This window comes from Centruroides vittatus, unplaced genomic scaffold (genome assembly GCF_030686945.1).
Source record: "Centruroides vittatus isolate TY-2023 unplaced genomic scaffold, ASM3068694v2 contig_391, whole genome shotgun sequence".
Lineage (NCBI taxonomy): Eukaryota > Metazoa > Arthropoda > Arachnida > Scorpiones > Buthidae > Centruroides > Centruroides vittatus.
Window position 1 is genome coordinate 399,523 of NW_027122207.1, and position 285,994 is coordinate 685,516.

A 285,994-nucleotide genomic window follows, 5' to 3' on the forward strand; every position below is an offset into this window, starting at 1 on the left:
TTTCGTAGCGATTGGATTCGTGGAGCGTGAGAAATAGTCCAAACAAAATTCACTACTTGTTGCAGTTTTGTCAATTACACTTCTTCCTTGGGAATTTTCTTTTTATTCTTCTTCAGAAAGCTACTCCTGGGCCCATAACCTGTTGTGATAAATGCAGGGTGTGACAGTGGAGTAAAGTGAAAAAGCAACTGCTCGGTTAGAACACAGAGTTTAATCTAACAAGTAAGCTGTATATACTACACATACCAAAACGAGGGGAGATAAGGTAGGAAGTACTGTACTGTACAAGAACGCAGTTGTATAAACAAAAGTCTATACATCCCCTGGAATGTCCCTAGGAGAGTGTCATGATACTCTTACCAACAGAAAAAGTCCAGTGTCTAATATTAACACTTCACAGTGTTTAAAAAAAAAAAAAAAACAATACATTTGTTTACTTAAAATTTGAACAAATATGCGTATTTTATTTTAATTTAAAAAACAAACTTTGAACTTGAACTTTTTGAAAACATTCTGTAACATTTATGAATACATTTAAAATTTGCAGACTGCAAAATTTTAATTGTATACAAACCCCCAGCAAGAAGTTCCTAAGCATCTGCAATATGGGAGAAACATCCCTTGGCTGAACTTTCGTCATATTTTAACTAATCAAACCTTCTGATCAGTTTCTCTACTCCAAACCATAATAATTTTAATAGTGTGTTAACTTTTTTCGCTACAAGATGTCGCTCTACTGATTTTAAGTTTCTAACGAAAATATAATTTTTAGTTAGCAAAGAGTTTTATTAAATATCTGTGTTTTTTATTACTGCAATTAAAATTATAATTTAAATTCTATTGATAAAATGTAGGAGCGGAAAGAGTTTAAAAAGACTTTTAACAAATTAATACTAAGAGTTTTTAGCAAGCCCTTTATGAGTTCGGCCGGGCCGACATATCCGGACGGACCACCTTTCGAAAAATTCCTGGGGTTTTTTTCACTTTCGATCCCGAGTCTCTCCAGAGTGGTAGGCTGCTACCCTAAACACTCATCCATCCGGCCGTCGAAATGTTGGTATCCTTGCAGGGCCGGATTAAGCCTCTAGCGGGCCCTAAACAAAATTTAAATTGGGGCCCCATTTAAATAAGTTGCTTCTAAACAAATCTTATATAATGTGACATTAGCGTAGCTAGCATGGATGACACCCGGTGCGGATATCGTGGTGTCACCCCAAGTCACACCGTAGTGTCACCCTTTTTAACTCTTTTATAAAATACTATTCAATTGTAATATCTTCGCACTCGAGAAACTTGAACGCTATACCGAATATGCGATGTCGCGACGTATAAATTTAGATTTAGAACCTAAATCATAACCATATATCAGGAATATTTCTAGATGGTGCGTACGTTACTTCTGACGTACGGGTTGCTGTTGACTTTTTTTTTTTTTTTTTTTAGTCGGGCGGAGCTTAGGAATTCTTAAATACAGCCTTTTCTGTCCTATCGAATTTCTTAAATAATTTTTAACTCGTTTTGAAACAGAGAAATCTTCTGCACTGAAGCCGGGCCCCTCCGAATTACGGGCCCTAGACATTTGTCTACTTTGCCTACTCGATAATCCGGCCCTGTATCCTTGTCATAATGTATTAAAGAATCTTATCACATATGAGAATTGAGTGAATATAATTCAGTTAAATGAATTTGACGGCTGGATGGTCGAACAGTTAAGAACAGTCTACTACGTTTGGATCTGTGAATGAATCCAGACAAATTGAAAAATCACAAGGAATAATCCCACCCGGGACTGTCCCGAATTCACGAAAGTGTCGTTAGTTACAATGTCGTATTTTTGAGACAGCGTTAAATATGAGAAATTTAGGTCATGTCGTGTATGTCAGTTAACAAAGCTCATTGTAATACGATTTACTATTTACGAGAAAATATCAGTGTTCTGATTTCGAGAATTTACTATTTCGTGCAATAGGAATATAGTCTTTAAACTTTTTAAAATGGCGCGAGTTGTCTCGGACAAGTAGAATATATAAAATATTTATGACCTTCCTACGTACGATTTACGCGCAATTTGGCTCGACAAGCAAAAAGTTTAGATACCACTGGTTAACCGTAAAGTGAACAGAGAATTGACGGACAAAAGGCAAAAATAAAAAGGATTCATTGCTGGAAATCCAATACAATTCATCTCAACTTAAGTAAATAGTCCAGAAAGTAGAAATTTGTTATACATAATATACTGAATCTGACTTTCCTTTGACCATATTTTATGTTTTAAACAAATTTTAATAAGCAGAAATTTTGGAGTGATTTAAACAATTTTAATACTGTATTTAATAATAAAAGATAAATCGGTTGCATATAATAAGCAAACAAGTAAATTAATTTGTATTTATTTTAAAAATTAAATTAATATATTTTATAGTAAATGTAGTACTATTGTATGTGAAGTGCAGTATATCACGTTTAAAAGGTAATAAAATTATAATGGCATTTCTATTCATTTGTATCTTCATCCGTTTCTGTTTCTTTCTTTTCTGACTTTTGTAAATACGCAATTATTTTTTGCTTCATCTGAACTTTCTTCAAAAGGAAATTTTCGATCCATTCGATACAAAAATCGACCATACTTCCGTGTCGGTGTACAAAGTAATTTCCTTCTAGTCTATAGTAAAAATCAACGGGAAAATCATCTGGTTTCCATTTAAGGATAACAAACGTGAAAAATCCAATTTCAGTTTCAAGTGGCATCGGTTGTATTAGAGTCGGCATACCAAAAATGACGCGGTATTTATATCTCGTACAGTATTTCTCTTCAAGTTTTTCATCAAAAATTATATATTTTATAAATTTTCTTGGTAAATTCCATCTCTTTACAAATTCAAAAAGTAGTTTTAAACCTAGATTAACACTGAATACTTTTGCCGTCAGATTAAAAGGATTTCCGATTTTTGATATTTTGTATAAAGGATCGGTCCCTTCAAATAGTGCCGGATCATAATTAATTCTTTCGATGTTTCCATGCCAAAGACCAATATCTAATATGTTGTGTGCTCGAATAACTGCATTTTCTATTATTCCTTCGATGAGTTTACGTAATACTTTTGTTTGTCTGAAATAATTTTTTGCTCTTAATAAAGATTCCATTATCCTAGCATCTGTTTCCTCTTCGCTAAGATCATGTTCGGTTTTGTTACTTGTTTCTTCCATTCTGAAGATAAGAAAATTAAAATTCCACGGGGATTTTATTATATTTGATTAGACGTCTTCGTCTAACGATATTTAGTACTATAAATTAGATTGCGTTCGAAATATTTAAATTTTGGTATTCTAATTTTATGACGTAATTTGTATTTTACTTCTTTTAATTTTTAGAATTTTTATTTTATTCAAAAAAGTATTAGCATAAATATATAAAAATTTTTATGTAGTTTTCAGATTCAAAAATATTTTATCGAGTATTGGGCTACATATTTTCTACGTAACTGAACAATACGTCAGTTGGGTAATTTTGCCATTCCTGCCATTTTGTTTCTTTCTCCACGTGTAGAGTTCGCAAAATGGATAAGGTTAAATTGGCTAGAGTAAGTATTTCATTATTTAAAATGCTTGTTTTAAAAATGTAAATGTAGTTTTTACAAAGTTAATATATGACTTAAATTCAAAGATCTGAAATAAATTTTTCTTTCTGATTTTTAATCAGGAATTAAAAAATATGTATGCTTTCGATCATTATTCGACATTAATTATAAGAAACTTTTAAAGTATATTTGTTGTTGTTGTTATTATTATTATTATTATTATTATTAAATTTATCGTTTAAATTATGGTAATGAATGTTTCGGGTATACCGCCATTGTGTGATGTCCGTTTTCTTTGATTAAATTAACTATATTCCGATGTTTGTTATTCATGTCTAGATTTTTACACTTTAAATGTTGGATATAACACTAATCACTTCTGAGATGATTCATTTTTTCACGAAACATTTACTAAAGCATTTGTTTTTAATTGAATGATAAAAGTTCATTAACATTTTGCAATGTGTTCATAAAACGGCTCAATTTGATGAATGATATGTTTGGGACCTTAACAGCTGTAGAGCATACTCGTAGGAACAAAAAAGTCAAAGGAACCATACCTCTATGAGCGACCCTTTGCGAGATATAGCTTCCCAAAAAAAAATTACTGTCATGTGAGTAATGTTCAAAATAACCACTCAGTCGGTTTAACGTAACACAAAGTTTATATTTACAATATAAATGTACAAAATAATACAAATTAGGATCACAATTAAATATGCACAAACACTAATCCAACAACAACCGACTATTCCCGTACAAATTCGTCGAAAGAAACTCCTTACGATCTCCTTTAGCAGACCTCTAATTAACAACACCTCCCCAGCAGGAACAAGTTTGTACTAAACCACGTAACGTCCAACGAGCGAGACTGAACTTCGATAACAACGATCCGAATCCGATCTGATCCCAGCCGATCCGATCTCCCGATACGAGCCCTTGTTCCCGCCGAAACTTGCTGCTTATATAGCGATCGGCGTTTAAATCCTCCGCCAATCAAATCCGAATGTTTTCACAACGTCCGGCCAACGGTCATTTTCCGTCGGCCAATCGTCCGTCTGTCGACGATTTGAAACTTAACGGCTCTTCTCAACGGACGCTTCCAACGGCCGTTTCTAACGGTTTTTCCGTTACGAAAGTTCGTTATATTAAAACAGGGCGGAAATCACTCGCCTAGGCGATTCCAAACCCTACAATGTGAGTATGATTTTTTTTTTTCCTATCTCCAAATACCCCCATGGTTTGATAAACATTGCTTCTGTTATGTTCCCGTAATACCGTAACATCCTGTAATAAAACTCATCGACTTAAGATTTGTTGTTCTAGGATAACTCTGTAAAAAAACAGAAATTATCAAATTACTTCAAAATTTGGATTAAATGGTTATACATTTATAAATAAATATAGATTTGTCATCTAAATTTACAAATATTTATTATATATAACAATGTTTAATTGGTGAAACCGAAACTGTCACTTGAGAGTGAAAACTTTCTTATAAATACATAATATGATGGAAGATTTTGAATTAAACGATATTTTTGTGGGTAACCAGACCATATAATGACTTTGAATTTCATTGTATGTGATACTTTGAACTATCTGATATTGAAATAACAAGGTTTTACTATATTTAATATACAGGCTTGTAAGTCAAACATTGTCGTTTGTTTACTGATTCAAAAAATTTAACTTAAGAAAATTAAATTTGTGATTATTTTTATTATAGTTGATACAATTCTGAACTTTGCTGCAATATCTTTCTTTTCTTAGTCTTTATCAACATTTTTGTACTACTGTATAGAACCATCTGCTCTCAAACCTGAAGTTAAAATAGAATCGAAATATAACTTTTCAATATTAATATTTATGAAAATTCGGATAGACAAATTTAGGAAAGTTCATATACCTTAAAGCCTGATGATTATTATATTAAAACCAAATGATTACTGGGTTAAATTGGGTGATGTTATTGTTATTAATAATTATTAAATACAGAAAGGTGTACTATAGATTACCACCTATGGAATTTCAGGACTTTGATTATATATTTGAACTTGGGACTTTTTTATTTTTTGTCTCCGGTTTAAAAAATAGGGTACCGTTGAACAGTACCCTATTTTTAAACCGGAGACAAAAAATAAAAAAGTTATCATACTTTTTAAGTTACCATACTTTTTTAATGCTCTCATGAAGATGGCACCATAGTTGCTAGTACTGCCATCTTGTGGTAAAGTCTGCAAACCATGACGTCGGACTACGGTCATCTCCAGTAGTGTTAAATACGCGATACGAGAGCAGAGAGAGCGACGCGACTTCTGTATGTAGCGATCAGACGGTGCGTGAATTCCTCTAATTTATGTGTTGGTGCTCTTACTTTATCAACTACCGGGCGGATCTGTTGGTCTTGTTTATGTGTTTTGGCGAAACCGAATAGCCTGGGTGTGTCAGGCGAGTCCATTACAAATGTTCTCAATTGCCAACCTCTTAGCCAATTTAGTGTTGGAGAACCTCTTCAGCCTTGCATGTAGTCTTTCTACTGTGTTAGTATCCACCTTTTCACACTGGGTAAGATTGATGTACTCCATTAATAACTGGTTATAAGTATGCTGTTTCGTCGACGTGGCGACAAGGCGAAAACTATGGTACTGATGAAACAGCATACTCATAACCAGTTATTAATGGAGTACATCAATCTTACCCAGTGTGAAAAGGTGGATACTAACACAGTAGAAAGACTACATGCAAGGCTGAAGAGGTTCTCCAACACTAAATTGGCTAAGAGGTTGGCAATTGAGAACATTGTAATGGACTCGCCTGACACACCCAGGCTATTCGGTTTCGCCAAAACACATAAACAAGACCAACAGATCCGCCCGGTAGTTGATAAAGTAAGAGCACCAACACATAAATTAGAGGAATTCACGCACCGTCTGATCGCTCCATACTTAGAAGACTACCAGTTCACCGTAACCAATAGCCAATGCCTCATAGAGCTCCTCAAGCAGATTGACACCCCCCCGCAATTTATTACGGTGCTCGACTTTAAGTCATTATATCCGTCGATCCTTCTACCACCAGCATTTTGTGCCATCCGAGATCTACTGTTTAAAATAGTCGCTGATGCTAACCTCCACCAGCAAATATTAGAGCTGGCCCACCTGCTATGCTACAACTCATTCTTTCAATTTAGAGGTACGGTCTACAAACAAGGAAGGGGTGTACCAATGGGGAGCCCGGTAGCAGGAGATTTGTGCGAGCTGGTAATACGGCAACTCGAAGAGAAAATCCTTCCTAACCACCTCCACAACATACAGCTCTATAAGAGATACGTGGATGACATACTCATCTTGTGGAAGAGCAAGCCGGACATAGCGGCATTCGTCGACTCATTTAATAACAACAGCTACGGCGTAACTCTGGGCCTGGAACAGGCGAATGACACGCATGTTCATTTTCTTGATGTTAGTATCATGGTTAAAGGAACCTCCATCCTCACAGAAGTGTACAGGAAACCGCTTGCAGACCAATTGTACATCCCCATAGGCTCCTGTGACCCCATACAGTACAAACTAGCAGCATTCAACACCTTAGTCAAACGGGCGTACACCCATTCCTCAACAAGCACGCTCTGCAGAAAGAGATTAACACGTTACGCAGTATTGCTCAAAGCCATGGGTACTACAACCTTATAAGTAAATTAACCAAAAAATGGGGGAATTACCAACTGTCAACGCATACCAACCAGCATGAGCAGGTAACAACAGAGCATAAAGACAGCATTCTGCTCACCTACAATCCATATTTAAGGAAGCTATATTTGGAGGTTGCCAAGAAGAAACAAGTCAGCATCACCTATAAAAGATGCCCGAATATATATCAGCTGCTACGGAATGCCAAAGATCCCCCCAACCAAGACAAGCTATCTGGAGTGTATGCCATCCCGCTGAAAGACCACAGGTGTGACGAAGACTTATGGTACATCGGCTCCACTAAAAGATCGCTAGTAGCGAGAATTAAAGAGCATAAAGCAGACATCCGTCACCAAAGATGTACAACCGCTTTGGCACGTTACGCCACGGAACCGGATATTCAGCCAAGGTTTGACGAGGCCAGGATCATCCACACCACACCCCTTATACACCATTTGAGATGGATGGAGGCAGTACACATACACAAAACCGCCTGGGATAAAAAATGTATTAACAGCAAAGAGGAGTTATCGTTATCCGTTGCATGGCAAATGCTCATATATGACGGATGACATTACAGGAAAGTTTCCACTTCCGCCCATGCGCAGCGATGACGACATCCGCACGAGTAACATTTCGAATCTTGCGCATGGCTCTTTCGAAAACTGTTCCATCAAACGTTTTTTTATAAGTTGTCCGTTTTTTTCACCTGATGAAGAACTTTTATGTTCGAAAACGTTTGTGAAAATCGTAATTATATGTGATAACGCACCGTTCTTGGTTTGTGTGAAGTTATTATCTCCAGAAATTTTTCATGGAAGTGGTCTGGCTGGATATGTCAGCCCCTGTCCCTTACCACCAGCCATCCCATCGTGGGCCTGGCCGAACCTATAATGGACTTGCTAAAAGAGGCCTTTTTAATGCCCACAGGGCAGAAAGAGTTTTAAAAAAATCTTGAGAACAGAGTTAAATGAAAGACAAGACCTATGGAAATCTTAGGGGCAGGAGGCCCCAATTAACTATATAAGAACTTCAAGTGCATACCATAAGTCATGTTATTTCAATTCAAAAATTTTCCCCAGAAAGGTGTTAGCAATCGTTTAAGTCATCTATTGTTAGATGGATGATTAAAATGTCACCATTGCTAACAGAAAAGTATGATGTACTGTACAGGGGAAGACACTATTAATTTGAGGTAGAGAGCATATATTTTAAATTAAATAAATTTAAAACTGTAGCTGGGCATTGTGACGATGTCACAATAAATAATTGCTTGTTTATATTATTTATTATTATATTTATTCTCTTTTAGCAATTCTACAGAAATAAATTTGAAATTAAACAAATATTAATCTCTTCTAAAGTCACAGAATGTTTGTTTTGATTTTTCAGTATCATATATCAATATTCTCTATTGTAGTAGTTCCTAACCTTTCTTGTATATCAATCTCTTTAAGAAAAAATTTAATATTGTACAATATACAATATTATATATAAGTATAGATCTATATGCAACACCCCCTTACATTATTTTTAAAAAGTGTTTTCCTAAATTTATTTGATAGGAAACAAATATTTAAAAACATTTTATAAAGTTTTTTAGGGTTCCATTGGGATTCCCTGACCTATTGTGAAAATAAACTCTCAAAATATAATAATAAAATTAGGAAAAAATAATTTTGCTATCCTGTCATTTATTTTCTAATTTTCATTTTGCTAAAAATATACTGTTTTATTTTATAATTATTTATTGCAATGAGATGATAATCTGATGATGATGTACACAATAGATCAGTGACTTTTACAGTATACTACTTAAAAATGACTATCAGATAATTTAATAGTTTCAGTACTAAAATTTTTTGTTTAAATCAGTTGCAAGTATAAGCATATTAATTTTACCATACACAATTTGAATTATTATTTTAAAAAAATATCTTGAAATGAATTATAATTATTTTATTGCAGGTAACTAAAGTCCTAGGACGAACTGGATCTCAGGGCCAGTGTACTCAGGTAATTCAAAAATTTTTCGTAAATCTTCAGATAGTTTGTATGATTTATTGTATTCTAAATAAGACACTTAAATATTTTTAAGCCTCATTTCTTGAAATAATTAAAATAAATCAAATGAATGTATTTTAAATTAAAGCCTTTTGAATCATTTAAGACTAATTGAATTATGAAAGTAGGAAAATTTTGAATTACTTCTACAATGAATTAAATAATAGAGACTTCTATTTATATTTAATTAATATCTGATATAAAGAAATATTTACTGTACAGTACATGTAGTTAAAATCAATAATAATGACAATAAATGCATTCATAAATATAAAAGTTATATTACATTAGATTTTTGTTTTCCTAAACTTATTACTAGTAAACGTAGCTGCATTTTATTCCTAAATTGGATCCCCATTAAATCAGTGTACAGTAATCCCTCAGTTATTGCGGTTAATAGGGACCAGAACCGTCTGCGATAAGTGAAAAACCGCGAAGTAGTGTCACCCTCTCATTTTTAACGCGATCGTCGCGGGCAAGCTTCGGATAGAGCTGGGGTAACTGCAGGAGGTGGCGTAGAGGCAGCAGAAGGAGTTTCTGCAGAATGTTTTTGGCACACAAGGAACATCGTGATGGGGAGTTGTGACCATTGTTTTTTTTTCTGAGCAAAGATGCCCTTGTACAACGCCATTACACCGTCAATACGGTTACTGAATTCTACGGCTCTGACCATGTTGTCGTCGATTTCTTGGGCCAATCAGCTAACGAGATTCGTCTAGGAAGAAACATCTAGGCCAATCAGCTTGCGAGATTCCCGAGTCGGAAGGGATATCAAATGGCGGGATGCTAGCCAGCCAATCAGAGACGTGGATTTTGAATTGTGTGGGCACTCCCTGCCTTCTGCTAGCGTGCGAGCAACTTTCGCGCCATAATTCCTCAATTTTGAGTTTTTGGTGAATATTTTTGAACAATCCGCGATATACTGAGGCCGCAATAAATGAAACGCGAAGTAGCGAGGGATTACTGTATTTAAGTTTTACTGTACTATACTAGTACAGTAAAACTTCTCTAAATCAAATATTTGTGCTCAGTAAAAATGAAGCACTTGGTAGGTCTTAGCCATAGGGATTTAACATCTCAAAATTGAATTTCCTTAAATTCTCTCAAAAGTAACAAATCAGTGTCAGGAGACCATGAAAACCTTCAACTTCCTTGCTCAAATTTTAATATTTATTCTATACAGTTATCCTAATTACCAGATTTCCATGAAATTTTCAGACAGTTAGTTGTATGTATGGTTTCAAACATTCATTTGCAGATAATGTTCAGATAACTGATCATGTACAAAAAATATATTAACCTATATTTTTTTCCGTTGCATGTCGTTTCACGTTAAATTTTCGTCAATGTTAAGCCTAACGTAAATTTTTTAAAAATAATAATCGTGGCTATTGTATCATTAAAAATTATATTTCGGAACTTAATGTAGTATCGAAAACGTTCTGATTCGGCACAACACACGTCCCCTTCCCCACACACACAGTCCTCAGAAAAACATCACACAAAACAAGCAAAGCTCACCACTCACAATGGGGAAAAAGCCTCGTTCAAATACTGGCATATCCTTAAGTACCCTCTCATGGTCCTGCCAGTGCTGCCAGCTAAAACATGAATACCATACTAACAAATAATATTGGAGTAGCCCAAGACATAGCCAAATATTGCAGGGCCACAGCACTAGTGGAAATTTGAATTTGCCGACTGGAACGCTTTCGGTTCACCGATGTTTCGGTTGATCGGTATTCGGATAATCGATGCTCTGCTATACTTACAAAACTTTTATTCCATTAGCTACATTGAGAATTTTAATGTAAGGTGTTAAACAGGCTGTTTAAAACAAAAAAACTATCAAAGATTCTTTATCTAATGCAAGAGGGGTATAAAATGAAAATTATTCAGAATCAGCATTTTTTACTCTATTTTTCTTTGTTTTTTCCTGTCCGTTGGAGCTTCAAGTTAGAGAAGTTTTACCATATTTTTTATTTTTTAAAACAAATTTATATAAGGACATTTAATTATTGCATAAAAGCTGGATGTACTATCATAATTAACTCAAATACCTTAATCCATTAATAAAAATGAATTTAATTACTGAACTAATGTTTTTGATCTTATTTAAAGATCATCATTAGTTCTTATGATAGAACAGAAACAATTTTAAATATACAAATGATCAATGATTTGAATCGTATTGCAAATCACATGTGCAAATATCTTATTTCCTGCTGCTTGAAAATTGTACTAGAACTGTAAGAAATACACTGTATTTATCATATTGCTACCACATTAGTATACTGGCCCAGCTTTATCTCCTCATTGATATAATACTATCGGTCTCATTTTAAGTTCTAGCTTTGAGGAGACAAAGCCATAAAGAACAGTCACCTACAACAAACTCTTGAATGAGATCTACAAAGAAATAGAAATTGAATTTCATATAAAAAGAGCCCGAGTATATTCTCCTTACTCAGGAACGACAAAGATCCAGTGGATGAAATTACTCTTCTAGACATTTACTCAATATCTTTATGTGACAATAGAATAGATTGTTGCTTTGAATATATTGGTGCTAGGGATTGCAATCCAGCAGTGTTTTCAATCCAGCTGGATCCAGTGTGGATGTATTTTTGGTGCAATAAAGTGTTATCTGTTTATCTACCCAGAAATTTGTTTTTTTTTTAAGAAATAAAACATTTTAAAAAAATACTTAAGAAGCTTTTATTATTTAGACTGGTCACTATAAATCAGTAAAACTTCTTACACATTTAGGTAGTAAACTTAACTTTGGTTCGGTTTAACACTTGAGATAGAGATAATTAACTTTAAATGTCTAGTTAGATTATAATTATTATGTAATCTTTAAGTTAAATAATAGCAAAGGTAATTCTACTAATTAATTTATATTAATATATTATAATAATGTAAGGGCGGATAATCAGTGGCTAAGTGGCTATCAGTTTTACCAGTTTTCTTATATAGGCTCTACATATTAGTCTGTAGTTATTTATAAGTATATAAAACTATGTACTGGAAGTAGAATAAGTTAAATAAACTACGTCTTTATCAATCCAGCAAAATTTAATAAAATAATAACGTTTTCAATCGTTTTTAACGATCTTCCTTGGTTACAAAAAAATAGAACATTAAATATAGAACATTAAATATAGAACATAAAATGTGTTTGGAATAAATATAAAAATTAATGGAAAATGCCCAAACGGACAAAATATAGATAAATAAACAAAATAAATAGCGGAAAAAATATATATGTATATATAAGATATAACAACGAACCAGCATTGTCCATTAATAACATTAATTAATGTAAAAGGATCTCCACATGGTAGACAATGAGTCTGCATCTCTATGGTTTATACAACCAGTTGTCATGTGCGCCTTGCAGATTTCCAATCTCTCAAGATGTTTGACCATTTACCTATTCGTCGTTGTTTTTATAATTGCAGCTTGATCCCATTGCACGTTAACATCCTTCTGTCTTGCGTATGATGCCAGCGCAGTGTTGTCAAGGTTCTTACTGATTGTATATTTGTGCTCTTGAGCCTTTGTTTTAAACTGTGCATCGTTGCACCCACATAAACAAGTTTGGAATTGAAACATTGGTTGTGTAAAGGCACTGAATATATACCCGTTGTTGAATTCCGATCCTCTTTCTTTTTATCGTTTCTTAAAAGTTTGAAAACAGTGGGATTACATCGGTATACAATATGAAAATTATTAGACCTGGCAGTACATCTATGTATCTTGTTTAAAAATGGGATGTAATTAAGCACTATTCTTTTTATATTTATTCCAAACACATTTTATGTTCTATAGTTAATGTTGTATTTTTTGTAACTGAGGAAGATCATTAAAAGCGATTGAATACGTTTATTTTATTAAATTTTGCTGGATTGATTAAGGTATAGTTTATTTATAAGTAATTTAATTATTAGTGTTAGTAAAGTAGTGAGTAAGTAATTAGTAGCAGTCTAGTAGTTAGCAAAGCAGCAACACGAGAACGTAGACTTTTGCACCATTGTTTAGAAAGTTAATTGAGTATATGCGGATCCGCAGCGCTGGATCCAGCTGGATTGCTGGATGAGGGATCCAGCAATTGCAATCCCTAATTGGTGCCACATGCAGATCTCTGCTTATCAGAATCAAAGAATGTTAAGACTCAATCAGAAAAATACCCAACTGTAACTACCTTAATGGCCTTTGCCTCTGACCAGGATGCTAATGTCTTTTTGATGAGAAGTCAGGTGTATCAGATGTTCCTTATCTAAAATATCTGGAAATAATCTAAATCTATAAATCAATTTGTAAAGGGGCTGCAATTAACAGTAGATACTTTGAGCTGTTGTGGTATGCATGGAAGAGTTTGTTTGATTGTTGAAGTCAGGGCCAGATTTTCCAATCCAGGGGCCCTGGGCACAAATTCGGTGGAGGCCCCCCCTTTAAGAGTAGGCAAATTTGATGATTTAGAAAATTTACACAAAATACTGTACTTTCAACTAGGAAGTTGTAAATTTCATTTACAAATAAGGTTATTGTAAACATACAAAAATACCTATGTGAAATTTTTCCCCCGAAATTTTCCGATGTTTCATAGGTTTTTTCCCGGGTTTGGTTTTCTCTGCCTGTGGCCGTCATGATTAGGCCACACTAGGCTGTTGCAGTAATAGGAAAAAAAAAATTATGTTTAAACATAGTTTTGTGGGCCCTGGGCACCGGCCCCAAATGTCCCTATGTAAATCTGGCCCTGGTTGAAGTTGTCTAATTACATTTATTGTCCTTGTTATTATTACACTTTTAGTAATTTTAACCTCCTCTTGTTATATATTTACTCATTTATATAATGTACTTTTTATTTATATTCATTTTGTATGTATTTTAATGTTAAATATTTGCCAATTTGTATAGGGTAGATGTACCAGTTTTGGCCAGTGTAGTACCAGTTCTGGCCAGAAAACAAATTTAACTTAAAAATATAATCACAAATGAAACAAACTTTTATTGTTAACTGTGTGAACAGTTAACAATAAAAGTTTGTTTCATTGGACATATTTGAATATGTGGTGATTATATTTCTAAGTTAAATTTGTTTTCTGGCCAGAACTGGTACACTGGCCAAAACTGGTACATCTACCCTATTCAACTCTTGGGAATGTAATATGTAACACAATTCAAATCATATGATCATTTCTATTTTTAAAGTTGTTTTCTGTTCTCTCATATTCTGTTCTACCTGATGATCTTTAAATAAGATCAAAAATTTAATAACAACTAATGTTTGTTTTTTGTTACTGGATTAAGGTATATTTTGAGTTAATTACAAGGATATTTTAAGTCATTTGATGACATTATATATAAAGCTGATTAACACACTGGATATCACATTAGTACAATTAATAAATCATCATAATTATGTATATATTTTGTTTGTGCAAAATAAGGAAATAATTTTTAACAATACAATAGCCACGATTATTATTTTAAAAAATTTTATGTTAGGCATAACATCGACAAAAATTCAACATGAAGCGATGCGCAGTGGAGAAAAACATAGGTTAATATATTTTTTCGTACATGATCGTGAAAGTATGACTTTCAATTAAGAATTATTTAACATATCCATTTAAAACTTGGTTATTTTTCTAAATACATTCAACATTTTAAAAATGTCTTCAGGCAAAATAGAAAGTACTGTACTTGTGTACATTTGGATTAAATGAATACACATGGTTTCTCAGTGTTAATTTAATTAAATTATATTTGACCACAATTTAGATACATGAGAACTTTACATTCCTTATATATAATTAATGCAGATTTATTACATTAATTAGATGTAATTGAAGCCAAAGATATATCAGTTAATGAATTAATTATGAAAAGAAATGGAAGTACGTGTGTAAACATCTCAAAACCCGATGTTATTAATTAATGCCAAACAATTGCCAGAATGCATCAAGCTATTTTTAAACTGCTATTAAAATTTAATTATTAAGTAATTTGTTACTAGAGGTAGATGTTAGGTACGATCACCTGAGTATAATTATTAAATTTAATAATTTGTAAATTCCAGCAGATCAATTAAAATATATTTTAAAAGCCTTCAAAAAGAAAAAGTCACTTTTTATTATATTCATTATTTTAAATTACACTGATCTTTTCAGCAGTCCTTTTTTAAAAAGATCAGTGTAATTTTTACTATATTCATTATTTTAAAGTGACCTCTTCTTTAAACAGGTTTTTATATATATAATTTTAAAAACCCTTCAAAAATATAATTATTAATAGTAGCCTAAAATGCATTATGACATTAGAAATGGAAGTTTATTGATTATAGGTAGTTCTGGTATGGCAAAATTGAGTTAATTTTAAAAAAAAATTTTTTTAATTAAAAATACGACTAGTTGTTGGAAAACAAAGTTTAAATTAAATGTTAATTTTACATTATGACCTCTACAAAAGGCAGAATGGAAAGTTGGTTTTACTTTTAAGAATATTTTTATAAATTTTCTTAACAGTTTATAAGTATTTATAAAATAATACTGTGTAAATGGACAAATTCAATAGCAGTGGATCCTACCAAAATATATATATATACAGTAAAAACTGCTTAGGCGACCACCTGCATTCGACAGGAAAAATTTCTGGCACGGAATAATTTATAGTCTTCGTATAAGTTACCTGTATTAAATGACCACCTGTGTAATGCAACCGCAGGCATCGATTTTTGGTCAAAAACAATATAAACTGTAATAAGCGACCGATTTCTGCAAATATATCTGGTCTAAACTCTTGTTCGAACCCACCCATCTTGGGCACTTCTCCCACCCTTGAAATTGGATGCAGGTGTTAATGAATTAGTCTAGCAACAAAGGAAATTCATTTCAGTTTGTTCAAAATTAGTGGCAAAGTTTAACTGTGGGAAAATGCAATCTATTTACCGTAGACCTACAGTATTTTCCTTAAGATTATAAAATATTGTACACACTATAATTAATTGGCTGATCTCATCGTTTGATAAAATTTATTTTTTTGAAGCTCATATACAGTACATGTGCAATAAATAGTTTGTGTCAACCTACCTTATTTCTGCAATATTTTTAGAAAAATAATATCCAAGTAATTTTTGTGCACAAAATATTCAAAAAAGAATGAATGCATTAACGCAAAACTCGGTTTTACAGGCAACCTTCCTTTTTCGACTCTGTGATTGTCATAGATGTGATGAAATCGTATTATGAGGAGAAATAATATGATTTTATTATTAATTAATAATTTTTTTTATTGTACTTAAGAAAATATTAAAAATACTATATTTTTTTAATATTTAAAGTTTAAATAAGATTAAACTAACGAAAACCAAAACCGAAGTGGTGGAGACATATCACACGCTTCTGTATTGATGATATAATACACACAACTGAGGAGTGAACAAAGAGAACCTAGTTGAAATTAGTTAAGTCGGAAAAAAAGGGTGCCCTATAGTTGAGAAAATACAAATACTGTATTAATATTTAAAATACTGGTATTAGATCTGTCTTATAAAATTATGACCACTTTTGTTAATTGAGTTATCTGATAAGAATAAAGCACAATACCAATATAGCTTTATTGTTGAAAAATTTGCTTATATTTGCTCACCTCAAGTTTTGCTTAGCAGATATGGCTTTTTAGCCATATCTGTGCACAAAATACGTGAGGAAATACGGTATTACAACACCATCTGTCTAAAAGACCACTTTTTGAAGGAACCGTAGGTGGTCACCATAGACAGGTTTTACTATGTATAATATCTAATATTACTGTATATAATATAATCTAATTTAATTACTGTACATAATATAATCTAATTTTCCAAATTCTATTTCATTAAATTCATATCAGCTGATTAGTATGGACTTTTTAAATGCTAATATAGAAATATAGTTCTTGCAACTTTAGAAATTGATGAAGAAGAAAATGCTTTTTATCTTTCAAAGAAATGTGGAAAATTAAGAAATAAGCCAGTAAAGAAAACAAATAATGATGATTGCAAATTAAAATATAGTAAAGAAAAAATGAAAAATTATCAATATGAGTTGAAATTAATATATTCCTAAACTGTTTGGTCTCATTTTGATCAAGTTTTGTCTTAAAATTGTAGTCATTTTTGAACATTTTTTAGAAACTTCCAAAGTATCAAAATTGAGTTTTAATGAAAATTTGGTTTCAATTGTTTGAAAAATGAGTGGTATTTGGTGATTTTTGAGAAAAATTTCCTATAGTGTCCATATAGTATTATACTTATTTCCCTCAGCAATCAGAAAATTGCCCTAGTGTTAAAAATTTTGGAGAGTTATTGCAGTTCTCACAATTAGTGCTCTGCCAATAACCCAATATATCAAGCTAAAACTAATATATTTTACAAAATATTGAAACAAGTATAGCAAATTAAAAATTGATATATTGGTTATTGGCACATCTTTAGTGTAACCTATTAAAAATTTATCACATCAAGTGCATGCCAAGGATACTGTAATTGAAATTCCCAGTTAAAAATGGTAATTCCTGTAACACATGAGTTGATCAAGTTACTTTGAGAACCTAAGAATTGTATATGTGCATACAGGTAATTGAATACAGTTGTTACTCATCAGAATAACTATTATCTTAAATGCTGAAGCATTGCTATTGTCAGTGAAGAGAAAAAAAACTTTAAATCACAAAATTCCAAGAATATATGTTGGGACAATTTCTGGGAAGACCCCTTGCTGGTTATGTTGTGAATTGATTAGTCCTGATAGTCTATGAAGTAGACCAAAATATTAGAACTTAATAATAAGGATACAGCCATAAAATTTTTATTATCCTATATATTAGGGGCTGAGTTCCTAGTATAAAATTTAAATATGCCAATTGATGAAACACTTTGCTCAACTAACACAGCATTTTTGTCAAACTATTAATAAATATGAAAAAAAAATTGTTTTTGAAATACTGTGTTTTAAATTAGTAGATTAGTTCATTAATGAAACAATTTTTTGCCACTTTACAACAAAACAACTTTATAAATATCACTTACAAAAATGAAAACTCCAGCTCATAAAACAAAATGTTGAAGGAAAACAAACATTTTCAATTGCTTTGAGCAACCATCTTCAGGTTAAAAGAATGGATTTGGAAACAGATTTTTGCAATTTAAAAATTAAAACAATAAATAAATGTAATTTAAACCATTATCATAAAAATTGAAAAAAATGTTGATTGGTAATAGGTATTCTGCATTAATCAATCTGTTACAAAAGTAACAAAATTAATTTTATAAAATTAATAAATTTGTGTTACATAATGTTCTGTTGTTGTGCTGAACTTTCTTGGAACCTTGTATCTGTATAAATCAGCTACCAAGTAAATCATAATATTCACAACAGAAGTGGGACATACATTTTTACAAGTTGCCTTCTGGTTAAGGCAAGAGGGAGTTACCTTCATTTGAAAATGTGAATTTTAGCCCCCTTTATATTGAGATTGTGTTGTAGTTTAACTGAAAAAATTTAATGAAATTTAAAAGCATATCATTGACCTATAAATATTGTTTAACTTATATAGGTGAGAGTTGAGTTTTTAGATGAGTCGAATCGTTCGATCATCAGGAACGTCAAAGGTCCAGTGAGAGAAGGTGATATTCTCACTTTGCTGGAATCTGAAAGAGAAGCTAGAAGGTTGAGATAATACAGTATAGAATGTTGGGTAATTGTCTTTTTAATAAAACATATTTTTTTAAAATCAATAAACATCCATCCTTTATTTTTATATTCTTTTAATTTTTTTTACAGAGTGAAGATGATTGCTTTCTCCAAGTGTGATTAAATAAAAATTTTCTATACAAATTTGTGTGTTTTTGTCTATATAAAAAAATTAATTTTTAAAAAATTTAAACCAAAAATTAACTGATGATATTATTAGCTTTTTGAATTAGAGGACCATTATCATCTGCTTCTTCTTCTTCATGATTTTCTTCTGACTGTTCATTTTCCATATTTTCTGAAATACCAAGTATCTCTCTCAGCTGTTGCTGACTAAAATTCAGAATGCCTCCCTGAAAACAAGTAAAAGTTAATATATTCAATAATGTAGTTTAATTATTGCATAGTCACTACTTACTGTTCTTCTGTCAATAATATTTAAAGCAGTGGATGTCAAAATACATCCTAGAGAATTTATGAGCAAATAGATCATGACATACTTCCATCTTACTAATCTTTCAGATGTTGGTACTCTGAAAAGGAGAGAGACCTATTAAATGAATCTTGTTTTCTATTATTTTCAAAAATATTTTGAGTTTTCTATAAATTTCATTTTGCAAAAGCCAAATCACCTGTATACTAGACTTCTGCTAATTATAACTGAGTTCAGCGTTAACACAAAACTTTCCTTTTTTATCGCAAGTACTTTTGATGAAGTTAAGCTCGTCGTCTTCAGGTGAAAAAAGAACAACAAATTCGAAGAAATGGCACGTGCAGTGTTCCAAACGGAAAACGGAAGAATTGCTTTGGCAATTTTTAAAAAGAACTTTTTAACGTTCGGTAACTCCGGTTCGGAAGCTTTTAAATCTGCGCGACTGGCGGCGCATGCGTTGAGGAGCGAACGTGCTAACTGTGCGACTCTTGGCACGTTTGGTTGTTTAGACACTGGTACAAAGTGACCCATATTTCGGGCAAGTCCAGGGTGGGGATGTTGCATGTGTCTGAGGTCATTGTGAGGAGTGCTTCCCAGATAAATGAAATCTGTCTATTATTACAGCGCTTAAGCAGTGTTGTTTCTGACCATAGCGGGATGTAACCTTGCTGTAGAACTTTTCTGGCCAACTCTGTGGTTTGTCTTCCTTTGTTTATATCCTCCTGATGTTCTGCGAGACGGCAAGCAAGCATTCTTGTCGTTGCTCCTATATACATCTCTGTTATTCCTGGACTTGCCCGAAATATGGGTCACTTTGTACCAGCGTCTAAACAACCAAACGCGCCGAGAGTCGCACAGTTAGCACGTTCGCTCCTCAATGCATGCGCTGCCAGTCGCGCAGATTTAAAAGCTTCCAAACGTTAAAAAGTTCTTTTTAAAAATTGCCAAAGAAATTCTTCCGTTTTCCGTTTGGAACACTCTGCACGTGCCATTTCTTCGAATTTGTTGTTCTTTTTTCACCTGAAGACGACAAGCTTAACTTCGTCGAAAGTACTTGCGATAAAAAAGGAAAGTTTTGTGTTAACACTGAACTCAGTGATAATTAGCAGAAGTCTATACAATTTTGGCGTGAGTTTTATTATTTATTCTCTTATTACCTGTATACTAATATATCATCAATAACAACAAAACTAACTCAAAAGTTGTATATGTAATTAATGGATGGTCACTTAGAGATCATTTTTGAGAAGTTCTTCTTTTATTTGAAAGATTATAACAGTAGAAATTTAATTTGTCATAGCAGATAACATGTTTCAGTAATTGCCAAGAAAAATTCCACAACTTGTAGTGATAGGTCCCAATTTTCGGGTGGGTCCAATATTTTTCTTATCTTTAGAGCGTGCATTCCAATTAAAGAATGTTCCAGAGGAGAGGCGGAGATACTGATTAATGTTCTGGGGGAAAAGGCCGCAAACATTTTAATTTATATAACCATAGACGAGTTAAGGGATTACATAAGCGTTAAGAAATTAGTACTATGCGAATATGAATCATCAGCTCAATACTGCCTGAAAAATTTTCAAAGCGCTATCCATAGGCTTAACAAGACTCTCATGCAATTTGTGTTGAGACTAGTGTTGACTTGGAAATATTATTGTGAGCTGAGGAAAGTCAAGGAGTTTGAAACTCTTAAAACAACTAATCGTGTCAGATAGATTATTCCAGATGTTCGATGTCGATACCGCAGGTCATATAAGCATTCATCAGGGCGAGAGCTGGTTTAACCCTATCGATATGGCAAAAGAGAGTGATCTATATTTTGAAAGTAAAGGAAAATGTGAATGCTCAGTGGAACTATGTGATGATGCAATGTTTCCACTGGCTTTGGGTTGAGACACTTGGCATTATATTGAAGATAGCTGTTAAAAACTGAATTACCTGCTTGGATGGCTTTCTAACCACATAGCCAAGGGATGCAAGCCAGTGGAGAGTCGTCAGAGGAATGGCAGATTTGCAGTGTCCTAGTCAGGCACAAAGTTGTGATCAATAGTCTGCATCCATTGACTGCTATCAAGGTAAACTGTCGACAAAGAAGTATTTGTGAACTTGACATTTCCATTGGTACTATGCAGAAGATTGTCTCCCATAACCTTGAGTACTGGAAAGTGTTGCCAATAGGTACCCTGCATGTTGATTGAACACAAGGAATAGCAGGTGGATGTCAACTTGCAGCAGTGAGGGTGAACAATTCCTATACCACAGTGGCAGGGGAGAAAATGTAGTGTCACTTCACAGAAAAGTCGTATCAACATGCCAGCTCATCAAACCCAAAGAAGTTAAAAATGCAGCAATCAGCCAGAAAGACACTGATAAGATGAGTTCCTGCATGTTGAAGAATGTAGGGAACCATCTTACTGGAGTTTAAGGACCCAACTCTCAATATTCTGCACACAGCTATCAAGTGATATGGTATGCTGTCTTTAAGAGTCATCATTCACAATGAGTGTAGGGCTGCACATCACCAATGTTATTGATTCATTAGTCTGTAAGAAGTGGGAGGTCTGAACATTCTACATATAGTCAAGATTTGTCAAATCTTGACTATATGTAGAATATTTTTAGATCATTAAAGAAATTTCTAGAGGGACAAAGATTTGACACCATTGAGAATGGAAAGGACACTGCTGCTTGAATAAATCTTGAACTATTAGAATTCATTGTCAACCCAAAGATTTCATCTGCAAACAATGGGATGACTGTCTACATGCATGGGTGACTTCTAATAAACATAGTGGTATGTATTAAGCTTCATTAAATACTATTTCTATTTCATCTTTTCCATTCTTTCTCACCCAATGTTTACACATCTCAAACAGGTTTCATTTGAACTCGCCTTTACATAAATACATTTGTTTGACACTAATATTCACATATTCATTCACTTGATTTTATTTTTACCATTTTATTAGTTATTAAAGTATCAGAATTTAGCCAATAATGAGATTTTTTCCTCATACTAATATTTATAAGATCCCCATAATGTAGTTAGTTACTTTTGATCAATTTGAAAATGTTGCTATAACAAAATATATAGTAACCAAATTTGTGCTGAAATCCAAAAAGCAAAAATTACATAAGTTCCTTATTGAATATATAAATTCCTTACTTTAAATTTATTTCAATAAAATATTTTATAGAAATATAATGTTAAAAGAAACTATTGGTTTTTATAACTTAGCAGTTCAATTTGAAAAGTAACATCTTCACACCCAATTTTGGTACATAATCAGCTTTTTATGCAGAACTTAAACTATGAGGGAAAGCATCCAGAAAAAAATTTGCTCATGCAAATTGACCTTGAATTGATGACAGTCAATTCAAGGTCAGTTTGCTTTCTGATGTGTTAGCATGTGTAGAATTTCAATAATGGCAAGCTTTTTACTGTTTTATCGAGGGTTAAAATGTATACAAAAATTGAAAATCCTGCCAAATGTGAAGTGTTATTCATTTTCTAAGCACAAAGAAAGTTTGTCCCATAGAAATTCATAAACAAATCATGGAAGTGTATGCTGATCACATAAATGAAACATGTGTGAGAAAGTGGTGTTTGATGTTTAATCGAGGAAGATAATGACTAATTGCAGTAGAGTATGGTCCCACAAGCTGTGCTTGCTTCCTAAATTTGGCTGGGACATTTTCAACCATCCACCATACAGCCCTCAGTGACTTTCATCTCTCCCAAGCTGGAAGGTGGATTTGGAACGGATGACAAGATGAAAAAAGCTGTTATTAACTTGCTGAAAGAATTGGTAGTGGAAGTCTATGACAAAGGAATCCAAAAACTAGTGTTGTACTACAAGTATTTAAATTGTAATGGTGACTATATTAAAAAAAATCCAGCAACGAGTTACTTAACTTTCCTGGCAATATTTGGTAGCACCAGCTGTTATGATATTTTATTAAAAATTTTTGTCATTTTATAATATAGTTAAAAATAAAAAACTTAACTACATAAGAACTCTTGGATGTCCACAAGCTGACAGGCCTCTTCAGAGTTTAATAGTTCTCAGAAGCCAATCCAATACGTGAGACACCACATTTTGTCGTCCTATATATATATTATGTTGAATTTGTACATTCTATGTATTTTGTTTTGTAAATAAACTAAATATTCTCTGAATTGAGTTCACACTCAATTCAGAGAATATTTACAGTTTATTTGGAGGTGTACTTTCCATCAAACCTGAATCAACTATCGGATCGTGATACACATGGAACCCAATTTAACAAGACGGAGTTTGGGAAACAACACGAGATCTTCACTATATCAAAGAAAAATTGATCAGTTTAACTTTGTTAGCAACAACAACAGAAGGAATAGATATTTACAATGCAGTTATAAATGCACTTGCTGAAAGAGAAATAGATCTTTCTAAATTGTATAAGTAAGTACTGATAGTGCATCTAATATCACTGGAGAAGAAAATGGTTTTGTCAATTTATTTAACTAACATGTTGACCTTCATGTTTTTGGTTTTCATTGCATTATACATCAAGTTTTGCACACAAAGGCTAATTTTAAGTCACTTGAAAATACAAGATGACATACATTATTTGTCAAGAAGTTTTTTTCAAATACATGTATCCCTCATAACATGGTACAGGTATACCTTGAGTTACGTCATTTGTCAAAAAAGTATATGGAAAAATAAAAATCAAGTTTGTCATTTTATTCGACTTTACATCCATCTGCCACAAATATTGAAGTCATAATATCACTAGCAAAGCATTAAAAGCACAAAATCATATTAAATATGTATAGTACATTTACAGTAAATGTTTATATTATCATCATAAATCCTAGAGAAGGAAACATGAAAACATCTGTGTTGTCTTATTTAGCAGTCTTTAAATGCTCATTATTGGCGTTTTCCACGGTAGTTTCAATATGTACCGTTTGGCAGTGGCGTCAGCACCACTCGATATTGGTAAATTTGACATAAATTAGTTTATTTTCTACTATTGCAAACTAATTTCAATAACTGTATTTGTTATTTAACCTTGAAAAATCATCTTATTTTATAATGTCTTAGAGAAACCACATTCACAAATAAAGTGTCTGCGGTGTACTGTAAACATCACTTATAAATGTACATGTTTACAATTTGGTATGTGAATTTAGATTTAGTTTATATGTACTGTACGTACAGTACATACTTATAAACTAAATCTAAATTTATGAATACATGTACTGTACATACGTACAGTACAGTACATGTATTCAGATTTAGTTTTTAATACAGTACAGAAAAAAGTAAATTTATTTGTTTGTAAGCTTAAAGTAGATTTTTAATAATATATGGTTAATAAGAATGCATTTATAAATAAAATACAGAACTGGGAATGGTAATTTGTGGTTTAGCCTAGTGACAAGTAAATTCGACTTGCGTTGCCTCTCCTGGAACCAATTACCAACATAAGGCAAGGTATACCTGTAGTTATGTTCCAAAAAAGTGCCATGTTATGCAAATCTATGCTATATGAAACAAAGGACTAATACAAATACAGTGGAACCTTGCATAACAAGCATAATTTGTTCCAGTCTTATTCATAATGCGAAACAATTTTTCCCATAGAAATTAATGAAAAATACAATAATGCATTCCACACCAAAAGATATACTCAAATATTTTATGTATAATGTTTATCCAAAGAAAATTATATAATAAACATTGTTAAGGAGCGTGAATCATCATCTTTTCTTCTAGTGTGGAATGAACCGACCTGAAATGTGAATTTGATTTGCATAAAACAAAACAAAATCACATAATATGTTTGATAAACACACCAAATGATATGCCAAATTCTTGGGCTATGTAAAGGCTATACTTAAATAATAGAAATTAATTAATCTGACTAGAGGTAGGCAGTTATGCTTCCATCTTGTATTAAATTTAATACGAGATAGCAGCATAACTGCTTACTTCTACTCAAATTAATTAATTTCTAATATTTATTAATAGCCTAAGAATTTGACATATTGTTTGGCATGTTTATTATATAACAGGCTATGGTTGTTGATGTTTATACATAATATGTGTTGGAAAAATGTGTGATCACAAGCGACACTAAGATGCTAGATCAGGCCTGGCCAACCCAAATTGTTTCACGGGCCACTTTGATCACGCAATTACGCATAATATTATGGTGCGCCACAATTTAGGCAAACATGCTTTTAAAAAAAGCAAAACAAATACAAAATGAATAAGATGATATTGTTATACCAAGAGTTCGTACTCACATTTGTGCATTATAACAATGACACATGGTAATTTTCATTTATTTAATTGTTTTGGTATACACATAATGGGAAACAAAAGTTTTAATAGATATATATCATCGCTTAGTGGGCCACACAATTTAACGTGACGGGACACATGCGGACTGTGGGTTGGCCAGGCCTGTGCTAGATGGAGCATGCGCACAATCCAGGACTTCTGCCCACTCATGCACTCATGCAAAAATTCACTTGTTAAGCAAATCATTTCACAATTTATTTTGCTCATTATGCGAGGTTCCACTGTACAATTATGTTCCAGAAGTTAACAAAAGTGTAGTATTCATTTTCATTACTAAGAGAAATTGTTGTTTATTAAAGTAATCAATAATTAACTGTCATAATTAAAAGTATTGTTACATATTAATATTAATTTTAGTCAAATATTACTTTTTAAATAAAACTATTGATTTCTTCAACTAATAAGTTTGTTTATTATATTTTGAACACAGTGCCAAGTTTCAAACAATTCTTTAATATTATAAATCTCAAAATTTTTCTTTTCTGAATGCCAGTTCAAATTTTGGATGTCTTCCAGAGGTCTTAGTTTATATTGAGTAAAATAAAATAGTTAAAAATTATTATTACTACTCACTTGCCACTTGATCCAAGAATCTCTCCAACTATTAAATTTGACACACCAATTCCTATCATCTGAAGTGAAGTAGTAAATCCCATTGCTGTGCCAATGGTAGCTTGTGAAACTACTAGTGGTATTGAGGGCCACATACTTGCCTATAAATAAATCATTAATAAATTAATTATGATTTAAAGAATGATTATTGTATAATTTAAATACTTACTGCTGCAATAGAATATGTTATGCCTAACCATATAGTCGACACTAATGGATGAACACTGGTAAAAGCTAATAATGCAAATACTGGTATGCTAAGAGCTCCAGAACTTATAGCTAATATTCCTCTTTTACCAACAAAATCCTAAAAAATTACTTGTATTTAAAACAAAAATTTATGGACATTGTTTAGTATTTTGAACAGAATACTTACAATAATACCTCCAAGAAATGGTGATAAAACCATAGATACATCATAAACTGCTCCAGCTATGTAAGATGCAGTATCTTGATTATAGTTATATTTATCCTGAATAAATTCACTAAAGAAAAATGTATATTTTATATAATCATTATTAAACTATCATTTTTTAGATTACAATAAGCAGATTCTGCTGTTTTAAAATCACTTTAGAATTTAACAATAACAATAACTGACTGATAATATTAAGCAGGGAAAATAAGCAACTAAAACATGATCTTATCAATTAACTCAGTTATTTTCTACTAGATCATTGGCCAATTGTGTATAAATTGTTAAGTTAAATGATAAAAATTTCATAAATTTGTATCTCATATATTTTTATAAGAGCTAGTGTACAATGGATTAAAACAATAAGAAAATTTGTCTTAAGGTAGATGCTAATGACTCAGTTTTGCAACATCACATAATTCTATAAAGATCACTCTAAAAATAAAAAAAGTTATCATTGTAATACACTGATAAAATGAAATATTTTATGAAAAAATGAACTTTTTACTCAATGGCAACAGCAAAAGTGCTAACTGGAATCATTAACATTACATTTATATACAGTAGATTATTTGTACACTGACACTGTTTATCATTTCTGTATATAAAATTAAATCGTTGGTTATAAAGCCTTTGTTTAGGGTATATATTGACTCGTGGTTGAGAGAGCAACACTCTTTTTTTTTCACTGCCATCATGGGAAGAACATGAAGGCAACCAGCAACAATGTGACTTTGCAAAGGAAGAGTTATGAAAGTCAATAGACTCTGCTCTAATTGACAAGATGACCAGGAGAAGACAGTGATTACACAACAAAAATTTGAAGAACTTCTCACACTACAGCCTAGGATTTCTCAAATGGGATTCTCCTGGTTGATTTTTAACCCGGGAAATCCTGCAAATTTCTTAAAAGTTCATTTTTGTCTTATTTTGTGTTAAGGTTGAGGAAATTTTGCAAAGTGAAAGTATAATTAATAGTGTTGCAACAAATATATGAAATTCAGCCAAGAGCATGGCCAAATAGCTGAATATTCGGCTTGATTAACGCACGTACGAAAATTGGCATGCAAACCGCATTATGGCAAGGACCCTGCTCTCTACTGGCCCACTGTCACTACACTTTGCCAATTGCATTAATTCTTGACAGTTGTAGCAGACAGACAAGAGCATCATGGCAGTATGTGATAAGTGATGATATCAAATTGGATGATAATGAAATGACTACATGTGTAAATAATGGAAAAAGAACAGAGAAGGACTGCAAAGTGTAAATGAGAAAATAAATATGAAATTGAGTTGATAACATAATCGAACAAGTTGAGGCAGCTTATTGGCGCGAAATTCGCGGCCATCAATGCCAAATAATTGTTCTTATACACTTCGGAAAGCTAAATGCTTGTAATGAAAGTCACTTAGTGTGCACAGGCGAAAGCCTGGGGCCATTTGGGCTACCAAGCTGTCTCGAATCTGCGAAATCATAACTGACTTATACCGATGTCCTATCTGTCTCTTTTCTCCATTATCACCAGGCTATGAGTCACGTAATTGTAAAATGGAAAATCTACAACAAAAAAGTGATGAATTGAAAGTATTGTGTGCACACATTATGATGTATGCATAGACATACGTGGTCTAGAGCGTTAGAGGAAAGAGAGAGGGAAGAGTAAAGACAAGCACTTAAAAAGAAGGATAGGCAGGGTCAGACCCTCAGATGTGCGACGATTTTCAAACGAATAGGTGTGTACATGTGCTGATCTTTGCAATTATAAATTGTGAATACGTGTGACTAATATTATTTTGTTTTTTATTTTGTGCAGGTTATAAGTTATAAATAAATATAAACAAACAACACTAACCCGATAATCATTTTGGTATTTAGATTTAATGTTAATTTAGTGTGTTTTTGTTATTTCTTACTCCTGTTTTTAGGTATTCGGTATTTGGCCGAATAGTGATTTAAATATTTGGTATTCAACCGAATAGCAAAAAATAGGCTGAATAGGCCAAATACCGAATAGTAACCGAATATTCATTGCATCACTAATAATTAACTCATAAACTGACAGAATATATTTGTATTTATTAATTTTAAACCTACTTATTAGTTTTTAAAATTTTTGCTCATTATGGCATGTCACAAACGGTCAATAATCAATATGTAACTTATTTGTGGCAGGACTCTGAAAATTCTTTACTTGACAGAACCTGGAGTAATTGTGCTTATGCTGTCTTAATTTTTTACCAAGCCCAGTAACTTCAATAACTGCATAATGCCAGGATGTGCAAATTGGGCAAGGATACAAACTTTTTCATAAACCTGATTATTAAAAACAAACAAACTGCCAAATTATTGGGCTATAAGCTTGATGTTTCTATTAAAGCAACCGAGGTAGACAAATCAAGAATACTAGAGAGCAAAAGAAGTACTACAATCTCAAAAACGAACTAGAAATCTTCCAGGCTCCAGGTGAAAAAACACATAACGTCTGTCTTCTCTTAAATGCATTAGACACAATTCCACTCACATCAATTGAATTGGAAAGAACATTCTCGGTAGCAGGACTTTTCTTTACTAAAATAAGAATAAGATTGAGTGATTGGAGTATTGATCATCATTGCTTTTTAAAATCTTATTACAAAAATGTAATATAAAAATTTACAATAATATTTATTTAAAAAATGAAAATTACCTTTTAAGTTAGAAGTTTGATCTAAGTTCATTGTTTTTAATTTCCAACTCAATTCAAAGTAGTTTTTTTTTGTTGTTGTATGCAGTTTCCAGCAAACAAACAATTTTTTTCTATTTGTGAAAATTTTTACATAATTCAAAGGTAATTTTTAATATGATTTTGGAGGTTGCAAAACATATTAAATTACTTTTAATTATTGTTAAGATATTTTGTATATCTTGAAATCAAATGATTAAAAAAGGAAAAATAATTATTTCTATCCTGAGATTTCCCGAGATCCTGGGAAACTTCACTTTTTTCCCAAAATCCTGGGACAAGCAAAAGACCAGGAAATGAGAAACCCTATTACAGCCTCCTCTTCCACATTTTTGAACATCTACAACGGTAGTACTGTTTTGTAAGAAAATTTGCAAATTAGACTGATTGCAAAAAGACATAATGACCGATTGTGACAGAAACCTAAAGTGTTGTACTTTTTGAATACCCTCCAATTATTGAGTGTAAAGGATTTGATGTTAACTCAACTCTGAGTTGAGAAAATAAAAACTTACATAAAGTAAACTTTACTACTGGCCATTAAAAATGTTACACCAGGAAAGCAAATAGCAGAATCATATTTATTGTACACATACAGTATAATGGGAGAAAGACATGATTAAATTGACAGTTAATTTTGAGGTACAGAACATGCAGAAATCAGTACCAAGGGCAGCCATTTCTGGCAGCAATAACAGCTGTAATCTGGCTGGGCATAGAGTCGAACAGAGTTTGGCAGGTACAGGCGCAGCAGTCCATGCAGCTTCAACTCTATTCCAGAGTTCATCTATTGTACTGGCTGGCAAATGGCAATGTGCCAGTTTCTTGGCAACCATTGACCAGACATTCTCAATTGGTGACAGATCTGGAGAATATAACATCTGTCTTCTCTTAAATGCAACAGCCAAACACCCTCTCTATTCAGAAAGGTCAGGATGGCATGGGCAACATGCGATCATGCATTGTCCTGTTGAAAGGTACTGTGACGGAGGCCTCAAAGATGTGTTAAGACCCTAGCTGTGACCTATCACAAATGTAATGGCATCTGTCCAAATTACCAGCCATGTGAATAAGAGGTGACCAAGATATGTACTCAATGGCACCCCATACCATCACTCCAGTTGCTGAGCTGAATGATGAATGCAAATTGGCAGTGATTATTCCCCTCAGTGCCTCCACACACTGATATGGCCATCATGATGGTGTACACAGAACAGGGCTTTGTCTGAAAAGATAATGTGATGCCACTCCTGTGTCCACATTCATTGCTGAACACACCATTGTAGGTGCACCTGTTTCTGCTGCAGCAATGGTCACCATGCTGATAATCTGTGGTGCTAAAGACTTTGTCACACAGTCTGTGCAGACACTTGTTGTTCTGAAAGCAACCCAAGTTCTTAACTCAGGGTACAGTACATGATCTGGCTGTACAATCCCACAAGGCCATGTGAAAAATATGTCTGTCCTCTCAGGTGTTATTGACCAGGAGCTGCCGAAATCCCACACGGCATTCTGTATGGCCCTCCTAGACCCGTCAATTCCATATTCTCATGACAGCCATAGAATCACAACCAATGTGAGCAGCAATAGCATGGAACAATAAACCACAGTTCCTGTAGGCCACGCTTCTACCATGATCAAATTCTGACACATACTGGTAGGCATTCCTCCTCCTTACATGAGGCATAACAAAACTTTTACACAAGCAACCAACATGCAAATGTGATTTCCATATGAGAAACCACAGCTTTACAATCTTTCCTTTTATATAGACTGTAGGTGGCCTTACTCCTACCTGCTTTACAAGCATGCGTTGAAATGCTAATCATTTGTATATCCCAGCATGTTGTACCTTTCATGCAAATTTTGTTTGTTGCAAGCTGCCTTCATGGTCTACCAATTTTAATGGCCAGCAGTGTAATGTATTTTCATACTGATGATAAAAAATGATTATTAATTATCAAATCAAATAAAATGAAATAAAAAAGCAGGCAATTACATAAAATTTTAAAACAGCTGAAAACATTAAACAAAACTTTAAACATAATCTTAACTTTTAAGTAATTTATAATAATAATAAATTTCTTACCTAGCATCTGCAACAAAAGGGAAAACACCATTATAGAAGAACATAATTGTAAGTGTTAATAACCAAAAAGAGAGTGAGAAATATCTTATATCTGTAAAACGCTGAAATTAACAATAATTATTATTAGTTTAATACAAATTTTAAACATTTTTTTATAAATAAATCTCTTTTATAATTAAAAGTCTATCATCTTTTTTTAATGCTTATATATTCCAGTTATAACTATTTTAACTTCATATTATCTATAAATACTAAACAAATTACCTTAATTTCACGTGGGTAACTCACAATTACAAATTCATCAAAATGATGAAGATCATCTATCAGTTTTATAACTTACAGGTTATCTATATTTGTAAGTCAATTTGAAAGTAGATGTAAGTTATATAAAGCTTTTCTTTTGTCTCAATTTACCAAGAGCTGCTTTGGAAAATTGAAAACAATTTTACACAATCTAGACATTCAACTACCACTGATTTTTTCCCCAAAACTATGAGACGTATATATGTAAATTCTTCGATCCTTTCAATTTCTACTTTAGAGTTGGTTGTCTGTCTGCTTTGGTCCTTAGACCAAGAATGTCTGTTCTCTCCTTTCTGTGTAATTGTGAGAGCCCTCATTCTTTGAGTCATTTTCCCACAACCCTTTTGTTTTCTAACATCTTGACCTAGGGTGAAGCAGGTGTTTGCATTATCTCTGTTTACTGTTCTACATATACATATCCTGCCTTTAGTCCTCTATAACTTGTTTTCTGTGCATCAATTCATGTTTTAATTTATATTATTACACATGCCTACTTAAATTTCAATCTTAGTAACTGATAAATTTCCAATAATTCTCCCCTCTCTATATAATCACATTAAGAGAGAGTTTTTATTCCCCCATACTCAACATGACTTTGGGACACTGTCAACTGGGCAACAAAATAAAAGGTAGATAATAGATAAAGAAAACAAAAAATTTTGTGTTTTATTAAAATCACTATTTTTTTCTATTGATTCACTTCCCAGTAAATTTAAATTACATTTTCTAAGAAACAAGTTAAACGAATTAAAAGAACAATTTTGTAATTAAACATTTCTACATGTTACATACATTATTTATTTTCTATTTACTTGTAAAAATAAATGAAGTTCAGAATGACAGTTAATATCTACCCTCAAACTTAACAAATATAGCTACATAAAAACAACAATTACATAAAATTAAAAATGCATTACATTAAATATAATGCATGTTAAACAAAAAATTATAAAAAGTTATATGAAAACAAATTCTTTAAAATTCTTTCTTTCTTTGATGTGCTTTGTTAACCTCTTCTGACATACAATAATTAATGATGTTACAGTATGTTGTTCCAAAACATTTCCTTTTCCTAAGTTGGAAATAACTCATAACTTATAACATATATGGTACCTCATAAGTCAACCATATTATATTTATATATATTTTAAATCATTATTTACAAAAAAAAATCCATCAAATTGTATGCTTGCTAAGCGTGCAAAAATTTTTAAGTTTCTGTCACCCACTTGACCATCATCCAGTTGTCATGTACTCCATGAGTTTGGCCAAGTCTATAATGAAGTAGCTAGATGGTGAGAGACAGTGCTCACATATCCATAACAGGCTGCCTACAAAAAGTTCCTGGATTTACTCACCCAAATTCAATTCCAGAACCCTGAGAGCAATAGACTGACACCTTAACTGTCTTGGTCTTCCAGTCATTGTTGTACTACAACATCAATAATGCCTTGTTTAAACTCTGTATTGAATGAACATGAAATATATGAAGTGCCTCCATATATCAGACATGTACAGTAGTTTCTGCAACATTTCACTGATAACAGAATGATTAGTCGTGCATTTCTTGCTGTAATCTACAGACTAATATCTAAGAACAAGGTAACCACTAAACTGTGTGATTTCTGGTGTTGGAACACTTAAAAAGTGTGGTTTATCAAAGATATGTTGTAAATTTGACAGCTATGAAAGACAGTCTCACACTATATGTGAGAAGCATCACAGAAAATCAATTATGGTTGTGTTTCCCAAAGTTTAGACATTATGTACACCTTTTTAAATGTTTCAAGTACTCTTTTGTTTAAAAAATATTTTACAAACTACTCAAAAAAGATTTATCACAACTTGAGTCAGAGAATTCATATAAAGTTGTTCATAAAGGATCTTTAGCATGGAACTTACATAATACATATACAGTGGTATTTTGACTTACAAGTGTCCCAACTTACAAGTTTTTTGAGATATGAGCTGTCTCTCAGCCAAATTTTAACTCTCAACTCAAAGCATTTTTTGCTTTGAGTTGAGAGTTAAAATTTGGGTTAAAGCCAGCTTCAGATACCCCATTGCTAGTTGGTGCAGCAGATGCCATAGCAAATCAGATTAAGAAAAAGATGGAAAACTGCCATAATTTTATCATTTTCGTTACTCTTCCAATGTTTGATAGGCTAGCTTATAGAAAAATGCATGATCAAGTGACATAGGCTTTAGTTCACTTCTATGTTATGTGCGGTGCCACCGTCTCTCATTTCTCGAATTTTCCATTTTTTTTTTCTTTATGCAGTGAATGCTGCAACATCCACAAAACCAGTTTATTGCAGTAGTCCATTGTGTTTTTATACAATATTCATTATTTATAAGTACATTTTTCTTATTTAAAAACATGTAACAAAATAATTGCGATGTTTTGGGGATCCGGAATGGATTAACGGCATTTTAATTCATCTCAATGAAGAAAATTGATTTGACATACAAGTAATTTGAGTTAAAAGTTCCGTCACGAAACAAATTAAATTCATAAGTTAAGGTACCACTGTATGTGTATGTATATACAGTAGAGAGTCGTTAATCGGAATCAATTGGGGACTGGGGTTGTTCAGATTAGTGATTTGTTCTGATAACCAATTATGTACGAAAAAATATATTAACCTGTCCGATGTTCAAATTTTTCTCCGTTGCGTGTCGCTTCGTGTTGAATTTTTGTCGATTTTAAGCCTAACGAAAATTTTATAATAATAATAATCGAGGCTGTCGTATTGTTAAAAATTATTTCTTCATTTTGTACAAACAAAATAAATATATTGAAGAATATAAAAACATGAAAATTATACTTTAGAAGTAAATCTAGTATCAAAAACGTTCGATTCAGCACGACACAGTCCGACTGAAAATCATTCCGATTAACGACTCTCTACTGCACTGTTACTTTTATTAATATTATTTCTTTGTATGTCATTGTTATTTTTAATATTGTATAATAAAAATGAGCCACAAAAACCAAATAACCAGAAGAGGTGAAAGAGGTAACATTTTTGCCTGTGTTGAAAAAGGCATTATCAAGCTAAATGACCTGCAGCTGTTAAAACAACAAGGGATTGCCATACAAGTATGAAGAGGGGAGGTGATGTAAGAAAAGGAGTGGGAGTGGATAGTAAGCTCACAGTTCATAGAACAACTTCCACATGGGGAAGGTATACTATATATAAAAAAACTACAAAATTATATTATGTAAGTTCCATGTTTGTGTGCAAGAAACAATTTGAATTCATATAAAATATACATGTTTGAAATAATTTGTTACTACAGTATTTATTTTAATAATGATTCTATGCCTCAGTGGTACACAGCCAAAAATTGCTACACACCACCTGAATACTTTTATGCACCTCAGGGTATGCATATCACACTTTGGAAAACACTGATTTATGGTCAGCTGTTGAACACACTGCCCTCAGGTTTTACACTGGATCACTAAAGTATTTATATAGCATAGATGTTTTCCACAAATGAAATATTTCTTTCTTGCAGTACCAAAAGTGCGAGAGGGATGAGTTTTAGTATTAATTTTATTTTTATAGAAATGCTTTCTGCATGTCTTGAAATATCATCATACCAGATCTCATTGTATTTAGACTGCTAAATATCTATAGGTAGCACTGAATGGATGCACTTTAATTATGATCGTCAATATTTTAAAATTAAAATATATCTTACATTTCTATCAAGTCAGTCCATAAGTTCATGCGTATTTTTATCTACAAAAAAAGCAGCAAAAAATTTTAATTAAATTTTATTTCAATCTATAATGTATTCACCATTATTTTGTACAATTTCTTGCCATCTTGATGGTAGCTTTTTAATCCCATCTTCGTAAAATGATTTCGGTTTTGAATCAAAATATTCAGAAATAGCCTTTTTTACATTGTTCTCATCCTCAAAAGTTTTCCCTTTTAAAAAATTCTGCAAACTGCAAAAAAGATGATAATCACTGGGAGCAATATCTGGCAAATATGGTGGATGAGGTAAAATTTCCCCAGTTGTAGCTTTCAAGTTTCAGTATAGTTATTTTTGCAGCATGTGGTCTGGCATTGTTATGCTGCAAGAGAACCTGCTTTCTGTTCACTAACGACGATCAATTTTTTTTCAATTTTTCATTTAAATACTCTAATTGCTCACAATACATTTGAGCTGTAATTGTTTGATTAGGTTCTAACAGCTCAAAGTGAATTACACCTGACATATCCCACCAAACAGACAAAAGAATTTTTTTTGGATGCAACCCACCTTTTGCAGTCGATTTTTGGCTGCTTGTCGCGATCCATCCATTGTCGTTTTCTCGTCACATTATTATAGAGGATCCATTTTTCATCTCCAGTAACCAGCCTACCAAGAAAAGGTTCTAAAGCAATACGGGGTAAAAGAGACGTGCAAATGTTTACACGTTGCTGTCAGTTAGCTATTGACAGTTCATGTGGTATCCATTTTCCTAGCTTTGAAACTTTTCCGATTTGTTGTAGGTGTCTATGAACAGCTCCATGAGATGAATTTAAACGTTCCACAATTTCATCAACTGTTAAAGATGGTTCTGCTTCAACTAGTGCAGAGACAGCATCATCATCAAAGTCAACGGGTCTTCCAGTACGAGCCTTATCCTCCACACTAAAATCATTGTTTCTAAATCTTTCAAACCACTTCTGCACAGTCCTTGCACTAATTACAATTTGATTATGTACAGTATTTATTTTTTTGGCTGCATTTGTAGCATTCTCACCACTTAAAAATAAAAAGTATAAAACATGTCTTTTATATTCATTGGTTACTTCCATTTTAACGAAAATAAACAACTGAAATGTTCACAATTCTGAACAGTATTATATGAATGAGATCCAATTTAACACTTCAGTGTAAAAATTATCACATTAGACTGACATGTTTAAACAGTAAAACAAGATTTTTCTCAAGATCATAAAAATGGGCATGGACTTATGGACTGACCTGATATATGTAAGATATTTTTCATATTATTAAATATTTATTTTTACAGTCAAATTTATAGGTAAAAATCATAAAAAAGATTCATAATAATCACATTTTTAAAACTGAAATTAATAAAATATTTCATTAGATGAAATGTGCTGTATCATTTTGATAAAAATAAATTCAAATAAACTGCAAAAATGATAAATGTTATTATTGTTTTTTTATAAATCATTGGATATTGTTTATAAAATTATCCAAACTATAAACCCTAATGAATAAATCACAAGTCTTATTTTTTTAAAAAACGGAATACTTTTAATTTAAATTAATAGTACTAAAATATTTTTAAAAAGTTACCACTCAAATTATTTTGATTTTTGTGCTCTGTTGTTTTCTGAAACTGAAATTAATAAATTTCAAAACCATTAAGGATAAATTATTAATTTTTTAGTATACAGTCAAACCTGTTTTTATGCGGGGGATAGGGACCGCATTAAAAAAAACGCATTAAAAAAAATCTCACGAAACTTCACGAATGGCTGTAAATAATAGTTTTCGCAACACAATTAAAAAAATAATTTTTTTATGCGGTCAACAGGGACCGCATAAAAAAAGTCTCACATAGAAAATAACTCAAAACCGTACGAAATAGAATTTATTGACAACAGATGTCAGCACTTGACTGCATCGTCTGGTCTATCGTCTGTTTTACATATTTTTGTCCAGGTGGTGTTTTGTCGACTTAAAAAGTAAATTATTTCATTTTTCGCATATTCATGCAATAATATTACTATAATAAGTGCATTTATGCTATAATAAGTTTATTTAGCTATAATAAGTCAACGTAAGACATGACGAATCGCACGAGTCTAGTCGCCAACTATACCGCACAAATTAAAAATTCGCATTAAAAAAATCGCACAAATAAAAATCGCACATAAAAGGAGCGCATAAAAACAGGTTTGACTGTACTTTTATGTAGAAAATTAATTTAAAGAATTTATAAGGAAAAAAAATTGTATATGTATATATATATATATACAATTTTTTTTCTTATAAATTCTTGAAATTAATTTTATATATATATATAGTGTATTTATATAAGGATAAGGATAATTGTATATGTATGTAAGGATTTCATGATACAATTACTAATTCCTACATTCATTTTAGAAGATATTGTATTTAGAATTTAGCTATTATTAAAACATATTTTTAAGAACAAAGTCTATTTTAAAGATGTCTAAAAATACAGAGCTAATTTCAAATCTGTATCAGCATGTTTTTTAGATTTATTTCTTATACTAAGAAATTTTTCAAATCAACTTAAACATTCTAAAAACGAGGGAATCTTAATATAATTTATAATGCTTATGCATTGTAAATAGTTAATAGCTTAATGCTTCAAAATATATAGAGAAGCCAATTTTACTTTTAGATTTGCAATAGTATGATTTGTTTCTTTATTATATTTGTTTTAAACTACTGTTATAATTTTTATGAAAAAAACATGTTTTTACCATTCTCTTTGACTGAGCTGCAACATTTTCTTCTTGTCCTAATGATTTAATTCCCATTCTATCAAGGAAACTTAATATAACAGCTGACACAAGTCCTACGCAACAGAGCAGTGTTCCTAAAATATTTTAAATTTTGAAATTTCAAAATCTTTAATTTTAATTTAAATCAATTCATAAATGTAATTTTAAATGATTAAAATTATTTATTTAATTACCTATCCATAAAGTCCAAGTAAGACCAAGTTTTGAATAAATATGAGAAGTTAAAAAAAAATTTAAAACGCTCCCAAGTCGAGAAAAAGTTAATGTCATTCCAAATGCCAAAGCCAACTCTTTTCCAGCAAACCAAAATGCAGATATACGATTCTGTACAACTAAGAAAAGAAGTACACAAAAACAAAATTATCATCAATGTAACAAATATAAATATCCATAAACCCAATTATTCCATTAAAACCAAACTATTGCCAGATTACATCAGGCTATATTAATATTGCTATTGATAATTAAATCAATATTTTAATGATTAATTTAGAAGATTATAAATTAATTATTAAAACATTAATTTAATTATAATTATTAAATTTATCAAGAGATAGTGCATAACACCAACCTCTAGGCAAAATTGCTTAACATTTAATTATTAATAGCAGCATTAATATAACCCAATATAACCTGGCAATTGTTTGTCTTTAATTATCATCCATAATTTTCAAATTATTTACTTAATATATTCATTAACTAAAATTATAAATTAAATTAAATAAAGTAAAAAATTTAATTCTGATTTATAATCAGTGTAATTTTTAATTTTGTTTTTTTAAATTAACTTTTGTTAAAATTAATGTTTATCAGTGGCATGCCGTCCGATGGAAAGCGCTGATCCATGTGGAAGCGCTGCTTCCCTTGTATTTTCTAAAATATGAATATGTATTGTGTGATTATTTTCATATTTTAACGTACTTTGAATTAATTAAAATTAATATTTTATTGTAACTGTGTTATGTATTTTATTACAAATTTCTATACTACAAGTGAAAAAAAATGATAAGATTGCTATTGTATATTCGAATATAAATTCATATGTGCATATTCCCAATGGAAGCACTGTATTGTCAAATACGGGATAGCTTCAACGGCAAAAATATTTGAATGGTGTAAAACAGCCAGATTATATGCATTCATGCATGCGCTATACAGATCATCAACCTCATGCAGTTTAGCTAGTAGATGCTACACACCAAAATATTGTATAACGCTTCCAATGTTTCTATCCAGGGCCAGCACAGCTTCCCTATTATCAAATGTCACAGCACGCTACTGACATTTATGTTAAATTTTATAGTATTTTTGTTCTTGGTTATAATACTATTTACTATATAATATATTAAGAATTATATTTTAATTGCTATAAAAAACACAGTTTCCTTTTTAACTTAATTTTCAAACAGTTCTGTTAAATTATTATTAGTTGCATACCTGTTAATGATCCATTTCCAGCTCCAAACAACAGTCTACCAAGAAGCATTACAGGCAGCATTGCATTTCTACCTCGAAGTAATGTGCCCAACGCAAATATTGACGACCCAAGAACACACAATAAGGAGAAGAGAAATACACCAACTGTTTTCAATAAATTCAAACACATGTTAAAAAAACAAAACTTTATCTACTTTAAAGACTCAAAATATATAGGAAAACTGAAGTTGTTATAGTAAAGAGAGAGAGAATCTTAATGGCAGTAAAACATAAAAATTGAAACATATCAAGACTTTAGTTGGTATGTTTCAATTTTAATTGTTAAATGTAGCAAACTTAAAAATATGTATTTCCTTGTTTATAAACTTAAATTTATATAGAGGAGACCATTCCACATCTGAATGCTTTTTGGTTTACAATCATTTGAATTGAACCTATAGAGCAGTGTTTCTCCTGGGGGTCACAAAACAATAATGAAATCATTTTATGAGAAAAAATCATTTATTATAAACTTATAAACATTTTACTTACAATAAGTACGCACGTAAAGAAAAGAAATTAATGTGATGGTTGCATTTGTTTTGTTTATATTTATAATTACAGTCAAAATTCAATTAGTAATAGTAAGGCTTACTGTTATTATTCCTTTGGGTGGGGGTCGCAAAATATTAATTTTATTTATATTTACTATTTGGGGGTCACGGAGCTAAGAAGGTTGAGAATCGCTGCTATAGAGTATAAATTTAATTATACACTTCCACATCCCTGTCCATTGCCCAACTTTTGAAGCTACCATTTCATCAGTATCAAAAGTTGGTTTTCCAAAACAACTTAACTTTTAAAAACAGAAAATTGTCCAATCATGAAACAGAACAAGACAGTATCATCCCATCTTCAGATAAAGATTCAGGTCAGAGAAAATTCAAATATCATGCACATTTTGTAAAAAGTTTACAATTATCATCCTTGTATTTAATAATTACAAAATGACTTGAGAATCAAAGGAGTGATACTCATTTGACAATATAAAAGTTTTTAACACATAATATACACTTTTTACTTAAAAGCATAGGCTAATATTAAAACATTTTATTACTAACATGTATAACCAGCATTGTCATACCCATCAAAAGACATGACATTAAATAAAAAGGTTGCTGACACCATACAGGATGAAGAAACTACAGTTAATTTATGATGGCTTGGCAAATATATGATTTGTCACCTACAAATATTTCTTTTCATCTGTGACTGTAAATAACCATAAACAAATTTTCCTTGTGAGATATATGACAACAAATTACCGTATATCTCAGCGGATAAGACGATAGTTGAACCATAAAAAATGGCCCCGAAAATCCGGGATCGTCTTATATGATAGATACAAAAAAAATTAGATTGAAATTTATATAAATTAAAACCATTATAAAAAGACACTCTCTTCTAGTAAATAATTACGGTTTGTCTAAGGGTATGTGCACAAAATAGAATAGTCCATAAGATGTTTTTGTAAGTAGTCAAGATCATTACCCAAATGCCCAAATTAGTGCGAATGTTTGCAAAAATCGCCAGATGCAAGAAAATAAAATTTGTTCATTCAAAAAATTACAAATAAGACATAATTCCATATATGCTATACAGTATTATTATTCAGATAATGATTGCTGATCTAAACTAAATTCATAATTCGTTGATAGTTTGGGGTCGTCTTATAGGACAGATATATGCTAAAACTATAAAACTTCGACGAAAATTTATACATCGTCTTATCTGAAGGTCATCTTATCTGCCAATATATACGGTAATCAGATACAAACTCATCCTATATTTCTACTCAGGCAATATTTAGCAATAACATTTTGAAGATCACTAGAAAACTTATTAAATGATGTAAATGTAGCTCTTAATAATAATTCATTTTTATAAGATTCAATGTTGATGCAAGCCTGCTGCAACAAAAAATCTATTCTATCACTGGATGCATTTTTACTACTGGAACACACCTAGTAAAAAATCTACTAGTGGAACAGTATGTATAATATCTTCTGATGTTGGAAAAGGAGTGGATTTTTTGCTATATGAATGATAGTGACAAAATTTGTGATTTGACAACCTAACAGGGATCTACATGTATTAAAACAGACATATTTCTTCGTGGCTTAGTTTCAATTAGAATGCTACAAAACATGCTGACTGAGAATCTTAAAAGTGTTACCTGAAAACGTTAAAGACCCCTGAAATTAGTTTATCACTTCTTACGTACACATGGTTGCCCCCATCTTGCCAAAGTTCATACTGCAGATTCAGTATACAGATGCCATTATTTAGCAATAAATTCAGGGTCTCTTGACAAGATGTGTGTGGAGAAACTTAAATTATCAATTGGTGGAACTGTTTGCATGTGGAATGGTCTCGCTTACATGATAAAAAATGCATCCAAAAGTTCTTGGGAGTAAATTATCTAGTAAACAATAAGTTACAATAAATTTTAAGAGAGATTGACAAAATAGTAAAAGGTAGCTAATAGACTAATTTATGGTATTTTCAAATATTAACATAATAAAAATATTTTATTTCTAATGATATTTACCTCTGTTTCCCATTTTATCTATTAGAAATCCTCCACCAATAACAACAATTGCATTTCTAAATAATAATAAAAATTTGATACTGTAATTTTGGTTAAAATAAAAATCTTGAACAGTTCTATGTTGTAATTTTATATTATTTTAATATATATAAAACTGTAAGAAACAAAATACAGTAGAAACTTAATATTTTTCAAAGAACCAGTGAAAAAAACACATTAATTGCAAAATGTATAAAATCCAAAAATTCTTTAAAAAACATGCCAAATAGTTAGATGTGTATATGTATTCAGAATGGATAAAATGAAGACAAAATCATAAATTATCAGAATAAACACTTCCACGAAAGCATTTATTTCATACAATATAATATACAATAATCTGCACCTCTAGACAAGTTTTATACAAAGATAATAAATTGTTAAACTGTCTTTTGAAAGTAATCAAGGAGATTTATTTGTTTTCTGTTAAGATTTAATAAGTTTTAATTTTAATCGCTACAGTTTCTAAGTTTTAAACATAAAGAAACACATTTTTGTCAATATCATTAAAACTATTGTGCATTAAGTTTTTTTTTGTGTTTTGTACTTGTTGCCATAATGTCCAGGTTTGTATTTACAAAAAATACTATATCTGGGACTGCAGAATCAATAGTGAACTTCAAAACTTGACTCAATATTGCTTTATTCTAGTTGTTATGCCAATCTCTGAGTTCAGCAATGGCTGCTAATGTGCCAAAACTATAAAATATGGTGTCCTCTCACTATCACATGATGAAATGATTTGATGAACTTATAACTGCCCAATATGAAATATATTTTCAATGTATTAAGTAACAATGTAACAAGTCTAAATATATAAAATATATAAAGGAACAACACCGGAGTGAAAATAAATGAAAATCAACAACTTTAGTGCCTTTGACCGGTGTGCTTCTCAACAGATCCCTGACGTAGCGCTATACTCACATCGCGCAAGTCTAATATGACGACATCGGCTACACGCGACAGCGTTCCAGAATGCAAATTTTTTCTAAAATTTTGTCGAACAGAATTCCGTTACGCCTGACGAAGAACCAACAAGGTTCGAAAACAAGTCTATTTTTTGGAAAACATTATTTGAGGTAAAAATTCATCTAAGGATTACATTTTCAATGTATTAAATTCCAAAAACATGTAAGTTTAAACAAATAAACACCAACGAAACCCAATAATATAAGTAACAACACACACAACCCCTTTTCTTCCAGTTTATTCTAAATTTAATTATTGGTTTGCGCAAGAGATGGCGCTACTAAATTTAACCCGTTCACTTACGGCTGTTGGGTGTGTTGTTATGTAAGTTTGCTGACTTTTAGGAGGAATCAGTTAATCCCCATGTCAGGAAAAGCCTAGGGGCTTATCATATGTGGATGGTGGTGCTGGAGGCAAAGATGACATGTCCTTACAACAAAACTGTTTATTACAGTAAACTATTGCTTAGATGAATGTCAACAGGTAGTTGACGTCAAAAGATAGTTCAACAATTCTGTCACTTTCAAGGATGGTAAAGTTCAGTAAGTCCATTGATCCCTGTACAAAGGTTTCGAGATGGCCCTGGGGCAGAGAGAGGTGATGATAATGATGATGCAGTCCATTGTTGAGACAGTGGCTTGTTGAAGTGAGGTAACGATGTCAAAGTTCCATGATGGGACACAAACGACACAAATTTGTTGTGCGTACAATAGGCAAAAATTGGCCCTGCATGTTGACTAACCGTGTGCAGGTGTACAGTTTACGGAAAGTGAATTCGTCCTTGAAGAGCAAGGATTATATCAATCTCTGTCTTTCAATCGGCCATTCTGACTGGGTGATCATCCTCATCTGTGCTTTCCAAGTGACTGAGGTTACCTACCTGGAGTGAGGGAGGGATCAAACTCAAGGCTGAACTTGATCTTTCAATCGGAAATGGACGACTTCCTTCTATGTTTTGAAGTTAAGACAATGAAGAAAATATATACATTTTCAAGTCTATGTTTTATCCATTTCCACCAGCCACAGAAGTAACAGTTAAAATCACATGAAGAAAAACTTCACAAAAAGACAAATAATAAGTAGAAAATTCACATGGTTAAAACGATATCAACATCAGCCTTTCTATGGAGGATCTGACGTTTTTACATTAAAAACAGAAGTACAATTTTCTTACCATACCATTGTAGGATTTATTTTTTCAACAGAAAAATGAGTTAACATCTGGCTTGAACAGAACTACAATAAAATATCAGTTTTCGCGACAAAATTACTTTCTCCCAACATGCGTATGTTTACACAAAAACTATCATATAAATACCGTATACAATTTTATATATGGATGAGACCGTCGAGATGCTATTGTAGTGTCTTAGATGGACGAAACGATCTAGACATAAAGATCGGTAAGAATGACGAGGACTTAACAATATAACTTTACACAATAACCAAATTTATTAATTAAATAAAATAAGAGTGAGAAAAAACGCGGACTTAACCTAATAAGATACAAAAGAAAAGTTTTATAGACGATATATACACACGTTCGAGTCACACGATAATTTTAGTCGACTCAGAATGGGGTGTCCACACGTGTTGGGAAAAAGTTCTTACCAACGAAATACATATGGTGGTTGAATGAATGCTTCCTCCGCTATGCAATACTCTTGTTACGAAGGGCACATACCGGTTCCTCACGCCGATGGATCTGGATTATTCTTCTCAGTCTCACTGCTCCGATTCTTGCCTTCCACTCCGTTAGCAAACAACCTTCGCACTCGATCGCCCCTGATGAGGTTCCTCCAGGCCAATGTCCAAGAAAAATGTAAAAATAATATCTCCACACGCACGTTTTATATGTTCCCGCCATCCGGGGACTTCTGTACCATGTGACCCGCCAATTCACCAATAACCGCTTACAAGCTTCACCCGTCAAGGGTTGGTATGCGACAACATAAACGGAACGGAATTTATTTCCGTTTCGCCAACTACAATACACAATCAATTAAAAATTGACACTAATACAAAAAAAACAATACATTTAGTGATCAAGCACTACACTATCTTCACACTCTTTATTCCTCTTCCCCTTCAATCGTCGATCCGCTTCACTCGACATTCCTTGTTGCTCCCGCTTGCATCTCAGATGTTCCGAAAAAAGGCCCCGTTCCGTCGGCCTTTCTGCTACTTATACCGTCCTGCCTCCCCCTGCTGAGTTAATCGTCCCTTCCGGGTCTAACGGACAATGGAACGTTAGGAAAGCAACAAACAAAGGGCATTGTCTGCTAAGGGAACAACATGGCAAACAATCGCCACACCATCAAGTCCTTTACTTCAAAATAGAAGATATCCAGAGTTATGTAACCATTCCTTTTATGATTTATGACTTTGCGTCACAGTTTTAATATAAACAAAGGGTGTCTGACTACAAACATTTTTTTCTAACCTTTCTAAAACAAACAACATTTTTCTCTAAATCAACTAAATTCTCATGAAATTTGTGATGGTTCAGACCTGTCCAGGACCTCACAGATATGCAAAATCAAAAGACATTACATGTGATAAGGTTAACATTGTGGTTTATGAAGACTGAAAAACTACAGTAGAATATTGATTATCCGACTTAATTGGGGACTGGGGTTGGTCGGATAACTGAAAAGTCGGATAACCAAAAAGTATGAAAATATACATTATTAGAATAGTGTATTAGGCCTGGTTTAAATACTAGCCTCCCTTTCATGGTCAAGCCAGTGCTGCCAGCTAAAACATGCAAAAATTTAACAAAAATAATATTAAAGTAGCCAAGACATAACCAAATATTATAGCGCCACATCACTAGCGGACACTTGAATTTGCCGAATAGAACGTGGTCAGTTAATTGGGGGTTGGATAATCGATGCTCTACTGTACACTAAATCAAGTTTATAACTTAAGCTTTTGTTTAGACATAATATGCAATAATCCAAGAATTTTTCTGTACTTTCTGTAATACTTTTAACAAATTACAACTATATAGAAATAAACCAACAAGAAAGCCAAATTCATAAAATCTATGCTAAATCCATATTTGACAATCTTCTGAATTTAAGCCAACTTCAACAATTGAAACATTCAGAATACAAAATATAACTTAATTCTTTGTATAAATTCATAACATTTAATAAAGATTTTTGATTTTGTTATGAAAAAATAATGGTAATTTTATTATACAATCAAACCCTAATTATATATTTCTCAATTGTATGTATTTTGCAATTATACATTAATTATTTTCTGTACAGTACCTTCTCCATCATAAAACACTTCAGTTATATATTTTTCATTTATACAATTTTGCATTTATATGTCATATTTTTCAGTACCCTGCAGCATTTTTTTCTATTATGCATTATTCACTTTACAACGGAAAAATTTTAAATAATTATTTTAAAAAACTAAAAAAGCAAAACAAATAATACATATATGTTGTCACACATCACCATATTATATATTATTCACTTTGCTTTTTCTGACCTAGTGAATTCTCCCATTTAACAAATCATCCATCAGTCCAATATGTTGAAAATTTTTACTTTCCTTGTAGTATGAACCAATTTTATTGAGTAAATAAAATCACTTTCTAGTTTCTTATTCATTTTCATCACTTGCTGTCAATGTGAACTACTCTTCATTCTTTCACATGACTGGAATTTCAGCAGAAGGAAACTACTTATGTCACAAACTGTACCAGTATGTCATGTGAGATTTGCCTCAACTCTGACCAGGAGATGTTGATAGAACTTCGAAACTTGCACTCATATTTTTGATCATTATGTCCTCTATTCTGACATTTTGGAATGTTAATGGTTAAACACAACATTTTCCTTTTGTCAAACTGCCTTTGACGACTCAGTTTAACTTTGATCATTTGTTCATGAGTGTTAGAGTGAAAGTTTGAACTCTCTAGCCTGACACTGATTTATTGCTTAACATGTCTGAGTCACACTTGGGACTCATATTGTTTACTTTCGTATCATGTTCATTTATTACAATTTCTTTTCTTCTGTTTTAAAATATTTTTAGCATGATTAATAATGGCTTTAGACTCTATCTAGAACCTAATGTCACAGTACTGACTGTGACATACAACAGACATGATGTCACATACTGTACCATGTCTATTTAAAAAAACAAGAAACAAATAAAAACTTAATCAATTTTTTAAAGGTACATGACTTAATTTCACACTGTTTTACTTTTCCTTTTATATGTTCAAATGTATTGAGCTGGATAACATTGAGAATGTTGCAAATAACATGGGTTTCTAACTGACTTGATATGAAGATTAATTGCCAGCTTTGAAACACCAAGAGCCCAGTGTTCATAACTTGATTGTAATAGACTTAAGTCACATTACCTTCCCACATTAAGAAAAATTCACAGGGAGCTGGTTAAGAGAAATAACAAACTTTCTCTATAAGCATAATCCAACCATCTTTAGTACCCTGAAAAACAAGGTGCAAGATTGCCACACCAACTTCTCAAGCATTTACACCATACTGTTAGAGAACCACCATTTTAACAGACAACTAATGTATGTAGGAGCTACTGGACAAAGTCTATCACAGAATTAAAGAACACAAGTACACAGCAGAGAAACATAAGTACAGTACAGCACTAATGGCTTATGCCACCCAGAAGGCATATGTACAGCCACTGCCATAAAAATTAGCACACTAAGGAGTTGTCATATCACTGTGAAACTTGGCATGCAGATAAGTCACAAGCAGATATGGAAATAATTAGAGTATAGCATGATGACTCATTGTGTAATGCCAGCAAAGGACATTAAAGTGTGTTCCCCTTGTCCTTTAAAAAAAGTGCACAAAGGCATTCTAACTGTAGTTTACCTGTTGCAGAGAAATGCTGTATCACTAGATATGCCTTTACATTGCAATCAAAGACCATATGAACAACTAACCAAACTGACCAATATCACTTCCTAAGCCTTTTAAATTTCCGGTACCCCATACGAAAATTAACAACTAATTAACTAACGTTTTCGATCGCCTCCGCAATCTTCGTCGGGTTTTTATCGACGGTTTTGAAATAGAATGCAAATAGAATTAATTCAAAATTCAAACGATCGAACCTCTCCCGCGCGCAATAATTGCGAATGATCTAACATGCAATTAATCTCCCTGATACCATCATAAAAATGTCTCTGTCCATCCATACAGGAATACTACACTATTCTGAGATGCTACCATTGCGGGTGCATTTCGGATACATACCGCCACGCATATGATAATACGTTGCCATTCGTATGGAGTACCGGAAATTTAAAAGGCTTAGGAAGTGATATTGGATATTGGAGTACCGGTATGAGGATTGGTTTCTAACCAAACTGAGAAAGGAAGAAGCTGGATGGTCATCTAGCCAATAGCCCACCATCTAGGCTGTTTTGACAACACTGTGAAGTTGTATAGGAACCAGTGGATGAGAGAGAGCTTGCAGACATGGTCCCCAGCTCAGGATGCCCTCATCAGACTACTAGCCAAGAAGACCACCTGGTCCTCTAATAAGCACTCACACAGCCGGCTGTATCATTGTCTGCCATCCTGATAAAGGTGGTGCCGTCATTACAGGCTCCTATGTCTGTCTGTACCATTTTGAGGCACCTGGGTGAGGAACATTTGTATTACAGCAGCCATTACATGAGCTGCCATTCACACCACCCACCATTGTCTTTGTTTGGAGTGGTATTGCTCTTAACAGGATTGGATCATAACAAAATGGAACCAGGTTGTCTCTTCAGCAATGAATCCAGATTCAGTTTGGGCACTGATGATGACTGCATTTGTGTCAGGAGGTCCTGTGGTAAACACCTCAATTCTGCCTATGTTTTGGAGTGGTACACCACCTCCACAGGTACTGTGATGGTCTGAGATGCCATCATGTACAACAGCTAGTCACCTCTAGTAGTGATCCAAGGGACCATGACAACCAAGTGGTATGTTAGTGGCATCCTGTAGTCACATGTGTTGTCTTTCTTGGCAGAGCTCCCACGAGCCATTTTCCAACAGGACAATGCTCGACCACACACAGCAAGGGTGTCACAAGTGTGAAGAAACTAATATACCGAGAAAGTAATACTAATAATATGAAGAAAATAATACTAATATTATTTCTATGAGATGGGTAGAAAATGAAGACTTCACAAGGTAAATAACAGGAAATTAACAACACGTTTATTTACATATACACCGAGTATCAATTAACTTATAGCTATATATTACAAAGGTTAGACATACGCTTAATTAATTACAAAATTTCGGTCCTTCCGACAAATCGGACAAAAATAACGCTCAAAATGAGCATGTAAACTTACAATAATTATACAACGTGTACTTCCGTCTTCCTGGCGCAGAACAGGAGACCCTTCTATTGATAGTTAGCAATCCTTCCTTTGTCTTCAAAATATCGTATATGTCCACCACGTGCTTGTTGATCTTTGGTAATTTGTTTTCCCTTGAAGACTGTCCAATCATCCGAAGTGCCAGTCGAAAAAAGGTCCATTCTTAGGTCGTATGTTCCCTTTTATACTTCCCTCCATCCGGGGAATTTCTAGGTCACGTGATACAGGGTAAACCAATTGGCAGAGCGTAGCTGTATGACGCGATACATGGTGAAATGTGACAAACGAAAAAAACGAAACAATAAAAAAAAAAACCAATACGGTTAATGGAATACAAATACAAATAAAAATTACAAAACAATATAGAAATAAAATACAAATATCGCGTAGCACTACACAAGACTGCCTCTGCCACATTGCCACACTTCCTGGCCTGCCCAGTTCTCTGATTTCTCACCAATTGAAAATGTCTGGGACCATCTGGAATGCCAAGTTGGACAGCCTAGAAGTTTGGTTCAAGTAGAGGACCACTTGCAGCAACTGTGGACAGAGATGCCATAGGACACCATACAGCACTTGTATGCCTCCATGCCCACCTGTATCATATTGTGTATTCATGCTAGAGGTGGCCCAATAGGGTACTAAAACCTCCTTTCATTTGTAGTTTTTTCTGCAATAAACGATTTTTTTGCATTCATTTTGTAATCACTTACTTATATCACTGTTACACTCACACGTGTTCAATTCTGACAAATCCTTCTTGATGCACTAATTTTTATGGCAATGAGTGTATTAAATGGGATAAGGCTAGGATTGTTAGGCCCTCCAAGAATCCTAACTCACTCAAGTACTTAAAGATGTTAGAAATTTATAAAGAAAATAAAAAGCAATTTTATATCAACTACAGGGATGCCAACTCTATTAACAGTATGGAAATCATTATACAAACTCTAACTTTTGCTGTTAGTTCTTTTATCTCCCTTTTAAATCTTTCCATTGAGAGAATATCAGCTAGTTTAGTTGTAGGTATTTATTACAAGTTTAAGGTATTTACCATCCAATTACAAAAATGTAGCAATTTTTGCTTTTGTCTTCAGATCTTATCTTCTGCCTTATACATCTAAAGAAAAAGATTAGAGCTGGTATATATTAAGTCAACAGTCCCAAAAGCAAATTATTCTATTGGCAAGTTTAACTTAAAGTATAAAGTTTGTAATTTCCTTATTCCATCTCTAGTTTATAAAACCAAAACTGAAATATAACAGTTTGTGACAATGTGCAAAGGCCCCCTCCATGCTTCGGCACCACTTGACCGAAGGGTCGACATCATGTTACTGATGACTACGATGACAAATTTGCCAGGACTGATACCGCTGTGTCTTTCGGACAAACACAGAAACAGTTATTTCTATTTTTCATGAGTGGTTGCATGTGTAGGTGCTTGGGCCTGGGATGGAGATAGTCTAAGACAACTGGAAGAAGTGCATACTATTACGAATTTAACAATTCACAATATCCATTTATTTACATATCAATAATATACAGAAATTGGTTAAGATGTTTTGTGGGAACTAACTTTATAAAACATGTAGAGGAAAAGGTAACCCTTATCGTTAAGATCGCGGGTCCCTGACTACGAGAGAGAAAATTTACAATCATTTGCATGTTGGTAAAATACCTTAGTAGAAATTGGTCCCTTTTCAGAATCGCAGAATCGACGTACTCCTGATCCGCAAGGTGGTTCAAAATAAGCTTTGATGAATCAAAAAGGATGGAAGTCTTTTGATGTCTTGAGAAGGGCAGAGGATGGGTGATGGCTTGAGCAGTATTCAAAAGGGATCGGGTGCAAACATCAGTTCAAAGGTGGCGAACTAATGATGATGAACTCTCTGTCACATCATCGGACCCATTCTTTTACTCTGGGGGTCCTTCCCTCCAGGCCCGGATCCAATAAGTGTGGGGCCCAATTGGATTTTTTTTGCGGGGCCTCTATATATTAAATATTTAAAAAAATGCAAATTCTATATATATGCAAATTCTATATATAAAATGCATTTTATATATAGAATTTGCATTTATATATATAATATATATATAAATCAAATGTCATGGATCATAAGATAGGTAAACTTCTACATACATTAAAAAATAAAAATGCACAAAATTCAAAAACAATTACATTTTCTATATTATAATGTATATACTGTATATTATAATAAACAATAATAAATCTCATCCATCAATGCGAACTTAAAATAAATATATTTTTAATTATTTGAATAATTTATAATTTATCCTTTATCGTCAAAAGCAATTTGCTTTAAATTTCGAAAAATAACTTTTTGTTAATTTTGGTGGTGATGCGGGGCCCCATCAAGTGCGGGGCCCGATTGGGCCCAATCGCTCCAATCGCCTTAAATCTGGGCCTGCTTCCCTCACTGCTCTTGCCCTTTTTTTGTATTATTTAGTTCTATGGTCTAATGGCAATTTTTCTGTTAGTTCCCAGTGACACATTCAATGTATCATCTTAAACAAGGAAGCAAGTCCATAGGAAAAGTTGTAATTATATCCTTTATGATTTTTTTCTTTCGAAAAAAATTTTTTTCAATAAAATTTTTTCATCCAGGCTCTCACAAGTTTCTCTATTCGATACTTAAGACATATGTTTTGCTAATTACCAATATATATTTATGAGGAGAGTTCCACATCCTCAATCCAATCTAAGGAGAATACTATCAAATGATAAAGACATGCTTATTTCAATGAAAAGGTCTGAAGTTTATAAAGTTCTAATGTTTATTAACTCTAGTAATGTATATACCATAATTTTGTGCAGATAATCTATGGATTATTTGTGTTTAAAAGACAATTTGAAAAGGCTGCAGGTTATACAATGGGGCAGATTTTATGCAACTTTTAAATTCCAATCACAAATTAAAACAAAAGAACATTAATGGTTCAAACAAATATTAAAATCATCAATTTGCAACAAAATTCTAAAAATAATTGATGAGTTACAGAATTAAAATATTAAAACAAGAAACTCATTACACATTACTTTTACAATAACATTGACATTAAACATTTACGTCAAAAGATAATGATGAATAAAGATTTTCTTGTGCCAAAAAGTTCTAGCACTGAAAATGTACAATTCTGTCCAAATAATCCAGAAACTAATATGATTAGTATAAAATGTGGGGTATAAAATTTGAACTTGGTTGTTTATATAAATCTACAATGATTTGTTAACAGAAATGAAACAGATAAAGCAATATTTTAATGCTTGAGATAACTTCTAAACTACATACTGATAATTATCTTGCTTTCAACAGCTGCTCTGGAAGCATCAGGCATACAATGTTGTGGGTTATACAAAAGATTTATTTCTGTTCTTGCAATTTTCTGCAGGGTATATGCCATCACAGGTTATATGCTGCCACAGGTTAGCTTAACAAAATTACATTAAGTCATATAGAAGCCATACCCAGAAAGTTAGTTACACACATAGCTGAGCATCAAAAAAATGTTGCACAAGCTAAGGAGAAAACAGAATTAAGTACAGTATGTAGGAAGTTCTTAAGTACTTTTGAGCTTATTTGGAATGATGTGTAAATATTAATGTCATATACTGATTCCAGACTAACATTTGTTTCTGAAAAATTTTACATTTTACTTAACAATCCTTATAATTCTCTGACAGTCTTCCTGAGCATTGGACAGTACTTATTAGATCTTTAAAATAAGCTTTACAATTTGTAGTGCTTCTAGTTTATTACTAGTACAATCTTTTCAGTTTGTATTTTGTATTTATCCATTTATTTTTATTGTATTTCTATATTTTTAACAAATAGAATATATTTGTTTTAATTTTATTATTTACTGTACTTTAATGTCAATTGCTACTAAGCAAAAATCAATCATCATCTGCAGTTAAATCTGAATAGTTACCATTATATTCCTGTTCTATATGCCTAATGACAATAATGCAATGATAACCAAAAGTACTTGCAATGTGTAAAGGTTTTTGAGTAAATTTTCTTGTTAATACCTAGTTTCTTTTTCTTGTAATTAATACATCTTGGTGCTGGTTGTATAACTTGTTGGAATATACTAATTAAAGCAAAGTGTCTTTATTTGTATTCAATCAATTTAATAATGTTTTTTTTTTTTTAGAAATTTGTTAATAGTCTCTTTTCAATTATACTCACGGTTCTAGTTCAATATTTTCAATTGATAGGTAATGAAAATATATTCATTTGGTTAGCAACAAACAAAAGAGAAAAATTCATTATGAATGAAGGATTTAATGAAAATGAAAAAAAAAAAATTTTTTATGATAGAAAATATAATTTTGTATGTGCATGGCTTATACATGATAAGTCAAAGCTATGCACATGGAGTTTTGGAAATTAACCATGCCTATTTGAAAAAAAAAATTTTTTAAATTAAAATTAAACAGTATATTATATATAGCAGACTTATTTTGTACCTGTTCAATTCCTCTTTAATATTGTCTTACTCTTAGTATGTACCGTACTTGTATTATAAAAATTAATAAACTTCTTCATGAAAAAACGATTTTTTTAAACCCCATTCTTTTAAAAGTTTTGTGCATGAGCCAGGTATATGCATAAAAATCTAACACTTATAAAATGAATAAAAACAATGTTGTTAATATAATATTCATATATTACAAAATTATATTTTTGGTTTTTATTTCTTAACATTTCATTCTGTAAAGTTTGAATTTTAAAAAAATTCAACAATATATACTAAGGACTGAAGAAGGGTCATTAAGAACCGAAATGCATTTCCTTTAATAAAAAATACATAAATCAACTGTGCCTTGTATGATGTGTTACTGAAGAAAGAAAGCCACTAACTTTTAATTCTTAAAGTCTACAAAAAACCAGTAACAGAAACCTAAATAAAATATATATACAGTAAGACTCCACGTTAAGTGGGGTCTTACTGTATATATATTGTTGAATTTTATACGTTCCCAGACAACAAAGTGCCAAACAAAAAACAGTGTTAAACGAGGTCATTTTAACACAGAGTAAATAGGGGAAGGGGAACATGCAACCAAAAATAAACAGATTTTACTTTAATTTTAAGTTATTTTAATATTAATTTGCATAATAATATATGTTAAATAACACATGAACATACGCACACAGAAACGTAAAGTTCATTTTTTGTGATGAAGGTTCTGGCTTTTCTAAAATTCTTGTTTTTTGTGATAAAGTCATGTAGTTTCATTTTACGCTTTTTTTTTTCTTTCGTTAAGCAAATGTCAGTAACAGGAGATCGCATCCAAAATGCCTTGTTTTGTTTTGCACTACTTTCTAAATATGGATCATTTGCTACAATTTGATCAACGATTTCGGTTATCATTACCAAACTTTTAACTAAGGAAATCTATAGAGAAATTCTGTGGGTTCTTCGTTTTCAGAATCACTGTTTTCCAGTGCTGTATGAATTCCTTGTTCTATCAGTTTTTGAAGGTCGTCATTGGTAAGGCTCTCACCAGAAACCTGCAGTAACTCCTCAATATCCTGCTCGTCTACATCTCCTAGCCTTGCTGTATCGATTAGGTCAACCTAACGATACAGCGATAGGCTCTTCTCATTGAGAATTCTTGGATACCTCCAGCCATAACTTCTTCCACACTTTGTTCATGCATTTATCGGTTAATTCTTGCCAAACAAAGTGATACTACCTATGGCACTCATAATGTTATATTTTTTCCAAAATTGCACAAAACAAACATAGATTTAAGGGAAGTACCGGTACAGCGCTACAACAAATTGCCACCTTTTTCTGATTGGTTTGTGTTCATAAATAATCGTATTATATACGAATTGATGAAAAGCCACGATAATTTGAATCGGCGTAAATTTTGAGCTTTTTTTTAAGCTTCAATGCAGACCGCATTATATCAAATCAGTGTTAAGCAAGGTCTCTTACTGTATACAGTCAAACCTGTTTTTATGCGCTCTTTTTATGTGCGATTTTTTTTGCGATTTTTTTAATGCGAATTTTTAATTTGTGCGGTATAGTTGGCGACTAGTCTCGTGCGATTCGTCATGTCTTACGTTGACTTATTATAGCTAAATAAACTTATTATAGCATAAATGCACTTATTATAGTAATATTATTGCATGAATATGCGAAAAATGAAATAATTTACTTTTTAAGTCAACAAAACACCACCTGGACAAAAATATGTAAAACAGACGATAGACCAGACGATGCAGTCAAGTGCTGACATCTGTTGTCAATAAATTCTATTTCGTACGGTTTTGAGTTATTTTCTATGTGAGACTTTTTTTATGCGGTCCCTGTTGACCGCATAAAAAAAAATATTTTTTAATTGTGTCGCGAAAACTATTATTTACAGCCATTCTTGAAGTTTCGTGAGATTTTTTTTTATGCGTTTTTTTTAATGCGGTCCCTATCCCCCGCATAAAAACAGGTTTGACTGTATATTGTTGATAATATATATTATATTATATATAGTGATAATTATATATATATATATATAATCACTTTTTATGTTGCCTTAAAGCTATTATAATTAAATTATTATTCAATTGTAGCATCTTCAATCCAATATAAAGGATGGTAGTTGCATAATAGCAAAAATTTATTACAATTGTACAATTCTGTTGGATGAATGGCAATTATGTTTAAAAAGAATATTGAAGATAAAGTCTGTTTAAAAAGGAACCACCATTTATTCACTTTCAATATTCTGGAATACAAACTTTTGATGATCGACCTTTCTTTGTAGGCTACTTAGATCATAATATCAGGTCAGTCCATAAGTCCATGCCCATTTTTATGATCTTGAGAAAAATCTTGTTTTACTGTTTAAACATGTCAGTCTAATGTGATAATTTTTACACTGAAGTGTTAAATTGGATCTCATTCATATAATACTGTTCAGAATTGTGAACATTTCAGTTGTTTATTTTCGTTAAAATGGAAGTAACCAATGAATATAAAAGACATGTTTTATACTTTTTATTTTTAAGTGGTGAGAATGCTACAAATGCAGCCAAAAAAATAAATACTGTACATAATCAAATTGTAATTAGTGCAAGGACTGTGCAGAAGTGGTTTGAAAGATTTAGAAACAATGATTTTAGTGTGGAGGATAAGGCTCGTACTGGAAGACCCGTTGACTTTGATGATGATGCTGTCTCTGCACTAGTTGAAGCAGAACCATCTTTAACAGTTGATGAAATTGTGGAACGTTTAAATTCATCTCATGGAGCTGTTCATAGACACCTACAACAAATCGGAAAAGTTTCAAAGCTAGGAAAATGGATACCACATGAACTGTCAATAGCTAACCGACAGCAACGTGTAAACATTTGCACGTCTCTTTTACCCCGTATTGCTTTAGAACCTTTTCTTGGTAGACTGGTTACTGGAGATGAAAAATGGATCCTCTATAATAATGTGACGAGAAACGACAATGGATGGATCACGACAAGCAGCCAAAAATCGACTGCAAAAGGTGGGTTGCATCCAAAAAAAATTCTTTTGTCTGTTTGGTGGGATATGTCAGGTGTAATTCACTTTGAGCTGTTAGAACCTAATCAAACAATTACAGCTCAAATGTATTGTGAGCAATTAGAGTATTTAAATGAAAAATTGAAAAAAACTTGATTGTCGTTAGTGAACAGAAAGCAGATTCTCTTGCAGCATAACAATGCCAGACCACATGCTGCAAAAATAACTATACTGAAACTTGAAAGCTACAACTGGGAAATTTTACCTCATCCACCATATTTGCCAGATATTGCTCACAGTGATTATCATCTTTTTTGCAGTTTGCAGAATTTTTTAAAAGGGAATACTTTTGAAGATGAGAACAATGTAAAAAAGGCTATTTCTGAATATTTTGATTCAAAACCGAAATCATTTTACGAAGACGGGATTAAAAAGCTACCATCAAGATGGCAAGAAATTGTACAAAATAATGGTGAATACATTATAGATTGAAATAAAATTTAATTAAAATTTTTTGCTGCTTTTTTTGTAGATAAAAATACACACGAACTTATGGACTGACCTGATACTTATCTATAAAACTACTTATCTGAAATGTCTAACTTGCAACAAACTACTTCCAACAACCTTTACTCTGCAGTTAAATTATTTCTTTAGTGCAAACTATGTGATAGTGGATCCGGACGAGGTGTCTATCAAATAGGACGATGCGAAAATTATACAAAAAGTGGCAAATATAAGGCAGTTTAAATATACGGAGGCATGGTGTATTTGCAAGTACAATGAAAAAGAGCAAAGCATTAATTTTAAAGAATCTTATCGAATCCCATCCGCTTGGAGAGTGGCCGATATGCAGCTGGGAATGATCTGAGATTGCGCAGCTGGAAAGTTTAGAAGCATTCTAAATTGTAAAGATTTTTTCGAAAGCAGTTTTTGAAATAATGGTTTTTTTGTCGATCCTGAAGACGGTTAGTAAAGCTAACCGAAAACGTTAGATTAAAGAAATAATTTAACTGCAGAGTAAAGGTTGTTGGAAGTAGTTTGTTGTGATTGTAATAATGCAGTTTATATAGTAATTGTCTAACTTGCCATGTAAAATTTTTAAAATTCATCAAACTGAATTAATTAATAAAATTTATAATCTAATCTAATAACTCTGGTGTTAATTATCATTTAGATATTTGGACTATCTATAACCTGGAATATTTATTTATTTATTTGAATACAATAGCTAAAATCGTCTAAGACTTATGATTACTACCCCAAGAAAAACAATATAATACAATATACAAAAATACAAAATAAAAAACAATATAAATAGATTCCGATAAAAGGTCAATGGGAACAATTAAAATAATAAAAATTATATTATTTTTAAAAATCCAAAAATAAACTTTGAAACATATTAATATTTAAAGAAACTATTTCTCTTACTTACGTCCAAGCATACACAGCATACAAAAGATTATAATCATCAGGTGCCATATCTAGACAGTCATTACAGCATGTATAATTTTCATAGGTAGTGTTTATTTCAGACATATTACAATGATAATCCTAAAATTTTAATAATGTAATAAATTACTTTAGATAAAAAATTTAAAAATAAGCTAATAAAAAGTTTTATAATCTTAAGGACTACACAAAGGACATTAAAATGATCACTTAAAGTTCAAAATAAACTATATTCACATTATTCGTTAGCATAATCTACTATTGATCAAAATCCAATAAAACAATTTTAATTAATAACTCATTTTTATCCAATTATTGGATAAAACAGAGGTTATTCCATGTGATGTATGTGAAGAATAAATATCTTTCACAGATTACATTTCCAAAGTATATTCCAATATTTTAGGAACAATACATCAAAACTGCATAAAAAAATATGACTGCTTAATCCTTAACTGCAATTGTGCTACATCTATTACATAGACACAGTTGAGTAGTCTCACAAACCATTATCATTTAATAAGAAATATGGCATATAAATAATTTTTTTTGACAAATTTCAGTTGATGTTTTAAGCTATCTTTTATGTTATAAGGCAAGTTTGAAAAATTAAATATATTATAGAAATATTTATTTATTAATGATACCTTATGCATGCAACAGAAGTTAACATCTATTTCAAAAATTAAAAGATATTCTATACAAAACATTTATAAAGCAATAATTTTTGATATTTCATAAGTACAATAGTAATATAATGATTTTGTGCATTCCATACAAATCTTTGTTGTGCATTCAAGACATAGTAGCTTCTTTGCACATCTATCTTAGTATTTTGTAAATCAACCAGTATTGATTCGCTAATAAATTCATATTCACTTATTTCACTTATCAGTATTATATGATGACGATTGGCTTTTATCATCTTACAATTACTTTCTACATCATTTTTACCCATAAAAGATGGTTCACACTACTCAAAAAGATATTCCTCAGAATCTGAATTCCTCATATTAAACTGATTTACAGGTTTCAGGAAGAAAAGCAATTTCAGATATGAAAAAATGTGTTACACTCACAAATTTAGGACAGTCTCTCAAACTGCCCAAAATTTTAAACTTATGAAAACAGAAAACTACTGGTCTAGAAATAGCAAGCACACTCACTACTCAACTGTGTAGCTAGTGTTGCCACCAGGCCAGTTTTCACCCAGACAAGCCAGTTTTTAAATTCGTGGTCCAGATTAATTATTGATTTGTCTGGTTTTTGTAGAAATTGTGAAATTATGATGAAAGAAAATAAATTAATAAAAATTATTTGCAACAATTTTATTTTAATGGTTAAAGACTAACTTTACACCCTACCCAAACTTATCCCTAGGCTAAGAGTAACAAAAAATATACTTTTAAAATTCTAACTTGTAAGTACGATATCTCTGGCATATATTACGTTTGTTCCAACACAAGTCCCTAACTGGTTTAAAAATGGTATGCGCATTGTTCAGTTCTTGGCTGCAAAATAACATTGCGCATGCCTCATATTTATATTATACAGTGGGTGATCAGATAATGAACACTTTCACGAAAGATTTTTATGTTTGGACAACAAACACCTCACAGAACAAACACAAGAAGCAGCAACATAAAATAATGAATACCATATTCCTCAGAATCTGAATTCCTGAATGAAACATCAACAAATAATGATTGGTCTTCCCTTGTCTTCAGGCAACAATTTGAAACTTTTCAGAGCACAAGAGACGTCAACATTGATGCTCAACCTGGTATATACTGATTGGATAGTATTCCTCCAAACTTTGAAACTCTCCCTTGTAATTCCAGCCTTTTATTTTTCTGACAGAAACAATTCTTTTATAGTATTCGTGAGACCGTCGGGCGGGCACTCATTAAGTTTTGCGTAGGTTTTTGTTTTTGAAAGGTGAGAGTATAATAGCAAAGGTAAAGAGTGGGCAAAAGATGTCTGATGTTGCTGGGCAGTAATAGCTTGTACAGGTCTACAGTAGTCCGCAGTTCAATCTTATCTAAGAAAGATACAGTATAATCAAGAAGACTCAAGCAGCTTAAGGAGTAACAAAAATCATATCTGAGAAATAAAGAACATTGAAGAGTTCATAATGGAACCTGAAACTGATCTGACGACAGAAATACGCCAAGAACTCTTGAAAGAAGAACACCAAGAAACTCAGCAAGATATGTTTTCTTCTGAAAAAGAGGATTAATGCCAACATCTGCTATTAATTAAAGATGTTTTGAAGAAGTGGGAGGATGTCAGAACAGCAGTATAGAATGGCATCCAAACCAGGTTGAGGTTAATAGGCTTGGGATCTCTACAGTTACAATGCTATTAATTACTTCTGAAAAATCCTGAAGAAGAGAGAAAAGCAATAGACATTAGACAGATTCTTTAACCCCATAAACGGAAAAAACATGACTAATAAAAATGCAAGACTGTGTATATAAGTATTTTTATTGTTAGATATAAATAAACATAGTAAGAAAGTATTTATTTTTTATTTTTGGGGGTCTCCAGAACGAATTAATCAAATTCCCATAAAAACCTAAGGTAAATCGATAATCGGATAACAAACAATTTGGATAGCAAAGTCTTGGAACAGATTATGTTCGTTAACTGATCACCTACTGTATATTGTATCAGATACAATGTGTCATTTGTAACTTATTATTATTAATGTTGGTATGTGTTATTACTTATTATTCTTACTTTTATGTATTATTTTTGCAATTAATATCAACATCAGACTGTTATTAATTATTTTTGGATATGCCACATGTGATTATTGTATTACTTTGAAATATATTATATAATATAATATGTACATGTTTACCTTCTAATAAAAAAAATATTTATTTCTACTCACAATAAAAAAACTTAATTTTTTTTATTTCTAAGTATAACAGCCTAATTTTAAAATGTCCAGGTCAGCAATTTTGAAAAGGTGGCAACCCTATGTATAGCATACACTTGTTGAGAAGGATGAACAAATTTGTTATATATATATATATATGTGTGTGTGTGTGTAAGCAGAAAATAACAACAGCTAAATAGAAGGATGGTAAAAATGAGTGATAGGTGTAAAATGCTAGTCACACATGATTGGATTAATCCATTGTCTTAAAACTCAATAAGACAAAGACAAGTATAAGGAATATTTGTAAAATTTAATAGGATCGATTGTTTTTCAAGTTAAAAAGGTTATATTTAAAAAAAGTCAAAGCTTAAAAAACTTTAAAACCTTCATAAAATAAACAATGAGAAATTATTATTCTCTATCATTACTGAGTTTTTGAGAAGAATTGTTTAAAACTAAATATTTAAATAGACTACAACTTTCTCCTACAAGGAACAATCTTTATTTATTTAATGTTACTTTCAAATGCATTTTGCCCTGACTATAACAGGGCCTCTCCACTGGATATAACATCATAATTCATAGCATTGTTTGCATTACAGACATGATTTTGGTAACAAACTATCTTGTGTGAAGATGTATTTATACCCCTAACTACATTATCCCAGCATGCATCTACATTCATGCTGGTATTTAAATTAATGACATTTTTCTACATAATGATTGCATAGTGTTCTTTAATTTTTCTTTTTGTGATATTTTTCTCCTTATACAAAAATTTTGTTATTTGTATCAATATTATAATTATTTTCCTCACAACGATGAAACCATAATGAGTTATTAATTTTTAATCTTATTGCCACCATGTGCTCTGACAATCGTTTTCTCAACTAATGCTTAGTCTCCCCTACGTAATATTTCGGTTCACTACACATACATACTATTCTGTACATCACACCTGACTCTTGTAGTTTATCTGTTTCTTTCTTTGAAACTCTGCAGTTAATTTAGCTAACCTGTTTTTTGGGACAGAGCAAGTTAAATTTGATAATTATTCAATATTTTATAACTTTCAAATAATTGTTTTATGTATGAAGAAGATACATTACAGAATTACAAAATTTACAGAAACAATTAACTACTGGACAGAATGTTATCAAACTAGGTAATAGTGTACAGGATGTCATGGGATTTTACTTCCTGTGAAAAAAAAAAGTTTAAAAACTCACTACCAGCGGGAAATGGCACTGTATGCAATATTGTTGAATGAAATAAGACATGAAGACATTGGTTGAAAAAGTTTTTAATCATTTCTAAAATGTGTTACAAAGCATGTTCAATGGCATCCACCATTTTCTGAAGCAAGTTAAATTGCATTACTGTGTTCCCAACAGTAGCTCAACATATCCAGAGGAATGTTATGGACATGCTGGTATATTGCATTTTACAATTGCCAAATTGTTCATTTTCATTTTCAACCAATGTCTTCATGTCTTATTTCGTTTAACAATATTGCATACAGAGCCATTCCCCGCTGGTGGTGAGTTTTTAAACTATTTTTTTTTTTTCGCGGGAAATAAAATCCCATGACATCCTGTACACTATTACTAGTTTGATAACATTCTGTCCAGTAGTTTTCATTTAATGGCCATTTCAAAGTGGAACTATAATTATAAACACCCTGTACAGTACATGATTTATTAATGAATAACAATTAAAACTAAATGACTTTCAGAAGTTTTTCCTCTTGTGAAAGTCATTTAGTTTTACAATTATGTAGATTAATAACAGGATAAATTATAAACACTCAAATCCAATAGCTCTATATTAAAGCCAAATGAATGTTGATATAATCTGGCAATCATTTGGATATAATACATACAGGTAACAATCAGGTTTGGATGTTTATCTATACTTATTATATAAAGAGACAATGTATTTTCTGTTTGTGACCACTAACTGTGAAAACTACTGAACCAATCATTATCAAATTTTAACTGTAGTATCTTTATGATCCCCAGAATCTTTACCACTAATCAAACTTTCAGATTTATTATTAATTAAATAAAACTTCTATGGATTTTTGTCTGTCTATTTGTCTCTCTCTTCACTAGATGGCAACACATGAAGTAGTACTTTCTGTCTATAAGAAAAGTCTATTATATTGAAGTTTACTATTATATTTGAAGAACTGATATTAAATTATAATTAGCAAAATCTTGAGGAATTAAAAAAGTGACGTCATCATGCTAGATGGAAGTATGTGTACTTATGGCGGGTTTTCAAATCATTACGCATTAATTTCTGCAGGTAATTGTACAAAATATTCGAAATAGTTATTGGATTTATCTCAAGTGAATATTTTTATCATAATTGTAGACAACGCGAATCTACAGCATCAAAATCGAAAGCGTATTGCTAGGAATTTTTTAGGTTTCAAATCAGCTTTTGATTGTCATCCTGAAAATGACTATTTGGATATGAAAGAGGTTCGAATAGGTAAAATGATCAAAAATATGTGATCATTGTTTTGCCAAAAAATGGTATGATGAAACTCCTGGACATTATCCACAGCCATATAGTTAGCCTGATTATTTAAACGATTGTTTGGCGATTATTATTATACAACATAGAGTTTCTTAATGGTCTCAGCCTATCTGGATTCCCACCACAAATTAAAATTAAAAATTGGTACTCCAATTACATTGTTACATAATGTTCAATTTCCCAATTTTTGTAATGGTACCAGGTTACAAATTACAGCTATGAGTGATAATATCATTGAAGCTATAATTCTCACTGGACCAGTGACTGGGGAAATAGCATTTATTTCTAGAATCTCAATGATTCCTACTGATCTACCATTTCAATTTAAGCATTTACAATTTCCAATTAAAGTTTCTTTTGCTATTACAATTAACAAATCGCAAAGCCAAACATTCCAACACATTGGAGTGGATCTTCATACAGAGAGTTTCTCCCATGATCAATTGTATGTAGGGCTTTCCAGAACTGGAAATCATAAAAATCAAATAATTTTGATACCAATGGGTGACAAAACTCAAAATATAACTTATTCAGAAGTATTATGATTTTATATGTTGCAATACTCTATTGCAATACTACACATTGATCACCCAAAAATAATTAATAAACAATTACTTCAAATTTTCGAAGTTCCATATCAGGCCTGGCCAGCCCATATTGTCTCGCGGGCCACTTTGATCACACGTAATATTACGATGGGCCACAATTTAGGCATACATTCTTTTAAAAAAGTAAAACAAATACAAAATGAATAAGATTTTATTGTTATACCAAGAGTTCGTACTCGCACTTGTGCATTATAACAATGACACATGCAAATTTTCATTTTTAATTGTTTTGGTATACACATAATGGGAAACAAAAGTTTTAATAGATATATAATATTGCTTAGCGGGCCACACAATTTAACGTGATGAGCCGCAGATTGGCCAAGCCTGTTCTATATGTATATAAGAGCGGGCAAGGCCGCAACAGGGGATGCTAGTATATGTATATAGAAGTACCATGCCGAGATAGAAGTGATAGCTGGCTGAGTGCTACAGTGGGAGTTATAGGTCAAGGTTACTGACTCATCTCCAGCCAGCACCATGAGTAACCAAGTATGGTTATATCTAAATTAATGAGTTCTGAAGATTGAACAATGATCTGGGTAGTATAACTGACAATGCGACTGCATGGTATACAGGAGTTGTGAGTTCGAATCCTGTTTTGGGCTGGTTCTTTTCTTCCAGAACCTTCTAAATTATTTATTAAAATATTAATTTAATTATAATTATTAAATTTAGCAAGAGATGACAACTAACACCTGCCTCTAATACCAAATTACTTAGAATAAATTATTTTTATATAATAAAAAATCTGTTTTTAAATCTTAATTATTCAGCAATTTTAAACAGAAAATTGTTAATTGAAAAAAATATAACTAATTAAAAATTTTAGTACGCAAAATATGGCAAGTAATCATTAATAAATAATACTTCCTAGAAATGTGGTAAAACAATTCATTGTTATACACTGCTTTTATAACAACATTGACATTAATTAACATTAATGTCAAATGATAACTATGAATTAATGGAGAAACTTTTCATGTGCCAAAACATATAATTTTGTCCAAATAATTCAGAAATTAATATGATTATTACCAGGGGCGTAGCAACGGTGGGGCGAGTGCCCACCCTGGCTCATTTAGTCAAACGAAAAATCATAGGTCAATAGGTTATAATAGTAGTGTGCGGCAAGAAAGCATGTTTGAATTGTGTGCAGGAAGATGCTATTGTGGTGTACATGAGGACGTACAAAAAAATACGAAATTTTACACAAAATAATAATATTTTATTATTAATTCACGTGGTCCTTTATACACTATATTCTTTGTGATCCCAACTATACACCGCTGATATATATAACTGTCTCTGGACTGTGCGGTGAAACCGTGTACACACAAAGGGGATTGATGCGTTTACGCGACACTGGTCTTTGTTTGTAGCCCTTACAGAGATAATAAGAATTAACTTAAACTATCTTAAACTAACTTATAATTTAAAAGAAAATAGAAGAGGGAAGAATAAAGAGTAAGAATAAAAAAATATGCTGGTGGGGGTACCCGGGTTTCTTTCTTGTCTGGTCTTCACTCTTGACGAAATGGAGACTTCTACCGCAGTCACTTGTAGTCGTCCTTTTCAATAGCTCCGATCAAATAAAAAATTTTATATCGCTACACTCTCAGTTTTTTTTTTTTTAGTTTTCGTCTATGTCAGTTCTTTTTCTGTAGACGACTTCTGCACTTTGTCTCGATCCGTGACGACGACCACCTTCTTATTCCGTCCGCTTCTTCTCGACGCTAGCCTCAGAATGCCTCACCCCCGCTCCCTGACTTGCCTCAGGGTTTTTGTTTCACACCTTGTTTCCGGTGTTATTCTATGAAATTTCGTCCCCACCAGCCGGAAGGAAAGACCGTTAGAGAATTCGAAGAAAAGACATAGAACAAAGGATTAACGAAACTTAATACTAGGCTTAACGCTACATATATATATACAACAATATGGCGTATCGCCACATATGTTCCCCCTTAAGAATCAAACACCGTAATGCAACTTACGGTAATCTATTTTACACCCACGAAGATTGTACGGGTGTGGACTTATCACATCTTTATTACTATTAACAATTTTTTTCTCGTTATTACCCTCCAATTCTCTCGATTGGTGGTTTCCTACACCTGATCTTGGTTCTCTGTTGGGTGTCCCCATCCTCAGGTATTCATATGGATCCCCAACTTCCAATTCCTCTTCCTCTACTGGTGCTTCCCGCATTTCGCGATGTCGAGGAGCTATTCTCTTACTTTCTTTATATACTGGGGAGTAGCATAGTTTTAGGCGGTCGGTATGCACCACCAATTTTTCCTTTATCCGATTACTACCAAGTTCAACTGTTACAGGGCCTAACACACGAATAATCCTATACGGCCCTAAATATTTTGGGGAAAATTTTCCCGTACCTCTCTGCTTACCCTTTCGAAGCAACCACACCTTCTGACCTTCTTTCCACACACTAATTCTTTTGCCGTCGTTTTCTCTTATTCTGTTTTTTCGGTTCCGCTTTCTCCCCAATTCGTACGCAGTTCTCCTTAACACATTCAACTTATCTACAAATTCGGGACCCCTTTCTTGGCGCTCTACATCCTCAACATTTTCTTCTGGGAACGCGCTAGGAAAACGAGGGTCAAACCCATACAGGAGAAAGGCTGGAGATTCATTAGTCGCTGAATGGGTTGAGTTGTTGTAAGCGAACGCAGCAGGGTGAATGAAACTGTCCCAATTACGATTGTCGCCCTTTGATATCCGGGCAATTATTCCACATATGGTTTTATTAAAACGTTCGCATACGGAATTTGAGGACGGGCGATAGGCGGTCGTAACATTATGTTTAATTGTTAATTCATTACATACCCCTTGGAACAAACCTGAAGTAAAGTTTGCCCCTCTGTCAGATATAATGACGTTGGGGCAACCATACCGACATATAATATGGTCAAAAATTTTATCAGCAATTTCCTGAGCAGACTGATTCGAGATGGGGATTGCTTCAGCATAGCGGGTGTAAATATCGACTATGGTTAATATGAATCTATTCCCTTTCTGGGATGTCTGAAGTGGGCCTATGATGTCTGTAGCCACTTTCTGGAGGGGAAAATCAGCGGTCTCAGTTTCTTGAAATGGGGCTCGGCCTCTATGTAAATTATGCTGCTGGCAGGTCTTGCAGCCCCTGATTACACGCTTGACATGATTTTTTAAATTTTTTATATAGTAATATCTATCGATTATATTACATGTTTTCTCGACCCCAAGGTGGCCAGACAGGGTAGAGCTATGGAAGGACCATATCACACGATCAATCATATCTCTCCCTACACACACACGGGCCCACCTCCTAAGCCCCATTCTTCCTGGTTTTACATTCATAACAACCTCACCGTCAAGTTGGAATTCAGGTTGTTGAACACCACTTGTAACCCCTTGATTGTCAGTTCTTTTACAATTGTTACGTAACTTCATTAGGAAGTCATCTCTCTCTTGCGATTCCACTACCTGCCGCCACAGTTCCTTATTATCAATAACGTTACTGCTCACATCTTTCTCTAACTTCTTATTACCATAATTTGGCCGCGATAGTAAATCCGCAACTTCATTACGTTTTCCTTTTATGTGGTTTATTCTTACATCATAATTTGCTATTTCAGTTGCCCATCTCATTAACCTTTTATTATGGTTATTCATATTATTTAAAAATATAAGGGGCTTGTGATCAGTATGCAATTCAATTTTATATCCTAATACAATCGGTTTAAAATGGCGTAATGCCAAGATTATCGCAAGGCATTCCTTTTCAATTGTGGCATAGTTCTTTTCAGCACCATTTAACTTACGACTAAAATATCCCACAGGATAAAATTTTCCTTCTTCTCGCTGCCCTAGGACAGCGCCTATACATTCATCGGAAGCATCGGTGTACAATTCAAAAGGTGAATCGAAATTTGGATGTTTTAACAGAGGGGGTTTCGACAATATAAGTTTAAATTCTTCAAAACTTTCCTGGCAATCCTTGTTCCAGGAGAATTTTCTTCCCTTTTTAGTTAAGTTCGTCAAGGGTAAGGCAATGCTAGAAAATGTGGGGATAAAACTTCTAAAAAAACCCACCATGCCTAAAAAACTACGTACCCCTTTTACATTACGGGGGGGTTTCATATTCAATATAGCACTGACATTACTAACATCGGGACGTACCCCGTTTTGGTTTATAATATGTCCTAGGTACTTTACTTCACCAACAACAAAACAACTTTTGGTGGGGTGTAATTTTAAATTATTACTATTCAGAGTGCCTATGACTTCGCGGAGTACCGTTACATGGTCATCAAGCGATTTTGAAAACACGACTATATCATCTTGAAAAACGTAACAAGATATTCCTATAAACCTCGCTAAAATCTTCGACATAACAGCCTGAAAAAATCGGCCGCTATTTTTGGCACCTTGCGGAAGCCGGCACATCTGAAATTTTCCCCATGGGGTAGAAAAGGCGTAAACGTGCCTAATTGATGGGTCTAAATTTATTTGGAAATACCCAGATTTTAAGTCTAGGACAGAAAAGTATTTGCAACCATGGAATTTAGTTAAAATTTCATCAACGCGGGCTATGGGGAATTCTTGGGATGCGGTCAGCTCATTGATCCGTCGGAGATCTAATGTCATTCTAATTTCACCGCCCTCCTTTTCAATGATGTGAATAGGCGAGTTCCACGCTGAGGAACTCTCTTCAATTATCCCTGCCTGTAAATATGCCTTGGTTAGTGATCTTAACCCTTTTAAATAATATTCAGGGATCCTGTATTGGCGGGTACTTATCGGCTTCGTTTGATCTACTACAGGTTTATGCGTTTCACCTATCATACCTGTTAACTCCTCTATCGATTCTGCAAAGCATTTGGGATATTCCTTAAATATATCGTATACGCGTTCTTTTTCTTCAGGGTTCAAACCGTCCAACCCTTTAATTTCCAAATGGGCAACGTTGCTAAATTCATCATGTGGGATCAGGTGTCTTTCATGGTTTGTTATTCTATTTTGCACAGCTACTTTAATGCCCTCGATGATTTTGCATATCTTTCTTATTATATCCATTCCCAACACCCCATCGTAACTTACGTGTCTAGGCAGCCTCATGCACGCGACTGTCACCCTGTCCGCTTGATTATCATAACTGATTTCCGCACGTATGGTTTTTTCGCATTCAGTCACCTCACCATTTATGCCTCTTATTCCCAAAGTTTCACCTTTGACAGTAGCACTAGCCACACTTCCCTTAGGTATGCACGCAACAGCCGCCAAATTCAAAATCGACTTTTCAGCACCCGTGTCGATAAGGAAGCTTAACTTCACCCCGTTGACTCTCCCTTCAACAATCGGGAGTCCCTTCTGCGACATATATATCTCCTTAGCCAGCCTTATTTTTATGCGAGGAGCCCCATGCTGGACTATCTGGTGCTCCTTCATTAGTTTAAATAACTATCCTTACGATACGGGCAATTTCGCGCGAAATGGCCTAAGTTACTACATACGTAACATTTCTTATTTATTACTTTCTTATCCTGATCCTTTTTATTCAGAAGCATACTAACGGTCTCAACGAGGGTCTCAATTTTTTTTTCTAACCCTGAAATCCTTTCATCGGTCTTATCCTTTGAAGTTTCTGTACCTTCGCATCTTCCAACCATTGCGTCAACTTCCTCCTCTATTCCCATGTTTATTCCCTTACGTTCAAAACGACTATCACATTCCTTCTCTATATTCTCCTCTCTCTCAGCGATGTCGAAGGCTTCTTCCAATGTTCTTGGGGCCCTCCTTAACACATTACCCCTTAGATTCCCTCTTAAACCCTTTATAAAACGTTCCATAATTATGTCATCACGGAATAAGCTCAATTTATCATTACCCCTAATTGCCCTTGCTAATAACGTTTTTGTCCGAATCGAAAAATCCGTCACGGATTCACCATTTTTTTGTCTTAGGTTCAGGAGTTGGTCAACTATGTCCTTATCACCGTCTTCTCTTTTGCTAAAACATTTAGTCAAGTCCCGCCTTATTTCCTCATAAGACCCAGGATATTGTTCTAGGAGACATAAAAACGTAGTTAAAGGTTCCCCTTTCAATCTAGATTGCAACACCGCAACTTTAACTTCATTACTCCATCCTGCTAAGCGGGCTATATTTTCGATGGTGTTGAAAAATTGTTTTATGTTTACAGTATCGTTTTGCGTTCCCGAGAACATGGGAATCATCCCCAAAAAGCCCGTAACAATTAACGGCTGATTTTGACCGTTACTTTCAGCTACGACAGAACTTCCGACTTGACTATCCATACTTGTCACGCTTATGATAATAGTAATATAACTAACGCGTCTAAAACTAAAGAAAATTTACTATACGTATCACTCCAGTACAGTACATAGACCAAGGACCGTGTACCCCTATTATAGTTGGGATCCTGTCGCGGACGCCATTGTGGTGTACATGAGGACGTACAAAAAAATACGAAATTTTACACAAAATAATAATATTTTATTATTAATTCACGTGGTCCTTTATACACTATATTCTTTGTGATCCCAACTATACACCGCTGATATATATAACTGTCTCTGGTCTGTGCGGTGAAACCGTGTACACACAAAGGGGATTGATGCGTTTACGCGACACTGGTCTTTGTTTGTAGCCCTTACAGAGATAATAAGAATTAACTTAAACTATCTTAAACTAACTTATAATTTAAAAGAAAATAGAAGAGGGAAGAATAAAGAGTAAGAATAAAAAAATATGCTGGTGGGGGTACCCGGGTTTCTTTCTTGTCTGGTCTTCACTCTTGACGAAATGGAGACTTCTACCGCAGTCACTTGTAGTCGTCCTTTTCAATAGCTCCGATCAAATAAAAAATTTTATATCGCTACACTCTCAGTTTTTTTTTTTTTAGTTTTCGTCTATGTCAGTTCTTTTTCTGTAGACGACTTCTGCACTTTGTCTCGATCCGTGACGACGACCACCTTCTTATTCCGTCCGCTTCTTCTCGACGCTAGCCTCCAGAATGCCTCACCCCCGCTCCCTGACTTGCCTCAGGGTTTTTGTTTCACACCTTGTTTCCGGTGTTATTCTATGAAATTTCGTCCCCACCAGCCGGAAGGAAAGACCGTTAGAGAATTCGAAGAAAAGACATAGAACAAAGGATTAACGAAACTTAATACTAGGCTTAACGCTACATATATATATACAACAATATGGCGTATCGCCACACTATCATGTTGGTCGATGATGGGAGCGCTCTCTGGTGAACAAGTGGGGAACTGTCAGTTCAAGGTTTGAATGGTCTGTGATAGAACTTGAAGATTATAGAATGTTTGAGGTTCAGATTTAGAAGGAAAGTTCTAGTACCTTCTGTTCCTATTTAAGTGCTACAATCAGTGCGAGTGAGTCAGTGGAGTGAGTTGATGCATTTGAGCAGAACATACTGCAAGCGAGGGTTATTTGAAACATCGTTGCATCCATGTGCAATGCTGGATTTTTTATGTTGTTTTAAATTAATAAGTGCTGTATTTACTTCTATTGTATGTTGTAAGTGTTTTAATAAATTTGTTAATGTTTTTTGAACATTTATTTAATTTTTGGACTGCAATCCCACAATAATATCAATCTAAAATAGATATTAGAAACTTTTTAACATGAAAGGTATGTATGTATTTATATTCATTTCATTTCATTTGAGTCGATGAGTTGCAAAATAATCTAATTAAAGCAACCTAAAATCTTCAGGAAATGCAAGGACTGTTTTTTGTTTGTAATAGTGATTTTAATGTTGTCTTTATTATTGAAATTTTAAGAAAATTCATACAATATTAAATAAAAAAATAATAACAAGTATACAACCCTCCAATAATTTTAAATAATGATTGAAAATTGTAATTAGCAACTGTTGCAACTGTTTTGCTTAATTAGATGATTTTGCAACTAGCTACTTCTGCTAGTTGCAAATAATAAAACAAATTTGTACAAAATATTAAAGCTTTTTTTAAGGTTGAAGGTTCTAGTGTAGAGAGTCTGTTCAAAAGCTTAAATTCTTAGTTCTTTTAATTTTTTTTGGGAAGTTGTTTATTTTCTTTTGTTAGTAGTTGTTTATTTTCTTTTAGAGAGACAGAAGAGGAAGCAACCAATTAAAATTAGTAGCAAAAGTGATAGCGGTGGAGAAGAGAAATCAAAGCAGAATGTTGGTGCTTGCACAACAACTGCACCTACACCTACACCTATTGCTGTTTTAAGTGCATCAAGTGGGTCTTCGCTACCATCTGGTTCTGGTGCACAAGAACAAATGTATTTTGATAATGATGTGAGTCACTGGCTTGGACGTTCATTTAGTATGACCTCATCTCAAAAACAGAAAAAGCAATATTTTAACACTTGAGATGGCAAGTTTTGATACAATGGTTAATAGAAACTCTGTAAATCAATGATTCTCAAACTTTTTCGATCCACTGCCTCCTTTGTTCCATAAAGTTATATCCAACGCCCCCTAACTCATTTTCTCTTGTGTGAGAAAGGATTGGAAATATTCTTAGGAAAACTTTTCTATGAATCTCACACTTTGTGCCCTTACCATACATTGTTCTCAACATCTGGAAACCATTAAATGCAATGTTTCCTCTTATCTATTTAACAGAGTAAAGGGAACAGCTGTCAGTAACCCCAACTTTTGCCTTTAGTCACTGTTCAGTACCCTGCCTCCAGCACCCCCTAGATTTACTCACCACCCACAAGGGGGTGTTATCGCCTACTTTGAGAAACGCTGGTGTAAATAGTAAGGACTGTGAGATAATATCTACAGCATGGCAGCGATTTGTAGATAACTCTCTAAATGAGAACAATATTAAAGTGAAAAAAAAGGCTTGCATTATTTCTGTTCATCATCAATTAAATTACATTGATAATATTTAAGAATATATTTTATGTAAAAAATTTTTATTGTAAAATAATACATTATATGTATGTGGCCGAAAGGAACAGCAATACACCAAAAGCTAGGTCAGTGCAGTCTTAGCTTTGTCAATGTATTTTTTAGACTTAAAAAATACTATAAGAAAATTAAAGGAATTCTTGTGCAATGTATGTCAAGTATCATTTTCTTTGTAATTGGAGCCTTCTGAGCAATGGAGAGGGAAAGTCTGACTACTGACCAGCACATGTGAATATGTATAATTTAAAAAGTCCTATGCTAGAACGTAGAAAACAATCTCAAAAACATTCTAAATTTGAAATTCTCAGATTACATTTTACATTTCTTCTGTGTAAACCTGATGCAGGTCTCTGAATGAGGCTGAAAACATTTTCTACAATGTAAATTAAAAAACATCATCCTGCTGGAAAAGTATGTAGAGTTCATTGCTTGTTGTTGAGTAAAAGTTTCAGCTTTTGAAATATTTCATAAGGTTTAATTTGCATTCTTCAATTTTCTACAAGATACATTGTTGTGTCCGTAAAATAAACGATTACTGTTAACGTATACAAATAACTTTATTAGACTAGAACATAACGGCGTGGTAATACAACGTAACGTTTGTGCCTCCAGGTCTAAGTGTTACAACAGCTAACGCACAACTGCCCAAGACAAAGAAACACAACAAAGACAAAGGTCAGAGGTGCGGGGTCGCCTAACTAGGTCAAGGGGCAATTCGGTGTGGGTTATCCTCTGGAGGTTTACATACATAACAAATACATAACATACATGCTATAGGTTATTTGAACAAAATTATAGTACCATAATTTTGTGCATACTTTCTAGTACCATTCTGATTTATATAATTAGGCCTGTACACAATATGCTGCAGAATGTCTCCTGGTTTAGTGTTTTCATGGTTTATCATTGACAAAGATTCATTAAATATATAACAAATACATTACATTGCATATAATTTAAAATAAATTCATTATCTTGTCTTAGCAGATTCAAAATTATTTTAAAAATATTATGTATGCAATAAAATTATCTAAAAGTACAATGAGATTTAAAATAAATTTATTACTCTATGTTTAATGATTTTATGAAAGCTTTAAAAAGTAAAGTACATTTTTTAATGGCTGTTTATTACAAAAAAATCAAAAAACTTATTTTTACAGATTTTATACTTTCCAAACAGTTTACCACAAATATATTGATATATAATACATTTTTCTAAAGTTACGTAATTTATCTTTGAAAGCTTACATATTAATTTTGAATAAAAATAACTTACTGTTTGAAACTGTTTTTGTAACACACTTGGCATATCAAAACAAAAATAGGAGCCAAAAGTCAACAGACAATTGAAGAACAAAATAGTGAAACGATAAATAGCTGTAAAATAACGTTAATTTTAAATTAATATTAATAATTATGAAACTAATAAAATTAAATATTTATAACAATATAGAATGCAAAATATAATGCTAAAAATTATACTTTCTTATAATATAATCTTACTTTAAATACTAATACTTTGTAACTGGAGAAACTATCAACTTATATAATACACCGTTTGGGTGTATTACATAAGTTGATAATTCCAGCAGTAATGTGAAATATTTACACTGTAGAACAAACACTTTCAGAGATCTTATGTCGCCATCTTCAAGTTCTAAAGTCTTTCAAATATAGAACAATGCTTGTGCCTATCATAGAACGATGCTTGTAGAAAATGTTTTTTAATTTCTAAAAATGAATGTTACATGTTGAAAACTTTAAAATTCAGCACTTACACATTATGATTGGTTGGTCAGTGCTAGTAATGTGTGATCATGCAGAGTAATTTTTTCAATCTTAAAGAAGAACTTGAAGATGGAGACATAAAATCTCCAAAAACATTCATTCTACAAGGTAAATAGTTCAAATTACTGCTGGAGTTTGGGTGTATTATGCAAGTTAATATAATCTTAGTAACATATATGCAAACTGTAATTCATCAAAAATAAAACCTGTTAATTCTAAGCTGAGCCATAGAATTAAAAATTTATTTTCTTAAAAGTGAATTGAAACTCTAATTAATATAAAGGATCCTACACAACCTTATCGAAAATGGATCCTGATGGTTTTGGCTAAATCTTTGATTAAAATTAGCTTCTTATCAAATTACTGGAACAAATCACAAACAATCAAGAACGTTTAAAATCCAGTAACAAAATACACCTATCCCTCGATTTACACGGAAGATAGGTTCCTGAGAAAAACATGTAAATCGAATTTGTATCTTTTTGAATGTAAAACCGTGTAAACCGAAAAGTATGCAAAAAACGCATAATTTCGTTGTTTATTAATTATGAATTTTTTCAATTTTTTGAAGGTACATAAATCAAACAAAAATATTGAAAGGCAAAAAAATATATTCTTTTATTAATTAAATACAAAGTACAAAGGAACAAAACATAAAATCTGAAAGATTCATAAAAATGTAATGTAATTGTGTAATGTAATGTAAAAAATGTAATCAAAAATAATGTAATCGTTTGTTACTTATGAATATGAAAAATTAAAATTTTCTGGTTTAAAACTATGTGCAATGAATGCAACTTCGTGCGTATAGGGGAGTACCCTATATCGGTTTATCGGCTACTATTTGACGGATTGAAATAAAACTGTCACCTAGTATCCTATATATCAACTATAACATATAATTAAGGTGAATTGGAATATAGATGTAGATTAGAGTTAAAAATTGTTCCTTTTGATCACAGCCAGTTTATTTTCTACATTTATTTTTTAAACTGTGTAAAAGCGAAAACGTGTAAAAAAAAGTATTGTGTAAAACGAGGGATAGGTGTATTAATAAAAACATCTAATGAACGTTTTTGATTTTGACAAAGGTCTGCTTCAGGTTTTTAAACAAACAAAATTCCAAAATCTTCTTCATTTTAAAATATAAAATGGTATGTCCAACAGAATTCCTCTCCAACTGTTATCAAGTCTTAGCAGAGTGAGTCACTTGTGTGATGCACCATATAACAAAGCATGTTATATCTATTAGCTAAGTATGAATCCAAACTGTGTGAGATCAAATTTGTGTATCATATAATGAATGATTTCCCTACAAGGAAATCCAAAAGATAATATGTTAAACATTAATGTTTAAAAATATATTATTTTATATTTTGAAATGAAAATGACTTAGGGCTTCATAATACACTGGTTAATTTGTTAATAAGTTTCTTAAACTGGAGTAAAGTATAAATCTAGAGTTCTAGCTTGTTCCAGCAATAATTTTTTATTTATCAAAAATATTTGGCGATCTGAGTAGCCATCTTCAAATACAATTCTTTTAAATTTAAATTTTAACATTCTTAGAAGTATTGTACATATGAATTGATAATTTGGCATTAGAGTTAGGCATCAGATGCCATCTCTTGCTAAATTTAATAATTATAATTTTAATTAAATAATTTAAATAATTTAGAACTACTGGAAGAAAATTGGGTTTAGTGATGATGTTTGTTTATATATATATATATGCCTTGCCAGGGTTTGCAATGGCCGGTTGAGAGTCTTTGGAGATGTTTACAGGACGAGGGTGCGGGTGCAGGTGCAGGTGTGTTCCCAGCCAGCACCGTAATAACCATTGATGGTTATAACATAACCTTATATATACTGGAAAAAGAGATCAAACCAGAAGTCTGGGTAGCATAACTGGCAACGCATCTGCATTGTAAGCAGGAGTTGTGGGTTCGAGTCCTGCTCCAGGCCGATTCTTTTCTTCCAGTAGTTCTAAATTATTTAAATTATTTAATTAAAATTATATATGAATTGATGATAAATAATTATAAATAATATAAATTAAAATACAAAAAATTTTCTGGCAGCTTTGTAGCTTTCTAATTGTTATTAATTGTTTAAAATTTATTAATTTAAAATTGTTATTAACAATTAGAAATTTGCCACAAGAAAAAATGCAGTTATCAACTTTAGAGATAGACCCTTTTCCCTTGCATGGATCTATGAAGTTTAATCTTAAAACCCTCTTCTCCCCCCTCTCTCTCTCTCACGTCCTCCCTCTTTCAACACATGGACAGCAATCACCTTTTCCTAGTAACTTTTCAGTGCAAACTGTTTGTTTTAACAGCTATATTCAAACTGCAAAGGTCAGATAGCCTGACAATGCCTATTAAACATGGTGAAAACATTTGCTTTCATGTAATTTCTTCTTGCGGAATATTGGTTATAAGTGCAGTGTTTAATAACATATTCTTAAGTCTCAAGTTTTGAGTAGTTGAATTAAACATGACACTATAAAGTTAAATGTAGATTCATTGCCACCCACACACCCACACTATTCAATAAAACATTCTGTGTATTGATACTGCTAGATAAACTCAGAAAGGACTTTTTTATTTAAAAAGTTATTACTGTGAAAGTCTAAAATGGCAGTCCATCTACTGTCTAAGACAGTGGTTCCCAACCTTTTCTAGGGTGCGGAACACTTTTGTGAGCAATTTTCTTTAGCGGAACACTTACTTAAGTTAATATGAAATACATAAGCTTGTCATCAGTTATTTTATTAGAATTGAGCAGGTATAATTCAAAATCTCTACTCATATTATTAACGCCAATTCTAAGACAGGAAAAAATATACCTAAATAACTTTAATGGGAAACTTGTGCCTGATGTTTTTTACATATTTCATTCAGTTTTTATCATTGCCTTTATCTTATTCGAAACAGTAGTACACTCCATAAGTACGAGTCGTACATATATATATTTAAGTTTATGAAAATTTTATGATTTTAATTTTTTGATATTCGGCGGCTTGAATACGATTACACTTTCCGATTTGCGACTAAATCTGCGGAACACTTGAGAAATGCTTATGGAACACCAGTGTTCTGCAGAACACCGGTTGGGAACCACTGGTCTAAGATAAAGGAGTCATGGACATTAATAACACTAAACTTACATACATAACACTTATAACACTGCTCATTAATCAAATCATTTGCTTATCCATTCAGCTCTTAATGATTACAGGGCTTCTTAAATAAACCTGGACTCTCTTATCTAGTATCCATTGCACCAATGTATTTACTTATTCTTTTGTATAAAGCCATAGTGCTCCTTAACATGCTGCCATAGCATTTTGTATGATGATCCTATGCAGAGCTGTAGCAATTTTTTTAATGCCCTTGGCAATACATTAGTTGTCTCTTTTGGATATAAAATACTAATATACTTGATAATTTTCACAGCTGATGATGTTCTCATTAAAAAAACAAAAATGCTACTAAATACCACAAAACAGAACCATTTACTATGAAGTGAATATTTATTATCCTAACATTTTCAATCTTAAATAATCTTTTTCAGGAAATATTTGAATTTTACAATTTAAAAAAAAAAAAAAAAAAAAAAGCTGTCATTTATTTTATAATGGTTTACAACATTCCCTTTTTGGAATTTGAAAGGCAAATTTTAAAAACATGCTAGTCAGACTTTTACACGTTGTGTGGAACATCACTATAAGTGACAAAAAACAAAAAGCCAAATTATATAAATATGCAAAAACAAAATGTATATATTGCAGCCAGATTCAGTGGCGTAGCATGAGTGTCAGCCGCCCGGGACAAAGGAAAATTTCGCCGCCCCCTTATTTAGGTATTACTATTATTTATTGTGAAATTTTGCCACTCCTTTAAAGTGCCGCCTGGGGCGGGCCGCCCCTGCCGCCCCCACTACACTACGCCACTGGCCAGATTGTTAATTTAGCAACTTTACAAAGCATCTAGCTGTTTGATTAAAATGGCACCACTTTGTAATAAAGCTAATATGTAGCAAGATTGTTGTTACACCACGTTTTACAATGTGGCTGGCTATGTTTAGCTGAATTGTAGTGGTGAAAATCTCAGCTCTTTACTAAAATATGAATTATTCACATTTACTAAAATATGAATTATTCACATTTTAGTAAAGAGGAAGATTAAAGATTATAAATTTGAAAATTATAAAAAAAGTACATTATTTGAATTACTTCCTGCTTTTAGGAAATGATTGGTTATTATAAATAATTAACTTCTCTGTGTTGAAACTGTGCTCTCTTTTGTGTATATTATTATTAATATTATTAATATTATTTTGGAACAAATCACAAACAATCAATTAATTGTAGAAAAATACCTTTTCCAATGTATAATAGGGGAAGTTTCTTAGCAGTATTGTCAACCATCATCTCTGCAAGCCCATTTAACTCCTTTCCACACTTCTTCACTTTCAATTTGTATATTATGCCCACTTTTGCATTTAACAGACACCATGAGGACTTTTTTACATCCACTTTATAAAATAGAGTGGATGTGAAAAAGTCTAATGTCAACACTTTGTGGTGTCTCAAAAAATATAAATAATTAACTTAACTGTTCATTGGTCACTTAAAATCTTTAAAAACATATATTGCTATTAAGTATTCTTAAAATTTAGTACTTTATTATAATTAAGAATAACTTTTGTAAAATTACAACTTAAATAAAGAGAGCTAGTTTGACATACTAAACAGTGCAAAGTTAAATTATAAAAATGGGGAAACCCTTTAAAACTGTCAAATTTCTTCAATAGTTACAAAATAATATTAAACATATCAAATAGATGTTTACCTTGCATTAATAAATAATATTAGAATGACTTTTAGATCTGCAAAGAACTTTCTTTTTAAAACATGTGCATCTATTAGTGTTACACTGATTTTTTGCAGGTTTGCATGAGATTTTCGAAATCCTAGACCATCCAATAACGATTGGTTAGTCATGGCTTCTCGTGGAGATATTGATCTTTCTGGTATTTCACCATTATAATTATTCGACAACTCTTGTATTTCATAACAACAGAACCAATTTTTAATTATTCTGGATTTAGTCCCTCTCTTGAAAACTCAGTTTCTGAAATCAACAATTTTTCCCATACTATTTTTGGTACATTAAGAAAAATACCTTTTCCAATGTATAATAGGGGAAGTTTCTTAGCAGTATTGTCAACCGTCATCTCTGCAAGCCCATTTAACTCCTTTCCACACTTCTTCACTTTCAATTTGTATATTATGCCCACTTTTGCATTAAAAAAATTGCATCCAAAGATGACACGAAGAGATAGATATTGCTGATCTAAACTGAAACAAACGATAAAATAATTTATGTAGCCAAATGAAATTTTTGTAGCTCAAAAAGTAGACAATGCATCAAATAACTTTTTTATGCCAAACTAAAACAAGAGCAGCCCATTTTGGCAGCCAAATCTGGCAACATTCCTTAGTGCTCGTGGTAAGAATTAGAAGTAAATATGATAATCTGGCAGTTTATCTAATACTGCATTATAGAGCAGCTAATTGTTTGACCAGCCATATTATAAAACATGAAATGTCATTCAATCTGGCAGGATTTGGTTTAGCCTTTTTGTAAAGTGATTGAATATTAGTTAGCTTGATTACAAAACAGTGCCATTTAATCAAATGGCTAAGTGCTTTGTAGAATGGCTAAATTAACAATCCAGCTGTGACATATACATTATGACATAAACAAGGCAAAAAGAAAACTAAATTATACTTCACAAACTTTATTCCAGTACTTATAATCTCTATATATCAAAGTAATAACTACCATGTAATCTATCCATCCTGCAGTATCCTCTTAATTAGCTCACTTTTATACTTTTATCAAGCAATACGTTCCAGGCTGATGAAATCATAGTATTTTCCCTATAATTTACTGCCTGTCCTCTCTCTGTAGTCTTATGAATGTGCCTTGCTTCTGCATATTTAATCTGTCACCTTTCCTGAACCTTTCGGATTATTTCTGCTTGATTCCATTTTTCCATAACAAAATCTGGGTCTACTACTGCATAGACTTCTAAGGCTGTAACTGACAATTCCTTCCAGTTGTTATCTTAATGTTCCTCTATTCTGTTTTAGTGATCTTTTAGTAGCTCCTAGGTAGCATAAGTTGTTAAGCATAATGTCTTCTGCTGTCTTTTACTGGTATTCTGTACACACTAGGAATGCATGTTGTGTAAATAGCCTCTTTGTTGTCTCTTAGCATCTTGTGTATAGACAGCACCCGCTTAATCATTTATGTCGTATTAAATTTATTTAGAGAGAAACATGTAATATAAAATTAACAATCAAGTAGTACAAAACAGTAAAAATTAAAATATACCTGTACCTAGTTACAAATTGTTAACTAGATGCATTTTTAATGATATTACAAAAATATTATTTTACAATCAAACAAAAAATTTATATCCTATAAAAACTAAACAAAAGTACTGTACATCAACTATTCTAAAATCAAATTTTCTCACTTTTAGTTCTGAAAACTTTTCATTAACTCTTTTAAGTTTACTTGATCGGCAGTTTCATGCACAATCATCAAAATGGCCAAACCATTAAGATTATTTTGTGTGGTAGTGGAACGTAAAAATTTTAATTAATTTTTATTTAGAGAAACTCCTTTCCCCCACTAACTACAATTATCGGTATGATCAACAGTATTCTTAAGGTAACACTAAGGTTTGGGACAAAATTTAACATTGTTGCTTATGCTTTCCTTTTTGCCCAAAAGACCTCTTTTATGGTTGTTTTCTTCAGAATTAAGGAATGCAAAAATTTTCTTAGCTTTTAGGCAAAAATAATAAATACGAAATGTAAATTGCTGGTAATTTTAGCCACAGATAAAAATTGACAAATATAAATTTCGATTAATTAAGTACAGAGGTGCCTCGTATAACGTACGCCTCGAATAACGGACTTTCCGGCATAATTGGTGACTGCTCCATTGGTGACTGTTCTTTAATAGCGGTCGCTCTGCGTCTCTGCTACTACGGGAGTGCGCTGCTGTTTGTAGGCATTTAGGAACAACGATGAAAGAAAAAAAGATGGCAGCGTCCGCACTATCGATAGTATCGTGATGGAGGAATCTATAATTCTAAAATATGAGCTTTTAAAGGCAAAAGAAGGGCCCCAGTTGTAAAATTTAACCATAAAATGGATTATTTGTTGAAAGAGCATTCAAAATAGCCATGAAAAAATTAGAATGCCGGCTACCATTCGAAAAAAATTCGTAAAGACAGTTACATCACCGCGTGCACTAACTCGCGCTTTCACAATTTCTAAATTTTCATTCATAAAACCACATAATGGATCTGGAAACGAAACTATCTGAGCCATGGAGGACTCCATGTTGCTTTCCACCGTGAACTACTGCTACAAGCAGCCGTTTTTGCCGTTCGAAGGCGCGCACTCCCACCAGAATTTAGGAACGCGTTCTGCAGGAATTTTTTAACGGATGTCGCTCGCGCACAGTTACGCGGAGGAATAAAAGAACGCACCTCACGTTCATTTTTTTATGATACAGTACGGTTATTTTATGCTGCGGAACGAATTAGATGTTTTAACATTTATTTCTATGGGAAAATGCGTTTCGTATAACGGACGTTTCACTTAACGGACGTGCACCTGGAACGGATTAAGTACGTTATATGAGGCACCACTGTATTTAACTTATAAATATTTTGTCACATTCACAACCAAAATGCCACTCTTTAGATTTGCTACCCCAGACAAATGTCCATGTTGTCTGCCTCTAGAGCAGACCCTGTATATAAAGAAGTTCTTAAACATGATTTTCTTGTTAGCAGTAATCCTGATTACTCTGTAGATGTTGTGGAGGGAGTGCCTTGTATTCCACAACTGCATATTCATTCTGCTGTCATGTCTTCTTATCTATCCTTCTGTCCTCCATTTGTTGATCATTCTCTTTATCATTTTACGGATGAACCCAAATCAATGCACAATCTCTTTGATGTATTCTAGCTCTCTTATCCCATCTTGTAAGCTAGTGCAATGAATGTATGCTTATTTTATAAGAGTCCCGAATACCATTAATCTATAGCTTACTGTATCATATGTAGGGATATCCCAATACTACAAAAGTATCAACACAAGCACGCATTGGCATTGGGTATCAAAACTGGAAATCTTGCTGGCTGTTGCTGTTCACTCTGTGGCTTGATTTTGAAACATTTTGTGTAATTGAAACTTTTAATTTTAACATTAATAACATGTTTTATTATTAACAAATTATTAAAACTGATTTTTAATATAAACTGAATGTTACCAATACTGTATCAGTTGATTTGAGATTTTAATATATTTTCAAGTTTTTCAAATAATTGGCAAATTATTTATAAATATAATCTGAACTCTAAGCATACTGTATATACAATCTGAAAAAGAAATTTTGTGTAATAAATTTATTGATTTTTGGATATTAATATTTACTATATAAGTTTAACTGGTAGCAAATGGTTTTCCCCTCACTTATAGTCAATAGTACATAGAAAGGCTGCTGTGCATTGTGTTACATTGATATATTTCATTAAAAGCCCATTATATGTGGACTGTTCCATTATAACCCTATCTTTTGATTTGTCCACCATTACTAATACTGTATTATTTTCTGCCACCCATCTCTTGCTATTCTGTATAGACTTCCATATCAAGCTGCAGGTGGACACTGTTGGGTCATTTCTTAACTTAAATGATAGCTTCTTTTGGAAAATCTTATTTACATCACTTAAGCCATCTATTGCTTGTTTGATATTGGGGATGATTTTTCTCTAGTCTAGGCTTAGGTTGCATTACAAATTTAGGACCATATTTGCTAGCTTCTATAATGCATAATGGTGGGGAAAGTTATTCCAACTTAAAACACAGGAGATAACATGCCAGTGTATGTAGTTAGCTTGATGCCAAAAAATCCATCACATTTTCTTTTCGTACTTTTTACCCATCCTAATGGTCACTTGATCAGCTACACCTATTTCTCTAGCATTGACTTTGTATAAGATGTTAGGTTCTTGCTCATATAATTAGTTCTCCAAACTAACAAGTTGTCTCAAGAGGTTATATTTCATGTGGTGTGTAGCCTGAATAGCTTTTCTTAGATACAACATATGTAATCTCAGGAACAATGAGACATCCACGGAATAGGTATATTCTCCAAATTGATGTAGAATATATGTTTTCGTCCCGATAGTTCAGCAGAAAGTTAAACTTTACTTTTGCTTCTTAAGCTTCTTACTGAATAAAAATTTAATTTAGTTTCCAGTAGGGCCAGCCCGTTCATATAGGCAAACTAGGTGATGGCCTAGGGCACTTGAATGGTGAAAGTACATGCATAAATTGCAATAAATAATGAAAAAATAAATGTTTTTTTGATCACAATCCTGTACTATGCTGTTTTATTACATATTTGAATAAAAATTAGATACTCTATTTTACATTAATGTTTTATATTGTTGCAATTTTTTTTTAAATGGGGCGATGTCAAAGTCATTTGCCTAGGGTGCTGAGTTTGCTCAGGCTGGCACTGGTTTCCAGAATTAAGCATTTTTCCTCATCTTATTAGAAATATTCTTTATTTAATACAAAAAACTAAATTTATAAGGCTGGTGAGTTTAGTATACATTGCTCTTCTGGAGCTTCAGATTGCTTTTCTTAGGCATATATAATAGAATTTTGGAAGCAAGGTAAGCTCAAAAAGGAAAAACTAAATTTTCTTTTTTTTTTTTTTTTTGAGTTTTAAGGTGCTCCTTTTTTACCCACCAGCTTGAATGACCCTTACAGCTACAAAAGTGTTGCATTTAGAACTTTTGTAAAATGACCTATACTCATTGTACTAGCTTAGCAGACACAGAAGTAGAACTTGGATACATTGTGGGAATAGTGCAGCAGCATGACTACCATAACAACTTAATCTGTAAAGTAGCACAAAAGTAAACATCCCAAAGACATGTACACAGTGGCCCTAATAAGAATATTCACCCTAATGTAAATGATAAAGGTGGAACTAACTGACAATAAGGTAACAGCTTATGACAGAGGTACATCTTCCTCATTTAAAGAAATTGCAAAATATAGTGGTGGTCAAATTGCATATAGATGCAATCCCACTACATATAAGCTTTTACAGAAGAAAGAGACCTCTGTGGCCGTTGGCCATATTTTGTTTATATGTATATATATATAGTTCATAAGTTGTAAATACACATATATGTATATTTCTTTCTATCTTCCTTCTCCTTTCATCTCTATTCTCTTATTTCCGTTCCTTTATTCTTTGTCTAAACGATTTGACAGTTATCGCTGGAGGGCAGGATGACCCCTTCTAAGAACTAAGGGGGAGTGTGAACAAAAGAAGAGAGGAAGCCCTGAGGACTAAAGGGTAGGAGAACGACCACTTTTTGGCTGGACCTCGGAGAGAACGGACGTCGTAAGCAGTGCTCCAGATTCGAGAGAGAGTGGAAGAAAGGTGACTGCGGCCGAGAGAGAGGACCTACCAAGGCCAGAGAACGAAAGAGGTACGAGGGCCTATAGAATACTGGGAGAATTGGAGATCCTAGACGTCGAACTGCTGGTTCAGTGGAGACAGAGAGGAGATTTCGATTGTAAGAACACAAATCATTAAGGATATCGTCTAAACCACTTGGACCCCGGGTACTTTTCTGTCTGCCTTTCCATCTTTACTTTCCTAGGTCTATCTGTTTCCTTTCCTTATTAGTTTTAAGGTTAGTTTTAAATTAGTCATTAAGTTTAGTTTTTAAGTCGGGAATAAAAGTTTTGTTACGCGCGCGTGTATCATCGCTTGTACGCGAACAAGTGGCGACCCCCCCTTCCCCAGCAGGAATACTCACGTTGGGATTTTATTGTAAATACGATAGAAAAGAACCGTGTGCCGGGAGTAATAAAAGTTTATTTAATTGTATACAGAAGTTTTTTTTTGTTCATATTTGTAGCGTTTATTCGCGGACCTACGAATTCTCTCGGTACGAACAACCACACCTCATTAACACAGACTGAGGTTTATAGGATCCCTCTGTGGGATGGCAGGTTTCAGAGAGATTTGATATGTATTGGTTCCACCAAAAGACCCCTGAAGCAAAGACTGACAGAGCACAGGAAGCAATCCACCTCCCTATTCATATATTCATATGACAACATACAAGAAAATTTAAATCAGACAATCATCGTAAGGACATTACATACACTAACCAAATAAAGGAGTTGGAAGTTCTTGAAATATTCAAAACAGACCAGCAAGGGTGATACATTAACTTTAAAGATGAAAAATGTATGTTGTATTCATGGCAAGTTCTTTTTGATACAACTTTATCACCTTAATTGTCAATAGAGAATATTCACACCCAATTGGTCAGTGGTTGAATTTAAGTTTTAAATTAAGCCAATGTTCTTGTGACATTCCATCTTAGAATGATAAGAATGGAAACTCCATTCTAGAAGTTTAAATCAGAGGCAGATCTTAGAAGAAGGTTGAAAATGTTAGTAAAGTGATATACACTGTTATGCTGGACTTATTATAGGTTTGAATGTGTGTTATATTTATTTATGGTCTAGTTCTTTAAAATATTTAATTTTGGAGCAAGCTAACAAACACTAGAATAAAACAAATATGATAAAACAATTTTTTACAAATAATTTTAATGTTACAAGAAGCATACAATTCATACAAGAAGCATACAATACATATCATTCATATCTATTTATAGACAAAAATAGTATTACAGTATATTTGACAAATTTTTTTATCAATTCCATTTTTAGGCCTTCTTTGTCCCAGGCCCTGAATGTGTAGCACCAATCTAGTTACAGCACTGCATAACATAAACAGTCCTGTTCTGCTAAGTACAGCTGGCTTACTGCTGGACCTTGCAACAATCTAACAGAAAATTCAGTTCATGATCAAACTCTACATTCTTCTGTTAGTCAAGAACCAATAAAACTGTGCAAAACATGTTCTGTATTCAATGCAGTGCTCAATTGTCTCATCTTGTATAAATGTAAAATGAATAATATTTGAGCCATGAATGATAAACTGCATAACAAATGCTGTAAAATATCATCCAATTTTATATAGCATTGGAGGAAAAGAAAATAAAAATTAAGAGGTTTTTATATGGAGAAATATTGCAAAGGATTTGTTTCCTAGAATAATTGATAAAAATGAAGGATATAAAATAGGCCTAATTCAAATAGTTTCCTCATTATAGTTTTAAATCTTGATAACATTATGATAGATATTGTTCTTGATTTAACAAAAGATATATTAGATAAAAGTTAAGATATAATATAAAAGTTAGATACACTATTTATTCTATATTGTAGAATTATGAATACATTATGTCATGTGTAAGCAAGTGTCTAATAAGTACACTAAATTGTAGAACTGTAACAGAACATTATTCAACAACTTTCAGTGGAACAGCAACATCTAATGGAAGTGAACCATGAACCAGCCTTTAGTGCTTCTACAACCTTACTTACTGTTAAAAAATGTATTGCTTAAAGAACACCATTTTTCATTAGAATCAAAGCTCAAAGATGCTTCAAAAAGTTTTAATAAAACTAAAATTTCTCAATTCTATTAAAAATAAACTTTTGTTTTAGAATTATTAATAATTATATATATTAAATATATAAATTATTACAGTAAAATCTCACTAATCCAGACAAACTGGGACCTGAACCTGTTCAGATTAGCAAGTGTTATGGATTACCTGAAATTATTTTTTCTAATGTATTTTTGATATTAGTGTGGAGTTTCAATATCCTGTAGTTGGATGAGCTTGTTGTATTAAGTCATCCTGACTAATACAACAAGGATGACTTAATACAACAATACTTATCCTTTGAGATACTGACAAGCTCATAATAATAATTTATAAAAAATTTTAGTAATGTAAGACATTTTATAAAAAATTATCACAAATATATCTAGTAAAAATTCAGACAGAGAAGCAATCACAAAAACAAAAAAAAACCAATATATTTTTGAAATATATTAAAAAGTGTGGCCGTCGGCCACGATATTGTATATTCTGTATATTTTATATTGAATTAGTCTTAGATTTTCTTTGTTTCTTTGTCTAACTCTTTCTAGAACTTTCTTTTGTCTAACTCTTCCTAGAGCTTTCTTTGTATAACTCTTTTGCCCTTGGGGGAGGATTATCTTTCCCTCAATAGTAAGAACAAAAGAGGGAGTGAGGCCCTGAAGCAAAAGGGACAGAAAGAGTGAGAGTCTGGGTTGAAATCCCGAAGAGGTAGGAGCTGGAAAAAGAGTGCTTCAGAAAGGGAGAAGGGTGATCTAAGACGATAAAGTGCAGAGAGAGATCATCGAGGAAAGACGACTCAGTCCGGAAGAAAAAGATTATAGACGAAAGGTCTATAAGGAAAAGGGGTACAAACGAAACAAAAGAGAGAGATCCGAAGTTGTTCCCTACCAAAAGACACATCGCAAAGAAACCCGGGTATTTCTACTACTTTCCCTATCGTTCTTTATTTCTTCTATTCTTCCATTTTTTTAGTTTTAAGTTAGTATAAGTTAGTGTAAGTGAATACGGTCCTCGTCAGATTGTCGCGTGTGTGCAAGATAACTGTTTTTGAGGACAAACTTTTAATGCCTGTATATATAAAATTCTGGAAGTTGTAAAGTTGGGATCCTATGTAAAGAACCTGTTCAGAGAGAATAAAACTACTTTGTATTAAGTTTTATTTTGTACCATTTCGCTCGCGGGATCGTGTACCTCTCATTACGAACACCACAAATGGCGTCCGCGACAGGATACCAACTGTAACACAAAGGCATTTTGTCATATATCTTTCTCCTTGTAATATCCCATTGTAATTTTAGTCTATCTTATTTGTATATATACATATTGTAATGGCCACGAACAACCAAGTGGGGAGCTCGAATTCTGGTGAAGGTTTCGATCCGAGCCCACCGTTAGTCGTTACAGGATTCTTGGGCATGATCCCTATGTTTTCTGGAACGCAGGGTGATACGGTCAACATTAAGCAGTTTTTCCAGACAATAGAAAATATAGTTAAGTTGGCCGGATGGAATGACGAGGTCAAGGTAGCGGTACTGCAGTCGCGGTTAAAAGGTGAACCATTGGCCACATTCTTATGTTTGGTAGAGCAATACCCTGGAAAATACGAGGAGATAAAATATGATTTAATAAAATGTTTTGGGAAGAGAGAGGCTGCAGAAAGGGACTTCGTAGATAAGTTGTTAAGTTTGAAGCAAGGGCATAGCGAGTCTGTAACGGACTTCGTGATCCGTACAAAGACGTTACTGGCACGGGCTACCAGGGAAAATAATAAAATAAGTGTACTGCGTGACGATATAATCCAGGAGCGATTTATAAAGGGATTGAGAGGGAGCCTTAAGGCCAACGTACTAAGGAGAGCGCCAAAAACGCTGGAAGAAGCCTTCGAGATAGCGGAAGGAGAAGAAAAAATAGAAATAGTGTGTGGAGGCAGGTTCGAACAAAGAGGGGTAAATTTGAACATTGGGGAACAATCTGCCATGGGTGCCGAAAGATGGGAAGATCCAAGAATTCAGGATAATAAAAATGAGGAAAAAATTAAAGGGTTGGAAAAGAAAATCGAATCATTAGTAGAAGCAGTGAATAAGATATTGGATAAAGGGAATCAGGATAGGAGGGTGAATGATAGAAGATGTTACGTATATGGCGATGCTAGCCATTTTGCCCGTAACTGTCCAAATCGTAAAAGGGAATCGTTTAAACTGATAAAGGAGTGCCATACAGGCCGGCATAGCGCTCCTTGTGTAAGAATTAAGCTGGCCGACAAAGTTTTTAAGTCACAAAAAGGTCTTCCACTAATTAATGGAGAAGTTGAGGGTATTAGACTGTGCTTTCTCATAGATACGGGAGCCGAAAGGTCAGTCTTGAGTTCCACGGTAATGAAACGTATCTCCAGACAAGACATAGCTAGGGCAACTATTGAGGGTGAGTTTTTAGGGATAAGAGGCATCAATGGCGAAGTAACAGAATGTGAGAAAGTTTTGTACACCGAGGTGGGATATAGGGATAAGGCATCCAAGATAACCGTAGCATGCATGCAGCTTCCTGGACACATAGAATACGATGGTATCTTGGGAATAGATATACTCGGGAGAATGTATGAAATAATCAGTAGTGTGAGAAGGGCAATGGAGGAAAGCGCAAGCAGTAATGGGGGGAGTAAAGGCGTGTATGATGATTATGCAAATGATACTATAGGTAACATGAGAAACCACAATAAAAGGCTAATGAGGTGGTCAGCGGAGATAGCGGACTGTAATGTTCAAATAAGTCACATAAAAGGGAAGTGCAATGAGGTGGCAGATACTTTATCACGGATAAACATTAATAGCAATAAGGCCAAGAAGGTGAATAATAATGTAAGAGAGAATAAAGAACTCTGGAGTAAAGTAGTAGAATCACAAGGTGATGGAGAGTTCTTAAGGAAGACGAGGGAAAACTTTAAGGGTCATAACCGAAGTGAAGACATCAGGAGAGTCGCATATGAATTAGGAAGGCAACGTAACCTAAAAAATAGGGGAAGAGAAAACGAGGGTAGGAAGGAAAAATTATGGGAAGAAGGGCAGCGGGTATGGTTACTCCGGAAAGGGAGGAGAAAGAGCACCGGAAAATTTTCTCCAAAGTACTTGGGCCCATATAGAATAGTACGAGTGTTGGGTCCTGTAACTGTTGAACTTGGCAGTAACCGCCAAGATGAGAGATGGGTGGTACACACCAACCGGATCAAACCATGTTACGCTCCAATATATAAAGAAGGTAGGAGGAGGAACCCTCAGTATGTGAAGAGAAGAGAGTCACCCGTAAGAGATGAGGAAGAAGATGAAGATCCCACTGATTACATACGGACATGATTACCCAGGAGAAGACCCGTACTAAATTCACCCACACAGGATGTGGAAGAGGTCGAAAACGAGGGTGCCGGTGAAAGGTGTACTGAAGATGATAAAGAAAAAACACTGCAACACCCCTATAATACGCGTAGATGTAAAGTCAACTACCGTAGATTACACTATGGAGTGTGACTCTTATGAGGGGGACGTATGTGGCCGTCGGCCATGATATTGTATATTTTGTATATTTTATATTGAATTAGTCTTAGATTTTCTTTGTTTCTTTGTCTAACTCTTTCTAGAACTTTCTTTTGTCTAACTCTTCCTAGAACTTTCTTTGTATAACTCTTTTGCCCTTGGGGGAGGATTATCTTTCCCTCAATAGTAAGAACAAAAGAGGGAGTGAGGCCCTGAAGCAAAAGGGACAGAAAGAGTGAGAGTCTGGGTTGAAATCCCGAAGAGGTAGGAGCTGGAAAAAGAGTGCTTCAGAAAGGGAGAAGGGTGATCTAAGACGATAAAGTGCAGAGAGAGATCACATCAAGAAAAAGATTATAGACCTTTCGTCTATAATCTTTTTCTTCTGGACTGAGTCGTCTTTCCTCGTCCGGAAGAAAAAGATTATAGACGAAAGGTCTCTAAGGAAAAGGGCTACAAACGAAACAAAAGAGAGAGATCCGAAGTTGTTCCCCACTAAAAGACACATCGCAAAGAAACCCGGGTATTTCTACTACTTTCCCTATCGTTCTTTATTTCTTCTATTCTTCCATTTTTTTAGTTTTAAGTTAGTATAAGTTAGTGTAAGTGAATACGGTCCTCGTCAGATTGTCGCGTGTGTGCAAGATAACTGTTTTTGAGGACAAACTTTTAATGCCTGTATATATAAAATTCTGGAAGTTGTAAAGTTGGGATCCTATGTAAAGAACCTGTTCAGAGAGAATAAAACTACTTTGTATTGTACCATTTCGCTCGCGGGATCGTGTACCTCTCATTACAAACACCACAAAAGAATTATTACTACAAAAATTACTTATGCAAAAAAACTAATAATAGAAAAACATTAAAAACAAAAATGAAACATTTGGTAATATTTCATTAACACTAGAGAACAACACAGGCCAATACTTAAAAATGATAGTAAAGATAGTAAACCTGAAAACTCCTTCATTGTTTGAGAGATTTTTTAATCTTATAACATTTTCTAGTTTGTACTACATATTTATGAGAATCATTTTCAAAGTAAGAATTGGTTTGTTACAAAGAAAGAAAAACTTGATATGTAAAAATAAAAATTTTTTAAATAATAAAATTGTTATTTTTAAAACAAAGATACAACTTTCTCTTATTTTTCTACAAAAATCATGCATCCATATATTTCTCTGAATGAGGGACAAGCTTGATGATTTCCTCACTAAAGAAGTCTAATTTAATCTGACAATCATTTGGCATTAATCTAAAAATCAGATTAATGGATATTTACATTTGTATTAAAGAAGTCTGTTGTCAGTCCATTTAACCAATTGGTGACAGTTAGGGATTGCTTTACTGGTAAACTGGTTTAACAGTTTACCAGTAATCAAGTTAAAAAAAATGCATTGGTAAATATACTGATAATTTGACATTTTTTACTGGTAAATTTGATAAAATCTAGGTAGACATGTGATAATTTTTGAAGCCAAATATTTATTTGTGTATACTTTCACATATATTTATATTTTTATTTATTAAAGACAGAAGCAGAAAACATTTTTATTTAAACTTTAAAATGTAGTTTATGTCATTTATATTTTAAATTATTATTTTACAGTTTTTTACAATTTTAAGAAACAAATTTCCAACCTGTCAGCATCATGCTGGACAGCTGGGCAATTGTTTCTTAACACACAATACCTAGAGCACAATAATTATTTTAGTCAAGTAACATTTTAGATGGCAAAATGGAATACACTTATTTGAATGCAAGTGCTCATACTTTTCATGTGCAGTATTAAAAAATTACAGCATACTCAAAAAGTTTCATTGCTGAAAAATAATGTTTAAAAATGAAAAAAAAGGACTTTAATTGATCATAAAGCACTATGTTTTGAAAATTTACCATTTTCTTGGTAATAAAAAAGTCAGTAAATATGTATGTATTATGGCAACCTTTAGTGACAATTTCCTGAACATCATTGTTCATCTGCAATCATTTTTCATCCAAAATCTCCTTTAACTTAGAAAAAAGATAAAAATTGCCAGATCTTAACTTAGGGGAAATGGTTGATTATTTTTCATTTGAACTTTTGCAGTAATGTTTGCATTTTTCCAGTGATATGTGGACCTGCATTGTTATGAAGCAAACATTCTTGTAATATATGTTGATGATTTAAATAAACATTAAATGTAATTGTGTAGGTGCCGAGGTGCAACACAGGTTGGAAGGGTTCAGAGAGGGTGTGGCAAAAAAAGGACAGCGATGTTGTAGCTCGAGGGAACCAGCTGGAGGTAGAAGTGTTTAGTTGTATTAATAAAGAGTTATTCATATTATATTATCTGGTCAGTTGAGTCGTTTATAATACAATTCTCCTTTAATGAACAGATTCAATTGACAATTTGGATAGCGTGCATAGTTCTTTTCAATATTTCACAATATCTGTCAGTATTGATTGTTTCTCTTCAAAGCAGAAAATCACCTTGAAATGAAATGAACACCTTTTCAGTTCTATAAAACTGTTATAACTTTCATGTTTTATTTGGTGCTTCTCGACTTTTATGGGTTTTGCCAGAGAATGTGCATGATGCCATTCAAGATTGCTACTTGCTTTAAGGCATGTAATGAGACCAATGTCTCATCTGCTCTTATTAACTGATCCAAAAATTCATAGCCTTTGTGGTAATGCTCCAAAAATGTCTGATATATAACCACTCATTTCTGCTTGTGTTCCAGTATAAGTATTTTTGATACCCATCTTTTGGTAGTAAAAATGAATAGTGATAATTTTGTAAAGGACTGATCAAGAAACAATAAGAAATACTCATTAAGTTGAGTAGTAAAGTGATACACTGCTGGAAATTAAAGGTTAAAAACATAAGTTTCCCTCACACCATAGAAGACAAAAAATGTACTAGTTAAAATTATATAATTTTTTTGAAACAGCACGAGATTGCCTTCCATTTTTGAACATCTTGAAGTGAAGCATGCTCTGATTTAAAACATTCGATTGTAAGAATCCAGTTACAGCAAATTTGGCCTGAAGAAGAGCCCAGGAGGGGCACCAAAAGCGTTTGCCAACCTATGTTTGGATTTTTCATGCCAGATATTGGTTACGGAGTGTACACTTTTTGGAAATTAAAAGTTGTGTGTATTTGTTGTAAACTGTATTCTATAAGTATATCAAACATCACGAAGCCCAATAAGTATAAAGAAACATCGTCAAACGATCACCTAAATAATCAGTTTTATTATAATAGTTAAGGGATGGCACCTGATGTCTACCTCTAGTAGCAAATTACTTAGTAGTAATTATTAAAATTAGTGAAATTATAGCCTGATTATTTAGGTAATCATTTGGTGATGTTTCTATAAATTGTATTCTAGTTTTAGTTTTATCTTATTAAAGCACTTGTTTTTCCAAATGAACACATCAGTTATTAACTTCTCAGTGATGGCAGATGGGTGCCATGAACACAGTTTATATGTACATTTCTTTTTCCTTCCTTGAATACTCAACAGCACTTACATATATTTCCTTTATTCATTGTGTATACTAATTTTTTTCTAAGTTGATGTGTTACTTCAAAATTTTAAATTAACATTAATTTTATATGTATTATGGCTCTCAAATGTTCAATATCAGACTTATTACACTGATACAAGGAGACATGTAGATCAAAAGGAAATTAAACTCTGTTTTTCTTTCCTATTTATACACTTTATTATGGTATGCATTTTGGAGCAAATACCTCATCAGCCATTACATAAGATAAATTACAAAAAGTTGGACAAATTCTCTGTGAAGGTTCAAACATATAAAATTGGCTATACATTCTTTGTCATATATTTAAAAACCATATATATTGATAAATACTTTAATACGACAATTCACTGCACACAAACTGCCAAAAATTTACATAAACTTATCATTTTCAACACACCTCCTTTTTATATTGTACATTTTTGTAGAAAAAAGTACAATATAAGAAGACGGTGTCTCAAAAAGTCAACAAGTTTAAGTACATTTTTGGTAGTTTATGTGCAGTGAATAGCTGCATTAAAGTATTTATCAATATATGTGGTTTTAAGCAGCTGTCTTAGAGCCATAATATATGTAATAGTGAACAATAAGATAAGAAGCAGTTCCAAATGGGCAAATATCATCAATTTTTTAAATCCTTTATTGTGTCTTAAATACTTTCAGTTTCTAATATAATTTTTTAATTTAAAAAACTTGTGATCATTTTTCTTCTAAACAGAAAAATTTCTTTCTACATCAACTGTAGTTAGTGGTACACATGCTAATTCACTTAGTATTAATTGGACAATGTCAATTGTTATTTCCAGATAAACCTAAACAATGGACTGAAATGCAGTCATTAGACCCAAAATGCATTTCCTCCATTAAAATCAATATCAACAAATACTCCTTGTATGATGTTACAGAAGAAAGAAGCCCATAGCTTTTAATTCTTTAAAATCCACAACAAAACCAGAAACGGAAAGTTTACTGAACAACTCTGTTGCATAGCTTGAAGTTCTTCATTTTTCTATAATATTTCTGAAAAAGGTTTTCTTAATTATTTCTCCCTTTGCTCCAAGAATATGCTCAAGAACTATTCCAATTTACTTATTAAGGATAAGGCCTCAAGTTTCAATTATCTTGATTGCTTCTTCTAGAAAACTAAACTGCACAATAATAACAGTTCTACAGTATTTTTATTTAACAATTTTTTCAATACTTTAATAGAAAGTACATCATCATCAATTTCTTGTATTACTGCTGTAAATTTTTTGAATTAAGAATAAACCAAACTGGTATCAGTAGAGAGCTCACATTTTTTTCATAAATTGTTTGAAGTTTTTCATATAAAATAGTGCTGCTTCTAGTCAATTACCCCAACAGGTGATTATTGACTAGGAAGGAGCAAATTTTCTCAATCACTACTCTTGCAAGCATTTTAGGAATACTTTCTTTCATGAAGAAATAAATAAATATTTGGGATAAATTTGGGAATCGAAAGAACAAACTTAATTGTCTATTTATCAACTTGTGATATTAGATGTCACAAGTTAATAAGATGATAACTGACAAATTGTAATATTATTTTAGATGATGTATGCTTTCTGGTAGAGAGTACACAAACAACAATGCGAAAAAAGTGAAAAATGTCACAAAATTGTTAATTGAATAAATTCTATAGAATAAACAAGGTGAATAAGACCAATTTCCAGCACAAAAATTATGTTTTGACTATGTTAAATGGGCATCTTCAGGCTAACTGACCTTTGCAGCTGTTAAAACAAGGGGATTGACATTCACATGTTAAGAGGGGTGACATCAGAGAGAGAAAAGAGGGAGAGAGAAAGATTGTAAGATTAAAAATCTTAGTTTGACTTCCATGCAGGGGAGAAGGAATCTATATCTCAAAAATTTATAGTAGCATTTTTTCTCTCGGCTTTGTAAATTTCTAAATATCTATATAATGAATTTTTAATTCATTAAAATCTGACAACATGTAATGTCTTAAAATTAGCATCATCTACTATCCTAAAATTCTATAGTTTCCAAGTTTGCATTCTTAAATATTACCAATTATTGATAAATACATTCTGTTCACCCAACCAAAAAGCATCAAAGTTCAAAAAGGAAAAGCAAGAACAATAATTACCAACAAATGTAAAACACACAACAAAGGAGATGAAAGAGGAAAAACAGCAAAAAACAAGTAACAACACTAGAAAAGATGAGAAAAATAAAACTTTATAAAAAAAAAGTCTTATTGGAGCAACATATATAAATATTTAATATCATCTCAATACTGTGAAGCAAAAACCAGAGCAATTGCTCCAAAATCTGCTCTTTAATTATTATTTAACTTTTTTGTTATCTTATTATAATAACAAAGCTAAAAAATAATTAATTCTTTTATTTAGTTCTTTACAATTTGATATATTCAAGAAGTTTTAATTTATAGTGTCATACTATTTTATAATGATGTAATAATTAAATAAATGTTGCATTATTTAATTATGCTTTCTTCATAAGTTTACATTAAATATTCAGAAATTATAGATTATTAGCATTACATTTCATATTATCAGAGTAACTATGTATAATTGTGTCCACTTTAATATTATTAAATTTAATTAGAATCTTCTAAATTACACACATTAAATATAACATTTAACAAATAATTAATAAATTTTATAGTACCTACAAACAAAATTTGTATAAAAAGTTTAATTTATTATATAGGCCTAAATAGTTTAATAATGCAACATTACTATCAATAAATCTTTGTGTAAATTTTCTATTTCACAAGGATTAGTTTCAAATATATTATTGTACAAAAAGAGTCTTCATTATAAAAATTTAAAATTTTAGTTTAATAAATTAAAAAGAAACTTTTTAAATATTAAATAAAAGATTCAATCTTTTCATATATTTACATAGTTGCTAACTATCAGCATTGGGTGCTAACCAGTAGCATTTTGTATGCTTCATCAGTGGACAGACCACTTTTCCTTTTTCAGCATTTTTAAAAAATTTGATATTATTACATAAACACTTTATTTAAGGAGTCTAATACCAACATATATGCCGAAGGCATTACTGTATATGTATTTTATAACAATGTTAGTACCATCATGTTGGTAGTTAAATGAGTTATGACCAATTTGTCAGTGGAAGGAAACAAGTTTAGTTTACTTTTACAGTTAGACTAAATCATTGAGCAGTGCTACAGTTTCTCCACTCAAAAAGAAGAAACATCTGATTCATTACTTAAGAATATATATTCCACATGGAATGAACTTTCTCAAAAAACGAAATGACATAGTTCTTTGAGATTTGTGGAATTTTACAAAAATTTGTAATCTTTGTAAAATAGTAAGTCTGATGATTTTGCATTGCATTGCATTTGAACACAGCAATGCAACATAAGCAATGCAGAGCCTTCTCTGCATTGCTGTGTGGCAAAAAGAAAAGATATTCAGTATGATAGCAAAAAGTAACATAGAGATATGAACTAAATCACAACCAGAAAACATTGTCCTTAATAATTGCAGTGAAAGTCAATAAACTAACTGACAACAACTGTCATAAGTACACTGTAATAAAAGATGATATTAAGAAAGCAAAACATTGCACAAAAACATATAACAGGAGGCACTCATCAGGCAATAACAAGTCTCATGAGACATCAAGATAGTGTACATCATATTTCTCATCATAAATCTGTACATTTATGATGTGTCCCGTAAAATACTTAAACTTTTTTAAATCATGATGTTAAGCTATTGCCATTCTCTTAACAATGTTTATAGCAACAGCTTTATAAGATATCGTATAAAAAGATAACATTAATTTTGTTTATTAAAGGTATTTAATAAAAGAATTATGCAATACCAATGTTAATAAATAATTTTTTTCGCTTTTTATGCTGTCAGCATTTTTATTCAAAAATCAGTGTTTTTCTACCATCTCAGCTATTCCCCACTCTAAAGGTTGGCAAGTACGTATTTATATTTATATTTCCTTACTATAACAAATCTTTTCTGCTAGAAACACTTTAATATTGTATATGATTGTAAAATAAAAACTATATAAAATATTTAAAAATATAAAAAGGACTTTGTCTAAATTTATACTTCATATATATAGGATTTTTCATCAAAAGAACATTTACGGATTTTTAGTTTAATATAAACTCTTTCTTCACCGAACATTCTGCACTGAAGAGTTATAGAAGAGTTAGAAATTGATGTTAATCTTATTTGACTGCAGAACTAATAATTAATTCTATAATATTTAGAAAACAAGTAACTTAAAAATCAGTTTCTTTTTTCTAAAATCTAAAATTGGATATTTATAAATTGCTATTGGTTTATGTATATTTGTACATATTCCCTTCATAATAATCACTTTCTGTTTACTTCAATATAAAAGTGAAGATGATTATTCAAGCAAAAAAAAACTTAGTTACTTAATAAATGAATTCTATAAGCTCATATGTTTTAGTATTTTATGTCAATAGATGCAAAAATTAAAACCAACATATACTACTACTCAAATATTAGAACTAAATCTATTTTATTTGATTTAACATAAAAGCTAAAAAAAAACAAAGGGTTAGAGTTGCATCTTTTTTATAAGAGTAAATGGATTTATGGAAATAGAAATTTTTAAATGAGATCAGTCTCATCTGTTCCAAATCTGCAGAGCAGCTGAAGTTAGATCTAGAAATTCAAAAATATTCTTGTACTAAATAAAACATCTGTAGCTTTTATATTTAGATCTGTTTGTATTACTTTCTGATAAAGTGTCATAATTTCCTTATATATGTCATACAATATGTATAATAAATATAGGTCTATATTTTCAGAATTATATTCTGTGTGATACAAAGTAATCAAATCATATTAGATCTAAACATATAAATTGTTATTTTCGTATATAAAATAATTATTAACACAAAACATATAATATATTACAAATAATAATAGAAATTTAAAGTGCTGTATCTCAAGAAAATAGGAAGTATTACCTATTTTTATATAATTTAAAATACTGATTCAAAATGACAGATTTAAATTATTTTCTAACAACATCAGATAATTGATCAGTAATCTTAGAGTCAATAACAAGCATAAAGTAGTCTTACAAACACTAATCAATATTATAATAATAAATATATCTAGATATATATTAACATTATTGTTATTAATCATGGTTTATAAATTATTGTATATTTCTTTTAATGGGTATGTGATAAAATCAAAGGCATAAAAATGAATTGTAAATTTTTTAATTAATGATTTTATATATTACAGTTCATCACTTATTCATAACTAAATACAAAATATACAGTACATTTATTTTGTTTGCATACATTCATTTACCGTATTTTTGGGAAAGTATTTCTTATAAAAAAACTAATAAATTTTATAGATTATAAATATTAGATAAATCACAAAAGTATAAAAGTGTGTATTTATGTGTCTGTTTTATATATTTTTTACACAAAGAAATACACATTACTTATTTAAGGAAACAAAAAATTGGAATAAATTCTATACTCTAACTTAGGGATGGACAACTTTTTTCTATGTAAGGGTCGCATTTTAAAACTTTTGAACTGACGCGGGCCGCATACAAGAGAAAAGAGGGGAAAAAAAAAATGCCGGTAATCACAATTATTTATATCATATATAATTATAAATTAGCATATGTATACTTAATTTAGCTTCTGGAACTGATGTAAACATAATATATCGGAAATATTTGGTTAAATATTTGTCACTGCTAGTTTTAAATTAGTTTCAATGTGTCTGTTACCCAGTTTCTTGTTTTAATTTTTACTAAATTCATCGCGGAAAAACTATTCACATACATATATTGTAGAAAATAATGTTTGAATTTTTGCTGCATACTTCTTTAAGCTGAGAAATTGATATATTTATTCATATTTTATGCGACTTGGGCCGCAAAAAATATTAATGGCGGGCCGCATGTCGCCCAGGGGCCACTGGTTGCCCATCCTTGATCTAACTAATGGATTCCAATTGTTTAGTTTCCTTAAATAAGCAACATGTTTTCTTGTATTTAAATATGATATCAAGTTTCAAGATATATTTTATATTAATTACAACTTAATATCTTTACAGTTTTAATGAAAAAAAAAAACAATTTCCTATACTCCTTGGCCAGCAATATCGCATCAAAATGTGAATGCCAACTGATTTCCATTTAATAACACAGTTGAACACCTTAATCTCCAACAAACAATTTAATGTCAGATAATATTTTTGAATATATTCAAAGTCCATCCTCAGATGATCTCACACCAAACATCCCAAATAAAATTATAGAAATAGAACATAGATTCAAGCATGTGGACTGTAACAAAAATTCAAAATTTTCATTAAATGTAAGTGAAAATTTTGAATCAGTTAACAACAGATAGCCTACACATTGCAAAACATTGATTAGTATCCTGAATATATTAAAAGTAAATCTGGCAGACAACAGCTAGATAGGAAACCTAATTATCATAAAACTGGAAATATGTTAGAGACAAGTCACAGGCATAGAAAGCTAAGTTGCAGCTTTAGAGATATTCTGTTGTCTATCTAAATGATCAAATTGAACAATTTAATTATGGTACAGTTAACAAGACATTTAAACAATTGTTATAACAGATTTGCTTATAACAGAAAATTTTTTGAATAGAATAGCAATTAAAGAATTTTACAATTAAAAATATAGTCAAAATAAACTAAAAAGGCTTGTAATTTCAAATACAAAATAAAAATATTAAATAATTTTACATTTAAAAACTTTTTAAAAATGCTTTTATTGATCATGATTTTTGAGATTGGGAGTGGGAAATACCATATACATTACTACTGTACTTTTACATACATATCATGATTAAATTCTACATTTGGTTATGTTTATCAGGTTTCAGAGTTGGGAGGATGGTAGAAGTGGCCACTTCTAAAACATTCAAATATTGATACATTTTCAGCAGGATTATGCATGTTCTCAAAGTTTCACCTTCTATCTTAATTAGAAGTGGATGAAATTTGAATTGCAAGATTTGAGGACTTAACACTAAGTTAAATAAAAGTGTTTTTAAAAAACAAATTTTTTCCCTTAAACTTTGATATGCAAATATCAAAGTTTAAGGGAAATAAATAAATGAAAAATATGCTTTTTCAACATCTTACATACTAGATCTAAATGCAATATTATCTCAACCAGCTTTAAGTCATTTAAGCTGGAATTAATATGGTTGAGATAGTATTAAAAAGTTTGCTATTAATATTCTTTTTATTCAATAATTAAAATTTTATACTTAACAATATTTTGATAATTATATCAATCTTTTTAGCATTGTAGATAGGCTTGTCATGCATCTGGGATTAGATCATATGGTCCAGGATTTATGTAGTTATCTGAATTCCAAATTATCAATAAGGTAATTAGATGCATAATTAATTACCTTGTTGATGGAATATGACAGACTACATTTGAGTTCTATGTAGAGAGGACAAGTTGAAGAAACAATAAAAAGTATTTGTATCTTAGAATTATATGTATCATTGTTCCACTACTATGGTAATAAGTATAATATTTAAATACTTATTGTATTTGAAAGTAACTATGCTCTAAAGTTTAGTACTTGTAAAATCAAAGTTGATAATTGCATAAATTCAGCTAACCTCCAGAATTTGTTCAAGAAGGAGAAACTTAATTACAGCTAACATCTAGTACCGTAACTAGTGAATTGTTTTATTACTGATATAATTATTTGTCTTAAAATTTAAACTTAATTCAATTTAATTTATTGATTCAGTGTTCACAGTAGTAAAAATTAAATAAAACTGATAAAATTTTAAGGATATTTAATGGAATTAAACTCAAATTTATACAATGAATTAAAGTATATCATGCCAACAAAATTAACTAAATCTCCCAATGTGAATTAAATGGATCTTCATTAAGCATGCTTACTCTTTGAAAAAAAATCTGTTGATTCTGCATAAACTAAAAGTATTCACACTATATAATATAATTGAACAAAACAAAAACTAACCTAAGCAAATACTTGAAATATGTTTGATGGACTTAAAGCATACATCAGATTCTGTGTGAATAATCTTTAATTCAAATGAGTAAAAGCAAATAGAATGAACAAAAATTTTTGATTTTAAGCATATTTGATTATAAAATTTGAATCATCTAAATATGCTTATACTTGACATATTTTACATAAAATATTAAAAAACTACTCAACATTTTGAAAAAAATATCTAAATGAGAAAATTTACTAATTCATCCAAGTAACCAACTAAAAATAAACATTTTTAAAAGTATAAATGTTTTCATTTAATAACATTTTATATATCAATGTGCATTTTAAAGCTATCTTAAAATATACAGAAGATAGTAATTTGATGTTTACTATTATTTTCTAACTTTGTTATATAAGTTCAGAGAATAAATTCTTATCATAAACAAGTAAATAAATCAACCTAATTTAAATAATTAATTTTAATAATTAAATCTTCTGCATAAATTTTAAAATTGCAACTTTGTATACATGTTAATGAAATTAACATGTGTTAATTTCATTCTTTTGTCTTTATTGTTTTGAACTCATTTTTTTCCTTTGTGGTAAATATTAAAAACTGAATATGATATTTTGATATTTTCTACAGTTTGAATATTATTTTATTAAATTTTATTATTATAAAAGTAGCCTATTTATTAAAATAGTCTGTTATCATCCACTTTTTTTAGTTTTTCATGCATAATTCAGATTACATTATGAATACATTGTCTAATATTTTAACATTTAAAAATTAAAGATAAATAAAAAAAACAATAGATTTTCATATAGGATCAAATATGAATTACAGATTAAATTTAATAAATGCAAGTATTCAATTACATTAAAAAATAATATTTATAGTGAAATAAAGTTTATTTACCACTATTAGGATCCATTTCTTGAAAGTTGAACTTCTTATAGCATAAGTTATATCTTATATTGTATTAACTTTAATATAGAAATCACAAGATACTGTCACACATGACAAATTTCGATTTCTGATAATTCTGTCTAGTGGACACGTGATAATTATTATTATTCATCAGATAATAAGCAATGAACATAGACAAATTAAAACACGAGTTTGACGGATAGAAACAAGATATTTTATATTTAAATAATTCGTACAAATTGAAAGTAAAACTATTTTTTTTTTTATTATTATTAATGTTAAATAAATAGGTCGAGCACGGTATCAAAATATTAACTGATATAACGTTAATGGTAGCATGTGATACATTTTTGTTGTAGAAATTAGTTTCTTTTTTACAGCATGCAGTTCATAAAAAGAAATATTTTGTCGTGTTTTAAATATAAAATAATTGAATATTTGTATTATTTTACTGTTAAATGATAAATATATTCATTCGATATTTATAACTGTTTTTTAAAATAGCATTAGTATACAGCAAATTTATGTATTTAATACGTCATAGAAGCTAATTTCGATTAAATTAAGGTTGTAATATTAATAAAGTATAATAATATTTAGTATAAAACACCAATTTCCAAAGCAGGATGTAGCACGTGACTTTTAAATAATGGTTTTATAACCTCGTTTTTTTTTAATTTTGTTATTGCAAAACTTTTTCACGTAAGAAACAAATTTTATAATTTATCATGAAAAATAACGAATGATTAAAATTGTAAATTTATATTTTATACTAAACATTTATATTACAAAAGAGAATTTATTATATTTTTTTTTTCCGAGTTTTATTTTTCAAATGTGAGAAATTTTTCCCATATATCAATATCGAACAGATATCGATTGTGGGCGGTTGATAGCAGAGCTTACTAAATTTTCCACAATAAATGAACAAATTTTTCTATTATTTATTTTAAAAATATGACCTTCTGAAGATACATTCGCTATCGACGGTGTAATCCAGACCCTTGGCTATATTCTGTATTAATCCTCCCTTTGAACTCTATACGTACTAAATTTTCTAAAATATATACATTGTTATTCTAATTTACTTAAACGTTTTGATAATACGTTAAAGCTAAACTTTTCAAAATTCTAATAAGAATTATTTCTATGGGTCAACATTTTCCCTTTTAGAAAATTTCCACGTGCATCCTGTGTCTTAGTCGAAGAATTAGGCTTATTCTATATATAAGTCGTTTTTCTTCTTTACGACGAATTCTAAAGATCATAATCTCAATTAATAATATTCATAGACTTTTCTTATAAAATGTGTAGCATGGTCAACTTTAATACGTGCTGTAACAACACAAATATTATTTTTATTATTAATTATTTTTAAGATATTTTGTCCTTTATTTCCTTTATGTGAAAAATTTTCCATATTTCATGTTTTACAAAACAGGTTTTTCATTATGAATTATTACTTTATGGATTATCTCGATATAAAACTGAACGCTGAGACAGATTTATATTAATTAACATATATTTCGATAAATATATTTTTATTACTATTTAATATATTTTTATTCAAATATAAATTGTAATTAGCGACTTATTTACTCATTTATATATACAGTATACAATACATATCTTTAATTTTCAAAACAATATCACAGTTATCGGTGAATCTCAAGGGCGATTACTTCAGTCACGAATAGCAGTTAGTATGGCTTATTAAACTTTAAACTTTTTACCTTAAAATCTGGTTTAGAATATAGTAAAGAATTTTATTATAGGATACATTTCATATAAAAATAAAATAGTTTTTTTAAAATCATATTTTGTCAATAGTTTGGTAATTTCTTTATTTTTAAATATCAAGATTTCTTTGGATTCACTGAATGGTCCTACTGAGCGAAGAGATATAATGGATCAACGGGAGGAGAAATATGGGAACCAGTAGTATTTCAATAAGTGAAACGGAAACAATATAACACTGCCAACACATTTGTAAACAAGTAATTAACTATAAACATATTATTAAGTGCATAAATACAATATAGTTTAACATATTTAAATGTATATAATTTATAAATTCAATATCGTCGAGTTATTTTGAATGTTTCTACAGATACCGTGATATTAATCGTTTATTTTCGCTTATTATTAAAATAATTGTTTTAATAAATTTTTAAACATTATACTTTTTCTTTAATTCACTTCAAATTCTTCCACTTAAAACATTTCAGAATATAAAGTTTGAAGATACATTAATAATTGATTTTCATTTAATAACCTTGTCTTGATATATAGAAAATATTACAGTAATGTCGCATTTATATGCGAATATAGTATATTAAAGTTCAATTTCCATAATTTAGCAATAACAAAAAATAAAATAAGAAATTATCAATTCAATCTTAATCATATTGTGTATCTTATTAATGTTTTTATTTAATTGAAAAATATGATCGCTCTTTAAATTTGGAACTACATTTTTTAAATAATAATAATTTACATATCTATTTTATTTTTACATATTTTCATCTAGAAATACGTTAAGAACTAATAAATATGAAAAAAATTATGACTCTTTTCCAGGTAAATAAATTCATTTAATGTTACTTTGAGTATGGTATATAATTAAATTTTCCTATATTCATTTACTCAATAAAACGGATATATGATAGATTAAAACCATGAATTATATTTACGATATGTATATAAAATATACTGTTTAAGTTACTATTATAATTTAATCTGGTAAAATATCATATAAGCGAAAAATCAATTTAAATCAATCAATGGAAAACTAAATTATTTAGTTTTAATTATAATAAGAAATAGAATATATATATATTTTTATTTCTTTCATTTTGACCATGAAATTTATTACTGGAAAAAGATAATAATCCAATTATAATTGATTTCTGTAATGAGTTAGCAGTAAATAAACTTTAATATTTTATAAATAACAATTAAAAATTGTAAACTGATATTATAGCATATATGGCATTTTTTTATTGAAATGTAATAAAAAGTTTTTACATAGAAAAATTTTCATTTCATATGTATAAAAACAAATCGCAAAATATATTTATATAATTTATCATTATATCATTGTAATATAAGTAAAAATTGCGAAATTTAATTTAAAAACGATTATTTACGCAAACGAATATTTTGTTTTGGATAAAAGAAATTATATTTCTTATCATAATATAATTGATTGGTATTTTTAATAATTTATGCAAAATGTCGATAGATTGTATGGAAAATGAAATTTTTAATTATAAATATAAAATTAACACAGTTTTTCTTCGATATTATTAAGAATATTGTATTAAATTACAATTAAAATTAAATAATAATAATTTGATTGGAAAATGAATTGTTTTTTAAAATGAAATTTTATTAATAGTAATAATAAACTTCATTTATAAGTTTTTACGTTGTATACGCATGTTGTATAGTCTCTAAGAGACGAATTATTCTCATTCGTTTCAACAAATGACGTGAATGGACATGATCAGTAGAGTTTATACGTTATTGGTTGTTTCGAAATATTTTAACCAATAAGAGAGGAGGACTCATTGTGGCGCTAAAGTCTCTTGTTGAACGACGAGGTTGTACTGTAATTGCGCAGGCGTACTGAAGTTCTTCATTAAGTGTCTATCGGATCGCGATTCAAAGACCGTACTGTGGATCACCTTAATATTGGGTTTTGTGTTAATTTTTTCAAATATTCGTAATGTCGACCAGTGGAGCAACTCCGAAGAAGGTAAGAAAGATCGAAGGATCTGTTTCTGGTGGGGAAGGCGATGAAAGCAGAGATTATGATGCCGAAACACAGAAAGCGCTAGAAGAGATCGACGCATGCCAAAACGAAATAGACGCCTTGAACGAGAAAGCTAGCGAAGAAATACTTAAAGTAGAACAGAAATACAACAAGTTAAGGAAACCATTTTTTGAAAAAAGAAATGATCTGATTAAAAAGATTCCGAACTTTTGGGTAACTGCTGTATCCTTTTCCGTCAAGTCCAAGTTAGGCTTAGATAGTCCTTTTACCTAAGCCTAACGTTTAGGGTTAGCAATGAACAGTTCTTCTTATGCTTTGTTCTTCATTAGGCTTAGTGTTAACCCAATGATCAAAAGAAATCATTACAGTTGTGAAATTTAACATGCTATTTTTCTTTCCAATGTGAGTATAATGATGCTAATTATAAGTTTAATTCGATTTTTCATATCTTATATACAAATTAATGAATTTGTAAGTGAGTTAGGCTTAAGATCATTTTCGTCACGTGTGTATATAAACAGTTGTACATTTCGGTCATGTCTTTCGACCTCAGCAATTTAACTGTAGATTTTAATTAAAACTAGTAACTAATTTTTTAAATTTAACGGAAATTAAGTAATACAAATATATTACATTTTGCATAAATTAACATTAACCGGTTAATTTATTTAATTACAATAATAATAAAGTGAATTTATTTAATTTTTAATAAGTTAAAGAATTAGTATACCAGAAAATGTAGGATTTTTTATTTATTTATGGCTACTGATAGGATAGATATTAGTTACTAAACAAATTTTTGTAGACTTTGCAATTACTTGATTAATTTTTTTTATTATAAGTTTGTATAGTTTATAGTCAATGGTTAACTGTTTCCTAAAGCGTTATTTTATTATAATAAGGTGAATAGAATTCAATTTTAACTGTTGAACACCAGAATTGATAAAACCACTTGCAAATATTTCATATCAAATGATGAATTTTAGTAAAATGTCATCTCTCTCAAACAATATAAATTATAATAAATATTAAAAATTAGGGTATTTTAATTTAATTTGCATATTTTAGTTTTACTTTATTGTTTGTCGATTTTTTTATTACATTTAAAACTTGTGTAACATTTTTTTTTCTTGGTTTAAAATTATTAATAGTACAGTAGTGCATTGGTATCTTGTCGGTACAAAAACATATCAAGATTGCGAGTGCATGATGTTTATATATTTTTGATCATTAACTAAAGGCAAATCGTATAATGTCGTAAAATTTGATAAAATCATTCTAGATTTTGACAAAATACGTAATAAATACTAAAACTTAATGGTATCTGTCATCCTACTAATAATGAAAAAATGAATATTCTCACACAACTTTTCATATTTACAATATAATTAATTTGCATAAGTTTGGGCCTTTTTAAAAAGAAGTCATCAGTTTGTGAATGATGTGTGAGTGCTAGATATCTGCATATGTATTTGTAAAATGCATAAACTAAAATTTTTTATTTGTAGGTATTCAATTTGTTAGTTCAGTTTTAATATAATTTTACACCAATAGATGGCGCGACAAGTTTATTCCCCTTTTAAAATCAGTGAATGTATGATGGTAACTGTTGGTACATTTTTTTTATGCATGAATATCTTTATTGAAAGATCTAAAAATTACATAGATAAATTATATTTTATTATAATTTTAAATTGTATGTATTGTATTCTACACTGTAAGACTGTTTTCAGTATTTATGATAGACATATAAGAATATTACAAGTTTCAAAATGTGGGATTGGAATATGTTGTACGAACAAAAAATAGGTTTTTAAAATTGCTGAAATGCATTAGTTGCATCTTATCAATAAGAGTGGTTCACAGTATTTATCCAGTAGTATACAGCATTTTGCTTTTGCAGATAGTGTTATCAGTCAGCAAATTTGCATGATGGATTATGCGGCCAATTTGTTTTTGTTATGATAAAAGAGTAATGCAATCCAATAGCCAATAGAGTAGCAATGCTTGAAGAGCATCACTATTATAGAAGCCAATGAGACATATATGCTAGACACGTGCAGTCAATTGAGTGATGAATCAGAAACTTTATTGCATCGAAGCATGGTAAGCAGTGATATTGATGGCAATCATTAAGGAAACTAAATGCTTTCAAAATCAAAAACTATAAAAGTGTTGTGATAAAATTTGAAAAAAAATTAGGAAAATTTGGAGAATAAAGTGTAAGCCAATGTACCTTTCTGATTAAATTATTTTTTCTTCCTTCAAACGGTATAATTTGTGCTGGATATTTTTTAATATATTTACATGCATTTGACTTAATTAATTCAGTTTTATATAATATGTTTATTATTTCCTTCCTTCATTGACTATTCTATTCACTGCTACCAACCAGCTTGTAATGGTAATGTGAATGGCCAAATCTCCACCATCTGGTAATGTGTTGGACAAATGTATATAATGTGAACCAGTTTTTAGTTGCATTTGTTTGTATCTTTTGGTGATATAGAAATTAATTTATTATTATAAAAATTACAATAAGTTGAAAATAACTAAGAACTTAGATAAATAAAACAAACTTTCAATTTATATCTATCCTATTAAGAATACTTAACCCAAATATTGGTTTGTTTGGAAAGTTCATAGCAATTTTTAAGAGAAATAAAAGAAACTATCTAATAAAAGAAACTAATAAATGGGAAAATAAAATTACTAATAACCAAACAAAAATAAAAGATAAAAAAACCGAATCGAAACCAAAATATACCAGCTTCCCATACATTAGGAACCTTTATGAAGAAATCGACATAGATATGAGGAAAAATAATATAAAACTTGCCCCAAAATACGTAAACCTGTTATCTAGACTTAAAGCGAAACAAAGAAAAAAGAAACAGACGATAAAAAAAGAAGATATGAAAAACATAGTTTACAAGATACCATGCACTTGCAAAAATACCAACTTCTATATAGGAGAAACAAAACGAAAACTCAAAATAAGAGTGAAAGAACATATAGCCGATTTAAAGTACAACAGACTAAACTCAGTATTCCATGACCATTGTGTGTTAAATAACTGTAAAATCGATGATACTAAAACAAGCATTTTACATAGAGAAAAGAAGACATACAACAGAAAATTCAAAGAAAGTGTAGAAATCATTAAAAATAAAAATAAGACCTGCATAAATACTAATCTAAGCATAAAAATCAATGAAAACTGGATTAAATTACTATAAAATATACTATAAAATAAAAAACTGTTTTACGATCTGTTACGTCATTTGCATAGCGACAAATATTAAAAATACTAAAAGCGGGAAAAAATAGCAATGGCCACGTGCTATGTTCTAAAAAAATCACCGCTAAACCCCCCGAATAATTTTATCGGAAAAGAAACCTATTAAAAAAAAAAGGAACATTCCCCTGCTAATGCTCGACCAGACATATGCAAATTAAAAATAGATCGTGCTCCGCAGTTGAGGTGGAGGAGTACGAGCTCAGTGTTAGACAACACACCGGAAGACGAATCTCAGGTATGGTTTCACGAATATGATTTGTGAAAGAATAACCCCGTATACTTCTACAGACTGATACTAAACCTTCCTTTTTTATGGAATTTTTATCAAGATTCGTACCCTTGGACTATTACATCCGTCTAAACTACCGAATGAGGTACGGACCAGCTTTTAACGGTATACAAGCTCTTACCAGGATTTAGAAGTTGGCTGAAGAGGGGCATCGGCCCGAAACGCGTTATGTAATAAAAAAGCGTTCCAACCGAATAAAAAGGATGAAAAATTCGCCCAGTGTTTAAGTTTACGTCACTACATTGTGTCTTCGAAAGAAAAGAAAAGAAAGAAATAAAAGAAACTGTTTTAAAATAAAAATATACTTTTATTCTATTACGTGTGCACCTTGTTTTTAATGATGTTTTGCCATCAATGGGGGAGCTTCGTGATACCCTCTTCATAGAACTTTCCAGTTTTTTTGCAAAAGAACTGTTTCACATGATTTTTGCAAGCTTCCAAAGTATCAAAGTTTTTATTGCAAAGGGAATTCTGCAGAGAACGGAACAAATAGTAGTCCGATGGGACAAGGTTGGGTATGGGGGTGGAGTAAAACATCCCAGCTTAGTTCCAATAATTTTTGGTAATGTTTGTAAAGACGTGTGCAGCTGGCATTATCTTGATGAAACACGATGTCTTTTCTATTGGCCAGTTCTGGATGTTTTTCTTTAATTGCCATGTTTAGTTTATCCAGTTGGAAACAATACTTATCAGAATTAATTGTTTGATTCTGTTTGGAAGCAGCTCATAGTATAGGATTCCTTTCCAATCCTACCAGATAGTGAGCATGACCTTCTTTGGATGAAGACTGGCCTTTGGAGTTTTTAATGGTGGTTCATTTTTCTTACCCCATGATAGTTTGTTTTCAGCTGATGTTGTTATAATCTCCTGTCACTAAACGCTTCAGAAAAGGATCATTTTCATTTTGTTTTTCAAGAGAATCACAAATGGAGATGTGATCCAGTAAGTTCTTTTTCATTACGTCGTGAGGTATCCAAATGTCGAAACAAAATTCACTTATCTGAGCTTCTTTAGACATTGAAATAGTGAAGTCATCAAACAGTACCATATGTCTGCAATCTCTCGAGTTGTGTAATGAGGGTTTTCGTCCAGTAATGTTTGATCTGGTCGTCTTCAATAACGGGAGATCTTCCTGAATGGGAGCATCTTTGAGGCAGAAATTACCTGCTTTAAATTTAGCAAACTGCTTTTGAACAGTTGATTCTGCTACAGCACTCCCACCATAAACATCACATCTTTCTTTTGCTGTTTGTACAGCATTTTTGCCTTTACGATAGAAGAAACAAGTGTTGAAAATGCACATTGTTCGCATCCATTTTCATGAGACAAATTAAATTTGACAAATGATATTTTAATAAACTTAATGGTGGAGATTTTTTTTTTGTAACTGACACATCTCAAGGTCATTTTTCATAATATTCATTAGTTTATACAATTTAATAATTTTCACATCAATCGTGTTTCAACTGTTGGCTATCAAAAATTGCCACGTACTTTCCAAACAACCCAATATATCAATTACTACTCATGGTCTATAAAATGCCACTCTGAATGAATACTGCAGATACACTAGAAATGTATTGCTTAGGTTAGCTAGAATCTGTTTAGTACACTTGTGTTAATAAATAAAATAAAATTTTAAAAATTGAAGTTTAGGATAGAAAAAAATTTTGCAAAATAGCTCTGCTTGTATTTGGTAGAAATGTGCTTGTGGGAGTTGTGAAATGATGAAATTAATTGGTAGCATTCCTTATGTACTGATATTGCATTGTAGCTACAGTACAATGCATTAGATATGAAATGAAACTGAGTGTTCTCTCCATAAATTTTTAATTTGCTGGGTAGAATAAAATGGTCAGGTGGACCAAAAACAATATTGTACAATATGATAAAATTTACTGTTTGTATATACAATAGATACAACCTCCTTCTACAAACAGGCACATATACAGGGGTTGGACAAAAATATGGAAACCCCTCATGAAATGCATAGTCGAACATAAATGTTGATTCTAGCCAAGCCTCTAGGTGGTGCTCCTGTGTTTGACTATTAATGACACCTGTGTAATCTCCTCAATACATTGCACATGTCAGTCATTGTTAGAACTGTGTTCTGTGTAGGTGGGAGTGCACAATGTCAGAGCTAAGTGAATTCGAACGTGGGCAAATTGTTGGTGCTCGTATGGTGGGTGCTTCCATAACCAAGGTGGCCGAAATGTTTGGTGTGTCAAGAGGCACCGTATCAAAGATTTATACTGCATACAGAACAAGTGGAAAAACATCATCCGCTAAGTCACAACGTGGACGAAAGTGTGTGTTGAGTGATCGTGACAGACGGTCATTGAAGAGGATTGTGACAAAAAATAAGAAGACTACAGCTGCAAAAGTCACTGCCGAACTGAATATGGAGCTCACAAATCCTGTCAGCACCAAAACAGTTCGAAGGGAGCTCCATAAGCAGGGAATTTCAGGGCGAGCTGCAATTCCAAAACCATTAATCAGTAATGCAAATGCCCAGAAGAGGAAAATGTGGTGCCGAAGCCATAAAACCTGGACTATGGAGCAATGGAAAAGAGTCATTTGGTCAGATGAGTCTTGTTTTACATTGTTTCCAACCTGTGGCCGAGTTTACGTCTGGCGAACGCTGTCCCAAGCTTACGATACAGACTGCTTGCTGCCAAGAGTGAAACATGGCAGGGGTTCGGTTATGATTTGGAGAGCCATATCGTAGTATTCCATGGGCCCCATGATTACTCTGCAAGGTCACATTACTGCCAAAGATTATGTAATCATTTTGGGCGATTGTGTCCATCCCATGGTACAATGTTTGTTCCCCAATGGTGATGCTGTGTTCCAAGATGAGAGGGCACCTGTTCACACAGCTCACATCGTCCAAGAGTGGTTTTGTGAGCACGAGGATGATTTGTCGCATCTCCTCTGGCCACCACAGTCACCAGACATCAATATTATTGAGCCTTTGTGGTCTACTTTGGAGAGACAGGTGTGTGATCACTATCCACCTCCATCATCGTTACCTGAACTTGTCACTATTTTGCAGGATGAATGGTACAAGATTCCTTTGAAAACCATACAGGACCTGTATTTATCCATTCCAAGAAGACTGCAGGCTGTTTTGAATGCCAATGGTTTTCCTACACTGTATTAGTGCTTAGTAATAGGTTTCTTTTTGGTGTTTCCATATTTTTGTCCAACCCCTGTACATTATATAGGATAATGGCATCAGTAGTTAACTGTTTAAAGCTGTTTTGGATTTTGATATTTTTTTATTAAGTGTGTAATAACACAAAAAGCAAAATTCATATGAAAATGAAGTTTATTCTATACTTGTTGGGGAAAAAACACTTTTTATTAGACCTTTGTTTACATCAGGAGTTTCCAACCTTTTTTGACTTGCGTACCCCTTGGCAGTCCATTTCCCATTTTTCTTTTTTTTTTCCATTTCTTTTTTTTATTTTGCCTGTTTCTCAAACAGTGCCACTTAGTCAATTATACAGCACTGTACAATTGCATGTAAAAAAAAAAGATTTTTTTTAAAAATCAAAAAGTATTGAAGGACACACATAAATATAATTATATTTTTATTTAAAACTAAGCATTGAGTGCCATGATGTTGCCAAAGGTCTCAATGCAGAAATTGAATATTCTTGCAGTAGACCTTCATCTGCCGTTACTATATTTTTTGCATATCAAGCACATACCCCTGGGCAGGAATCACTGGTTTACATTATTAAAAAAATAATAATAATAATCGCAGGGATGTTCACACAGTAGTCGACTATAATTTATGGTAATTGACAACCAAGCTTTCATGAGAGCCTTACTACATGGTTGACCGGATGGGGTGTTGTGCTATAAGTTTTCCATCACCGTAAGGCAACCTGTTGTTCTTGCATGTCATTAAGAATGGGATCGTCTTATGATGCTTCCTGTGGAGATGGCTTGTCTAAACTTGCTCTGATGACTAATTACACATGAATTTCAGTTTAAATAATCAACTACTGGAAGTGGTTGCCAAGACGTATTCCTACCCTATATATAATCAGTCACTAGAATCTGTCTTCTGATTATCATAAATTTTTTTACAGATATTTTCATATAAATAGGTATCCCTTGTACAACACAGATCTTCTACAATACGGTTTGGGAATTTGGGAAATCCTCCATACAAAATTTCACAAACTTGTAACCATTGCTTTGATTGTTGCTTGCTCTCAGGATCAAGCTAGTGAATTAAGTTTTATCACCTGTAACCATCCTGTTTAGAAAAGCGTTAGATTGGGTAAAATTTATTTAAAAATTGAAGTTTTTGCACAACTTTGGGACACATTGCAATGAAAGCTTGCTTGAATTTAACTTATCTGTTAGAATGTTTTCTGCTGACCTTAAAAATACACCTAGCCTGAACTATAGTTTCTTCAGAAACCAAAGTTGACAGTCTCTTACAGCAACTATTATCTTTGATTGTTGCCTACAAGATTTTCAAGGCTGGGGAAATAACAGTTCAAAATATGGGTTCAGTGTAACTGCAATCTGCTAGAATGCTCTGTTCTGTGCTGTTAAAATAGGTCAAGTCTACAAGATAGAATAGTAGAAATTTTTCTAGCATGAAGGAAATTAATTAATAGCTAAAATACACACAGTAAATGAATGAAAAAAATTAAATGTTTAAAGATAGACTGTTTTTTTTATAGAAAAATACAGACTTCACTTATAACTTCAAAACTTTCCTGCTTAACGGTTTTGTGACAAAATTCTTTACAATGTCATTGTTATTGCTCTTGCTTGATTATCAAGTAATGGCTTGCAAGTCATTTTCTATTTGTTGTATCCTAACCATGTTTAATGATCTAAATATTTGTCTTTTAACATTTGTTGTATCTGATGGATTCATCAAGCTTGAAACCATCTCTTCTGTATAGGTGACTGATAAACTATATTATCACTGCTAAGATTTCAGCTTAACAAATAATGAAAACCAATGAAAGATGTTTAATGCATTTTATAGTTGATTGGGTTATGACAAGTGTAATGTCTTCTTGCTTATTCCATTTGCTTTGATTTTTGTTTCTCTAGATTTCCTCAATGAGTGGCAGGAAATCATTGATTAGCCAATTAAGCCTATTTTCATCAACTTCTTAAAATGCTTATTTGGGGGTTCTGGGTATATATACTTTCTTAGTGTTGAAAACATCATGCATGTTGTGCTGTTTTCTTATGTTTGCTAAGAATTCTATGTTTTTTAAAGACTGGCTCAGGGGCAATAGTAGATAACATTTTCAAAGCAACTGTGATAATCTGGAAGAAACAGTGGAACCTTGCTTAACGAGCACCTTGCATGATGAGCAAAAACAAATTATAAGAAATTGACTCTCATAACGAGTGACAAGGAGAGGGTAAATCCTAGATTGTGCGCATGCTCCATCAGTCTGTCTAGCACTTGTTCTGCTAGCATCTTAGTGTCTCTTGTGATCACACATTTTTCCAAACTTGTGTTCACACATATTACGTATAAACATTGACAATCATAGTCTGTTATATAACAAACACATCATCTCATACTAAATTTAATGACAATTCCAAATTAAATTTTAAAATGTCTAAATTAAAAATTAATTATTTATAATTATTAAATTTAGTATGAGATGGCAGCATAACTGCCTACCTCTAGTCAAATTTATTAATTTCTAATATTTAATTATATCCTTTACATAGCCCAAAAATTTGGCATATTGTTTGGCATCTTCATCAGACATATTAGAGAGGTTGAGGCACAAGTACAAGCATTAAACTTGTACGGCAAGCAGAAGTACACATTTGATGGTCTAAGTCCAAGTAAAAGACCTTGCGGTGCTCATTCACAACATCACGTGATTTAGTGAACATCACGCATTGACTCATGGGAAATTTGTTGAAAAAATGGCTGATACATTTAACATTGAGGGTTACCAGTGAAGGTAAATAAACAAATTAAACTGTTTAAAAGTATTTATAGGATGTTTAATAACACTAAATAATTATTTTTAATTAACATCATGTCTCCTACCATATGATAGGACTACCTCATACTTTTGTCAAGGGAAGTAGTGGCTTATGTAAATTTGAAAGCAGCTCTGAAGATTAATTTTTAGAAAATTTACAAACATATTATGCTGTTGATGGTAGAAGATGCCATAAAACAACAAACCTACCTTAAGATAAGCTATTATGAAGACAAATATATGTAAATTCTATAGGCACTTCACAACACTTGCTAAAAAATTGAATGATTAAATAGTTTCTGGATTAAAGTTGTCTGTTTCTTTACGATATTATTCGTAAATGCTTAAATAATCATTATTTTAATAAAATAGGTCATAATTTTAACCCCAAACACACAAAAAAAAAATGAAGTTTAAGCTGATTGTCTACTCACCATTCTAGACATAGCAAACGCCATTATCGACTGTATAGAATTGCCAGATGGCCGTGCTTGTTCATCCGCCGTTCATATTTGGGCTGAATACATGCACCTCAACCTCTCTATTACCTGTGTGTGTGTGTGTGTTTTTTTTTTTTTTTTTTCAAATCAAATTCACATTCCAAATTGGTTCATTCTGCACTAGAAGAGATGAAGATGGAAGATGATTCATGCTTCTTAACAATGTATATTGTGTAACAAGGGCATTGCCAGGGGGGAAGCTCTCCCCCCTGGAAGAAGAATGTTTGCATAATTAAAATAATCTTAGGCTTCTTGTAAGTTAAAAAAAATGTTTTAATTAAGATATTTCTTTTCTGGTACATAGTAAATGATTAAAACTTTATGAATCATTTTTATTTTACCTACATACAATTCATATCCTCTATCAATTTACATCATTTTGCCCCCACCCCAGGCCCATTGGCTGGTGTTGTCCTTGTGTAATTTTCTTTTAATAAACGTTATACATAAAATATTTGAGTATTTTTTTGGCATGGAATGCATTATTGTATTTTACATTAATTTCTATGGGAAAAAACTTTTGCTTAATGAATGTTTTGTATTATGAGTAAGATTCTGGAATGAATTATGCTTGTTAAGCGAGGTTCCACTGTATTTTGCTTTCTGCAAATTCATTATTTTTATTGGTAGAAAACAAGACCTACCTTATCAAACTACAAACATGTTTCATAATACAGCTCTTCTGCATGTTGTACAATTTCTTTAAATGCAAATGTGAAATTAACATCTGTTCATGCAAAACCTGAACTTTATATTCTTCAGGATATGGCTAGAGTCAAAGCTCAAAAATACTGGCCTATTTCTCTCTTGAGGATGCAGGACTTCTGACATTCTTCTGTATCACAATTTCTTTATCATGTTGACATTAACTGAACAATTGTCAGTTACAATTCTCAATATCTAGAAGCCTGTTTTTCCACTTTGTATATTGCTTTACTTGTGAGGACTTTCAATTATGTTTCATTTATCTGCTGAGTAAAATAAAAAGCAACTGGTACATGAAATGAAGTGGCAAGACCAGAAAATAAAAAAAACATAATCTATTAGTTACTTTGTCACTCTGCCTTAATTCTTCAATTTTAGCCTTCAAGTACCCAAGAAAGTTTCTTAGAAATTTAAACTTCTTAAGTACTCCATCTTATGTAACCTTGACTTTAATTTCCATATTTCCATACTGAAATTATCTGGATTTCTATTTTATCTGAATTATATTGTCTTAACCACTTTTGATAATGCCAAAGTTTTGGTTTCCAAGGGTAATATTTCATATGACATGTTTGAAATTGCACCATATTAGATGCTAGTATCTTATATGCTTACATAAAGTTTGTTGCTTGAATGTGCATCCCTTTGTAAGCTCTGAGAAAATTCTGAAAGTCTAGTTTCTCTTGTATTTTAATTGGAGCTTCAGTCTTCAAAAAAATTGAAGATTGGATTTTATTGGTGAACTTCAATTTATTATTAATATGAAGCTGTTTTGTAAACTTTTCTGATATTTACTAATTTGATATTATTTAATTAATGAGTGATTGAGTATAAGATTCAAATATAATAATAAAAATCTGATTCTTATTCTTATGAAAACAGTTTGTTTGAAAATATTGAAAAGTATTTTAAATTTTTGAAATAAGTGAAATAACTAATAAATAAATGATAAAATTTGTTTTATATAAATTTAAGTTTAAATGAATACCTGATTAGATAAAAACTTTTCATAGATAGCTATAATTATTAATAATATAAAGTTACCTTAACTGTTATCAAGTTTGTAAATCATCCACAAATATCTGCTGTATTGGATGAAGAAGAAGAAGAATGTTTGCATTTTCTCACTAAGTTGGAAGTTGAAGAATTTGAAGATATTAAGTCAGGTTACAGGATTAAATTTTATTTTGATGAGAATCCTTATTTTGAAAATGATATACTTGTGAAAGAATTCCACTTGGGATCTTCAGGTTAGTAAATATTTCTTTAATATTAGTAAATGAATGAAATTATATTATGAAAAGTTTAAATTCAATCTTTCTTGAAAATATTTTTTTAATTTGTTAGCTTTTAATACATTATGTTCAGTTTTTTCAAAATATGAATTAAGAAGCAATGTAGCTAATATAAATTCTTCAATAATTTTTAAGTTAAATTTTATCTAATTAAATTCAACTTTTGCATGTGGGAATATTTTGTAATGAAAAATTAATTACTGAACTTTGACATCAGTAAAACATTTTGCAGGTAACTCTTGTATAACATGGTACTCTTACAATGCAATTTTGATGTAAGAGTTCATACGAAATTATCTGGTTTGCTATTCTAATAAATGTTTTTTTTTAGTTACTATAATATGATTTACCAATATAGATTGTACACTTCTCCCTATATAGAAAGCTTTTTTCTCTAATAATGATAGCATCTTATTTTTCACAGCAAGCTTGTTTGAAAATTTGAACTATTCTGTGTTTACAAGTATGCAATTCTGTACACTAGAAATTTCTTTCAGCATTTTGTGTGTAAGCTGTATGCAACTCATAATTTTCTTTTTCAATTGTGTTCTTGAATATGGCATTTAATTAGATAATGAATGTAGATAAGTTAGTCATAAGTACCGGTATATAGCAATGAAATATTGATATTTATAATTCTGTATTTTATGAATTATAATAAAGGTTAAAAGACATTGTGATTGGGACTGGATTCAAAATTGGCTCAATCAATAGCCCATAATGACTCCCTACTAGTGCTAGAGTAAAATAAAAATTGAAAAAGATCAATTTTCTTAACATTGGCTCTATGGGAGAAATCTGATTTTTTGATTGCGTAGATCAGTGTTTCTCAACCTGGAGGGTCGTCGTGATATTAAAGGGGGGGTTGCAAAACAATAATGAAATCATTTTATAAGAAAAAATCATTTATTATAAACTTATAAACATTTTACTTACAATAAAAGAAATTAATGTGATGGTTGCATTTGTTTTTCATTAAAACATTTTTTCCATACGTGGATCTACGTTAGAAACACACAAAAGCAAATTGTTTTTGAATGATAAAAGATGATTCCTGTATTTAGTTTTTAGTGCAACCATAGATCAAAAACCCTTTTCTCAGAGATAAGACGTGGCGAAAGGGATTAATATTTTCAATGCTTCTGTGACTAAATTTCCATATTCATGTCGACGAGCAGCCAAAACATTTTTTAAATCTTCAGATGTAAATTGCAGTGGTAGCGTTTTGTCGGCAGACATTTCAATGAGCTGGTCGTGTGTCTCAACTGGTAACTTAGCAGCGGCAATAACATTTTCACTAAATGGATTCAGTGCCCATCTCTTCAAGAAATCATTTTTATCTTCCGGGAAATACTCCGTCAACTGAGTTTTTAGCTCACGCAAATGCATCTTCATGAAATCCAAACTGTGGTGAATAATAGTGTCTCGTTCATTCAAATTTTTCTCAATATAATCCGAAGTGAGTGGGAACATATCCAAATTTTTGCTCTGAAGGCAAATAATCCAGATATCAAGCTTCTTAATGAACGCATGAACTTTGTCTGTCATTAATAAAATGTTTTTATCATGTCTTGGTAAATTCACATTCAAGTTGTTTAAGTGCAAAAATACATCAGCTAAGTAAGCCAACAACATACAAACTCATTATTCTGTAAAAGCAATGAGAATGGCATTTGTTTATTCTGAAAAAATAATAATTCATCTCGCAATTCCAATACCTGGGTTAACACTTTCCCTCACGATAACCATCTAAATTCTGTATGGAAAAGAAGAGATTTTTTATTTTTGCCCATTTCATCACATAGTTTAGCAAACAGCCTGTTCTGAAATGGTTGGCTTTTAATAAAATTCACCAACTTTACAGCTTCACAAAGAATTTGATTGAGATTTTCTGGCATATTTTTTGTGATGAGCAGTGCATCCATTCTGCCCTTGGTATAAGACGATCTCTTAATATTTTCATTAATCCACTGTTCTTTCCTGTTATTGCCTTTGCACCATCACTACATACCGCAATACATTTTGTCCAATCTGTGTTAGTATAGTTTCTCGTAGCTTCATAAAAAACATCAAAAAGACGTACTGTTGCATGACCCAGTACTGTTTTGGAAAACATTTTCTTTGATTGATGTGTCCCTATCACATTCATACCTCACAAAACATAAGAACTGAGACATGTTTGCTACATCTGTTGATTCATCAAATTGAATACTAAAAAATTCACTTGCTGAATTATCTGATCACGAACATCGGCAGTCACGTCTCATCGATTTGCCTTGATATTGTGTCGTTAGAAAGCAGAATGTTTTCCAATTTTTTTGCTTCTTCCACACCTATTAAAATACTGACCATATGAGGTTTTTGGTTTTTATGAGGTGGATTAATGAAAATATTAAGAGATCGTCCTATACCAAGGGCAGAATGGACGCACTGCTCTTGTCGCAAAAAATATGCCGGAAAATCTCATGAGGTTTTTGGTGATCGTATGGGATTTGGACATCTTAGCTACTCTTAATGCTACGAAATAAGATGCTTCAAGTACACTTTTATCAGTATGGCTTAACTTACCTTGAGAAATCAACAAACTTCTATTTGTATGTAATTTTCTTTCGAAAAATTCCAAGGGTTTGTTTTTATGAGCCGGATGATTAATTTCCGAGTGTTGAACTAATTTTGATGGCTTCATGCTTTCATCGGAGAGAACTTGAGAGCAAACAACGCACTGTGGCTTTCCATCCAATGAGGAGAAACCATAATTTAAATAACTTGTACAACCTTGTCTTTTTACCAACCGATTCACTGAATGTAGATGGCTCACTTTGTTTTTTCACAAATATATCTATTTTGCATTAGAAATTTTAAAAAAATTCAGTTTTACGGTTGACCACACACTAAAATAAAAGCACTAGAGCATGCTTCGCATTCAAAACTTAACTGAAGTGGTGCAATTGCCAGCACCTCTTTTACACTAGTGACAACACGACTTGTTCAAACACATCCATACGCATGTTCAAACATGCTCTCACAGCAAGTATTATAGAAGGAGATCAAATTACAAAGAGCACGTACACATCAAGTTAGAACTTGTAAATTGCTCATGTATGTACACGTCATACATGCATGTTTATACCCATTGCTTTATACTCAGTGACATAAAATAATAGGAATAGTTGTATTACATTTTTTATACTGTCGGTATTTTCTTAATGTATAAAGTTAGTCAATGTGATTATATTATAATTTTAAAAAATTTACTGTTATTCTTTTGTGTGGGGGAGTTGCGGAGCTAAGAAGGTTGAGAATCACTGGCCAAGATGATCTTGGTCCCAACAGTATTTTTTGATGAAACTTGCAGGGTAGAAAGGTCAGAATAGACAATTTCTGGCAAAGTTTGAAAATGCAACTACTTATGGTTTGGTTTGGTTGCTAGGGGGTATGACATTTTTTTTACATATTTTCTCAATTTCAAGCTAGGAACTGGCTTTATTCAATGAGTTATGACAGAAAATACACAAATAATTAATCTCGAGTTTGAACATTCACCACTCAATTCACCAGGTGGTGCAAAAACTTGTTTTTGCTCCACCTGGCGAATTGAGTAAACATGTAAAAAATGTCTTACCTCCTAGCAGTCAAACCATTACTAATTGCATTTTCAAACTTTGCCAGAAATTGTCTATATTGATTTTCTTTCTACCCTGTGAGTTTTATCAAAAAAATATTGGTGGGACCAAGGTCACCTAGGGCAGGGGTCTCCAAACTACGGCCCATGGGCTAACACTAGCACCACCAATCCAGCCCACGGTAGCATGCCAGACAAGCTCGGTATCCGGCCTGCCATAGTTTATTTTGATTACATTGTAAATTTTACAATGTAAGTAAATCATACAAAATAATAATCAGATGTTTTTATTTAACGACCAATTAAGAACACAATAAGTGACATACATAGGTAATTCACATAATGAAATTAAACATTACATAAATCTTATTAATCATAATTATAGCTGTAACTTTCCACTGATAATTGTTTGCAGTTGTGGATGAAGTTTACTAGTGGAAATTATCAACAGTGACTTCAAATGCTCATCAGTTAATTTGGATCTGTAAATATTTTTTGTATATTTTATTTTGGAGAATGTTTTTTTTACACATAAGTTGTGCTGAAAGTGGGGGAAAAAGCCACAAACAAATTTTTGCAACTGATCAAACTGTGTGAGTGGAAGACACTTCTAAAATTCCAGCAATGATGACTTTAAATATTTTTCTTTGATTTGCAGTGTAGCAGTATTTTTAATCATTTCCATTTGAAGTTCTGGGGCAAGGGTTTCTATATCAGTGCTAAAAGGATTTTGAAAAATCTTGATATTGTTTACAATTGCTTCAAAATCTGAAAAACAAGACTCAAAATTTATTTTTAAAGCACACAAAGCTTCAATTGCAAAATCTACCAGAAATGAAGTCTCAGTTTGCTGACTGAATGTTTGGCATGTATTAAAATGCATGAAACATTTTTTGTTCAGTTGATATTGAAACAAAACAATTTTTTGTCGAAAGGACTTAATATGAGTGTATAAATCAGGCAGAAACTGGTTTTCTCTTTGTAATTTTAAATTAAGGTCATTTATAGGTTTAGTTAAATCTATATAAAATGATAACTTGCGTAACCACTCATTGTTTTGTAACTCAGCCAGAGGACAATTCCCTTTCATTCAAGAAAATTTTGATTATTCCTTGGAGCTCAAAAAATTGCATTAGAATTTTTCTGCAGCTAAGCCAGCATACTGCAGTATAATATGATAAGTCATTTTCTCCAATTTCTTCACTAAACAAAGAACACTGGGATGAAATGAACACATACCTGAACCTGTTACCGGTGTTGGTGAAAAGATGGAAAATATCGTAAACATTTTCAAACCTTAATAGTTCTTCAGACAATATGAAAAAAGATAAGCGACAGAACGCAGAAAATAGAACATGGATATTTAAATAGAATCGAACCCAAGTCTTGTGTAAAATCGTTGGATCGGACATGCGCAATCGACGCGGGTAGACGGCGATTAAAGATCCGTGTCAGTGAGGGCCGTGGCTAGATTTATAAATGGAGATAGCCTCCAACCACCTCAGGTGCTCGGGGTGGGGCGAGGTGATGATGAGCCTTGCTTGGTTGAAGGCTGGCTCGATGTCAGGATTGGCCACGTAAACCACAAGAGCAGTAGATCTCCTTCCATGTAGAATGTCAGCATTGTGCTCACGTATTTTGATTGCCAAGGAGCTATTAAGGTTCAAAAATGTTTACGATATTTTCTGTCCTTTCACCAACACCGGTAACAGGTTCAGGTACGTGTTGATTCTTTAATAAACTTGCGGATTTGACAATGATTGAGCGCATGTGATCTGATATAATTAACAGCTGACATGACTGACTTTAAAACTTCTGACGTATCCAAGCATTTTTTGCACAAAGACTGTTGATGAATGATGCAATGTACAATTAATGGTTTTGAACCATCATCATTTTTTATAGCCTTTGATACAAGAACAACGATGCCTTTATTTTTTCCACACTTTTTTGCCACCATCAGTAGTGATACACTTCAAGTTTTTCCATTGAAGATTGTTTTTCTGAACAACATTTTAAACTCCTTTAAAATATCTTCTCCAGTGGTCATGCCATGAGTGCTATGAACGTCAAGCTCTTCATACACTTCATAATTTTTATCTATGCCTCAAATAAAAACTAACACCTGAGCAGTATATGAAACATTGTTGACTCATCCATGGCCAAAGAGAACCACTCTAAGTGCCGATTTTTGTCAGACAATTGAGTTAATATATTTTCTGCAATACCATCTACTCTTTGACCTACAGTGTTGGCTGACAAACGGATGTTTTTAAATAAATTAGCTTTTTATGGACACATTTCTTTTTCTGCTGCAATCATGCAATCCTTAATTCACCATTAGTAAATGGTTTCCCATATTTTGCTGTTGAATGAGCCACACAAACTAGCACAAGTTGCTGCTTCTTGTTCAGCATTTACTTTCTTAAAAACAATTGCTGAGATTTCAACCCGTGTTTCAAAGATCATATTTTTCTAACCGTAGGCTTCCTGTAAATTTGGAGTAGTTTTGAGAATGTTTAGTCTTATAATGAAGATTTATATTGTATTCTTTGAGGACTGATATTGTTTTATTGCAAATTATATACATTGCCTTATTACTTGATTCAATCACAAAATATTGATATCCCCATTGCTCTTTAAATGTTCTGCACTCACTATCTTTTGTTTCTTTTCCATATATATACAAATCCACACAAAAGTGATATAACTTCAGATCAAAATAATGCCAATTAATTCTATTAATAGCAGGTGTTTTGAGTAAACAAAATGCACTGGATTTATCTTTAAGACACTTTAATTAAATTAAACACTCGCAATTAAACACACTGTATTTTCACTAAGAAACTATAGTCACAAAATGCACTAGTTGCACTATATTTCACTTCTCAGATTGAACTTGTCGCTCTGAATTCAAACTTTGGAACTGTCCAACCCATGGTTGTCTCCCGTATTTGTACCACACGTCCTCGGTGCATAGAACATATTCAAAAACTCTTGAAAGTACAGTAAGACCTCGCTTAACATTGATTCAATATAACGCAGTCTCCTTGATGCCTAAAAAACGCTCAAAATTTATGCTGATTCAAATTAATGCAGTATTTCATTGATTCGTATATAATGCAATTATTCCCAAACACGAACCAATCAGCAAAATGTGTATTTCCCTTAAATCTACGTTTGTTTTGTTCAATTTTGGAAAAAATATAACATCATGGATGCCATAGGAAATATCGACTTCGCTTGGCAAGAATTAACTGATAAATGCATGAACAGTGTGGAAGAAGTTATGGCTGGAGGTATCCAAGAATTATCATTGAGAAGAGCCTATCAGTGTATCATTAGGTTGACAAGATTGTCAACTTAATCGATATAGGAGATGTAGATGAGCAGGTTATTGGGGAGTTACTGCAGGTTTCTGGTAAGAGCCTTACCAATGACGACTTCAAGAATTGGCAGAACAATGAATTTGTGTAGGACTAGAAAATAGAGATTCTGAAGATGAAGAACTCAAAGAACTTGCTACAGATTTCCTTAGGAAAAGTTTGGTAATGATAACCAAAATCGTTGATCAAATTGTAGTGAATGATCCAGATTTTGACAGGAATGCCAAAGCAAAACGAGGCATTTTGGATGCAATCTTCTGCTACTGACATTTGCTTAAGGAAGGAAGAAAAAGTGACCGATGAAACTACACAACTTCATCACAAAAAACAAGAATTTCAGAAGAGCCAGAACCTTCGTCACAAAAAATTAACTTTACATTTCTGTGCGCATATGTTTGTTATTTAACATATATAAATTTTTGTATAATAATATAATAACTTAAAATTATAGTAAAGTTGCTTATTTTTTGGTTGCGTGTTCCCCTATCTCTATTTATTCTATATTAAAATGGTCTTGTTTAACGCTGTTTTGCTTAGTGCTTTGTTGTCTAGGAATGCATCCCTCGCATTAATCAGGGTCTTACTGTACTTGAATCTTCCAGACAAGTGATCATGCAGCAGAATTTTTCCAGTACAGACTCTAACTCTGCTACTCTCTACAAGATGGCATTGTATACTTTGACTAACCAAGCATAATTGACGTTTTTGCATAATTCTGCTGCTCCCCACAATATATATATATATATTTTAAACTCTTTCTGCCCTATGGGCACCAAGAGGGCCTCTTTAGCCCAGGGGTGGCCAACATACAGCCTGTGGGCCCGATCTGGCCTGCATAATGGGTTTATGCAAAATATGATAATGCGTTCCATGCCGAAAAAATACTCAAATGCTATATTATATTTGATTTCCCATTAATATGTATCGAGTCCTCCCATACCATGTATTCTGTATTATTATATTATATCATAGTAAGCTGCTATCTTCATTCTCTCTGTGTATTAAAATTGTAACCTGTTCATAATATTATTGAATCATTGCAGTGTTCAAGGTTACTTTCTACCTACCCATGTGTGTTGGGTTTTGCATTTTTGTAACCGGGCCATTTCTTGTAATTGTTAATATTGTATAACAGTATTGTCATCTTTGGTAATTATGGTTGTTAATAATTTCTGATGCAGTGCTCTGAGGTCCTAAGAACTTTTTCACCTTTACTTTTCCCCCTTTTACTTTATACCTATCCCTTCAGAACCCTTTCTTCAACCTTTTCTATACCCCTTTCTCTTCCTAGTGGGCTAAGTTTGCAAAAGCAGGCAGCCCCTCCTCTTTCTTTATTGTTGTTATTATTATTGCCCTGCTGCATGTGTGCATCCACCATACTCCTACACATATGTTGTAGAATTATCGATAAGAAATATAGAACTAGAAATGACAATAATCTTCCAGCGTTCTTAACTGTCTTGATAGAACAACAATGTTCTTGCCTTTGTAACGTCTTTTTGTCTTCTGTCCCTTTCGTGCTGTCACCGTAGTCTTCCCTCACAAGAAGACAATAGACAAGAAGTTGCGGGGAGACATGGCAGAATGTGCCATGTCTCCCCGCAACTTCTTGTCTATTGTCTTAACAGTTTAGGAATGTTGCTCGTCTAAATTCCACATTCAGCCAATCTGACAGTTGACTCATCCCTGATGTCTTCGTCTGACCTGTTGAATACTTTGTTAGTTGAACGGACCCATGGTTTCATGTTGTTTGCTTGCAGTTTCTTAATTTAATGTTCTCCTTTGCTCTAATTTCTGGAGATCATCTTCTAGACTGTCTTTGATATTTTGAATCACATGGTTGAGTGTGATTGTCACGTCATCTTTGATTAGGACTTCTAAATATGTAGATCAAGCAATCTGCAATCTTTCTTCCATTTTTTCTTTTCCCCCATAGATCCTATTATAATAGAAGAGGATATTATCTATGTGAGATTAACCTAGGGCTGGAGATAGAAGATGATTCTTTCCTTCCCTACCTCTTATCGGCACAAGACCTTGGGGTCCGATCTCGCTTGTCGAAAGGATGACTAAGGATCGAGCGGTCTAACTTCTCTTCGAATGAGGATCGTTTGATCCTTTTTCACGTCAGGAACTGACACCAATCTATCGATTGTCTCGCGGATAGATACGCGGGTTTCGGGATCGAAGAAGGGAAAAGATGACTGATTAAGCGCGAGTGACCTTGTACTTAGTTCCAGGTTCGAATGGGGGAGATGGTAATGGAGGAAGAAATGCACACCAACTCGTAAGTCGACAAAAATATACCCGTTTATTAGTGAACAAATAAAATATACATTATTTAACATAATTAGAAGAATTATTTACATTATCAAACCGGACCACGTTTCAATTGACTAGAGAGAGAGCTTACAAAACATCGTGAGTAGAGTAAATACAGTAGAGAACCGAAAATCGGAATCAGTTGGGGACTGGGGTTGTTCAGATTAGTGATTTGTTCCGATTACCGATTATGTACGAATAAATATATTAACCTGTCCGATGTTCAAATTTTTCTCCGTTGTGTGTCGCTTCGTGTTGAATTTTCGTCGATTTTAAGCCTAACGAAAATTTTTATAATAATAATCGAGGCTATCGTATCGTTAAAAATTATTTCTGCATTTTGTACAAACAAAATAAATATATTGAAGAATATAAAAACACGAAAATTATACTTTAGAAGTAAATTTAGTATCAAAAACGTTCAATTCAGCATGACACAGTCCGACTGAAAATCGTTCTGATTACCGGAGATTCCGATTACCGGGGTTCTGATTAACGAGTCTCTACTGTACCTTGAAATGCAGGTGATACTTTGATAGTCTCTGGATGCTGACAGACAGTTCTGAAGAACGTAAGTTCGTTGGGATTGGAGGAGTCGAGTAAACGAAAGTTTGAATCAAACAGGAAAGGTCAGACGGGATTCTTCAGTGGCGGGAGACGATAATCCACGGTACACACATACTTGACAAATGTCAGAATCTCTCTCTCTCTCTCTCTCTCGTACGTCATTGTTTTTTCTTTATTTAGGGCTCTCTTTTTCGAGATTTTGCGATGTACGTCAGAGGTGATAGTCCTTTTGGACCAATGGTGAATAAAATGACATAATCATTTTTCAACAGTTAACTCATCTTCTATAAGGAAGTATTGTCGTGGGAACGAAGGGTTACGATTGATTTTTATGAGAAAATTTGTCGGGTGTTTTTTCCTTTTTTTTTTCTCGGTGGTTGAATTAACCCTAACTTTCTAAAATCGTTTGGAAAAACGGTAAATGAAAATAATAAGGTATTCAAATTGAATTTCGTCATTTCTTAGATCCAGGCCCTCACATCTATTTCTGCTTCTTGAGTGTCTACTTCATCTCATGTCATATTTTCGTTTTCTCGCTCTCTTTCTCATATGTATGACTAGCTGGGGTACCCGGCTTTGCTCAGGGAGTTGATATGAGATTGTGTGGTAGTTGGAATAAAAGGATAAACTTTAAAATATAAGAGGTAGAATATGTTTTCAATAAAGTTTTTTTAACTATTTACAATACTTGTTTATAAACAACATTTTCATTTTGTTATCTGGGGTATATATGTACAAATTTTTCGAATTTCCTACTCGAGAGCAAGCTACGTATAGTTGACCGTGAGTGAAGCAGGAGTCTTTGAGGTTGATGCCGCAATGTTTTAAAGTGTGTCCTTGTGCTTTGTTAATTGTAAAACTATAGGCTAATTTGATTGGAAATTGCAGTCTTTTAAATTGAAATGTTCAGTAGAGATCAGTGGTATTCTGGGGATAAATACTGTGTGTCCTTTGTCCTTTCCAGTCATAAGTTCGGCTTCGATGATGATATTCGATAGCTGTTTGATGATCATCCTTGATCCATTACATAGTTTTGGTGAGTTCAGATTTCTGAGTAGTATGATTGGAGATCCAATTTTCAATCGAAGGCAGTGTAATGGCATTCCTTGGTACTTGCAAACAGTTTAGAAATTCTGTAGGGAAGTTGACACTTTAACGTTTACCATCGTGTCGATTGATTTGTATATTCTCTTTTCATTGGGAATTTTCTTTTGAATATTAAAGTTGATATCGTTGACAATATTATTTTTAGTTGTCAAAATTGCCCTTTGAAATAGCCACTCCGGATTGGTATAGTTGTGAACAATGTTTGGATAAATTTGGTCGATGAGTTCGTTTTCAGTAGTGGCTATGTTGCAAAAATCACTGTTGAGTTCAATGAGGCCGGTCGTCTGGTCAGTGGGATATGTGCCTTTGCCTATTTGTAAAAGTTTTTGAGCAAAATGTGCTGTTGTTTTGTCTTTCAAGAGTTCGACTCTCTAACTTTTTGTTAGTTGCAGTATTTGTATGTGTGGCCAGAGATGTGATTTTTTTTTTTTTTTTAAAGCATGCATTGATCTTGTCTGCTGGTGTTGAATTGGGGATAACTGGAAGTGTTTGTTGAAAATCTCCTGAGTGTATGAGTAGAGCTCCTCCCATCACTTCAGAGTTTCCTCACAAGTCTTGTAATGTTCTGTCCATGGCTTTGAGTGATTTTTTTATGTGCTATTGTGCATTTGTCCCAGAAGATAATTTTAGCTTGTTTTAGAAGTTCACCCCCATCCAGACCCTCTTGAGATTTTACATACTGGGAATTGTTCTTCGGCTATATTCAACGGTAGTTGTAGGGCTGAATGGGCAGTTCGTTCTCCTTCCATAATACTTGTGATATTGATACTTGTGATATTGATACTTGTGATAGTTGGTAATAAGTGTGGCTGCAATGCCAGAGGGTGCAAATGCGATGTGTTGTTTAGCACTTATTTCTGCCAGCAATAGATTTATTAGAAGCGTTTTCCCGGTGCCGCCTGGTGCGTCCAAGTAAAGTGTTGTCGTTATCCAGTCCATGATAATGTAAATTTTTTTTTTATTATCATTGAGGAGTGGTTTGTTGTGAGCAATATATTGAAGTAGTTTGTAGATGATGTAGCTTTTTTCCTTTGTAATTTTGAAGTTTAGCACACTGAAAGCATCTTTCCATGGTGCTGGCATCCCAAGTTGCACTAAGGTCTGGTTTTTTATTGCTAAACATTTATCTTCTAGGCGAATGAGTGTTTCATTGAAGATGTCATTGTTGAATTCGATGGCCAGTTCTGGGTGAGCTTGTCAGATTTGGTACAGCATGTCATTACTCATACTCTCTTTGAAGAAGTCCCATAGCTGTTTTGGATTCAATGGGTTACATGTTGTTAGAATTATGGCAAATAAGTCTCTCATTTATTCAGCTGAGGCTGTGATTGATGCTTCTTGTAGTGTTAATTTCCAGTGGTTGTTGTTTTCCAGTAGTCCTAAGCGTTGACATGCTTCCCAGTTCTTAGGACTACTGGAAAACTGGTCAGTGGGAAATTTCTAGCTTTTATATCTTCAACAGCATGCTCTTTGGGTAAAAATGGGAACCTTCTTCATGGATGGAGGATAGAGGGCTACCACACCATATAACTCCCTTGATCGTACTGGGACTCGTTTTTGAGTTTTAGCGGCACGCACATTGTACACTTACTTTTATAATATATATTGATTTCTTCACCTTCTGATTTTAATCTTTCATAAACAACATGCTGTTTTTCCATTGAATGATCATCAATGCTTTGTGGTGCCTTTTTGATAGTTGGTAATGCACAGCAAACTTCCACCTGTTTCTCCTGAGCAACTGCAATTTCTACTCTTTGCTTAATGTTTGATGCATGACGTTGCTGTAACCAATGATTAGGTTCTGAAGATTTTTATAAAGCTTCTCTTTCTGCTTTTAACTGGTCACAAAGTTTCATTATTCATTGTGCTACTTCTACTTTTCCTTCATCATCTGTGGGTTGTTCAGATGTTTTGTGTAACCATTCTTCCATTTCCTTATTAACTTCAGCCTTCTCACTAGCAGATAGTCATCCTGGATGTTGACAAACTGGATAATTTTTTAAGATAATGTTCATTTTGATCCCTGTTTCTTGTTCTCTGGCTGCTTTGTGATTTTTTTTATTAGATCTAGCTCTCCTCTATATTTTGTATCATTGATATGGCTCATGTCAACACCACTAGTATCTACACAGGCAACATCAATATTGTATATGTCTGAAATGTTTACTTCTGCATCTTTTGCTTTAATAATTTTCTCAACATAACTGCCTTTTAAACTGATATGAACTAGTTTCAGAAAGTCTGCTCCCAATGATAACTGATAAGCAAGGAATGAACTAGGAACCACATGTATAGGAAGTGAAAATTGGTGTCCATTAACACTTACTATAGTCCAAAAACTTTTCAGTGTAGAACTCTTATGCTCACTAACTCCATGAAATTCTAATGAATTTCCGGTTAATTTTGGTGTGCCCATCTTTATGTAATCATCAGCTCTCATCAAATTTATATCACTCCTGAATCTAAGTGCAATGAAGCTCACTTCCTCTATTTTGACTTCTTTTACAGGCTTTGACTTAAATTCTTTTCCCCTTACTTCATAACTTCTTTTCTCAACATTTTGAGGACATTCAGATGAAATATAACCAAAATTATTACAACTAAAACATTTTATTCTTTGTCTTTCTCCAGACAACTTTTACTCACATGATTTTTCCGCACAGTTATAGCAACATTTTTCATGTCCAAAACAATTATTAGGCTTAATCTCATGCCCTAGTTTTTGTCCCACTGTCATTTTATCATTTAGCTTACAACTTGATTTCATGTTTTCATAAATTTACAGCTTTTGTCAAAATTCTTTGAAAGTAGTAGCACCATAAAGCACTGTTTTACTTACTTGCTCATCCTGAATTCCATCTACGATGTATTGTATCACCGATTCTTCCTCAGTTGTAATATGTGATGAAATTTCAATCATCCAATGCATATATTCCTGATAAGTTTCACTCTGATACTTCACTTCTGTCGAAAGTTGCTTGTGAATCTTCCTACTGTTCAGTTTTGGAGAGAATTCAGCACAAAGAACTTTTAATGCTCTCCATGATTTAGTACATTGTTCATAGTTTGTGTTCATTCTTGCTGAACCTCTGAGTAGTCATTTTGCATAAATTATCTTCTACATACCATTCCAGTTACACATTTTCACCATGTCTTCAAAATTGGAGATCCACTTAACGACATTCTTTCCGTCATCACCACTGAACAAGAGATTAATCAACATCTCTAAAGGTAAACATTGGCTTAGAGCAATGGTTCTCAATCTTTTTGAAGTCGGGGAACACTAAATTTTGACATTTTTTCCCGTGGAACGCTTACAATATATCAGCTTTAAAGCAGGGTGGCAAACCTTTTTGAAATCAAGCACACTTGATCCAGTAGGTGATGACATTGGCATTTGCTGATTACATTCCCATACAAAAATTATTTTACATTGTATTGATGATTCTTTTGCAACAATTTTTAATTGTCTATTTGATTTTTTGCTGAATGCTTGAAGTGGCTTCATGGAGCACCTGTGTTCTTCAGACCATGGATTGAGAACCATGGGCTTAGAGTACTCACTTTTATGTTGCATAATATTACTATCTGTCCTCACTTTTGTCAGCATTGTCGTTGTCTCTGGCATTCTCAATCAAAAATGCTGCCTCCAATCTGCACCAACTCTCTTTTGCTACTTATAGTTTTCAATTTTCAAATCAGTATGCTTCAGATGTTTTGCATCCGTCATTATATTGTGTTAGCTAAAAGAGTCAGTCATAGTTTTTCATTGTTCATCGTAGTGTCATCCACTCTGCCATCTTGTCTGGATTTTGTTGTCCCTCCAAAAGTTCTCATATGAATTTTTCTCAATATACTGGACAAGCCCCCAGAATTTGTAGGAATATCGATAGAAGTATAGAACTAGAAATCACAATAATCTTTCAGCGTTCATAACTGAAGTGATAGAATGACAATGTTCTCGCCTTCGTAATGTCTTTTTGTCTTTTGTCCCTTTTGCACTGCTGTCTTCCCTTCTGTCTCACACATTCTGCCACGTCTTCCCACAACCCCTTGTCTATTGTCTCAACAGTGTTGGAATGTCACACATTTGACCCCACATTGTCTCTCTCTCCCGTTCTCATCTCCCCTGCAACCACTTGTTTATTGTCTTAACAGTTTAGGAATGTTGCTCATCTAAACCCCACATACAGTTCAAGTTTTGATATCCAGAATGAATTACTAAGAAATAGTCTGTTTATTGAATTTAGTTACAATGTTTTCATGATGAAAAGGATCTCTGGAAAAGATAATAAAGGGATCCATTGTAATCTGTTCCAGAGATTTGTTTTATCATGAAAACACTAACTGATCTTACTTTGATAATATTCTGAAGAATCCTTCTTCTTGTCATGTGACAGCATAAAAGGATGTCTCAGTTTAAATTAAAATCCTTTATTGCTGAAAAATATTTCATATTTTATAAAATAGTGATGCTGTTACTGAGTTTTTGATAATCAAGTAATTAGAAATTAAATTTCAAAATATTTTTTATTTAAAAAGTGTAAGTTTTTTATCTGTAAATATTGCTTTGATTTTTAATATTCAGATATGGAAGGAAACACTGAAAATTGCCATTTCTAAACTTCAGAATTCTGTTACAAGAACAGAAATGATCTTGTAACAAATTCTCGTTTATAGGGATAGGATTATTCATCACTACAAAAACTCGTTTTATCTAATATTAATAATCTTATAAACAAATTAAACACTAAAATTTACTTATACTAAACATTTTATATGCTAGTTTTTTGGGTGGTGGTGTTCTTGATATAAGTATCAGAGTTGTCAAGTTTTTTTAATAGTTTGAATCTCTAGAATAAAGCTTCATACTTGTGATGTATGAGGTCTATAGAATAAATGATCAATGAACTTTGATTTTTTATTTTATTAATTTTGCTTTCTTATTTTTTGATAAATTTAATCTGATCCATTCTGCATTTTGCTTTTTTCTAGGTTATATTTTATTCATTAAGCATCATTCCCTGTTATAATGAATTTGTAAATAAATTATCTTTTCTAAACTTTGTAACAAATGTTTGCCAGTTGCTAACTAGTGATTCTTTTCATCAGATATAAGCATTCAAAGAACATAGTATGGAAGTTTATTGTAAAAAAAGAAGCTTCTTGTAGAAACTTATAGTTACCATATTTACTAAGATATATTTTTGTATTTAAAATTTACAATTCTAGTTCTATTTTATATTTTATTTCACTTCATGTTAATTTTAAAGTTTTTAATTTACTTTATGTTGGAATTATTGGAATGTTACATTTATATTCAAATATTTAAAATTTAATATTCTATATTAATTGCATTCTATTTTGGAACAGTTTCTAACTGGTATTCCAAAATCAGTCATATAAAGATGGCCTATGCATTAGGCTGAAAATGTTAATGTGTAAGTAAATAAATGTCTCAGCAGCTGAAAGGTGTTTAGTGATTATTTTAGCAGTTATTATTTCTGCTGGGTGTGGGTTTTATTGTTAATGTTGTCTTCTCCTAAATTTTTATATTTCTTGATTCTCCAGTTTCTTTATTTAAAACTTTTAAAAGATTCTAATAAACACAAAAATTTACACCTTCCTCTCAATCTCCAGCATTCACTGTTTAAAAATGAATGTTTTTGGCTATATTCAGTAGCCTTTATCAGGTTAAGTAGATTCAGTTCATAAGATAGTTCCAGATTTAGGATTTAATAAGATTTTCATACTTCAAAGTTTTTGAAGATTTTATTTATTAATACTTTAATTTCAATACAATGAATTTTTGAATGGAGTTGATTTTGACTGCATTTCTATCATTACAAAGGAGAAATTTTAAGCATGAAACCAATGAAATAAAAATTGTAAATGATTGTATCTGGACAAAATATAATGTTTGCAAAATGCCATAACCTGTAGTTAGATACTAATTCTAATAAGCTAAGTAGCATAAGGCAATTTTAATATAAAATTTTCAGTAGTTGAATTTATGATAAATTAGGAAGTAGTGAAATTTAATGAACCATCAATTTACTAAATCACTGGTACCCTGATTTGAATACTCTCCTTGTCAAAATGAGATATTTAATTGAATGAGATTTATGAGAGTAAACTATGAATGTTTTTTGTTTTATGAATTAATTTGAAGTTTTTGTGACTGGATTATAATGTATGAAGTTGTGTTTCCATATTAATTATGCACAAAGTTTAAAATATTTAATTAAGAAAAATGTAAGATTTTTTTGAGTGTAATTTTGTTGTAATATAATATAATGTTGACAGTTTTGAACATTTAATAAGTCTAATTGAAGCTTAATATTTACAGGTGATCCTGCTTCACAGTCTACTCCAATAAAATGGAAAGATGGAATGGACTTGACTAAGCGCCACAAGGAAAGGCAAGCACAAATGAAAAATAGCAGAAAACGTGGGCATGAACAGCCAAGGACGTTTTTTGCTTGGTTTACTGATCATGGAGATGCTTCAGCAGATGATATTGCAGAGGTATGATTTTAGTTGTTTTAAATAAGTACTGGAATTTTGCCATAATGCTGTCTTAATAATGCAATTTTATAGGTCATAAAAGATGATATGTGGCCAAATCCACTGCAGTATTTTCTTGTACCTGACATTGAAGTAGAAAATGGACTTGAAGGTGATGAAGATGACAGGTAAGAGTTTCATGGCATTTTCTTTCAAATATCAGTTTGTAATTCTAAACAATATTTATGAAAATAATGCTGTATTTGGATGTATTAATACTTGGTTGAATATGATGTCATTATGTATGATGGATAGAACAATTGTTCTCTGATGATTATGATATTAAGTGTCCTTATATGGTAGGCTCTCATTACTATATTATTTGAGAAGATTTCTTAATTTCAATATCACTTTATTTAAATTACTTTTTTAAAAAAAATTTTAATTAATATTATTTAATAATGGGATATTTATTGGTTTAATAGTCAGTTATTATCAGCATAACAGCTGCTATGGACTGATTTCATCATATGTTTGCTTGGACATGCTCATAGATAAGTCCTCTTACTCATGATTTTAAATTTTTGGTTTATATCTGACAATACAAACTAAGTAATAAATTTCTCAGCAAACTCAGCTAGACAGCATACATAACATGTTGACTGTCGACTATGAATTATCTTGTAGTTGGCAATCAAGTAATAGGTGCCAAATATGACTCTTTCCATAGTAACTAGTTAATATAACTGATCAGTGAGTGTTGGGAATGAGAACGACAATTGATTGGGCATCATAGAACAAACTATAAAGAAGTTTAAAATGTACTAAGAGTTTCCTGTTTTGATTGTTATATACAAATATTTTCATAGTAAATATACACTCAAACTTGTTTTTATGCGGTCTATTTTTGTGCGATTTGTTTTGTATGATTTTTTTGTGTGCGGTATATGAATTTCAATTAATTGGTATACTGCACAAAAATAATTGCACAAAACACATTGCACGTATTGCATATCCTGTTTATTTTACTGCATAAAAACAGGTTTGAGTGTACTACCAAAGTGGCTAGTTTGTGCCTGGAATACAAATGACAAATTAATTTGGTGTCATTAAAAGAAAGTTTATTGAAAAAAATATTGAAAAACATTAAACAAGTAAACAACATATTTATTAATATTACCCAAATTATCTTTCAGTTTTTTGTTTGCAAAAGAAAAGTTACTTCACATGTTTGCTACAAGATAATTCACATTGATATTTTTTTTGCTAAATATTAAATATTACTTTTATAATTACATTTTAAAAAAATTTAAAACAGCAAATAAGCATTGCATAATCAAAATAGCACCCAGGACATGTTTGTACAAAATGCTTGTGGCAGTCAACCTGTTAATGTAAAGGCCATGGCATTAAGCATTATTTACACTGGATGTGAAGGGTATGAAATATAACAAGGTGAAGAGAGCTATTGACGAAGTGTATATAATCTCACAAAGCGAGTTAAATAAATTAAAAATGGGAATATGCAACAGCTATGGCATGTTGGCAAGTATGAGTCAATGAAAGCAATGTGTTTTCATCTCAACTTACAGTAGGAAAAAAAATGGCACTCAATAATTAAAAAAAATCTATATTGAAAATAATACTGGTATATAATTTAATTTCAATAAGCTTACAAAACAGGAAACAAAATGAACATTAACGTGGTAACCTCAATATAGATTGAATTTTTTAAAACACTATCTATTGGTATAAGTGCAAAACTACAACTTGAAACCATGCTTAACATTGCTTGCAGTGTGAACGAAATTCACTTTGCTCGCCTCGTTTCCTCTTTGCTTTCATTCCCTTCACATCCAGCATAAATTATGCTTTACAGTTGAAGTTTAAGAATTTTAACATAAACAATTGAAGTACATTAATTATATAATGCTGTAATTATATTTAATAATTTTGTTATAAATTATAAAATTTAAAAAATTACATAAATATCTTATTTTTGTAGCTTCAAACATAAGGAGTGTCCCATAAATATAAGGACACTAGTAGATTTCTGTATAAAATCATTCACACTGGAAAATTTGCATATCCTGTTTATTTTTTGTTTACTTAAATCTTTATTATTTTTTAAAATATATATATTTTTAATTTATTAAGACAGAGAACAATTTTAAACAATTATCTTAAAGTTGATTGTCCCAAAAAATAAGGCAGGTTGATAATAAGATACAAGAGGTCAACATTAGCCCAGTAGAAACTACTAGTAATGACTGTAATTGGTTAGAATTATTAATTTATCAATGAGCCAAAACAAACCCTTAATGGACTTATTGTTGCTATCAGAGATGAAAATTACTCTGCAAGAGCATTTGCTAAAAAAATTAAATAGGTCATCACTAATTGATGACTTTATTAAACTAGGAGATAAATATAGTCAAAAGAAATCAACAGGATATCCTTCAAAGCTTACCATCACATAGGGCAGGTTTTCTTGACTTATATATCATTAAAGCCTATTCACAAAGAGAAATGTTTACTATGGGCAAAGGATAAAATGAACTTGATGGACATGTGGAAACAAATCATCTGCAGTGACAAGAAAAAATTCAATCTTGATGGTCCAGATGGTTGGAGCCACTACTGGCATAATTTGAGAAGGAAGGACTATATGACAAACAGCAGTTATGTATGGTTTGGGGTGGTTTTAGTTTGCAAGGAAAGATGCCACTTGCTTTTTACAGAATTTTTGCTGGACTCAGTGGCTCTTTCAACAGGACAATGCTCTTATTCACACAGCAAACACTATATATGAATGGTTTTTTTTAATAGCTAATAGAGGTGCCTATTATTGATTAGCCAGCTTTATCACCTGATCTTAATCTGATGGAAAATCTTTGGGAGATTCTTACTAGAGCTGTATATGCAAATGGGCAGCAATATAATAGTGTGAAGGAACTAAAACAAGCCATAATTTATCACTGGAAAGAAATAAGTCCAAAGGAGGCTTCATTGGATATTGGGTTATTGTTAAATATAATTTCTTAACATGTTTATTAATTGTTTAATTGACTGTCCCAAAAATATAAAGGCATATAACAAAATATGCCTTTGTATTTTTGGGACGATCAATTTCAGTAATTGCTTAAAATTGTTAACTTATGGTATTTTTTCCTGTCTCAATAAATTTTTTGTACAGTCAACTCTCACGAATACAAACTGCTAGGGAAACAGTGGTTAGTTCATTTTATCAAAAATTCATATTAACAATTTTCAGTGGTCAGGGTCAAGGTTGTATAATTTATATAGTTAAGGATTAATAAATAGTCAAAATCTATAAATTATAATACAGTTTAACCTTATTATAACATCATCCATGGGACTGACAATTTTTCAGATCTAAGATCAGTATGTTTTATCTATACTTCCTGAATGAAATTGTAAAAATAAATCAAAGAAGTTTTATATTTTATTTGTCATCTTGATTTACACTGCAGTACCAGTTAAGACGGCAAATGATTAGAGAGGTTGTGGCTGAAGTTTTCAGCTCTAAAACGTGAACATCGAACATTGAGCGCTGCCATCTTGTAAGCTTAGAAGTTTGACAATGGTGTTTGAGTACGATTCCAATGATGTTCCAAACACCATTGTCAAACTTCTAAGCTTACAAGATGGCAGCGTTCAATGTTTGATGTTAACGTTTTAGAGCTGAAAGCTTCAGCCGCAACCTCTCTATTATGTAGTAATATCATATTATAATCTTCTGGAATTAGTTTCCTCAAATCCTTAAAAATTAAGTTTTCTATAAAAGGTGTACATGCCTTTTAGGAAATACAGAAAACATCTGATTAATCTGGTAGTATATAAAATTAAATTTTTTCAGATTACAAATAGTAATAGATCAAGAAATTTGAAACAACCAATTGTATATGGTAATTTATCTGATTTGACAAAAAAATAAATAGCAAACATGTTAATTTTTAATTTTAGATTATTATTAATTTGAAGATTAAACTAAATATTTCTGAATATTAATTTCATAAATTTTGTTTCTGTTCTGTTTTAGTGAAGAGGAAGAAGTTGATGATTCAGTAGTAGTAGTTGAAGAAGAAGGAGAAGGTGATGAAGAGGATCCAGAAGGTAACTAGAAGTCCTTATTTTAAAATAAAGAGTACTTTTAATGTTCATAATCTGATACTTGACTATTTATATTGCACAAAATATGTTAATAGTGCATAATGGTATTGTTAATGATTAATATGCATTTTACTTAATTTTTTTAATCTTGAATAGAATTTTATTGATGTGTGAAATTTAAATGGAAATATGTGAAGTTTACAAAATTACTTTGTAGTCCTCAATAACATGAGTTTTCTGACTGTATAAAAGTGAAAATTCTCTGTACTTGAGTATTATTATTATTGTTGTTGTTTGTTAGTAATTGTTTCTTGTATGGATTTCTAAACAATTACAAATAGCTACACATCTATAGTTTATCATACTAATCATGCTAATTCAATTGTTATAATTGTTCCTTCTCTATAAATCTTAATTCCTAGTGAATTTTGCTTGATACAGGTATATTTTTAAATAACTTATCTCGGTGCTGTTATTTATGACTTTGCAAAGTCAGCTCTCAAAAAATGGTATTGTAGAACTAAGTGTGAATCCCTATAAAGAGAAAGTTAATTAATTGGATAGAGCAGGTCCCCATTAATGAGAAAGAAAATCGATTGAGGGAGAGATGATGAAAACACTTGGAACTAAAATGGAAGGGTATAAGAGAGATTTGAAGACTGGAAAGATTTTCTATGTTAAGCCAAAAAGGAATGAAAAAAGTGATAGCTTTATCCTCAAAGTATTTCTAAGATTATAGAGAAAGTAAGAGCAGGAAAGAGTTTAAGCACTGAAAATGTTTGGATCTAACTGTTTAAAAAAGGTTAAATAGTTTTGAAGTGGAAGTTAGAGTAAGAATTTGAAAATTTTCCAACAGCAGCATATAAGTGGCTGTTGATTAAATATGAAGAAAAAAAAGAAAAAAATATAAATAGGAATTAGATACAACACTTCACCAAAGTTGGTTGTTTCATCTGCTTTTGAATTTAAAGCATTCTTGAATGTGTTTAAACTTTTTCTACAATTTTTGTTTATGGCCTTATCCTTTAATAGTCTGAAAATGTTTGGGAGATTGATTGTAGCTTCTGTTATGAACGTATACAGTTAGCTTCCAAAAACTGTTTATCAACAATGCCTTTATGTGCAAATTTATAAATATTACAATCTAATAAAGTAAATTTTTTAAAAACCATTAAATTTTAGCTTTGTGATGTAAAAAGTAGATTTGTGTGTCTTACAACTGCTGTTTTTGTGTGGATAACCTAACATAAAATAACTACTAGAACTGAAATAAAAACTACACTAGTATGTACTTCATACCTACAAAAAGATACTAAAAACATGATAGTTTACTGGTATACAGTTTAGATAGTACCACTTTCTAAACTGCAAACCTGTATTTACACTAAAAATTTCTGAATGCAAGCTGGTACTGTCTAAACTGCATACCAGTAAACTATCATGTTTTTATCTTGCATTCAGAAATTTTTAGTGTAAATAAAAATTTATTTCTGTTAGGGCTATTTCCCAAATTACCATATAAACTATAGAAAACACTACCTGTGGAATAGATTTAACCTTTTCACTAATATAAAGAATAAGCTATGCTTGTTGCACAAGTTTCTTTGACTTGTAGCTATTTGCCATTTAGCAGAAACATTCTCACTGTAGTTACATTACTAAGAATAACAGTAGTGTGAATAAGCCATAGTGTGAGAGTGGGATAAAAAAACAAACAGTTAAATATCACACGTATTTTATTTAAAGTGCATTCCTGCTACTTAATCCTGGAGTGCTAATATTGTTTAACTTATGCTTGTTGCAACACATCAATATGTTCTTGGCAACTTTCTTTCAAGTGGACTGTGTTAATGACAAAGATTTCATGCATTGATTGCATAATCAAGTAAAAGTTAATGTTACTTAATCTGATGATTTGGGTCAGATTTTAACAATATTTATATAAATAAAATTTTAAATAAATGAACTGATTGTGTAATCTTCTATCATCAAATAAATATAATTTTAGAAAAATCAATGCAGTTTAATTGAAAAGAAACAAACGGTAATTAACGACAATGTGGGCATCTCTCTACTGTATGCTCTCCATAAATGGCATTTTAGCATGAGACACAAAGAATAGAAGTCATTCTTTTTTTCTCCAATCATAAAAGCTACAGTATTTTCTCTGATTTTCCTGTAGAACTGTCTCCAGTTCCATATTTCTACTGAAAGGACAAGTTTGTTGCAAAATGGTTTTTTTCAAGTGTGTTGGGATTTTTTTTTGTTGTCATTTCTTACCAAGAAATAATCATGAGTTTTTGGCGGGAACTTCTTGATAAAAATTATTCAAATAAATTACATAAACAGTTATAGAAGCAATACAGTCAAACCTGTTTTTATGCGGTGGATAGGGACTGCATAAAAAAAACCGCATGAAACTTCACGAGTGGCTATAAAAAAAAATTTTCGCAAGACAATTAAAAAAATATTTTTTTATGTGGTCAATAGGGGCCGCATAAAAAAGTCTCACATAGAAAATAACTCGTTTTAAAATCGGTCTTAGTCTCTAAGGAAATTACCTTCCTCTTCGCTTTGTTTTTGCCCTTATTCATTTTCAGGGATTATGTCTAAACATAAAATAAAAATCCTAAAATTTTATATCTAAATAGAAAAAATAATACAGTACATTTACCTTCAATTTACGCTTTGAAATGAATCTTATCTTAATGGTCCAGGAATGTGAAAGCACATTGAAGATTTAATTAACGTAATTAAAACAGACAGAATTTATTGACAACAGATGTCAGCACTTGACTGCATTGTCTCGTCTATCGTCTGTTTTACATATTTTTTTCCAGGTGGTGTTTTGTTGACTTAAAAAATAAAATATTTCATTTTTCACATATTTATGCAATAATATTACTATAATAAGTTCATTTATGCTATAATAAGTCAATGTGAGACATGACAAATCGCACGAGACTAGTCGCCAACTATACCGCACACAAAAAAACGCACAAATAAAAAATTGCATTAAAAATCACACAAAAAAAGACCACATAAAAACAGGTTTGACTGTATTTAGAACATTGTAGAAAAAGCAGAGAGGCCAACATTTTGTTTTTCTCACAAAATGTTTTGGAGTGGCACATTTGAAAGTATTGACACCACCTTTTGTTGCATTGTAGTTCATAATCTCTGGTTTCAAAGACATGGAGTTTACTAATGCAGAATCATGTACTGAGGAAACAAGACAAGTATCATCAACTTTGTTGTTAGCTTTATATGACAAAACTGTCATATTGTTGCATAAGATAAATATATGAGAATTGATAGCACAATTCAGAAAATTTGTCTTTGATCTCCTCTGATAGTTCCTTTGTTTTTTCTGAAGGTCCACCAAAAGTTGACAGGGTCAATACTAATAAACCAGTTGTATATTGTAATGTTGCTAGTGGAACCAGCAACACACTTTGCCAGTTCTTTCACAAAATAATGGGCTGTTGAATCCCCTTCGGGCACATTTCCATTTCTCTAACTGGAACTAATTTAGTTTCCTTTCTACCCTCTTGTCTGGTTTCCTTTGAATCAAAATGGAGACTGTTCATTATAAAATTGAATCTTATCTGTGAAATGAGATTTGCATGTTTTTGTCTACAGAATGATAAATTGAAAAGTATTGTAGTTTTAAGTTATGATTTTTTTAGAGCTGCTGACAGAGCTAAGAGACCTATAAAAGCTATTAGTTGTTCACATACTGCTTTAAGAGTAGAGTTTGTGGGTTTATATCTATTCTTTGTCTGTTTACTTCATTTCTGTGCTTAGTATCTTTAGGATGATGTCTGAAATAAACAAAGTGAGGAAGTGTACTTGGGTCAGTCAAATTCAGAGCTATTGCAGCAGAGGACCCTGATGAATGGATTATATTTTTAGCAGGTGTTTTTCTGAGAACTGCCCTCCTTCCATATGTTCCCAGCTTTGCTTATCAAAGTTGCAGATTGAGGCTAAACATTAAGATTTTCAATTGTAATTCTTTACTTATATTATTCCTCCTCCTTTGTGTATGATGTCAGAATGCCACATTCTGTACCTCGTGTAGGACTCAATTTTTTCTTCTTTGCTTTTGTTCCAGAAATATGAGACAATCATTCAGTCATCACTGTCAAAATCTTTTTGTGCCTTTACCTTGTCTTCATTTTCATTTCCTTCATCATTCTCATTAAATCTCATTGATTTGATATGGTCCTGATTTTTCTTCAAATGAAGCATACCCATGCTCTGTCTCTAAAAAAGAAAGTAAGTTTTTCTTATATTCTAACACATGGGAGAAGAGCACAACATGGTATTTTTGTGCTTTCATGGACACTTATTACTAAGACATGCTGTAAGTATAAAAATTTACACTAGTTACTAACTTGCATGTTTACATGCACTAGAGTTCAGAACAAACAGATTCTTTGTTTCGTTGTACATTTCCAGAGAGCAATCTTGGCAGGGTCTTGTCAACAACTGATTAACCAGAGTGCTGCTGAGAGTGTAGGCTCTCTGGCTAATTCTTAAAAATACTGTGCAATAGGAAATGCATGAACATGTCAGGTTTGATGTGTTATTAGCATTTAAGGATTAAGTGATGCATGTATTGGAAAATAAAAATATGGTTAGAAAAATAATTCTCATGTAAATGTTCTTATAAATAGAAATATCTCAAATAACAAATAATGTATTTAATATAATGAACTGAAACTGAGTTTACCTCAAAATGATATTTCCAGGAATTTTTAATGATTTAATATATATTAATTTTCTTGGACCTAATTATTATCGAATTCAATTTATAACTATAATTGCTAATTATTTAACTAATTAAATTTAGATCAATAATTATTAATTAATTGACTTAATTTCTTTAACTGCAATTATGTTCTATGTGAGGTGCTTGTTTAAATATTATAATAAGAGTAATAATGTCTTGTAGTATATGCTAAGCTTTAAGTTGAAATAATAAGTACAGAAGCCTAACCTGTTCACTCTATTTTATCTCTTGCTCTCGTTGTTTTGATGATGCTTGTCAAGTTTTTTTTATTAGTTTTAAAATTAGTTGTGAATAATTGAGATGTGATGCTTTGTTTCTATCAATTTATGTTTAAAAACACTGTTTACTTTTTATACTTGATGACACTACCATCACTGTAAAAACTTCACTAGTGGAGTCAAAGTTCTACTGTAATCTAAATGCAAATAGGTCACATAATTAAAAATAATTAGGGTGCATTTTACACTAGTGGAGTCTCAACCTTAGACTAACCATTGCACAAAAGAATATTATTATAAGAAATTGTAAAATTAGTAATTTTTATATCATCTATGAACAACTATGGGTTAACTGTTTCTGAAGTCAAATAGAATTGTGTTGCTTATCTTTCACAAAAGAGAGATGAAAGAGGCAAAACAAAAAAGAATCCCAGTTTTTGGAGAAATTGAATCTTTGTAGTCCAAAACAAATCAACTTCAGAGTGCAATTAATTATCCATGCAGGCAACCTGATGACAGAGTAGAGAAAAATCAGGAAAGTAAAATTCATGACAGTCAAATAGCTTTTGCCAGACAATAAAAAAAATTACAATATATTGAATCTAAAATAAAGAATACTTTGGAGGTATTGAAGATCAGTGCTGTTAATTCAAAAAATCCAGGACAGAACATCTTAAGATATTAAAACTAGCAGAAACTTGTTGAAATGGATGTATTTTATTTAATTAAAATACAGTGAGCTCATTTAAAATTTGATGTTCTGTGCAAAAATCATCAATACATTTGCATGTGATTCATGTCTACCTGTTCTCTAGAGGCTCCTTCCACTAGTCCTCTTTCTCTCAATAGTTTCTTTCAATTTTGTATTCGGGACCCAGTGTGACGGTTTAGCATTTCTGAGGCCTGTCAACTTCAACTGGCAGGATTTTGGGTTAATAGTGAAGGTAGTGTTGGCCCATCTCATGGCAATCTCATTGGCTGTTATAAAACTCTATCTACCTACAGTCATATGTTTACGTTAATTCTTCTTTTAGTTGGTAATTTGTTGAGAAAGCCATCAATTAGCATTAAGTAATGAGCTGGATTGTTTTGGTCTCATGAAGTAATAGTAAAATAAAAACAGAAATTGGCACTAAAGTGGTAGATGGCACTGTGGTCAATATTGACAAAACTAGTTTTTTTGTAAAAAATAAAACAAAAGTCCCTTAATTAATGCACAATTAGCAAACAAAACAGGAATTTACAATAGTAGTGAGCGATGGGTGGTTCAAATGGTTAAGAAAAACTAAATTGCTAAATGGTGTGTGAGTGCCTAAAGTGTTTCTCATTTAAGTTATGGCAATGCAACACTTGGGCGATCTGCCTAAGAAGGGATGCCTTCCAGGAGGTCTTTTTAAGGGAAACTGGCTCCTATTTAGACGTTACAGATGTGGAGAAAACCCGGAAAATTCCACGTGGCCAGTCCGTCCGATTGAGGCGCAAACCCGCGACCGAACTCCCAGTATTCAGGGTACGAAGACCGCTTGGCCATGGTGGGCCGTTTCTCATTTGCTTTCCCATATGCTTAAACACTGTGTATTTTTTCCCACTCTATCACACCTGAACCAATGCACCTTTCTCAAATCTTTCTTTGGTGACACCTTTTACAGCATAAAAGCTTTAATTTAATATCTGAACTGTATTTTTAGCCCTTGCTATTTACTCAAACTAAGTCTTATAGTCTCAAACATCTTTAATATATAGATTCTGTTAATTAAGATAAATAGTTTAAGGTAAAATTATTGATTATATGAGGAGAATAATTCAAAACAGTAGAAAAAATAAAAAAGCATGTAGAAGATTAATTAAATTGACTGTTTATAATAGTTAAAACAACAGTGAACAATGTTATAAACACACAATGTTAGAAGATTTAATAATCTAAAAAATTCAAAATTTTAAGTTTACTTAATATTGCTTTTAATTTTGTAAAAATATAAGATAAAACAGTAAAACCTTTATTTAATGGACAAAATTTCATTCCTTATATTTAACACTGTTAATTTTAAAATACTTTTTATACACAATTAAATTAACGGGGGTTTTTTTTTGTTCAAGAGTCTGCTCATGAAGTGTATTTTCCAAAAATGTTTGTTTATTTCAGTTTATATAATATATACTTGTTTTAGTGTCTCAGAACTATAGTGAGTACAGTACATAAGCAATAATGCATATGAAAACTTTTCTGTGAAATTAAAGTTCTCATACAATATTAAACAAATGTATGTATATTGTAATAAGTAAAGCAGATTAACTGATTTGTCAATTTTTTAAGTGCATTTGGAAAACTACTCTATTATATAACGGACTTTCAACTTTAATGGAACCCCTCACTCTAGGTAATGCATTAATTCAGTCAAGGTTTTATTTACTATACTTAAATCCATATCAAAATGTTATCTCAAGAATTGTAAAACAGTTTTTGGTTTATATGTATTTACTTTTTAAAATTGTCCCCCTCATATAGTCAATGTGGATTTTTCTTTTTTCCATTACTTCTGATTTTGAATTTTTTTGTCTGCTTTGTTAACTTCTTCACATTTACTCAAATTAAATATTACGAAAGAGCAAGATGATGATAATTTTACTTATTAATTTATATAAAGAGCGTCTTAGAATGTAACCATTGCTTAAAGTAATAGAACCAATTAATTTCTTAAGGTTCACATGGTTTAAATTAAATTTGTGTGTGCTAGTTTATTTAATAATTCAAATTTTATGATATTTATTTCTCCTTTTTATTATAATACATTTATTGGTTTTTAATAATGAAATAACTGATGTTTGAACTTTTAAGTAAATGAAAGCATTAATGTTAAATGATTTAATTTTTATTATATGTAAATTTATAAATTATTAAAATTATTTTAATCAATTTTTAATGTGAATTTTATATAGCCAATGTCTAAAATTTGAGATAATGAAAAATAATGCTAATTTTTACATTTTTAGATGTAATATTACCTTAATTTCTCCATACTGAATGGAAACGACCTTGTGTTTTTAAGAATGGGTATTATTGTGATGTTTTAAGTCATATGTACCGTACATCAAATTGTGTGTTTTATATAAAACTTAATGTAATATCATAGAAATATGTAACAGAAAATGTCTTACGTGTATTTTCACAGACATAATGATGACAACTTTCTGATGAAATAAGTGAAAAACAAGATCATTTAAAATGTTATTGATACAGTGTAGACACATCATGGAAAATTATAGTTCCTCAAAAATTATTAACAAGATATATTTTAGAAAATGTTTTACAAAATATGTGTTAGTTATGTTCTTTCAGATTCAGCTTATTATAATGGATTAAATGAGTAAAATGGCATATATAATTACAATAAATCATGATACAATTTGAATATATTTCTCATCTGTACGCTTAATGTTAAAAATATGGACTAAATGTTGATATTATATAGATTAGTACTCTTCATATGAATGTATTCTATAAAGTTTTATTCTATGTATGTAATTATATGTACAGGGAGTAGCAAGATAATTTAACAAAGATATTTTTTGTCATTGTTCAGTAATTATTCCTTATCTTCAACTTAATACATGACAGACTATTTTATTAAAAATTGCATCATTATGAAATGTTTGGTTAGAAAGTTGTATACGAACAACTAAGCACAGAATTCATATTTATTAGCTTCAAAAGTATTTGCAAAAAACTTTCAGAATCATCCCAAATAAAATGTATGATGCCAACATACAAGATGAGTCAAAATGATATGAGTGGTTAGATACATTTCATTAACAAAAACTGTTTAACACAAAAGTATGTAACTTGTATTATTTGAAACTGCAGCTGAAATAATTTTGTTTGAACTTTATTTGTTAAGGTTTAATGTTTGCACTGTATATCATGTTGCACATGCAAAAAAAAATTCCTTATCACATCTAGCTAACATCTAGCAACTAGCAATAAATTCTTACTACAGCACTGTAAGTGATTTCAGATTGACCAAGTTTTGTGGCAAAGGTGGTATGTAAACTTTGTTTACATAATTCAGAGAAAAAATCAAGGTACTTAAGATCATGCAAGCAAGCTTTAAGACTTATTTGGCCTTTTCATCTGACAAGAAGTAGATGTTCAAAAGAGACTTGAGTTCTTCATCTTTCCAAAAGACATTAGATCTTATGTTCAGAAGCCATTGCAGTAGGCACGTCAAGTCACAATACATAATTTTGATATTTTTCAATGAACATGAAAGATCTATAAACATTAATTTTGTTAAAGTACAAGGTACTTTATGTTCCTCTGTTTTCCCTTGGATGTTGTTTCAAATACTGTGTGTTGCTATTGCTAATCAGTTTTTTGTAAAAATATTTAGAAATTGCTTAAGTCATTTTGACTCATCTCATTTTTTATATTAGCATTGTTGTTGCAAAACAAACAATAATTGTTAGCAAAATTGATTCATTTTTCTGTGAAATTTAAATAGTTATGCCTACATATATATAATTTTATTCTATAATTTATTCTGATGCAAGTGGGGGAAAAGTTTCATTAAAAATAAGTGGATAATTTTCTGATTGGAAGAAGTGATTTGAATATATTAGCTATAAAGCTAGATACCTATAGTTTTTAAATAATGTTTTTATAGAAAATTTCTTTGTTAAATTATCATATAATACTCTGAATATTTAAATGTTATTGTTTTTGTATAATATCTATTAATTAATAAATATTTTTTCCAATTTTTATAAGAACATTACATTCTAGTTTTATGAGTAAAAGTTACTTTTAATTAAATCTTTATTCGTGTTAATTAAAGAATTTTTAAATTTTCTGAATCATATTGAACAGAATATAATTCAAAAAGAAAAGTTTGAAGCAGTGGCACAAATTTTGGTATAGCATTACTTTTTCCCCTACAGAAGTTTGTTTAGAAAGTCAATTTTTAATTTAAAAACAGCTTGAATTTTGTGTAATAATTTTAAATAATAGTTTTTTTATATTAAATTTATATATATGTCAATAGTAGTTTGTCAGTTGATATTTATTATTATTTATTCCTGTAGCAAATGTAAAAGAATTTCAATAAGGAGAATATGAATTAGTATTAAGTTTAAATTCAATTTTTTTTAAATCTCATTTTCATGAAAACAAAAATTCTTACTTCAGAAAACTAAGATGAAATGATTTTTTTTTTAAATAATAATTTTTGCATTTTTTTAAAATCCTTGCTTTAATTGTTTTATTATATATATATAATTACATAAATAACAATCTATTCATTCTTCAGAAGAAGAAGAAGAAGTCTATGAGGAAGGTGAAGAAGAAGGAGAAGGTGAAGAGGATTTAGATGAAGCAGGTGAATAAGTGTTATGTAGTCTCAACAAATAAATGGCAGTTTTGCTCAATTATTTGAGTGGCATCTACAATGCTTCATGTGTGTTAAAATTAGCATCGTTATTACAGACTATACAAAGGGGAAAATTCACAATATTTCTTTCAAATTATCATTCTTACATAATAAATCATTGCATTTCCAGGTGGAGAACTGGAGGGTGAGGGAGCAGAAGCTGAAGGTGAGGGAGAAGGGGATGAATGAATTTATCATCAAATGCTGTAGTTGCACCAGACACCACAAACATCTTACCACTCAAAACAAAAATCGAGTCGGTTTCATCAGTATCTACAGATGTTTCATCTGTTGACTGCCATTGGAAATATCATCCCCAGCTGTGTTGTGAGCAGGGGGCCAGACAAAACCCTTTGTGTAGGCAAATGTTTAAATATCTTGTGCACATTAAAGCAGCAGCACTGTACATATATCTTGGTTGAAAGAAACAAGACTGGGGATTAATTGTCCATAGGAAAATAGGTATTTTGAGTTTAACAGATATTTCAACAGTTATCATATAATACATCATCATAATGGCTCATAAATATACCAAAGTATTTTATGTTTGTTCTTTTACTTCTTGAAGGATGGAAATTTATTTTTATATTGGGCAAGTTATGCTCCTTCATATTGTATTTAGAAAAATCATTGTTTCATAAATGTGAAGTATAATAGAATGTGTTTACTTCATACTATCTTTGTGTAAAAACTATAAGCATAATTATTAGCTACTATTTTGTTTTATTTTCAATAATTACATGTAAAATTTCATAATTGAGATTTTGATAATCTTAGGTGAATTTTTTGAATGTGTGTTTTTTGTATGTATATGCAAGTTCATGTATGTATGATGATAAATGTTGTGATGTGCTCCTTTTAACTGAAGTTGATTGAAGATATAGTGAAGAGTTGTATGACATTTTTGATCAACATTTTTAACTGTTCATAAGTCATGAATGAATGTTTCTGATACAGATTTAAGTATGTTAGGAAATAATTAGAAGGCTCATATGTGAAAATCATAATACTGGAATTATGTATTATATAAACTATAATAGAATTCACAAATATTTAATGAATTTTGTTAAGTGCACTTCTTATACTAATCTCTGGCTTTGGGGCACTTTGAATGCCAAGGGACTTATACAGTGCTGCTGCTTTATTCATATTATCTTTCTCTACTGGCTCCACATCTTTTTGTTGTAAATCTACAAGTATGAAATCTCATCATTTGTTCAACAAATTTAAATAGTCCATTACCAGAAATTGAAACTGGTGTTTTGAAATCCAGGCATATAGTGGTAGAATAAACATTTTATCTCTGTCTTTGTCAGGAAGTGTTCTTTTTTTGTGCAAGTAGTAGTATAAAACTCAACATTCATTCATCTTTATAGTGCATCCAGTCATCATAATCCATTTGGTACATGTCCTTGGATGATAACTTGGTTGAAATTTTGTGAATGTGTGCCCCATTTGATTAATTTGGCAAATAACACAAACAGTTTACTGTAATACAGTGGATGTTTATGTAGCAGCACAATAGCTTTTGTGATTTGGTTCTTTTGTGCATACTCCATTCAGCAAGTTATTCTCCTATTTGCATAAAAAAACAGGAAAAGAGACTGAAATATAAAATTATGTGTAGCTCATTGTCTTAATTGAATCATTCATGATTACTTTTGTTGGGTCCATTACAGATTTATTCATTTCAGAATCAGTAATTGGGGCAAGATATGGTCTTAACTTTTTTGTGCATTTCCAGTAGCTATTACTTACCTATCTATCTATCTTAGGGTTGCTTCACCAAACAGTTTTGTGTGTGCTTTCCTGCATTGTGTTGTAATGGGAGAAGAAATTTGCCTATGTACACGAACAGATGTAATACCGATTCCTAATAAACCTTTGTAAAACTTGATTTTTCTGATTATGTCATTCTTTATATAGAAATGATAAATCTATTTTTACTTGAATTCTGCTATACTAACCTACTTCATCTTTTGCTCTTTTATAATGTAATAGAAATAATAAAACACTAAATTTAACTGTTAAATACAAAATAAATATTTTCTAATTTAACATGCTATTGACTTGTTTTCAAACTTTCAACTTTTTATAAAATATGCTTTCTTTACTTGTTGAAAAATAATTACTGCATTGAATGAAACATTAAATTTTTTGTATATATGAATTTATTGAATATATTATTTCAGTTTATTTTATATTCTCCTTGGGGTGTTACGTTATAAAAAAAATGAAAGAATGCAATAAAAGATTGGTTAACATGAAACCCACTTAATTCTATTTTAACAATTCTAAACAATTAAACACAAAAAAATATGAGTAAATATTTTAGATTTATAAAAATGTAAATGCAACATTGGTTTTTGTTTTAATATTACTAACATTACATTAGTAAGTTTATGAATTTAATATAATCATGAATTAAGTAACAAAATTTTCAGATATGCTTACTGAACATAGGATGCAAAATATTAGGATGAGTTTACAATATAAAATGAATATCCATCTGCATTTTAAATGGATGAGTACATCTTAGTGAATTTAGTTTAAATTATATTATTAATTGATTAGCTATAAGACGTTATGTAAATTGTTACTATATTGTTATTGCTTTCTAGTTTTAACTAATATAATTTATATATTGTTAACTGTAAACACAACAAAACATACATAATGTGAAATTTCATGCTTGGCTTCACAAAAATTTTTCTTGTGTTGATTATAGAAACTAGAATTTTTTAAAAATATTTAACAATAAGTATATAAATTATATTGTATCACATACCTAGAAATGCTAATGCTGACAAACAACAAAATAATTGTACTTATATTGCAAATTGGTGATGACAATTATTTTCTAATCATATGAAGAAAGTCTTACTTATGCATTAATTAAAATACTTATAATTTAAACAAATTCTATGAAATGAGCAGCAATTGTATTTCTTGATGAAAGGTATAATAAAACATACAAAAGCTAGGACTTCTATTGAACATTAAAATTTGAGTATTTTTTTGATTACCAGAAATAAATATTTTCAACTTTGTTAAGGCCATCCTGAAGTTACATGAAATTTGAATATAATACATTAATTAAAACCATTCTGTATTCTTATCTATATTTAACTAAAAATATTCACATTTGAGTTGTGTATTTTAGAATATGTAACCAAACTGAATCTGAAAGCATTTCTTAATATTTTGGTTACGAGAAATAGTTTTATTTCATTTTAGTTTATTAAGTTTTATATATGTAAAATTAATTTATCCATAGTGAGTATTATAGTATTCTATAAAAACTATTATACACTCCTTGGCAAAAGTTACATACAATTCCAGATGGAATTGCCAGATTAATTGCAAAACTCAGCATACATTTGTGTGATAGATATGCAAGTTATTAGAGCTGTAGGCCATTTGCATGCTAGGTAATATGCTCCAGTATCCTATAAAAAAAAAACTTGCAGCTCTGTTGAGAATTTTCAAGGTACCTACTGTTTGAAGATCTTTGAACACTAATCAGGCCTATCTGATGCATTCAGACCATGGCCCCCATATCCTGAAGCGGGGTCCCCAGACCAGGATCATTGGCGAGTCCCCTCCCCACTTGAACACAAGACCTTAGTGGTGTGAGGCAAGGAACATAACTACTTGGTCCCTACTTTTCTAAATTAATAGTCAACTTCAACGGGATATTTAAATTTGTAGAACAGAATTCCGTTACGCCTGAGGAAGAACCCAACGAGGTTCGAAAACGTTTTCAATTTACAGAGAAAGAGAGAAGAAGCACACCGGTCAAAGGCACTTCAGTTGTTGAATCTAAGTTTGAGAAAAGTTACATTGTCATGGCTGAAGAAAACAGGATGGCTGTTTTGTCAAATTGTCTGCTTTTAGGATGTTCTCTCCTGATGGAGGTGTTGAAGACAGTGCACACACAAGAAAAACAGGTTGAGAATGTCCAAGATAGACCACAAGGACAGACTAATTGGTTGTCAGATTGTGACAGTGTTTTTGTTTACCACTGAAACATTGGTAGCGGACGCTTTGCTACAAAACACTGTCTCCTCCCATACCATTGGTTCTTACTAGCAAAGGCAAATTTGCATGGACTGCTACAGGCTGGCAACATATCATCTTTACTGACAAATCTCAGTTTTGTTTTGGGAACAAACAACTATTATGTTAGTGTGGAGGAGCACTGATGAGCAATTTAATTAATTCTTTGCTGTTGAGTGACATACTGTCCCCATTGCCTCAGTGCTGGTCTGAGGAGCCATCTTATATGAAAGTCTGTCATCCCTAGTAATGGGCAAGGGAGATTTAACAGCACAATGGTACTTTCAAGAAATTCTGTGCCCTTGTGTGTTGCCTTCAAGACAGGGCTGCACACAGCACAGATTTTCCAGGAATGTTCTGTATTACATTGTCACATTTTTAAGATTTGTCAATATCAGGCATTTATGGAATCAGATAGAACATCACCCTTCAGCCATTTAAGAGTGTGAGAAATCTAAAGTGACAATTGTAACATCTTTGGGCAAATCTATTGCCGATAGCATACGGTACTTGTTTGCCTTCATATTTGACCATATTACTGCAGGTATTCAGGTAAGAGGAGATTCTAGAAACTGGTGGACAATCCTTTGCATGCATGCCAAACTTGGCAAAGTGACATTTTTCTAGCACACCATTCAGGGTTCATCTTAAAAAATATAAATATTCAACATATTTATATTTTTTCAAGTATTTTAAAGAATTTATTGGGTTTTTTAAAGTGTGTATATGTAAATTTGTGATTATTTGAAAAGGTTTTGTCAATACAGTAAGTCTTCACTTAACTTAACATTATCACTACTGATAACATTAAGTTCTTGGAAACTGTGACATTAAGTGAGATGATGTGTAATGAAACAATCTTACCATAGGCTAACTGATATAAGCAAGCTATAATTCTGTTAATAATAATTTAATTGAATCATGTTTGCAACTTCTAGCATTTATTTCCCACCTCATGGGATCAGTTTAACTGTTTATAAAGAAAATTTAATAACATAATTGTTACATACTTGTTACAATAATAACATGATTACAAATGTACTTGTATCATTTTTCAAGGTCTTAAGTAAGTACTTAAGACACTAATTAATATGCTTCTAAAAATTTTTGTTGGGATGTGAGAAAATCATAATTTGACAAGTTTGGTGCACTCACTTAAAAAGATTTTCTTGTATAGAAGGATGGGCAAGCTTTAGTTCCTTCAAATTTTATCATTGTTGCACAGGATGATGTCCATTTACTCAAATATAGTGGCTAAGGTGTGTGCTTAATGATAGGCATACATTTTACCTGTATAGCTATCCATCTCAATTAGTGAGATGATAGCAAATAAGATTTTGATATTTATTAAAAATTAGTAACATTGAATGAGAACTTTTTAAAGTGTGCAGAGCTGTTTTAAGAAAAATGCATACCATATTTACAGGATTTTACTGCAATATAGGTAAAAGGAAATGCAGTAAAAAGAGTATAAAACATTGAAGAAACCATGAATATTTAAAAATAGCCAAGTAAAGCTTTATGAGGGGTAAGGTATATTTTGTAAACAAGTGAATTATAGTAAGTGAAAAACTAGTTGATGAATAACTGAAAAATGTAAATAATATTTTAGTATAAAATTATCATCAAAATTACAAAGTCACAATTAAGATGATATTCTATCTTTTTATTTATAAATATCATTTTACTTAACATGAATGAGAATGCTAAAATAAGTTTTAGAATTATCTGATAAATAACATTGAGGACTTGAATTTATAATTTTCATATCACAGTCAAAGGCAATAAAGTTGCAAAATTGCAGTCATTTTTGAGTTATACTCATGGAATGAGGTCACAAACTGTTACTTTTAACTGCAAGAATATCATATTAAAAGACAATAAAATGCCAGTTGAGAGCTGTTTCAAAAATTCTATGTTCTGAGATGAACAAATGCTTTCTGAAAAATCACCATTCTTGAGTTATGATATTGCATTCAATGAACAATATACTAATATTGTTCATTGAATGCAATATAATTCAAATATACTAATATAATTCGAGTTGAACTTTAGGAAAAAATTTAATACCCGTATCTATATTTATAATGCAAAGTCTACCTCGTGAGGCGCAGACTTTTATCATGCATTTAAAAAATATATGCACTGTAGAATGTATTAGAGATGCCAACCTCTACAGACTTATAAATGGCCTTTTAAAAACTATGGAATGATCTTTTATACTCTCGAATAAATGCAACTAATGTAGTGTTACTAATTCAACAACAAATGTAGATGTTTGTTAGCGCTTTGTCCATATATAGAATTTCCAGTGTGCCAAATCTCAAACCAATCATTGCATTCGTACCAATAATATGGAATGTACAGACTGAATGCTTCCACTTGCAAGTATCTAAGGATCTGTTTAAAAGTTGTTTTTGCAACCTGATAGAAGAAATGGTTCATGCTTTTTTGATATTACAACCTGGTACACTGGAAAAGTCAAATGAAAAGACAGTGGGTACATTCCAGTATGTATCAGTCTCGGCCACACCTGATGTATTGGTGAATGATTTAACAAGCTTTTACTGGAATATCTGGCAACTTAACAAGATGGTGGAAGCAAACAGTGCTATATTGGCATTTGCAGACTTTTTGTCAAAATGACTGTGAATTAATACAGATGAATAGTTAAAAATTATGATGATGATGAAATATTTTCATTAACTGCTACTGTTTCTATGATGAAGCCTAAAAGAACTTTTCTACACAAAAATGACTGTTTCCTATTCCATTTTCAAACATAGTCTGCTTACTACTAGTAACATAGCCTATATATTTAAAAAAAATTTAAACCATTGTCAAATAATCTTTTATTTAATTATGTATAGGATTAAATAATACATGCTAACTGTCTTATTCAATTTTTGTGAAGTCACTAAATATAACCATGGAGTCGGCCAATCACTTCATTGGAGTTCACCATATACACAATCTGATGAGTGCAATACAATAAATTTATTTTATAAATCTACATAGGTCACTTACTAAGTCATGGCAGCAATTTTTGTGCAGTCAAATGCATTGTTATACAAACATTTCAAAATACACACATGAAAAGACAATGTACACTTCCAATAATGTCTGTTAGATGGGTTACTTGGGAAGTATTGTAGACAAGGGAGGAAAAGCAAAAAAAAAAAAAAACAGAACTGGAGCTAGTCATTAATGCTGATGCACAGTTGCCTGGTCAATATCTGTTTGTGTTGCCAACTCCTGCAGAGAGCATATTTTGTTGTCATCTATGATCAGAGGTCACCAAACTTTTTTCACAATGGGCAAGATAACAGAGAATGACAAGCACAGGCCACAACCATTTTGTTTAATATAGTATACTAAATACACAAAAAATAAAGAAAAACTAACATATCTATTTACCAACATGATTGCTGCAGCAAGCTCCTAATCACTTTTCATAGAAACTTCAGACACTTACACAAAAAGTGCTCTGATATTGAAAGTCACAAAACTTGCCAAATTTTTCATTTCACCGATTTTCCTAAAAATTATATTACTGTCAGATGCAAAAGTCAGATTAGACCAATTTTGACATTTTTACTTTAATTTTTTTATATAGTAAGTTCATCTACAATCTATGATATTTCCATATAATAAAGTATATTTAGCTCATTTGTGGCACAGTGCGGTGATTGGCCAGATGAACTTGACTTTGCGGGCCATAGTTTGGGCCTGCATTGTATGATCACAGCATGATTAACATTGATACAAACAGTCCTAGGGTGTCAGTATGAGGCATGTTGGCAACTGCTACTCTTCCACGTTTGAAAGCTGCTATCAACCTTGCAACAGTTCTGAGAGCAGGCTCTCACCAACAGCTTTTCTATGAGCTTTGCATGACATTCCTTCTTGTATTTCTTGCAAAGCACTGCAGTTTTTATGTATGAACACTGTTCCAGTTGACTCGTATCCATACTGAACTACTGTCGAAAACCAATTGACTTTGTGCTCCACTTCTGTTGACATTCTGGAACATCCACACCATCTGGCAATGTCATAGTGTAACAATACATCTCAATGTCATAGCTGTACATTGGAAAATATGGATTGTGGCATGGGTTTCCGCAGAAAAAATGTTGCCATGACTTAGTGACCTACATATTAAAAAAAATTTATCAATAAATATTTACAATGAAGTTTTTTCTATTTATGTATGTAATTACTTAGATAAATTTAATAAATTTATTTACATATATGTAAAATACTTAGCTTACAATTGTAAGGTGTTTTCATCATAAAAGGAAAAAATACAAAAGTAGTGGCATAAGAAATCAATAAATTGTCAAAAAAATAAAAATAAACAAAGTGAAGTGAGCAGAAAGGGAAATTCCCTAGTAAAATTATAATTTGAAAGCATTAGAACTATATTTTTATTTAAATTTTAAATTCAAATATCGACAATATATATACTTTAGAAATTTAATTCTCAGTAAAACAATTGTTCTGAAGTATAGACCACTAAAATATCACCATGAAGCCCGAATTCAATAATTTTTTTTCTGTGGACCCCCAGTAATGTTACATGGACTCTTGGTTGAGAACCCCTGGTCTAAACAAAAAATTTAGAAAAGTTGGCACTCTTAATCTCCTCTATAGAATCTAAATCATTACAGTGTGTTGATATTCAAGATGATTCTTTTAATCATTTTATACTCCAGTGTGAAATTATAAATATTTTTCAAAAGTTTCTTCAGTGTAACAATGAGAAAAACATTGAAATTATTTAATGAAACATCAAACACTTTCTATTGCTAAGAAATGTTTATTTAATGAATCACTAACGTTTTCAGCCTCATAGAATAGGCCATCTTCAGGTGTAATTGAATTCAAACGTATTTTAATAATTAAACTTAAATAAATTTGAACGTATTTTTAAAGTTGTTAAACAGAATTTTAAAAATACATTCAAATTTATTTACGTTTAATTATTAAAATATGTTTGAATTCAATTACACCTGAAGATGGCCTATTCTATGAGGCTGAAAACATTAGTGTTTCATTAAATAAACATTTCTCAGCAATAGGTGTTTGATGTTTCATTAAGTGTTTAAAAATGCTGAGTCTGATATTTACTTATTGAAATTATTTTCATACTGATTACATATATGAATATGAATATTCAGAAAACTTATGATTTAACATTGGAATTTTTTGTTATTTTGGTCTCTGTGTAGCACTAACATTACTGCCTGTTTTTTCTATCCCTCTAATGCTTTGTTCATATAATTAGTATCATTTGATAAGGGAAACTGATATATTCTAGAACTTTTAACAATGAATGTTATACTGTAGTCTTATACAATAATTTCATGCTACAAAGCAATTATATCTGAATAATAATTGAATTGTCCTCTACATATTTTACTGTTTTAAACTTCTTGTAAAATTAATTTTATATATTTGATTTTTTATAAACAAAATCAGACTATTTTCAACTAAGTGCTTTTAAAATTTTTCATATTACTATATAAATATTTAGATGGATTTTTACTTTAGTTGACTGCTACAGGTTAAAAATGGATAATATATATAAGGATAGGATTTCAAGTCTCACATATATCTGCTTCTACCAATAAGTAAATGAATAATGTGCAAATCTAACTATGAATCATTTGATTTGTACAAACAAATACTTATGAAAATATTGCTATATTAAATGGAAAGATGTCCAGAATTAAGATGCATAATGTCATTAGCAAAGCATTATCTATAGTACGTTGAATTGTATTATACTTAATATAGTTTTATTAAATAGCATAATTTTCTAGATTCTTATAATTTTGAATAAAATTCCTATTTATTGCTATTTTTGTACAGTTCTTTTTACCAATGCTTAAAACATTGTGATTTTATAACATTCATTTTTTATTTGAGTCATAATAATTAACCACTCAGCAGTGAGGGACATATATATACGTCGAGGGCGATCGTTTGGCAGTGGTGAGGGACGTATATATACATTAAATTCTTTTGGGGGTATCACCAGAATCTAGCCAAAAACTACCGCAAAAAAAAAATCACATAAAAAATGAATTATGTAACAATAAAAAAAGACTTTTCTTTACTAGACATAACTGTTTACAAATACTTTTTCTAAAACGGAAATGAGAAAAATTGCGTGAAAAAATACTTTAAAAATTTTTCGGGTATATTCTCCACTACTAAGGGGTAGAACCATACCTGACTCTCCCACTGCTGAAAGGTTAATAAAGATTCGGTATTAGAACTAAATTTTATTTATCATTATGTTTATTTCATTTTATATCAATTGATGCACTCATTTTTTCCTGTTTAGAAAAGTAATGTATTTCCAAAAGTATCTTCAAAAGAAATTCTCATAGATGAAAATTTAAATGAAAAAAATTTTACTTTGTTTTGATTTTAAAAAATCTGCTGAATTTAAGCCCAGAATGGAATCTCAAAATTTCATTATTAAGTTGCCTGTTTTTTCAGCTATTTAAGCTGAAGGAGTTGAGAGAAGATGCTTTCAAAGTTTCCTACTTATACGTGTATTTGCTTATAAACTATTTGAAAATTTTTGTATAAATATAAATCATTGTATGCTTGTCATCAGATTGTTTTTAGAAGTGACAGTAATTTGAATAGTTAAATTCTTTTTAGAGTATATTAAGCATAATCAATGATGATAAATTGAGTGTTTGCATTACATCCTTCATTTGTTGGTTTTAATCAGTCTGCTTAATTACATTTAATTTCATATGGAACTGCTTTGAGATCTTCCTTTAAAACGTTTTTCTTCGGACAATGGCACAAATAATTGCACAAAATATAACTAAATAACACATCATGCTGGGATATAGTTAACAACTTACATGGAACAATAATTGGTGTGAAATAGCAGATAACTAAGAGAGTAGCAAGAATGCAAGTTTATAAAGTATATATCATTGCTACAGAAGAGCTGCCAGTTAGCTTTTTCTGCTTGTACCATCTTAGGTAAATGAGATACATAAATTATTTCTCATTACTGTGAAAAAAAAATCCTTGTAATCTGAACAATGTTGTTTAATAAAATTTTTTCATAAATGCAATGTCTTGTATATCAAATGCTCAAAATGCAAGATTGTATGGCTGCTCAAATTGATGTAAAATGGATATTAGAAAAATAATTTTAAGTCTTTCTCAACACTTGTGAATTTATTTCTCTAAGATTCTATAATGAAGCATCAGCATGTTGTACACATTTCAGTTTTACTTGATAAACTATTTTCATCATTAGTAAAATTTGCAGAAAACCAAATGTACTAAGTCAATAGACTCTTATTTTTAAAAAATAAAATTTTTATAAAACTATTTTGTTTTATAAGAATAAAATGGCTATAGTAATCAAAATTTTATCCTCATCCAGTTCTTAATGCAATTGATGGATATTCATTATGAAACTTTAAAAACTCTGAAAAGAAAACTTTGAATTATTACAAACTCTAATGCCCAAATGATTTTTTCTGTAACATAATACATAACATTATATATAAAATGATGATTATACTGATTCAGTTTTAAGTTTAGTTAAACTTAATATTCTTCAGATTGTATATATCTTGGTATTATCATTTCAATAAAATAAAATTGCTTCTTAGCTTTTAATTCTTAAATATATTTTTTAATCATTACAGAATAAATTATAAAGAATGAGTGAGAGAGACTCATTTAGTCACATTTAAGATTGATTTTTACATTATTTTGTGTGTTTAAATAATAATTGTCATACAATTTCTGTAAACATAAAACGTTACAATAACAACTGAAATATTAAATTACATCATTCAAACACTTCAATATTTTGAGACATAGATTTAAAATTGAAATAATTAAGATTTACCTCAAATCTAGTGAGGTGTACTGCCATAATGATTAGCTTAATTTAATGATCTATTTCTAATATATTCATTTAGGTATAGAGTTGTTATATGAAGTTTGGTAATTTTAGACTAAATTATGTTAATTCTGTTTTTGTATGTATTAGTATAGAATTAGATTATTAATAAATCTAAAAAAACTATTTCTTTCAAAGCATATGATTTATAAAATTACTCATATGGAATATGTACAGTACATGTAATTTATTTTAAATATATAAGTATTTAGAATAAATTATGCATCCTCCATATGAATAACTTCCTATACTCCAATATAAAAACACTTTAGCATTCTAGAAAACTTAGATATAAAAAATATCTAAATTAGATATCATATATTATGTATGTATGTATATATATATATAACAGTAACATATATAAATATATATGTTACTGTGAAAGACCGAAATTAGAGAATGTTGATATTCTCCAGTGATTGTTGACACATACAAAATATGTCGGTGAATGTTCACCAGAGAATGTCAACATTTGCCAGATATCAGTCATTCACAGTAATATATATATATATATTACTGTGAATGACTGATATCTGGCAAGTGTTGAACATTCACCGACGTACTTTGTATGTGTCGGCAATCACCAGAGAATATCAACATTCTCTAATTTTGGTCTTTCACAGTAACATATATATTTTAAATATAGCATAGTTAAGTACTCAGAAATTTTATGTATAATTATATTTAGATTTAGGAACATCAACCTTAAATTATTAACTTGTTTATTATAGATTTTAATCTTAATGGATATAAGCTTTTATATAGATAATTTTTTTTTCCCAGGTAGAAACTTTGCTTTTAGGTATAAAAATGGTTATTTTATTTAATGAATTCATTCTCATTTTATAAATTTGTTTTAATTATTTTTATGATTGGGTACATCTTAAAAACCATTTGGAATTTTCTTTTCTATAATGAAAAAGTTCTGCATTTAGAATTATAGTTATGAATATATTAAACTAACATTTATATTGTATATTTTAATTTTTATGCTGAATTTTCCTTAATATGCTAAATAATTTATTATTATTATATAAGCATTAAGATGCTATTCATAACTTCATCTTTACATGAAATAATGGTACTTTTCTGTTAACGGGATGCCAGATGATATATATATATATATATAGCAACAGATAAGATTTAAGCTCTGAGAGATTTCACACCATTCCAGAATTGTTGATTTTTTGCAAAATATTTGCCTCCAAAGGTCATTTTTTTAACATGCATCAGTATACTACTTTTCATATAGTCGTGTGCTTTTGTGCTCACTATCACTCGCACCTCAGCACCCATGTGGGACAAGCCTTCTAAAAATATATAACATAGAGTACTCCACAAATAGTTGAGTGAGCTACTTGAAGCTAGCACAGTTGCATGGGCTAAATAGTTAAATTCAATAGTCTTAGTGGAGCAATGCAGATGACAGTATCACACATTGGATTAAAGTTACAACTGGTGTCCCGTTAACAGAAAAGAACCAAAATAATCTTTAAAATCATAAATGTCATGTTTGTTTTTTTTTATACAGGATGATTCAAAAAAGAACTTCATAATTTTGAAAGTGCATAGAATTTTAATCAGAAGGCTTACAGAATTGATTGAGACATTAATTCAGAACAAAACCCATCAGATTTGTTTCATGTAATACCATAGTACTGAATTCCATTACTGTAAGTGTGCATTTTCAAATGGATGCTTTCACTGATGCAAAACACACTTGTGTGTTTTGGTTCAAGAAAACAAAATTGGTTCATGTAGAATGTAACAAAAACTTTTATGAAACAAAAAATATGGAACTTTTGCAACTAGTATCATGAGAGTTTTCCAAGTAGACCTACAATTTATTCTTGCCACTGAAATTTCTTTAAGAGTGGTTCTTCTGAATTAGGTTGTTCTGGTTGTCCTTGTGTTTGATGCTACCATAAAACAACTGATGGTGATGTTCATTTGTAGTTCTAGGACAGCAATGTTTTCCTGAATGCTTAACCAATCCACTGATTTAGGACACAAGAACAACATCATGGTTACCTCATTTCCAGGACTTGATATTTCTTTCTTCTGGAGTTTCGTTAAAGATCTAATGTTTATTCTGTCCTTCCTTAAAAATCTGACTGAGCACAAAACTTGAATCCCTGTCACAGTTGTTGACGTGACAACAGATAGGCTGCTTTAGGTTTGCAAGAAATTTAATGCAGATGGATGTCTGCCATATCATTGATATGAGAAACATCCCACATTAACCCCCGTATTCACCAACACGAGTTAGAGTTAAAAGATAACCAATGAGCGTTCATGTACTAAAAGTAAAGCAAACGGTGATTAGTTAACTCAAGATTTAACTCTAACTCGTGTTGGTGAATACCGAGGTAAGTGAAATTTAGGCTCACATTAAATTAAAATGTATGAGATAACTTTTGGTATGTTCTGTTACAGAATTGGTCAATGTATAAGTCTTCTGATAAAAATTCTGCATGCTTTCAAAGTTCTTTGAATCACCATGTAATTTAAATTCATTATAATTTCATAAATTTATAGAAAAGTATTTTTAATAAAATAGCATTTATAAGAAATATTAAAAATCCTAATTTGATATGTGAGTTGAGATTTTGCTGTTGGATTATTTATATTATATTATATACAAGGTAAGCCAAAAAGGTCTCCTCAACTACCAAAGTACCAATTTTTGAAAAATTGGTACTTGGTAGTTGACTTGAGGGAAACTGCATATCAACATGAAGAAACTCTGAAAGGTGTTTTTTCTCTCTTGCCAGACATAGGTAGGAAGAATCACTGACAGGTGGAGTACAGTAAAAATGGGGACCATTGCAGTGGAGAAGGCATTTTCTTTGCTTAGTTCCATGCCTAGCAAATCTGTTATCACCATTTAGTGTAGCTTTTAAATTACTAGTGTAGCAGTATTTATGAATTGTCTGTAGGCAAGACAATTCATAAATAACAGTTTTAAGAAGTTGTCAACTGGGCTACCATTAATGTTGTCAGAAAAAGTGGAGCACATGTGAAAGACTTTCCAGTGAAGCCTGAAAAAAAGCCACCTACTGCTACAGCCACAAACTTGGGCTGAAGATATGCATTGTCAGGGCTGTGGGAGACCATCCAAGCAGGTATGCTATGTTGTGTGATAGGAACTAGATTACTGCATATCACCTGCAATGTGCATTGAGCATATGTAGTGACCAAACAAAACTTTCAGAGTTTCTAAATGAACTGTTACTTGTTCATCAAGGTATCTTCAGCAACATGTGCATAGTGATTTTTCAAAATACAGGAGAGCTTTTTGACTTACCCTGTATTATAATGGACTGCTTGGGTCACTGAAAATCATCTGTTTTCCTGAGGGTCCATTGTATTGTGAACAGACAAACAAGTAAACAGTACTGAATATTTATTGTATTACAAATAAATCAGAATTCTTGAAATTGCAGCATTATTTAACATTTTGATTTTTCTCTGAAATGATCGTTGTTAAGAAGATAAATACACAATTTTAAAACAAATAATAGACTTTAAAAAAGTTTACAAATGAAACACTTTTATAGTTCGTCCAATGAAAATTTCATTTGAAAATTTTTTAAGGTTTATACTTATGTTCTGGCTAAAAACATTTTTATTCAATGAATGAATAATAGACTTTGCAATGTAAAAGATTAGATATACTATTCAATTATTTATATGTAGTCTGAAATAGATACAAAAAATACCAGATAAAATTTGATAATTTATATTATTCATCATTTATAAATTAAAATTAGAGATAATTACAGATGCTGAAAATTATTTTGCAGTAATTGGACAATTCTATGTAGATGTATGAAATATTATTTGTCAGAATGTATATTATATACAGATAATCTAATTAAGACCAATCTATATGCAAGTTTGATGTTTTAGTTAATTTTCCATTTACTAGAAACATATCTTGAGCACTAATCATAAAATTGTAATATTAATATAAATTTATAGTTACATATATGATACAATAAACAGTATCATACAAATTATATAGTGTTTTTGGACTGTTTTTCCCTCTAAATTTTTCTCTGAAAAATGTTTTCATTATCTAAGATTAATTAATTTTCATTAATGACCATCAACATCCATTGTAATATCAGACTTATTATATACAGCATAGGAAATATTGCCTGATTAGGAAATTGGTAATATTTCCTATACTGTGTAATACTAAAATTTAATCCAGTTATATAGAACTGAAAGTGAGTAATGGTACAGCTTATAGTGATCTTATATGAATTGTACTTACATTCTAGGTACTAAATCAGAACTTTAATATCTAGAAAGAGTATACATTGTTTGGATCGATTATCATCTTTTATTAATAAGGAAAGCTTTCATTACTTCAAAGCAGTAAATTAGTAGATAAAATTTACTGAGTGTTAGCTGCATACTTAGGACTTTTTTTAATGGAATTAGAAGGTATTGCAGGTACTTCTCACTTTAAGACTGAGTTCCATTCTAACAACTACGTCATTAAGCAAATTGGTCAATAAGCGGGGAGATTGTGCCGGGAATACAGGATCGTTGTAAAATTATAAAAATTATGCAACAAACTTCAAATTTATTCATAAAAAGACTATTATAGTACGCTTAGTGTGCATGTCACCATTCGCCACTGACCAACACTCAAGCTGAGAAAGAGGATTCCCCGAATTGCAGGTCAAAACTCGACTGGTCATAAATGTGAGTGGTCGTTAAGCAGATAGGTCGTAAAGTAAGGAGTACCTGTACTTATATACATTTGCTTCAGAAGTATAAAACAAAATGTGTAAAATATAAAAAAATTCTTTATTATGCAATATTTTATTATGTCTGTGTTTAAAATGTAGTGAATGTTTCATAAGATTTTTTACTTAAAATTCCATATTGAGAAGGGAAATGTTCTTCCTAATTTGCAGTTTGCATTTTTACTGTCTATAATCTTCAAATATTGCTGAAATGATTTTTCAATGAAATATTAGTAATTTATAATGTTTTCTGCCATTGCAATGGAATATTATTTTGTTTCTGATTGTACATACATATAGATTCAGTGCTGTTTATTTGTTTTGCTACATAATAATAATATAGAATATATAAGGAGAATCAATTAAAATATTTGAATAAATGTATTTACACAACTTTGTGTAAGTATTTAACAATATAAAATGCAAAAATATAATAAAACATCACTTTCCCAATTATTTTAATCAGTTCAGTATCTCTCTTCCAAATAAATTGGCCAAAGGTTAATATTTATACTTGTCACTTAAGGTTAAAGAAAGAAATAATTTTCTAATAATTGGATCTATCTATATAACTCATTATTTATTTTTCTCTAATGTGTTAATTTTTAATTTATTTTAAATGATTGCACTATTGTCACATAAATTTCAATGATCACTTTTACTTAAAGCAACATAATTTAGAAAATTAATAAAATTATTAAGAGCATGTCTTTTATAGCAATGTTCTGCTTAAAACTAGATAGTAAAATTATAACTTACTGTTACTGTTATAATGGGAGAATTTTTTGATAAGTTGCTAAAATACAAAGTTAGAACTTAAAATTTCCAATAAGATTTACCAAGAATGGATTTTTGAAGCAATGAAATGTTTGATGTAAAATTATCTGAAAATTTTAAAATTTATCAGTTGCGACCTTAAACTAATTTATTTTACAAACAATTATAATTTATTCTTTTTATTTCTTTCAATATTATAAATATTAGCAAAATAATACAATGGAATTACTGTAATTGATGGGCATATTCAAAATCTTGACAATATGCCAGTGCCTCTTCAAAATCTTAGGCAATGTCTGGTTGCTGCTAGTGATCTCTCAGCAAATTGCAAGTCTTCTTTGGTGCTTGACATGCCAGCAAACAAAATAGTAGCCAACATAATACTCATAAGAACTATTTTGTGTTGACAATTTTGAATTTAATGTTTTTGTTGATGAATATGCTCTGAATAAATTAAGATTAGGGTTAGTATATTAAAATATTCTATTAATATACTAGTGTGTTTATGTAAGATATCACAAAAAATTTAACTGAAGTGTAATCTTAGGATTAATTTCAATATGTATAACTCCTTCAAAAATTAAAAATTCTTTGTCCTTCTATCTTTTTGAAATATTCGTTTTTCATTAAACTCTTCTCATTAAATAAGTTCAAAAGTAAATTTAATATAATGTGAAAATCCACACATCATTCCCTATATACCAACATTCAGCATTTTGTGTTCTCAAATGCTAGCAGTTGTCACTTCCAGCCATAGTCCACTGGATTGTTGCTGAGATCTTGAATACACCCAATGATTTTATTACAATTATTCTTATTAATAATATAATATATGAATTTATAAGTGAAAGTTAAATGTCTATTAACTTTATATCACAATTACTTGTAATATTTTTTATTATAAAATTCTTGGATCCTAATTCATCTATTACATTCAGTATATTTGATAAATAAGAATTAGGATTCAATTTAAAACAAATACTATATTTACTTGCATATAGGACAAGGTGTGACTAAAGATCAAAATATAGAAAATTGGATTTATTAATACAATTCTAATTTTATTTCGTTTAATCATAAATAAAATATCAAATGCACGCATTGTCCCGCAAAAATTACTGGCATTTTAAACTTTAAGAAAAAAATCTTGTAAAATCAACAACATAATTTGTTCATGTAAAGCTGGACAATTGGGAACTTTTTTGCCAATTCTTAACAGTCGAATCCACTCTCCATCAATTACACTTATGAGTTTCTCCGAACTCTGATTTCCGAATAATCATCTGTTTTCACATGAGAATGGATTAAAACTCTTATAGGGCTCCCATGTAATTTCAGTTTGGAATTTAATTCAAAAACTTTGCTTTTCCTATTGTTGTTCATCTTTTCTCCTGACAATACACAAGAACGATTGAAACGAACCAGATAAAATACTTTTTTTTAAACACCAGAGAGTGAGCATCTGGTAAAAAATGCGAATACACAGTTCACAAAAATTATTGCAAAAGTGCAAAAAAATCTTTCGTTTGTGTGTATAGGACAACCTGCGTTTTTGAAGCAGTGAAAAATGAATAAAAACCTCGTCTTATATGTGAGTAAATACGGTACTTTATAAGCAGACTAAATGTTGATGGTAGATTGTTGCATTAAAATATGTAGAAATATGAATAAGTAGTGCTGAAAGAATTTCTTTATAAAAGCACTGTTGCATTATCATTTGTGAATTCTATACCTGTAAATAATTTTATTTTCATTTAAATTATGTTGCTTTATGTAAGCTGGTAATCTGTTGTTAAATTTATAGAGTTTTATTTTAATTAAAATGGTTTTTCTCCCTTTCTTTAACTGTTAATACTTTGATTAGTGAAATAAACAAAACTTGCTTTGTTATGATTAATTTCAATATTATTTTCTAACAACTTTATGAAATTTAAAACAGTATCTTGGCTACAAGTAGATATAAAATTTAAGATGAAAAAACTAGATTGTTTGTTAAACCTGAAGATTCAGTTTAAAACAAAGGATTTAGCTTATTGAAATAATTTTTATCAGCCAAAGTTTAAAATTTCAAAGATTTTTTGTATTGAAAATGGCAAAATCTATATTTTTATTGCTGTTACATACTGACAATTTCCTACAGACATGTTTTTATAAAGCAGGATATTAAGAAAAAAAACTACCTGATAAGAGTTGTTGATAATAATATAGTATGCACTTTTATATAGTAAATGCAGCCTTTATTATGTAAAATTTAACATTTTTAAGAATACTTAAATGAACATTTTCAATTTTACATTACAGAATAATTTAAGAACATTTTAAGAAACAAGAGTGAAGCAATTGAGCTGAAAGAGAATTCATCATCATTTCATCTAGATTTATTAATATAAGCAAATAAAATGATTATAAATATTTTTCTTAGATTCAAATATCAAACTTGTTTTAAATGTATGAACAAATTATAATAAAATTTTTAGGCTAAAATAGGTATTAAAGACAAAAGACCTGTTATGTTGTTCAACCTTTTGAAATGAAAAAAAGAATTTTTTATAGTATATCAAAAGGTTATTAGATTAAAAATAATTGTACCCTTTTTCCAGTATTTAATTAATTCATCATAATTACAGCCTTACAAATGTTTAATGTATCTGTTAAAATATTTTTCATATTATGCATTCTTAAGTTTTTGTGTATGCATGTCATTATCATCATCATAAAATATACATTTAAAATGGTTTAACTGGGAGACTGGCTGATTTTTTATTTTACTGAGATATGTAGATTTTTTTTTTCCATTACAAGTTTTTAACATTGATATGTTGTCTAGTTTTTCTTGTATGATGTGAACAACTAGTTAATCCAGCTTAATTGAGAATTCATTTCCTTCCATCACTGCTGTAAACTGAATTTAAGTATATTATAAAGAAAACAAATTCAGTTCTGAACTCTAAATGTTAATTTAGTTTATATAGTATATTGGAACATTTTATGTTCAAAAATTTTAGTTTATCTTAAATTACAAAGATGTCATTATCTCTTTATCGTCATAGATGTCGAATTGGATGCTTGTTTATCACGTCAAGAAACTTTCATTCAAGACTGTTTTAAACCATTGTTAATTTACAACCAATGGCAATGTAAAACAAAATTAAATACACGGACAACTTTCTAATTTGCTTTTAATAGCTGATGATATAAACTATTCCATATAAATTTGATTTTCACATATTAGTAATTAAATTTATTTCAAGTCTATATTTATGAATAAATAGATAGGAGAACTTAATACTCCTTCATAACTTATTCCAAACGTTATGTCGAAATTAAGTGGAATTTCAGAAAAAAAATATGATTCCACGTAAATTTGGAAGAGCTGAAACATTTATCACATAAGTATTTGCATAATTTAAAATATTTTAATATAACTAAATTTTTATGGTTATATATATCAGTATAGAATAATTAAGATGTCTTCAAACTATACAGTAACAAATATATTTCATAACAATAAGCAACCATCCAATCATACCAAGTTAAACTTAAATCAGACGATATTCTTTTATATATATAAACAATATGTATAACAAAAAATAATTTAAAAATCCAACTTTGATTTATAAAATCCGTCATTGATTTTTACCCTCGAATACATTTAAAAAAAATAAAACTTAACTAAAACTGTTAGCTATATTGGAGAACTTAACCCATGACTTTTCTAAATTATAACAAATTATCTGCTCCACGATTAATAAATAGAAAGAACGCTATTTATTGATTGTCTTATTTCATACGAAATTTAAAACTTCACACATTAGTTTAAAATATGTTTATTAAAATGGATATTTAGCGAAATGGAGCACCTGGAAATAAAAGTACCAGTACAAATTTAAACAGAGTAGTCCTCCTCCCTCACTGCCACAATGTGTGTGATATTTCATTCTGGCTTTATATTTTAACGTAATCGAAACCAACCAATTTAACAATATGTTGAAATGTTTCGATTTGAATAAATAGGAAGAAAATGCAATGTTCATTTGGTGATTCCAGTGAATACGAATAATTCAATTTTTAATGATTATCAATTTGATTTTCGTTAAAAAATTGAATTAGATAATAAAATCAATAATTATCTTGATGAAAACAAAGCGTGAGACGTGATGCAATGAACATGGATGATGATATAGCAAATTTTCTATACCGAGAAATCCTTCATTACATCTCAAAACAATGCAAATTAACATTATTTCTTTTAAAATTACGGCGAAAAATAAGTAGAGAACGTCCATGGGAGAAGTTACTCAATGAAAAATTTTATCCCGTGAAACCGGAAAGGAAAAACTTCCTCAAATCTTGATTTCGTGGAAAATCTTAGCACAGATATATTTTTTATTTGAGACTACTAAGATTCTAACATCGTGAAAAAGTTTATTCTTAACTGCTGACTTTTTATGTTGGTTTTTAAAAATGAAAATTTCTTGTAACAAAAAAAAGTGTGTAATCACGTCTTATAGAGTATACTAAAAGCACCTATACTCAAGTTTTGAACATTTTCTAACCTCGAAAAAGTGGACGGCCGGATGGCCGATCGGTCAAGGTGGCAGCCTACCGCTCTGGGGGACCCGGGATCGAATCCGAACGGGTCGAATAATCCCCAGGAATTTTTTCGAGGGGTGGTCCGTTCGGATATGTCGGGCCCCGTCCCTCACCACCCGGCCGCCCCATTGTGGGCCTGGCCGAACCCATAATGGGCCTTCTAAAAGAGGCCCTCTTAGTGCTCACAGGACGGAAAGAGTTAAAAAAAAAAAACTCGAAAAAGTGACAAAACAGCATTATTAATTAATTTTACATTTGTGTCGATCTTGAAAATGTTTTGAACAAATCTGTATGGGTGGGATAACTAATATATAACTGACTAGAAAACTGAAAATGTGGCCATGTCGAGTATGGCAGTTAATCCGAAACAGAATTACACTTTGGAATGCATATTTTGACAAAATCGAATAAAATAACGATATCTACCACGCAAATAATTGACACGTTTAATAAAAAAAAAAGTATAACAATAGGCTTAACGTAGTTATAAAAATATGTAAATGGCACACAAATGCTTGCTACTAGATACACTAGTTTATTAAAGGCATCAAGAAAAAACAGGCCAGGCCACGTTAATTTAGAACTGCTCAAAAAAAGTTATGACTGATACTTTTGTTCATCCACTTCAGTGGCGTAGCGTGGGTGTCAGCCGCCCGGGGCGGAGGAAAATTTTGCCGTCCCCTTATTTAGGTATTTTTACAAGATATTTATTTATTGTGAAATTTTGCCGCCCCTGCCCCCCCACTACGCTACGCCACGCCACTGTTGACCAGATATTTAGTTAATGTTTAATAAACTCATACTTGTCACATCTTTAATTAGCCATATTATAGCCCGATATTTAGGCGATCGTTTGGTGTAACATTAAAAGTGCTCAGCAAATAAACACAAGAAATAAAACACCTTAATTTGTTGCTGAGAAGAATATATTTGAAACAAACGTTTTCAGCCTGGTTAACAGGCCATCATCAGGTTAAAAAAAGGAAACGAAAATGGAACAGATACGTTCCATGTATTTAAATCAAAATTTAGAACAAAAACATTTTTAAAAAATATCCAAGATAAACGGACATATAAGATTAACACAAAATAAAATTAACACGAATTAAAATAAAAAATATCATAAATCTTCCAATAAACTAATTCTAGTCCGAGTTTTTAGTGCACTTTTTAATCATGTACAGTACTTCCACGCTGACGGCAGGCTCTCAGCATCTCTCTCATTTAAACATCCCTCATGTAGCCTACTTCTATATATTTCCATCTTCTCCGCCGTCATTGATAAAGTGGGGGAAGATATAGGTTTTATAATTGTTGCCTCGTCCCATTTTACCACCGAACCTTGGACTTGCGACATTTGCGACAAAATTGTAGCATTGGATCCTTTTTTTACGTTATATCTATGCTCTTTTAGTCCTACTGCCAAGCTTCTGTTTGGTGACGCCTATATAGAGTCCGAGCGCAAGTTACTCGCGCGCCGCCCTGGTGGCAAATATTTACATAACATATAGGAGTTCGCTAAATAATGTATATGCGTTATATCTGAGACATTTCGAAAACCGTACCTAGTTCAGTAAATCGCTTATTGTTTTTTAATTTGTATTTGAGTTATAATATTAAAAATGGGTAAATCAAATGTAAATTGTTGTGTTTGGACGTTCTAATACACTAGCAAACACGCAACATGTAACGCCGAAAGTTTCATTTTATTGTTTTCTGGCAGGTCTACACCTTAAACAGAAGCGCCAAATTTGGATAAATTTTGCTAAAAGACAAAAGGAAGAAATACAAAATTTATTGTTAATTTTTAAAAAATTGACACGAATAATTTTATAAAAATATCCTTGTAAATTTAGTAAAAACGGATCACAGTGGCTACCCTCTAAATCAGCACGGATATGCAGTATGCATTTTATAGATGGGGAAAAAAGTGAAGATCCAAGATGTCCAAATTATAATCCAACAATCTATCCTGAAAAAAGAAGCAATGAAGAAAATTGTCGACACGAACAGTCAATGAAGAGATATAAACACCTAATGAACAGAAGGAATATTTTATTTGAAGAAGCAGGAAGACACCTTTGATGTAGCAATTGAAAACAATTTTTTAGACCCTAAACAAAAACAAAAACGTGATTTTGGAACTCAAACAGAGGTTACAAACGAACGGTTTGGAGACTTAAAAATTTTTTATTTGCATGACTAGTAACAATGTTTCTGAAACTCAAGTTTCCCATATTAAAATGATTTCAAAAGAATGTGGAGAAAATCATAGGTCATGTCATTTTAGTGGTGTAGCAAATTTTCATGATGATCAATCTTTAAAAGATCTAATATCAGTAGGATTCGATGTTTTCAATTTACTTTTAGACATGCTTCCAAACAGTCCTGTTAGAATTTATGAATTGTCTTGGGAAAATAAGTTACTAATTTTTCTAATGAAGTTAAAGTTGGGTTTGTGCTATTCGGCATTAGGTGCATTGTTTGGAATTCATAGAACCACCATTAAAACATAGTTTTTACAAATTTTAGAAATTATTTTTGTTGCAACAGAAGATTGGATTATTTGGCCAACAAAATTATCTGTTAAGGCTACATTACCTCAATCATTTAAAGAAAATTATCCCGAAACAAGAGTAATCATCGATTGTACAGAAATTAAAACTGAGAAGCCATCATCAGTTCGACATCAAATTCAGTTTTATTTCTACTATAAATCTGCTTGTACTGTAAAATATTTAATTGGAATTGCCCCATCAGGACATAACTTTTCTTTCTAGTGGGTATGGAGGAAGAAGTACAGATTCGTTTATAACAAATGATTGTGATATTCTACAAAAACTGGAGGAGGGAGATATTGTTATAGCTGATAGAGGGTTTCCTCAAATTAAATTGGGTGTCGAAAATAAAAATTTTATTTTAATTATGCCTCCTTTTTCAAAACCAAATCAAAATCAGTTTAGTGCTAATGAAATGGACGAAACATACAAAATTGCTCGTGTAAGAATTCACGTTGAGAGAACCATTGGTAGAATTAAAATTTTTGAAATATTGAACTGTAGATTACCCATTTCACTTCTTCCATATGTAGATAAAATAATGTTTGTTTGTGCAGTATTAGTAAATCTGCAGCCACCAATTATAAATGAGTGAAATTTTTTTATTGTGAAAACACTGAAACTTAATACTATTTACAATTGCAGGTAAATAATAATTAAAGTAGAACATTTGCATCTTCTCTAATAGTGAATAAATGAACGTCTCATTTTTTTCCACTTTAAGTATTACATTTTGTACAGTACATCATTATAGATAAATAAATAAGAAAATTGAATATTTGTTACATATAAAGCTAATTGGATTTGTGTATAATATATGCTATTTTCTTTTAAATAAAGTTTAGAACTTTTAAACTCTAAATATTTTACAAATATCTCATTTGTCTCGAAATCAACAATTTTTTAAAAAATCTTTACACGTGTAAGGGCGTTTAATTTCGAGTAAGCTAAACTAAAACTAAAAGCTAAATTAAAAAACAATAAGCGATTTACTGAACTAGGTACGGTTTTCGAAATGTCTCAGATATAACGCATATGCACTCTTTAGCGAACTCCTATGTGTTATGTAAATATTTGCCACCAGGGCGGCGCGCGAGTAACTTGCGCTCGGACTCTATAGTCTTTCTTAACATTTAGTTGGATGTTCTCATAAGGTACTTTATAGACACCTGGATTTTCTTCTGTTCTTATTCTATCTTTATCGTTCCTCAATATTTTATATAAATTGGGGGCTCTTAAAATCATTCTTGCTTGTTTTCGATTAGCAACTTCTTTCATAATGCTATTCAAATTACTATTATATGTTAAAATTGGAACAAAAAAAGTTCCTTGAATGTGCACTTCTTAGACATTAATATCAAGTTCATGAGAGATCATTTGTCCACCAGCGTGTATATGAAACCTACTTACACCCCACTATATATACCCGCACAGTCAATGGATCCATATCGATATAAAATGGCCACTTTTCAAACTTTGATAAGAGGAGATTATTTGTATTGTGATAGAATTAATGACAGAAATAAAGAAATTAATAGGATATTGCAAGTAGCCCAGACCCTAGGTTACTGAAAAAAGCACTATTGTTGGATTACTCAAGAAGTATGAAAGGAACGAAGAGAAAAAAGGCTTAAATACCGCTCCCAATAGGCGCTTGAAGTTTACATATGACCACCATGGTTATATGTCTATGGCACCAGGTATGTACTGTACCCCAATATTTTAGAAATAAATAAATCTGCATCTGTACATTTGACCACAAAAAGTAAAACAAGATTGATGGCATACAAGGCTAGCTAGCTCTTCTAGGTCTTGGGTGTAATTAAGCAACTGTGGTTTGTTGTTGTACATGAAATTCAATAATGTCTCCACACAAGATTCAATCATTACTGAAGGATACATGCCTTCATAATCCAAAACGGTCGCTACTTCATCTTCCATTAAAGAAATATTTTGTACTTCATTGACTACGACAAGAGGATCTTTTACCACCAGCCTATCATCTTCAAGTTGTGAGGATAAATATTCATGTAATCTTTTTTCTAAGACAAAGGTGAGTCCCCTACATTTCTCTACCACTGGTTTTAATTCGTTTCAGCTTTGTGCGTCTTAGCAAACGCAAACAATCTTGGAGCTCCTGAGTTTGGATTGTGACATTTCAGAAAAGGTAAAACGGCAGCAAGACTTGAGCGTTCTAACCTCTTGACCCTTCTGTCCAAAGACCCAATAATCTTGTCATCAACAATGTCACACTCGGTCTTCTTGATGTAAGCATGTAATTCCTTCTCAAAAGTATGCCTCTTCGTGATAACTAAATGCCTAGTTTTGTCTGCTTTGGTCATCACTAAGTCATTCGTTCTTAACCACTCTTTCGTAAGCCATATGTCTCTATTCTTAATACTAGTTGCTTTTTTCTTTGGGCGGTTACTGATGACCGTCTTCCATCTAAACAATTCTTTATCCAAGGGATCCATACCAACTACCCCTCTTTCAATCTCCTGTATGGAGGTTTCCCAACTATTTACAACATCTGGGACAAAGTTAGGGCCTTTTTCTAGTACCTCCCTGATTTTCTTCGATATTTCTATCTGGTCCCATACTTTCGCTACTTTCAACACCTGGTATAACAAGGTGACGGCCGGATGTTTGAGCGATTAAGACTTCAGTCTACCGCTCTGAGATCGATTTCGGGCTGTTGAAGAACCCGGGGCGATCTGTATCTGGTGTGTCAAGACAGTCCAGCAGCCCAAATTGTGGATCTTCAGAAACCGACGATGGGTAAGATTAAAACGGCCCTCTATAAACAAAACAAAGAATCACCAGCTGCCATAGTATGCAAGTGTGATGAAATATACGATGAGCACGAAGATCTTTAATTAATGATCTTAGGTAAGAGTTAGCAATACTAAAATACGAGCGAGATTTGTGCGCAGATAATTTCTTACCACACTAAATTTAACAGAAAAATTTATCACAAAACGATTATTGATGCTAATGTCTGAAATTCTATTTAATCCATGCAAGATGTGTGATACCAGAGCCCCTTCGGCCGCCAATTTAAAGTCTTTTAATCTTTAAAATTGGCGTTTCCACTTCCCGGGACGAGGACCCAGGGGTTGGATTTGTGGGAAGCGAGTGTTCGGGTTGTTTCATTGTGTCGAATTACACAGAACGTGGCGCTTGACGTGTAAGTGCGTGAGTGCGAGAATTCGAGTAAAGGTTAAACGGTGTATATCTTCGTGTACAGTGATGTTGTGTCCGTGTGTGTGTGTGTGATCGAAGAACGTATTCGGCATGCCTATAAACAGAAAAACAGTAAATTACGATACGAGAATAAGATGTGTTAAAAAATGAAACGAAAGAGTTCTTACCATCGAAGATTTCGGAAAATATTCATATGTCCACTTGGTCCTCTTCGTGGTAAAGTTGGGAAGGGAGAAGAATCTCCCTCCCAAATGTTCCTACAAAACACAAAGACAGTGAGAAAAGCAGAAGTTGATTCATTCATTACCTAAGGTGAAGATTATTACCTTTATCAGACAGTCTTTCTTCCCGAACAGTGTTATGAGAAGAGCGAAGGACCTGACCTAGCCTAGCCTAACCTAACCTACCCTAACGGAAGCTCAATCCTCATAACAGCTGTTTGGGAAGAAAGGTAAGCCGAATGTCGATTCCGGTGAAGAAACGTGTCACGTCCGGGTGGTCACAATCGGGAGTCAAATCCGTTGTCGTCGACCGAGTGTCACGTTCGGGAGACAAGTCCGTGGGTCACGTCCGGGAAAAGGTGTCGAGTCCGGGTGAAAAGTGTCTAGTCCAGTAAAGATTAAATAGAAAAAAAATTAATTAAATTTAAGGTTTTAGTTTAAACGTTAGTACGACAAGAGGAAAAAAATTAACAAACCTCTTGCCTTTTTTTTTTTTTTTTTTTAACTCTTTCCGCCCTGTGGGCACTAAGAGGGCCTCTTTTAGTAGGCCCATTATGGGTTCGGCCAGGCCCACAATGGTGCGACCGGGTGGTGAGGGACGGGGCCCGACATATCCGAACGGACCACCCCCCGAAAAAATTCCTGGGGATTATTCGACCCGTTCGGATTCGATCCCGGGTCCCCGAGAGCGGTAGGCTGCCACCTTTACCGCTCGGCCATCCGGCCGTCAACCTCTTGCCTTCTTATCCTACGTTAGTAAATTGAAACCGAAATCTTAAATTTAATGTTAGTACGACAAGAGGAAAAAAAATTAAAAAACCTCTTGCCTTCTTATACTACGTTAGTAAATTGAAACTAAAACCTTAAATTTAAATGATACTTCAGAAATAGCAAAGGAAAAAGTCGTTCACATCTCTTGCGAAGCGACGCTTTTTCCTTTGCATCCTTGCCCACACCGAACGAGAGGATCCCACTCGTTGGAAAAGGGAGGAATGATCGAAACATTCCTCCCCTCCCAGTGCGGCAAAGATGATGTCGTCAACATGGAGAATTTTCACTTTTCGGAACAAGTCCGAACAGCGAAATGCCTCCTCTCCGTTCAACGCGGAACAGAGAATGCTGTCGACATCTTCTATTCCTGAAGTCGTTCCCGTGAAGAAAGAACCCCTTCCGCAATTGATGGAAGAGAGTTCCTCTCCCCGCTCAAAGGGGGAAAAGGCCCTCTCTTCATCCATTGCGGAAGGAGAACGCCCTTCACACTTCTTCATCTTCTTAGGCCGCAGCCACCGCCAAAACCGCCAGTCCTTCATTCTGTAAAGAAAGAAAAAAATATATATATATATATTAATGGGATTCGGATATACTTAACGCAGAAAAAGTTCACGACGAATCGGAATTCGGATAGCTCGCGTTAGATCCTAGCGGAAATTGCTAGAACGTTCCAACTGTATTTGCAGTAGAGACGACCGACCCGGAACGAAGAAACTCTCTTACGTGTAATTTGTATTTGTACGACGGAAAATTAAAGACACGCCGCACGTAGCCATGCGGAAAAAGCACTCGAGTCCAAGTCGTAACAAGTGTTTCGTTATAGAGCAATTTACCCTAACGTGTATGTCGCATAAACGCAACGACGGCATTTAAAAGAGTTTCGTGCAAAGAAATTGCCAACGAGTCGTCCAAAACACAAGACAAACGTACGAAGAAGCGAAACGTGCCCACAGCCGAACTCGCCATTCGGGACACGAACGTTTAAGTGGCACAAAGCATTGGCAGAGGGTTACGTAAGTGCGGAAGATCGACTGCACTCAGAAAAGACCATCTCGTGGAAAGGCACAAAGAGCCTAAGGAAAAGAATTCTTTGTGTCCAGCCTGTATAGATAACTGTCAAGTGTATTAGTATTAGACGTGTTTGCAGACAATTTAATTCTGGCAAAATAAGCCATTGAAAAGCGTTGTAACTAATACATAAATTGCATGGAGAAGTCGGAGGTCAAAGGGCGAAATTTTTGACCTGTCGAAGGAACATCCCATGCTTCAGAATGCCGTCTCCGTCCATCAATGTTACCAGAGTATATTTCTTTTAAAATTACGATGGAATTCGTATTTAAAGTTAGTATTAAATAATTTTTAATTGAATTTCTATAAATAATCCTTATTCTTTGACAGTGTTTATAAAATATAAATGAATTAATTACAAAAATAAACCAATAAGCAAATACTTAATCCGTTTTCGGCGCTTCGGTCGCTTTCCAATGTGGCGGCTGGTTTAAAAGTCCTAATTCACAAGCGACGACAGATTTAATCGCAAATACGCCGGCCGATGCCGTCTCCGTAAGTTGGATTAAACGAAACGAAAATAAAATCTTACAGCTAGCTAAATTCTAATTAAAATCTTACTTTGTGTACTGTCGGCGTCCAAAAGTCTTCTTAAAACCACTTCGGGTAGCAAAAAACACTGAGAAAAGGCAAAAAACACACCGAAAACAGGAGCAAAGAGCGCACACGTCCGTCCGGCAAGCGAAAAACGTGCAAAGTGACGCAAAATCGTGTTGCAACAATACGCGTTTCCATAGAAACATAGAAACGGCAATTGTTGCCGTTTCTATGGAGATTAGAAAGCGCTTAACGAATTCGAATGCGATTGACGTAATGGATTCTTTTTGAATTTTAAGGCTAAATATCTGCATTTTTTACGTTTCTATCCCCCGAATGACGACGGATTGGGATCGAGAGACTCCCTACCGCCCTCCGCCTTCCGTTTCCATTCTCCACAAGGGGTTAGAAGCAAGATTTTCTATAATCGAACGTCATCTTTACCTCGCCACCCCCCAAAACTAGAACGAATCATTCCTCTCGTTCATCCAGTACTCTCCGATTGACCTACAGCGCAATTTTTGCTAAATTTCGTAATATTTCGTTTATCCGACGCCATTTTAAAAGCGGTTTCCTGACGTCATCGGACGTTGGTTATATGAAATATGCGTGTTATAGTTTAGTTACGTAAACGTTAATTAAAGTGACTTATATATTAATAAGACTTATTTCCAAGAACTAATAATTTATTTATTTAAAGTAATAAATTTAAAGTGAAAATAAACTAATTTTTAAAAATAAAATTTTAACGAATTTCGGAAGAAGCATATTTTTGACCAGCAGTGGCGTAGCGTGGGTGTCAGCCGCCCGGGGCGGAGGAAAATTTCGCCGTCCCCTTATTTAGGTATTTTTACAAAATATTATTATTTATTGTGAAATTTTGCCGCCCCCTATAAGTGCCGCCCGGGACGGGCCGCCCCTGCCGCCCCCACTACGCTACGCCACTGTGTGTGCCAGTGGCGTAGTGTGGGTATCAGCCGCCCGGGGCGGAGGAAAATTTCGCCGCCCCCTTATTTAGGTATCTCAATTTAAAAGACTAAAATATACAGTAATTCTAAAGAAGTAATGAAAAATTTCGTGCTCATTTCAATCGGTCCGAATCGTAGGTGCGAAAAAAATATGAAATGAAATTGTTCAAATTTTTAGAAGATATTATTATTATTTAGTGTGACATTTTGCCGCTCACTAAAAGTGCCGCCCGGGGCGGGCCGCCCCTGCCGCCCCCACTACGCTACGCCACTGCTGTGTACACATTTTATCAAACGTGCATAGATTATCTAAATAATTGGGACATGTGTTTTATTGAAATAGAGGTGTTTGAATGGGTCGGTGGGCAAAGGTAGAGGAAAGCTATATTTTCATTTCGAATCATTGGTCCGTAAATATACTCGACGTTGAATTATTTGATGAAGTTTCGTGTGTAAAAAAATGTCACAAACGAAAAGATCGACGGATGGCGACAGAATAACTCGCCCTGCCATCAAAGGTAGATTGAGATTTTTGAACATTTTATAGCAAAAGAAATTACTTTCAAAAACATTTGTAAAATTGTAGAATTTTCTTTTTGTCTCCCTGGATCTAATGTCCCCGTAGAACAAATATTTTCATTGGGGAATAATATGTTGATGAATGAAAAACCTCAGTTAAAAGTAAGCACATCAGAAGCATGTATTTCCGTCAAATACGAAATTCAAACGAAGTGTATGAAATTTTATGACTTTTTAAAGCGTGTACCAATGCTATTAAAAAAATTAATTCTACTGAAAAGTATCAAAATTAATATACAAAAAACTTAAACAAACACCTTAATGTTCGCTGAGAAATTTATTAATTTAACTAACGTTTTCGGCTTATTCAATAAGCCATCTTCAGGTTTTTAACTTTCGAACAAAAAACAATATCGTTCTATTAAAAGAATACCATAGTTTGAAAAAATTCAAATCATTAGTAACGGTCAAAAAATAAAACAAAGAGGATGAACATGGTAATAAAAATAAATAAATATACATAAATAAATAAAAATGGTAATATAAATAAATAAGTATACAAAAATATATAAAAACAAAAAAAGAAAAAAAAGGAAGAACGTGGTAATATAAATAAATATACAATAAAATCGTAAAAGATACAACAAATGTAAGGTAAAAACGTTTTACTCGTGCCCATATATACTACTATCTATCCTAACCAGAAATACTTCCCCATAGAACTCACGTGTCTCTTATAAATTTTTAACTGCATATTTCCAAGCTGAAGGAAGACCTTCTGCGTCCCTTGCGTTAATACATTTATCTCTTAGTTTGCTTCTGTAAATTTCTATCTTTTCAGCCGCTCTTGCCAAAGTTGGGGAGTGTACCTGCTTTATGATTTTCGCCTCATTCCAATGTACTAAGGATCCCTCCGTCTGCCCCATCTGGGCTAATACCGTCGTGTTGGAACCTTTTCTAATATCATATTTATGTTCCTTGATCCTTATTCCTAGGTTTCTAGTAGTAACCCCTACATAATCTTTATTAATACCTAATAGCTGGTTCTCGTAGGGAATCTTATACACACCCGCCTTATCTTCTTTTTTAACTAACCCTTTATCGTTTCTAAGTATTTTATACAAATTCGGAGCTCTTTTCAAGATCACCCTTGTATCCTTAGTTCTTGCTATTTCTTTCATAATCCCTCCCAGATACTTATTGTATGTAAATTTCGTGTATCTGTAAGGCCCGTGCCTGGTGTTCTTATCATTACTGGCCTCAAATTTTCTAATAATTCCCTCAATGACTTTCCTCCTATAACCTAATGTTCCTGCTATCTGTATAATTCTTTCTATCTCTGTATCCCGGTCTATCACATTTTCACAGTATATAAAGGCCCTTCTAACCAATGCTCTAAATGCTGCTAACTTATATTTATAAGGGTCATTAGAGCTTGCAGGGATATATAGTGGGCTATGTGTAGGTTTAATGAAAACGCCGGTGGATATATGCCCTTTGTTAAATATAACATTAATGTCTAAGAAATGTACTATCCTGGAGCTTTTCTGCTCTAGCTTCAGGTTAAGGCCCTCTTCGTTCTCGTTAATTCTATCTACAAAGTTAGCAATTACTCGATTGTTCCTCCATATTATAAAAACGTCGTCTACATATCTCTTGTAGAATACTATATCCCTTTCGAAGCCCCGCAATACCTTTTCTTCTACTTTACTAACCACAAGCTCGCAGAGGAGCCCCGAAATTGGGCTTCCCATCGGTACTCCCCTTTTTTGCTTATATACTTGTTCTTCGTACCCGAAGAAGGATTCGCAACATACTAGGTTAGCCATTTCTATAACCTCATCTCTGTGTTGTGTTAACGTTGGGTTATCTCTGAACAAGAACTCCATAAGTGCTTCTACACAGGACTCAATCTTAATAGACGGGTACAAACTTTCGTAATCTAACACAGTTCCCACTTCTTCATCCTTCAAAGCGATGCTTTGTAGCTCTTTAACTACCATAACAGGATCCTTTACCACTAATTTATTATTTTCCATCCGTGAGGAGAGGTACTCTTGTAATCTTTTTTCCAGGAAAAATGTAGGTGCTCTTCGTTTTTCCACAATAGGCCTTATTTCTTTTCCCTCTTTATGTGTTTTGGCGAAGGCAAAGAAGGGCATATATCCACCGGCGTTTTCATTAAACCTACACATAGCCCACTATATATCCCTGCAAGCTCTAATGACCCTTATAAATATAAGTTAGCAGCATTTAGAGCATTGGTTAGAAGGGCCTTTATATACTGTGAAAATGTGATAGACCGGGATACAGAGATAGAAAGAATTATACAGATAGCAGGAACATTAGGTTATAGGAGGAAAGTCATTGAGGGAATTATTAGAAAATTTGAGGCCAGTAATGATAAGAACACCAGGCACGGGCCTTACAGATACACGAAATTTACATACAATAAGTATCTGGGAGGGATTATGAAAGAAATAGCAAGAACTAAGGATACAAGGGTGATCTTGAAAAGAGCTCCGAATTTGTATAAAATACTTAGAAACGATAAAGGGTTAGTTAAAAAAGAAGATAAGGCGGGTGTGTATAAGATTCCCTACGAGAACCAGCTATTAGGTATTAATAAAGATTATGTAGGGGTTACTACTAGAAACCTAGGAATAAGGATCAAGGAACATAAATATGATATTAGAAAAGGTTCCAACACAACGGTATTAGCCCAGATGGGGCAGGCAGAGGGATCCTTAGTACATTGGAATGAGGCGAAAATCATAAAGCAGGTACACTCCCCAACTTTGGCAAGAGCGGCTGAAAAGATAGAAATTTACAGAAGCAAACTAAGAGATAAATGTATTAACGCAAGGGACGCAGAAGGTCTTCCTTCAGCTTGGAAATATGCAGTTAAAAATTTATAAGAGACACGTGAGCTCTATGGGGAAGTATTTCTGGTTAGGATAGATAGTAGTATATATGGGCACGAGTAAAACGTTTTTACCTTACATTTGTTGTATCTTTTACGATTTTATTGTATATTTTTATATTACTTCTTTTTTTTTTTTTTGTTTTTATATATTTTTGTATATTATTTATATTACCATTTTTATTTATTTATGTATATTTATTTATTTTTATTACCATGTTCATCCTCTTTGTTTTATTTTTTGACCGTTACTAATGATTTGAATTTTTTCAAACTATGGTATTCTTTTAATAGAACGATATTGTTTTTGTTCGAAAGTTAAAAACCTGAAGATGGCTTATTGAATAAGCCGAAAACGTTAGTTAAATTAATAAATTTCTCAGCGAACATTAAGGTGTTGTTTAAGTTTTTGTATATTGAATTCTGCTGGGTACGAGTGTGGTTTATATCAAAATTAATGTTATTTAAATTTTTACAATGTGTGTGTATGTGTAATAATTAAGATTGTTTAAAATTTTAATGTATGCATTGTTGTATGCTACTATTTTCGTAATGAATGTTATAAACTTATAAATTTTATAAGGTATTTTTTTATTTTCTTCGATATGTCCTTTATTTTCCCAAAATAATTATGGTCACTGTAACTATTCGCCACGACAGTACAGAACTGCGGCTCTCATTTTGCAAAACCTACATTTCGGCTCCCACTGAACTCTTGCTTACCCACCTCTGCAATATACACTAAAAATGGCTTTTTCGATATTCCCCCGCGGGGGAGAGGGACAGGATTAAGGCTTACCGTGAACAACTCTGCTTTTATTATACTATTTTAGATACGGTTTTTTGCCTTTTTGATTGCGTTTTAACAGGGTACGTCAAGAGAATGTACACTAAGAAGAGATTTTTCGAAATCACCCCCGCGGGAAAAGTGTTATAAATTTATAATAGATACATTTTGAGCCACATCAGCGCGTGGCTGGGTCCGCTATTTATTAAATAATTATTCCTAGCTATTGCTTATAAATAGACCTAAGTAGCCAGGAAAGTCCTATTATGTAATAATATATGAATAAAATTATAGTGCATTATTATTTTTGAAAATTTCTTAATCTTTCCAAGCTTTCTTGTATTTTTAATGTACTGTTTTTTCGTTGCACTCATAACAAAGGCAAGGCCTAAAAACAAACGAGAAGCTTACAGTAATGCTACTTCCAAAGTAGCAACAATTCTGGTAAAACGAACACTAATAAAACACGGATCTACGCCTCGCAACTAAAGGGAAAACTTGGAACACGGGCAAGACTCCTGCCTCGAAGAAACAAAAATAATAGCTTCACCTTCACTGGCTCTCCGCTTAGCGAGAATTTGAAGCGATTCAATCACTTTTGTCACTGCTGATACGCAATAAAATCACCTTCAAGTATTTTGGCAAAAAATAAATGGGACAACAGGATTGTTAGACTAAGCGTTGCCAAACTTGCTTTCTTGAAGCGCTGCGCGCAGCAATTCTCGCAGTGGTCTCACTGGCTCGAGATTTAATCTGCAGCGCTCGTTTCAGTTGCTTTTCTCGCTGTAACAAGATGGCTGCCTCCACCGTGAAAATATGAGAAATTGAATTCTTCTTTGATGTGACAGTAAAATTGTAAGGTTTTAATTACTCTGAATCGATATTCTATTTGTACTAATTTTCTTTTTAAAATACTTATTAGTAAAATAAAAGATTTGATAAAACTTGTATATTTAAAGTATTTTATTAGCTACTTTATGTTACAGAAAGAAGTTGCATTTATTAAATGTAAATCATTAATTTTATCTCCCAAATAAAGCCTTTCATCGCAAAAATGAATTATTTTTAAAATGTTTCAAATTAAATAATTCGGGAAACATTTTAACAGCTGCACCGAGATCCGCCATTTTGGAACTTCAGCGCTGCTCCGTGTATGTCGTTAAAAGACCTTCAGCAGCTGTGCTCCGCAGCGCTGAATTTAACAACCACCCGTTTGCAGATTGATACCTGAAATTGAACCTGAATTCGAATTCGACCCAGATGGAGTTATCGACTTTTGCTGATCGATAGTCCTTACAAAGTAAAAAACAGTCGTTATATAGAAATTTAACTTCGTAATTTAGAAGCAATTTTACATATATTTTTGGCTGAAAGAACAGTGTACCTATACAATGCAAAAATTCGTTATACAAAGAAATTCGCTGTATAGAAGTTCGTAATGTGAACGTTTGACTGTAAAATGCATAAACCGGCTGCGCTAGATACCAAATGGTGACAAAGCCGAAGCCTGACCGAATCCATACTGTGCTTGCTAAAAGAAGCTCTCTTAGTGCCCACAGGGCGAAAAAGGTTAAAAGATCTCCCGGAAGGCATATCGCCTAAGTGTTGCGTTCCCATAATTTAATAAAACAAACAAATAAACTTATCAAAAACCAACTTTTTACGCGACTTAGTGGCTTGGGTAGAACTTCAAGCAAAAAACATTAATATATCATTAGAGATCTTTTGATGTTAAATCTTTTCTTATAGCTGAAATTTTTCATTCTTGACAATTTTCACAATATCACAAAAATTAGCTTATCTCAGCCAAAAAATTAGATATTGCAAAAATAAAAAAAGCGTGTTTGAAAAATATCCTTAGAAGGTTAATTTCAAGGATATTTTCAATATATAGTTTTGTTGAACCATAACAGATTAAAAAATACTAAAATTTTTAATAAGATGTAGCTCAACATCCGCATAACAGAAACTTTCGGGTTGGAAAATCAGATAGAGCATCAAAAAGTACTCCTACGAGAGTTCTGGCTAGAATGGCAGATAAATATAACCGAAGTGCTATAACCGAAAATACAAGAAAAACTCATAAAAAATTCGTTATTTTTTACTTCAGATATAAGTTTTTCAACAGCCATTTGTGATTCGCATAATTCTTACTACATTTAGCGGTCAGTTTTTTGCCGTAATCATGTAATGCTCTCTGTTCCGCGTCGAGAAAAAAATTTAATCCAGATTGACTATTAAGAAAAGTGAAAGTGAAGGTTTTCCCAACCTTCACTTTCACTTTTGTGTTTCACATAATGTGTTTCATCCATGTATCCCGCACTTCTGGGAAAGAAGTGCGGGATACATGGATGAAACACATTATAGAAAATGCGGCTACACGGCCTATGATAAATAAATCTAATCGAATGTTTTCTTTTACGTTTTTTTGTTATTCTTTATCTTTGTCTTTTGTTTCCCAACGTCAAGTTCAAAAGCAAAACAAACTTTCTTTCCCTCGCAATATGGCGGTTTGTTCTACAGTAAAGCCACTTCCGCATCAAGTTCGCAGCTAGTAGCAACAGAACGGTGCCGCTCTAGTTAGATATTATAGCTCCATTTACACATCATATTTTTACCCATCATTCTTGGTACTACATACAGAATGGTGTAAATGTTTCAAAAATGAGCCAAGAAAATGACAAATATGAGATGGTCTGACTACTGTTGAAAAACTGTTGGAGGATGTCAGATAATATTCTATTCCTTATAACAAAAGAATACCTAAATATAAAAAAGATTAAAAAACAGAAGTATGGAAATATATGGCCTTAAATAGTGACAGGTAAATGTTAAAATATTTAAACACAAACACTAAATTAAAACATATAAAACTATTTTAAGTTGAAAATGTTTGTCGCTATTTTAAAAAATTTCCGGGTCCACCAGTGGCCAAGCGGTTCCCTTCCCTGAACACTGGGAGTTTGGTCGTGGGTTCGCCCCTCGCCTAGACGGGCTGGCCACGTGGAGTTTACCGAGTTTTCTCCCCGTCTGTAACGCCTGAATAGGGGCGTTACCCTTAAAAGGACCCCCGGAAGGCATCCCCCTAGGCAGATTGCTCAAGTGTTGCGTTTCCGTAACTTAACAACAACATTAAAAATGTTCCATAATTTATTGCAAATTGCCATCCATTTTGCGCGAAGAGTATAGGCACGTACGAACGGCAATTACGTCGTTCTACAAACCACGTGGCCACATAAGCTGCACACATCCGAATAGTAATTTTACAACACAAAATGCTACTGCGATATGTACTGTACAAGTTGGCTATAATCTCACTATTCGAGGAGTTATTTAATGTTAATAGATGTAACACTGCATTCGATTGCCAGTGTTCCGTGACAAAAGATAATGACATTTAACTAGAATGAAAAAGTATTTTAATACTCGATTAAGCTCAACAAGAGTAGTTATCGAACAAGCATTTAAATTTTTATATATGTATTGTTAATTATTTAATAGATTAAAAAGTAACACTATAATCAAGAATTATCAATCTTTATGATCCCATCCACGAGTATAGCCATCTTGATAAAGCAAAAAAAGCACCTTCGAGACTGCTGTAAATTATACTTTCAAACCGGGCGTTCGCTTTATAAGGGGAGATCTTATTAGCAACAATTTTACTTTAAGCTTCCTGCAGTCTCAACAGCACTGCTAAATTTAGCAACGATCCGAAAGTCATTGCTCCTGTCGACATCAATGCTTCAATACATAAAGATCAACTCGCGCTTGCACTGTCTGCACTCCGAATGAACCTTCTAATTCCAGCAACTACTGTTCTTTCAGCTTTTAATTACAATTGATGCTGTTTCTTCTTTGTCAAATTTTTTAGTTCGATTTTTCGGATTTCTCAATACAACAATATCAAAAATGCTGTAGACTTCACGGTCCTCGCACATGGATACAAAACGAAAGATGAAATAAACTCGCGAAGCATGCTGGATGTGGTTTCCGATCGAACTTTCGATTTCGACCGTAACTAACTTCAAGACCGAAATTAGGTTTCGATCTAACCTTAACTGGATGGGTCTGATAAGTGAGACAGATTTTTCTCAGTTGTGGAGGAGGTGAGAGCTAAGCGGAGAAAAGACGATTCAGAAGAGATATACTTTCCTTAATATACAGCAACTACTGTTCTTTCAGCTTTTAATTACAATTGATGCTGTTTCTTCTTTGTCAAATTTTTTAGTTCGATTTTTCGGATTTCTCAATACAACAATATCAAAAATGCTGTAGACTTCACGGTCCTCGCACATGGATACAAAACGAAAGATGAAATAAACTCGCGAAGCATGCTGGATGTGGTTTCCGATCGAACTTTCGATTTCGACCGTAACTAACTTCAAGACCGAAATTAGGTTTCGATCTAACCTTAACTGGATGGGTCTGATAAGTGAGACAGATTTTTCTCAGTTGTGGAGGAGGTGAGAGCTAAGCGGAGAAAAGACGATTCAGAAGAGATATATCTTGTCCGTAATCCAGTGATTCTCAACCACTGTCCCGCGGCACTTTAGTGTGCCGCGAGTTTTTTGAAATGTGCCGCCACTGAATACCTATACATAAGCGACGTCAGACAAGTTGTTCAATCGGTTCTACCTTTCTAGGGCTCATTTGGAAATTGTAATCCGCTGTTACCAGTAACTGCTGGTAGTTATCAAGGCGTTTAGAAAATGTGACCTAAATAACCAACCGCGTTTAAAAATCACTGTTATGACGTCACCGTTGTCCTGCGGTACTTACCGAAGTAACTGTGTGTGCCGCCAAATTTATTAATAGTATATCGTGATGAAAAAAAGGTTGAGAATCACTGCCTTAATCAGTTTTACTGTGACTGTATCAGGACACAGATATTAGCGGCCGGATGGCCGAGCGGTCAAGGTTAGCAGCCTGCCGCCCTGGGGACCCGGGATCGAATCCGGACGGGTCGAAAATCCCCAGGAATTTTTCGGGGGTGGTCCGTCCGGATATGTCGGTTCCCGTCCCTCACCACCCGGCCGCCCCATTGTGGGCCTGGCCGAACCCGTAATGGGCTTGCTATAAGAGGCCCTCTTAGTGCCCACTGGGCGAAAAGAGTTACAAAAAAAAAAAAAAAGGGCACAGATATTAAATTTTTATTCCGCGGCTGTAAATTCCCGGAATTTTCATCTCCGCTTAGAAATCATTTCCCCAAATTTTCTTCTCCAAAAATTTTTTCCGTAGATTTTGCCTTAAATCTAGGAAATTCCCCAACTTTTTTTTTAACTCTTTCAACCCTGATGGGCACTAAGAGGACCTCTTTTAACAAGCCCATTATGGTTCTGCCAGGCCCATAATGGGGTGACCGAGTAGTGAGAGATGGGCCGACATATCCGGTCGGACCACCCCCGAAAAATTCCCGGGGATTTTTCGATCCTTCCGGATGTAATCCCGGTCCCCCCTAGAGCAGCAGTATGCCATCTTGATCGCTCGGCCATCCGGCCGTCATAATTCCCCCAACTTGACCACGTTGCCCTCTCCCTCCTTCCAATCGTGACGTAGTTGAGGTTATGAATTTTAATGACTAATCTCAACGGTAATTGAAAATTTAGGGTACACATAACTGAAAGAGAAATGTTTATATATTTGTTAAATAACATGGAAAATCGTTATTAAAGAAAGAAAAATAAAATAAAATAAGTTAGAATCCAAAACATTTCCAAACATGAGTAGGTGGCAACAATTAATATACACTAAAGCACGTGGACGTATGGCATGTGTATTTTAAAGTCTGTTGCTCGTTTATTATTTAAAAAATAAATATGAATTCTATGTGTTTATATATAAATATAGTTAAAGTAAGTAATAAGGAGGATATAAGATAATTAATATTTATAATGTAGATCCAAAAGTTTATGAACAATAATAATTTTATATATTATCGTATATAAAATTAAGTTATTTAATCTTAATTTATTTTTTATTTTAAAATAATTGGCAGTTTTTGTATCTAGACGATTTAGAATAAATATTACATTTTAGTTTCTACAAGTTGAGTCTAACGATTGAATTCTAAAGTTTTTCAATATTCAAGATCAAATACAGTAAGATTTAGATTCCAATGAACAGGAACCCTCCAGGATTGTCGACCGCAATATTTTCCATTTTATTTTAATTATAGCTTTCTTCCGTTTATGATAAATTAAACAATATTTTTCATATTGTTCACATTTACTGTACTTACTAATACAACTTGAATTTACAACAATTTAATAATCAAAAAATAGTAATGTGTCTGAGTGGATAAAACCACTGTATTCTACTATGTGTTCATAGTAACACTGTATTCATAGTGTTTTTCGGTTTTTTTCAAATAGTGGCACTCCACTTGATATTTTTTTATTGCAGCTCATATACTTCTTTATCAATGTAGTTACTGTGCTTTTAGTATTTTTAGTAATACATGTAAGAAGTGTTATGGTGTTGCTCAGCACTATATTTTCTGGTTCTGGGACTTGCCAGTGGCTGAATGGAAAAAACTGAAGAATGGTAGTTGAACATGTGTTTGTGTTTTATCAATGAGTTGGCCATGTGGAATTTTCTGGATTTTCTTTATATCTAATATCTAAATGGGTGACATTTTCCCGTAGAAAGACCTCTTGGGTGGTAGTCCTCCTTGGCAGATCACCCATATATTGCATTTTTTTCTTTCAGCAATCCATTCCATGGCATCATGACATTCTGTGACATCATGGTTGAAAATTACTGCACTAGTAGTTTGTTGTAGGTTTCCATCTAACAAACTGGATGATTGCGTGGAGTTTTCTGTGTTTTCTTCTAATTGGTTGTTTTAACACCTAATTAAAAGCCAGCCTCCTGTAAAAGTCCTTTTAGATATGTAGAAGGACTGTAAAAGTCTTTCTACACATCCCCTTGGTAGATCACTTGTATGTTGCGTCACCTTATTCTAATAATCCAGTCCAAAAAATAAGAGCCCAGTTAAAGAAAAAATAGGAAGGAAAAAAAAATAGTTATGAATAATAAAAATAATTAATTTTAATAATTAATAATAATTTTGTACAGATTCCTTAATATTGTATAAAATATGTTTACAAAATTTATAGTATTTATAAAATAATATATTAAATCAGTTTAAGAAAAACTGAATTTTAAAAATATTTAATAAAAAAGTTTGTAATAACTTTTTGGTTATTATGGTAAAGTTGTTGTTTATTGGAATAACAAAATTCTTTTAAAATATTCTTAGAAAAATTCTAATCTTCTTAGAAATTAGATATAAGGAGCTTTTATTCTCATATTTTTTTTTTAAATGTTAAGTATGTACATTGAATAGATTATAATTTTATAATTAAATATAAAAAGTAAGTTTGAGATGATTATTTATTTATTTCAGTTTTATTAAAATTGTTAATTATGGAACGAACAACTGAAGTCTTCGTGAATAGTTCATTATCTAACAAGAAAAGACTTTCATCACAGCAGTTAAATGAAAAGAAATATAAAGCTCAACAGTATCAGATTAAAGCTGCTCTTGCAAAAATTGTGAGTATTTTAAAATTGTGTTTAAAATTAATAACAGTTATTATTAATTTGATTTTTATTGCTTGATTATAATTTTTTATTTTTTATCAATGTTTTAATTGAAATTTTTGAAACATTTCTGTTTTTGTTTAATTTGAATCATTCTAATAAAATTTATTCCAATTAAGGGTATCCATACATTGGGATATGTACCTCCCTTATTTTTGATTTTCCTTTTTGCAATTCTCAAGGGGCACCCAAATTTCATAATCAACAAATCAGAAACTTCATGATATGACTAGCCTAGTTTGCAAATATAAAAGAAACTGTGAATGATATTTGTCCACTGTCCCGTGAAACTATTTTTATGTAGTTATTTGTTGGGTTGCAATTTGAAAAAATTGTAGATCTATAAATTCCCACTGTCATCTGTCCATCCGTCTTTCCTTAATCTTGAGAATGAAGTTAGTTACATGAAAGGACGAGACCAGATATGGAAACCTTAGGGGCTGGAGGCTCCGATTAACTACATATGAACTTCCAATGCAAATCGGAAGTTATATTATTTCAATTAAAGACTTTCCCCTGAAAGTAGTTAATAGATGATTGGTATGACTATTGTTAAAGGAAAAGTATGATGTACAGGGACAAGACACTATAGTACTAATTTGAAGTGGATAGCATATATTTTAAATTAAAAATATGATTAAAAACTGCAGCCTGACATTGTGATGATGTCACAATAAATGATTGCTTGTTTGTTGTATGTTGACTTGTTTTCAAGGCCAAATTAGCCTGAAGTGCAACCATGCCACCTTCTGGGAGTGCTGATCCAACATTGAACCATAGTTTGAAGCTTCTTGCATAGTGTTCAATGTCTTTTTTTATAGCTTTTGCTCTCCTCTTTTTAATAGTCTGTGGGTTTCACTGATTCCAATATGTAAAAAGGAAGAAAAGAATCTAGAAATTCTTATTATCATATCTCTTTTTCATTCAGTATACTGAAAATTGTGGAAAAGATGTTAAATTAATTTATTCCCAGATTAAAAGTAAAATTACTAGCAAAATATTGTGCTATTTAAAATAGTTCAGACATTATAAAAATACATCAGTGTAATTCTCAATAATTTTGTATGTCACTTAGATATGCATATAGTTTATTTAGATTTAGCTTATACATTTAAATGAAATGCATAATGCATAAATTTATTTCATTGTATAATATAGAGTTACTCCAGTTTACCATGTTTTTTAAAAATTTTATATTATAAACATTTGGGTCTTGGAACTGTTACAAACAAATGTATTGGGTTGTGTGAGCCAAAAGTTTGAGAAATGCTGGGCTATACAACTTATTAAATTTACATTTTGTGCTACTAGTACTATGTATATGTTGTTATATCTATTATATTAATAAGTATTATCAAGTATCAAATATACTAAACTAGTAGCCCGGAATGCCCCCTGGTGGGCATTCTAGCAGCATTACAAATTCCTATGAGGCACGTTTGATGCACTTAATATATATAAATGTATACAATTCTTTATCTTAAAAACTAAACTTTATATTGTTAATTTAAATATTTGAAATATGACACACGATAGGGGTGCCTCTAGTGCCTGTTTTTGGCATAACATTACACAGACAGACAGACGGACATGCCTTTAATGGGTTATATATATATAGATAGATAACCTTCCAAGAATTTCTATTATTAAAATATTACCTTCCGGGAGTCCACTATATAATTTTCAAAACTATTTCAAATTATCCGTTTTTTTGTTATTTGCCCCCTAGTGCACATTACAGGCATTCCGTGGCAATAATAAATTCCTATTACACATATACTGAATTATTTATATTGTTATATTGACCAAATAATAATTTATTGGCCAAATGAATAATAATAATTTATATTGTTAATTTAAATGTTTGAAATATGACACACAATAGGGGTGCCTCTAGTGCCTGTTTTTGGCATACCATTATGCGGACGGACACATGTTCAATGGGTTATATAGATAGATACTTCAATATATTTATTATATATATATATGTATACAGTGATACCTTGGTTTTCATCAATAATCTGTCCGAAAACAATCAGCAAAACCTGAAACCAACAAAAACTGAAGCAATTATTTCTATATGAATCAATGTAAATCCAATTAATTTGTTCTAGACACTCCAAAATACATACCAAAAACACATTTTATAGAGAATAAATGTAGTGTTTAATACTAAAAACAAAAAGAAATTAATATAAAATGAATATAAAAGAATAATGTAGAGAATAAATGAACATTTAACATTCATCTGTTCGACATCTTCAATTGTTTGTTATCTCTGTTTTGTTATCACATTCATCCCTTTTGCTACATTAGCCTCCTTTATTGCTTTCTTTATTGCCACAATGGAACTTTACATATGCTGACTTCCCATACATGCAGCCGATTTCAGTAATCTTAATGCTGATCTCGTATTTTTCAATGATTTTCTTCTTCAACTCGATCATGTTCTTGGCCGTCTTCTTCGAAGGACTGCTGGATCTGGATACTATCTTTGTTCCCACGATGGAGTTAAAAGGAAAGGAAAGTAATGGAATTGTTTGGTTAGACATGTGAGGTAATGCTCACACAATGAGAAACAACTCCACAGCGATCAGGAAAATGTGTAGGTCACCCTTTGTTTTTGCAAAATTAGCAGTGATGTCGCGAGGGCATGCTAACGAAAACCGAGATAAATTTTTCATGAAAACATCGACGAAAACTTAAACCATCGATAACTGAAATTGACGAAAACCAAGGTATTACTGTATATACATTTTCTGTTTTATTACATGATCTATTTAGACTCATTAAATTATATAGTATAAGAGAAAGATGTTTATTGATATTCAGTTTGGCATATTAATGTTTATTGATATTAATATTTAATTTATTAAATTATTTCATTTTAAATTTCTAATATCATGAATAAATTTTGAATTAATTTAATAATAATATGTTGTTAAATAAGTTTATTGCACATTTATTAATAATATATGTATATATACAATGTATTTCCTATGAATTTGAAATTTATACATATGTAATCAATTATGTATATATGTATAAATTTCAAATTGATACATATTGATAATTGATTACATGCCATTCTGTTTATCATATATATATTTATATATATGATAAACAGAACAGTATTCATGTATTGATTTTTGCCCTGATTTATTCATTTAAACATTTATATTAAAGAAAGAATTATTTTTTTACTATTGATAAAGATATTAGGTAAGGTTTCTCATTTCCCAGTCTTTTGTTTGTTCCGGGATTTTGGGATAAAAGTGAACTATTTCCCAGGATCCCAGGAAATCCTGGGATAGAATTAATTATACAAAATATCTTGAAATCAAATGATATAATTATTTTTCATTTTTTAAAGTAATTTAATACAGTTGCATTCTCCAAAATCATAATAATGCTGTGTAAGATATATATTAGAAATTACCTTTGAATTATGTAGAAATTTTCACAAATAGAAAAAGTTTATTAGTTTGCTGGAAACTACATACAAAAACAACAATAATAAAAATGCTTTGAATTGAGTTGAAAATTTAAAAAAAAATGAACTTAAAAGGTAATTTTCATGGTTTAAATTAAACATAATACAATATATTATTGTAAATTTTTATAAGATTTTAAAAAGCAAAGATGGTCAATACTCTGATCACTCAATCTAATTCTTATTTTAGTAATGAAAAGTCCTGCTAACAAGAATGTTCTTTCCGATTCAATTGATATGAGTGGAATCGTGTTTAGGGCATTTAAGAGAAAACAGATGTTATGTATTTTATCATCTGTAGCCTGGAAGATTTCTAGTTCATTTTTGAGATTGTAGTACTTCTTTTGCTCTCTAGTATTCTTGATTTGTCTACCTTGGCTGCTTTAATAGTGGTATCAAGCTTATAGTCCAATAATTTGGCAGTTTGTTTGGTTTTAATAATAAGTTTATGAAGAAAACCTTCATACTTGCAGACTTCATACTCATTTCTATCCTTGCCCAAATTGCACAACCTGGCATAATGCAGTTATTGAAGCTACTGGGCATGGTTAAAAATTAAGACAGCATCGGCACAATTATTCCAGATATTACAGGTTCTGACAAGTAAAGAATTTTCAGAGTCCTGCCACAAATAAGCTACATATTGATTATTGACCATTTGTGACATGCCAAAATGAGCAAAAATTTAAAAAACTAATAAGTAGGTTTAAAATTAATAAATACAAATGTATTCTGACAATTTATGAGTTAATTATACTTTCTATTGGCAAAATTTCCACAACCTTAACATAAAATAAGAAAAAAGTGAACTTTTAAGAAATTTGTGGGATTTCCCGAAATGAGAAGAATTTCCTGGGTTAAAAAAACAACCAGGATCCCATTTGAGAAACCCCAATATTAGGTAACTGAATTGTTAAACAACATTTCACATCAAATTAAGAAAAAGAAATTGAAGTTTTAACTTAGTGTTAAATTTTTATACAAATGGCATTAATGATCAAGATAATTTATCTAATACTGATTTTAATAAATTGGAGAAAACAATTAAAGCTCACATAAATGGACATACTCAGGAGTTTTATAAATTAAGAATTTACTTTTATGTAACAGGAAATTTTATAATCTAAAATCTCATACAGTTTTTATATGAACAACACTAAATCTTATTAAAAAGCCCAATTTTGTTGAGTAAGTGTTAATAGAATGGTATAAATTAATATAATAGCACACTTCATTATGTTTTAATAGATATAATTTAATTTTTGAAACTTTAAATACTTTTATTTCAATAAGAAAAAGAAAAGAAATGATTTTATAGATATTTATGAATTTGTTGTTGTTACTGGAGTTTAAAAGTTTGTGCGCCCCTTGAAGATTTATTTATTTAATTTACTAACTTTTGAATTGTCAATATATTGCTTAAATAATTTTTTCTTAATTACTTTCTTTTATAATGCCAATTTCTTGTTTACATGCTATTTTCATATTTTTATAAATTTTTTATCTTATATGTAGGACTGTAAGACATCTTTGAATAAAAAAGTTGTGTTTGATTCAGATGAAAGAAATACAGCAACCTTCTAAAATATATAATGATCAGTCTGAAAAAAGAAATCTTTTTGATGATTCTGACAGTGATGAATCTGAAAATGAATCTAAATTGACCAAAGAGCAAAATTTAAATGATTTGTTTCGTGTAAGAGCACAATTTGAAGGGAAAAAGGGACAAAAGGTAAAGAAATTGTATGAATATGTTTATATTTGTAATGTCTATCATTAAACTTACAGAAGTATTTTAATTCTTGTACTTTTAAAAATGTTAGCAATTTAAAATTTTGAAAATTACTAAAATTCAGACATTATGATAAAAAGTTGAAATTTAAATTTGAATTAAAATATAAATTTTTATTTCTTTCAATATTTTAGCAATACACTTAAAATGAGTTTGGAAGAGTCAGGATTCTAGAAAATTTAATTAAGCTTAAATAATAATGCTACATTTTAATCATTTTAAAATTATTTTTCCTAAATTCTCTGCATTCAAAAGAATTATCATAGCAAAATTATTTTAATATGTGAATGTGAAAAGTTACATTAATTACATTATTAATTTTTCAAAAATTAATATTTTTTAAAAAAAATATAACAATAATTTAATATTATAATTAAATTATGTTAAGAAAGTATAAAAATTACTTTGATAATTGATATTTTAATTTATCTCAAATTTGTTGTAATAATGAAATTTTACACAAATACAACAAACTATATAGATTAATTACCATAAAAACTAAATATATTAATACTATCAACATAGATTGTTAAAATACATTCAGATTACAATAATAACTCACTGTTTGTATGTTGTTAATTGGTTCCAGAAGACTCAACTTAGTCATGTCTTTTGGAACCAATTAAATTAAAAAGTGATGTAAATCAAATAATCTCCTAAAAAACTATTTAGACCCAGTGGTGATATTCAGCGGGTTCGCACAGGTTCGCCCGAACCCCTTGTTAAAATTTTCAGTTTTCCGAACCTTGTTAAACACACGGAACATTTCTCAGTGGTTTTGTTTTTTTTTTTTTTTTTAAATATATTAAAATATACGTATTATACTCTGTAATACTACTAAACTAGAGCCTTATACTCCGTTCGCACCGAGCATTTTAATCTAGATTGTGAGCAAGGTCGGGGACTATGTCTTGGTGCGCTCTCTCTCGACCGTTTCAATCTCGACCGAAACGAGGTTTAATCGCGATCGATTCAAGAGAGTTCTTGAAACTAGATCCAGTCATAAAGAGAGATCCCACAATCTCACGCACGCGAGATAATACAAGATGGCTGTGGAACACGTGTCGAGCTATGGACAGCGAAATAAAAAGGATATTGTATTTCGAGAGACGATGACATCTGTCTATTATCAGCAGTGCCATTCGGGGTGAAAAATTTCTCTGCCTAAACAAAAAAGAAAAAAAAAAGGTCGACAGGAGTAACATACTATTGTTACCTGGTCTTCGCCCAGGGTCCCTTAGTTCCAAATACGCCACTGATTATTAGATATATCGCAGGAAAAGGTATTGTATTTATTTCTAGCCAAAACTTCCATTTTGTTTGTCGGTGATTGTCAGGGAAAAATTTTCTGCTAGCGAACCCTTTGTTAACTATTTCGAATATCACCACTGTTTAGACCACCTATAAACCCCTAATAAGCATTTCCCTTAATAAATGTATATATGTTAATTAATGCTAAGTTAAACAAACAACAAAAAATATAAAAAAATTAAAATACCATCAGTCTTCTTTATATGACTTTTTCCTATAACAAAATTTTTGTTTTATAGCTCAGTTTGACATATGATTTGAAAAGTTTCAATATACAACCAAAAAAAAAAATATACAATGCAGGTATTTACTGATTCAGGCACAACATGCATCTATCATGCGTTATGTGCTATTTAGTGATATATTAAATGTAACATAAATTAATTGTTCATATTATACTTTATTTTATTCTTTATTTGTTATTTTATTACAAAACAAAAAAGAACAGAAATATTTTTATTACTTATGTTGAAATCAACTGGCATTGCAAACATTGTTGCAAAATGTTAATATAGTTAGTTTTGGTTTTGACTGCTTGAAAACTGATGTAAGTTGAGGTATTATTATATTAATAAGTTTTATAATTCATTTTTATATGACTATTCATTTATTTAAAATAATTTTAAATATTTATTTAAGTTATTAGAATTACAAACACGTTTTAAAAATGATGAAAGATTTCAACTGGATGAAAGATTTCTTGAAAGTGATGATGATGATGATGGTGGTGGAAATGAAAAAGAAGGTATGTTAAATGGATGAATATTTATTGAAAATGATAACAATATTAAATACTTTACATGAATTAATAGAAATTTAAATTTCAAAAGAATTATAAAATATTTTGTCAAATTAGAAAACCAAATAAAGGGTTTTATTAGTTTTCTGTATAAATACAGTATTTGATTAGTATTAGTGATGTTAGTGTTAGCAGTTAAAAATTGTTAGTAGTATCAACAAATAGTAGTAAATAATAATAGAAATGTTCTGTAGCTTTTCAAAGAGCATTTCAAAATACTATTCTTGGAATCTGATAAATATACAGGTTAATAGAATGCAATGGATGGTAGCTTACAATGTGCTAATTGGTTTGACTCTTAATTTTGACATCATATAGTATCAAAAAATCCATTGAAATTTTTATTGGGCTATATTAAGCAGTTTGGCTAAAAATCAAGCAGATTGTTTGGTAGGACATGTTTATTGGGTTCTTGTATATGTTATTTTTGATATCATTTTTTTTACATGCAGGCTTTGTGTTGTATTTCAATTAAATTAGTTTGTATATACAAGTTGTGTTTTTAATGATTATTTATTTAAATTAACTTTTTATTAAAAATTTAAGTTTATTTTTATTTTCAAATGTATTATTATTATTTTCTGATTTTCTATTGCCAAATTTGCATTTGAACATTACTCTGATATGCATTAACATTTTTATCTGAAAATGTGTTAGAAATACTTTTTATATTGTCCTTTTAAGCAACAATGGGAACCTTTTAACAATTAAACAAGACAAAAAGTTATGTAAAGTTAAAAACATTGATAATGTATAGGATGATGACAAGGAGACAGAAAATTTGTTTTTCATTAAACAACTGATATACAGTAGAGACTCGTTAATTGGAACCCCGGTAATCGGAACAATTTTCAGTCAGACTGTGTTGTGCTGAATTGAACGTTTTTGATACTAAATTTACTTCTAAAGTATAATTTTCATGTTTTTATATTCTTCAATATATTTAGTTTGTTTGTATAAAATGCAGAAATAATTTTTAACGATACGATAGCCTCGATTATTATTATTATAAATTTTCGTTAGGCTTAAAATCGACGAAAATTCAACACGAAGTGACACGCAACGGAGAAAAATTTGAACATCGGACAGGTTAATATATTTATTCGTACATAATCGGTGATCGGAACAAATCACTAATCTGAACAACCCCAGTCCCCAATTGATTCTGATTTTCGGTTCTCTACTGTATTTGAAATGACTCAAAAGATATTAATTGTAACTATTTGTCTTTAAATGATAGTTACAATTATTATTATTGTCTCATTTCACACATATCAGTAATATAATAATAATAAAATTTATGCTTATGAATTAAAACTTCTGTCATCATTCCTTACATTATCAAAGTTTTTGATTGATGTTTATAACTCTAACAAAAGTATTGATGAAATATAATAATTTAATAAAAATATATCAGGAGTTTTTAAATAACCTGTTTAAATCTCTTTTAATGCATTTCTATCTCATTACAAATAAGATGAGTAGAGGATTATATATGATTTATTACAATTGGTTCTTGAATTAATTGATGAATTGACTTTTATGTATTGAAAAAAGTCAATAATATATGATATAAAAGTATTTTAATAACATTGTATATTTGAAGAAAAAATAATTAAAATGATATTTTGAAATAAATATTTATCATAATATATTTTTCTATAACAGTTCACATTATTCTTGCAAATAACATTAAGGATAAATGATAATGTATTTTTTAATATTGTTTCTTTAAAATATAAAATATATGTTTATATTTTAGTCAATTTAAAGAAAACTAAAATACATTATAATGATTTTTTTTTTTTTTTATCAAGGACTTGAAAAATTAGAAACCATGGATATTTTAGAAGAAAGAAAAAGGAATTTTGAAATTCTACAGAATGTTATTGGTGTGCAGTTTCCAATTGAGCCCTCTAATAAAAAATTGAAGCAAAATTATAAGTAAGACTTAAAATTTTTAATTTTTTTATTGATTTTTGCTTTTTGAAGTTAATTCAGAAGTCATTCAGAACCATTAGAACGTGAAGTTATTCAGAATCATTAATAGATTAAAGAAATTTTGAAAAGTTATTGAAATCAGTATATCAAAATTTGTTGGCACAAAATAAAAAAAGATTGATAATTTATTTAAATCGAGATGTATAAATGAGTAAAGAATTATGATATTGCTTTAAGGGTAAAAATGTATCAATAGATTTGAAAAGTCTAAAAACAAACAATTCTCTGATAAATTATACAGAAATTGGCCATACATAAGATTTGAAAAACAAAATTTTGCTATTTATAATCAGGATTAGTTTTTCAGTTTTTTTGTTAGATTTCTTCATTTTCATAATCTATTTGCACTTCTAATTCTTATTTGATTTTGTGTATAATATAACATTTTCTTAAGGGGAATATTATATAATTCTTATTTGTATGAAATAAATCAGCTAACTATGCTTAATCTGTTAATAAATAAATCATAATATAAATAAGATTGTAGCTAAATCATGGCAGAATAAAGCATTTTTGTTATATTTTCAATTCTTTAATTTATGTGCATCCATAACGCTTTTATCAGCCATAACAATTCTGTCTGGCAGTCACGTGAGAAAATACAATCACGTGGTGTTTTAATGGTAGAAAGTTCGACGTGGTTAACTGAGATAATTAACATCAGAATGAAGAGGAAAGGATAATAAATTTAACACAAATTCTACACAGATACAGTAATCATATATTATTTAATTCAAAGAACAAAACAACCAAATCTTACTCAAAATACTATTCTTTGTTGAGAGATCTTAATTGAAGAATAAGCCTATTTTGTACATCAGTTCTTTATCGATCTAACAAAATATCTTGGCAAGATTCTTGCCAATATGATATCTCTAATCCAAAATCTTCATTCGAATTTTTGACGAAATCTTCTAGCTAAATAAAACAACCCATACAAAACAAAATTTGTAAACACGTGGATAGCGACAGTGTCAGTATCGTTTGCCATCTTGAATACTGAATGCATGCACCGAAATGTAAGCGGATTGTCGCTTGTGTGGTTGTGCTGCCGTGTGGTGAAGACGTGTTTGCGACACCGCTCTTCCTTGCCGCGCCTTCATGTGTGCATCCTCCTTAACTGATGATGAATAAGTGAATGAATTTTTATAGCATTTTCCCTAGTATATAACTGACATTTATTTATTCTATAAAATCTCAACAGAATTTTGGAATTTTTTTGATGATATGCTTCACTTGTTGGTAGAAATAGACATCACAAGGTTGACAATATGGACTACAGTGAGGAAGAATAATTTTAATAACAGATTTGCAGTTGCCATCATCATCTGTAAACACATTGTTAAAATGTTCCTAATCTGTCTGACCTCCCCATGAATCCAGAATCAGTAGAAATTCTTGATCCTTACAATAATCTACCAATACTTCTTTGACAAAGCTGCTAAAATGGTCCCTTGTGAGTTTTCCAGACTTTGATGCTCTGAAGAATATGCTTCCATACAATGTATGGAAGAATATGCTTCAGTAATGTACTTAACGTGAGGTCCAAAATTTCCTTTTGGTTCTTGCATCAGTGGCGTAGCAAGGGGGGTGCAAGGGAGTCTATCATGCACCGGGCGCCACTCGCAGAGGGGCGCCCAAATGGTCTCTAAGACAAACTATATGCGTTTCTGAAGTAAGGAGGGGGCGCCAATAAAGTGTTGTGCCCCGGGCGCCAGTTATGTTTGCTACGCCACTGTCTTGCATACAAAGGAAAACTTTCAGAAGTTTTCCAGAAACTGTTATGGCATATTGTGCAGTATAATTATGAGTGACTTTGTTAAAATCACCAAGGAAGACTTCAGTTTTTTTTCACTTTGGTCGTCAGAGTTCGTCATATATTCATGTGATATTCACAACCAGTTTGGTCTGTATTTACTATAAAATCAGGATAAAAATTTAAAATTTTTTCACAATTTGCTTGGAATTTCTGTTTTTCTTTTAAAATAGTAGATAGATCTAATGCATTTTTTGATTTTATATACTACAAAGTATATAAATACCTTTCTCTGATGAATAGAATGAGTAGTCTTGAATTTATTAATTCATCCATGTGATGCTGTAAAGTAATACTCTGACCCTTCAAATTGGACAACAGCTTGTGAAGCCCATTGCTGTAATACTCTCATTGTCACAGGTTGCATCTGTTGTTGGGTTTCGCAGAAGTGATTGGAAGTCCACTTGTCACTCAAGTCAAATTTTTATTTTACACCTCTACCTTTTTCAATTTGTTCCTTCATTTTTGTAGATTCTTTTTAAAATGAAGTGGGCTACCTTCATTCTTTTGAATGGTTTTTAAACTGTAATTGGGACGTTCTCTTACTATATTCAGAATTCTAATTTTTGTATTAAGCGATATGTATTCTGTTTTCAATTTTTTAGATTTTGGCTTGTAATCTTCACTATCCAACACAATTGAATACAAAGTGCATCATCCTTTTCTGAGATGTTTTCTTCTGTATTCACTCATTTCTGTATTCACTCATTTCATCTGTATTCACTCATTCCAATGAGTGAATACAGATGAAATATGTTCAATATGTCCAAGCTGATCAAAATCGGTAGGTAGCTTGCCATGTCCTCTCCTTGTGAGACTCAGATAAAATGTCAAGAATCCACTATGTGAAGGAGATTCAAAACCTTAGTAATAGATAAATTTTGTTTAAGTATTAAGCCTTTATCACAATAAGAGAAGAGGTAGAGATTCAAAGTGAGTAACAATAGTTAATTGATAATAGAAAATTTGGAAAAAGTAACAGTAATTGCAACACTAATTTGGAAGTTTAAGTGGCAATGTCTTTATTTATATATTGTCTCTTCAAACCTTCAAATTTAAACCTGTAAAATTTATAAATGACTTAGTGTTTAATAATACTAGCTATAAGTTCATTAAAACATTTTTTATATATTTATATTATAGTATTCTAATCTTAATTATTGAAATTTATATAAACTAATTTTAATTTATATTTTAAGTAATAATCTGGTTTATCTGAAATAAAATAAGTTGATTAAAAGAAATTAAAACAATCTTGAAATAAATTTTAAATAAAGTTTTTATTTCAGAGATATGAATAAATTACGCTATGATCCAACAAGTGAAGATGCAAAGAAATTTGAATTAAAGCATGAACCAAAACAAAAGGACTCATTGAAAAAGTAATAATAGATATTTTAAAATCAATTTTATAAAATATGTATAATAAATTTTAGATTATTTAATAAAATTTATAGGTATAGTTTTTATGCTAATTAATAATTTTAAAAGTTTATATTAATTTCTTAAACAGATTTACTGTTTTTAATTGTAATATCAATAAAACTGAATGTAATTTTGTGAAGCAAATTGGATAATACTATTAATATTGTAGATAATTTTTGATTATAGTCACATTTTTCATTATTGCATTATTTGATTAAAAATTAAAAGTTGCACAATGTGAAATCCTAATTATATGAGCTTAATATTTAAATCATTCACCAAATCAAAAAGAAATTGGAATTTAAAATGAAACAAGCAGATTTATACATTAACAGTTGTTTATGCACTCCATGAAATGTATCATTTTTATATTACAAAAGAAGTATATGACAATTTAATGTATAAAAAAACAGTCAAATTTTTGATATATTTTTGAACTAACATAATGAAATGTTTATTCTTATTATTGATTAACTTTATTTTATTACTTTTTTTTAGATCAAAACAGAATAAGCAGAATGAATCTGCTCCCATTGTGTTACCAAAAGTATCAAAAGATCAATATTTTCAAGTTTCATCTGATTTGAAAGATTCTTTTAATAAGACAAATGAATTTTGTCTTTTGAAGCAGTTTGGTAGATATGATGAAGAAAAATGTAAGGATTTATTTGAATTTTGTAATATATATATAAGTAAAATTTTGACTATTTTAAGATTTTGACACACAATTTTAAAGCAGCTAGTTAAATTTAACTCTTTGCAGTCAGTTGATGCTGTGGGAGGAGGCAAAGAATTGTCAGTTGGCTTAATGTTTAGTACAGGACATTTTGAACAGTGTGGCAGATCTCGTGCAATTTATGTATTTTTATTTGTTGTATTCTGTCTTGCTGGCCACATGTAGTATGTGGAGATGATAATCCTGCCAATTTTGACAGATTGATGATCTGTGATGTATCTTCTCTCTGACTGCAAATTTTCATCTTCAGATGGCCTGTGGAATTTTGAAAGTCCACATTTTTAGTATACCAAAATATCACCGTAGAGTTAAAGTCAGGTTTTCAAAAACATTGACAACAACCTGCTTTCCTGCCAAAACTCTACCTCTCCCACTGTATGTTTCACGGAGGGATGGAAAGATATGTAATGAGCTTGAATGGGTTTATGCTTAACCAAAAATAGCACACAATAAATTATTTTTCCCTCTTGCACAGTGTCCGATTTCTTCTGTTTAAATTATTTTGAATTTCCCACCTCCTCACTTTAAGAAAATTTGATTTTACAACACAATGCAAATCTTTTCTTATTTAAATAAAATTTACGAATTAATTTAAAATAAATTGTGAAATTATTTATATGACATAGAAATGACATAGTTAATTATGTAATCAATTTTATGCAAAGTTTTTCATTTTTTGTAAGTGAATAAAGTGTTTTTTAATAAAAAAAATTTGTATAATTGTGTACAAAATGGGTTTAAATAGACTTGACTGAATATTACATAATGGAAAGGGGAAATGCAGAGATGTTAATAAGTCAGGGAATAATGTTGTAATTGGTCAGGTTTGGAATGTTAGGGTATCAAAGATGGAACTACCTGTACGGACCCTGACTATAAGGAGGCTATTGGAAAGTTTTCCATCTTATCTTTCGCAGAGTATTATGAACAATATTGGTGGGTGAGGCCTTACATTGTTGTAAAGGAAAAAATTGCTCCTTTTGATAGCAAGTCTAACCTTTTTGACTTTATGGAGGTCCACAGTTCACACAATGTTTTGTAGTAGAATATAATATTAATAGTGGTACCAGTCTTCATGAAATTGAGAAGCAATGACTCATGCTAGTTTAAGAATAATATTAGCATTAATTTCCTGTCACTAGGCATATTTTTTGGAGTTTTTGGGAGGCAGTGATAAGTAATCATTTTATTTTAACTGTTTTGCCATTCTAATAGTTAACTGATATAGTAAAGTGTTTGGTTGTGTGAAATATGTCATTTATTTTTCATGTCATTATTAGTTATCTATTATTAGTTTTCTATGTCACTCCGTTTCCAATATCTAATATTAATTTTAATTTCAAAATTTCTGGAATGAAAAAAATTAAAAACAATATTGAACAAATGACAGAAAACAAAATATATAAAAAATAAGACCAAAGGAACAAAAAATGTGTTTAAGCAATTTTTTCTGCATCTATACTTTCTAGAGATGAACAATAGTTAACTACTAATGTAATTAGACTATGCAGTTAGCTATTCTCAGTATAGTTAATCAGTAGTTTCAACTATTTTTATAAAAAACAAAGTAACCACATAAATAACTGGTAAGTGTTCATAATTAATACATATTAAAATTTAAAACTTTTCTTAGAAGTAAAATTTCTAATTTTATTAAAATGTAACATTAATTATTGAATTCTTTTTAAAAATTGCAATACTGTGTAAATTTTATTTTTAGCAGATTTAGATGAGAAAGATGATGATGATGACAATTATCATACTGAACCACTTGTCAAAGCAAAGAAAACTTTATATTTACAAAAGAATGTTTTTAAATATGATAGCAGTGATGAAGATGAAACAACTCAACAGTAATATACTTTTGATTTTAATAATATTTTTAAAGAGTTTATTAAAATGAAATTATTTTAAATAATTATATTAGAGCAGAACAGGCTTCACAAGATTCACCAAAACAAAATTTTGAGAATGTAGAAAACAAATTCTTTTTATCAGATGATGATCCAAGACTTCAAGGTAAAAGTTAGAAATTTAAAATTTTATTATTATATGTATTAAATAATTAGATAAATATACATGGCAACAAAAAGAAAAGTAAATACCTTTTCTACATTGTTAAATTATTGTTTGCAACAATGCAAAATATTTGGAAATACATAGAGCATCAATTATCCGACCCCCCGATCAACCATCACATTGGTTAACCGACCGCGTTCTAGTCAGCAAATTCAAATGTCCGCTAGTGATGTGGCGGTACAATATTGGCTATATCTTGACTACTTTAATATTATTTTTGTTAAAGTGTTGCATGTTTTAGCTGGCAACACTGGCTCGACCATGAAAGGGAGGCCAGTATTTAAACCAGGCTTAATTTTCTATTTTTTTTCTTAATTTTTTCTAAATTATTTTTGTATTTATTTTTGCAAAATAAAGAAATAATTTTTAACGATACAATAGCGACGATTATTATTTAAAAAAAAAGGAATTTGTTAGGCTTAACATCGATGAAAATTCAACACAAAGTAGGTTAATAGTGATATTCTAATATACTAATTACATGGGATATGCTAATATACTATACTAATAATGTATTTTTTCGTACTTTTCGGTTATCCATTTTTTCAGTTATCCGACTAGCCCTAGTCCCCAATTGAGTTGGATAATTGATGCTCTACTGTATTCATGTAAGAAATGAAATTATGCACAATCTAATGGCCTTGTTGATGTAGAGAATGTTTTCATTGTGATTAAAACGTAATGGCACTATGTTTATTTAGTGAGTATTGATTTTTTTTAATACCAAAAATTGTTTTTGCTGTGTCACATGCTTGTATTAGTCTCTGCAGACTTCAAATGAGTTGTTTTCTAGCAATGGGAAAAGGAAAAAGGGTTGTCAAGCAGTGAAATTATCCAGAGGATTGTGTGAAGTTCAATCATTGTTAACATTTTTGTCATGAAAGGTGTTATTCACAGAAGGAAGAATTCTTCAAGAAGACCAAAGGTTCCCATCCAGAGAGGGAGAGAGAGAAATCCAAAATTCTTTAGTTTACAAGCCCAGGCAAAAAGTTTGAAATAATTACCTGGGATAAATCAAATCAACATTTCAGAGGTGTAATGAGAGGTTATGTATGTGCACAAAAAAATCAACAATTTATTTAATGAAATAGTAACATTAGTTGCTTTTATCTGTCCAAAATATATTTGGCTATAAGAAATATAACAATTATTATAATTTGTTGAAGTAAAGTAACATTGGAAAAAATTTGGAAAATAACTGAAATATTTAATACTTTGTGCTGTCACTTTTGATTACAGCTTCTAATCTGCATGGTATTGCTTCCAACTTAAGGCAGTCACTGATGCTAATTTTGAATGCAAGCTTCAGGTCAGTTTTATAAGTTGGATATTGTTCATCAATGTACTGCTTCAGTTTTCCCCACAAGTTTTCTATGGGGTTTATATCAGGTGACTGTGATAGCCAGGACATGGTTTCAATGTTCCTCTATCAAAGAAAAGTTTTGACTGAGCTAGCACAGTGACAGGAAGCATTATTGTCTTGAAAGATGACAGGCCAATCTCCATACAGTCCTTCAATTGTAGGAATGAGAAATACATCCAATGTTTTGATATGGGAATGTTAATGCTGAGACATTAGGTGAATCTTGGAGAAATGTGTACATGGTGCCTCATATAACATATGCCTCAAATAACGGACTGGCTGCGAACAGTGGACTTTCCAGCATAATTGGTGACTGCTCCATGGGTGCGTTCTTTAATAGCAGTCGCTCTGCATCTCTGCTACTACAGGAGTGTGCTGCTGTTTGTAGGCATTTAGGAACGACGGTGAAAGAAAGAACGATGGCAGCGCTTGCACTATCGATAGTATCATGATGGAGGAATCTATAATTCTAAAATATGAGCTTTTAAAGGCAAAAGAAGGGGCCCAATTGTAAAATTTAACCATAAAATGGATTATTTGTTGAAAGAGCATTCAAAATAGCCACGAAAAAAATTAGAATGCGGGCTATCATTTGAAAAAAATTCCTAAAGACACTTACATCACCGTGTGCACTGACTTGCGCTTTCACAATTTTTAAATTTTCATTCATAAAACCACATAATGGACCCGGAAACGAAACTTGCCATGTTGCTTTTTACCGTAAACTACTATTACAAGTGGCCATTTTTGCCATTCGATGGCGCACACTCCCACCAGAATTTAGGAACGCATTCCGCAGGAATTTGTAAACAGATGTCGCTCGCGCAGAGTTATGTAGAGGAATAAAAGAACACACCCCATGTTCATTTTTCTATGATACAGTACAGTTATTTTATGCTGCGGAATGAATTAGAAGTTTTAACATGCATTTCTATGGGAAAATGCGTTTCGTATAATGGACGTTTCACTTAACAGACGTGCACCTGGAACGGATTAAGTACGTTATATGAGGCACCACTGTATTATTAAACATTCCCATTAATAATACACAATTTCTCCAGGTCCTTCTACACACACACATGCCCATATTGTAAATGCTTGGGCAAATTTAATAGTCATTGTTTATGCAGTCTTCATCATATTTCTCCTCTGCCAGATAAATCATCCAACATCATCTTCACATTCAACACATGTCCTTGTTTCATCACTGAATATAATCTTTGACCAATCATTCACAGTCTGTGATTTTCTTTCTTTGGTCCAATTCAATTTTTTTTTTTTTGGTAAGATAAGATTTCTTCTTTGCCTTACAAAATGAGAATCCCATGTCATTAAGATGATTTCTCACTGTTCTATTACTAAATTTGGCATTAAATATTTTTAACCATTTACGATTCATTTCGTTGGAGGATAATCAACACATTTTATTGCAAATAGCATGTAATGGTTTATTCTGACACTTGCACCCTGACATGAGGTCAACCACTAAGTCCAAAGTTTGAAATTGTATATGTAGTCTTAAATTTTTTCCACACTTTGGAAATTGCTGACTGTGAATATCCAAAGCCTTTTACTACTTCACTTTGAGCTTTTTCATCTTACAGTGCATTATGCAAAATTTTTTTTTTTTTTTTTGCAGATCATATGTCATTTCTTTGACAGGTGTCCAGACAAAAATAAATTCCAATTATTTTAGCAGTTTTGGCTAATTTTGATGTCTAACCCTTGTGATATTGTATGTTCTTTTGAATTAAGCACAAAATTGCTGTGGAGAACTTATCGTACAGGAACACTTTTTGATGGAAAAAGTAAATTTTATTTTTTATGAAAGGAAATGCATTTTGGGGCAAATCCCCTCTTCAGTCCTTATTATATATAATGATAAAACTATATAAGAAATTACAGAATACATTTAATAGTTATTTCTGGTTTACATATGGGTACAACTCAAAAATTACAAAAAGTTACCTATAATGGTGACTACTGGAATAGTTAGTTTCTAAGACCATTGTTTTTATCACCCTCTCCCAACCCAACCTCACTGATTCCCATCCCCTTAAAAGTTCAAGCAATGTCAAGCATTCACAACTACTTATTACTAGAGAATGTTCAAAGTGATGCAAAATGTTGCAGTTGGTTTTGACTTCTATGAGCTATGTTTCAAGTTCTGTGGTATCCATAGAAAGGTTTTTTTTTTTTTGCTTTCTCTAATAAATCAATAAACTTTGATTCAATGAGAATTATCTCTTCTTTTCCTAAAGAGATGAAATGCAAAAGGAATTCTTATTTCAATTCTTTTTATTGTTATCATTATGATATTCAAGAATTTACATGTAGAATATATACAGAATATATACAATTAACTTATTATTTTTCCCTACATTAGTTTAATATCCAACATTGAATCTGTTTTATTTTCCACTATACATTCTGGAATTATCTATCAGTTTGCTTCCTCATGATTTGACATTATACCGTCATTAAAATCATGAAACAGTTGTGAGAAATAATTCTTCCCCTCGATGTGGGTTCCTGTCCGTGGTGAGGGGACCTCCCAGAGATGGTTTGGTATTTCTTCTTTACCATCCCTGGGATCTGAACGCCCACCCACGTGTTTGCCGTGCGTGGTGGCCCGTATGCCGGAAAGGGGGATCCTGGTAGTTGAGGGGCAACATACCGTCCCCAACACACTGCTTTGGCCCCTGCTTCGGATAAACGGGAGGCTCAAATCAGGCTCCGTTTGAGTCAATCGGCTGGTCGGTGAGTCATTCTTGACCTCGGCTTGGAGTCAACCGATCGATGCAGACCGGGCGGACACGTCAGGCAAGATGTGCTCTTCTTGACTGCATTGTGAGGGTATAGCTCCTGGGAAACCCTGGTGTGACGGTCTATGGGAGTCTCCCATGTGACGGCATCCCCTTGTTGGACCCCATGGTGGGTGGGGTCACTAGGAGCTGAATAGTTATTTTTAAACATGGATTCAACAAATTCAAAAACCACAAGCACCATTGCATCACAACCAAAGGAGGTCAGTTCCTCCAACCAACCAATTTATCTCATAGTACATAGTACTACTGAAAAACCGATGTCTAAGTGTTCCCCTTTCCTAATTCAAAAGTTGTTTGAATCAACTATTGGACATTTAAAGAAAATACAAAAATTGAGGTCAGGGGACCTACTGATAGAAGCAGCCTCCTCTCAACAGTCAGCAAAGCTTTTGAAAATGACATCTCTAGGAGACATAACAGTCACCATCACACCACACGCAAGTTTGAACTCATCACGTGGTGTGATATCTGAGGTCGATCTGATGTCTGAAGATGAATCAGATATCCAGATCGGTCTTTCAGATCAAGGTGTCACTGCTGTCCGACGCATCTCCATTCGTCGTGATGGCAAGTTGATACCAACTAAACATCTCATTCTCACTTTTGGAAAGCCAACATTACCATCATTTGTTACTGCAGGATATCTGCGCTGTCCAGTTCGACCATATGTTCCAAACCCACTGCGCTGCTTCAAATGCCAGCGGTTTGGACATTCTCAAACATCCTGCAGAGGAAAGAGCGTATGTGCACAGTGTGGAAGTGAAGGTCACCAGAGTGCTGAGTGTACCAATACTCCATGCTGTGTGAATTGCAAAGACGCCCATCCTGCCTACTCCCGGAAATGCCCTGCATGGCAGAGAGAGAAAGAAATCCAACGAGTGAAAACAGTTAGCAACATACCTTACCTAGAGGCTCGGCGCATGGTCACTTCAAGTGCACCATTGAAACAGAAGACATTTGCAGCTGTTTTGAAATCCACAAAGACATGTGCAGTTCAAACGAATATTTCAGTTTCTCCGAAAGAATCTCTCACTTGCCATGCGAAATGTCTACTGATCCCATCAAAAGAAACACCAGAAAAAGAGAATCTAAAAGCAAAAGCACCCCTACCTAAAACAGGGGTCACAACAAGAAACCTGGGTTCTAAGAAGGCAAGTAAGAACCCACTAAACAAACAGAGAGTGAAAGCAGCTCTCTCTAAATCTAAAAAATCAGAGGCTCAATCTATGAGTGAGTTCTCTGATATCTCTGATGAAGAGAATAATATGGAGGTGCCACAACCAATTTCACCTCCAAAAGGAAAATCCTCTGTGAAATTGAAGAGGGACACTTTTGCGAAGAATGCTACCTCAAACACATAATGGATAACAAAATAATCCAATGGAACTGTCGTGGTTTCCGCAACAACTTTTCTGACATTAAACACTTGACATTATCTACCTCATCTCTCTGTGTGGCACTCCAGGAAACCCATCTGAAACCTGGAGAAAATATTTCTTTAAAAGGATTCAATCTTTATCGTAAGGATGACGATAGCCACAACCGTGCCAGCGGAGGTGTGGCTATACTGGTTTCAAACCGCATCCCGTCCTTACCGGTACAAATAACAACAGAGCTGCAAGCTGTGGCAGTCAGAATTTCAATTGGCGTTACTGTCACAGTTTGTTCCATATACTTGCCACCAGATGTCAGAATTGATGAAGATGAATTGGATGCCTTGGTTGAACAACTGCCGACTCCATTCCTTTTACTCGGTGATTTCAATGGCCACAACCCAATGTGGGGCAGTCCCGACATAAACCGTCGAGGCAGGGCCATTGAGAGATTTATAGGCAATCACCAACTCTATTTATTTAATACTGGAGAAGTGACATACTTCCACGCCCCAACAAGAACATTTACTGCCATTGATTTGACATTAGCTAGTCCAAATCTGTTTTCAGCGTTTACATGGAAGGTTGGATGTAATCCACTTTCCAGCGACCACTTCCCAATATTTTTAGAATATCGAGGCAGAGAAAGCTGTGAAACAGCCCGTCCACCACGCTGGAAATTTGAAACGGCAGATTGGCCTACATTTTCCTCTTTGGCTAACATCACTGAGGAAATGGTCAATACTGCCGATATCAATGATGCAGTAGAAGTTGTCACATCGAGTATTATTCAGGCAGCCGAAAAAACAATGGGGAAAACGTCAACCAGATATCCAAAACATCCGAAACCATGGTGGGATCAGAATTGTGAGGTAGCATTTAAAAAACAAAAGAAAGCATGGGGGATCTTCAGAAGATACCCCACTGCTGAGAATTTGATAGCTTTTAAAAAAGCAAAGGCAAATGCCAGAAAAATAAGGAGGCAAAGCCAAAGGGATTCTTGGAGGAAGTATGTATCTAGCATAACATCTTCCACCAGCTCAAAAGCGGTCTGGGATAAAATCCATAAAATTAACGGGAAATATGCTTCTCACTCTCTGTCCATGCTGGAAAATAATGGCACAATAATCAGTGACATAAAAGGTATTGCTGATTGTTTGGGTGAAACATTTTCGTCCTCATCCAGCAATATTATGTATACAAAGGATTTTCAGGCTTACAAAGTGCGATCTGAAAAACAATATCTAAACTTCCACTCCCCATCTAATGAGGAATATAATGTGCCATTCAGCAGAATAGAACTATGTACAGCAATCTCTCGCTCGGGGAATACTGCTGTAGGCCCGGATAAAATCCACTACAGCATGATTAAAAATCTATCAGACAATTCCCTCAGTAATCTTCTGAATCTGTTTAACAGAATATGGACAGAACATACTTTTCCAGACTCTTGGAGGCTATCTATCATCATTCCCATACCCAAGCCAGGTAAAGACCACAAAAATCCCTCTAATTATAGACCAATTTCTCTGACTAGTTGTCTCTGCAAACTTTTCGAGAGAATGGTAAACAGACGCCTGATGTTCCTCTTAGAGGAAAAGAACTACTTTTCACCACATCAGAGTGGATTTCGTAGGAACAGAAGTACCACAGACAATTTAGTAATTCTTGAAACATCTATACGCGAAGCGTTTGTTAGACGGCAGCACTTAGTGTCTGTGTTTTTTGATATAGAGAAGGCCTACGATCGCTGCTGGCGATACGGTATACTCCGTGATCTGCACAAATTCGGATTGCGGGGTAATTTGCCAATTTTTATAAAAAACTTCCTGCAGAATCGTAGATTCCAAGTCAGGATGGGCAACACTTTTTCTAGGCCTTTCACACAAGAAGAAGGTGTTCCTCAAGGTTGTATTTTGAGTGTGACTCTGTTCCTAGTAAAAATTAACAGCATAGCTAAGTGTCTTCCTCCCAGTGTGAAACACACTCTGTATGTGGATGACTTTCAGATCTCCTGCCAGTCTAGTAACATGGGTTTCATCGAGAGACAGCTGCAAACCTCGCTAAACCGCATAGACAATTGGTCCAAGATCAATGGTTTTACTTTTAATGCAGAGAAGACCTCCTGTATCCACTTTTGCCGAAGGCGTGGTTTGCACCTGGACCCGGAAATTCACCTAAATGGGGTTAAAATCCCAATAGTCAATGAGGCAAAGTTTTTGGGTGTTGTGTTTGACCAAAAACTGACGTTCTTATCACACTTGCGCAATTTGAAGAGTAGATGTTTAAAATCTCTGAACCTTTTAAAGGTATTATGCTGCTCATCCTGGGGAGCAGACAAATGTTCGATGCTCAGGATATATAGAGCCCTCGTTCGCTCTAAGCTGGATTATGGATGTGTTGTTTATGGCTCTGCGCGAGAATCTACTCTTCGGATGCTGGATCCAATCCACCATCAAGCATTGCGTTTGTGCACTGGTGCATTTCGAACTTCTCCTGTTCAAAGTTTGTACGTGGATGCTTATGAGCCTCCACTATCTCTCAGGAGAGAGCAGTTGTCTTTGTTTTATTACATTAAACAGAAATTTCTGGCTAAACCTTCAGTTTATTGTAGAGTATCAGATACTCAGCTGAAAAGATTATTTACAGCTCGCCCAAGTTGTGTCCCTACATTTGACATTAGAATGGAGAATGTAAGCAGCACGATTGACCTGGACACAAGCAACATTTCACAGGTCGAGGTCGATAATATATCACCTTGGTCAACTCCTGTGATTAATGTTGACTTTAGCTTAAAGCAGTTTCCTAAGGATTCCACCCCGGACTACATCTATAGGCAGCACTTTGCAGAAATTCAACACTACGACAGGAATTTAATTCCTATTTATACTGATGGATCGAAATCGGTTGATTACGTTGGCTCAGCCTTTGTCTGCCAGGATGAGATCGTGGCAGAACAAATCGCATCGAATTCTTCCATCTTTACTGCAGAGTTGCAGGCTATTTACCTAGCCTTAAAATATATAATTAGTAAAGGTCATCGTCGCTGTGTTATTTACACCGACTCAGTTAGTGCACTTCAGGCTTTGATCTCACATGAACCTAGTTCTCACTCTATAGTGATTAAAATTCGCAAACTGTTTTGCCATCTTATTGCGAGTAATATTTTTGTAAAATTTTGTTGGGTCCCAGGCCATGTAGGTATAAAAGGGAATGAAGCAGCTGATGCAGCTGCAAAGTCAGCGGGTCCTTCTCAGCATGCAATGTTTGTTGAAGGAGGTGACTTGAAGCTAGTTGTTAAAAAACGACTAGAGGAGAGATGGCAAAATGTGTGGAACGCACAATTCCACAATAAACTACACGAGATCAAACCTGTGATTGAAAATTGGACACAGAAGAAACCTTATGACAGGAGATCAGAGGTCATTCTTACTCGTTTGAGAATTGGACACACTCGACTGACTCATGAATACCTTCTGACGGGTGATGACCAGCCTGTGTGTCAGTATTGCAATTGTACTGTAAGCGTTAAGCACATACTGAGCAATTGCACTGCCTCTGAAAGGATTCGTAGGCAGCATTTTGGAAATGCAAGTTTTAACGAGATTTTGGGCCAGAGGCCAAATGTTGATAAATTACTAAACTTTCTAAAAGTTACAAATATTTATAAACAGATTTAGTTGTTTGTTTATTTTATATTTATACCTTGTTACTATATACACTTTAATTGTTATTTATTTTTGTTATCGGTTCTACGTTTTTTTTTGGTTTTTTTCTGTTGTTTTATTTTGTTCTATTTTATTCTATTTATTATTATTATTTATTGATTTATTTATTTATACCATGTGTTGTGGCGCAGCTTGGCCTGTGTTGCCTTTGTGCCAAAAAACTATTACCAACCAACCAACCGAGAAATAATTCTTATTGGCTATTTAGTAAAAAACATACAGTCATAATTACAAAATTAAATTTAGAATTTACAGAATATATACAAAATACATGAATATGTTAAATTGTTGTAGGCAAAAGTTTTCTTTTTGTTAAATACAATCTGTTAAATATTATCTACCAATTTTAAAAATACTATTTTTATTATATTTGTAGCTACTTTAATAAAACTATAATAGTGGCAAACATAATGTAATTATTAATAGAAAATAGCCTAATAATGAAAAAAATTTAAATAATTCCAAAAAAATGAATATTTTTGTAAAATTATGGAATTACAGTAGAGAGTCGAAAATCGGAATCAATTGGGGACTGGGGTTGTTCCGATTAGTCATTTGTTTCGATTACCCATTATGTACGAAAAAATACATTAACCTGTCTGATGTTCAAATTTTTCTCCATTGCGTGTCAGTTTGTGTTGAATTTTTCTCCGTTGCGTGTCGCTTTGCGTTGAATTTTCGTCAATTTTAAGCCTAATGAAAATTTTTATAATAATAATCGAGGCTATTGTATCGTTAAAAATTATTTCTTTTTGTACAAACAAAATAAATATATTGAAGAATATAAAAACATGAAAATTATACTTTAGAAATAAATCTAGTATCAAAAACGTTCGATTCAGCACGACACAGTCCGACTGAAAATCGTTTCGATTACTGGCCATTCTGATTACCAGCGTTCCGATTAACGACTCTCTACTGTATTACCACAAAATAAAATGAACCCTTTACCCTGATGATTATAATGCAAATAAAAAATAATGAATACTCAAAAAGTACATAATCATTTTAATTTTACTAATATTTTTACTTTTTATGTAGTTAAAATACAGATTTGCATTATCAACAAATTTTAATATATATGTTTATTTCTTGCTGTAATTGTTTATTAAAATTATATATAAAATATTTTCAGAAGGAGTAAAATTTTTTAAGAGAACAGAAACAGATGAAGAAATTTCATTATGGTGGAAAGAAATGAGACCTAAAATGCTAAATGTAAGTTTTATTTAAAAATAAACAAATTTTAATATTTTTAAAAATCAATTTTATTTAGTAAGTCTTGTAAAGTAATGTAAAAACCTAGCTTGGACGTTACACCAATATATGTACTTAAAAGAGAAGAATAAATCGACACGAAATGGCATTAACGAGCTTTTAATTCTTTGCAAGCACTTTCAACATTCCTATAAATGTAGTCTTCAGGGAATAACTGAAATTGAATGCTTTTTCAGAACAAAATTGTAAAGCACAAAAACGAAATGGCATTAACCAAATAGAATACATAACTTAGAACATAAAATTTTAAAAACATTTTAAAAATCACAGTGTCTATGCACATGCACTTAGAAATGTGGAGACAAACACATAGAGAGGTGTAGGGAAGGTGGAGATAAATGGTTAGTTAGTATTATTTATTTGCTTGTACAAATTGACCCAAATGTCAAGCATCTTGAGGGTGAGGGAGTTGCATGGAGACAATAACATGGTGAAGAGTGACTTCCAAATGAGCACTAGGCTTCTTTCGGAGCTCTTAAATAATACAGAGCAGGCTTTTTTTCAGTAATTCTTATTCTACTTAAAGAATTACAATGTAGTTAACTGTAAGATGTGAATTAAATCTAGAATTTCTTTTTAGGAGGCTTTGATGAAAGTGATCAGATAATTTTTATCTAAAACTGTGATAATTAATTTTTCATACATTGTTAAATAACAAAAAAATATAAAACATGCAAATTTTTATTCTTAAGTGTAATAATATACTTAGTTTTCTGTATAGATATGAATGTTTTCATAGTACCATATTTAATTTTGTAATTAGCAAATTTTCATATGCTTAAAATGATATTTTTTTAAAATTAAAGATTAGATCAGATTTAAAAAAAATTAATTTACATCATCACTATTGAAATTCTTCTTAGCAATAACAAAGAAAAAAGAAAGAAACAAAGAAGAAACTTCTGCATTCATTTCTCATTTGATGAACTGATATTGACTATATGTTAATAGAAAGAGTCACTCATTACAAAATTCCTTCTTAAAATAATCCATAAGTAGTATCTTTAAATACAGATAAATTAGCTTCATAAATTATGAGAGCTTGGAGTCTTGTTTTGTCTTCAAATTTGTTGGAAAATTAAAAAAGTAAATCAATAAGATTTATTAAAGCAGTCAGTCTCATATCAAGTAGGTAAATTAGAAAAAATTGCATTAGTTGATTGCTATTCAGTCTGAAATTTTAATTTTATCTTATTAATGATAAGATAAAATTAAAATTTCAGACTGAATAGCAATTGACTAATGCAATTTTTTCTAATTTACCTACTGCAATTATTAAAATTATTGAATTTTATTATTATTGAAATCTTTGAAATCTTTTTATTAATTAAAATGAATGTTTTCAGCTTTGATACAACCATAATCAGGTTTTATAGAATATTGAATACATATTTGATATTCTATGCAACTTGAAGGTGGCTAGTAAAGAAAGCCAAAAACATGTTTGAAAGTGCTTCTGACCTCCCTTAACAAGTATAGAAATGCCAGTTTTGTGCTATCCTTAGAAAAACAGATGAACAGAGTTTATTCATTTTTCTCTCATCTAAGGCAAAAGTCTCATTTTTATAATACTTTAGGATCAATTTGTTGTAAAAGAAATAAAGATTTTAAAAAAAAAATGGTAAATACATATATAAAAGAGTACAAAATGAACAAACTCAAAATTAGTTAGAAATTCGAAAATATGAACATTGTTTTTTCTGAATACTAGTCCATTATTTTTATACTATCTAAAAATTTGACATTTCATTATAAAAAAGACAAAAGAATGTATAGATTCCTCAAAATTAGTATTAAAAAAAATTCAATAATATGAACTTTATCCCTTTTCCATATATTTCCACTCCTGCATATATAAATTTCAGATTTTCAATATCTTTATCAAATTATCAGGAAGAATTACTTAAAATTTTTTCAGTTTGTTATCCATTACTATGATCTTGTTTTCTTTGACTGATTTAAATTTTATAACTGGTATTTATGAATTAATTCTAATTCAAATGAATTTTTTTTATTGGAATGAGTGATAACTTACCAATCAAGTTGATCTTGTTCAAGGTCTTCATTTATATAATTTAAAATTTATTGCAACCTTGTTAATTATCAAATATTTAAGTGCTAATAGGTAAACTACTATACTTTTATAATTCTTATCAATAAACTCATTGGAGAAGTTTCTATTTAATATAATATAACACCAATCACTTTTATGTTCATTAAAAAATCTTGATCTAGATAATCAGCTTTACATTATATGAATAGTTCTAAATTATTAATAGTTTTTCTGATAATTTTTAATATATTGCAACTAAATTATTTCAGTTTTGATATTCATTAACTTTGAAAATTATATATACACATTTTTTTATTTAAAAAAATTTTATTTAAAAATATTAGAAAATGAAATTACAAGAGCTTTTGTTGGTGAATATATATAAAGTATAAATTCTAGGGAAGATTGAAATAAATAAATTTCATTGATAAATAAGTAAATTTACTGCATAATATGCAAATACAGTAGAGCATCAATTATCCGACTCAATTGGGGACTGGGGTTGGTCGGATAACTGAAAAGTCAGATAACCAAAAAGTATGAAAAAATACATTATTAGTATAGTGTATTAGGTCTGGTCTAAATACTAGCCTCCCTTTCATGGTCGAGCCAGTGCTGCCAGCTAAAACATGCAAAAATTTAACAAAAATAATATTAAAGTAGCCAAGACATAACCAAATATTGTAGTGCCACATCACTAGCGGACATTTGAATTTGCCGACTAGAACGCGGTTGGTTAATCGGGGGTCGGATAATCGATGCTCTACTGTATAAGCACATGTTTATAGACTTTATATATAAATAAGAGTGTATATTTTCACTGAAAGAATAGCTGATTACTTTTACTATAGATATAATTTTCAACCATCATAATTTACTCAAAAAGTAATTGGAGTTCATGAGTCTTCACATATATTTTTTTTATCTCTGTCACCAGCAGTTAATATGTAACTAATAAAAGCTTGATATAAATTGTTATTTATTTGTTTTGTGTAAAAGGAAAAGTATATTTTTATTTCAAATTCACTAAGATTATTTTCTTTTCATTTTAATAATCATTGTAAAATGTATACTATGGGCTGGCAATTCTGTTTAAATACCAGTTCACTCAGGAATTTATAAAAAAAATTCTAGTCAATAGGTTTTGAACATTAAATTAGTTTGAAGAGTTAAATTTATTATTTATTTATTACAAAAAAGCAATATTTAATAAAATTGAATATTATAGGCTAAAATTGAAATGTTTCAAAAATGAATACCTCAAAAGATTTGCTAAATTATAATGATTATATTAATGTCGCAGAGGGTTAATCACCTATTCAAGAAGTATTTTGCATAGCTCATATTAATCCAGTGATGTATTACACCTCCATTCATAGATGATGATAACTAAATTAATATTTGAACTTACTCAAAAATTTCTTTATATATTTTATTATTATAATAAAAATATATTTGTTATGAGTTATAGCAATATTTTCAACATCAGTATCAACTTTTAAATTATAAGCAATATTAGTTAAAATTTTCTAGTATTAAGTTGTACTTTTTTTACTATTTATTTAATGTTTTTATGAATAATCATTTGCCAAATTATACTTGTTACTAATTTTGGCTAATAAATTATTTAATAACCAATTTAGGATCAATGTGTATATCATTCAACTAGAAATAATTGGGTGGTGTATATTAATGGTTACAGTTTTGAATTCCTTTCAGAGTCATTGTTTTTCTAAAACTTATTAAATTTAATTATTGAAAGATATTTACACACCTGACTAATTTAATCAAATTTAAAATATATTAAAAGACATGACTCAGAATAGCATTTAAACTTAAAATTCTTACTTAATATGCAAGAATGTTATCAATTACACACTTAAACACTCCTTAAGTCAGCTGTTAAATAATTTATTATTAATTAGCATTAATAATTAATATAATTTAGGAAATGATTAGTGTTTAGTATCTAGGTTAATATTTGCAGATATATTTTTTCTAAACCAAGACATTTACTTGTAATTTTTATGAAATGTTTTAAAAATTTTTGGACATTTTAATTTTCGGACAATTAGTTTATAAAGTATAAAATTTTCATAATGGAAAATAGATTTATTATATGTTTAGTATCTTGTTTCTTCATAGTTAATGTGATAAAGCATGCAATCTTTGAGCAGTATTTTTCAAGAAATCTTTAACATTTTGAGGTTTATCAGCAAATCATTGCATTAAAATATAAAGCTAGAATATGATAATTTTAGTTTTAAAAAATTTAAAATAATTTTCTGTTAATTCCTGTAGTAAAAATATTAATATTATTAATGTTTTCAGATAATTCATTCAAAAGTGAAAACTTTCAAACATAGAGTTTTATTTAATAATAAGAGAAAAAGAAGAAAATAAAGAGAATATAGTGAAGTTTTTAAATATTTTCTGTACAATATTTTACAATAATGTGGAAATAAACTATTTATAAATGATATTATAGTGTGACTAATGAAAATATAAATGGAAACAGATCAATGTTTGTCCAAACTGAAAGTAAAACCAGAATATATCTAAAATTAATTTAAAATAAATAATTTGAAATAATAATTTTTGAAACAAACGTCATGGCTTAACAACTTCGTAAAATACCATCTGTTATGCTACATTTTATATACAGACATTTAAAAACTTGTATTTTATACTGTAAATAAATAAAATTAAAAAAAAAGCAGTCGATTTGGATTTAGGTTAAAAGTCGCTCATCTTGAAAACGGGTTTTCCAGTATTTCCTATTTTTCTTTATTTGTCTGACTAATAAGTAAATTGAATGATGTGACAGTAAACTTCCTGTAATTATTTTTGAGTTGTTTTCTATTTCATGTAAATGATAAAATTAATAAGTTTTTAAACTAACTAATATACATAAAATGTAAGATTAAAGCGAATAATTTTAACCTAATTTTAATTATTCATAAATTTACAAAAAATGGCTTTGGTTTTTAAATTTAATTGTCAAATATTTAATAGAAAATCTTTAAAAAATTTATTTTATTTCTTCAAATTTGCATAAGATTTTTTGACAAAGTAGTAAGAGAATTGACAAGTTTGAATAGTTCTTTTCTGTACAATAAATGATATACTCATATTTCTTTGACACATTGTTTTTAATAGGAATAATAATTTGCACATTATTAGAAAATTTTAAATCAATAAGATATAATTGACATAAAAACTGTAGACAAAGTATTTTATATGATAAATTTTGATTGTATTTAAAATTATAGTTTATATAGCATGCAGTAAGTACTTTTTTGTTAGTTTACAAAAAAATACTATGAAAATGCAAGTGCAAAACTGGTTGCTTAAGTGGTAATTTTGATAGAATAAGTAAGATTAAATATGAAAGTAAATCAAGTTTCCATATTGTTTAAGCTCATTTGTTGTTGGCCATGACTCTGTCAAGAACAATTAATTTCATTATCCAAGTTTCTTTTAAAGATTCTGGAAATAAATAGAAATCCTTCAATATTTATAATGTACAAAACCATAAAATCTTTAGGTCAATGTCTTAAAAATAATTCATATTATTTTGAATAAAATGATTAAAAAATTTCTGTCTTTTCATTGTTCTTTTTAATATACTTTTATGAAAATATACTGTCTAGATTCATTTATGTAGTAGCATTATTATTATTTCTATAGCAACTAGGAAACTCTTTAATTCTAGTTTTTAAATTTAAACCATAATGTAAATAGTTCATATGGAGAATTAACTCAAAGAATATCTGTTGTGGTTTTCGACAAGTATCAGTTTGCCCGAGACGGTATTTCTGTAATAACGAGAATCGGTCCGACGTCAAGACATTTTGTACAAAAGTATTAAAATTTCGTGTCATCACATGTATTTCAGACCGATGACGTCTCCTTTGATCACGTCGTTTGCAATATGTGCAGTTTGAAAACAGGAGGAAGGTCTCTCCCACACTTTCGGTGACTTCAGAGCAGACTGAATACAAAGAGCATTTGCATCATATTTGGCTCCCTGTAAAATAAAAACACAGTTACATTTTATTTAGTTGGAGTTTATTTTAAACAAATTTTGTAAGTCTAAATCGTGTGGGCAACTCGCAACCCGCATTAATATTTTGCTCAGCCGTATCGCACAAAATATTAGTAAACATATATCAATTTCCCACCTTAAGGAAGCATGCTGCAAAAATTTTATCATTATTTTCTACAAGTTATGTATGTGAACAGATTTTTCTGCAGTGACTTTAGTAAAATGTAAACAAGAAATCAGCTAACAGACACATCAAAACTAATTTAAAACTAGCAGTGACTAATATTCAACCAAATATTCAAATATGTTCACATCAGATCCAGAAGTCAAATTTAGTATACTTATGTTAATTTATAATCATATACCAATTGTGATTTATCTGCATTTTATTTCTTTATTCTCTTGTGTGTGGCCTGCGTCAGTTCAAAAGTTTTAAAAGTGGCTCTTTCGTAGTAATTCCCCGTTTAGATGATACTAAACATATTGTTTTATACAGTAATTTACTCATGAAATGCAATTGGTATGATAAGCTTAATAAAGATGTATTTAATATTTTTTACATGGGTCAGTATTATTTTACAGGACTTTTTTAGTATCAGTTAACTGATATTAAAAAAAATTTTGAAAAAAAAACAGACTTTCTCTGTTGACTAATACATTTTTGAATTTTGAATGGCTTCTTTTGCTTTTGCACTAAATAATAACTCTTTCTAACAGTAGTGACAGTGATTTTCCATTACTTTCTTTGTTAAACAAATTATTAATCAGTGAAATATTTTAATAACATTTTTTCAATATGATATAACACATTTTGCATTAAATCTTTAAGGTTAAAAATTTGATTAAAAATGAAATTATTTCATATTACTCCAATAAAAGATAAGATAAACATTATCGATTATATTAGACATTAATGACATTTTAAGTATAAAATGCTTAAATAATATATAATAAATTACATCTGAGAAATGGAGTAAAAGCTTTGATTTTACATTAATATGAAGTGAGGACTATTTCATCATTATATCTAAACATAAGATGAAATGTTTTTGTAAATACTACATATAATAGAAATAATGGCAGTTAAGCTTCCATATAATTGTATCAATTATCGTTATCGTTTTTTTTTCTTTGAAAAATAAAGCTATGACAAAATGACAGATGTATTACGGCGATTACGAAAAAATTTCAATAAAAAAAATTACTGGACGATTATAATATTTTAAGAACATTATTTTACCGCTCGCGGCTTCATACTAAATTAAATAACTTTCCACCCGGTTAAACTCCGATAATGGATATTAACCGAGTAATTTAAGATAGAAAAGCAAAATTAGGAGAGAAATTTTTGGAACGAAGCGTAAAGTTTTCTTTATATTGTCATTTTGCGTACGATTTCTTGTGAAATTGTTTTATTACAAGAGTACGTTGGATAAAGCTTACCGTTCCAGCGGCCGGTCCTCGAATCTGTGCATTGATCATTTCTAATTTGGGCGTCCTCTTGGCCACATCGATGTGCATGGAGGTGGCATCGACTCGTCCCGTCACTAAAGGTCTGTGAGATCGACAATACACGTCTTCCTTCAAGCGAAGGTCGGTACAAAAATTGCTAAGAGTCAACTTGACACCGCACTCTCCGCACCTAAAACATCGATCGTGGTATACCGCCTGCTGATTTAATTCTATCCTTTCTGTAGCGTAGACGGGATGCTGACATTTCCTACACACTTCCTCCTCCTTTTTCGTCTTCTGATTATCCTTAATCCAGATCTCGCTTTCTTCCTTATCTTTATCCACTTTTCTCTCCTTGTAGGAACCGTTTTCTAGTTTGATCCTGGGTATTTTGTAGTCCAGTTGATAATCCACGTCGGGGAGCGCGTACTCTTGTTTCGTCGTCATATTTCCCTCCTCTGTACAGTTAGCATGCTGTTGCGCGCGATGATACTTGGCGTACGCGCATTGTGGAGGTTGCAGGCGACACGTGCAACGTCGTTCGTCCGTCGATTCGCGCGTAGTGGTCTGACGACTTCTCATAATCGTGCCGCTCTTCCCCAATGTTTCCTCCGTTCTGACTGACTAACGAACCATTGTAAATCGAGTTTCCGACAACCGGTTTCGATTTTTTTTTCTTTTTTAAATCTGTTTCGTTTTTAAATCTCCGCGGAATAACGTTTAGGCGCTTTAAACGGGTTCGAAGAACGGAGGTAAATCGCCACTCGATTATATCGAAACAATAAAAAGAAAAAAAAGGTCTACCGGGTTAGACTTTATTTAAATGAGTTCGGAAAGAGTTGGTCGTCGGCGTGAGGTTAAAAAATAATCGTCTTTTTTAAAATTTATAAATAGGTAACGCGATTTAAAATAAACACGAAAATGCGGGCGGGAGTTGCGTTTCGAGAAAATGACCATCGGTGCGAAAAGGAGGTCACGTGAACGCGGTCACGGAACGATAGGTGCCAAACAACTGAAAGAATACTAGCGGGATGCGGCACTTAAACACGAAAAACATCTTTTTTCTTTCGATGTTTTCGGTACTTTTCTCGCCCTCTCACGGTCTACATTTTCTTCCCCCCTCCTCGTTTTTTTCCTTCAATGCTTCGAATTTTAAAAGCCGATTGTTTACTCCGATCCGTCCATCGTTTTTCTCCTTCGTGTTCGAAAATTCTTGCCACGTTAATTTATTCGTTTTATAAATTTGTGTTAATAAACACGCGCGTGTCTAACGTGAGAAATACGTTCCCGAATTATTATTTAATGTCTATAAAATTGCGTAAAGACAGAAGAAAAGGCGGAACAAAACTGTTTCAGACTTTATAAAAAGCAGTTTTTATTGGCATTTTTAGTGATTTCTCGCTTTTCAAAATAGTCGTTTAAAATTAAAAAAAAATTTAACACGCTTATAGATCGACCAGAATCATTACGGGTCGTTTAAGCTAATGGATGGCGAAAACAGAAACCTAAATATCTAACGCTAATTTTCTCTAACGGTGAAAAAATTAATTTTAACTCGTATCAGACATTATGAAGAAGGGAGGGGAAAAAATGATTTAAAACTCAAATCGAATTTTATTGTCGGTAATTTAAAAAAAAAATGTCGACGGGCATCGATGTATGAAGTAAGAGGTATCGTTGGGTTAAGTCTTATGGGGGAGGTGAAGCAAAAATTCTGACCCCGGTGGGTCGCTCGACCGTGTATCCACCTCCTAAAAATAGTGTTTGTTGCCGGTTTTATTTTTGCACCGGTCGATTTTGCTGCGTGTCTAATAACGGGAGAGAGATACGACGAAAACAATTAAGAGTCGATAGAGCGGGCCTAAACAACGTTTGCTTTGTTTCTTTCCGCGGTGCGTGATGTCCACCGACGGAAAGTCGACTCGACCCTTCCTTTCCGAAATCAAAATATAACAAACAATATACCGTAAATCAGATAACTTTTGATAGGAATTTGCCATATCTACGATACGCTACTGTAAATTTGAAACGTAAAAACAGCTAAATTTAAAATAAAAACAAAATTTTTTTTACCGTGGTTTAATAGCCTATTTTCTTTCGATTTTATTCGGTTGACGTCGAAAAATCGAAGAATTTAGTTTAAAAAAATCTCGAATGAGAACAAAACCTAATCTTACTAATTCTAAATTCGGAAAATAAGTTCCTTGTTTATTTTTTTTAACCTTGTAAAGCTCTCGCTAGTATCAGCAACGGTCGATTTTCCGGGTATAATGAATTCCTCCTCTTAATTTTTATCTGTCATCGAGGACTTCGTAACAGAGAGGCGTTTAATGACATCGGGTAAACCACCGACAGAAATTTATCTTAATTAATACTTTCCGTTTACGAAATGAACTAATTTAGGGTAATTTTGAAAACCGAAGGAACAAATTAAGAAATACAATTCAGATATTTAAACGTAAATTTACGTTTTCTAATCGATTTTACCATATTAATTAAGAATATAAATAGGCCTATTCTGCAATGTAACCGAGTATATCCCTATTTCAGAGCTAGAAGATACAGTTCAAGCATTATATTTGCATGAAATTATTTGTAAACCTTGTCACGCATATGGTTTATAACAGTTACGTTATTGCAAACAGATGTATAAAATTCGTTAAACTGCTTGTTCCCTTGTAAATTTGCAATGTTTTGTAATTTTTTGATGATATTGGCTCCCTAAGTCGAAACGATGGATACAAGTTTTATGGCATTTATAAATTCGCTTCGGTAAATTCTGATAAATCTGTAAGAAAGTCGAACGATTTTATACAGTAATTATTTTTTGTAGTGATTAAACTTTCGGCAGTTCATTCGATTATAACGTTTTAAAAATTATTTATAGCGAGAAATAAATACGAGCGGTTCGTAATTACGTCGGTAGAAAAAAGTTTTTGTCACGAGCTTTGTTCGAATTTAAATGACGGATCGACGAAGGAACTTTTGTTTCTAGAATCGAATTAGAAAAAAAAAACTTTCATAGAACAAAGAGAATTTCTTTTCCCGAAAGCGCCAGATCTGTTGCAAGGTCGCGTATGGCGAGGAAGTGTCCGTTTTTGATGTTCGACACAAGGTCGACGGGCAGGTCTCCGGAACGTCTCGTCAAAAATGCCATTCGTCGATACTTCGTCCTTGTTCTACATTTTTCTCCTATCGATTCTTTTTGTTAATTTCGATTCGCACGGTTCGAGAAATCGTGCAATCTATACATAATCTTCCCGCATATAATTACAAATGCACCTTTGGAGTCTCCTAACGGAAAAAGTATTCTTATCGCTAGATACAATCTCGCCATTCTCGAAAGCGTAACGAGTAATTTGTAGACAATAAACAGCCTTTACGGCCGAGCGTAACGGGTAGAAGTTATAATACAAGTAATAATACGACCGAAATTAGTTGGAACTCCATTCAAAATTTACATCTTCGTGTTTAGATTTCCGTTTGGAACTGGAATGGCAAATTTTTTGCCATTTATATAAAATCCAATTCGGAATCGATTCGATTCGTTTGTACCTTTTTATCTTTGAAAGCAATTCGTGTACAAAAACCGAGTCTAAAATGAAAAGGGGGGAAACCGAGATCGGCTTATTAATATTACAAGAAGAAGAATTTGAAGATTATCCCCCGGAAGATCTTTAAATTCAACGCTGGATTCTCTATTAAAATTTGCTATTATATAAATTTAAACGCAAGAGGTAAATTTTATAGTAGAATTAGTAATAAGACAATTCTTGTAATTTCGGAAAAAGTCAATCGTAACAGTGGAATAACTAGGAATTTTTTCCTTAAGCAAAATACCACAAAGGGTCTTCCGATGCTTAGAGCCTAGTCCTTTTACATTCATGACAGTATAAAAACTTTTAAATGTTAGAAAATATTTTCATTTTATTGTAGTTAGGTATATTAAAAATTTATTTTGTTGTAAGAAAATTTAAATCGAATAAAAAGGAAAAAATTTCAAAAAAGGAATCTACAAGAAGATAAAAAAAAAAAAAAAAAAGCTATTAGTTGTAACAAAAAAGAAACAAACGTAAAGAAAAATTACAAAATCACAAAACACAAATGACATAGTCAGTATTTTCTTATTTGTATACTGTTATAATATAAAGTGTTGTGGTGCAAAATTACACAACATTTTACAAAACACACATACAAAGATGCTAATATATTTTTAATGTAATTAAAGAATTCTGATATTTATACAATTCCGTAGAAACAGTGCCTAGGGCCCGGTCTGGACCTCTTACGTCACGGGTTTTTAAGCGTTGCTTAACCGTATTTAATAGTAGTTACGCCACTGATTGTAACCGACTCACTCCGTAATTCCACAATTATCTTTTTCTACTGAAAACAAAATATTAAACATGTTTATAAAACAATTCTGTCGAACAAATTTATCGTTCACAATCTCGAGGATAATTTTACATAATTTCCTTACAAATTTCTCAAAAATATTCGTAATAACAGTAATTTAATTTATAGAAAATGCTATTATTATCGATTATGTAGTTACATATAATGCATATTAAATATTTGGTTTCGGTTGGGTAACTTTTGTAGATAAAATCTCAGTTAAAAGGAAAAGTATAGTTCTTAATCGATTTCTGTATATTACAAAGGTGTGGAGGTCAATTGGATAATCTTTTATTTTTATGTAAGCAAAACAATACGTGCCGTGACTAAAATGTAGGCCTATAGGCTGCCTGATAAAAACAGCCTGAAACAGTACTTAATACAAATAGATGTATCTTTATAGACACAGTTAAATAACAAAAGAAAGTATACGTTTACAAGTACAATTTTTAGTGTTATTAAGTTTTTTGGTTCGTTTTCTAAAGGAATGTCGTATATTTCGGTTAAATCGATTTACAGAACCCGAAATTCTTGATTGTTAACATGGCCGAAAGGTGTGGATTGCGGGTTAACGAATGAAGAGTCACACCCAAAGAGAATAATAATGCAAATGTCTTATTTTTTACTGTCGCAGACCTTACCTATTAGTTACGAAACAGGACTAAAGTTTGTCATTCTCGATTTTATAACTTCCTATAAATATTGAACATCTGCCATTTCCTGAATTAAATGTTCATTGACTTACATCAAGAAATTAACATCTTTAATTTTTGAAATATATACATTAAATGAATATAAAAAAAAATAAGGAAGTTGATAATAAATATACATGTAATTACATGCCTTTAAGATATTTTTCTGGATTTAACCAGGAAAGTAAATTTATGGTATAATAAACTTTCTAATCATTTTTGATGAACAGATAATAGTTCTTTGAATGGAATATAAAAACAGTAAACTCAGTATATCTGTATTTATGACTTTTATGAATAAAAATGAATTTATAGAATAATATAGCTATAATAAAAGATTTATTTCTCTATTTTTCTATTTATGGAATTTATTGTTTAAGATAAGAATGAAATCTTACCAGGAAAATTAGCTCCACCTAAATATTAATTCTAATTAAAGTTCTTTTTGTAATTAAGTTTTTACAGATGGCTGATGATACATAATTAGTTTCATACAAAGTTGTGGAAATCTAACAGTCACAATTAACTGGAACCTAATTTAACTTTGTCCTATTAATCCAATTTTTAATACAACAGATTTATAACATAAAATTTTTAATTTGCGACTATTATTTTGTTCTTTTATGTTAATAATGATTAATTTATTTGTTCTACATTTTCAAATATATAAATATAAAATTACATACTAATAAATAACTATAAAAATAAATAATAGTAACTGTAATTAATCTGGAAAAAAAAATGCTAAATTATCTTTGAAGTTGTGGAGTGGATTCAAACAAACAGAAGTTTCATCTGTCATCCTCTAAATCTATTGTTTTTTACTTTTATTTTACCTCTTTCACTATAATTCCAATGAGATTGAATATAGGGCATATGGGGTGGAGTTTGTTAATATGACTGACTGCAAGGTCTGCTATATATTATAATAAAAGTGGGTAGTTCATTTAAAATACAAATAAATGCTATGACTATTGCATTCTAATTTTAACTATTAATAATCAATATAAAGCACACAGTTAATATATAATAGTAATTTGAAACTAGTTGCTAAAATTATATTAAATAAATGTAATTATTAGGGGAAGATAAATTTAGCTGTTAAGAAATTCTAATTAGTTTCAGTAACATTTATTAAATTAAAATAAGTATTTTTAGAAAGTAATCTATTTTAACTTTAAACTTTATTAAAAGATTAAAGTGTAAGAATGTGATATTAAATTTCACTGTTTTTTTTTATTATTAAGTTAAACTTTATTAAGACTTAAATCTAAAGTGTAATGAATATTGACTATGTCATACATATGTCATGTCATAATTCAGTAATTTAGATTATTGTTCATTATTGTGAAATTTGAATTCTTGAATCATTGTTTTTAAAAAGATTTTTATGAAAAAATTAAACATTATTAAAATAAAATAAACTATAAAATTATTAATTTTATACAATTTTTAATAAGAAAATTATATATTATTTAAATTTAGCATTTTATAATTTGTTTTCTTTGTTCTCTCGTTTATGAATAATGTGAAATTATTAAACTTCTACTTTAATTAATTAATTAGTTATCTTACAGAAAATTTTAACTTTATACAGTGCTTATTTATTAAAATAATTTTTGTTATTTCAAAAATCCAACTAAACTCTTAAATCTTATTAAAATTACAAACTTAAATTATACAAATTTGTGGTTCATTTTTGAAGGATTGAGAGTTATAAATTTTATTAAACAATATACAATTATTTATTTTATTCAAATCATCCTTTTAAATATTTTCTTTACTCAAATATTTCACCTTCTTGTTCTTTCTTAAGTTCTATTTCTGTTGTTTTCAATTCACTATAGTTGTATTCATTGTTGATCATAGCAGAACAGGAATGTTCCTGAGACAGCTTATCAGATTTAACTTTTATAAACTGTCTTTGTAATTGTGGCAATTTGGGAAGTTTATGCACAAGACAAGTTTCTATGTAAGGAAGAAGATGAGGCAAAGAAGAAAAATGTACAGAAGCTAACAACTGTTTTCTTTCAACATTTTTAAAAAATGCTGGAGCATATATCTATACAAAAATGTACATTTGAAAATAGTATTATATTAATATATAAATTATTTATTATTGTATTATTAAATACATAATAATTAACATACGTCAGAAATACTCTCTATTTTATCGTGAGCCTCGGCTTCATCTTCCGTTAATAAAATGCTATTCCATGGCATCCATTCCTTATCTCTGTTCCATCTTGTTAACACAAGATCATCTAAATTGGTATTACCGCTGATGGGACTCTGATTCTTCCATATTTTTTCAACTAAATAACGAATATCACCTTTCTGTAATATAAGAAGATATTAAAAAACAAATATTTGCTAATAAGTTTGATGGAACACACATATATATGTTTCCATCAATATTACTGTATATTAAATTACCAAAAAATATAATAATAATATTTTTATATAATAAGTAATATCTTTTTAATGTTTTTATTCAGTGTTAAATAAAATAAAGGCAAACATATTCTTATTTAAATATCTAATTACAAAAATATACTCTTGTTTATTTTTAACTTTTATATGAAATTGTTATTTACTAAAATATAATCTAACTATACAGTTTTGATGTAAGATTTGAAACAATTTTAAAAATAAATATCATTAGGGATCAGTGACAGATCCACGAGGGCAATGGGGTGATTGCCACCCTTGAGTACTTCTAATTACAAAATTATTTTTTTTGCTATAGTTTGGCATTAAAATACAATTTTTTGAAGTAAAATGTGTGCGTAGTTATAAGAATGTAAAAATTTACTAAAATATATAAATTTCTCTTTATCTTACTCCATTATCTGTAAACTATTAGTTAGCCTGTACAACAACATTAATTTTTTTTAGGCCTGTAAATTAATGGTTAAACAATAAAATGTTTATGACACAATTTATCAGAATTATTTATTACCAAAAGGTATAAATTAATATAACCTAAAAATACTATGTAATTATTAAAATAACTAACAAGAAAGAAAGGTAAATACACCTCTAAAAGATTTTCTGGATCCTCTGCTGGTGGTTATGAATTATTATTAAGATCATATGCATTGCTGTAGTTGTAAACTCAGAAGAGGATTTATAATTTCATTAACATTTAAAATTGGTACTAGAAAGAAGTTAATTAATGAACGATTAATTGTAAAAAAGATGAAGATATTGATTTGGTTTCTTGAAATAAAAAAATTATTCTTTAGATTTATTGTTGTAAAGTTTCTGGTTATACAAAAAATCATATAACCAGAAGGTAAATGATATATCTATAAAACAAAGCAGAGTGTATGGCAAATAACCCTGGCTATAGTGGAAGGCATATTTGGTACACAAAAAATTTTAATTTTATTGAAATAATCTAGTTCAATTAAAGTTTGGATATTGTAATTGATAATAAATCAAACTAGCTTGCAGAAGTGTATGGATTCAAGCCATAATTTGGGCTGTTCTTTTCTAGATGAATCTAATAATTTAATTATTAAAATCATCTATTAATTTCTGTGTTACATGGTGATATATTAAGAAAATCCTTTTTACTTGTTAATAACTTTTTTAACCAAATTAAAGTAATCAAAAATTCATCCTAACCCAATAATGTGGCATTCTCACTCTTTACATTTAATAATGAATTTTATATTTGTGATTCTAACTGGGTGATTTGAATATTAATTATTATATTTTAAAAATGATTTAATATAAAAATATTTTTATTAAATAAAACCTGACCTTAAGAAAAAAGACAAGACCAGTTGAGATTCCAAGGTTTCTCTCTTTGTTCCATAAATTCTTTAGAATACGTTCATATACTTGAGTGTCTTTCCGATGAATGGCTTCATTTTCTAAGAAAATGCAGCGAGGGCATTTTTTCTGTCTTTTCCTACTGTAGAATGGAACATCACTAATAATTTGTCTACCACGATCTGGCACTACTGTAAAATAACAATTACAGCTGTTGCAACAAACCAGATGTTTTTTAAAAATACTTGGATCTGTAGGAATCTACAACAAAAAATATTTATATTATTAGATTTTATTACACACATAAAGAAATATAAATTTTAAACTAAAAAGTAGATTTTAATTTTCCATTATCCACATGGCATCTGATAGATCATCCTCTAATTTAGTCAATCATTTTGAGAATTGCCAGTTTTGGTTTAATTATGTGCTTACAATGATATTGACTATTCTATTGAAAGAATTTATCAATCTACATAATTTTAGCAAAGTATCTGTAACTCTCCATGATGAAAATCTAGACACTTGTATTTCTAATAATTGTTTTTTTTTTTTTTCCAATGATATACACAACATTTACTGTACTAAAATTTTAATTATTTTCATGTTGTTTTATTAATTAATTGTATTATTAGGAATGAAATTATATAAGATAGCAATGACAAAAGTTGACACTGCACTTATGACTGTTTTGAAACTTAATAGTCAACATTGCCATTCTTCATTTGACCTATAAAACAGCTACCATGTTAACCTATTCACTCAAAACACTACTATTTCAGAGTTCATGTCTCTATTATTTTAGCACTTTTAAATTTTGACAGTCCATCTTCAGGAACATTAACAGTCAAAAAAAAAAATCACATATTCATTAAAAAAAATATATAAATCTAAATAATAAAGATGTGAACTCTAGAAAAGCAGCGTGTTTGAATGCGTGTTTTAAAAATGTCATCATTAATATTTCATCTAGAAGTTTATAAAAATTGTATTATAAAATATTTATTATAAAAATTCATTTATACTACTTTCTGTATATAAATTTAAAAAGATACAGAATTAATATTATAATTTTTTTTATGCTTTATTGACATCTTTTTGTATTAACATCAATAATTTTGTAAAAAAATGTAAATTAACAACTTAATTTTACATAGAAATTAGTGAATGAACAGATAAAAATAAATTATTATTATTATTTATGCATTTGACAGAATTTATCATACACCAAATAGGTATTTGTGTTACTCAATTTAGCAATGTTATGAAACATTAAAGATGCAAATATGACAAGTATTGAGATTAAATTTAATAAATATTATGATTTATATTTATATTTTTTAATAGGAAAGTTTTAATAATTTTCAATTGCAAACCTCCAACAAACTTTACAAAAGAAAGATTGTTAAAGCTTCATTTAGTTTTTCTATTTTTTAAGTGTAATTTTTCTTTAGTTTAAAGCATCACTGATCTTACTTGCTGAAAGGCAATTATCAATTAATAAGAAAATTTGTTTGAAGAAATTGTATTTTTCTGAAAAGGTAATTTTAAGATAAGAGTAAAGATAAAATTTAAAATAAATTGTTTTATTATTTTGAAAATTCATTATTATATACATGATATGATATTTGTTTATTACATTTTTGATGATTTTACTTGATCAAACATTTATATAAAGTTCTATAAAGTATATACAAAGTAAAGAAAAACATAATAATTGAAAAGGTAATATGCATATTAAAAATTTATTTTAATACAGTATAAGAATTTTTTTGCATTGAAACAATTTATTTTACAAGAAAAATAATTAGCAATACTGTACTTTAATTTTTTTTAAATTCTAAAGTAATATATTTTAATCAATTCAACAAAAATAATCACTCAAAGAACTTTCATTTGATAATTACTTATAATACTTATTAAAATTCAAGAAATATCAATTACAGTAGTGTCAGACAAATATCCAGCTTCTAGAAATTCACAATTACTAGAAAATCAGCTATTTTTGAAACTGACTATATAGTTTTGAATTTGGAGGATTATAGTGTAGTGCTCCGTCACTATTTTGTATACGTACATTTTTTTTTCTTTATTTTTCTCGCGTGTATCAGGATTGGCCCTGCTTGGGAGCCATACATTGTCGCGTTTTTTTTGTGTAAATTACATTGTCACGTTATTTTTGTGTAAAACTTTCCATTGTCACGTACCTCTGTTTTCGGCAACCGCTCGTTGGTCTGGGGTTGGGTGCGACGCCCTCACGTGACTGGCTAAAGGCCCCGGATGGCGGGGGGATATAAAAGGGAGTGTCGAACATGCAGGAGCTCTTTTTTGTGGCTTGGGACTTCACCAGGGTCAGAATGGAAGCACGCTAGTGGACTGATACGGAAGTGAGTAAGCTTGGACAAGGGAGGTAAGCAAGGAAGGATCGAGAGTAGCTGGACTCAGGGTCTTGGGCAAATCCATGTGCATCGACAAGGAAAGTCTACCCCGAGCATAATAACGGTTGCTGAGTGAATTGTGATAAGGGGGATAACCCATAAGAGTGTATAGTACGCCGTTCCCGCTGTAAAGCGCCTTGTTCTGATAGAACAATATTCAACGAAATTTGGTCCGTTCAGCATGTACTCATCAGTGTCACATTCTGTAAATATTACGATTAGGCTAGGCGGGTTTTTAGTTTTGTAATTAGTATATTGGTGTTTTGTTTGTTATACAATTTTTTTTATATATATAAAGGTAAATAATTCCTTCATAATATTCGTGTGTGTTTTCTTTGTACGACCCTTGCGTTCCCTCACGAATTGTGAGACCGATCTTTACCGGTACCATACTCACTACAATAGCACAACTGTAATTCACCATGCAGCAACTTTGTTTTGGTTTCTGTGATGTTTACAATTGCACAATGCCAGTTCCACTGTGACAGCTGGCATACAGTTTGTTAAAGACAGTTTTTGTTCTTTATTTTCCATTGTTTATTTTATAGTTTAAGTGTATATTTATCCTGTATCCAGACATCTGGACTACTTTTGGTTCTAAGTATGCTGAATATTTAGTCCAGTATTGTATTAATAAATGCATTTATGGTTAATGCAACTGAAATTACTAGCGTGATTATTTGCGTTGAAATATAATTAGATTCATATAATAAATATTTTTTAAATTCATGTTTATTTCATTAAAATATATTTTAAAAAATAAATAAATTTATTTACTGTTTTACTAATTTTTTGAAGTATCTGAAAATGATAAATAACTCACTAAAATTAATTAAAATGTCATTAAATTAAAATTGTTTCTAAAATGAATTTTGGTTTTAATTTTATCAACTTTTATCGCAAATTGAATACATTTTTAGATCATCAAACTTATATAAGTGTAAAGAACTGATTATTTTTTCTAATCTAAGAACATTCAAAATTAAAAATGAGTGTTGGAAGAAAGATAATTGCCAATTAAAGGAAGACAGAGAAAACTTCACAGAGTAAAATGTAAAATTAATCATTTTCATAATAGTCAACATTTTAATAATGAATTTAAATTAAATTGAATGTTCTTTCAATAATTTAATAAAATTTTCTTGATTATCCAACATTAATTTAAACTTAAAAAAACTATAATTTCATGAAAAAGTAATCAAATCAAAGATTACTTTTTCTAAAATTAATATTAATTAAAAGTAAATTATTTTAAATTTAAAACAAAATTTAACTTACATTGCTTAATTTTGATGTTTCTGGATTAAATAATGGTTGACTAACATAACTCCAGAATAATGTTAAAATACGTAGATGTAGTCCTTGTAAAGTTTCATCTTTAATTCCTCTTTCTAAAAGACTGATTTCTCTTTCAGCTAAATGTATAAGTTCTTTTGTTAATTCACAGTCATGTGCCTATATAATTAACACATAAAGCAAACATTAATATTTATAAAAATACTATTGTTTATAATTAAATAAATACAAATATGTTTATAAATTTTAACATTTATTAAGTATTTTAAGTCAATAATATATAATGTTTGATATTTAAGGAGGTGCATCAGAAGACCAGTACATCTATCTGTATATGCACACTGTAATAGAATCAACTGAAGAATATAGGATAGGAATGATGTATTTAACATTCTGTTCATCCAGTTACAATATTCTGAACTGAATCTCAATGATCTTATATATTATAAAACCCCTATAAAAACAGATTATTTACAATTGAAGTTTCACTGACTTGTTAACAATATCATTGAAAGTAACAATTCACAAATGACCACCTTTGGAGATTTGGGATTAAATCAAACTAAAATTGAACTATTGAAACTATTTGGCTGACAACAATGCTTAACATTAAAATTTAATACTGTACATTAATTGAAGCATGCTTTAATTGAAATTTCTTTGCACATTTTCAACTAACTTTTTAGATTGCCATATATGGCTGGGCTGTAGTAGTAAAATTGCCACTCTATTCCTCTGAGGACTTGGAATCCTCAGAAATTTTTATGGATAGTCTTGAAAGAGAGAGAGAGAGAGAGAGACAGGACCTTAGTGTTATAATTGGTATTAAGGATGCAAAAAGATTATGAAAATTATGTAATAGTTAATTACAGTCAAACCTTGGTTTTCAAACATTTCACTTTTTAAACAAATCAGTTCACAAACCTTGCCAAACAAGCTACTCAGCAAAAGCCTGCCACATATTAGAGAGACACAAATGGTCAACACCCTATACTTCCTATGTTGAAAAAATGGATGGCCTGACCAATCAACAACAGGACTACAGATTCAGAAGTTGGTGATGCCAAGATCACCTCATATCATTAGATGTCACAACACAAATCATCAATGACATTGCTATTTAAATTAGATTTTAACATGCATGCAGAAAAGATGCTATTTCTGTTTTTCAGTATGTGCTGCAGTTGAATTTAAATCAAATTAATTAATAAAACACATTACTTGAAATTGATGTAATGCAGATAGCATCCAAGGATTTGTCTTTAAAGATGCTTAAGTCAAATTAAATAACAAAAATTTATTAATGTAATATTATATTATATATTAATATACCTACAAATGCAATGTAATATTATATACATTGCATTTGTAGGTATTTTTATGCATGAAATACAGCTAAAAAGGTAAAAAGGCAGCTTTGTTTTGGAAATCAGAAATAGATTAATCCATTTTATATTTTCTTATGGAAAAATTTGTTTCAGTTTTAGAACAAATTGGTTTACAAACAACTTTTAGGAATGAATTATGTTTGAAACAGAGGTTTGACTGCATATTATTCAATCCAAAATTCTACATAAATTATATTAAAAAATATATTTATATTATTAAATTATACAAAACTTAAATCTTAATTAATTACTTGAACAATCTGTATCATTGTTAAAAGAGCATCAATTCTTTCTGTTCGTTTCAAATAAGGCAATGTTAATGTACAGTATAAATCTTTTAGCTCTTGACCTTTAAGTGTGTTTACAGTTTCTACATTCCATTCGCCTGTAGTTAATTTCCACACTTTGGGAGCTGCTGCCTGTTTGCAAAAATAAATTTTGAAACATTTATCAAAAATAATACTTTAAATTTATAAAATAATTTTACCTTCTTTAGAAAAGCTATTTTATTTTTAGTACTTTTGTTATCCATAGCAATTTTCCTTTTTGCATTTATTTCTCGAATAATATTTGCTTCTATATCAGTAACCATACTCAAAGCGGCATAACGTTCAGCTCCCCATTTTGTATCATTAATCTGTTTAACTTGATTTAAATATGCAACTATAAAAAAAATATATGATTTAATAATAACAAAAGACAATAGATTAGATAAAGTTAATTCTTCTTTACTTTGAAGTCGGTTGAACAAAATTTCAAATTCAACTCTTTTTTCAGGATGAAGTTTGCATTTTTCTTCAAGTTCTTTCAATTTTTGTTTGTTTCTGTCTCTTTCTAGTTTCTTTGCTCTTTTCCACTTTTTACTTTCCAGAACTTGATTCTGTATTTTCATCCATCTACGTTTAACCACAAATTTCCTGCAATGTCTTTGAAGGACTTTAATCTAAAATATAAATTGATTAAAAATATATATAAATTTTTATTTATGATATATTTTTAAAAATATTTAAATTCTAATTCAAAAATAAAATATTTACATAAATAATTATGATAAAATAATAATAATGATAGAAAAAAACGTTAAAAGAAAAGCAAATTCAATAGTGAAAAGTCTTGAGAAAGATTTAATATTTACATATGTGTATATACCAGGTATATATTTATTGAGAAACTGAAATGGATTATATTAGCAATGGAAAACCCATGATCCATGCAATGATTTCAGGGTACCTTCATTGAATGTTTAGAAAGTATTAGATTTTTATAAATTATAAAAAAATTTTTGATAGATTTCAAACTTTGCATATGTAGTGTGAAAGCAAGGTCCTAAAGTTGTCATGAAAGTCTTAAAGACCACAAATTACAAACTTCAAATAGAAAAATAAACATCAAATAAACAACAGCAGATTTCCCATTAAACTAAATATTATTTCTCTTATACAGGATGTTCATAAAGATTCTCTTATTTCCAATACATTCTACACAATTTCTCTATCACAGATACTAATAAAGTTATAAATTTTTTAAGTTGCACACAAACTTTATGAACACTCTATATAGTGTAATTGTTTTTTCCTGATATAGATTAAAAAGTTAAATAAAGTAAAATTTGTAAGAACTTTTTATTTTTTTAATTATTCAAGTTAAATATTAGACCCACAATTTGGAGTTACTAATTTTTGAATTCAATTTTTGTCCACTTTTGGAAAAAGGTTTGCCATTGCTGGATTATATTTTAAAATGCTAATAATCAAATAAATACTATTTACTAAATCTACCTTTTTTATGGATAACAATTAACTTTTTTATCAGAAATAATCAAATTTTTTTAAAAGCTTTTTCTAGAATACAATCACCAATGAAAATTATAATTTTGTTGCTGTATTTTGTTATTCTATTGCTTTTATAATTTTATATATTGTTTGTTACTTATTTAAACATACTAAAAATTTAATTAATTTTTGCCACTTTATAATGAAAGAATAATTAATTGTTTTAGTAGTTAGCTATTAAGAATAATTAGTTAACTGAAAGGATTCTTCATATTAAAACTTTCAGTATATTAATATATGTATACTGAATATTTTCTTGTTGTATTAAATTAGAATAAAATACAGTATATAAAAAGTATTTACAGTCTGAAGTTTAAGAGCAAAGATTTCATCACTGCTTTTATAAGGTCTAGCAGAAATAACTTTTTCACCAAATGAAGAAAAGTAAAAACCTTTTCTTGGAGTTTGAGTAAATGTTTCTTTGCAGACTTGTTGAGACTGATGCTTAGTCCAAATGGTTTGTGTAGATCTTTCAAAAATATAACAATAATAATTAAATTAATAAGTAAACCTCTAAATTTATTTTCATTTAAACAAATAACAAAAAATTTATTATGTTAATATACAAAGATCCAACAATAATAATGTAATATTTAAAAAATTTATATTACATTCAAATAAATGAAAATTTTCATTTAAAAATGTTCACATTAAAAAAGATACAATGAAAATTTGTAGATTGAAAAATAATAAATATAATAGTCTGTAAAATGATAAACAAATGTTATAAAGTATTCCATTAAGGAAAATTAAAAATTATATAAACAAATAACTGTTATTAAATTATTTACAAGACAAAGTTTATTATGTTAGTTCTCATTTTTTAAAATTGTTTTTAAAAGAAATGTACAATTAAATATCATCTTTTATAACTAAGCTTATAATTGTCAATTAAGTCAAGTATTTGAATTATAAATCATTCAATTACAAAAATTTTGCAAATTTTTATATAAATACCACCAGTATATTTATGTTAGTAACTACATATAAGCCAAGTCCACTATATAAAGTATACTATCGATTATCTGGTTTGCAGATTTCCATCCATACTTATGTCTTGATAAAAATTTACATTAGGAATACAAATAGTATTAATATAAAAAAATCTGTGTTGTTAACTTTTGCTATTTAAAATGATATATTGAACATCAGAACTACTTCCAGAATGCCAAGGCATAACTTAAATTGTTTAACTTTTTATTTAATAAGTTGTAAAATTGTTTGAAGAAAATATTTTGAATAATTTCCTTATCAATAAATCATTAATATGCAAAATTAGCTGGCAACTTGTCATTCTCGGTTAACAATACAAGAAATTAATAGTGAACTGTGAGGCACTATTCAATAAATTTTTCTGAATTTTCTGTTTACTTTGAAAGTTTTATTCAAGTCTAATCATATCTAAAGCTTATTAATTGATTATCACTCTAAAATGTATTTTATTCATAACATATAAACCATTATGTTAAATTTAATATTAAATTAAACACTAAATAAAAGAAAAATCAATTTGCTTTCATTAAACCGGACTTGTGGATTATCCATGTTTCTACAGTATCCATACTTCCATTACTGTTAATTAGCCAAGATAATCAGGAGTATACTGTAGTAATAAACTAAGGATGCTGCCAGATTTTAATCAAGCTATAATATGACTAATTAACTGTAATGATATATAATTCTGACTAAAGGTATGCAGTTAAACTGCCATCTTGTATTTAATTTAATAATTAAATATTAATAAATAATAGCCACATTATGGTCCAATTAAAGGCTGCTAGTATCCTTTGTTTATGTTAGGTTTTAATCTGTTTCCAAGAAGAGAATAATTTTACATTTATATATTGTGTTTTTCTATTTTCATTTCATTTGTAATATAATAGATATAGTTTTGCAATATAGCTTAAATTTCAAATTTTTAACAAACTTGTTGTTAATAAACTTCAGATCAATGTGTTTAGATAATTTATAAATTTAAGATTTTAAAATTGAATTAGTAATAATTATCTTCATTCCCTGTTTTTGAAATTTTAAACATTTTCAAATTATTTCCTTCCTTTGAAATGATATTCTTAAAACTTAGAATACAGTAGAGCATCAATTATCCAAATATCGATCAACCGAAACATCGGTTAACTGAAAGCGTTTCAGTCAGCAAATTTAAATTTCCACTATTGCCATGGTGCTGCAATATTTGGCTATGTCTTAGGCTACTCCAATATTATTTTTGTTGGTGTGCCTGTTTCAGCTGGCAGCACTAGCACGACCATGAGAGGGTACTTAAGGACGCGCCAGGATTTGAACGAATTTTGACATGGGATAGGTTAATATATTTTTTGGTACATGATTGGTTATCTGAAAAATCGATTATCTGAACAACCCCAGTCCTGAATTGTTTCAGATAATCAATGCTCTACTGTAGTTGTGCTGAAATCTAATCTAATAATGAACTTTACAAAAAATAATTCTTTTATGTATATTTTAAAAAACTTTATTATATGGAAAATGAACTAGTCCAATATTAATCTCAAATTCTTGACAAGTAACAACTACACACAGTTACTACTTTACTAAAACCCAAACATTCTAAAAAGTCCTTAATACTTTTACGCTTGCTGAGCTCATTTCAGGAATCATGTCTTCTTATCCCTGAGGATAAGCAGAGTTAGTGTTTAATAAGAATGTTTTTGCTTGAATAAAGCAGGAACCATATGCAAATAAGTAAAACAGTATTTATTAAACTGTCTGCAAATAAGTATAAATTTAAATCTAAACTTACCGAGAAAAACATTCTTTTTTTCCTGTTTTTAAGGGCAATGTTGTCTGTGAATTTGCATTAAAATATTTAACTCCAGTTTCAATATTGCGATAACCACCAAGATAAGCTTTTGTTTTGTTTTCAGATACAATTTCTACATTTAATAATTTTACATCTTTTTCTGTAAAAGTTTTTAAATAATTAGTGTTAAAGAAGGTTTTTTTAAAATAAAAAATATCATCTGTACAAATATATTTATATACTTATATAATATAAATCAAATTTTTAATTCAAATTATTATAAAATTCTTCATATAATAATAAAATTTAAATTGTCATAAAATGTTAACTAATATTCTTCATTCAAAAAACTAATATATTATACTAACAAGGGATGTATATTATTTTGAATGAATAATAGCAGACAACCCTTGGGTAAGATATTAAATAGAAAAAATTAATTAGAATTAAAAATTGGAATATAAACTCTATCAAAAAGTTACTTGTAATCTACACTACATACACATTTGCATTCCCAACAACAACTATGAAAATGGGTTTAAAAAATTTCTTTGTATACCATATTTTAAAATGTCTAAAAATCTAAAATAAATAATAATTATTATAATTATTATTATTAACATGTATATTTATAGTTATATTACAAAAAAAAATTAAGTTAATAAATAAATTTTTTACAATTTTTTGGGTAATAGAAAGTAGACTGTTACTTATAATTAATTTGTAATTGTATAAACAAGGACTTTGTCTGAAAAAGTTACCAGACACTTGCTATTTGCTCATACAATGGTAGAAATGACTTGTGATTAAAATTATTCTTTTAATCACAAGTTATTCATTTTTGGCTAACAATAACTGTGCAAAAACATATATTCTAACATTTATGCTTTTAATTACTATTTTAAATTTTGTAATTTTTATTTTACAATGAATTAACAGAATAAATGAAAATTTAAAATAAATAAATAAAATAATAAATTTCAAAGTTAGCATGCATATTAACATACCAGTTTTTACAGTAACAGTGATAATTTTTAATTTTCCATCCTCTGAAAAAATTTTTATGAAAATATTACTACTTTATAAATGAAAATATTTCTTACTTTATATAATGGATGATTGTAATTAAAGTATCTCTATCCAGTACTGTCTAGAGAGATATTTAACAGTCTAAATGCAACTAAATCTGGTATGACAAATTTCAGTACATATAGAAGACATTTCTGTAAAAAAAAATTAGTATCAAAACTCACCACTATGGCACTTTTTCTGCTATAAGCAATGAAAAATCAGTTTCCTTTGCATAAGCAGATGAGTTACAACTAAGTTCTGACTACAGAAATGGCCACAACTGTTAAATATCATTCTTAGCTATGATACCCATCACTTGTCAGAATGTACATTTCTTGTGAAGCTATTTTATGAAAACAATGACACTGCCGTGGTTGCATTTTTGGCATTTTATTGTCATAAAAATTTATTAAAATTACAAAAATTGTAAAAAAAATTCTTGTAAAAAGGCTTCATCACATTTAACTTTACAATAAATATTTTAAAAAACTGTCAAAACATTCATAATTGATGAAATAATTCTACAAATGATGAAGTGCACACTTCACAAATCTTTACTTGTAGGCTACTACTGGAGTCAGAGTTTTATCTTCCCTATTTCATCAACTATGAATGTTTTTATAGTTCTTTAAAATATTTATTTTAGAATTGAAAGTGATGAAGCCCTTTTTCAAGAACTTTTTACAATTTTTGTAATTTTAATATTATGTAAATTAATGGGCTCTTCTAACAGAAGACTATAGGGAGACAGTAGCACATAATATCCTATAGACAAAAAAAGCCCCCTGCCTGGGGCCCCCAGCAACAAGGGCCTCCCAACCAATCTTTTGTAAAAAAATATTCAAAAAATTCCCCCAAAGAAAAATGTCTGAAGTCAACACTGTACATGGGGCCCCTTAATTCAGATTCACCTGCAGGGAGGATAAATCTCCTCTGCAGGAAGTTACAATGTCCTGCAAGGAGGATAAATCTCCGCAAGAAAGATCAAAGCTTTCATTTTTGCAAGGAAGCTCAACTGATCTTTGCATTGATCTTCTTTGCCAGAATGGAAATGGATGTGTAATAATCATAGAAAATTCTTTAAGTGATGAGACACATTTTCACCTTAGTGGAATAGTGAACACCCATAACTGTTGCATTTGAGCCACAGAAAATCCTCATGTTTTCTGACATATTCCTTTGCATTCTCTTAAAGTTACAGTACCATTTGTTTTCATAGCCACATTTATTCTTGAATCATTCTTCTTCAAAGAATAGCAGTCCCAATTGGGTTGTGACATGCTCTACGATGACCCAGAGATAAGAGATGCTCAACATTTTTGTCTTAACCCAACTATAACAGCCTTGAGTCAACTACTTTCATGCAAATTGGTGTACATGATAGTTTTCATATATTGACAGCTGTGTACAGCACTTTTAACAATATTTCATATAGAATATAGTGATTAGAGTCATCCATTTTCTTCTGACTGGCCTCCTTGTTCTCTTTATTGACCTTAATCTGTAATTTCTAGTTGTGAGACACTTAAAAAGTATTTTTAAGTGTCTCACAACTAGAAATTATAAAGAAAACATAAGTATAAAGAAAATATGTTGCAAATATAGCAGATTTGAAAGACAGTATCAGACTGCATATGAGAAGTATCAGAGGATCAATTACAGTCACCACTCAATGCCAATAGCTGAGCACACTGTTCATCGCATTCAGGTTTTACTCCTTCAATTCCTTCAGAATGGGGACTAATTGAACTGTATTCCTTGCATCTCTGTATAGCATGAGTGTCTTCTATAAATAAAATATTGTTGCTTGCTGCACCAAAAGTGCCATACTGGCAAGTTTTGATACTAGTTATTTTTTTATGGAAATGTCTTTTATGTGTCCTGAAATGTCACCATACTGGATTTAGTTGTATTTGGAGCTGTTAAATATTTCTCTAGACCAGAACTTCCCTATGGGGTCAGTATCAACGAAAGTTTGGAAAGAGTTGATGAACAAATTAGATACTCCGCGACATCACCTACACGGATTTTACAATCAAACACCATTTATATTGAGTATTTCAACAACCATAGTAATTGTTATATAACACCTACCGCTGAGAATGACGAGGATTGCTGAGAATCAAACAAACTGTTTTCAATTTGATCAATTTTCCGGAATGTTTACAATTGTACTATAATCGAACCAATATGCAATAACAAATTTAAATTTAAAACAGTTCGAACATTTGGTTAAAAAATCGAAATGTATAAAAATATTTATAACAATGTTTGAAATGTTATGAATTTAATATGCTTAAGTACTCAATGAAGACTAAAAATAGTTGAAAACAAAAAAATCGCATCTAAAATAGTACAGTAGAAGCTGTTCTTCAGGTTAAGCCTTAATCCTCTCCCTCTCCCCGCAGGAGGAATTTCCAAAAATCCCTTCTTAGTGTGTGTTTTCATGACGTACCCTAACTGTATACCAAATTTCACATCCTTAGGTTCAGCAGTTTGCTCTGGGTGATGATGAATCAATCAGTCACCCAGTCAGTCAGGACAAGTAATTTTATATATTTAGTAATTTTATATATTAAATACATTTTCACTATCATTTTCCAAATATGCAAAATTTATTAAAATATGTGTTTATATATATTTAAGGAAGTTGATGAAAAAAAGTTTTCTTAAAAGCAGTTTATACATGAAAAAAGTTGGGAATCCCTGCTCTAGACAGTGTTGAATAGAGATAGGTTAATTATGATCACTCAGTATTTAAATATCCATTAGAATAACTAATAATTTATTTCAGTTTAAAATTACTTAAGCTATATTTCTAGTAAGCTGTAATCATAAAAAAACATAATAATCTTGCATTGACTTGTGGTAATGCAAGTTTATTATATTATATGCACCACTCAATGCCAATATCTGAGCACACAGTCACATATTGAATTTGAGAACCACTGTACTAAAGAAGATTCAATTTAGAAAATTTTATATTTATTGATATTGTACATTTTATATCATTAATTTTAAATCATCTTGCATAATAGTATTTTAATTTGTGTTTTTAAATACCGATTTACTTGTTTAAAAAAATAATAATAATAAATACTTGATATATTAATAATGTATATGATATTGTAATGAATGACTCTCATTTATTCAAATTTTTATTATTAAAAAATATTATTATAAATACAAATTAATATTTCTCTCACCTTTATCTTTTGATATTTTAAGTTCTGAAATCATATCATTCAAATTTTCATCCATACTACTTTATCTAAAACAGGAAAGATACAGCACTAATTTAGATTAAGTAATTAACTGTAACAATCTGAAAAACAATTAAACTTTTATTTTATAATATTTTTATTTATGTACTAATATTCATTATATAGTATATATTTAAGAAATTATTAATAACTATTTTCTAATCAATAACTGTACATTGTTATTAATTATAAAGTAATATATGTATATATATATTACTTTATATATTATATATAATATTATATCCTTGAAATAACAATATTATTCAAGATATTATATATATCTTGAATAATATTGTTATTTCAAGGATATAACAGGTAATTTAGTTTGCATATATTTTCAGTTCATAACATTGTGCTAAAAAATGCATTAGGATCATAAAAAAGCAGACTTTACAAAAAAAACGATATCATTAGCTAGGAGTAATATCATCCCATTTTATATCATATTAGTAATTAATCGTATTGTGTATCATGAAATTTGTTAAATATAGGAATTGACTATTGGTGAAATTTTTCATCCCATATAATACTTGACATAATTCAATATAATATTGCAAATTAATCAAATCAAACATATTAACAATACAATGAAAAAGCTATAATAAACTTCAGAAAATACCATATTCCTTCATCAATATTATACAGAATTATAACAATGCAGAAATATTGTATTCGTTTGTTTTGATTTTATTTAATAAACATCACCTTGACAACTCAGTCACATGTTTATCCATTGATTGATCAAAACATTCGATTTAATTTTAGACAAATATTCAATATTTTGATACATTTATTCGTTTTTCGGTTTATATATAATTCGCCAATTTTTAAAACGCATTTCACATGAAAAGTAAGAACATCTCTTTTGTGTTTTTTGTTCTATACCAGGGCTGTCCAACTGGCGGCCCGGGGGGGGGGGTATACGGCCCGCCAAATTATTTTTACGGCCCGCGAGTACATTTTACTATGAATAAATTTATGTTACTAAATTATTATTATTAATATTAAAATTATTTTACTATGTGAAAATTACGGCCACAATGTTCTCATTAATATATTACGAATATTTTAAAGTTTTCTTTTTAGTGTAAATAAAATATTTTTTTAATTAACATAAACTGACTTTTCATTTATCAACCTTCTTGGCCCCCGAAATGTTTGGTGAAGAAAATATGGCCCGCGGGCTATAATAAGTTGGACAGCGCTGTTCTGTACAGTGTTTCATTAGGAATATAGTAATATAACACGCACGGGCGGAAAAAGATGATTAAATTAAAATAAAAGGTTAAAAATAGCAATGGAATGGGCATTTATTTTTAATCTTTTTAAAAGTTATATTTAAAAATAAAAAAGAAATACATTTCCGAAAAGAGCTCTTTTCCTTTTCTTCCAATGCCGATTTTGAATTGAGTCAATTAAAATCTGCAACACAAAAATGCTTCTATTGTTACCTCTGAATTTTTCACTTCCAAATCTGCATTAGAAGGGGGAAAAAGCTCTTTTTGGAAGTTTTTTTTTTTAAATATAACTTTTAAAAAATATTTAAAATTTTAAAAAGATTTTAAAAAAGAAGATTAAGGATTTTTGGGCTCAATGAACGAAGTTGTCCGACTCATGGGAACCGACAATGGTTATTTAGAAACGTGACGTAAATTTGTATGATTCATACTAAAGGTGGGTAATTCCTATCGGAACCGTTCCAAAGAAACTGTTCCGGACTCGGAACTATGAGGAACCGTTCCACACCGAGTTCTCGTCGAACTACTAACGCGTTCTTGATTCTGTACTTTTACGAATACGGTTTTCCACGGAAAGGCGAATTCTCTATCTGGCAGTGGCGTGCCGTCATTGGAAGTGGTGGATGCGCCGCTTCCAGCTTCCAATGACCTTTCCTTATAGTTTCTAAATATAAATTTTTATACTTTAACGTACTTTGAATGAATTAAAATTAATATTTTATTGTAACTGCATTATAACTGCATAATATTTTATTATAACTGCATTGTATCTTATTACAAATTTCCATACTACATGTGAAAAAAACGATAAGATTGCTATTGTATATTCGAATATCAGTGGAGGAATGGAAGCGCTTACAAGACAGCTTACACGGCGAGAATAACTGAATGGTGTAAACCAGCCAGAGGGCATTGGCGCATGCGCTTTACAGAGCACCAACCTCACCTGGTTTAGCTGGTGGAAGCGGCCGGATGGCTGAGCGGTCAAGGTGGCAGCCTACCGCTCTGGGGGACCCGGGATCGAATCCGAACGGGTCGAATAATTCCCAGGCATTTTTCGGGGGGTGGTCTGTTCGGATATGTCGGGCCCCGTCCCTCACCACCCGGTCGCTCCATTGTGGGCCTGGCCGAACCCATAATGGGTCTACTAAAAGAGGCCCTCTTAGTGCCCACAGGGCGGAAAGAGTTAAAAAAAAAAAAAAAAGCTGGTGGAAGCTACACACGTGTAACGCTTCCAACGATTCTATCCCTTAGCGACTGGGTAGGGAGCTCTCTGACTAAGTGAATTGTTTAAGATTTAAAAAGTAAAGAGTATTCAATGTTATTTTTATGTACGTTTTTTTGCAAAGTTATATTTAATTATAATTTTTTTAATTATACTGTAATTATATTGACAGATTTTCAGACACAAAATCTTTAGAATTTCTATCCCTTAGCGAATCGCAATATTTATATTCGTGTTCGGACTATATTGACAAGTAACTCTTAAACATAAAACATATTATAATTAATGTCGATCCGAACAAAGACATACTAAAAGAATTATATGATATAATATCATTAATATTTACGGTACCATCTACCGGTGGGTCTGCTGAGCGCAGTTTTTCGACCACGAAGCAAATTCATACATTGGCCAGGAACACTCGGTCGGAAGAAAAATTGTCGTCGCTAGCGTTGCTTTCGATAGAAAAAGAGCTTTCAAATACGTTAATGGAGTCGACGACCAGCGACTTTTATGATAAAGTAATTAACGACTTTGCGGAAAAAAATCGCCGAATAGAGTTTATAAAAAATTAATAAAACAAGTTTTTCTATCATTGTTTGTATCGTATCAATTTGTATTATGTATGTATTATTTGTATTTTTAAACCAAAATACATAAATTGTTTATTTTTGTCATTTCCAATATTTGTTTAAAACTTTTATGAAAATGTGAGGTTCCGGACAGGTCTGACCCGTCACGAAAGACACGAAAAAACGATTAATTTAGAGAAAAATTTATTAGTTTAAAAAAACATAGGTAAAAGTCGTTTGTAGTCGGACACCCATTGTTTATATCAAACTGCCAGGCAGAAACCATAAATCGCGGAAGGAAGTCGTCCTATGATCGGTGGAAGATCGAATTCATCTTCGATTTAGACTTTTCTCGCGCTCCAGGTAAGAGTCTCGTTACGTTTAGTACCTAGGAACCAACCATTCGGGAAGCGTGATTGAGGGAGAACGACCAAAGAAGTCTTGCAAAGCATTTTCAGATCGCTTCGGCAGGGCAATTTCTTGGGAATTCAGAAAAGACGACGTTTACGTTCAATCCTTTGTTCCTTGTTTCGTCTCGACCAATATGATAAATTCTTTTGAAAAATATTTTGGACCACTAAGATATTTTATAGTTTCTAGTAACGAGTTGAATAAAATCGCGGTGAATACCATTGGAATCGACAATTACACAACTGGACATTGGAAACACGAACTACTGTGCGTTTTCTTAAGTTTTCTTCCTAACTTTCTTCGTACACTTATGATTAACAACGGGTCTAAAGCAATACGTTTTAAACGATTAAAGAACAAGTTGTGTTGATATTACACTTCTGAAAACCTATCTATGAAGTTCAAGTATTTAAAAAGCTTGTATTCAAGTATATTTTTTTATATAGATCATTATTATAAGCAACAGGAGTACGAAGAAATTATTACGTTTATATGTGTCTCTATACATGTGTTATGTTTTGTATATCATTAAAGTTGATATTTTAAAATTAATGATAAATAATGTATGTTACTAGCATTTTTAATACGATAAAATCGGAGTGTCGATAACCGCGTTTACACTGATATTTAGCAGTGGCGTGCCGTGGCATTTGATGATAGGGAAGCTGTGTTTCTGTAAGAAGCCGACTTACAGGGGCAATCAATTAATTGTGCGTCAGGGCACGTTCGTATTCGTTTGTTCGATAAGCCAGTAAAAACCGTATACTTCTTTAAATGTATTTTTAATAGATTATCTGACGTACTTAATAAATAACAGAGGTAATTATATTGAACTTTCTTATTAGATTCAATAAATTCCCTATGCCCTCTAAATGCCAATTCTTGCTTTGAGAAAAAACATATAACATCTATTAATTTAGATATATCAATTAATCGTAATTATCTCGTTATAATTTTCAATATTTATTTTATATTGTCTACCAATGTTAAATTCTATTCTATTTTGATTTCCAAATTGCTTCAATTTTACGAAAGAATCGTCATTCGTCATAAATTTTATCGTCAAAATGTCGAAATTTTTTTGTTGACGTATTTATATTTAATTTAGGCATTGGTCTTTCTCTTTTAATAATGTTTTCTTTTTCATTATACGGTCTTGAGCCTAAACTTTTTTAAAATAAATTTTTTAATCACTAGCCACGATATAAGGGCTAAAATTAAAATTATAAAAAAAACTTACTTGGTAAAACAAAATGTGTGACAAATATACATACCTAGTACAAAAAATTCTTCAATTGTATGAATATACTTTTAAAGAAACTTATAATTAAATATAACTTTGTGAAGAAACGTACATAAAAATAACAAAATACTCTTTACTTTAAATCTTAAAACAATCCACTTAGTGAAATAGCTCCCTACGAGTGGCTAATGAATGGAATCAGAGACATCCTGGTAGGTGTGCGGCGCGTGCATGCACGCAGGCTGCCAAATCCCGAGGGTGCCGATACCGGTCAATGTCAAATACCTCTTTTGTCTCACCACTAGTATATCTCAAAGGACGCCACAGGGCTGTTGTAAATTCTAAACGTTTCTCACCATAAATGTAAATATGTTAAACTTAATAGTCATTTGTTTTCTAACTACTGTAATTCGTTTTAGTACCAGGTGTACACGGAAATCAGTTCCCCACTGTACTGAGCTAGTGATTGGTTCGGTTAAGCTTTTGTTTAAGTAAAATTCTGGCTCTTTCAGCAGGGTTTTATTTATGTCCCCATTTCCTAAGCTCTTAATTATTTAACTACTTAGTAGAAATAAGTCGAAACCAGTTACTTTGTACCTGAATATCTGTAGTCTTGGGGAAACATTGGAAAGACAAATTTTTATGACAATGGATATATAAATCATAGATTTAAGGAAAATAAATTCTAGAGCTTTTTTTGTACCATTGTATGTCTCATTCATTAAATTTGGTTGTAAATGATGCTGCCAATGTAACAGTTAATTTTTTAACACTGTACTAGAATTGTACACGTTTTTTCTGCATCCCTTTACAGATGGGACATACTAAATCGTAATATCACCGGTTTAACATTAAAATCCGTAAGTAATATAAGATGGGAGAGCAAAATAAATACAGAATAAATATATCAAATATTTTAATGGAGTTTTTTTTAACTCCTGTCAACTATACAGAACTATCATAAAAACATGCCAGTAAACTCCTATCGGTTGGGTTGTTATAAATCTAGTCTAGGGTGGGCAACCCTTTTTATAACATGGGCCAGAATAAATTTTACGTTTTTTTCCGCGGGCCGTAGTAGTTAATTGACGCCTTCTTGTGACTTGTAATTTTTTTTAGTCTGCAAATATGAAATAAGTAAATAAAAAGTTAATTAGTACATTTACAGTAGAGCATCGATTATCCGACTTAATTGGGGACTGGAGTTGGTCGGATAACCGAAAAGTATGAAAAAATACATTATTAGTATAGTGTATTAGCCCTAGTTTAAATACTAGCCTCCCTTTCATGGTCGAGCCAGTGCTGCCAGCTAAAACATGCAAAAATTTAACAAAAATAATATTAAAGTAGCCAAGACATAACCAAATATTGTAGCGCCACATCACTAGCGGACATTTGAATTTGCCGACTAGAACGCGGTCGGTTAACCGATAAGTCGGTTAATCGGGGGACGGATAATCGATGCTCTACTGTATTTCTATTATCGTTTTCGAAAATTACAAATAATTGGAAAAATAACAATTAAATTAGTTATTTTTCCAATTTAATAATCTATTAAAGATCTCGCGGGCCGGATAGAAACTTTTCGCGAGCCGTAGCTGGCCCGCGGGCCGGGGGTTGCCCGCAGTTGATCTAGTCTGCTCATGATTCACATAATCGGGCGAAGGTGGCCGAATATCTAGCAGGCGGCTAACAGCCCAGAACCGCTCCGGGATATAAAATTGAACGCTTTACGCGTGTGTCGCTTCTACCAGCTAAACCGGGTGAGGTTGGTGCTCTGTAAACCGCATGTGCCAATGCCTATATAATCTGGCTGATTGGAAACTGACCCCGTTTCGACATTCCTTCCGACACCGAATTATTCGAATATACAATAGCAATCTTATCGTTTTTTTCACATGTAGTATAGAAATTTGTGAAAGATACATAATGCAGTTATAATAAAATATTAATTTTAATTAATTCAAAGTACGTTAAAATATGAAAATTTATATTTTATAAAATACAAGGGAAGGTCATTGGAAGGTGGAAGCAGCGCTTCCATCGCTTCCAATGACGGCACGCCACTGATATTTGGACAGCCAGATGGCAAAGCGGAGGGGGGAAGATATCCAAACTATACTCTCAGTCTACTACTCTCCGGAACGAATCTATGTGGGGAAAAATTCTAAGTAATATTTCATAAATGGTTTGCCAGAGGCCAGACAAGGCGTCTAACTACTGTAGTTCTAATTATGAAACAGTTAATTTTTTAAATTGAGTTTGTTAAGTAGCGAAAATTAAGGGTGTCACTTGTGGTGCAAGGAGTCGCACTTGCACCCTAACACAAACAATGTGCTAATGGAGAAAAAGGAATAGCATATAATGGAAACTTTATAAATGTACGAAAACCTCTTTCCAATATAATACGAGGAAAATTCAACTTTCAAACGATTAATGATGTCTTAATATAAAAGTTAGATTGTGCCTGTTTGATTTAGATCATTTCTAAAACTTTCCTTATTTATATTTAAAAATTACTGATATTCATCGTTATTTGTAAGAAAAATACAAATATAATCAAAGGAAACTAAAGGAGAAAAGTTTTTAAAAAATCTGAAATTCTTCTTACAGAGTATTAAAATTTTAAAGTACAATTGCCAATAAAAAGAAAATTGAACACAGTAGACTCGCAATTATCCGTTTAAGGTGGCAGACGGCCGAGTAGGATAAGGAACATTTCAGATAACATGAAGTTTGAAGTTAAGGCATTTCCTGTACAATCCAACATGTCAGTACAACCCGTTGGTGGCGACAGCCGGATGGCCGACGGGCCGACGGTGAACGTGGGAACCTACTATTCTGGGCGGAGACCCGGGACGGATTGAAAAATTCCCAAAAATTTTTCACGGGAGTGAAACGACTAGATATGTCGGATCACTCCGTCCATCACCAGCCGGCCGCAAAGTTCTGGGCCTGGCAAATCCATAATGGGCTTGCTAAAAAGAGGCCCTTTTAGTGCCCACAGAGCAGAAAGTTAAAAAAAACCCGTTGGTGTTTTATTATTCAGCTATAATTTTTACTCTCACTGTGGTAATGTTTGAACACAAAATTTTGATACAAAAGTAATCCGGTAAGATGCCTGCAACTTCCACGAGACATTAGAGAGGTTGAGGCCGAAGTTTTAAACGCTAAAACGTGTACGTCGGACGTTTGGCGCCGCTTTCCTTTAAGCCTAGAAGTTTGTCAATGGCGTTTGGAATGTCGAGCGTGATTCCATTGACTTTCCAAACGCCATTGTCAAACTTCTACGCTTACAAGATTGCGACGCTCAACGTTTGACGTTCACGTTTTAGAGATGAAAACTTCGGACGCAACCTCTCTAATACCTGGATGTGACTATGCAGACGCGAATTTAGTAGCGAGCGAGAGGTTGAGAGCGATATAGTTCTCACAAAGGAAAACATGCACAAGCGAGAAGCGAGAAATCTCGCTGGTGTGAGCAAATTTCTGGTTCTCGCACACGGGCGGATCTACATAGGGACTAATAGGCTTAAGCCCTGGGCCCCAAATGTCAAGGGCCCACAAAAATCGAATTATTATAAATTTTTAATACTTTTTCATTAACAATGAGCATTTGTCGTGTAATAAAAATCAGTTAATTCGAAAATCTTTGTTAAATGGGCACAGAATGCATAGAAAAACCATTACACAACATTTGCTATACAACAATGGCGTGCCGTGACATTTAATGATAGGGAAACTGTGCAGACCCTTGATAGAATCATTAGAAGCGTTTTACGATATTTTGGTGTGGAGCATCCACCAACTAAACCGCCAGAGGTTAGTGCTCTGTAAAGCGCATGGACGAATGCCTGTAATCTGGTTGCTGTACACGATTCAAATATTTTCGCCGTGGAAGCTGTCCCGTATTCGACAATACGGAGCTTCCGTTGGGAATATGCATACACGAATTTATATTCCAATATACAATAGCAATCTTATCATTTTTTTTCACCTGTAATATAGAAATTTGTAATTAAATTAATTACATATTAGGTAATTAATTATTGGTAAATTAATGTATGCAATTCTCTCCAGACAGTAATGGTATTGATAATCTTGGAAATCGATTAATAATTATAGTAAGATCTTTCATCATTAACCATATTGTGGCTGTACGCCATATTTTTGTACATATGTATTTTAGATTTAATTAGTTTTAATAATTTTCTCTCTTTCTTAACCCTTCTTTCTAACTTCCTTTGTTCATTGTTCTGGCTTTTGGGAACGGGGGCTTCCCACTCCCCACCCACCAGGGGGCCGTGTGGAACAAAGAGTTCGAGTGGAGGACGAGTCAAATCTGGGTCACGAAGGGTCACTTTTTCCCCGGCCGGACACGAAGAAGCACGGACGAAAACGGCGAGCTCGTGAGACGGAATTCTACGAGGGCCGAATGGAGAGCCGTGAGGTGAGGATCTGGATTTTCGAATCAGAGACACCGAAAAGAAATTATAGTAGAAGATATTTAAAACATTGACGAACCCAGAGACACGCAGAATAGAGCACCAGCCAGCATCGAGTTCAGCGAGAACAAGGGTACCCCACTATCCTATCAATTCTTCTCATTTCCTTATCTCTATACTTTTCTATCCCTAGGTTTAAGTTAGTTAAGGATCGCGCGGGTTTCATTAGTATTGTCGGGCAAGTAGTTTCCAAGAAGGTAAGCTACTTGGGTTATTGTTACTAACGGACAGTAAGAGAAATTGGACCGAGGGAATCCAAAAGAACTCATCTGTATATATTGTTTATCGCGAAATTAAATTTGTTTTAATTGAATTCACGTGTCTGAAATCGATTAATAATTATAGTAAGATCTTTCATCATTAACCATATAACGTCTAATTTTCAAAGTTTAGTTTCTAATTTCAAATTTTATTTTGTCTCTCAATGTCGTTACATGTTTATGTAGACTCATATTCCTAATAAACTCCACCATGCAATCTCTAGAGAAAACATGCCAGTCCCAAACCTGGCCTGGAAAAATGAGGAGGGTTGGTTAGATGAGTGTGGATGCGCTAACTATAAAACAACAACACGAATGAAATATGATGTGAATACAAGCAAAAGATAAAAGATGCCGGCTCGGACGTCGCCCGGATAAACAAGGTCCGCGATACCAACCGATCAATCAGAGTTGGGTCAAAAAATTGGCTACCGAAAGAAAGAAAAGAATTCTTCACGCAGCAACACGAGTCCTTTCGGTAGGAACTTGGAATGTCAGAACGTTATGGCCACCTGGAAAACTAGAGCTGCTTCGGAAGGAAATGGAGAGATATCCGGTGGCGTAGCTAGGGTTCTCCGGGCCCGGTGCGAAACCAGATCTGTGAGCACCGACAAAAATTTTCGGCAGGGGTGTCTTTTTTCCGTAATGGCAATCGGAAACGTCCAAACAAAAACAAGTAATTTTTTCTGTAAATTTCGGCTTTTGAATTTATTTATTCCGTTAAAAACATTGCGTTTAGACGTTCAATTTCTTCCGTTTGATAAATGATGCGTTAGGTATTTTTTTGTTTTGTTACGTAAACGGACTAAAATATTTTTGTGTAGTGGTTTATATAGTGTATAACTAGATTACAGTTGAGTTGCTGGTTTTCCTGTGTAATAGGGGCCCCAGCAGCTCGAGCAGCCAAATGCCAAAGTTTGCTTTGTTCTGAAATTTTGCGGTGAAAAATTTTTCGGGTCTTTTTTCCTGTGATTTTGGGCCCCCATGGACCTATCGCTTTCCAGGGGCCCGGTGCGGACCGCACCTACCGCACCCCCCTAGCTACGCCACTAGAGATATCAATGCGACATATTAGGGTTACCAGAGATGCGTTGGACAGCATCGGGAGAACTGAATGGTGGTGAAGTCATCTGGTCGGGAAATGATACAAGACATGAAGCTGGTGTTGGATTTCTGCTTAGTAAAAGAGCACTAGCAGCATTGTTAAGATACAAGATACAATCCAGTTAGTGCAAGATTGATGATGGCAAGGTTTGAATTCGTATTTAACGGGCCCTTTGCTGCGTTTGAATTTGAGACCCCTGGACTTTTTTTTTAAACTCTTTCCGCCCTGTGGGCACTAAGAGGGCCTCTTTTTGCAAGCCATTATGGGTTCGGCCAAGCCCACAATGGGGCGTCCGGGTGGTGAGGGACGGGGCCAGACATAACCGGACGGACCACCCCCCGAAAAATTCCTGGGGATTTTTCGACCGGTCGGGATTCGAACCCGGGTTCCCCAGAGCGGTAGGCTGCCACCTTGACCGCTCGGCCATCCGGCCTTTAGACCCCTGGACTAGAAGGTCCCTCGTCGGTTTTATACAAATATAATCGAATTTTTCTCTCGCTATTCGTAGCTTTTAGTCGACCTGCTGCAAATTATTCTTACTAACTCGGACTCTGAAGAAAATATAGACTACCATAAAACCTGGACATCCTAACCCTCCCGATTTTATTCCCCCTTATTAACTCTTAAATCCTTTGTCCGATTTGCACCAAATTTTTCATAGTTATTCTCTGGAACTCTGAAGAAAATATAGACTTCCATAAAATCTGGACCTGCTCTTCTCCCGATTTGATCCTCTCAACACTTCGCGAAAAACATAACAATGGTAGGCTAATATAATCAAATTGGTAATATGGTTTTCATTTTAACGTTTATCCTTCTTACTTTTTGACTGGGCAATGTCGGATATATCTGCTAGTTACTAATAAAAACAAATAATTACGAATTCTAATAAAAATCTAGTTTTAAAATATCTTTATAAATTTAAAATACTCAAAATTAATTTCATTATTCCTAAAAACTCTTGGAACATTTTCATCCAGGTAATGTTTAAATCCAGACAATTCACTGTTCCGTGAAAAAGCTGTATTCATAAAAGTACAAAATGAAGAATGCGTTGGTAATTCCGGCCGGAACTGTCTCAACTGGGTGCTGAACTGTTCTCAGTAGTTCCGAGTCTAAAGCGGTTCCGATCCGAAACTTCTGTATTTACCTCTATTCCTCAAAACCCAAATCATTTCTCTAAAATTGTCAATTGCCAGATCTTTTTAAGCGCCTAACTGGCATTGCTGTTTGAGTTGAATGAGCAATTTAACCGTTCAGCTATCGGATTGTAAGCGTTTTGCGACTGCTTTCAAGCCGAAATTCATTTTTAAAATGTACGTAATATTCACATTAAAAGGACAACAGCGCCAATTTTCGTCTCAGCGGCTTAATTTTAAAATAAAATTAGTTTCAAAAAGTCAAACCGCGCTCTCGGTACATACTCTTTAATTACAGTATGATTGATATATAAATATTAGATATAAAAATCGAAGTGTGTATTATTTTAAATTTTTTTGCAAATTTGATTCTTATGTTTCTTGACTTTCAAATTTGTTATAACTTATAATCTTACAATTAATTATTTTTATAAGTTTTAATAAATACTCGCTACTCACCTATATACACAAGTTGAAAAAAATATATATTTAAAAAAGAATATTCACAAGATTAATTCTATTGGATGGCATCATCTTCGATCATAACTTACATAAACGAATTACGATTAAATTCAAATTTCAAATTTAAATTTAGTAGTCATTTTGCTTTGGAATTTAACAAAATTAAATTTATTTTAAACTTTTTCGATAGTATTAACTGATATTATTTATTATTCTGTGGAAATTTATTTTATAATTAAAATCTAGTTTTGAAAAATTAGTAAATTTATAACACTAAAGTAGAAAACCATAACTTATGACCATTTTACTCGTTATTGGCATTTACAATTTTTTACAAAACCGATCCATAGCCTCAAAATTATGCCTTTTGCCATTTTATAGTAATTAAAAATAAAAAAAGTTTTTAATAATAAAATATCATAACAGATGGCGCCACACATGGTTTTAAATGTTACCGGGGGAAGTTAAGTAACTTGCTGCAGTTTTTAATTCAATATATTTAATATTTAAAATATCAATTTAACTATATTTTAAATATTGGAAATATATTTTGACTGAATGCGAACTGTTAGCTTACGGAATACCAAAAATTTATGGCAGTGAGGCCAATGACATTAATAAACAACAAATTATTTTTACTTTTGGACTCTCCGTCCTGTGGATACTAGAAAGCTTTTTTCGCATACCCATTGTGGATTCGGCCAAACCCACAATGAATCACAAGAATTCTCTATCGTTGTTTTACATCTACGTTAACACTAAAATTTTAGCCTGAATGTACGTAAGTTAGGGAAAAAATGTGCACACAAAATATGAAAAAGTTATCAATGTAATTAAACACATTTATGCATTTTTTCAGAAAAAGAAATCGAAAACTCAAGTTTTGTGATACAAAAATTAGAAGATAAATGATAAAATGTAGTATAGTACCAGAACAAATAGCTGGCTAGTTTTGAATTTGGTGGGCTATAGTTCGCTGCGTGGCCACTTTAATTTTGCATAGCGTAAACGTCGGTTTACGCCAGTTAACGTATCAAAACTGATAAAATAAGAACTGTTTTAACTAGCTTATAGAGTATCAAAAATAATTTATTATAATACTTTTTATCGTTTATTTTTTTAAGTATATTTTTAGCCTGCGTTCAGAAAACCAGATCTCTTCCGATCCCAGGCTTGCCGGATATTTGGTTCTATACGAGATTATTTATCACTTATATATATTCACAGTTTCCTGAAATCTATGGCTTTTAAAAAATCCAACAATTTAATGGAAAATGTTTTTAGAAAATCAGTGATTTTTTTTATATGTAGTTACCTAACTAAAAATATTTCAATTAGTTAATGAAAACTGAATCCATGTAAACTGTAAAACTAGATGTGTTACTAATACATTAGTAACACATCTAGTTTTACAATTTACAATAAATTCATTTAGATGACGACAAATAAAAACAACAAATGCTGTCAATTATCCATTCTTCTTTAGATAAAAACAACTTTAAATCATTTATTAATTTTAATTTCTTTATTCATTTAATCCATACGGCATACTACAGACAGTATGACCAAAGAGAAGTCATAACAAAATATATTCATATATAACTCTATCATCGTCTAGATGAGATGATAATTTTACAAACCAGCTAAAAAAAAACTATAACAGAATATGAAAAATAAAAGACAAAATAATTTATAAACATAATTACTTTTAAAGAAAACAGTTTCCAAAAAAATTTAGATATTATATGGCTCAAACAGGAGAAAGATACTTTAGGCACCAAAACATAATATTCATTTTATAAAACATTATACTTCTAATTTCAATACTGAATTTCAGTTTTCCATTTATCAAAATTTTTTTCACTAAACCATTAATGAGTTTTAAATCACATTTTTACAGGTCAAAGTTCTTTGCAAGTTTTACTGAAGTTTATTTACTTTGGAATGACTGTCTATTTTTGTACTGCAGTTAATTGTTATACACCAAATATTCAAAAATATTTTCTTATTTTTGCAATTCAAAAATACTTATTTTGATATATGTCATGATATTCTAATTTAGCTATTTCATGTCAGGAATCTTATATACTTCACAATATAAGCTTCTCGGAGATTCGTGAGATTTCAGGTTTTGTGTAGATATATGGTACTTGGCTTATTTGAGAATGTTTTATTGTGTTCATTATTTTGTTCTATTGATTTAACATGTAAATTATGTAGGATGTACTGTACCTTTAATCATACTTATTATTTCCAACACATTGTATTCTAATAGTGACACACTCATGATCTAATCTTGGGGAGCCAAACTGAACAGATAAAAAAAAATTTTTAATGCAAATTCAATATAATTAAAAAAAAGTTTTAATTAGGAAAATTTTTGAAAAATCTTCTAATGTTTGTTTTCCTTTTTCTTTGGAGGGTGCCAGGACCCATTGGTCCCTCTCTGTGTGTGCCACTATGTTCTAATAATCTTAAAAAGAAACAAATAGTAAATACAGGTAGGCCTCCTACAACGCGGTACCTTTAAAACACGTTTTCGCTCCAACGCAATTGGAAAAATGTAAAAATTTTCTTACAATGCAGTTTAGAGTATTTAGAAACGAATTATCTTTCACATAACAGAAAAATCACAATGGATCACATAAGTGCAGTGGAACTTGATGGAACAAGCTCAGACCTTGAAATAAGGCCAGTCAAACATTCTCGAACAACTATAATAAGTGACGATGAGGACTGAATTTGAGCATAACATTGTTTCTTTTTAATTTTGACTTGAAATCATAATCGTTTTTAGTTTTTATATGATGTTGAATTTTATTTAAGCTTTTTATGTACATAAATTTAAAAAATGATGAAAATGTTACACCATAAAAGGCAGTTTTTCTCTTTTTAGAACTGAATCCCAGTTTTTGTATTAAGTTGGTGTCTCCTATAACGTGATTTCCCACAACGCGGTATTTTCAAGGAACATATCTACCGCGTTGTAGGAGGCCTACCTGTATTGAAAATCATACAGAAATAAGAAAAATTAATTTCTACTCTAACTAGTGCTAAATCAATTAAAAATATATTTTTGATGTTTAAAGTTAGTTTATTAAATAAATCATTCCAAATTATTTACATCATAACTGAAATTTTTTAAATGAAATGATATGCTGTAAAGTTACGATTATGTTTTGAAAAATACAAAAAAAAAAAAAAAAATTAATTTAATTCCTTTAAAATGAAAAATCTAAATACAATTTTAAACTTTTTAGAACATTAAATATTTCTGTAGTATTTATATATTATAATAAAATTTTACATTAAGTATGTTTTGAAAAAACAATTCTGCAAAGTATGAAAATTTACTATTAGCAAATATAATTTGTAAGCTTTATTAAAAATGTAAATTCTAAATACAATTTTCTTATAAATACATATTCAGATTTTATTGTTTTTATCTATAAAATTTTGAAAAACAACTAAAAACTTCAGTTTTGATATAAAATATAATTTATAAAATGGTTGCATAAGAAATATGGATACAACTCAAAAAAAACTTTATGATTATGTCTATTTACATTTGAGTCATTGAAGTATGAATTAAATGGATTTCAGATAATGTATGTACAATATGTTTACAAATATCAATGGACTACAGGATTTAAAGGTTCGGCCTTGATGTTAGACAGATCCAAACGAGAATCTAGCTCATCATCAACTTCTCCGACAACAGCTCTGAAAAAGTAATATATATTTACATATATTTTATCCATTTAAGTAAATTCTTTATTCAAAATGTAAAGAAATAAATTTAATTTAATGAGTAAAACAGCAAGGCTGTATTTGGAACAAGACTATGTCTCAGAGACTCACTACTAAGTGGGATCATTTCGACACCGTGGTGGGTCTTGTTCATATTCTCCAATCATCTTCGGTATCACTGGTTTTGAGCGCAATCATTCAAACTTTGCCGGCCACAGCCATGACCACGAGGTCAACCACGATGCATTTTCAGTGAAATTTACCTATCCAATGTTGAAATTTCTCTCCGTTGCATGACGCCCCAGGTTGAATTTTTGTCAATGTGAAAATTTCCCGTTTTTGAAAAAAATAATGGTGGCTATTGTATCATTCGAAATTATTTTTTTATTTTGCATAAATGAAATATATATATTAATAAATGTAAAAAGAAAAATATTTATATTTCAGAAGTTAGTTTTAATATAAAATTATAACAACGTGCCATCTAGTTTCAAAAAGTTCCGATGATGAAACGAGATATCTCTGGTCAATCGGTCAAGGTTAGCACGTGGTGACCAGAAATTTGGGGGGAATAACACAGGACAACTAAATGGGTTTTTTCAAAGATTCGTTTGTCAAAATTCAATTTCACAATATTCGTATTTCCAACTTACCAACCAGCAACACATGCACAAATCTTGCACTACTGCCTGTTTGTAGAGAGTGTTGCCATTTTCTATTTTATTTTATCTCAGTTCTTGGTCCCCTGACTACCTACAAGTCTGGTTTTTTTATGTGCGCATGATTTGGGCACCTAATACTCTGTGCCAAATTTTAACTCCTGACATGTACTCCTTCATACCATCAAGCTGGTAACACAGCAGGCAGTACGATTGTATAAAGAAGACATAGTCTTGTCAATAATAAATAATAATTAAGAATAAATATGTTTAAGTTAACTAAGATTTAAAATATATCTCAGACATACCAAAAATATTAAAGCATTTCAGTTAAAGCTACACATGGCTAAACTAAACATTTTAAAATGCTATTCACAATGCTATTAAATTATTATTTAATTCCATTAAATATTTAAGTATATGTTTAATGTTTTTAAATTTCTAACTTAATCATCCTCAATCATTAAAATAAAATATAAAATTTAACATTTTTATTTTTAGTGTTTTACAATTGTATAATATGTATAAGTATAATCATATTTTTTGAGCTTAAAAAATTTAGATGTAATTTTAACTTTTTAATAGATTTCTGAAATAAAGGCATAATATCATAGCATACGTTAAACATATACTTAATGAAAAAATTAATTTGTTTATTGTAAATCCATTAAAAAAAATATGAAAATTGATTTCAGTTCAAAAAGAAAAAAACTGTTTCTTGATTTTGTATTAAAATAATTATATATATATATTAGAGGAGCAAACAACAATGATATTTTATCCAAAATTTATTTCTTTTTAACTATGTAAATTAATAAAAATCATCCAACTATCTTCTTTGTTATTTGGAAGATCAGTTGTTCAGTTTGGAAGATCAGATCTTTAGTTCAAAATTTTCTAAATGGAACTTTTGAAACTTCATTTCACACATTTAAAGTTTAGAAGCATCTACACCAAACACATTAGTTTGTGCAGTGTTGCATTCTCTCTGAAACTCATAAAGCATAATATGCTTAATATGCTTTTCACCTGAAAACATTCAACTTGATTTTATTCAAACAACATGTGAAGTGAGGAGTTTAAAATAAGTTTCTAAACAAAAAATACAATCTCACTTTAGCAAAAATGTGTTAAATTTCACAACTGTTATAATTAAATCACACATCTATGCTAATTATATTGTTAAAAGTACCCAAAAACATTTCTGTTCAACCTAATATAACCTTTACTTATTAACCATGGCATCCAAGAAGTACTGTATATGGAAGATTATATTATTGACAATTGAGAAAAAGGAACTTATTTTGAAGCATGAAAGATGATATATGTATTACAGATCTGGTGGTCTTGTTTAAGACGCCAAAGTTGACAGTGTGCCATCAGTAAATACAGTTTTCATTTTATATAGTATTTATGTATTTTATTTATTGTTTTTGCATTTTAACATATCATTAGAGCATTTACTTGTGTTATTTTTTATCTTACATTATGTGTAATTGGTGTTTTAAATTTATTGAAATGGATATTGCTTAAGGTTTGGAATGGATTAATTCACTTTCCATTATTTCTAATGGGAAAAATTGATTCAGACTTTTAATGGCCTCCTGAATGAATTAAATTCAAAATAAGAGGCACCACTTTAATACTATGTGAAAAGCAATAACAGACCATTTGCTGAATATTTTTATCATTGTCAGTTTCAGTCCCTCACCATCTGGGCACTCCATTCTGGTCAAACCTATGATGGGCTTGCTAGGCCCTTTTAGTATCCATAAGGTGGAGAGTTAAAAACACTTGTGAGTATTAATTTAAATACAATAATTTGAAAAAATTGTCTACTGTGTACATATTTAATGATACTCATAACAAAATTTGCATAAAGTATGCACTAAGAGCACTTTTGGTACCCACATTGTGGATTCAGCCAGGCCTACAATGGAGCAGCTGAGTAGTGAGGATCACACCTGACAAGACTACCTCTAAATTCCTGTGGTTTATTATCCTACTTGAATTCAACTCTTCACCATCTGGCCAGCATTTTTTTTTTTTACTGAGTATGGGTTACCATCCAAAGACACCCCCTATACCTAGCATCTCTGCTGTAAAGGATTCTACAGTTACAAAGACAGATGACTAATGTTACTTGCTAGAAAAGCCATCATGAAACAGGTTTTAGAAAACAGAGTTCAACATAAATGGACAGACTATCCCCTGAAAAATTTCTGGGGTTTTTTGGTCCATACAGATTTCAGTTCCTGGTCCCTGGTTCCCTTAGAGCAGTCCCTGGCTATCATACAGTGACAAGTAACATTTAAAATATTTTGAAAGAACCATATTTTCATAAAACACCTGTACTTAAATGAAAATGTTTATATTGTTAAAAATTATTCTCAAAATATGTTGTCAGTTAATAAACAATTAGACATGTATGTGTCTAATTGTTTATTAACATACATGATACACAAACAGCACATTAAGTATCATGCTTAGTAATGACAATATCATTAATATGTTATTCACTATCATTTACTAGGTGTATAAGCTTAATTCCACTGTTTGCTAATAGATGGTGTCAATGAGCGTATTAAGCTACAATGGAGACACCATACTTTTTTTTTGATGATTCTGACATCTGTCAACATTAATCAGTGCACATCATCAGCAATTTCATACAACAGCATACATTTTTCCTTTGGTAATCATGTCTAGTTTTGTGCCAGAAAAGAGTGTATGTGGAAAGCTCTGCTTTTCTGCTTCAATTTGAAGAAATCGGCTGCTGAAGCACACCGAATGCTTGTGGAGGCCTATGGTAACAGTGCTTTATCAGAAACCATGTGCAGAGATTGGTTTTGTCAGTTCAAAGATGGCAATTTTGACCTGAGTGACAAGAAGTGTGAAAATCAGCCCAGGAAGGTTGAGGACCATCAATTGCAGACTCTTTTGGACGAGGACAATACCCAATCAAAAAAAATGCTTGCTAAGAAATTGGGTATTACTCAACCAGCCATTTCCATGTGTCTACGTGCCATGGGAAAGATCCAAAAGATCAGAAAATGGGTGCTGCATAAACTGAACAATAGGCAGATTGAGAGACGCCAAAAAACATGCAAAATCTTGCTCACCAGACAAAAAAGAAAGTTGTTTCTTCATTGGATTTTAACTGGCGACGAAAAATGGATATATTTCGAGAATCCTAAATGCAAGAAATTGTGGGTTGATCCAAGCAAACCATCAACATCTTCCCCAAGACCAAATTGCTTCGGATGGATGACAATGCTGTGTGTTTGGTGGAATCAGCAGGGTTTCATCTACTGCGAACTGTTGAATCCTGGTGAAACTGTCAATGCTCACCGCTACAACCAACTGATCAAATTGCACCATGTTCTGCATGAAAAAAAAGGTCAGATTATCAGCAAAGACACGACAAGCTGATTTTCCTCCACAACAATGCACCATCGCATGTGTCAACATTGGTCCAAAACTACTTCGAGACACTCAACTGGGAGGTGCTACCCCATCTCACTTATTCACTAGACCTGGCTCCTTCTGACTATCACCTGTTTTCATCAATGGGCCACACACTCGCTGAGTGGCACTTCGATTTTTACGAAGATCTCCAAAAATGGCTTGATGAGCGGTTTACATCGAAAGAGAAGGAATTTTTTTGGCATGGTATCCACACATTGCCTGAGAGATGGAAAAAATGTGTCACTAGTGAGAGAAAGTACTTCGAATAAATTTGTTTTTGCTTTCTATGAAAAAAACATGTGTTTTTCTGACTAAAAGACAGCGGATTTAAGCTTATACACCTGGTAATGCTTCAGTAAAAATGAAATCCATACTTCAATATATTGACAGTTATTTGGGAGTATCTTTATATTGATGCAAAATCTGTAATATATAAACTTCAGTAGGAAATATTCAGTTCTTCAAAAAATTTTAACACTAATAATAACATATTTGCTATATTTGTAGTGGCAAAATGTCCTCTGCATAATTCTCCATTATGTACAAGAAGTCGTGATCAAATTTTGGAGTTCTCAAAAAAGTACGATCCTATTACCCCTATTATAGTAATTGAATGTTTTCTCCACATAAGTGTTAACATTTTTGAAGTACTCTATACTGGGAATCACAACTGTATTTTGAAGAGAATTATAAATTGTCAAAAAATGTTAAAAGTTGTAAAAAAAAAATCAATAAAATAGTCAACATCTCAAGAATTGCAAAGAGCATATGTAGGATTAAGTAAATTTAAACAAATTTGAGTTATACAGTATTAACTTAGATTCATTCCACTGTACTATTTTAGTTGATTTTCCTTAGTATTTTTCATGTAATGTATTCTAAAAATACATTTACCTCAAGTCATAATAAAATTAACAAAAAATTTTTATTTTTAACATTCAATGGCAATTTACAATTACATTAGAATTTCAAAACTTGACTGTGGGTTAAATTAATCAAAGACATTATTAGCAAACTTCAATCTCAATAATTTATCACAAATATCTTAATATGATAAACAATATTAAACGTTGAAAAATAAAACTTACATGTTGTCACCACGAATGATATAGAGACCAAGAACAACCTGTTCGACACCTTGTGTTGAACTATATACTCTTTCATGACTTTCATCCAGAATTAAATTGATTGTTTGATCAAAACCTTTTAAAGTTCCCTAGTATTTAAATAAAAATAAAATATATTAAACTCCTAAAACAATTTGAAATAAACACATGGTATCCCAAATTAAATTTGACATTTCTCAGCTGGCTACAGCAAAAACTATTCATCAGAAAATCAGGAAAGTTTGGGAATGCCTTAATGAGATGATGATAATTTTTTCTAAAGAAAAAAAGTTAATTTCAAAAACCACCACTAGAGGACATAACTTTAAAGATTGTAACAGGGTATTGTATGTGTGGAGGTACATTTATGAAAAATCGGGCAACGTTAATATATATTAATTCATCTCAGACACTAGGTACATCTTTAAAAATGCCTATATATGAGAGGGTTATGTATTTATGATTTTTACCGTATTAATTTTTGTATTCGTTATGTGTTGTTCAAAATTTTTTCAAATATGTTTTGTTTGTTCCAAGCATTCCATTTTGGAATTTGTTTTGTTAAAAACCTGAAGCTGGCCTTGCATAATACCGAAAACATTTAAAGTTTTACGTTACTGGTGTTTAAAGGTTATTGATTGGTTTGATTAGCTCCTGTAATTCAAGAAGAAGACAGTTTTAATCTGAAAGCTCCATAGGAAGTCTAGCCGATTACATAATCCCTGGCATCATTCATCTGATGAAACATCATACAAAACTTTACAATACCCTCACAGATAATACAGAACCAATATCTCAAACTATGCCTAGGCCTCTCCCACTCCCCCAACAATATTATCACCCTCCATACAGCAAACAAACCCAACATCACCACCAGGTTCCATCATTGCATTATCGAACAGTACAGCATGTACTCTAGGAAAAATAATATAGATCCCTTACTTAGTGAGATATTACAAATCATTCACTCAGATAAAGGTATCTCATTCAGCAATCTCTCTAGTCCAAATGTCTCACGCCTGAACACATCAACACAATATAATCCAAAACAGTTGCATCCAGTATAACATCTGTTCTGAAGATAACAAGAATCATCTCATCCTCATGAATAGTCTAGCTTTCCAACAACACAACTTAGCCCCAGAGGTTCTTCAAGATAATTTCAATGAATAGATTCATCCTCAGAAATATGAAGTACTAATTGCTACAGACAGTTCCAAAAATAATGAGTCTGTCACTGTAGCCTATGTTAACATAATGAACATAACACATAACATCCCAGTACCTTTCACCCTCCATCTCAAAATGAGCATCTTCACAGCCAAGAGAGATGCCATCCTTCAAGCAATCTCCTATGCAGTAAAAGTTAACAAACAGACCATCTGCACAGACTCGAAGACCACTTTGGAAAGCATGAATTAACCAAATAAATTCTCCAATTCAATCACTACTAATATTCTTGCAGCTCTCCCCTGAATCAAAACCTTTCCCCCAGCATCATCTTCATATGGACTCTGAGCATGTAGACATTACTGTCAACGAAAAAAACAGACAAGCTTGCTAAGAGCAAACCTTGCACCACCAACAAAACAAATATCATCTTCCCAGGTTTCCTCACCATCACTAAAAAGGACATAAAAGAAAAAAATGAACCAAATATGTATCTACCATAAAAGGGAAGCCTATCCATGGCTGGAAGAAAGCTCTGACCCCATTTACAAAGATCTAGATAAACAAACCATTCTTATCAACAGAGTTCGTACTACTACTCTTCTTACCAACCACTTCTTGCATAAACAAAACCTAGCTAGACAAGACAAATGTCACTACTGTCATTCCAAATCTGGTAACACCCTCCATAGATTGGATAAATGTGTCATCTTCCAAAAGACCAGGAATCTCCTCTTGGCAAATTTGGACATCAAAGGCAATAGTATCAAGAAAATTAGTGACTATCTCATGCATGCGGACACCCAAAAATACCAGGAATAATTTTGTGGAGGGTGGGAGGTTTGTAGTATGTGTATCTGCTGCTAGATGTCAGTAGACAAAATCTTCTGGAATCAGTATGCAAAGTAGCATTAGTGTGTCAAGACTTGTTGTCCCATTGCAATTTTTTTTGTGAGAGTTGTTTTTCATTTTTGTTAAAAACGTGATATCAGATTTTAAAGTGCAATGCACTGCTGTGAAATTTTGTTTCCTGTTAGGGAGAAGTGGATCAGAAATGGTTGAAATGATCCAATGTGCTTACAAACAATATGCCATGAGTAATACAAGGGTTTACGAGTGGTTTTCCTGCTTTCAAAAAGGAGAAATGTCTCTTGAAGATCAACCTAGGTCTGGTTGTCCATCCAATGTTCAAACTGATGAAAATGTTGAGAAAATTTGCAAGCACATTAACGAAGATAGTCATTGAACCATCAATGAACTCGTTGACTTGTCTGGGATTTCATGGCATTCGATTCAGCGAATTTTGTCACAAAAACTCAGCAAAAGAAGAGTTTCTGCAAAGTTTGTTCCACACTTGCTGACAGCCAATCAGAAAGGCAATCGCTTGGCAGGTTGTCATGCTTTGAAAAACATTTGGAAAATGATCCAGACTTGTTTTCTAAGGTACCTGTGATGAATCATGGCATTATAGTTATGATCTGTAAACCAAACGTCAATCCAGCCAGTGGAAAACATCAGGATCTCCTCATCCCAAAAAGCAAGACAAGTGAAGTCAAATGTGAAAACCATGTTAATCTGTTTTTTTTTTTTTTGATGTGAAAGGAATTGTTCATTCTGAATTCATCCATGCAGACAAGACAGTGATTGGTTTTTCCATCATGACAATGTGCCCTCTCACAAGGTGCTTCCATGCAGCAGTTTTTGACAAGAAATGACATGACCCTCCTCCCCTTATTCATCTGATCTTGCACCTTGCAATTTTCTTTTTTTGTTTTCCAGGATGAAGAGGGAATTTAAACGGAAGTGATTTCAGACTACAGAAGAGCTGAAAGCAAAAAATGACAGTGGTGCTAAGAGGCATTTCGGAACAGGAATTTTCTAGTGTTTTGAACAATGGAAAAACATTTGGACAAGTGTATTGAGGCTAATGGAGAGTGTTTTGAAGAAGATTAAAGTATGAAGTTGTTAAAATAAATACATAAATTTTTTGGAATTTTTTCTGTTATTTTTGGGCTCCCCCACATATTCAAATAATAATAAGTTTATGTACTGTACATTAAAAGTCTTTTTCAACAAATATTCAAAATAGTATTGATACTAGGGAGCACCACTGCTCCAGCTACTATCAAATCAATGGTGTCAACAAGTTTAGAGACTGCATCGTACATATTACAAAAAATAATAATAATTACGTACATTACAAGTCCTCCTCATCGTATATACAAAAGACTATCAATACTAGGGAATGCCACTGCTCCATCTGCTAGACTGTCAGGGCAACATAGTTGTGTAGCTACTGCCCAACCGAAACTCAATCAATTAATTGCATTACAGATATCTGTCTAATGTGAACAAAACATGATGGCCACCATTGTCTGCTACAACCTGAAAGGATAAAACAGGCAGTTCAAAAGTTGCATGTCTTGAAATGTTATGCTGTGCACATATCATGCTACGTTGTCCTTAAGATCTAACAGCAATGTTATGGGATCATGATAGACCAAGTCTTTGAGATAGCCTCAGAGCCAAAAGTTACATGGATTTAAATCTGGGGATCTTGCAGGCCAATATGCCACTATTTCAGTTTGAGAAGCACCACTAGTGGTGATTTTTGGAAATAACTTTTTTTGCTCTAGAAAAATTCCCATCATCTCATTAAAGCATTCCCAAATTTTCATGATATTCTGATAAATAGTTTTTGCAGTAGCCAGCTGGGAAACATCAAACTTAATTTGGGACACCCTATACTTTAAAATATGATTTAAAAACACATTTAAAATACTTGTGTGTTCACAGAATAACATTATATAACTTAATAAGTTAAATATTCAAAATTTAATGGTATTTCTAACAACCTTTGTGATGACTATATTTTACAAATATAATCAATAATCAAGTGAAATCTTGTTAAGCCAAAGTTTCAAAGGTAAAAAATTCCCTGTTTTTAAGTTAGGGTTTCAAGTTAAAAAGTTTAATACCAAATTTTCTCAAATTTTTCTATGGCAGTAAATTTTCCATTATCAAGCCATTTCTCAAGAATCTGTTCATAGAAGGATTACAAAGTTGTATATAATTTATGGCACTTTTGAATGCATTGTCAAGATGTCTTGTGCCCAAATCAGAATATCATTAAACACACTGTATCAGTAAAAGGATGTCAATGCAAGGTTATAATGGCATGGTGTCATGTTTGCATGGAGCCATAGTGTTTGCTTATCTTAATCATCTGTATTAACAGGAAGTACAGTATACTCTCAATTATCTGGGCTAATCACAGGCAATGGAGGAATGGATAATGTAAAAACATGGATAATCTGCAAGTCTGTTTTATTGAAAGCAATCAACTTTTATTTAGTTTTAATTTCATTTTAAATTTAATATAGGTTATATATTATCAGGAGTCATTCTGGAAAATTTTAAAAACTGCTAATCATTTTGAATGTTTTAAATTTTTTTTTGCCACTTCAAATTATTTATTGCCACCAGTTTTATTTACTAATCAATGAAGTTGCTGGTAAACTTAAAATTTTGGAGTCTAGAAAGCAAATATAACATGTTAAGCTGTCCCTTAAAAATAAAAATTATTTTTTGAATAATTTTTTAATGAATAATCCCAAATATCACATTTGATCACAATGCTTAAATGGTTTTTCATAGGTTCTGTCATGTCAAAATTTTTATGCTTTAGCCTACTGAAAAAGATCAGAATGGGGGGAAATGTCATTCCAAAAACTTCCATAAATTTTCTATCAGTCAATAAAAAACCCCCAAGATTGAAATGCTGGGTGGCATTGCATGAAAACTGTCTTCAGTTCTCAGTGTCACTTTTTGCTTTTCTGTCCAAACTTGCTGCTCAACATCATGACATTGCTAGATATGTGGTGCACAGGACTCCCACAGGACAGCACACAGGAGCTCAACATTCTGCTGCTTTTCCTGAAGAATGCTTTTTGATTCAATTTCATGCTGAATGTTAAAATAAGTGGAATAATGTTTTTATTACCAATATTATATTTTTATCACCACGTTAATAAAAATTTTGACAAGTGGCAATTTTGGCATTATAGTACAACACTTGCATTATGAATAAAATACATTAGTTTTGTTGAAACCATGTCTTCTATTTCTTGTTTTGTTTGATGTCACAACTTGGTGAATTTAAAGACACTTGGCAAAATTCATCAATATTTATTTCATAAATTGTAAAGTTTATGAAATAAATATCAATGAATTTTGCCAAATTTACAATTTATGAAATAAATATTGATGAATTTTGCCAAGTGTCTTTAAATTCACCAAGTTGTGACATCAAACAAAAAAATAAAATAAAATACATTTTGAGAGCAATAATTAATTAATAAGCTTTGGATGTAATCAGAATTTTATAAAACTTTCAACATAAACAGAAAATTCAGAAAAATTCTTGTCTGAAAGAAAAATCAATTTCTTGTATTATTAACTGAGAATGGAAGGTTTCCACCTAGATATCACAATAAAATGTCATCAATTTTGTAACATTAATGTTTTATTGATAAAAACATGATTCAAAATATTTTCTTCAAACAATTTTATAACTTATTTAATTAAAAAAAAAAAATAATAATAATACAGTATACACATAATTACAGCATATTTCTCAAGAGCATATTTTAAATATCAAGTGTATTATAATAAATCCAACATTATGTTTAAATTAACAACTTATAAATAAATCTAAATTCCCAGATTACTTTCAGGGTATATTTTAAGCTAATCAAGCAGTGTAATTCAATCAAGAGCTAAGCAGTGAAGCTACCACATGAGCTAACATTAATAATTAGAATTAATTTTGAAATTTAATGTATTAATCTGGCAGTTTAGATTTAGACTGGTTATAGAATTCAGACTTTACTTATATTGTTTATTTAATACATCTAGATGTACTTACAACAATGTTTCTGCCATCAGCAGTTATTATTGATACGGTATCTAAAATAAAATGTAAAGAATAATCTTGCTATTTTAAATAACATGTACTAAAATTTAAAGGGGATACTATAGATTTACCACCTATAAAATTTTGAGACTGAGTATATTTCTGAACTGAGGGGACTGAGATGAGTTCAACAATACCCTACTTTGGACCGGAGATGAAAAATATGAAAGTTATCATACTTTTTTCCGGCGATTGTGCAATGATCGGAAGTCGCGTTGCTCTCTCCACTAAGCCTATCGTGTTTTTAACAGATAGTCCGACAAGTAGGCCATATATACCTTCAACAGAGGCAGATGTTGATCCACAAGTACACTGATCATCTGCAGTTCAAGTTACATTCTTTTCGCACACCCTCATGCTCCTTGGGACCTATGGTCCCTCAGCCACCGACACGCTCGTGGTTGGCTAGTACTACGCACCACTATCGCGGCTTGTCAATAAACCTAACCTATCCCTCCGGGAGATGACCGTGACCACTAGGCGGTGGAAAAATCTAAAATGACATGGAATGCACTGAGAAAGGCAAGCAATTGTAAATATGATAACTTTCATATTTTTCGTCTCCGGTCCAAAAATAGGATATTGTTGAGCTCGTCTCGGTCCTGAGTTCAAATATATACTCAAAGTCCCAAAATTCCATAGGGAGTACAGCCAATTTAAAACTTAAGGTATAAGTTTATAAAATTACACCTTTTTTTACACCCTGTCTCTATTGAAAACATAATTAAGAGGGAAAAAAAAAGTGTATATTTTATAAACTTATAGCATAAATAAAATTTAGAGACAAGAATTAGCAATAGAAAGAATTCATTACTTAAATATCTAGTGTAATTCCTATATTCAAATTATTCTTAAATCAGTTAGCATTAAATAACACAAATCAATCTATTGTATGAATATAAATCATTTTCAAAAGGATACGATTAACGTAACTTTCCAATGCTGAAGCCATTAAGTTAATTGTTAATTCAAAATTAATAAAAAAATTTAATTTGTACACGGAAAACACAAAACCACGTTGTTCAACTCACAAATACGAATTCATTGACAAATAACGTCACTCATACGAAAGTCGTCTGAAAATAGCCCAAATATAACTTTTTATATATTTTATTTTTGTCACCTTAATAATAATAAATAATTTTACTAAAATAAAAACTTATACAAAAATTTAAAAAATATATTAAAAAATAAATATTAAATTGTCTTATAAAAAATGCCTTTAAAACAAATTTCAAATTTTGAAGGTACAGTACATAATTCAAAAAATCGTTTCGTATTTTACAGTTTATTTCTCAAAGAAAATTCAATATTTTTAATTTTTTAAGTTGAAGAACTAACCCAGTAGACACCTTCAAATTATGCATTTCGAAAGAACTTGTATGCAACCTGGAAATAGATCGGGTATCTTTTGCTTCTTCGGATATCCCTTTAGTCATTTTATTTTTTCTTTTATTTTTTTGAACAAATGACATATGCAGAATGTTTCTTTATTAACAAAAAGCAGTCTTAAAAATTTTATTTTCTGATAGTAAGAATAATATTAATTTTATAAGCATAGGAACCACTGCGGACCCCTAAGTATTTTCGGATCCAGGTAAAAATTCCTTCGACGGATCTGCTTCCTAGATCAGCACATTAACATTAAGAGTAGTGTGTATCTTAATAATAAATGTGTTATTGAAGTACTCACCAGTGGTCTTCCATATTCAATAAGATGATGATGGCCTGTTCCCCTCGTCGCTGGAGAAAATCCACTTCTAATGTGTAGCAGTGGATTTTTCAGGAAGAAAAACAAGCAACTGCTTATTTTGCTTCCTGTCCTGCTCTAAGAGGATCACGTCAGGAACCTTCTCCTTTTTATTTGCATTTTTTTAAAATTATTTTTCGTTATGAAGCAGTGGCGTAGCGTGGGTGTCAGCAGCCCGGGGCAGATGAAAATTTCGCCGCCCCCTTATTTAGGTATCTCGATTCAAAAGACTAAAATATACAGTAATTCCAAAGAACTTTTCGGCAAAGAACAATCGTCATTATTGTGTATTGTACAGGTGTATTGTGTATTTATTGTGAAATTCTGCCGCCCCCTAAAAGTGCCGCCCGGGGCGGGCCGCCCCCACTACGCTACGCCACTGTTATGAAGACAATATACATCAAATTTTTGTTAGAAAGCATTGTGAGACTGTTTTTCGTGCGACGTTACCAATAACAAATTGTTCAGGTGAAAGATCCTTCAGCATACTGAAGCGTGCAAAAAATTATTTGAGTGCAACGTTAAAGTAAGAGAAACCGGCAGATTTAAGCCTTATGTTTATTGAGAATGATAAATTTCAGAAATTGTCGTGATTTCGGAAGGAGTTGTAATATATATTATAAACTTTGCAATCAACTAATTTTATTTATTAATGTTAAATTAATTGAATAAATTAACGATAAATGAGTATAATTCTTCTTCCAATTTCTTTCTTCTGACTTCCTTTTTTTTTTTATTTTTAGTTGCAAGAGACCGTAAAAATTGTAAATTGCTTGGAAACACTTCGAAGATAAGGTAGCAGTCCAGATTTCTCTGTCACGGCATCACTGCAAACAAAGCCGACGATGTTAGCGTGCACTGATCTTGTTTAAAAAATTATACGAACAACTTATGGTACTCCAGATCATACTTTACTCTAAACTGACAACAGATGCGACTGACGTTTACCCATTTACGTATACAAAGCACTCCATTATTATTATTATTTTATTATTGCAATTAGCCCAATTTAATGCTTACCAGTTGCTATGTTAATATCGGTACGAAAATTTTATTAATTATGTTATGTAAAGATATGTAGATGTTTGGTGTTTGTTTTAATTCATATAATTGTTTATTCAGTTTATCGTATCATTGTAGCATGTACTGAAGAGGAGTTACAGCCCGAAATGAATTTACAGTAAGAGGTTTTAAATATACTGGATGATATTCTTGTCTGCTTAGTCCTTGTCAGACAGAAGAAATATTGCTGTTTACATCGGAATTCGAAAAATACGTTTTTTAGTTTTCTAAATTTTCGATGTATTTCTGAATTAATAAATATTAAAAAACTTAAACATTTGATTCAAACATAACCAACAACAGACTTACTTATTAATTTTAATTTTATTCAATTCAAACCTCCCCGTTGATAATAGGCCGCCTATCCGCGCTGCCATGTAATAGAAGCTGCAAACTAAACTGAAATTTTTCTTATTTAGTATATGAATATGTGTATATAAAAACTTATTTAAATAAACAACGTTGGTGCGCTTCTCTTTGTTTATTTAAATTAAACTGAAATTTGAAAAAATTTAAGACCTATAAATTACCACCATCCTCTGTCCGCATGTCTGTCCTTCTTTAATCTCGAGAAAAGAGATAGATACATGAATCTAAAGACCAAATATAGAAAGCGTAGGGGCGGCATGTCCCGATTAACTATACATCATTCAAAAAGTTCTCCCCCCGAAAGGAGTTAGATAACGACCGGCAGGAGCCAGTTGATTATCATATTTACAGTATTAAAAATTATATTTTTTAGTGCACTATCGGCCGCCAGCGTGCATGCACGCACTACATACCTACCAAAACCAGCCCTCAGTCGTTCCAAGCGAGACTTTGTCGGCCTCTAATCCATATTTCCTATGTGTTATATATAGCCTATCCCCTAGGCCCAAGTTTAGTTAGATTTGTTAAAATCCGGCGGTGTTAGAAATAATTGGCTATTAAGATCCTAAAACGCGTCGTGATCAAAATGGTGTCAATTGCTCGCCGAAATAATATATTATGTCAAATATACGGTACATTGCATACCAACTAATAACAATTTATGTGCAAGTGTCCTGAGTGCAATAAAAAATTGTTTATATGGAAGTGTCGCTACTTGTTATACTTTGACACCTGGTATAACAAGGTGACGGCCGGATGTTTGAGCGATTAAGACTTCAGTATACCGCTCTGAGATCGATTTCGGGCTGTTGAAGAACCCGGGGCGATCTGTACCTGGTGTGTCAAGAAAGTCCGGCAGCCCAAATTGTGGATCTTCAGAAACCGACGATGGGTAAGATTAAAACGGCCCTCTATAAACAAAACAAAACAAAGAATCACCAGCTGCCATATATGCAAGTGTGATGAAATATACGATGAGCACAAAGATCTTTAATTAATAATCTTAGCTAAGAGTTAGCAATACTAAAATACGAGCGGGATTTGTGCGCAGATAATTTCTTACCACAGTAAATTTAACAGAAAAATTTATCACAAAACGATTATTGATGCTAATGTCTGAAATTCTATTTAATCCATGCAAGATGTGTGATACCAGAGCCCCTTCGGCCGCCAATTTAAAGTCTTTTAATCTTTAAAATTGGCATTTCCACTTCCCGGGACGAGGACCCAGGGGTTGGATTTGTGGGAAGCGAGTGTTCGGGTTGTTTCATTGTGTCGAATTACACAGAACGTGGCGCTTGACGTGTAAGTGCGTGAGTGCGAGAATTCGAGTAAAGGTTAAACGGTGTATATCTTCGTGTACAGTGATGTTGTGTCCGTGTGTGTGTGTGTGATCGAAGAACGTATTCGGCATGCCTATAAACAGAAAAACGGTAAATTACGATACGAGAATAAGATGTGTTAAAAAATGAAACGAAAGAGTTCTTACCATCAAAGATTTCGGAAAATATTCATATGTCCACTTGGTCCTCTTCGTGGTAAAGTTGGGAAGGGAGAAGAATCTCCCTCCCAAATGTTCCTACAAAACACAAAGACAGTGAGAAAAGCAGAAGTTGATTCATTCATTACCTAAGGTGAAGATTATTACCTTTATCAGACAGTCTTTCTTCCCGAACAGTGTTATGAGAAGAGCGAAGGACCTGACCTAGCCTAGCCTAACCTAACCTACCCTAACCGGAAGCTCAATCCTCATAACAGCTGTTTGGGAAGAAAGGTAAACCGAATGTCGATTCCGGTGAAGAAACGTGTCACGTCCGGGTGGTCACAATCGGGAGTCAAATCCGTTGTCGTCGACCGAGTGTCACGTTCGGGAGACATGTCCGTGGGTCACGTCCGGGAAAAGGTGTCGAGTCCGGGTGAAAAGTGTCTAGTCCAGTAAAGATTAAATAGAAAAAAAATTAATTAAATTTAAGGTTTTAGTTTAAATGTTAGTACGACAAGAGGAAAAAAAATTAACAAACCTCTTGCCTTCTTATCCTACGTTAGTAAATTGAAACCGAAATCTTAAATTTAATGTTAACACGACAAGAGGAAAAAAAATTAAAAAACCTCTTGCCTTCTTATCCTACGTTAGTAAATTGAAACTAAAACCTTAAATTTAAATGATACTTCAGAAATAGCAAAGGAAAAAGTCGTTCACATCTCTTGCGAAGCGACGCTTTTTCCTTTGCATCCTTGCCCACACCGAACGAGAGGATCCCACTCGTTGAAAAAGGAGGAATGATCGAAACATTCCTCCCCTCCCAGTGCGGCAAAGATGATGTCGTCAACATGGAGAATTTTCACTTTTCGGAACAAGTCCGAACAGCGAAATGCCTCCTCTCCGTTCAACGCGGAACAGAGAATGCTGTCAACATCTTCTATTCCTGAAGTCGTTCCCGTGAAGAAAGAACCCCTTCCGCAATTGATGGAAGAGAGTTCCTCTCCCCGCTCAAAGGGGGAAAAGGCCCTCTCTTCATCCATTGCGGAAGGAGAACGCCCTTCACACTTCTTCATCTTCTTAGGCCGCAGCCACCGCCAAAACCGCCAGTCCTTCATTCTGTAAAGAAAGAAACAAATATATATATATATATATTAATGGGATTCGGATATACTTAACGCAGAAAAAGTTCACGACGAATCGGAATTCGGATAGCTCGCGTTAGATCCTAGCGGAAATTGCTAGAACGTTCCAACTGTATTTGCAGTAGAGACGACCGACCCGGAACGAAGAAACTCTCTTACGTGTAATTTGTATTTGTACGACGGAAAATTAAAGACACGCCGCACGTAGCCATGCGGAAAAAACACTCGAGTCCAAGTCGTAACAAGTGTTTCGTTATAGAGCAATTTACCCTAACGTGTATGTCGCATAAACGCAACGACGGCATTTAAAAGAGTTTCGTGCAAAGAAATTGCCAACGAGTCGTCCAAAACAAGACAAACGTACGAAGAAGCGAAACGTGCCCACATCCGAACTCGCCATTCGGGACACGAACGTTTAAGTGGCACAAAGCATTGGCAGAGGGTTACGTAAGTGCGGAAGATCGACTGCACTCAGAAAAGACCATCTCGTGGAAAGGCACAAAGAGCCTAAGGAAAAGAATTCTTTGTGTCCAGCCTGTATAGATAACTGTCAAGTGTATTAGTATTAGACGTGTTTGCAGACAATTTAATTCTGGCAAAATAAGCCATTGAAAAGCGTTGTAACTAATACATAAATTGCATGGAGAAATCGGAGGTCAAAGGGCGAAATTTTTGACCTGTCGTAGGA

At 31.5% G+C, this 285,994-nt stretch overlaps 7 protein-coding genes across 17 annotated transcripts in view; 2 read left to right on the forward strand and 5 right to left on the reverse strand.

Annotated features, from left to right (window-relative positions):
* LOC136975882 (NADH dehydrogenase [ubiquinone] 1 alpha subcomplex subunit 7-like) overlaps positions 1-734 on the reverse strand; it is a 12,609-nt gene extending 11,875 nt beyond the window's left edge. The window contains exon 1 of the mRNA XM_067271035.1: positions 575-734. Coding sequence (XP_067127136.1) covers positions 575-640 — 66 coding nt within the window. The 5' untranslated portion in view covers positions 641-734. The remainder of the gene's footprint in view (positions 1-574) is intronic.
* An 18,369-nt stretch (positions 735-19,103) lies between these two features.
* LOC136975877 (lysosomal dipeptide transporter MFSD1-like) lies at positions 19,104-105,124 on the reverse strand. Of its 2 annotated transcripts, XM_067271027.1 has the most exons (13): positions 104,428-105,124; positions 75,236-75,336; positions 58,948-59,066; positions 42,578-42,633; positions 39,988-40,131; positions 38,724-38,882; positions 38,509-38,624; positions 31,709-31,809; positions 26,855-26,963; positions 26,648-26,785; positions 26,440-26,579; positions 19,493-19,607; positions 19,104-19,427 (listed from the first exon to the last, which is right to left on the reverse strand). In XM_067271027.1, the coding sequence occupies exons 1-13, from the start codon at positions 104,441-104,443 to the stop codon at positions 19,275-19,277; spliced, it is 1,467 nt and encodes a 488-aa protein (XP_067127128.1). In that variant the 5' UTR covers positions 104,444-105,124; the 3' UTR covers positions 19,104-19,274. The 2 variants fall into 2 exon arrangements, with proteins under 2 accessions (XP_067127128.1, XP_067127129.1); XM_067271028.1 differs by lacking the exons at positions 58,948-59,066; positions 104,428-105,124 and having other exon boundaries at positions 75,236-75,337.
* A 2,927-nt stretch (positions 105,125-108,051) lies between these two features.
* Positions 108,052-173,171, forward strand: Set (NAP domain-containing protein SET). 4 transcript variants are annotated; one of them, XM_067271030.1, is made up of 7 exons: positions 108,052-108,439; positions 120,072-120,261; positions 137,663-137,841; positions 137,914-138,008; positions 141,884-141,957; positions 152,271-152,339; positions 172,245-173,171. In XM_067271030.1, exons 1-7 carry the CDS (start codon positions 108,170-108,172, stop codon positions 172,247-172,249), a joined length of 882 nt encoding a protein of 293 aa, XP_067127131.1. In that variant the 5' UTR covers positions 108,052-108,169; the 3' UTR covers positions 172,250-173,171. The 4 variants fall into 4 exon arrangements, with proteins under 4 accessions (XP_067127131.1, XP_067127130.1, XP_067127133.1 ...); XM_067271029.1 differs by lacking the exon at positions 172,245-173,171 and adding an exon at positions 152,521-154,287; XM_067271032.1 differs by lacking the exon at positions 152,271-152,339.
* A 20,751-nt stretch (positions 173,172-193,922) lies between these two features.
* LOC136975930 (nucleolar protein 8) lies at positions 193,923-226,486 on the forward strand. Of its 3 annotated transcripts, none has more exons than XM_067271097.1 (11): positions 193,923-193,947; positions 195,504-195,652; positions 200,709-200,925; positions 202,936-203,041; positions 204,913-205,039; positions 208,202-208,294; positions 208,836-208,993; positions 210,794-210,926; positions 211,001-211,092; positions 221,580-221,662; positions 226,107-226,486. In XM_067271097.1, exons 3-11 carry the CDS (start codon positions 200,752-200,754, stop codon positions 226,176-226,178), a joined length of 1,038 nt encoding a protein of 345 aa, XP_067127198.1. In that variant the 5' UTR covers positions 193,923-193,947; positions 195,504-195,652; positions 200,709-200,751; the 3' UTR covers positions 226,179-226,486. The 3 variants fall into 3 exon arrangements, with proteins under 3 accessions (XP_067127198.1, XP_067127200.1, XP_067127199.1); XM_067271099.1 differs by having other exon boundaries at positions 210,797-210,926; XM_067271098.1 differs by lacking the exon at positions 193,923-193,947 and adding an exon at positions 194,288-194,312.
* A 522-nt stretch (positions 226,487-227,008) lies between these two features.
* Positions 227,009-229,973, reverse strand: LOC136975931 (uncharacterized). Its single transcript, XM_067271100.1, has 2 exons — positions 229,267-229,973; positions 227,009-227,805 (listed from the first exon to the last, which is right to left on the reverse strand). The coding sequence occupies exons 1-2, from the start codon at positions 229,855-229,857 to the stop codon at positions 227,659-227,661; spliced, it is 738 nt and encodes a 245-aa protein (XP_067127201.1). The 5' UTR covers positions 229,858-229,973; the 3' UTR covers positions 227,009-227,658.
* Positions 229,974-233,467: 3,494 nt separating this feature from the next.
* LOC136975875 (IQ motif and ubiquitin-like domain-containing protein) lies at positions 233,468-264,487 on the reverse strand. Of its 5 annotated transcripts, none has more exons than XM_067271020.1 (13): positions 264,370-264,487; positions 252,156-252,220; positions 248,886-248,927; positions 247,879-248,038; positions 245,403-245,568; positions 244,000-244,210; positions 243,755-243,930; positions 243,519-243,686; positions 241,862-242,038; positions 238,134-238,406; positions 236,514-236,699; positions 236,160-236,424; positions 233,468-233,661 (listed from the first exon to the last, which is right to left on the reverse strand). In XM_067271020.1, the coding sequence occupies exons 2-13, from the start codon at positions 252,208-252,210 to the stop codon at positions 233,630-233,632; spliced, it is 1,911 nt and encodes a 636-aa protein (XP_067127121.1). In that variant the 5' UTR covers positions 252,211-252,220; positions 264,370-264,487; the 3' UTR covers positions 233,468-233,629. The 5 variants fall into 5 exon arrangements, with proteins under 5 accessions (XP_067127121.1, XP_067127123.1, XP_067127122.1 ...); XM_067271022.1 differs by lacking the exon at positions 264,370-264,487 and adding an exon at positions 263,922-263,942; XM_067271021.1 differs by lacking the exon at positions 264,370-264,487 and adding an exon at positions 252,918-253,048.
* A 3,413-nt stretch (positions 264,488-267,900) lies between these two features.
* On the reverse strand, positions 267,901-279,820 carry LOC136975918 (U6 snRNA-associated Sm-like protein LSm8). Its single transcript, XM_067271083.1, has 4 exons — positions 279,779-279,820; positions 279,453-279,521; positions 273,338-273,465; positions 267,901-268,095 (listed from the first exon to the last, which is right to left on the reverse strand). The coding sequence occupies exons 1-4, from the start codon at positions 279,818-279,820 to the stop codon at positions 268,005-268,007; spliced, it is 330 nt and encodes a 109-aa protein (XP_067127184.1). The 3' UTR covers positions 267,901-268,004.
* Between the last annotated feature and the right edge of the window lie 6,174 nt (positions 279,821-285,994).

Excerpts from the sequence above, each read along its gene's own strand:
- LOC136975877 (XM_067271027.1), bottom strand. Across the intron at positions 40,132-42,577 it reads AGATAAAATGGGAAACAGAG|TTGGTGTATTTCTCTTCTCC; the intron begins GTAAATATCATT and ends TATTGAAAACAG. Across the intron at positions 26,580-26,647 it reads TAACATATTCTATTGCAGCA|GCAAGTATGTGGCCCTCAAT; the intron begins GTAAGTATTTAA and ends ATTTATTTATAG.
- Set (XM_067271029.1), top strand. The coding sequence starts at position 108,170 with ATGTCGACCAGTGGAGCAACTCCGAAGAAGGTAAGAAAGATCGAAGGA. Across the intron at positions 141,958-152,270 it reads TGATGAAGAGGATCCAGAAG|AAGAAGAAGAAGAAGTCTAT; the intron begins GTAACTAGAAGT and ends TTCATTCTTCAG. Across the intron at positions 152,340-152,520 it reads AGAGGATTTAGATGAAGCAG|GTGGAGAACTGGAGGGTGAG; the intron begins GTGAATAAGTGT and ends TTGCATTTCCAG.
- LOC136975930 (XM_067271097.1), top strand. The coding sequence starts at position 200,752 with ATGAAAGAAATACAGCAACCTTCTAAAATATATAATGATCAGTCTGAA. Across the intron at positions 208,295-208,835 it reads CAAAAGGACTCATTGAAAAA|ATCAAAACAGAATAAGCAGA; the intron begins GTAATAATAGAT and ends ACTTTTTTTTAG. Across the intron at positions 210,927-211,000 it reads GAAGATGAAACAACTCAACA|AGCAGAACAGGCTTCACAAG; the intron begins GTAATATACTTT and ends TAATTATATTAG.
- LOC136975931 (XM_067271100.1), bottom strand. The coding sequence starts at position 229,857 with ATGAGAAGTCGTCAGACCACTACGCGCGAATCGACGGACGAACGACGT. Across the intron at positions 227,806-229,266 it reads GAGGACCGGCCGCTGGAACG|GGAGCCAAATATGATGCAAA; the intron begins GTAAGCTTTATC and ends TTTATTTTACAG.
- LOC136975875 (XM_067271020.1), bottom strand. The coding sequence starts at position 252,210 with ATGGATGAAAATTTGAATGATATGATTTCAGAACTTAAAATATCAAAA. Across the intron at positions 248,928-252,155 it reads TAAAATATCAAAAGATAAAG|AGGATGGAAAATTAAAAATT; the intron begins GTGAGAGAAATA and ends AAATTTTTTCAG. Across the intron at positions 243,931-243,999 it reads TTTGTTCAACCGACTTCAAA|TTGCATATTTAAATCAAGTT; the intron begins GTAAAGAAGAAT and ends TTTTTTTTATAG.
- LOC136975918 (XM_067271083.1), bottom strand. The coding sequence starts at position 279,820 with ATGATCAGTGTACTTGTGGATCAACATCTGCCTCTGTTGAAG. Across the intron at positions 273,466-279,452 it reads CTGATGGCAGAAACATTGTT|GGAACTTTAAAAGGTTTTGA; the intron begins GTAAGTACATCT and ends TTTAAATACTAG. Across the intron at positions 268,096-273,337 it reads ATCATTCGTGGTGACAACAT|AGCTGTTGTCGGAGAAGTTG; the intron begins GTAAGTTTTATT and ends TTACTTTTTCAG.